The sequence below is a fragment of the Salmo salar genome, chromosome 01 (genome assembly GCF_965601325.2).
Source record: "Salmo salar chromosome 01, fSalSal1, whole genome shotgun sequence".
Lineage (NCBI taxonomy): Eukaryota > Metazoa > Chordata > Actinopteri > Salmoniformes > Salmonidae > Salmo > Salmo salar.
Window position 1 is genome coordinate 33039182 of NC_138291.1, and position 288358 is coordinate 33327539.

General features: G+C 42.5%; 8 protein-coding genes, 1 long non-coding RNA gene and 1 pseudogene across 20 annotated transcripts; 4 read left to right on the top strand and 6 right to left on the bottom strand.

Moving 5' to 3' along the window:
• Positions 1-5887: 5887 nt before the first annotated feature.
• Positions 5888-8096, top strand: cimip5 (ciliary microtubule inner protein 5). Its single transcript, NM_001141374.1, has 3 exons — positions 5888-6248; positions 7392-7431; positions 7571-8096. The coding sequence occupies exons 1-3, from the start codon at positions 6013-6015 to the stop codon at positions 7760-7762; spliced, it is 468 nt and encodes a 155-aa protein (NP_001134846.1). The 5' UTR covers positions 5888-6012; the 3' UTR covers positions 7763-8096.
• Positions 8097-8328: 232 nt separating this feature from the next.
• LOC106600625 (uncharacterized) lies at positions 8329-10995 on the bottom strand. Its single transcript, XR_001327860.3, has 4 exons — positions 9842-10995; positions 9342-9568; positions 9189-9245; positions 8329-9085 (listed from the first exon to the last, which is right to left on the bottom strand). It is a non-coding gene; the product is annotated as an uncharacterized LOC106600625 (long non-coding RNA).
• A 3549-nt stretch (positions 10996-14544) lies between these two features.
• Positions 14545-60107, bottom strand: rock2a (rho-associated, coiled-coil containing protein kinase 2a). 4 transcript variants are annotated; one of them, XM_014192157.3, is made up of 31 exons: positions 59291-60107; positions 33921-34002; positions 33743-33843; positions 33470-33607; positions 32508-32768; positions 32147-32291; positions 31815-31953; positions 30027-30118; positions 29688-29847; positions 29425-29488; positions 24522-24610; positions 24337-24385; positions 24075-24210; positions 23836-23927; positions 23464-23710; positions 23267-23373; positions 23014-23170; positions 22536-22881; positions 22324-22393; positions 22095-22198; positions 21642-21828; positions 21211-21304; positions 21011-21105; positions 20687-20878; positions 20315-20483; positions 19570-19640; positions 19380-19468; positions 17744-17822; positions 17358-17622; positions 16950-17163; positions 14545-16354 (listed from the first exon to the last, which is right to left on the bottom strand). In XM_014192157.3, exons 1-31 carry the CDS (start codon positions 59387-59389, stop codon positions 16285-16287), a joined length of 4203 nt encoding a protein of 1400 aa, XP_014047632.1. In that variant the 5' UTR covers positions 59390-60107; the 3' UTR covers positions 14545-16284. The 4 variants fall into 4 exon arrangements, with proteins under 4 accessions (XP_014047632.1, XP_014047616.1, XP_014047625.1 ...); XM_014192141.2 differs by having other exon boundaries at positions 22990-23170; XM_014192150.2 differs by having other exon boundaries at positions 14545-16472; positions 22990-23170.
• A 1121-nt stretch (positions 60108-61228) lies between these two features.
• Positions 61229-95304, bottom strand: sobpa (sine oculis binding protein homolog (Drosophila) a). Of its 6 annotated transcripts, none has more exons than XM_082973738.1 (9): positions 94971-95304; positions 86346-86417; positions 80491-80626; positions 79667-79879; positions 77609-77760; positions 77070-77093; positions 73501-73596; positions 67701-69423; positions 61229-66832 (listed from the first exon to the last, which is right to left on the bottom strand). In XM_082973738.1, exons 1-9 carry the CDS (start codon positions 95064-95066, stop codon positions 66798-66800), a joined length of 2547 nt encoding a protein of 848 aa, XP_082829864.1. In that variant the 5' UTR covers positions 95067-95304; the 3' UTR covers positions 61229-66797. The 6 variants fall into 6 exon arrangements, with proteins under 6 accessions (XP_082829864.1, XP_014047645.2, XP_082829861.1 ...); XM_014192170.3 differs by having other exon boundaries at positions 67410-69423; XM_082973735.1 differs by lacking the exon at positions 86346-86417 and having other exon boundaries at positions 67410-69423.
• Positions 94105-146209, top strand: pdss2 (prenyl (decaprenyl) diphosphate synthase, subunit 2). Of its 3 annotated transcripts, none has more exons than XM_014192265.2 (8): positions 94105-94388; positions 108872-109009; positions 118952-119150; positions 130570-130644; positions 135506-135679; positions 144011-144142; positions 144815-144847; positions 145849-146209. In XM_014192265.2, exons 1-8 carry the CDS (start codon positions 94366-94368, stop codon positions 146002-146004), a joined length of 930 nt encoding a protein of 309 aa, XP_014047740.1. In that variant the 5' UTR covers positions 94105-94365; the 3' UTR covers positions 146005-146209. The 3 variants fall into 3 exon arrangements, with proteins under 3 accessions (XP_014047740.1, XP_014047723.1, XP_014047731.1); XM_014192248.3 differs by lacking the exon at positions 94105-94388 and adding an exon at positions 98343-99003; XM_014192256.3 differs by lacking the exons at positions 94105-94388; positions 135506-135679 and adding an exon at positions 98343-99003.
• Positions 146210-171242: 25033 nt separating this feature from the next.
• On the top strand, positions 171243-175444 carry LOC106600707 (BEN domain-containing protein 3). The gene is made up of 4 exons (XM_014192277.3): positions 171243-171343; positions 172176-172230; positions 172379-172575; positions 172737-175444. The coding sequence occupies exons 2-4, from the start codon at positions 172179-172181 to the stop codon at positions 174984-174986; spliced, it is 2499 nt and encodes an 832-aa protein (XP_014047752.1). The 5' UTR covers positions 171243-171343; positions 172176-172178; the 3' UTR covers positions 174987-175444.
• A 24-nt stretch (positions 175445-175468) lies between these two features.
• Positions 175469-179063, bottom strand: mtres1 (mitochondrial transcription rescue factor 1). Its single transcript, XM_014192290.2, has 4 exons — positions 178930-179063; positions 177665-178112; positions 177328-177400; positions 175469-175969 (listed from the first exon to the last, which is right to left on the bottom strand). The coding sequence occupies exons 2-4, from the start codon at positions 178090-178092 to the stop codon at positions 175787-175789; spliced, it is 684 nt and encodes a 227-aa protein (XP_014047765.1). The 5' UTR covers positions 178093-178112; positions 178930-179063; the 3' UTR covers positions 175469-175786.
• Positions 179064-180696: 1633 nt separating this feature from the next.
• On the bottom strand, positions 180697-182815 carry LOC106600331 (transmembrane protein 151B pseudogene; annotated as a pseudogene).
• A 2043-nt stretch (positions 182816-184858) lies between these two features.
• On the top strand, positions 184859-194434 carry LOC106600726 (growth/differentiation factor 6-A-like). Its single transcript, XM_014192313.3, has 2 exons — positions 184859-185238; positions 188045-194434. The coding sequence occupies exons 1-2, from the start codon at positions 184911-184913 to the stop codon at positions 189049-189051; spliced, it is 1335 nt and encodes a 444-aa protein (XP_014047788.2). The 5' UTR covers positions 184859-184910; the 3' UTR covers positions 189052-194434.
• A 3346-nt stretch (positions 194435-197780) lies between these two features.
• On the bottom strand, positions 197781-265588 carry ldah (lipid droplet associated hydrolase). Of its 2 annotated transcripts, none has more exons than XM_045717016.2 (7): positions 265197-265588; positions 264457-264609; positions 244016-244150; positions 240149-240318; positions 211937-212177; positions 204524-204606; positions 197781-200738 (listed from the first exon to the last, which is right to left on the bottom strand). In XM_045717016.2, exons 2-7 carry the CDS (start codon positions 264599-264601, stop codon positions 200589-200591), a joined length of 924 nt encoding a protein of 307 aa, XP_045572972.1. In that variant the 5' UTR covers positions 264602-264609; positions 265197-265588; the 3' UTR covers positions 197781-200588. The 2 variants fall into 2 exon arrangements, with proteins under 2 accessions (XP_045572972.1, XP_045572971.1); XM_045717015.2 differs by having other exon boundaries at positions 197781-200783.
• Positions 265589-288358: the final 22770 nt, after the last annotated feature.

Below are 288358 nucleotides of genomic sequence, written 5' to 3' on the forward strand. Positions count from 1 at the left end.
AATATCAAATCAAATCAAATGTATTTATATAGCCCTTCTTAGATCAGCTGATATCTCAAAGTGCTGTACAGAAACCCAGCCTAAAACCCCAAACAGCAAGCAATGCAGGTGTAGAAGCACGGTGGCTAGGAAAAACTCCCTAGAAAGGCCAAAACCTAGGAAGAAACCTAGAGAGGAACCAGGCTATGAGGGGTGGCCAGTCCTCTTCTGGCTGTGCTGGGTGGAGATTATAACAGAACACGGCCAAGATGTTCAAATGTTCATAAATTACCAGCATGGCCAAATAATAATAATCATAGTAGTTGTCGAGGGTGCAACAGGTCAGCACCTCAGGAGTAAATGTCAGTTGGCTTTTCATAGCCAATCATTGAGAGTATCTCTACCGCTCCTGCTGTCTCTAGAGAGTTGAAAACAGCAGGTCTGGGACAGGTAGCATGTCTGGTGAACAGGTCAGGGTTCCATAGCCGCAGGCAGAACAGTTGAACCTGGAGCAGCGGCACGGCCAGGTGGACTGGGGACAGCAAGGAGTCATCATGCCAGGTAGTCCTGAGGCATGGTCCTAGTGCTCAGGTCCTCCGAGAGAGAGAAAGAAAGAAAGAGAGAATTAGAGAGAGAATACTTAAATAAACACAGGACACCGGATAAGACAGGAGAAATACTCCAGATATAACAGACTGACCCTAGCCCCCCGACACATAAACTACTGCAGCATAAATACTGGAGGCTGAGACAGGAGGGGTCAGGAGACACTGTGGCCCCATCCGATGATACCCCCGGACAGGGCCGGGGGTGTGCAAACCTGATGGCCAACTACAAGAAACGTCTGACCTCTGTGATTGCCAACAAGAGTTTTGCAGAGGGGTCAAATACTTATTTCCCTCATTAAAATGCAAATCAATTTTTAACATTTTTGACATGCGTTTTTCTGGATTTTTTTGTTGTTATTCTGTCTCTCAATGTTCAAATAAACCTACCATTAAAATTATAGACTGATCATTTCTTTGTCAGTGGGCAAATGTACAAAATCAGCAGGGGATCAAATACTTTTTTCCCTCACTGTAGGCCCTATGTATCAAGGTGAGATGGTTATCAATATAAGTTATTTATTGTGTAGGCTGCTATCCTACTTGAAATAAAATCATGTGAGAGACAAAAATGGCCATGTTAGCTACTGCTGGTGACATGAGCGTGATAACCAGTAGGAAGAACCCTCAAGTCGGCAGGGACGTTGATACAACACCAGTTCACTGGTCGCTTGGTTATCAACTCATCGTGCAGCCCAATCAGCCACGCAAAACGGTCTTGACTGGCAACCAATCTGCCCAATTAGCTGATTCGCTTTCCACACACTCACTCGCCCATACTCCAGTCGCCATACTGGGCTGCAGCTACCCATACTTGAAACAAATGGCCACTAGATTTATGTAAATAATCATGATATCATTCTGCCAGGTAGCTAGTTAACATTTAACTGAAAATGTTTTGGGGAAAGCCTTTCCACCTACCAGAATACAATTAGGCCTATCATTAGCATTGCGATATGTTTCCTGTTCCTTAATTGTTTGAACCCTGGAAGGTGGAGGCAACTATTTTATAAAGACTTCCTCATATGCGCTCTCCTGTTCTATTGGTTTTCAAATAAACTTTATTTAATTGTCTAGCAGCCAAAGCTATTATCTTAGTGATATTACCAACCCATGGTAGTTGTTGCATCTTTAGATCTCCCATGCCCTTTAGATCTCCCCTCATTTTAGAACAGTGTTTTCCCACAAATTGTATTTTGGAAGATTTTTAAGCTAAACATTCTGATCTGACCCATCAGCCTTATTAATTGATTTGTCATATAGAGTGCATTATGAAAGTATTCAGACCTCTTGACTTTTTCAAAATGTTGTTACGTTACAGCCTTATTCTAAAATTGATTAAATAGATGTTTTCCTCATCAATCTACACACAATACCCCATAATGACAAAGTGAAAACAGGTTTTTATAAATCTTTGCAAATTAAAAAAAAATGTTGTCCAACTGTGGTAAATTGAATTGATTGGACATGATATGGAAAGGCACACACATGTCTATATGAGGTCCCACAGTTGACAGTGCATGTCAGAGCAGAAACCAAACCATGAGGTCAAAGGAATTGTCCATAGCACTCAGAGACAGGATTGTGTCGAGGCACAGATCTGGGGAAGGGTACCAAAACATTTCTGCAGCATTGAAGGTCCCCAAGAACCCATTCTTATATTGAAGAAGACTCTTCCTAGAGCTGGCCGCCCAGGCAAACTGAGCAATCAGGGGAGAAGGGCCTTGGTCAGGGAGGTGACCAAGAACCTGATGGTCACTCTGACAGAGCTCCAGACTTCCTCTGAGGAGAACCTTCCAGAAGGACTACCATCTCTGCAACACTCCACCAATCAGGCCTTTATGGTAGAGTGGCCAGACGGAAGCCATTCCTCAGTAAAAGGCACACGACAGCTCGCTTAGAGTTTGCCAAAAGGCACCTAAAGGACTCTCAGAACATGAGGAACAAGATTCTCTGGTTTGATGAAACAAGATTGAACTCTTTGTCCTGAATGCCAAGCGTCACAGCTGGAGAAAACCTGAATGCTGGTGGCAGCATCATGCTGTGGGGATATTTTTCAGCGGCAGGGACAGGGGGACTGCTCTTTCCCTCGATCCTGACTAAAGTACATAGAGATCTTTGATGAAAATCTGCTCCAGACCGCTCAGGACCTCAGACTGATTCGAATGTTCACCTTCCAACAGGACAACAACTCTAAGCACACAGCCAAGACAACGCAGGAGTGGCTTCAAGTCTCTGAATGTGTGTGGCCCAGTCAGAGCCTGGACTTGAACCCGATCTAACATCTCTGGAGAAACCTGAATATAGCTGTGCAGTGATGCTCCCCATCTAACTTGACAGAGCTTGAGAGGATCTGCAGAGAAGAATGGGAGAAATTCCCTGAATACAGGTGTGCCAAGCTTGTAGCATCATACCCAAGAAGACATGAGGCTGTAATCGCTGCAAAAGGTGCTTCAACAAAGTACGAAGTAAAGGATCTGAATACTTACGTAAATTTATATTTTTGTTTTTTATTTCTAATAAATTTGCTAACATTTCTAAAAACCTGTTTTTGCTTTGTCATTATGGGGTATTGTGTGTAGATTGATGAGGGAAATAACTATTTCATCAATTTTAGAATAAGGCTGTAAAGTTACAAAATGTGAAAAAAGTAAAGGGGTCTGAATACTTTCCGAATGTACTGTACCGCCAGTACACTACTTTAATACGCATTGTGGCGATTAAGAAGTGAGTCTACACAATTCCCACAAAAAAGTGGGTTTAGGCTTATACCTGCTATACCCTCTACTACACCACTGAACCTGTCCATAAAAAATGCTTTATCATCAAATGCCAGAGCAAGTCACCTGGAGTTACATTATGGTGCCATCTGGTGGATGTATTTTCCAATGATCAATTCTTAAGTGAACAATTACACTGACTGCACAAAACATTAGGAACACCTGCTCTTGCCATGACATATTGTTGATGTCATTTGTAATTCCACTTCAATCAGTGTAAATGAAGGGGAGGAGACAGGTTAAAGAAGGGTTTTTAAGTCTTGAGACATGGATTTTGTATGTGTGTCATTCAGAGGGTGAATGGGCAAGACAAAAGATTTAAGTGCCTTAGAACAGGGCAAGGTAGGTTGTAGGTCTGTGCTAGGCACCTCTCACGCATTGACCGTTAAACACGCATTTGACCTTCTTCTCACTCGCCACACCTCTTGTATCTCACGCATTGAAAATAACTACTTTTATTTTTCTAATTAGTTCACTGTATACTGTATTGTCCTGTCCTGCCACAGCACTGTGAACCGCGGCACATTGAAGCAAATGATTGGTCTAGTTATGTAAGGGGCCAAGGGTATTGGATGCGTGTTTTAAAGAAACACCTCTCAAGATTAGAGTGGATCTAAACGGAGAGAGAACGTTCTTTGTTGAGTTTATACATCTGAAAAAATAGCAACAGGGTAGTGCTTTTTTTATGTACAATGTCTCCTCGTTTGGCATTTTGGCTGTGACAATGAAAAGGCAGCAGACGTAGGCCAACAGTATGTTTTAGTAGGGAAGTTTGGAAGGATGACCTGATTTGTAACTATGTTGTCAAACAGCTTGTGAACCCAAAGCTGTGCTTGTCAGCAAGAACACTACTGTTGTTCCCCACTTATTTTATTATTCCACTTCTTCACAATTTTACTACTGTGAACACATATTTTAAATCTGATATGCCTACTTTTGTCTTTGAAAATGAATTACGTGAGGCAATGTATTTTTGCAGCCATTCATGGACAGTTTTGAATAAGTCATACATGGGATATTGAAAGCTCCAGGCCTCAAATATAATGTGACATTTTAGTATTGTGCACATGGTAGGTAGAGATGGTAGGGGGATCATGAACTTGTAGACCTAGGATCTGGCAAGGATCTTCAACTAGTAGGCCTAAACCACCTGAATATTGATATTCATTAGATTTTTCTTGAAGGTTGGGTGATTTTGAGAAATTAATTGTTATAACAAGATTTTTTTTTTGTTATAACACCCAGCACTTGCGAAACATAGATCAGGATTTTCTTCCAGCCCTATTTTAAAGAGATGGTTTACCCAAATTACTAAATGTTTGTGTCCTTACCTTGAAAGCAGTCTATGGACAAGGAGAATGCAGTATATAATTTGGTTACCCACTGCCATCACCTATTAATAGTAGTATCTCCTTTGCAGAATTTTGGTGTAGTGGTAACACTCCTAGGCACGTGGTGCATACAACTTTCTACCTGGGAATAGGAATCAGTCCCTGCTTCCAACCTTCCCACTATTTCTCCCATTTTCCTGTAACCCCATCTCATTTCATTAATGTCTGAATTAAATGTCAAACCACCTAAAAAATGTGTTTAAATATTAGCATACTTTAAATTTCATTCCCCCAAAATCTCAAAGTAACAGTCGTCAAATCTGGAGTGTTCATTTAATGTCCAAAGCATCCCGGATACATCTGACCTGTGATTTTTAGTTTTTGCATTTTCCACCCTTGTCATATGCCTAAGGCCATGTCAAAATACTGTACGTAGAATTGCAGGAAATTAGCTTTAAAACAGTAAAAAGTTCCTGGGGTTGATTCAGGGGTCAATGAAATTAAAATCTCACTCCAAGCTTTCTTACTACAAAAGTTGGCAGCCCTGGGTTTGAGTGTGTCAAGAACTGCAACGCTGCTGGGTTTTTCACGCTCAACAGTGTCCAATGTGTATCAAGAATGGTCTACCACCCAAAGGACACCCAGCCAACATGAGCCAGCATCCCTGTGGAATGCTTTTGACACCTTGTTGAGTCCATGCTCCGACAAATTTAGGCTGTTCTGAGGACAAAATGGGGTGCAACTCAATATTAGGAAGGTGTTCCTAATGTTTTGTACACTCATGTTTACAGGCCATATTAATGTCATGTCAACAATTTCCTTAGCCTATAATCCTGGCTGACATCCTATTGAGTGCAATTTATATATATATATATATATAAAGGCTGTTTTTTCTCAAGATCTATAATAGGCTATTCTGCTGATATAATTCCATGATAATAACTAAAAGCTTAAGTGCAACAATCTTGTATTGCAGATCTATCTCCCAGCACACATCCACAGGCCTACATTGCTGCATTGACAGCACGGATTGATTATTGCCGCGCATAGAAAAATTATATTTGATTTTGTCTCGGGAAATGGGCTTTGAATAGGCATCGGTTGGCCTTATAGACTGTAATGGTATAGCTGTGGAAACCAATGATTGGGCAAGTGAATAGAGCTGAATTACCCTACTGTCTCCCGGGGAGACGGAGAAGTAAACAATAGAAAGCTGAGCCCTGACCTAGAGACAAAAGCCGTCTACAAGGCAGTAGTGATTGGGGGCACATCCGCACTCAGTTCTAAATTGATACAATTTGTCTTTGTAAAGTTAGAATGGATACGAAAGGCAGCAAACGCGCAACTTCAGCAGGCTACCGATTGCCAGACCCACCTAACGTCGCTTTGATATCACCGTCCTCGGTCTCTGTGTGCAAACTTCCGCCGGACAGGACTCGAAACACCCGCGGCGGAGAGAGTCCTTGGGAGAACCCCGACTCTCGCGACCCAGTCAAACAGGATCAAGTCTGGCGCGAGTTCGTGCGCGCAGAGAGGAATGGAGTGAAAGAATGGTAATGGCTGCTTTGAGAATGCACAGCATTAATTATTTCCCACCTTATCGTTTTTTACCAGTCTATCATTAGTGCACATTTCATACAGGTAGCCCAATCTGAACCCGAAATCTTCACTGTTGTAGGCATTTAATTCCAATTCATGATACAGCCTATGTTTTACATGTATTATTGAAGAATTAAACGTACAAATGCTGCCTGCTATTTGGTACCTAATGAAATAAATGTAGTCCTTTCATTAGACCCATGACACAACTGCGTTTTAAGGGTATATACCAATGACTGTATATGAATGGACAAAGCCTTAGATCACGTGACACCAATCCTTCCTATGTGAAGACTCAATAGCGCATTGAAGCCAAATCTGCTAACATTATGCCTAACCTTAAAATAAGACCAAAAATAAAATTAAAAAATGCATTTTTACGATTCAGACAATTTTGACTTTGTCGCTGTACTATCTAGTGGAAACCCAACTGAAGTAGGTTAAGATGGTGTCTCAGGGAGACATAACATGGTCACATAACATGTACAGACTGATCTATTCCAGGAAGCGATGTTGCAGGCTAGCTCAGTGCTGCCCCTTCTCATTGAGTAACTCAATTTGAAGGCTGACCTGGGTACTTCAGGCTGCCATTAGCAACTATATAAATTACCCTTATAACTTCTTCTCGTGCGATTTTAAAATAATCGGTTCAAGGACATACCTCCGGTATATTACAAGGAATTATTGGTACTATGATTGTCGGAAGATAGCCAACAGTAGCCTAGAGGTTAGAGCGTTGGGCAAGTAACTGAACGGTTGCTGGATCGAATCCCCGAGCTGACAAGGTGAAAATATGTCGTTCTACCCCTGAACAAGACAGTTAACCCACTGTTCCCCGGTAGGCAGTCATTGTAAATAAGAATTTGTTCTTAACTGACTTGCCTAGTTAAATAACGTTTTTTTAATGTTATTTTATTTACAGGAAGATTTACATTTTTTCCATCCACTATAATGGGGGATCCTGTTTTCTGCTAACAATGCATGCAGTACCGCGGTCGGCCTTGAGGTTCCGTGACTTCAATGACAGGGGGCAGTCGTTCTCCCCTGGTATAGGCAACCATGTAGGCCTACAATCATAATTGTGTTTTGATCCACAGGCAGAAGAATTGGAGTTTTCTCAAGAACTATGATCAGCTGGTAAATTATTTGCCAATTTGTTATCTCATTAAATAGTCAACTGTTTTATTTTAACACAATCTCTTGTTGATATCAATGCTGCATGATCCTGATCTAAAGTTGGTATGACCCTAAACTTTGTGCCCACTTGTCCACACAGGGTAACCACAGGGCAGAGAGCCCTTTACCAAACTATGTGCCAGTGTTTTCTGACCATATCCCCAACACCACCAACCAGATGTTTGGGAGTCGTGTGTGCACACCACTGGGCAGGGAGCTGATGAGAATGGATAAGCTGTTAATTGGAAGCTATAGCAAGTGCAAGCCGGGTCCAGATATGCAGCCTTGCTAGCATCAGCAGGGAATAAGACTCACCCAAGGATGTCCACTATCAATCTCGCCTTCCAAAAGAGAGCATATCAGTTCCATTTTAAAGGTGTAGCTCGTGTTCATGTAGCTGGTGATGGCTGATATGTTCCTTGAATTGAGGTTTTACTCATATTCTTTGGAGGCTTGCTTTACATTTTCAAGAAATCTATTTTAACTGATAGCTGCTCATGTGTTTGACCTGTGAAGAGTTTACACATTGCCAATAGATCTAGTTGAGACTCTACTTAACTCAGAAAATGATGCCATTTTTGTTACATTTCTGTTATATTTCTCAATAAAGAAGTACTGTATATTGTACTATGGATATTATTGTGTGAACTAACTGAAGCATAGCCTATTCAATGATACACAAAAAAAGCAGTATTTTCATAGTGAATACTTTCAAGCTCATGGGAACTCACCCAGTTGAAGTTGACCTCAGAATTTATCATAGCGAGTCATTGGCTCTTGCCATATGTTGTGTAGATCATCCAGCTATGTGCCTCAACCACAAAAGAATGCATAGGAAATATTAATAATGAAATTAGATGGTGCAATTTCCCCCATTTATTTGGCATTAAGGCATAACTGGAGCTACACAGATGATTAATTTCATTATCAATGGGCTTGTAAGTGATGAACATATCAAAGCTATGTGAACATGACGAAATGACAGAGAGAGGGAAATGCTTGAGTCTTTTAACTAAGAACTAATTTGGCAATCGCCAAATAATATTTTTCTTTGCTAAATATTTTTCTTATTCTTTGAAAATGCAGAAAAATCCCCTTATAAAGAAATCCACTCTGGGAAAATTGCCTGTGGGACAAAAATACAAAAAGTTAACATCACTGTTACTTCAGCCATATACTACTGTATGTTACTGTAAAGTAAAGGCATAGTTAATGAAATTGATTCTTTTTGGAAGGATTGTTCAGAATAATACCTCTATAGGATAGAATACCAGGGGCAAGATTCTTCCAGCTATCTTGAGCAGACTCAAATGGCAACGCCATAGGTGCAATGAGGGTAGAGTGTGAGGGAGGACGCAGTCCAAGTCCCTGGCTTGGAGGCTTTGTGGTGGTCCATAATTGAACCATAGACTTGCAGTTAGTGGGGAAAATGGTAGCAGGAGATCACCACAAAGAGCAATGATTGGCTGGTACAGTCTTAGAGTTAAGCCTAATGTAGTCTAAAGTAACATTCACCTGCTTTCATGGACTAAGGATTCACTCCTTTGGGGAGACTGCCAGAGTTCCCCAGATGTCCATTCATTCCCATCGGGGGAGGTGGTGGTACTGGCTTGTTCTGTAAAACACATCAACTTATTTTACAATTATTAGTAATATTCTAACAGTTGAAATACAATGGCCATTCACTGCTTTAAATTGCATTGAATGTAAGTGTATACCTCAGCATTGGGCTCAATTTTGTCAACCCATCTGTGCAGGGTTGGATCCCAGATAATCTGAGGATGAAAATAATAACACTGTGAATCAAGCCACAGAGAAAAATATGAATTCACTAGTGTCTCTATATAGAATATAAATAACAGGTTCTTTACCGATTTGTCTTTGTCCTCGGGTAGATGAGCCTCCTTCGGATGAACCTCTTTTCCCCTCCAGAGAACCAGCTGAGCCAGCCACCATTGTTTGGTGTGTTCTTTGCCGCAGGGGTCTCAGGCTCAGCCACTGGCCCGGCTGCCAGTCTGGCTTCGAGGGTTGGCCTCGGAGTGTTCTGGCTTGGTGATGGACATCATAGCAGGATGCACAACATGTCTACTCAGGACATCTGTAATAAGAGGGAGAAGTCAGGCCACTCTGCTCATGTCACCATACAGAACAATCACTAGCTGACAGGTAGGAGCGTCTCGCTCTGATACTCTCAACCAGACTGCCGGCAGTCACAAAGATTCTTAGAGCTAAACCTGTTTTATGTAGCTAGAGAACGCATGAAAATATAACAGCCATACACTCACACGAGTAGCAGGTATTTGATCTATCACAACTAATTATCACTCTTACAATGACAATTTAATTTCTTATAAGATAAGGCTTAAATGACCTCTTCTCTTGGAATAGTACACACTCCAGCATCCCATTCCCACTTTCGTCCCACCATGGGGATGATGGGAGGTGGTTGTGGAGGATTGTCTCTATTCTTCACAGGGACACCGGCTTTCGGTAGGATCTCTTCCCTCTGTTCAGAAATGCTGCTTGTTGGGATGTTGTGATTGGATGTTGAGATTACCTCCGTCTGTGCAGCAATGTTGGCTTCTGGGATGAAGTATAGAGCACATACAGTCATTCAAGAAAAATCTACCACTTGCAATCTAATGTAATTCACACCAATCCATCCCAAACATTTCAATCATCATCCTCACCATAACATAGAGTTATTCTACAGTATCTTAGACTCATCTGACACTATCTGAGAGATAGCAGTCTGCAACTCAATAAACTTTCCATGTATGTCATTCAGCTGACCCTGCAGGTGTTTCATCGACTGCTTTACATTGTTCAGCAGGGCCTGCATCTCTGCCCTACAGGAAATCTGGTGGTTCAACAGACTGAGATGAAGAGAGAGGCTTCATGCCCATTTGACCATCTTTAGGATTCTTTCTCACTTAACACCAATCTTATTAGGAATGCACCTTTGTGGAGATGTTACTTGCAGCCCTAGGTAAAATCCGCTATGTAGTCGCGACTCGCGAGTGATCTACCAAGTCACCCAGAAGCCATAGGTCGATAGATCTCCGTCTAATTATGAAATAATGGAATCAGTCCAGCTACTATATGTCGCAAACTTTAGCACGCTGTTTGTGCGCATGGTGCTGAAGCTTCCGCAAATACTTGTTTTGATGCGCGCGAAATCTACAACGAAACCTCAACAGTCTTCTGCTGGAGCTAACGGAGTAGGTTTGAATTTGTTTGCAGAAAAGTGCATTCCGAAAGTATACTCCTAATATCTGCACATTATCCTGTTAGGTTCTATGAATGTGTAATTGTTTTTTGATTGATGTATTGCATGCACGGTATGTTAATTTTAAGCTAGAAATCAAATTCATTATATGTGATGATAATTGTAACGCCTGCGGATACAGTTTAGCCGACACAATATCATGCATAAGTTAGTTACATTGTATTTAGCAAACCCATGACATGCAATACACTTCCTGCCAGTGCCGGTCCTGGCCGTTCTGCTGCTCTAGAAAACAAATGGCTGCCCCATCAAAGCTAAAATAGTCCCAGTAAGCAAAATGATGTTGAAAAGAGTCTAAAATACGTATTTTCCAGACGTTGGAGTAAAGTTCCATTTAGGTGCTGAATGAAAGGTGAAAATACATATTTTCTGGACGTTGAAATTAATAAAAAAAAATGTTCTGAATTAAATTTGTAAATATGTAATTTATAGACGTCTATGTTTGGGCCAAATCAGGGCTGGTCCAGAGTGGACAAAATCTTAACCAAACATAGACGTCTTTGATTGGTTCAGATTTGGTCAAAATCATTGGACGTGGAAATCAAGGCCGGTCGAGACTGCACAAAAAAAAAGACGCCCAGTCTGGACAGGATAAGAAAAAGACACCCAAAAGGCGTCAGCGTCGGTCCATGCTTACTGAGGTATAGCCTACAGTGTCGCCTTAAATTTTATTTGAGGAATGCCCATCTATGTGGTAGGCCTACTGTTTATAAAACACCAAAAAGGGCCAATCCGGACAGGACCAAAAAAAGACGTCCGAAAGATGTCAGCGTCGGTCCGCGCTTACTGTGGTCTGGGGTGTAGCCTACTATGTTGGCATCAATGAATGCACATCCATGTGGTAGGCCCACCTTTTGTAAAACAGGCCGTTGCATTGGCTTTATTAGTCCTAATTCCTGTGACTAATCAATTTGGCTATTTAAGCTTTGAATATCAGCTACCCAACTTTACCAGGAGTTATCCTGGGCCTATTTGCAATGTGTTTACACAGCGGGAAATGCATAACTATTTTTTTTTCTCGCTCTGATCAGTTCATAAAAAATGTATGGGTACTATTTGAAACCACTGATCATGACAATTTAGCCCATGGGATGAAACTCCTGGACAGCGGTTTTGAGTAGCCTGATTGTCCATTAGATATTGTCCATCTTACTTTGACCTGTACTGTTTTTAGGATATGTTGTTTGTTAACATTTCAGCGCAGTTTTGTATTTGATTGTGAGCCATTTGGGTTAGGCTATTTGATCCGAGAAACCTGCATAATGTAAAGTTTTTGTCTCATACATTTTATCTCCAGCCTCTAGGCTACAGAAAAGACGGAATGTTGTGGAGCGCTGCAGCGACGCGTCTCTCCAACAGCACCCTGGAGAGGAGCGCTGGGAATGGACAAGATAAATATTTTGCTTCGCTGGATTTGGCACAGTGTGCACTTCTTATCACAGGGCGGCATCAGCGCTAACCTAAAAAGCCCATATGCCACTGGTTGAAATTGTCATTGTTTTGGGGCAGAATTATGTGAGGTTCTATGTGCTGTTGGAAGTGTGTCTTGGTCAGTTTAGCTACAAAAAAAAAGAACGACCTCGTCAATCTGTGGGCCAGCCCTCAAGTAAGAAGAAAGTAAATAGACCTTCCTCTAAAGTTCACACAAGAATGACACCAAACCATTCAATCATGATGACATGTACCATGTCGCAGTGCTGCTCTGATATGAAATATCCTTGTTGCAGGGGCCAGGGCACGTATTTATCAGATTTCATTCAGCATCAGATTAAGGACAGCCCAGGGAATATTTATTTCATTTAACCTTTATTTAACTAGGCAAGTCAGTTAAGAACAAATTCTTATTTACAATAACGGCCTACCCCGGCCAAACCCTAACCGGGACGACGCTGGGCCAATTGTGCGCCGCCCTATGGGACTCCTAATCACGTCCAGTTGTGATACAGCCTGAAATCAAACCAGGGTCTGTAGTGACGCCTCTAGCACTGAGATGCAGTGGTTTAGACCGCTGCGCAACTCGGGAGCCCCCAAGTGGCACATACAGTAACTCATTTGCATAACATTGTGTGATAGGCTGAGAGATTTTTGAATGTGTAAAACATTACAGAAGGATATGAAATTAGGTGTCAAATCAAAGCGACGAGTCTATATTTGTGAGTAAAATAAGCATAGATACATTTTTCAACCATTTTCCATCTGAAATATTAGGCATAAGCAAAAGCTTTGATTGCTGGATAAACAAATGAAAAATAGATCTTAGAAAACATCTACCAGAAAAGTCTTAAAAAGTATCAGAAATACATCAAAATACAATAACGTTGATATAAAGAACCCTGCCAACTAATATCAACACGGACAGTATATTTTGTTTTGGAGAAATTGCTTACCTTGTGTAAGTTTAAGAAATATTGCCTTGTTCCGTTACCCACATATCATTAAGATATATTCTAATTTCTCTCCCTCATGAGGATAATTAAAATTCACAAAAGTACCAAGGAATGGTAGATCTACCAATTAGTTATAGTGATTTTACTGATATCAATTTTGTTTATTAAGTGATTAAAACTTGTAATTCCGTTACCAAATCGTTAACGGAATTACAAAACAATCAGTAATGGAATTACTGCAACTGAATTGGCTACAATGGGAAATCATAGTATTCACAAACCACAGTTGGGTCACCTGCTACTGTCCTTCCTTCCACTGGCGTACTGTTATGTTCAGATCATAGGCCTAACAGTTTTCTTTCTCTTTCTGTTGTCTGGTGGTAAAAGCAAGAGTATTAAAACAGTCTGGACAACCCCTCCCTCTCACGCTCCATTTAATGTTACCTCTCCCAGCTCTTACCGACACATACCCATGAGCCCCCTCTATTTCCATTTACTGTAACCAGCATCCTCACCCAATGAGCGCCGACTGACACCATACATCCATGAAAGTAGAAATTTGCTCAGTCCACTCTGGCCTTGATGTTAACGTCTACAGATGGACCGGACTGGATCAAATCTGAATTTATTATAGACGTTTGTTTCACAAGTTTGGATAGCATTTAGCGTAGTCCCAAACCATTGCATTTATCAGGAGTTGACTGGATTTACATCATGGAATGAAAATGTCTGTGCTATTGCATGTCATTACATAGTGTGGATTGCTGCACATGAATTTCTGATGTCTCTGTTCTGTCCACAGTTCTGGTATGATTTATTGTCATGATACTGCTGAATTCATGGGTGCTGTCTACGGTTTGGTACTACAGGAGAGCAGGAAGAGAAGTGCTAAAGAAGCAAGATTGAGTCTGCTAGTCACAAACAATCCTGACAAGTACAGTTGATTCTACCTCTGCTCTGTCAAACTGGACATTTAGCCCGCACTTCATCTTTCAGGTTTTTACTGGACATTGAGGCTTATTTCAACATTTCACCCAAATGTGAGGCTGAGAACTGGACAGTGCTGGTGACAAACGGACAGGTGGAAACCCAATTATCATACTGAAAAAGGAAGGGGTGCTGTACTGCCATTTTCCAAAACAATTTTCAAATGAGTGAACAGGTAGTGTTAATGTGGGTGGAGGTGTTTTCAGGATCAGACATTTGTTCAGATGCAGATTTTGTGTGCATATTTTCGAGCTTTTGCTACTGTCAATTTAATATCCTGAACACCTGAATCAATAAACCAACCCCTATTTAAAAAGATTGTATATGCTGGTACTTGTATATGCTGGTAAAACGACTTGAAAGTTGACATGTTATGTGGTTATAGAAAATACAGCATACCTCACAATGAGATAAACCAGAAGGCACATACATTTATTTATTGTTCAACAGGTTATCATGAACTTTACTCTAGCAATATCAAACATGCAGTCTGGATGATGCGCCTTTAAATACAAAGTGGACAAGGCAGTATAAATAATACAATGTGCACTGTATGTCGTCATGTAAAATATATACCGTGTATATTTATATGTATAAAACGTGCTTTTCAGAAGCTTCTTGGATAAAGGAGAGCACTCAAAGCACACCATCACTCTCCACCTGTAATATGAGCCAGATACACACAACGTGCCAAAAGAGGAATTCTTTACAAAAATATCTGAGAAAAACATTCAAAAAGCTTCTATTGCATGTTACTGTTCAATACTTTCAGCTTGTGAATACATTTGCAGAAACTTTTCCTTCTTTTTTTCAACAAAAATAAGTAAACTTTCGATTTTTCCCCACTTGTTCACAGGAATAAAAAACATTCTTACTACGGGTGCATTCACCAAAGGAAAGGCATGTAGTCAACAGCACTTTGAGGCCTTAGGGGCAAAACATAAAACACATGCAACATCACACAGAAGATGGTGGAGGGGTCATCAAGTAGATTTTGAATAGAAAATAAACAGTATCATTTCTAAGTAATACAATGCTTGTGTTTCATCTCTGGTTTGCCCAGACGTACATTCAAACAATGAAGGAGTCAAGCTATGATATTAATGCTGCATAATGGTGCACCAATGCATTCAGCTGGTGCAGTAAACATTTCCCTCTAATAATTGTCATGCTGCGTGGTAAGTACATTAAGGCAATGCCAGGGTGAAGTGCTATAAGGTCAGTGTTAGCATCTGAACTTCAGCTCTATCCACCTACCAGTTTACAGTATTATTCTCTTGTGGGCGTAGTGTTCTGCAGTAGATACTTATGATGGCTTGTAATTGTAAACTGTATTATTAAAATGTCTTTGCCTCGGCCACAAGCATTTAGGTTGGCAGAGCACCTCAAATCGCTTATTTCTTGATCTCTGCTTTCCAATGAGGATTTCTGGTTAAGTGTTGTCAAGGTAAGTGCTTCAACCCTCTGTTTGGCGTAATTGAGGCTATTGTTCTGTGTTGAGTGAACATCGGGATACACAAAGCCCAAAGCCAAACCCCTTCCCATGACCTTGACATCCAACCGCCCCTCTCCTAAAGGAACCTGGAGAGAAGTTGCTCTTCATATGCACACAGACGACAGGTAGGTGTGTTGGCACATCGTTCATGGGTGACTAGCAGTTGAAGTGACTGGACATAACTGATCATTCGAAGCCAAATACTATAGGACTATCACGGTGGAAATGGGAAGAGAAGTCTTCTGGAAGAGTGAAGTGGAATCAAAGTTGTGCAAGGAGGAAATGCCAAGTGGAACATTGTTTGTTATCAGTCTTTTGATTGCGTGTTAGGAGGAAACACCCACCACCTCGATCCTGAACCACATTCCCAAGTAAGGTTAACTGGAGAAAGAGAAAAAGGGAAACAGTATTAGTTTCTCCAAACCAACCCACAGCTCCGCGACACTGCCTGCGGCACAGCACGCATCACCCCACATAGCATGCAGCTGTCACACATTCAACCACCCAGAGCCACACAACTCTGCACAATGGATTGCATGTTTTATTGCAAAACGTCAAAAGTCATTGTAAATAAATGTACAAAACATCATATTATAACACATTCTCTTTTACATTAAAATGACTAGTCAAACTGAAACACACACAGAAGAGGTAAGTCATGATTTGTGTCGATGGCCACTTTTGGAGTCTTCTCGTCGCATCCTGGGGGCGTGTGATCTAGTTGGACTGAGGTCAGAGGGCAAAGGTCACACAGGGTTCAGGAGGAGGCTGATATAAGAAAGGGTTTACGGTTTAGGGTTTGATCATGATCAGATTCAGTAGTGTGGTAGGCGTTCCTGGAAACCTAAAAGTGTACGTAAAAATCTTATTTCCTGACATATACAACTACGAAGACAATAAGAGAACACATGAACATTTATTTTCTCAAATTCAGGTACACAAACCACCTCTTGGGCATGGTCCAAGAAAGCAGCCAATAGATTATAGGAATAAACAATATTTAGAAGGGAATATCCAAGTCCTATTTCAATACAACCAAACTCACTGCACAACATGCCTTCCTAGGGATTTACCCAGGCTTTTACCCTATCTACTCATCAGAAATCAAACGCATCATCAATATCATCATCGATATCATGTAACGCCTAATGTTAGTCCTATAGGCCAAAGTCGAGCAATCTGAAAGCGGAAAGTGGTAATGAGCATTGCCCAAATCCACCTAGCACTAGTCACGTCTAAGTATTTGATAGGTGTAAGGTTCCCATTTTTCCCAACCACCAGAGCCCTAGCTTTACTGTCTACGTCTGGCCTGTGGTCTTACCTGCTCTTGCTGGGGGGCAGCTGTCTGCTGGGCCGCCTCATGGACTGGCTGGGCTGGACCTTCATGGAGGAACGGGGCGAGGAGCGGGCAAAGTGCTCGGGGGCCGGGGGCTTCTTGGGGATCTTCTTGACCAGACGTCCCACCCACTTCTGTTGTTCCTCCTGAGACACGGCCAGCAGCAGCAGGTTCTTGGCCGTGGACACGTCATAGTTCACTACAGTGGGACAAAGGGAAGGGTTTGTATTGTGTTTAATAACTGAGAATAACTGTGCAAACAAACATAAAAAACAGTGGTGCACACCTCAACCCCCTAACCTTTCCTTGATATGTCCCTGACAATGTCTTTATATGCATCTATGTAACCCTGCTCTGCTATAAGCAACGACACCATACCCCCCACATCCCTACCTCTGCAGGGCGCGATGATCTCCTCCTTCTTGTCCATGTGGTCCTTGTGGCACTTGATGTGGCAGCGCCTGCACTCCAGGGCGGGCGGAGGCTTAAACATGTTCCACAGGGGCTTGGTGCACGCCTCACAGTTGGTGGGGAAGTGGTAGAGCGTAGGGATGAACTCGTGGCCCTTGTGGCAGATGTAGCTGGACTTCTCTCCGCTGGCCAGCTCCACTGGGAACTCTGGCTCCTTCTTACACTCTCCCTCATTGGCATACAGAATCTGAGGAGAGAAGGAAAAGGTCATCATTGTAATTGTCAATCATCATCAACAGTATGAACCAGCCCCATCACATGAATCGTTAAATAAATGCATGAACAAAGAGCCATAACAATCAAGGGACCTGGAATATCCTGGGGATCTCTTTGGCGTCAGCACGGTAAACGTCTGTTTGAGTGACAGGCCGCACATGGAAGAGTTTACTGAAAAGACAAGAAAAGGAAGAGAACAAAAATATTTTTGATGTTGAAGGTAAAAAAATATTAACTACAGTTATTGAATTACATTTTGTATGAAGGAATGAAATTATATTTTTGTGTCAAATCGCCAGTTGGCAACCCATCCCTTATGGGATTAATTGATACATAAACAAACATTACAGTAATTCACTGTGATAAATCAGTGATAATTCTTCTTCTGGTGTTCTCTGCAGTGCATAAAGAGTGAAATAATTAAAAATAAAAATCAATACATAATAGTAAATAAGGTTATCCAAACAATAATTATATCCTTTGAGCAGTAAAAAATATACATACATATACAGTACCAGTCAAAAGTTTGGACACACCTACTCATTCAAGGGTTCTTCTTTATTTGTACTGTTTTCTACATTGTAGAATAATAGTGACGTGCTATCGACTCTCTCTCTCTCTACCGCACCTGCTGTCTTTATCTCTGAATGATCGGTTATGAAAAGCCAACTGACATTTACTCCTGAGGTGCTGACCTGTTGCACCCTCTACAACCACTGTGATTATTATTATTTGACCCTGCTGGTCATCTATGAACGTTTGAACATCTTGGCCATGTACTGTTATAATCTCCACCCGGGCACAGCCAGAAAAAGACTGGCCACCCCTCAGAGCCTGGTTCGTCTCTAGGTTTCTTCCTAGGTTCCTGCCGTTCTGGGTAGTATTTCCTAGCCACCGTGCTTCTACATCTGCATTGCTTGCGGTTTGGGGTTTTAAGCTGGGTTTCTGTATAGCATTTTATGACATCGGCTGATGTAAAAAGGGTTTATAAATACATTTGATTGATTGTGAAGACATCAAAACTATGAAATAACACATGGAAACATGTAGTAACCAAAAAAGTGTTTAACAAATCAAAATATATTTTATATTTGAGATTCTTCAAAGTAGCCACCATTTGCCTTGATGACAGCTTTGCATAACTTGTTTAACACTTTTTTGGTTACTACATGATTCCATATGTGTTATTTCATAGTTTTGATGTCTTCACTATTATTCTACAATGTAGAAACCAGTACAAATAAAGAAAAACCTTTGAATGAGTAGGTGTGTCCAAACTTTTGACTGGTACTGTACATACATACACACATACGTAAATATACACTGTGTGTGTGTGATATATATATATATATATATCTCACACACACACACACATAAATAAATACAGAAAAATTAAACAGAAGGCATTTGAACCCAGTATGGCAAAGTGAAGATTCATGTCGGAGACAAGCCTATACACAATCTATATACAGTACACACATGCCATTTACCACATAGAAGCATAATATTTTTCAAATTTAATTATAGGTAGCCCTTTTTCTTTTATTCCAGGCTTTATCTAAATATTCCGCAAACGGAAATACACAATGGACAAAAAAAACATTTCAGTTTCTCTTCATCGCTCAGCCACATAATGCCAGGGTATATCTGGTGTAAGAGCAAGCGTATCTGTATTAGCATGATGATTTGAATTGAAGTAAGAGGAGCAGGTAGATAGTCGTTACTCACTCAATATCCAGCACCATGTAGGGGTTGGATAGCTCTTTGTCCTGTTCGCTGTTATAGAACAGAATCTTCTTGCTGCTCACAACCACATACTAAAAAGAGACAAGAAACAATACTTTTAACTGTAGCACATCAACAATATTAACTACAGAATGTTTGATCAGTAAAGCCAGGTTGTAAATCTTATCTTCACCTTTTTCTCCCATCCAAACTTCTTGGTGTTGTTCCTCACAGGCAGCGAGAGCCATCCCGCTAGTCTCATTTCTAAGAGAGTGAAAGAGGGGTGAAACATTAAAACAGCAGGTCAATGTTGTGATAGATCTACATGCTTCACAGTTCGTACATATTCCCAGGAAACACAGCATTTTCTATTTCAATGCACAAAATAATGTAAACTGTAGATGCATCAAATGATCGCAGCACTCTTAATGGTCTATGTTTCAGCTCCAGAGAGGTTTCCCTTCATGATGGACAAGATATCAATCAAATAAATCAATAAATGTATAAATCATCACAGTAATCAGTAGCCTATTATACCTGGGATAGGATATAGTAATCCTTCTAACCCCCCCCCCCCCCCCCCCCAAAAAAAAAGATATAGATGTACTATTGTAAAGTGGTTGTTCCACTGGATATCATAAGGTGAATGCACCAATTTGTAAGTCGCTCTGATAAGAGCGTCTGCTAAATGACGTAAATGTAAATGTACGAAAATGTTTTAAGTAGCCTATTATAGTGAGTACTGGTAACTGGACAACACAAGTCAAAAACAATCAGATGCCAAAGACAAAAGGAAAGATAGGTGGCACACCAGGACAAGACAGAGCATGTCACCAAAAATAACCAAAAGTCAATATAAACATACATACGAGGTACACGGCTGTGAACAGGACTGCTTGTACATTGTGATTGAATGCACACAAACGGGTCCTCCTTACCTGTGTAGGCGTCATCCGCGTCAAAGTCTGGTCCACTGCTGAGGCTGGCTGATTCCAGGGAGGAGACGTTGGCAGAGCTGAGGAGGTTATGTAGCTGCTCTATGTCACTGTCCTTACTGTCCAGGGCCATCTGCAGCTCGATGCGTACCTGACTCTCATCTGCTATTTGCTATTTGATACAAACAGGGGGAAAGGAAACATACATTTGAAATGTCTGTATATTGTTAGTTTGAGGCCCCTGTTAACTTTGTTGAACTCTCTTGGTGTGACTGACCACCTGCATGTCGTTAATCTCCCTCTGGTAATTAATGATAATGCTGTACAGGTGGTTGTGTGATGGTTAGTATTAGTTTGTGTTATGGTTGGACTGACCGCTTGCATGTCATTGATCTCTCTTTGGTACTTGATGATGGTGGAGTTGAGTTTCTCCTTCTCTGACCTCAGCTCCAGCTGTAACTTCCTGTTCTCCTTCTCCTTCCTGCGCACATCAGTGTCGTTGCCGCGCCGACTGCCTGCTGCACGTACCTCCTTCCTGTTCATGATCTCCGCCAGCTTGTTCACAGCCTGAGAAACACACAAGACAAGAAATAGTCATGATGAGCATCTAAAACAATAGACAAAGCCAAGTGTCTTCAACACGATTTCCTTGCTACGCAACATTGTAAAGCTAGAAGAAATGACATTAAATCAGCCTGCCTGGGTCTTTAGTGTTCTCTCTGACTGGAGCTGCTTCTCAAACGTGAGCTTCATCTGGCTCATCTGCTGCTCATCATCCTTGGACGTCTGCAGCTCTGAACACATCACAAATAGAAGAATAGAATGTTACAATCTAATGTTGAACAGAAATAGATATTATTCTTTTTTACCAACCACACAGGCTGGAGGCAGAAACTTACCTTCAAGTGTCTCCTTGAGTTTGTTGTTGAGCTCCTCTTTCTCATTGGCTAAGTTGGCCACATCGCTAGTGAGGGTTCGGTTGGCCTCCTCCAGCTGGGCAGAAAAAAGCAGACAAAAAGTGAGACCAATGCAATTTGATAGTATTCAGCTGCAGCAAGCATTCTCAAGGCCCAGCAGGCGTCACCTCAGAGTCAGACTCACAGATCTATTGGTTACAATAGTCGATTCCGTTGTTGTTCACTCCTGGTCCTGGCCATAGTCCCAGCCCAGTACAAGCACACAAGCACACCTGATTAAGTGTATCAAGTTCTTGATGATTATTCGATCAGTTGAATTCTGTGTTTTCGAAAGCACTAAGCCAGGACAAAAGCTCACGCCCAATGCAGCCCACTACGGCCCTCCAGAAACAGAAGAACCAGGGCTGACTCACCGAGCCAATGGTAATGTCCTTCTCGACCAGCTCCTGCTTGTGCCGAGCCATCATCTCCTTGAGCTCCAGCTCCTTCATGATTTTCTCCTTCTCCAGGTCGGAGTACTGCTCCTCAGCGATGGAGCGAGCCAGCTGCTCCGAGTCCGCCTTGGTCAGCGTGATCTCCAGCTGCGCCGCCAGGGAGTCCCTGAGCGGTCACAGGTCAAGCATGTCTTTATAATGTAGCATTGAACATGGGTTTTGGTTGTTCTTTTTTGTGTTGTTTGTGTAAATAAATCAATAACGATGTATATTACAAGAACTCCGTAAGGAGGAAGAAAGCTTGAACCAGACCCTAAAGAAACCCATCCTCTTCTGGATCTCTGGGCAGATGTTTATAAGTTCAGCAGGACTGGAGTTGTAGACTAGAGTGTCAGTAAACAGTGCAGGGCCAGGCCATTTCCTTGTACTCACCTCTCCTCTTGTAACTCCTGAAGGGATTGCTGCATGTCCTTGTAGAGCTTGCTCTTCTCTTCGCATTCCTCCTTCAACTCCCGCACCTGGGTCTTATACAGCGTCTGGGCAACACAAAAAGATGATCAATCACAAATTCAATGCAATAATGTATACACAGGGTGTAAGTTATCTCAAGTTAGGATTCCTCTCTCAAAGACAATCAAATTAATTGTTGCAGCAGACTTACAGAAAAATACTGCTCAGCCTCTAGCTGGTCCTGAAGTTCCTTCATTTGGCCGTCCGAGTCCTGCCTTTCTCTGTGGAGACAAATGCAAATGAATCCTTTCAGTTTATTGTTTTATTGTGTTGACACTTTCTCTCAGCGTTATTACTTGCTAAAAATTCAAAGGTAAAATATAAAAAAATGAGAAAAAAAAAAGAGTCTGAATGTTGACTGACTTGCGTAGCTCCTGGTTTTGTTTCTCCAGGCTGCGTTTGATTTCCAGCAGGTGGTTAGCCTCCTGTTTCAGCTGCTTCTCAGAGGTCCTCAGGGTGTTGAGCTGCTGGTTCTGGGCCTTCAGGTCATTCTGGGTCAGACTGCGCTTCTGGGTCTCTTGCTCGATCTTCAAAGTCAGGTTCTTCACCTCCTCGGTGAGCCTTTCCTTGTGCCTGCGGAGCTCATCCAGTTTCTGTAGGGACTGCTTGTAGTCACAATCCAGCATGCTGCTGTGTTTCTCCAGCTCCAACATCCTGTTCTCCACACGCAGCTTGGACGCCCTCTCCTCCTGCAGCTTCTGCTCCATGTCTGGGGGAAGGGGAGAGAGGGAGAATAATTATTTATTGAATTGGATTTGACCCTGCTGACCACAGTCTAGTTTCTTTACCGAAGACGGATTCCTGTCCTTTGTCATACCTGATAACTCAGGAAGGGCCTTACCCTTCATGGCCTCAGACTTAGCGCCCTCGATCGACTCAATCTTGCTCTTGTCTGCGAGCCGTGCCTTGGTGGCTTTGTGCGACGCCTCCTCCTGCTCCAGCCCCTGCTGCAACACCTTCAGCTTGTACGTCATGTCTATCTCCTTGCTGCTCTTCTCCTACGGGAGAGTAGAAGAGAGAGAGAGAGAGAAGGTTAGAAAGTGAGAGTGCATAAAATAGAGAGGGTGAGAGCATAAGAAGGTGTGGAAGTTTACCTTCTCCAGGTCGGTGAGTTTCTCCTGTAGTAGTCTCTTCTCTGTCTCTGCTTTGGATAGGGCCTGTCTCACCTGCCGAACCTCATCCTCCAGCCCTGAGATTCGCCCTACAGAGACAGAGAAATGTCACCAAAGGCTAAATCATACTGTGAATAAACACACACAGTCTCTCCCACACAAACAAAATCCCCACTAACCCTGCATGTCTGCGATGGTCTCTGAGCCCTGGCTGTGCTCTCTCCTCTCAGCCTCCAGTGCTGCCTGCAGCCCGATACACTCCTTCTCCAGAGTGAGCTTGGAGCGCTCCAGCAGGCAGCACTTGTCCTGCAGCTCTCTGCCCCCGGCCTCCAGAGCCTGCACCTGCTTGCCTGCCTCCGTCTGGGCCTTCCTCAGCCGCGTAGCCGCCTCCTGCTCCGCACGCAATAGAGCATTGGCCTCGTCCAGCTGGATAACAAATCACTTAGTCACACTTTGTAATGTGCATTTCAATCACGTGCATTCCAATCACAAATGTAAACACATGCACATAAACACACAGGCAAGTTATTTTATACAGCGAAAAACCACACCTGTCTTTGTAAGTGAATGTTCTTCTCGTTGGATATGTGCGAGTTCTGATTTCTTTTCTTCATATCGTCCAGCTGGTCTCGGAGGCTGTTGACTGCAGATCACATCACAAGTTAGATATGAAAGTATACTGTGTGTGTGTGTGTGTGTGTGTGTGTGTGTGTGTGTGTGTGTGTGTGTGTGTGTGTGTGTGTATGTGTGTGTGTGTGTGTGTGTGTGTGTGTTCAGCCAGCGGTCTCACCCTCGTTCTCCAGGCAGCGTTTCCGGTCGGCCTCGCTTTCGGCCTTGCGGTGGCTCTCCACAGTCTTGTGCTGCAGTAGAGCCTTCTCTCTCTCCAGCTGCCTCAGACTCGACTCCAGAGCCTTTCTGCTACTCGTCTGTCAATGTACCACCAAAGGTCAGTGTTGGAAGTGCACAACTAATTATTTCTTGGTTGACATTTTTTAATCAGTTGTGTGCTATAGTGGTATGCTATATTGCTACTGTAGCTCCAAAGTTCTCACCTCTTCATCAAGTTCTTTGGAGATTTTCTCTAGACGACTGGTGGAAGTTCTACAGGAAGAGAACATAGTCCATGGTACTATTCTCATCGCCCCATATCATAAAGAACATGACTAACTCACATAGCAAGTCAGTAATAGTAGTAGGTGTATTGTGTGTGTATGAGGCCAGGGCATGTCGTGTCTACCTGCACTTGTGCTCCAGCTCATCTTTGGTCTGCATCTCATTATTGAGCTGCTCTTCCAGCTGGTGGAGTTTCTTCTGTAGCTTGGCCGACTTGAGGAAGAGGGGAAGGAGGCGGCGCAACTGTTACAATACACTTCACCTGGATTCTGCTCTAAAACTAGAGCGTATCATTTTACCACAATTTTACCTTGTTTTTTCAAAGCCATAATCAAGTGAAATCAATTCAGAAGAGCTTTGTTTAAAGAGAGAGAGAACACTTAACATCACAATATCCTGCAACAGATAAGAAATACATTTAATTTGCTCTGCAAAACAATTTCAGTCAGCACAGAAGTCAATGAGCTGACAGCTTTCACGGGATTAGCTTGTTGTTTAGCTACTGAAGGAAAGCCTCGTAAGTGTTTCAGTAGCGCTAAGAACTTGACAGATTATTGTGTATAACTCTTGAGCCAAACAAAGGAATTATATTATTATGACTTGTTATGACATTGTTATTATAGTGTTGCATTAGAAAATATAATTACATAACTTAGGTAACTTCTGTAACTCCGGTTCTCTGATATTATGAGTGAGATATCTCACGTGGGGGATTCGCTAGGATCACCTACTCTCGGAAGAACCTATGTAAAGTGTCTGTTGGAGACAGACCGGTAGAGTGGCGAATAAGGTGAGCCCCTCACCTTCCTTAAAAGGAGCCACTCTCCCAATTAATGAGATATGCCCCAAGAACAGTGTCCAATAGGTAAACTATTCTGTAGGAGAGGCAGTGTTTCCTATAGAAAAATATGTAGCAGTGGGGGACCCCGCACCACTAAAACAAGGGGGGAGAGGGACCACCCATTCAACCCTGTTTTGGGGGTCCGGGGACCCACCCTGGAGAATTTCCATGTATAAAGGACGGAGAAGATAAATTCTGGTGATTTTTTTAAAAGGACATTAAAACTTCAAAATGAATGAAAATAAAATTATGCTGACACCATCTAAAACAGAATTTCCACCTCCAGAAATGAGCCTAATAACATACGGGTAAAATGATTAACATAATGGAACATGAATATAGCTTATGCATAGTTCATATGATCAGGTATGCTATTAGCAATAAGAATGATCACCTGTAGCTCAGCTGATGTAGCAGAATGGCTATAAATAAATAGGCTGAAGCATGGGGTTGCCTATCTGCATTTACCCTATAGGGCTAATCATTACAGATCCCAAATGTGATCTTTTAACTAGTTAGAATCATGTTAATAAATGTTGTGTCCCCAAATAATGATATCAACACAGTGAATATAATGTAGGCCTACCTGTTAGGGTAACTTGGGATAAACTGCTACCCGGGGTAACCCACCCTCCCTCCAACACTTTCCCTGGTTGCCATTAATGTTGCTAAAATAAAACATGTAATCTGTCTCATCACAATTATTTGAATCACTCCGAAAAAATGGAGGTAGGGTGGTGTTTTTCCCCAAGTTACCCTAAAATTGACCTGTGTTACATTTATCCCCACTCTCCCCTATGCACTCACATGCTTAATCATGCTGCTGCTGAACCCAAAAAATAACTCAGGATTTAAAATTGTGCAGTTCATGCATATTTAGGAGTTGAGAAACTAGTAGGATTGGAAAGACGATTGCAAGGATTGTTGTGCTGCTTGTCGAAATGCAAGTTTCCCTCCCTATGGCACTTGTAACTTGAATGCGCCTCGAGAGGAATATTTCTCACACATAGAACACACAACAACAAGCCGACTTGGTAAATAGGATTCTACACCCAATTTTTCCTTGGTGTCAGCTCTCCCACCCCAAACGGCATGGTCACCGTCTTTTGGGATAGGGTCTCCCAGGGCCCTCATAGGGTTTTTGCTTCAACCAGACTGCAGCCTAAATAGATGCGGAAAGAGGGCTCTCTCTGGAGTAGCCAGTGCCATGACGTAAGACGTCAGGCAATATAGCTGTAGGAAGAAGGAAACAACTGCAGTGCAGTATTCCTAATCCTGGGCAGTAGGACAGCTACATAACTGGTATGTCTTGGCCCTGCTCCATGGGGAGGGTTGTTAAGAGCAAAGATATCTCCTCAGCCACTCGCTACCGTAGGATGGGGAGGCAAAGCAAGCAGTGGCCCGGCTGCGTGAACCAATCGCAGTAAAAAACTGGACGAAGAAAAGCCGAAGCTTTGTGGACTCAGGAGTACCAGATAGCAGTCTGGGGCTCTGATGCCTGGTGAGGGCGCCCCATCCCACTATTTTGACTGATCTCTAGCTCAATGTAGAGGGGGGGAAAAACACCCCTCAGAATCATATAAAGGGCTAAGGGGGTTTCACAGTGAGCCCTGGAAACCTACTCTCCTGTAGAACAAGGAAGCAAATGTGGTTCGAGTTCCCCTTCCTTGTTATATAAAGTCGCAGCGCCCTCTGGTGGGAAAAGCGGCATCGACGCATACCAGAGCTGGCTTGACTGTGATAGTTTGTGCCATAGCAGTCAGAGGCAAAAATTCCTCACACAATACGCAAAAAGGGCCACAGTGGATGTCGAAAGACAGAATGCCGTCCTGCTCCGTATGTCGGTGAGACCGGAGGGGGGGCTCACGTGCTGACTTTACTGCCCCTCCAGAAAATCTGAGAAGGCGGGAGGGGGGGGGGGCCTGAGAATAGGGTTGTCGCAACGCAGCCCTGCCTTCCCACTGCTGCGAAACTTGGAGAGGGGAACGAGCAGAAAACATTAAACGGTATGGCAGAGAGCCATAGGCCTTGCACACCATCCTTCTAAGCCGCCCTAGGTTGTCCAGCCCTTCTTATCTCCCTTAGGAGGGTTAGAGAGGTGAATCTTTGTTGCGGCTGCAGTGTAAGGTTTGGCCTGCTTCCCTACAGGTTTGGCCTGGTTCAGGGGCCTAGCCGGAGTGGTTTAGGGGCCTAGCCGGACTGCTGCGTCACCAGGGACCTCAGTCCCCCAAGGATAGCTTATTACCCCTTCCTAGCAGTGAGGCGAGATGCAGGAACCAACGGCTGCCACGGGCTTCGCCTTTATTCTTGTGCATGTCACACTTCTGCCGCATGGCGGCAACAGCGAGCCCGAACAACTCCTTGAGTGTCACTGGGGCATCCAGTAGGTCTTTAGTAACATGACGCAAGGGGCTGAGATGGTCAGCCAGTGACGGCTCCACCGTGGGAGGGTTGCTAAACTCGGATTCTTCTATATGTCCAGGCTCGGGATACCCCTAGCAAGAATTTAGCTAGTTAGGGGTTTATCCCACTAGCTCTTAGCTTCCCTAAGGCAAACTGGTAATGTGTGGAGCAGGTATTTTAAATTGACGCTGTATGAGAAAGGAGTCCCTTAACAGACCCTGAGATCCCACAGGAGACGGCCACTCAATGCCGAGTCTGGCCGCGGCTTGTTTGCAGAGATGAAGGAGCCCAAACTCCAAAGGAGGAGGGGCAGTTCCACTGCTCTCAGGGCCTGAGAGGGCGGGAGAACGAGGTCAGCCCCCATCTCCTGAGTTATCTCGAGGATATCCGTGAGATTAGTTCCTTCGTCATCCCCTAACTCGCCTTCCCCTGACACTACATAGTCAGACAGTGAAGGGAGGGAGTTGAGGCCTCGCTCCAAATGGGCATGGTTGAGGGGAGCTGAGCCACAGCTGTCGCTGTTGGCTTGGAGGAGAGAGGGGCTACCGATATAGAAGCACATTTAAAGCTTCTTCTTCAGACCTGCCCTTGTCAGCAGTTTGCAGTGCTCACAGGACTCAGGGTCGTCGAGCCTCTCATGGGGATGTTCCTTATTGATGCACAGAGGTTTGGAACCTTTCCCCGCAATCATGGAACCACAAGCACAAGAACGTGGGGGTTCAAGTGCTGGGCATGGCTCTGCCTAGGACGGGATAATAGTGGCCATTGTTTTTTCGGGCCCCTGTTCAACAGAGCCATAGTGGATGAGAAGATCCTTCCCACCATGGTCCAGGCTATAGCCCTCAATGCCAGCAGGGCTCTAAAATCCCTCACCCCCCTCTACCAGACATTGTATTCTGCCATTAAGGAACAAGGCTTCCTAGGGGGACAGCAAGATGCCGGTTGTAAGAGTAACGTGTATATGGTGTAGCCTAGATAGTTAGAAGCTTTGCGGCTGGTGGCTAGCCAAAAATATATTGTGTAAATGGTGTAATAAGCTAGCTAGTTAGAAGCCTTGCGGCTAACAGCTAGCAATAATGAGCAAAGTAGAACGCTATAGCCACGAGGCTAGTGTGGCATTAGCTAGCAGTAACCGTAGCTAGCTCAGTGCTAGCTAAAGGAAACCGTGCAGGGGCAAAGTTAGCCTTCAGATAGTGTGCTCCTGCGACTGAAGGAGCCATGAGGCTGAGACGGACGGTCTAGTTAACGCAATGGGTGAACGTAGCTTAATCTAGATGAGAAAAGGGAGCTAGCGATGCTACCGTGTTGCAGGTACGGCGAGCTTCCCAAGTTAGCCTTGCAGAGTGGGCTAACAGTCTCTCAATAGCTAGCCGGGAAGCAAGCTACCAACAGAGACAGAAGTAGAAAAGTAATTTCTACACAGAACGAAAACCTTCTGGTCAGTACTCAACCTCTCGAGACCTACACTAGGCAGAGATATCCTTCACGGTTCACTTGTGAGCAGTCAAGCAGGAAAACAGGCATCCAGTCGATCTGAGCACTAGAGAGTAATGTTAATTATCTTCATGAGGAAGAGAAGCGAGAATAACCAGAGGGCGGGAGAGTGGCTCCTTTTAAGGAAGGTGAGGGGCTCACCTCATTGACCACTCTACCCGTGTCTCCAACAGATGCTTTTGATAGGTTCTTACGAGAGTAGGTGATCCTTGCAAATCCGCCACATGTGATATCAAAACAAATAATTGAAAGAGAACTATAGGTATATGACAGGCAAGTAGGTACCCACCTCTCCTTTCAAGGCTGTTGAGTTCACGGTCACAACTGTAGAGTTATTCACACCGCTTAGTAACCTGGAGGAAACACATTGGTATTTGATGATGAACTAACAGCTCACACACATACACACATTAATACACACTTTCAGAGTTTTTAACATAATCAAAGCTTGTGTGAAACTTAGACATCCCCTACACATGAGTTACTAAGTAAAAAATACTGTCCATGATGAGGAAGGACTGTGATAGTAAGACATGAAGTCTGAAGACTTACTGGTCTTCCTTGAAGTAAGTGAAGCCGACGAAAGGAAGCTGGTTTCCCACAAAAGCCTTAGGAGTAGGGAAGGTCTCCACGTCACCCTTGTCATCTTCTATCTCATCAAAGTTGCTAGTGTCAATGTCACTGCTCAACTCTGGAACCACAGGAGCCGCCGCTAAACAGTGGGAGGGAGAGTGGGAGGAGAGGTGGGAGGGAGAGAAAGAAGGAAACATTGATGTTATTTATGTAATTTCTAGGTAACCATATGTAATATGTTTTCCATTGTACCAGGATGATCTTATATGATCAAATAAATAAATAAAATGCACTTGGCTGTACGGCAGAGACACCTACTGTTTCTGATGCTGTCAAAGTTCCATTGGTCATTCTTGAAAAAGGGGTGCCGTTTGATCTCCTCCACCCCGTTGCGGCCCAGTCGCACCTCCCTAAAAACCAAATAAAGGGCCATAGACTTACAGTTGAAGTCGGAAGTTTACATACACCTTAGCCAAATACATTTAAACTCAGTTTTTCACAATTCCTGACATTTACTCCTAGTAAGAATTCCCTGTGGATCACCACTTTATTTTAAGAATGTGAAATGTCAGAATAATAGTAGAGAGAATTATTTATTTCAGCTTTTATTTCTTTCATCACATTCCCAGGGGGTCAGAAGTTTAAATACACTCAATTAGTATTTGGTAGCATTGCCTTTAAATTGTTTAAAGGCAATGGATCAAACGTTAAACTTGGATCAAACGTTTCGGGTAGCCTTCCACAAGCTTCCCACAAGAAGTTGGGTGAATTTTGGCCCATTCCTCCTGACAGGGCTGGTGTAACTGAGTCAGGTTTGTAGGCCTCCTTGCTCGCACACACTTTTTCAGTTCTGCCCACAAATTTCTATAGGATTGAGGTCAGGGCTTTGTGATGGCCACTCCAATACCTTGACTTTGTTGTCCTTGAGCCATTTTGCCACAACTTTGGAAGAATGCTTGGTGTCATTGTCCATTTGGAAGACCCATTTGCGACCAAGCTATAAGTTCCTGACTGATGTCTTGAGATGTTTCTTCAATATATCCACATAATTTTCTTTCCTAATGATGCCATCTATTTTATGAAGTGTACCAGTCCCTCCTGCAGAAAAGCACCCCCACAACATGATGCTGCCACCCCTGTGCTTCACGATTGGGATGGTGTTCTTTGGCTTGCAAGCCTTCCCCTTTCACCTCCAAACATAACGATGGTCATTATGGCCAAACAGTTCTATTTTTGTTTCATCAGACCAGAGGACATTTCTCCAAAAAGTATGATCTTTGTCCCCATGTGCAGTTGAAAACTACAGTCTGGCTTTTTTATGGCGGTTTTGGAGCAGTGGCTTCTTCCTTGCTGAGCGACCTTTCAGGTTATGTCGATATAGGACTCGTTTTACTGTGGATGTAGATACTTTTGTAACGGTTTCCTCCAGCATCTTCACAAGGTCCTTTGCTGTTGTTCTGGGATTGATTTGCACTTTTCGCACCAAAGTACGTTCATCTCTAGGAGACAAGGATGAACCAGACTTGTGGAGGTCTACAATTTCTTTCCTGAGGTCTTGGCTGATTTCTTTTGATTTTCCCATGATGTCAAGCAAAGAGGCACTGAGTTTGAAGGTAGGCCTTTTAAATACATCCACAGGTACACCTCCAATTGACTCAAATTATGTAAATTAGCCTACCAGAAGCTTCTAAAGCCATGACATCATTTTCTGGAATTTTCCAAGCTGTTTGAAAGCACAGTCAACTTAGTGTATGTAAACTTCTGACCCACTGGAATTGTGATACCGTGAAATAATCTGTCTGTAAACAATTGTTGGAAAAATGACTTGTGTCATGCACAAAGTAGATGTCCTAACCAACTTGCCAAAACTATAATTTGTTAACAAGAAATTTGTGGAGTGGTTGAAAAACTAGTTTTAATGACTCCAACCTAAGTGTTTGTAAACTTCCGACTTCAACTGTATGTTGGTTGTCAGGGAGAAAGCTGGGATAGCTCCATCTGAATATAGTCTGGATATCGGTCAGACTGCTACAAAAATGACTTTGCAAACTGTAACTTGAAGTTTAAACCTGTAACTGTGGTTAATATTCTTAATATCATTGTTACCTGTCTGTCAGGAAGGCACAGATGAGGTTTTTGGCGTCTTTGGAGATCTCTACGTCATCTGGAAAGTTGAGGGAATTCTTGTGATCCATGATCTTGCTGTATGTTCCAACAAGGGAGTCGGCATAGAATGGTGTGTCACCTAATGGGAACATAGCACAGAAATAATTACACTATGTTTACTTATAAGCAATTTGCTTACAAGTTCTTCAATATCTTTTTATAGGCAGACTTGATATATCTTCAGTTAGTGTAAACTAAGATTGAGTCATTATTTTTGAGACAAACAAAGACCGGGAACATAAACACCAAGGATTTAGACAAGCCCAACTCACCGACTAGCATCTCGAAGATGAAGACCCCTACAGACCACCAGTCACACTCCCGTCCGTAGTAACCATCTCCACCCTGCGACTTTAGAACCTCAGGAGAGATGTAGTCTGGAGTGCCAACCGCTGTGTCACAGTGCACCATCCCAGTCTGTAACCAGTCAATCCTTCAGTTAGATACACTTTCTCAATCAAGCCAACCAAGTATGAATCATCAAGTATATACAGTTAAGTTTTAATGAGCACTTATCAAATAAGTGTTAACTTAGAGCACAGCTAGACATAAGCTATTCCGCTGTAAGTATTGTGAGTAATGCTCTCTTTAGCACACTGCACAGCTGGAATAAGTGGAAAATGTGGTCCTCACAGAGTCCATCTTCATGCAGGTTCCAAAGTCGGCCAGTTTGAGGTGTCCGTGGCGGTCCAGGAGCATGTTGTCAGGCTTGACGTCACGGTGGATGAAACCCAGGGAGTGGATGGCATCCAGTGCCATGACCACCTCGGCCGTGTAGAACCGGGCCCACTTCTCAGGCACATCGTAGGTACTGGTGAGGTTCACCAGGTCCCCTCCAGGCATGTACTCCATCACCATGTAAAGGTAACGGTCGTCTTGGAAGGCACAGCATAACTAGACACAGATCAGAAAGCAAAGACAATACAAGTTACAGGGTTATCTTCCATCACACTATTCTGGTTTGATATGGTTTGTGTAGATCGTTTTAAAATATGTTTTTGTCCTGTCTTGTTATACAATATATTATACACTCAGTGGCCAGTTTATTAAGTACACCAACACGTTCACGAAAATGGTTTGCTCCTACAGACAGTGAGTTACGTGGCCGTGGCTTGCTACATAAGGCAGGCAGACAGGCAACAAGATGTTAAGTTACTGTTCGATTTAACGTTAGAATGGGCAAAACGAGTGACTTAAGTGACTGAGCGTGGCCTGGTGCGCCGGTTCCAGTATCTCAGAAACGGCCGGCCTCCTGGGCTTTTCACACACAACAGTATCTAGGGTTTACCGAGAATGGTGTGACAAACAAAAAACATCCAGTCAGCGGCAGTCTTGTGGTTGAAAACAGCTTGTTGATGAGAGGTCGCAGAACAACAGTGGTGTGCAGAACGGAATCTCAGAACGCACAACTCATCGGTCCTTGTCACGGATGGGTTATTGCACCGGGTTCCACTCCTATCAGCTAAAAACAAGAAGAAGTGGCTCCAGTGGGCAGGCGATCACCAACACTGGACAACTGAGGAGTGGAAAAACATTGCCTGGTCCGTCGAATCCCGGTTGAGTATATAGGTGTGTGTGTGTGTGTGAGGTCTTACTTGTACGACCCAGGGACTGTTGGCGAAGGCCATAATATCCCTCTCCTCCCAGAAAAAGGCTGAGTCAGAGCGTTTTATCATCTCAAACTTGCTCAGCAGCTTCATGGCGTACACTTTCTGAGAGGCTTTGTGTCGAACCTGGGGGAAACAAAGGAATTAAAGAGACAGAAAGAGAGACGGAAAAAGACACAAAGGGAGAGTCAAAACTAAGTGGTTTACGCAATACGCAGATGTTTCACATCTTGATGAAATACAAAAATAAATACATCTCACCAGTTGAACCTCCCCAAATGCCCCTCTGCCGATCACCTTCACCCTGTCAAAGTCCTCAGACTTCATCTGAAAGTCCCGTAGGTGCCCCATCACCTTCTCATCTGCATGGAGAAGAGAGGAGTCAGCCATCCACACACACATTCACACATACATCTGTACTATTACCAAACATACTTACATCTGTTTAAAAAGGTTTCTACATTTTTGTTTTTCCGTAGGGCAGGGTAGTCTAGATCTAGAACGAAGGCATTGATAGAATCCTGAAATAGAGAAAGAAGAAAACTCATTCATTGGAAAAGATAAACCAACATAATATGCAATCAAGCAAAGTGAATGTGGGAGCGTTATTTTTGGGGTGTAATTAAACTTTTTACCCAATACAATGAGGACATTTAAGTGCCACAAAAATTGGGTATAACATGTGTCCAGTTCATTTAATTTAATTCAGGATTTGGGCATAAAATATGATCTAATAAAAATTCCATAACATTGAAGTGGAATTGACATAACTCATAACAAGCATAAAACACAGAGAATGTAGGGCAGTGGATTTGTCAGCTGTCATTCTCTGACACCAACAGATATTCGTATGAAGATACGTCAAGAATAACATTACAACAGACCTTCCTATAACCTTTCAGATCCTACAGTTGAAGTCAGAAGTTTACATACACCTTAGCCAAATACATTTAAACTCAGTTTTTCACAATTCCTGACATTTAATCCTAGTAAAAAATCCCTGTCTTAGATCAGTTAGGATCACCACTTTATTTTAAGAATGTGAAATGTCAGAATAATAGTAGAGAGAATTATTTAATTCAGCTTTTATTTCTTTCATCACATTCCCAGTGGGTCAGAAGTTTACATACACTCAATTAGTATTTGGTAGCATTGCCTTTAAATTGTTTAACTTGGGTCAAATGTTTCTTCGGGTAGCCTTTCACAAGCTTCCCACAATAAGTTGGGTGAATTTTGGCCCATTCCTCCTGACAGAGCTGGTGTAACTGAGTCAGGTTTGTTGGCCTCCTTGCTCACACACACTTTTTCAGTTCTGCCCACATATTTTCTATGGGATTGAGGTCAGGGCTTTGTGATGGCCACTCCAATACCTTGACTTTGTTGTCCTTAAGCCATTTTGCCACAACTTTGGAAGTATGCTTGGGGTCATTGTCCATTTGGAAGACCCATTTGAGACCAAGCTTTAACTTCCTGACTGATGTCTTGAGATGTTGCTTCAATATATCCACATAATTTTCTTTCCTCATGATGCCATCTATTTTGTGAAGTGCACCAGTCCCTCCTGCAGCAAAGCACCCCCACAACATCATGCTGCCACCCCGTGCTTCACGGTGGAGATGGTGTTCTTCGGCTTGCAAGCCTTCCCCTTTTTCCTCCAAACAAAACGATGGTCATTATGGCCAAACAGTTCTATTTTTGTTTCATCAGACCAGAGGACATTTCTCCAAAAAGTACAATCTTTGTCCCCATGTGCAGTTGCAAACCGTAGTCTCGCTTTTTTATGGCGGTTTTGGAGCAGTGGCCTCTTCCTTGCTGAGCGACCTTTCAGGTTATGTCAATATAGGACTCGTTTTACTGTGGATATAGATACTTTTGTAACTGTTTCCTCCAGCATCTTCACAAGGTCCTTTGCTGTTGTTCTGGGATTGATTTGCACTTTTCGCAAAGTACGTTCATCTCTAGGAGACAGCATCTCCTTCCTGAGCGGTATGATGGCTGCGTGGTCCCATGTTGTTTATACTTGCGTACTATTGTTTGTACAGATGAACGTGGTACCTTCAGGCATTTGGACATTTCTCCCAAGGATGAACCAGACTTGTGGAGGTCTACAATTTCTTTCCTGAGGTCTTGGCTGATTTCTTTTGATTTTCCATAAATGTCAAGCAAAGAGGCACTGAGTTTGAAGGTAGGCCTTGAAATACATCCACAGGTACACCTCCAATTGACTCAAATGATGTCAATTAGCCTACCAGAAGCTTCTAAAGCCATGACATCATTTTCTGGAATTTTCCAAGCTGTTTGAAAGCACAGTCAACTTAGTGTATGTAAACTTCTGATCCACTGGAATTGTGATACAGTGAATTATATGTGAAATAATCTGTTTGTAAACAATTGTTGGAAAAATTACTTGTATGCACAAAGTAGATGTCTTAACCAACTTTCCAAAACTATAGATTGTTAACAAGAAATTTGTGGAGTGGTTGAAAAACGAGTTTTAATGACTCCAACCTAAGCGTATGTAGACTTCCGAATTCAACTGTATGTATGTCTCTTTCTCACCCCCCAGTCCGTCCGTCTATCTACTCTGCAGAAGTCAGTGTACACTATACAGCTTGGTGCCAGCTGTTTCATCATCTCCACTCCACTTCCCAATAAAGAACATACCTCACACAGAACTAATATTTGAGGAGAAGAAGCACACAGACACACACTCACTCTGACACAAACAGACACACGCTGACGCTCACATTGACACGGCTCATCTCCCCTTAGAGCTCAGCAATACAGGAAATGATCCACCCCGCCCAGAACTCAGAAGATAATTTCACTGTGTCATGAAGCCGGTACCTCAGTGTGCAAGTCATTTCCTCTGTAGAGAGAGACAACTCCACGCAGCCCGCCTATCCCTACTCAATAGGCAATGAGTACAAAAAGTGAAGCTACACTTTATAACTAGTGGACTGTAGAAATTGTGAACTATTTACCTGTCATTTAATTAGAAACATCACTGTAAAATGGCTGATTAGTCATAACCAAAATGAAGTGAGTGTGGTATCTTTGGGTTCACTGGAAAAAAGCATGTGTAATGTGCAATTACAAAAAGCACCTACATTTGTGTTGATGCCTGTGAAGTAGTCCATCCTTACCAGGAAGACCTGCTACTTCACAAATGTCAACATAAGATTAGATTATTACCACATATTTTCCTATGAAATATCTTCCTATAAATACCCTTTGCAACATGACTGTAAAATAAAGTCTCATCCTTTCGGGGGGGAAAAGCAGCCTAAATCCCAGAGCATCTTGTCAGGTACAGAGCAGAACCCTGACTGCTCACACATGTCAATCATGCATTACTGGACAGCCATTGGACAAGAGCCATCCATGGCCATCCATGGCAAAAACAACAAGATATACATGCGTGTTTGTGGGTAACACCCGGGGAGATTAAGAACCCTTCTTTCAAACTTCCATCAAATCAAATCAAATCTTATTTGTCACATGCACCGAATAAAACAGGTGTAAACCTTAACATGAAATGCTTATGTTTGAGAAACAGAGTTAAGAAAATATTTACTGGGGGCCTCCTGAGTGGCGCAGTGGTCTAAGGCACTGTATCGCAGTGCTAGCTGTGTCACTAGAGATCCTGGTTCAAGTCCAGGCTCTGTCGCAGCTGGCCAATTGGCCCAGCGTCGTCCGGGTTAGTTAAGGGTTTAGCCGGCGGGGATGTTCTTGTCCCATCTCGCACTAGCGACTCGGTGTTTCCTCCGACACATTGGTGCGGCTGGTTAAGTGGACATTGTGTCAAGAAGCTGGGCTGGGTTGTGTTTCGGAGGACGCATGGCTGTCGACCTTTGCCTCTCCTGAGTCCGTACAGGAGTTGCAGCGATAGGACAAGACTGTAATTGGGAGAAAAAAGGGGTCCTTTGAAATAAAAATGAAAATATTTTCTAGATAAAATAAATATAAAAAGTAACACAGCAGAATTACATAACAATAACAAGGCTATATACAGGGGTCCCGGTAATGAGTAAATGTGCGGGTGTACAGGTTAGTTGAGGTAATTTGTACATGTAAGTAGAGGTAAAGTGACAATGCATAAATGATAAACAGAGTAGCAGCAGTGTAAAAATGTAAGTAGTCCGGGTGACCATTTGATTAATTGTTCAGCAGTCTTATAGCTTGGGGTAGAAGCTGTTAAGGAGCCTTTTGGACCTAGACTTGCCGCTCTGGTACCGCTTGCCGTGCGGTAGCAGAGAGAACAGTCTATGACTTGGGTGACTGGAGTCTGACAATTGTTTGGGCCTTCCTCTGACACCGCCTGGTATATAGGTCCTGGATGGGAGGAAGCTTGGCCCCAGTGATGTATTGGGCCGTATGCACTACCCTCTGTAGCGCCTTACGGTCAGATACCGAGCAGTTGCCATACCAGGCGGTGATGCAAACGGTCAGGATGCTCTCGATGGTGCAGCTATAGAACCTTTTGAGGATCTGGGGACCCATGCCAAATTGTTTCACACCCCTGAAGGGAACTGGTGTTGAGGACCAGCGCGGCAGATGTGTTGTTGCCTACCCTTACCACCTGGGGCCGGTCCGTCAGGAAGTCCAGCATCCAGTTGCAGAGGGAAGTATTTAGTCCCAGGGTCCTTAGCTTAGTGATGAACTTTGTGGGCACTATGGTGTTGAACTCTGAGCTGTTGTCAATGAACAGTATTCTCACATAGGTGTTCCTTTTGTTCGGGTGGGAAAGGGCAGTAGGGAGTGTGATTGCGTCATCTGTGGATCAGTTGGGGCGTAATACGAATTGGAGTGGGTCTAGGGTTTCTGGAATGATGGTGTTGACGTGAGCCATGACCAGCCTTTCAAAGCACTTCATGGCTACCGACGTGAGTGCTACGGGGCGGTAGTCATTTAGGTAGATTACCTTTGTATTCTTGGGCACAGGGACTATGGTGGTCTGCTTGAAACATATGGGTATTACAGACTCGTTCAGGGAGAGGTTGAAAATGTTAGTGAAGACACTTGCCAGTTAGTCCGTGCATGCTCTGAGTACACACCCTGGTAATCCGTCTGGCCTCGCAGCCTTGTGAATGTTGACTTGTTTAAAGGTCTTACTCACATGGGCTATGGAGAGCGTGATCACACAGTCATCTGGAATAGCTGGTGCTCTCATGCATGCTTTAGTGTTGCTTGCCTCAAAGCGAGCTTAAAAGAGATTTAGCTCATCTGGGCTGGGTTTCCTTTTTTAGTCTGTAATAGTTTACAAGCCCTGCCACATCCGACAAACGTCAGAGACTGTCACGATCGTTGTAGGAACTGGACCAAGGCGTAGCGTGATTAAAGTTCCACATATTTATTTAAGCGAAACTTCCAAACATAAAAAGAAACAAACAATCAACGAACCGTGACATCAGAGGTGCCACATGCACTAACTCAAAACAAAACAAGATCCCACAAAACACAGTGGGGAAATGGCTGCCTAAATATGATCCCCAATCAGAGACAATGCTAAACAACTGCCTCTGATTGGGAACCATACCAAGCACACCAACATAGAAACTATACCATAGAGACTATACCAACTATACCATAGGGAACCAAGGGCTCTCTATGGTCAGGGCGTGACAGTGACGGTGTAGTAGGATTCAATCTTAGTCCTGTATTGACGCTTTGCCTGTTTGATGGTTCATCTGAGGGCATAGCGGGATTTCTTGTAAGCGTCCGGATTAGTGTCCCATTCCTTGAAAGTGCCAGCTCTAGCCTTTAGCTTGGTGCAGATGTTGCCTGTAATCCATGGCTTCTGGTTGGGATATGTACGTACAGTCAATGTGGGGACTATGTTCTCAATGCACTTATTGATGAAGCCGGTGACTGAGGTGGTATACTCCTCAATGCCATTGGATGAATCACGGAACATATTCCAGTCTGTACTAGCAAGCAGTCCTGTAGCGTATCATCCGCGTCATCGAGTCACTGGTACTTCTTGCTTTAGTTTTTGCACGTAAGCAGGAAATCAGGAAGATATAATTATGGTCATATTTGCCAAATGGAGGGCGAAGGAGAGCTATGCGTCTCTGTGTGTGGAGTAAAGTTGGCCGAAAAATGTTTTTCCTCTGGTTGCGCATGTGACATGCTGGTAGAAATGAGGTAAAACTGATTTAAGTTTGACTGCATTAAAGTCCCCGGCCACTATGAGCACCGCCTCTGGATGAGCATTTTCTTGTTTGTTTATGGCCTTATACAGCTCGTTGAGTGCGGTCTTAGTGCCAGCATCGGTTTGTGGTGGTATATAGACGGCTACGAATAATATAGATGAGAACTCTCTTGGTAGATAGTGTGGTCTAAAGCTTATCATGAGGTACACTACCTCAGGTGAGCAATACCTCAAGACTTCTTTAACAATTGCCCTTGCGATACACAGAAAAAACAGCCAGCTCTATATTATCCATGTCGTCGTTCAGCCAAGACTCGGGGAAACATAAGATATTACAGTTTTTAATGTCCTGTTGGTTGGATAGTCTCGACCGTAGATCACCGAGTTTGTTTTCCAGTGATTGCACGTTGGCCAATAGAACCGATGGTAATGGTGATTTACTCACTCGCCTACGAATCCTAACAAGGCACCCCGACCTTCTTCCTCGGTATCTCCACCTTTTCATCACGCGAATGACGGGGATTTGGATCTGTTCTCCGGAAAGCAGTAAATCCTTCGACTCATTAAGGAAAAAATCTTCGTCCAGTTCCGATGTCCAGAAGCTCTTTTTGGTCATAAGAGACGGTAGTAGCAACATTATGTAAATAATAAGTTACAAACAACGCATCCGGTGCCATAATAACCTTTTTCCATGTGTGCCTGTGTGTGTGTCCAGTGGGCTTGTGTGTGCCTGTGTGTGTGTCCAGTGTGTCAGTGTATGCCTGTCCATGTGTGTGTGTGTGTGTCCAGTGGGCCAGTGTGTACCTGTATGTGTGTGTGTGTGCGTGTCTATGTGTCCAGTGTGTTCCTCTATGTGTGTGTGTGTGTCTATGTGTCCAGTGGGCCAGTGTGTTCCTGTCTGTCTGTGTATGTGTGTCCAGTTGGCCAGTGCGTACGTGTTGGTGTGTGTCCAGTGGGCCAGTGTGTGCCTGTGTGTGTCCAGTGGGCCAGTGTGTGTCTGCCTGTGTGTGTGAGTATGTCCAGTGGGCCAGTGTGTGCCTGTGTGTGTCCAGTGAGCCAGTGTGTGCCTGTGTGTGTCCAGTTGGCCAGTGTGTGTCTGCCTGTGTGTGTGTGAGTATGTCCAGTGAGCCAATGTGTGCCTGCCTGCCTGTGTGTGTGTGTGTGTGTGTGTGTGTGTGTGTGTGTGTGTGTGTGTGTGTGTGTGTGTGTGTGTGTGTGTGTGTGTGTGTGTGTCCAGTGGGACAGTGAGTGCCTGTCTGTCTGTCTGTCTGTCTGTCTGTCTGTCTGTCTGTCTGTCTGTCTGTCTGTCTGTCTGTCTGTCTGTCTGTCTGTCTGTGTCCATCCAGTGGGCTAGTGTGTGCCTGTGTGTGTGTGTGTCCAGTGGGCCAGTGTGTGACTGTCTGTATGTGTATGTGTCCAGTGGGCCAGTGTGTGCCTGCCTTTGTGTGTGTGTGTGTGTGTCCAGTGGACAGTGTGTGCCTGCCTGAATGCGTGTGTGTGTCCAGTGGGCCAGTGTGTGCCTGTCTGTGTGTCCAGTGGGCCAGTGTGTGCCTGTCTGTGTGTGTGTGTGTCCAGTGGGCCAGTGTGTTCCTGTCTGTGTGTGTGTGTGTGTGTGTGTGTGTGTGTGTCCAGTGTGTGCCTGCGTGTGTGTGTGTGGATGTGTGTCCAGTTGGCCAGTGTGTGCCTGCCTTTGTGTGTGTGTGTGTGTGTGTGTCCAGTGGGACAGAGTGTTCCTGTCTGTGTGTGTGTGCCTGTGCCTGTGTGTGTGTGTGTGTGTGTGTGTGTGTGTGTGTGTGTGTGTGTGTGTGTGTGTGTGTGTGTGTGTGTGTGTGTGTCTCCAGTGGGCCAGTGTGTGCCTGCGTGTGTGTGTGTGTGTGTGTGTGTATGTGTGTCCAGTTGGCCAGTGTGTGCCTGCCTTTGTGTGTGTGTGTGTGTCCAGTGGGACAGAGTGTTCCTGTCTGTGTGTGTGTCCAGTAGGCCAATGTGTGCCTGTCTGTGTGTGTGTGTCTGTGTGTGTGTGTGTGTCCCCAGTGGGCCAGTGTGTGACTGTCTGTATGTGTATGTGTCCAGTGGGCCAGTGTGTGCCTGCCTTTTTGTGTGTGTGTCCAGTGGACAGTGTGTGCCTGCCTGAATGCGTGTGTGTGTCCATTGGGCCAGTGTGTGCCTGTCTGTGTGTGTGTGTGTGTCCAGTGGGCCAGTGTGTTCCTGTCTGTGTGTGTGTGTGTGTGTCCAGTGGACCAGTGTGTGCCTGCGTGTGTGTGTGTGTATGTGTGTCCAGTTGGCCAGTGTGTGCCTGCCTTTGTGTGTGTGTGTGTGTGTGTGTCCAGTGGGCCAGAGTGTTCCTGTCTGTGTGTGTGTGCCTGTCCAGTAGGCCAATGTGTGCCTGTCTGTGTGTGTGTGTGTGTGTGTCCAGTGGGCCAGAGTGTTCCTGTCTGTGTGTGTGTGCCTGTGTGTGCATGTGAATGTGTCCTGTGGGCCAGTATGTTCCTATCTGTGTGTCTGTGTGTGTGTGTCTCCAGTGGGCCAGTGTGTTCCTGTGTGTGTGTCAAGTGGGCCAGTGTGTTCCTGTGTGTGTGTGTCTGCCTGTGTGTCCATCAGTTATTGGGGGCTGGGGGGACGGAACCCATACGCACAGAGCTGAAGGGCATTATAAAAATATGCCATGACCCGAAAAATTGAAAATTACACACAGAGAAATGGGGTAAAAACAAAAATAGGACCCTAATGTAAACACCCAGCCCTTACCTAAATCTAAATTTAGGACCATCGTACACGCAAGTAACATACTGAATTCCTTCATTTCCACACATCTTTACAACTCCTAGAGATAGTGTCTGGGAAACTACAGAGCCATAGATAGGGCTATCTATCAATGTTTTATGAATAGGTATGAACTCATCAGACAGGAATGTTAAATCAGGGACACTGACCGACCCACTGCTGCTATCTCATCAGTTCTCTCTTATCTGTCTGAACTACAGTGAAAAAACACTGCTCACAAGCACACTGCAAACCTGCCAATGTACTGGGTTGCATGGCAACGTCTTAGAAACATGATTCAGTGGGAGACGTAGTGAGGCCGAAGTTGATAACAGGCCACACAAGTACATTTCTACTAAAATACAACACAATCATAATCAATCGTTCATCTAACAAAATGTAAGCACACCAGCTTGTAGAAGAATACAATATATGCACGTCAAGCTTGAAAACTGTCGAAGGAGAAGATGAGAGAAACGGATGAAAATAAATACAAAAAACATTAGTTTGTTGGCAGCAGCAGGAAGTGTCTGTCCAATTGATCATTTCATTAGGAGATAGTGGGGTTAGTTGAGCCATTTTTTACATAATTCTGTCAAGGGAAATATCCATACGCACAAAAAGCTTATTTCTCAAAAATGTTGTGCACAAATTGGTTTACATCCCTGTTAGTGAACTTTCTCCTTTGACAAGATAATCCATCCAACTGACAGGTGCGGCATATCAAGAAGCTGATTAAACAGCATGATCATTTACAGGTGCACCTTGTGCTGGGGACAATAAAAGGCCACTAAAATGTTCAGTTGTATCACACAACACAATGCCACAGATGTCTCAAGTTGAGGGAGCTTGCAATTGGCATGCTGACTGCAGGAATGTCCCCCAGAGCTGTTGCCAGGTAATTTTATGTTCATTTCTCTAACGTAAGCCGCCTCCAACATCGCTTTTGAGAATTTGGCAGTACAGTGGCTTGCGAAAGTATCCACCCCCCTTGTCATTTTTCCTAATTTGTTGCCTTACAACCGGGAATTAAAATTGATTTTGGGGGGGGTTTGTATCATTTGATTTACACAACATGCCTACCATTTTAAAGATGCTTAATATTTTTTCTTGTGAAACAAAGACAAACAAACATAAGACAAAAAAAACTGAAAACTTGAGCGTGCATAACTATTCACCCCCCCAAAGTCAATACTTTGTAGATCCACCTTTTGCAGCAATTACAGCTGTGTGTCTCTTGGGGTATGTCTCTATAAGCTTGGCACATCTAGCCACTGGGATCTTTGCCCATTCTTCAAGGCAAAACTGCTCCAGCTCCTTCAAGTTGGATGAGTTCCGTTGGTGTACAGCAATCTTTAAGTCATACCACATATTTTCAATTGGATTGAGGTCTGGGCTTTGACTAGGCCAATCCAAGACATTTAAATGTTTCCACTTAAAGAACTCGAGTGTTGCTTTAGCAGTATGCTTAGGGTCATTGTCCTGCTGGAAGGTGAACCTCCGTCCTAGTCTCAAATTTCTGGAAGACTGAAACAGGTTTCCCCTCAAGAATTTCCCTGTATTTAGCACCATCCATCATTCCTTCAATTCTGACCAGTTTCCCAGTCCCTGCCAATGATAAACATCCCCACAGCATGATGCTGCCACCACCATGCTTCACTGTGGGGATGGTGTTCTCGGGTTGATGAGAGGTGTTGGGTTTGCGCCAGACATAGCGTTTTCCTTGATGGCCAAAAAGCTTCAGTATCTGACCAGAGTACCTTCTTCCATATGTTTGGGGAGTCTCCCACATGCCTTTTGGCGAACACCAAACATGTTTGCTTATTTTTTTTCTGGCCACTCTTCCGTAAAGCCCAGCTCTGTGGAGGGTACGGCTTAAAGTGGTCATATGGACAGATACTCCCATCTCCACTGTGGAGCTTTGCAGCTCCTTCAGGGTAATCTTTGGTCTCTTTGTTTCCTCTCCGATTAATGTCCTCTTTGCCTGGTCAGTGAGTTTTGGTGGGCGGCGCTCTCTTGGCAGGTTTGTTGTGGTGCCATATTCTTTCAATTTTTTTAATGATGGATTTAATGGTGCTCCGTGGGATGTTCAAAGTTTCGGATATTTTTTTTAACCCAACCCTGATCTGTACTTCTCCACAACTTTCTCCCTGACCTGTTTGGAGAGCACCTTGGTCTTCATAGTGCCGCATGCTTGGTGGTGCCCCTTGCTTAGTGGTGTTACAGACTCTGGGGCCTTTCAGAACAGGTGTATATATATACTGAGATCATGTGACAGCTTATGTGACACTTAAATAAAGTCCACCTGTGTGCAATCTAACTAATTATGTGACTTCTGAAGGTAATTGGTTGCACCAGATCTTATATTGGGGCTTCATAGCAAAGGGGGTGAATACATACGCATGCACCACTTTTCTGCCATCATCTCATGTTTCAGCATGATAATGCATGCACACAATTCCTGGAAGCTGAAAAATATCCCAGTTCTTCCATGGCCTGCATACTCACCAGACATGTCACCCACACCCATTGAGCATGTTTGGGATGCCCTGGATCAACGTGTACTACAGCGTGTTCCAGTTCCCGCCAATATCCAGCAACTTCACACAGCCATCGAAGTGGAGTAGGACAACATTCCACAATCAACAGCCTGATCAACTCCATGCAAAGAAGTGTTGCGCTGCATGAGGCAAATGATGGTCACACCAGATACTGACTGGTTTTCTGATCCACGGCCCTACCTTTTTTTTAAGGTATCTGTGCATATCTGATTTCTCAGTCATGTGAAATCCATAGATTAGGGCATAATTTATTTATTTTAATTGACAGATTCCCTTACTAATATCTTTTAAATTGTTGCCTTTTTTTACCATGTATTACCAGTTACCACTACCTTTTTAAAACCATGTCTATTTTTATTTCCCAAACAATTCAACAATCACTTATTTGTCTTTTCATGATTTTAAGCATATTTTAACACATGCTTAACACCTTACAAACACTTCGTACAAAACAATTTAAGAACAAACTTTTAACGTAGGCCAGGCCCTGTTGTTACCGCATATACCAGCAATAATGCCTTGCATTACGTGTGGGAAGAAAACACCAATTTGCTCAACTTACCCCATGGTCATTGCCCAAAGGCAAACATTTCAACAATATGAGCCCACACAGCTGCAAGGATGCACTTTCATGCTAGGTTTAAGACCTCATATTTTTATTTATTTTACCTTTATTAACTAGGCAAGTCAGTTATGAACAAATTCTTATTTTCAATGACAGCCTAGGAACCGTGGGTTAACTGACTTGTTCAGGGGTAGAACGACAGATTTGTACCTTGTCAGCTGGGGGATTCAAACTTGCAACCTTTCGGTTACTAGTCTAACACTCTAACCACTAGGCTACGCTGCCGCCCCATATTGAAGCTTATAGGGACCCCAACTGATGTATAACACATTCAATTCATTTGACTTGGAGAAAATCTGATTTTTGAACCTAACTTACCACTTTTTCCATGTGGTTTCTTCCTTCAGACTCCATTAAATTATGACCTCTTCCTAAATAATTGGTAAAATTATAAATTTTGTGTATGGTTTTCTAGAAACAAGATTGTCTCAACTTACTCCACTCTCGCCTATTGGTATTATCTTTGTGTGACTTTCCTGTCACAAGCAAAGGCAAAAAAATCAATGAAGGGGAAAAAAGGTTTCTGATTCAAGTATTATTATTACAAGTATTATTAATTATTATGAGTAATGCAGTTCATTATTATGATCCATTTCATATGACGCCTTTATTTCATTGTATCAATTAAGAACAAATTCTTATTAGTTAAACCAATAGCAACAGACCTGACTCCAACAGGGAACCTCCTCTCTCCATTTCCCAAACCCTCCTCCCTATCAACAATCCCATCTCCAGGCGTGCGAAACAGAAAACAGCCTTTGGACTTTAAAAGGCTTGAGTAAAAAGCTAATGTTTTGATCAAATTCCAGACGTTTAAAAATAGTTGCTGGGAGAAGTGGAGCCGGAGCCCAGGCAAAGTGAGGGGTATGCCAGGCAGAGCCCATAACTCTAAAATACTGGAACAGCCAGAGCCAGAGTCTCACAAATGGCAAGGGCCCCATGTTGTACTGTGACCAATGGAGGGAAACGGACAAGCACCACGTCTGTGTTTTGTCTAACTGCTGATGGATGTCTTGCCTGATATGTTCTGTTTTTGAACAGATGTGCTGGACGTCAGAGAAATGGAGCATGAGAGAAATTAACCCGTAGATGTGTTGTGGACTTATTCATCAAGTATATTATGTATTTTTCCATAGGTGATTTGACTAAGGGTGATAATGTACATAGAGTTGGTGTGATGATGGCTCACTGCTTTGTATGTAGGAGTGTGCATGTGTTTATGTGAGCGTGTGCATGCACAGCGTTTCTGTGTCTGTGGGAAGCGGTCTCTACCCAGGAGGTTGTCATGAAGAGGTGATGCTTGAAGTCAGATGGATAGAATGGTGAATGAGTAGGCGGATCGCTTCTCCAAAGTACCTTCTACTCCCGTTGCTGACATGTTGTCATGCATGAAAATAGAGTCTGCCTCCACCCCTCCCCCCACACACAGTAATACATTATAGCACATTCACAGAATTCTCCCACACAGGTCTGTTAGCAGTGTTAAGAGAGGTGTTTCACCACCAAATTAAATCGTACTTGCTTTAGCTAGAGACCTAGGTGCTTCTGAACCAAACACTGTTGGCATTTTATACAATGAGTAGCCAGCATTCATTCAAAATGAAGCACAGAGATCCACCTGTAAAGGGCTAAGTCTACTGGGCCATTGCATTTCAAATCTGACAGGATGGACTGAAGGACTGAAACTTTAGCTACACCAAACAAGGCAAACTAAAATGATCCAACACTAACTACTTCCGGTCGTAAGCTTAGCCCCTTGGCCTACGATTACAGAATACACTTGCGCTACATTTGCATGACCAGTGCAAACTAACTAACATTCTGCACAGGAGCCGGGACTTCCGCTGCTAACAGAGAGAATGTAGGAGAAGGAATAGGGGAGGAGAGGGAGAGGCTGTCTCAAGAGAGGAGGTGTGCAGGGTTGTTTTGCACAACTTGGCCCTGGCCACCATCACACTGCCATATATGGCAGTGTTTCTCCCCACTGGCACATCGCACCCAGTGCTGCTAGTGAGCAGAGCGGTCACATTTAGAGACAAATCGGACAGAAAATCTGCCTCCTCCAAGTCAGAGCACAGCTGGAGCTGAGCAGAAGTGCCATGGAAGACTGAATTTCCCCCACAACTGGAGACAAGAGGAGAGAGAGAGAAGGAAAGAGAGGAAGAAGGGAAAGGGAGAGGGGACAGGGCAGAGAAAGGGAGAGGAGAGTCAAAAGAGAAATGAATGTGGAAACAAATACAAGCAGAGATTAAACCTGGTCCTCAGATCATGAGAAGTGGATTCATATTTTACACCACTTACAGAAGTGTAACTTCATCTTAGCGATCTGCTGGGGTAAGAGCCTCCAAGTTCTGTGCTTTGCAACGGCTTCACTGTGATGTTGGCCCCTAGATAACACTCTACCATTAATCTTGAACAAAGTAAACAAACTTCAACACATCAATTCAAACAATGTGTCTCCTATCCACAGAAACAATCCTAATTATCAATCAATAAAGTCATCTTCTTGTTAGCACTAACCATAACATGGCGCTACAGCAAAGAGAAGGGAGAATTGCAGTCTGCTACTAAACATTTACCCAATCAATTACCCAAATCTATTCAATAATCAAACAAAGCCCATTGATGATAATACTTCCTTCAGATGGCACCACCTATGCCAGCCAATGCTAAACTCAGACCATACAAAAGTACAGACCCAGAAATCAATGGTGCCATTGCCATGAGTGTGGTTCCACTCAAATGAACCCACATATATAAATAATCAAAACAAGCAGGCAACTAATAGTAACGCAGCGGTAGTTGCACTGGCAGTACGTCAGTGAATACATACAAACAGTATATGGACTTTCTAGGGCATCTGCATATTTTAACGAGAATTAGATGAAACCTCCAACAGACATTTAAAGTGCCTGTCTCACAGCACCAGAGAGAAGTTTGATAGACATTGCAATGCCGTCGGGGGTACGCCAAATAAAAATGTGATTCACATAAAAATAGTTTTGAGAATGACACAAATATTAAAGTTTGCTGCTTCAGTGTCTTTAAATATTTTTGTCAGATGTTACTATGGAATACTGAAGTATAATTACAAGCATTTCATAAGTGCCAAAGGCACTTGAGCCCACTCCCTTGGCTGAGAAGAAACCCCACACATGAATGGTCTCAGGATGCTTTACTGTTGGCATGACACAGGACTGATGGTAGCGCTCACCTCATCTTCTCCGGACAAGCTTTTTTCCCGGATGCCCCAAACAATCGGAAAGGGGATTCATCAGAGAAAAATGACTTTACCCCAGTCCTCAGCATTCCAATCCCTGAACCTTTTGCAGAATATCAGTCTGTCCCTGATGTTTTTCCTGGAGAGAAGTGGCTTCTTTGCTGCCCTTCTTGACACCAGGCCATCCTCCAAAAGTCTTCGCCTCACTGTGCGTGCAGATGCACTCACACCTGCCTGCTGCCATTCCTGATTCTGTACTGGTGGTGCCCCGATCCCACAGCTGAATCAACTTTAGGAGACGGTCCTGACGCTTACTGGACTTTCTTGGGCGCTCTGAAGCCTTCTTCACAACAATTGAACCGCTCTCCTTGAAGTTCTTGATGATCCGATAAATGGTTGATTTAGGTGCAATCTTACTGGCAGCAATATCCTTGCTTGTGAAGTCTTTTTGTGCAAAGCAATGATGACGGCACGTGTTTCCTTGCAGGTAACCATGATTGACAGAGGAAGAACAATGATTCCAAACACCACCCTCCTTTTGAAGCTTCCAGTCTGTTATTCGAATTCAATCAGCATGACAGAGTGATCTCCAGCCTTGTCCTCGTCAACACTCACACCTGTGTTAACGAGAGAATCACTGACATGATGTCAGCTGGTCCTTTTGTGGCAGGGCTGAAATGCAGTGGAAATGTTTTTTGGGGATTCAATTCATTTGCATGGCAAAGAGGGACTTTGCAATTAATTGCAATTCATCTGATCACGCTTCATAACATTCTGGAGTATATGAAAATTGCCATCATACAAACTGAGGCAGCAGACTTTGTGAAAATTAATATTTGTGTCACTCAAAACTTTTGGCCACGACTGTATGTATGTATGTATGTATGTATGTATGTATGTATGTATGTATGTATATATATATACATATATATATATATGTTTAAAAAAAAAATCTTCACATTTTCAAACAGTCCATTTATATTTTCCAACTGGGCTATACATTTGGCTGAGGTTTTTATCCTTGCCTGAGTAGTGTCGTTTCACTGCCAAAAATAAAATTATACCATCTAGTGTTCATATAACAACACAATGTCAAATACAGGTAGCCTAGTCAAATAATGAACATCCAATCACATTAACCGTTACGCTCTCGCGGGAATTCGACTAACGGTCCGTATGTAGCCAAACGTAGCTGCTGCTCATCTTGGTATCTGTACTGATGGTGCAAAAGCCATGACAGGGAGACATAGTGGAGTGGTAACATGCATGCAAGCAGTTGCTCCCAACGCCACTTGGTACACTGCAGCATCCACCGGGAGGCTCTTTCTGCCAAGGGAATGCCTGACAGCTTGAAAGGCGTTTTGGACACTACAGTGAAAGTGGTTAACTTTGTTAAAACAAGGCCCCTGAACTCTCGTGTATTTTCTGCACTATGCAGTGATATGGGCAGCGACCATGTAATGCTTTTACAACATACAGGAGTGCGCTGGTTATCAATAGGCAAAGTATTGACATGTTTTTTGTAATTGAGAGACGAGTTTAAAGTTTTGTTTACTGACCATCATTTTCACTTGTCTGACTGCTTGCATGATGACGAGTTTCTCATATGACTGGCCTATCTGGGTGATGTTTTTTCTCACCTGAATGATCTGAATCTAGGATTACATGGACTCTCCAACTATATTCAATGTGCTGGACAAAATTGAGGCTATGATTAAGAACTTGGAGCTCTTCTCTGTCTGCATTAACAAGGACAACACACAGGTCTTTCCATCATTGTATGATTTTTTGTGTGCAAATTAACTCAAGCTACTGGACAATGTCAAATGTGATATTGCGAAGCACCTGAGTGAGTTGTGTACACAATTACGCAGGTACTTTCCTGAAACGGATGACACAAACAACTGGATTCGTTATCCCTTTCATGCCCTGCCTCCAGTCCACTTACCAATATCTGAACAAGAGAGCCTCATCGAAATTGCAACAAGCAGTTCTGTAAAAATGTATTTTGATCAGAAGCCACTGCCAGATTTCTGGATGGGCTGCGCTCAGAGTATCCTGCCTTCGCAAATTGTGCTGTTAAGACACTGATGCCCTTTGCAACCACGTACCTATGAGAGAGGACTCGCCCTCACTAGCATGAAAACTAAATACAAGCACAGACTGTGTGTGGAAAAAGATTTAAACAGAGACTCTCTCCAATACAACCCAACACTGCAGAGGTATGTGCATCCTTTCAAGCACACCCTTCTCATTAACCTGTGGAGAGTTATTCACAATTTGATGAACAAATAAGGTTTTATATGTAAGATGGTTAAATAAAGAGCAAATTGATTGATTATTATTTGTGCCCTGGTCCTATAAGAGCTCTTTGTCACTTCCCACGAGTTGGGTTGTGACAAAAACTCACTCTCATTCTTATGTTTAATAAATTTATTTTATAGTGTGTGTGTGGCAGGCTTACAATGATGGCAAAAAACAACATTTCAGAGTGCGCTGACACTGGTGCTAGATGGGGTATGCAGCTGAGGTTGAATGTTTAAAAGGGGTACGGGACTATAAGGAGTTTGGGAACCACTGGACTAGTGTAACCAATGTACTTTGACACATTTACATTTGACATTTTAGTCATTTATCAGATGCTCTTATCCAGAGCGACTTACAGTAGTGAATGCATACATTTCATACATTCTTTTTTATTTTTTCTGCGCTGGCCCCCCGTGGGAATCGAACCCACAACCCTGGCGTTGCACACACCATGCGCTACCAACTGAGCTACAGGGAATTGAGATGTTGAGAGTTCAGCTTGACGTCAACCGTTTTTTAGTCTCTCTTGCCAGACGGAGTGCTCCGCATGCTTCACAGCGACAGTGAGAAGTGACTAATCATTTATATAATTCCATAATTTGCAAGTTGTCACTCACAGTGGAAGCTTGAAATTGAGCTGTGTCTAGTTTGGCTGTCACATTTGAGACGTAAGAATTGAAAAAAATAGTTCTATATCATACCAGGACAATTCCACGATAATGGAATTGCGCTGAGACTCAGATTTCTCACTTAAAATGTATGCCAAACAAAAAACATTGATTTAAAAGTTTAAGAAACCATACAACTATATATATATATATATATTTTTTTTTTTTAAACGTACACCCTCACATTTTATAAAAACATTTACTGGAAGAATTGTGCAGATATACATTTTGGCAACATAATTAAAATCTCCCTCAGTGTGTGTCCACGTTTTCCCAAAACAATATCTGCTCTGAATGAAGATTCAACTATGTCTGCAGAAAGAATGGGGTGTCAGGTATGACATGGCAAATTCACTTTGATCAAATCTCTTTTGGGTATTAAACTACACTAAGTGAAGTGGATTTACACCCAGTAACGGAATTGCAAAAAAACTAAACAAGACCAACGGAAAAACAAGACCACATTTTCTTGGACCAGACCAAATCTGAACCAATGATACACGTCTATGTTTCACAAGTTTGGACAAAGTACAGCACAGAACAGTAGAGTAGAGTTCAGCACAGCAGAGTATAGTTCAGTATAGTACATTATAGTGTACTCAACTCATGTACGCTGTCCAAACTTGTAGCCAATTCAATAGCCAAAATGACATTACTAAAGATGGGGAAATTATGTTACTGATTTGATAACATAATTACGTATTTTTTATTAATCACTTAATAATTCATAAACAAAATCGATATCAAAAACACTAATTGATAGGTCTACCTTCACTTGTTACTTCTGTGAACTTGTGTTATCCTCCTTCCCATGATAGAGAGATATTTTCTAATATCTTAAAAGGTATGTGGGTTTTTTGCAAACGTAATTCTCAAGGCACAAGGCAATGTTTCTTTAAAAAACTAACAGAAGGCAGAATAATTTCTCCGAAACTAAATATGTGTTGATATTAGTTGGCAGGGGTCTTCACTTCAACATTATTGTGTTTTGATGTATTAATAATACCTTTCAAGACTTTTTCTGGATGTTTTCTAAGACCCCTTTTCCATCTGTTGGACCTGAAATCAAAGCCTTTGCTTAATCCTAATTTTTAGGATGGGAAATGCTTGAAAAATGTATATATACACTTTAATAAAATATATATTTTGACTCAGCTTTCATTTGACATTTTCCTACAAACTTCACATGTTGGTGCTCAGGGGTCCTTTTACATGGAAATGACCATCAGCTGTCTATTCTGGCTGCAATAATGATATCAATGGTTATCTAACAATGATGTATACAGTGGGCATCATAAGTTTTCACCCCCCATGGATTTGTTCACATTTTGTTGCATTACAAAATGGAATTTAAATGGATCTAATTGTGATTTTTTTTGTCATTGTGCTACACAAAATACTCCATAATGTCAAAGTGAAAATAACATTTTACAAAGGTTTACAAATGAATACAAATTAAATAACTAAAATATAGTTGTTGCATAAGCCTAAATTAGTTCAGGAGTAAAATGTGGCTTAACAAATCACAAAATAATGGACTCATTTTGAAATAGAGATTGACATGACTTTTTTAATGACTACCACTTCCGTTAGTCAAGTACTGAGTTTGAAGCACATATTCAACTACAAAGACCAGGGAGCTTTTCCAAAGCCTCAAAGAAGGGCAGTGATTAGTAGATCGGTAACAATAACAAATCAGACATTGAATATATCTTTAAGCATGGTAAAGTTTAAATGATGTATTAAACCACCAAGACAACAAGGATACAGTCGTCCTTCTGAACTGAACAGTAGGAAAGGAAGGAAACTGCTGAGGGATGTCACTATGAGGCCAATGGTGATTTTAAAACAGCTACAGAGTTAATTGACTGTGATGGGAGAAAACTGAGGATGGATCAAGAACATTGCAGTTACTCCACAATAATGACCTAAATGACAGTGAAAAGAACAATATACAGTACCGGTCAAAAGTTTGGACACACCTACTCATTCAAGGGATTTGCTTTATTTGTACCATTTCTACATTGTAGAGTAATAGTGAATATATCAAAACGAATAAATAACACATATGGAATCATGTAGTAACCAAAAAAGTGTTCAACAAATCAAAATAGATTTTAGATTCTTCAAAGTAGCCACCCTTTGTCTTGAAGAGAGCTTTGCACACTCTTGGCATTCTCTCAACCAGCTTCATGAGGAATGCTTTTCCAACAGTCTTGCAGGATTTCCCATATATGCTGAGCACTTGTTGGCTGGCTGCTTTTCCTTCATTCTGTGGTCCAACTCATCCAAAACCCATCTCAGTTGGGTTGAGGTTGGATTGATTGTGGAGGCAAGGGCATCTGATGCAGCACTCCATCGCTCTCCTTGGTCAAATAGCCCTTACACAGCCTGGAGGTGTGTTTTGGGTCATTGTCCTGTTGAAAAACAAATGATGGTCCTACTAAGTTCAAACCAGATGGGATGGTGTATCGCTGCAGAATGCTGTGGTAGCCATGCTGCCTTGAATTCTAAATAAATCACAGACAGAGTCACAAGCAAAGCACCCCACACCATCACACCTCCTCCTCCATGCTTCACGGTGGGAACCACACATGTGGAGATCGTCCAGTCATACACTCCTTGTCTCACTAAGATACAGCATTTGGAACCAAAATCTCACATTTGGACTCATCAGACCAAAAGACAGATTTCCACTGGTCTCATGTCCATTACTCGTGTTTCTTGGCACAAGCAAGTCTCTTATTATTATTGGTGTCCTATAGTAGTGGTTTCTCTGCAGCAATTTGACCATGAAGGCCTGATTCACAAAGTCTCCTCTGAACAGTTGATGTTGAGAGGTGTCTGTTACTTGAACTCTGTGAAACATTTATTTGGGCTGCAATTTCTGAGGCTGGTAACTCTAATGAACTTATCCTCTGCAGCAGAGGTAACTCTGGGTCTTCTTTTCCTGTGGCGGTCCTCATGAGAGCTAGTTACATCATAGTGCTTGATGGTTTTTGTGACTGCACTTTAAGAAACTTTGAAAGTTCTTGACATTTTTCTGTATTGACTGACCTTCCTGTCTTAAAGTAATGATGAACTTTCGTTTCTCTTTGCTTATTTGAGCTGTTCTTGCCATAATATGGATTTGGTCTTTTACCAAATAGGGCTATCGTCTGTATACCACCCCTACCTTGTCACAACACAACTGATTGGCTTAAATGCATTAAGGAAAGAAATTACACAAATTAACTTTTAACAAGGCACACCTGTTAATTGAAATGCATTCCAGGTGACTACCTCATGCAGCTGGTTGAGAGAATGCCAAGAGTGTGCAAAGCTGTCATCAAGGTAAAGAGTGGCTACTTTGAAGAATCTCAAATATAAAATTTATTTTGATTTGTTTAACACTTTTTTGGTTACTACATGATTCCATGTGTGTTATTTCATAGTTGATGTCTTCACTGTTATACAATAATGTAGAAAATAGTCAAAATAAAGAAAAACCCTGGAATGAGTAGGTGTGTCCAAACTTTTGACTGGTACTGTAAATATATACACATACATACATATATTCCCAAAACATGCATAATCTATGCAACAAGGCACTAAAGTTATACGGCAAGAAAACACAGCGAAGGATTACACTTTTTGGCCTAAAGGCAAAGCGTTTGTTTGGGGAAAATCCAACAACACATCACTGAGTATCTGCCTCCTTATTTTCAAGCATGGTGGTGGCTGCATCATGGTATGGGTATGCTTGATGTCGGCAAAGACTTGGGAGTTTTTCAGAATAAAGAGAAACGGAATGGACCTAAGCACAGGCAAATTCCTAGAGGAAAACCTGCTTCAGTCTTCTTTACACCAGACACAGGGAGAGGAATTCACCTTTCAGCAGAACATTAACCTACAACACAATGCCAAATCTACACCGGAGTTGCTTACCAAGAAGACAGTGAATGATCCTGAGTGGCCAAGTTATAGTTTTGACTGAAGTCTGCTTGAAAATCTATGGGAAGAGTTTAAAATTGCTTTCTAGCCATGACCCCCAGCAACTTGACAGCACTTAAAGAATAAGTTACAAATATTGTGTTATACAGGTGTGCAAAGTTCTTAAGAGACTTACCCAAAAATAATCACTAGTGTAATTGCTTCCAAAGGTGTTTCAAATATGTATTGATTCACGGGGGTGAATACTTATGTAATCAAGGTATATTAGTGTTTCATTTTTTATATAATAAAAACACATTGACAGAGTATTGTGTAGAACTTGACAAAAAAAGAGGCACTTAAATCCATTGTAACACAAAATGTGAAGAAATCCAAGGTGGGTGAATCCTTGTGATACCCACTGTAGGTGCATATAGAAACAAACAAATGAAACAATCGTATATATGTTCCTTTGACAACAATGAAACTCTAATATCAGAATATAAATAAGTTACTGGTGTGAATCTGGCTTTGAAACTCAAATCAAACATTCCTTTTGAGCCAGTGAGAGAGGAGAGGTGCAGTTAGATAAAGAGAATAGTGAAAGGGGAAAGTGCAGCAATTCAGAGGGACTTTGAGACCCATATATAAGTCCAACTATTTACTCAATGAGGTCATTTCCTTGAGGACAGCGAAAAGGCTGCAATCAAGTGTGCCTAGTTAGGCCTACCTCAAGAAATGCCCTCTCTTTCATGCTGCTAGCCCCGAGTGGCCGTTTAAGTTTCATCTTTTAATACCACATGCACAAGTACAGTGGCTGATGCTGGTGACTGAAAACAGTACCCAGTCAGCACTGGTGCTCTGCCAAATAAAGGGGATCAGTAGGGCTGGGGCCTGGGGAAAAATACTGCCATCAGTGATGTTTTACTTCAAGCCTCCATGATACAGTATAACGTGTCTAAGCTGATACAGAGCACTCCTGAAATTAAAAGGGTGTGCCCTGGGATTATATTAGATAGCAGTATAGGAGAAGGAGCAACAGAATACAGGAATGTTACTTTACTACACAGTTTTGCAGGTGAAAATGACTATCAACTTAGCTGACATCGCAAAATATGCCAACTGGGCAGGATTTTTGACACTAGGCAGCAATGTACTCAGCTCATGAAATATCTCAAGCACAATTTTTATTGAAATAGTAAAAACATATAGCTAATCAAAGTTCAACATTTCCTTTGAACACTATAAAACACTAAGTGCATTCCATCCAATAAAGCAAAAATAAGTAACATTAATGGATCAATGTGAAAGTGCCAGAGAGAGAAGAATAAAACAACACTGCAGACCAGATCCTGTTGGCTGGTGTGCGTTACCCGCCCCTGAACCTGTACTGAACACACCTCACTCTCTCAGCTGCCTGTTAAAGGCAGGCCATCTGATCCAGTTCACATTCTGAGTTGTCAGAATGAATGCCATCTCATTCCTGAGCTTTCCAGGAGACCTTAGTCAGTCTGCTGCAGTACCAGACAGGTCAGCAATGTAGCCCAAACTACAGTCTACACACACACTCCTCTGATGAGTTCCCTCCTATCACAATTCACTAGTACCCATTCAAATACATTCCATTTAAATGCTTTGAAACACTGCATTCTTCATTCTATTACACACATTAAACACATTCAAGTCAACAATCCTTCAGTCATTCATAAGATTCACACTGCTCAGTTGTGTAGTGAAACCTTGGTGGGGTAACTGACAGATCCCAGGCTGCATTCCACTGAGTGTGGGCCTAATTTCAAGTGGTAGTCAGTCCTACACTGCATCAGATCACATCAGGGATGGCCCTGTGATAAGAAATCCCCTTTGAAGAGCAGCTTGACATTCCTGAAACACTCCAGGGACATGTTTAAGGCCTACTCTCTATTTTAGACTATTATCTCATCTGTACATTGTGCAAAACAAGAAGCGTACAGGAAGAAAAACGTTTACAGGAAGTAAGGACATAAAAAAAGGCCCAGGCATTGTTCTGCTGAGGCAACAAGTGCCTTATCCAGGATAATTATATTTAAGCAGCTGTTATAGGTGTTAATGGATGTCGATGACTAAGTATGTGTGTGTGTTCATCATTAGGCAATATTTTTAAAGTGAACAATGTAAGTTATATCAGGAAAGGTCTGAATGTGAGAGCATGTAGAAACAGGTCTGACTACATTATTGCAATGCCTGATGCTTGCCTATGTGCCTTCTTCATAGCAGACAATAACAGAAAGCGAGAGTAGGCCAAAAATGGCTTGGGAGGATACTGCCTGTTCAGTCCTACGCACTCCTCCCACTCAACTTCAGTCTAGAACAGTCATCGAGCTTTGATATCTATCTCCTACTCATTCCCAGGAAATAAACACTTTTCAGCTGAGGATTCAGTCACTGCATATAAAGTAGACCCATTATGCACTTTTTAACAGATGGATTCTTCATTCAACTGGTACTGAAGAAGTTGAACTCCGGGTTCAGAAACTGCTTGACATTTTTTTAATAGTGTCTGGGGGAGCTTCACCAGGAAACACTTCAAATCCTGAATGTGTAAATCATGAGTGTTTATGATCTTGGTGTGGCTATTTCAGGCTGGACCAACTATTAGGCTATCACAATAGGTTTATGCAGAATGTTTTCAGGCCTATAAACAGATGACAGTCCTCTCGACATTCCACAGCAGTGAGCAGGCCTGTATGGGTAAACACTCCCAAAACGTTAACTTATTATTATTATCCTTTTAAACAGTTGACTTGGGGCGAAAACCCACTCCTCTCTTTGGCAGTTACTACAACGCATCAGTTTGTAGACAAGCGCGCGTGACATGCCGTTGGTACCCGTCTGGTGCCAAACATGACAATGTGGCGCATATCCCATACAAGTCAGTGGGCCAATCCCTTGCCAGGCGGGAGATCGTTCAGGGACTTGACCGGAAGAAACGTTTCCATAGAAGTAGACTAACCTACAGGGCTATGCAAATGTTCCAATAATCTTCAAACAGATTTAATGCAGTTAGCCTACAGCTGTGTTGTCTGTTGCATCAGATGCCCTCATATATCACTACAAAACATATGGCTCAACTATTTTCGATCCTTATACCCTTACATAGGCCTATGTTGCCTGGAATCCCGATGTTGAATTGCATGGAATTTTAAGTTAGGCAGAAATGAGCATTTGAATCAGGAACTATTAACATATACACATTGTCACAGGATAGGCTACACATGATGCTGTTATAGGTGACAACTTAATGCTAAATAATAACGATGTGTTTAGAATTGTTGTTACTCTAAATATAGTGTAACAGGCCTATTCTTTCTGAATAGAATGTTGACCTGAATCATGAAAGGCTTGGTGGTGAGGAAGTTAGCTAAACCTTGCCCAACACCGCGCAGCCAGCGAATGATAGGATTTGGCTACAATGTCGACATCGGCAACATCAAAATTGATACATATTGGTTAAATGGCGTAAGAAGTCTACTGCTACAATGCATCATGTTGGTTGCTTCAAAGTGCGCGAAGGGAAACAGAATAGGCCCTATTAATAATTAATAAAATATTAGCAGACTTACGAGTAAACTTTCCAAGTTTATCGCAGATCTTGGATCTTTGATCATGGCCTCCAGCTTTTTCAACCGGTTTTCCATCCTTCTCTCTGCACCAAGTGACATTTTTGCGATTGATTAATGCCCGTTTCTTTTACATATAAGACGAGCCTTATGAGAACTGTTTGGGTTTACATGGGGAAAAGTCTTTTTGTTCTTGGGCAATGGCCGTGGGCCTAGCAGCCTCCTTCTATAATCGCCTCGGAATTGCAGTATCCACAATGTTGAAAAAAATAATAATCCACCATAAACGGAGAAGCGCAGCTCCGCAAACTTGCCAATTAGTCCGGAGATTTCGTTGAACGCAAATCAAGATAGATATTTATAGTACCATATTCCATATGACTGCTCTCTGTGATCCACACCGCGATGAAGTTACAATTTTAAGAACATTCAGCAACAGGGCGTTTTCTTGCCCCCCTCCCTTCTCTTTTTGGGCGCTCCGATGTGCTTTGCTTAAATTTAAAAAAATGTGTTTCCAAAACAGTCGAAAGTGTTTAAAATCCAACATTTGAAACACTCAAATTACATGGATTTTGTAATTGCATCACTGTCATAGGCAAATTGACAGAGTATGGCGTTCTACAAAATAGCTTGAGCGATGAACAGTTTAAAAACGTTATACAATCAGCTCTTCTCCTACACTACAGAACTATTTCGGTATGTATCCCTGCATGACGGAAAAACTAAGGGTTGTCGGAATGTCTAACTGCAGTTAGCCACCGTGGATTCCTCGTACATACTCCACTTCCAGAGCTAGATCTCTCCTCCCTCCTCTGACATCAACATGCAGACACAGCCGCCTCATTTACCCATAAGCCTTCTCTGTCTCCTCAAATCAAGCTGCTGTTCAATGTGGGAAGCTGCATCATGATGAATAATAGAGCTATGTGATGACTACTCTCCTAAAGTTTTACAAATACATTCTCCACACTCAGTAATGATTCACCTGATTGACACATTCTTTCCACTTATGCCCCACCATCTCTTGATATTGTTATAATAGTAACGTTTTGATGGCTGTGTGCAATGGTCATGAAGTGTGCAACAAGTATGCTACTTCCAGATGATATCATAGCTGCAAGTTAATAGATGTCTGAATATTAGTTGTTGGATTTAAATGTAACATCTGGCCTCCCAGCAGCGCCATCCGACTTCTGACACCAGTGTAACAATTTGGGGGGCTAGCCAACTGGGACTTGAACAGGCGTCCCTCCAAATGTCCCTGCGACTATCAATCGAACACATTGCAACAAGACATTTAAACCTCTTGACAGCTTGCCAGGTGTTGTACTAAGGTAGCTACAATTCTATGTTTAATTGGTCAGCATCACACTATTGCAGTAGACATACTGTAGGCCTACACATACTACAATGTACTGTTGCTTATGTCCGTCCATCGATGTCGATGATGACGTTGCTCCCAGTAATTATAATCTATGTGTGGTGTTGTTTTTGTACATTGTGTTTATGCCAATGCATGTAGCAGCTCAGGTGGATGTGAAACCCCCATGGTTTGTTACAGGAGGGGCTGATGTATTCAGCAATGGGAAGGGGGACCCCTGCTGGTGGGCTATTAAGGTGGGTAGTGCACAGTGATGAAAGCGCCATAGGATGGCGCCATAGCCACAGGCATCTACTGTACATACCTGCAGTAGAGTATCAATATGCCACTGTGGTTGCACCAGTCTCGATGCTGTGTAGGCTGGTGCAGACTTTTTGCTGATTGCCACCCCAAGTGTTCTGTGATGCACAGTGGATGCTATGACACAATGTGTCCAATACATATTTTTGTGCTTATGCTCCACGGTCAGAGAAGGAATTCATGTGTGTGTGTGTGTGTGTGTGTGTGTGTGTGTGTGTGTGTGTGTGAGGTTAAACAGATATTGACAAAGATGAAACAAGTTGGTGTGTACCTCTATTTATTAGTCTCCATAAGCAATTCACTGAATAAAGCAAATACTGTTACAGCACAAAATTATTATTTTCAAAGCAATCTTGGCAACAAGTTATAGTAACAACTTCATAATAAAAAGACAACAGTTATATCCATTTCTTGCAGTTTTCTTCACTTTAATTAAATAATACTATAAAATGTACAGAAAGGTTGATAATTCACCACTAGATAAAACATAGAAGGGGAAGGAGGATGTTTGTTGGTGGTGTAGGAAGAAGGGTCCTTTAGCAAAATGGGAGGGTTGGGTTTATACAAGTTACAGAAAGCTGATCATCTATACATCAACACTAGCAACATAACAAAGTAGTTTTTTGTCCATTTTATTTTGTACAAAGTGGGGAGTCTTACAAGCGAGCATCATCGTCTGCACTGTAGAGTACACAAGTGAGAGTTAAGGCAGATTTTCTGTTCACGTTTGAAAAGTGACATGAGAAATGTCATGTTTTTGTTTCGTTTAGTATTTCTACTCTCTATCAAGATTTTGAATAGGAAGTTGTCATTGCATATCTTAGGCTGTTGACCTAGCCTATTTAATTCCATTAAATGGGTGCTGGATTTTCGCTTTTATTCTTCATCTCTCCCCAATGAAATAGACAGATGAAGTTATTTCCACTTCATTCCTTTAAGTAGCATTTGCAAGACTGACGATGCTGGCACTGGAGGGGTGAATTGGCCTTTCGGTCACAACGATGAAGGCGATATTAAGGTGTGTGTGTGTGGTATTCCTGGTGTGTTAGGGTGAGGAGGACTATGCATCAGGGCCACTATGCGTCAAAGGTCTGTGGAAGTGCTTCAAAAATCATAGTTGTGAGTATTTTCAGTTCAACTGTGTTCGCAGCAAAGAATATCTACCCTGACACCTAGTGGCAATTCTTAGCTTCACACAGTTATTTATATTTTACTGAGATGCCTCCAGTCCAACAGACAATGGCAGCAGTGGTCGGCTGAAATCAGTTGAACCCACACATGCACACACAGACCCAGACACACATTTCTGCTGTCAGACTGAAGCCCGACCTGTTTCATTGTCTCAGTTTCAGCTGTCTCCCACATCTGTCAAGAACCGCAGACACTACAAGTTTCCAGTTTCAAGGCTATATTTGTCTAAGTATCTCTGGTTCGCATTACATATGGTGATGAGGTCAAGTAAAAGTGAATGAAAGAATGGAAATTATTCCTCATTATCTCTGTTTCTTATGTGATCTCTAATTTTGGTTGAAATCATTGAGGATTAGTCAGTGCAAAAGTTATTTGTTTGCAAATTAACTGCTACTCTTTGAGTGTGCAGTAGGATGACTGCAAAAGGCTAGGTTGCCGAGTCTGGAAATGTATTTTTTTAAGATATATGCAGTACCAGTCAAAGGTTTGGACACACCTACTCATTCAAGTTTATTTTTTTATTTGTACTATTTTCTACATTGTAGAATATAATAGTGAAGACATCAAAACTATGAAATAACACATATGGAATCATGTAGCAACCCAAAAAGTGTTTAACAAATCAAAACAATGCCTTGATGACAGCTTTGCACACTCTTGGCATTCTCTCAACCAGGTTCATGAGGAATGCTTTTCCAACAGTCTTGAAGGAGTTCTCACATATGCTGAGCACTTGTTGGCTACTTTTCCTTCACCCTGTGGTCCAACTCATCCTAAACCATCTCAATTGGGTTGAGGTCGGGTGATTGTGGAGGCCAGGTCATCTGATGCAGCACTCCATCGCTCTCCTTGGTCAAAAAGCCCTTACACAGCCTGGAGGTGTGTTAGGTCATTGTCCTGTTGCAAAACAAATGATAGTCCCACTAAGCCAAAACTAGATGGGATGGCATATCGCTGCAGAATGCTGTGGTAGCCATGCTGGTTAAGTGTGCCTTGAATTCTAAATAAATCACAGACAGTGTCACAAGCAAAGCACACCCACACTATCACACCTCCTCCTCCTCCATGTTTCACGGTGGGAACCACACATGCGGAGATCATCCGTTGAGCTACTCTGCATCTCACAAAGACATGGCGGTTGGAACCAAAATCTCACATTTGGACTCATCAGACCTAAGGACAGATTTACACCGGTCTCATGTCCATTGCTCGTGTTTCTTGGCACAAGCAAGTCTCTTCTTATTATTGGTGTTCTTTAGTAGTGGTTTCTTTGCATAAATTCGACCATGAAGGTCTGATTCACTCAGTCTCCTCTGAACAGTTGATGTTGAGATGTGTCTGTTACTTGAACTCTGTGAAGCATTTATTTGGGCTGCAATCTGACATGCAGTTAGCTCTAATGAACTTATCCTCTGCAGCAGAGGTAACTCTGGGTCTTCCTTTCCTGTGGCGGACCTCATGAGAGTCAGTTTCATCATAGCTCTTGATGGTTTTTGCGACTGCACTTGAAGAAACTTTCAAAGTTCTTGAAATTTTCCAGATTGACTGACCTTCTGTAATGGACTGTCATTTCTCTTTGCTTATTTGAGCTGTTCTTGCCATGATATGGACTTGGTCTTTTAACAAATAGGGCTATCGTCTGTATACCACCCCTACGTTGTCACAACACAACTGATTGGCTCAAACGTATTAAGAATGAAAGAAATTCCAGAAATGAACAAGGAACACCTGTTAATTGAAATGCATTCCAGGTGACTACCTACATTTTTGATCTTTTATTTATCTAGGCAAGTCAGTTAAGAAAAAAATCTTATTTACAATGACAGCCTAGGAACAGTGGGTTAACTGCCTTGTTCAGGGGCAGAATGACAGATTTTTACTTTGTCAGCTTGGGGATTTGATCTATAAACCTTTTGGTTACTGGCCCAACGTCTAACCACTAGGCTACCTGCCGCTAATGAAGCTGGTAGAGATAATTCCAAGAGTGTACAAAGCTGTCATCGAGGCGAAGGGCGGCTACTTTTGAAGAATGTCAAATATAAAATATATTTTGATTTGTTTAACACTTTTTTGGTTATCAAATGATTCCATATGTGTTACTTCATAGTTTTGATATCTTCACTATTATTCTACAATGTAGAAAATAGTAAAAAATAAAGAAAAACCCTTGAATGAGTAGGTGTGTCCAAACTTTTGACTGGTACAGTATATATATTTATTTTAAAACCGGAAATTCAAGGAAATAATTACTGTGAAACAGAATCCTAGTCTTGGCACGGGACAGGCGAAGCCTAAATGCCTGACTATCATGCGGCAGATTGTGTTGCAGTGCTTACTCTGAGTCAACAGTCTCTAATCTGAACATTGGTCTCTGGTTCCACCTGCTTGGCATACACAGACACTGGCAAACACTACTGTCATCGGGGAGGAAGTCAAGATAGAGCAGTTGGAACAATACATGGATGGAGAGAGAATGAATCTCTAAACATCATTTTAGTTAGTGTGTGTGTGCATGTGCGTGTGTGAGAGAGTACATCATGGAGGGTGGTGAGTCGTTGCTGTGCGTGTGTACGTGTCTGCAAATCCATGCATGTGTGTGTATGTTTATGTGTGTAACACTCCAATTTTTGTTATAAAACATGCAACCCATAGCTCTGGCTGGTGTGTGGAATTACACTTCCCATCGGTGTTCAGGGGAAGAGAAAGAGGGTTCAGACCCAAAGGGAAATGGGAGAGATGGAAAAAGAAGTTGGCAAGAAGCTGGAGATTTTGGCTGGACAGATAGAGCATGAAAATCAAAAGAGTAAATTTTATGTTGACAGAAGTCTATAGGGAGAAATCCTTGCACCAAAATACATACTTTTATTTGAACCTGACAAGCAACATGATGCTTTCTAATTTCTCTGTGCAACTGACAAACTTAGAGCCTTTTTGACACCCCCATGTGGTACACTACCCACCAATTTGGCAACATGTACTGTAAGTGCAACTCATTTTGGGTAATAATACATAAGGTTCGTCATTATGTCCCTCAATAGACTCTCAGTCCTTTCAGATCACTGAGCACCAACTAGTGTGTGTGGGGGGGCTGTTAGTCTCTACCGGCAATATAAACTAGAATGAAGCAAAATATACACTGCCAAAATGTTATAATGCAGACAGATTAACACTGGCAAAGGACAACATTTTGAACAGGGTGAAGGACAGGGAAGTGAGATGATTCCCCATATCATAATGTAAATATGACAAAATCTTTGACTCATTAAAGAATTGATTAATTTGTTTCAGTAGTTTGACTTTACAAATAGTTCTACAGTACGTTTGGACCAGTGTTTCCAGAGAATTATCTATGACTGACAAGCAAATTTGATTTAAGAGAGCCAGCTTCCCTTGTCAATGATAAATCCTAGTGCAACATTACGACCCTGAGCACTAGTGACGAAACAATGCTAATGGCTGTGGTATCAACTCTCGATTGACGCAATCCCTTTGTGGTGTGATAAGCAGCAGTCATACTTTTGCTTCCATGATGAAAGTCACATCATTACCATAACCCTACTGTACACATCAGAGATGTGGCTGAAGATATAGCATTATCATCAATATCATTGCGGTGTTAAAAATGTAAATACAGCCGTGACGATTACAATTAGAATTACACATCTGATTTTGTCTGACCAGGAGCTTGCAGAGAAGCAAAATAGCCTCCACGTTGGCAGAGATTGCACATTGTCCACAGTTACCCACCGTCGTTTGCTGGTGAGGTCTCTACCCTGTTGTCCACAAATCAGTGAGTGAGGATAAACTTGAAAATTCTTGTATTTTATGACCATGAAACCCACTGAAGATGAGCAGTTCAATAGTGCCAAGGTCTCCTTTTATTGTGGAGATATCCCCACTGCTCCACAAGGGAAAGGTTCTGTGACGCAAAGGGGCCCCTGGTATCTCCAGGAATAGAGTGTGCTACAGTCAGAACACAAGGATTTCACCCCTCCTCTTTTTTCTTGTTATTATTCCTCAACCTGTGAGGCTCAGAAAATGTCTCCCTCTGATTGTTACCTTCCATTATGAGATGTCTCTTTTTGGTTTCCAGTTCAAAACAAATGTCCTGTCACCCTCAATGGTGGGATGGGGGTTGGAGGTTAGCATTTTGTGCTGGTTGTGATCATGCAAAGGTGGGGGGCGGGTGGGGATGACTTTAGCCTGAATTTCTTGCCACATAAAAATGCTACACCTTTCACTTTGGAACAGATTGGCTAAAAATGCTACCTTAGACCTCTTCCAGCGAACACAAAACTGCTGGTAAATCTATTGGCTTAGCATTGTGGCTTATCAGTCTGACAGCAGAGATCTGACAGAGCATTTGCTTTGGAAGGAAGGGAGAGAGGGGCAGTATGGGCTAAAGGAATGTGTCTCAAGAGAAAATAACACGTCTGGTCTGGGTTAAAGGTGAATGCCTCCAAGTCCCACTTCCACTGGTCCAGGGGTTATTGTGGTCGGCCTGTGCCGAGTTGTTAAGATTAGGGTGACAAGGCTAGAATTTTGAGTGCTAGTTGGCTGGGAGAGAGGTTCATGGGGTGGAGAAGCGAGGGGTGGATAGTGGAAGGCTAGTGTTGTCAAGAGCTTCAACAGCATACCTCATTCTGTAGGGGAGTTACTGCCACCTGTCTGAGCTGAAATATGAAAGGAGAAAGAGGATCCAGAATTAGACATGTTAGATCAGACAAAGGGAATCCCCATTCTACAGGTCTATTTTTCAACCAGACATCTCTCTCGCTCAGATCCAATAGATTTACTGCTGCATGCTTGACTAAAGTAACATTAGTGTGTTATCAACCCTGACATCAAGAGTATATTTTCCTTCACGGTTGTACATTTCTGTCAGCACCCTCTCTCAGATCAGGTCAAAAGCTACGGCAAGGGCAGTGGTGAGGGAAACATTGCAATAGATCTATGCCGACAAAAAAGGTAATTTTATGTTTGATGAAGAAAGGTCTCTAGATATTTAAACAATATGATCAAACAGTGCAATTGTATGCATCAAAATATGCTGCAAAGCAGCACAAGCACAAAATACCCTACACAAAGTTAAATCGGACATCTTCATGTTTTGAAGGCCTTTTTGAAAAACTGTCAGACTGTTTGATATTTTTGTGATATTTCCACACCACCTTTAGGGACAGGTACAGGGCAGAGATGATGGGAGGGGGACCTTCTTGGGTCCTCAGTAGAGGGTGCCATGAGACCAACCTTTTCTGCCTCATTTGTTCTGATTGCGTATTCGCAGGCACCTCCTCTTTAGCGGCGGCTCCAGCTCGGGGCTCCCTGCCCCTGCTGCCAGGGGAGCGCTGATGCTGCATGACACGATGGCCGTCTTGTCGCTGGGCTTTGGCAGGGGCTGGATGACACAGCCAGCCTTGGGCTGCAGCAGTGCATAGGCGTGGTCGTCATCATCGTCCAGATCCATAAGGTCGCCGTTGGCTTCCAGCTTGCCTTCCCAAGTGCCCCCCTGCACTGCCTCCTCACTTGGGCCCCTCTTACCTGGTTCCCACTCTGGCACCAAGCAGCTGTTCTCCTTCAGCGCCTCCCGCTCCAGCTCGCAGTTGGCTGGTTCGCCGCAGCCTCCTCCTCCTCTCCGGCCAGGGTCAGACAGAGGTGTGGGTAGCGTGCTCCGGCTGGGGCCGTCTGTGTGTTGACTGCTGCCATTTACTATGACATCACAGGGGGCAGGTGGGCTGCAGGGCTGGGTCCGTGGGGTGCCAGGGTGATTTGTGAGCTGGGTAGTATAGGAGTTTTGGTTTGGCTGTGGGGATGGTGATGTGGCCTGGCTACAAGGCAGGAAGCCTGGCTCCAGAGAGTCACTAATGGCCTCCCTGACCTCCTGGCTCATGTCCTCTAGGCTGCTGTCCCCCTTCCCCTGCCCAGAGGCATTCAGAGGGGATGGTCCAGAAGGTGGGGGGCTGGTTGAGTCCCCGTCTCGTTCCACCTTTACATGGACACTGGGCACCACCCGCTGGATGACCTGCTGCAGCCGCGATCGCCGGCCCAGAGTCAGGTCGATCACGCCCTCGGGGAGGGAGGCCGCGGTGGAGGCACACCCCGGACTCTCAGTCTTCACGGTCAGGTCCACCACGTCAGTCCTACTCCTCTCAGAGCCAAAGCGGGCCAGATCGTAGCCAGAGAAGCCCGGGGAGTGCACCCCGGAACTGGAGGGCCCAAACTTGTGATCCCCTCTGGAGGAACCAGCGGAGAAGGGCCTGTGGTCCTCCCCTGATGCACTGGGAATGGGGTTGTTGTTGTTGCTGGGTTTGTCCTTGGAGGTCTTGGGGTTGAAGGGGAAGGGTATGGGGATAGGGATGGGCACCGGCAGGGGCACGATTACAGGGTAAGGGACCAGCAGGGTTGGCGGGGGAACCAGAGGGGCGAGGGAAGGCATACCAAAGTTCATCATGGGTGGCATAAGCATGGGCCCGTTTGGCATCATGTTGGAGTGGAAGGGAAAACCGGGTATGTGTAGGCCTGGATGGGGTGGCATCATCCCTGGGGGGTTCCCTCCCAGGTTGGGGTTGTTGGAGGGATGGTGGTGGGGTGAGAACTGTGTCCTGTGCATAGGGCTGGATGGTGGACCCAGGGTTCTCGGCGGGGGTGGTGGTGGTCCGATGCCAGGGATCATGGGGTTGGACAGGGGGCTGTTAGGGCCTGGGCCATGGTGAGGTGGGCGGAGGAAAGGTGGCCGCATCTGCTGCATCATCTGGTGCTCCATGAAGAAGGGCAGGGGCACGGGTCCCCGGGGCGTCATCACCATTGGGGGGCTACCCAAGGGGACTCCCATGGGAGAGTGCAGAGAGGGGTGTGGGGGAGGGGGTAAGGTGGGGCTCTCGTGGGGTCTGGGCGTGGGGTTTTTGGAGGAAGGGGAGCAGACAGTGCCTGTCTCAGAGGGAGAGGCAGCGGTGGAGCTGGAGGGGACTGGCACAGAGGGGTTTCCCCCAGGGGAAGGGGCTTTGCGACGTAAGTCACCCAAGGGTGTGCCCCAGGACTCGGGGGTGAGGAGCTGCGCCCCGGTGCTGCTCTCCGACTTGCCCTCCACAGGGCCGTGTCCTGGGTTACACAGCCCCCCTGGCAGCGCCGCCTGAGTCTCTTTGTAGAAGATGTCCATCTTGTACTGGTTCAGGCATTTGGCACTGCAGAACTGCAGCCTCCGTTCACCAGCACCAAAGTCCAGGTACTCCTTGGTGTGGCGGATGTGTTTGCACCAGTCACACACCTGTAACACAAAACACAAGACAAAAGACATCATCAGGTATAATGCATTACAGATACCACACATAAGCAGTTAAAAAAGTCAGCAACATTGCCCTTTTGCCATGTGGCTATTCAAACAACTTTGGTAACCAGAATGTAATCTCAGCCTCCCACAGTATCTGCAGATTAGGTACACTTAAACCTAGATTGTAATTAAATTAACTGGTCAAATTTTGTTTCGTTACACCAAGTAAATAAAAGTAAATCTGCATGGCATGTTTGTATCCTCGTAATTGAAACCCATCTGTATTTTTGTGCTTCCATTGCATAATGGCACATGTATAGTCTACATGTAGTGAGTGAGACAGAGAGATTTTCATACTAACTTCACACTGCTATGACCCTTCAGGTACAGGTAATGTACAACACATGGTAACATCCTGATAAATGCTTACAACTTGAGGAAGAAGTAGCTTTCAACTGGCTTTAAACGTGAGTGCAAATCTGGATCGGCGTACTTAAAGCTTTTAAATGAAAAACACTTTGTCCAGACATGTAATTCACATTTACACCTGCCATGGGGTTTTCACCTCTTAAACTTCCTTCATAAGGAGGAACCACTCCGATAAACATGAATCCACTGAGCCGTGTGTGACAGTGGCCACAGGCACAGCCGCAGGACATAACAGCCTCAAGTAAAAGGTTTTCCCTGTAAGGCATGAGCATAAGTGGGGGTAGATGAATGTGGTGGCTGGGTGAGATGGACAGACGGAGACAAGTGAACAAGCTGCCAGTAGGGGGCATGGAAGTGAGAGTGACAGCTGGGTGGAGTTTTACTGTGTTCTGGTGAAAAATGGCTGCTGAGAACCACCTAGGTGGGTGCTATGATGCATTACTTAATTCACTACTGGTGTGTAACTTTAATATGAGTGTTTTGGATATTTTTATTGCATAAAAAGATTCTGATTAATTAATTGACTGTATTAAAGTAGAATTGACTGCATTAAAGTAGAATTGACTGCATTAAAGTAGAATTGAATGCATTAAAGTGGAATTGACTGTGTTTAAATGGAATGTGATTATCGAACCCTACCCCGGGGGCATTACACACATTGGTCAGGGCAGGGGAGCAGCCTGGCACAGCTTGTCAACACTGTGGGATGCCAGGGCCTTGTGATGCCAGGATATTTTTCACTGGCTACAAAAGTTTCCAAAATGCTCACTGTGAACGTTCAATCATCATGTGGCTGTTAGTTTCCAAACTGTTAGTTTCATTAGTGTACCTGAGATAATGAACATGACCCTGGTGAGTGGATGGCAATGGGTGGGCCAGGGAGATGGGTACGGCCCGGGCACACAACTCACTCTGCCAGCTCAGAAGGACGTGACAGCGACTCACTGAAGATAATTAAAGCATTAATCAGCTGTCAGACCCATGAACGACGTCCATCCATCACACACACCATAATCCCCCTTGTTGAATGCTAATAAATTGTGGGATGCTACTGGAAGACGACTAGGTTCGGCTCACAGACATACATGTACTGTATGATCCTTATGATCCTAACCATTTGATTTTTCAGAGATCACATATATGCCTGCCACACTTGAGTCAAAATTAGATTTGAACACGCACACAAGCACGCAAACACACACACGTCATGACAACCTCAGATTTGGAACGGTCATGGAACCCTCATAATAATATGCTACTCTTGTGTCATCCTCCTCTGAACCCTGGCCTGATTCATTGATTTGTACCTCATTTTTCACTAAACTAGATTTTCCATAAAGTACTTAGATCTCAGTTGATAGGCCACCCTGATTCATTCACTCTTCTTTAATCTCTCTTTTCCATCCCTTCCCCGTCTCTCAATTGACAGGTCACACATGTCAAAGAGATGGACAAATCCGTCAATGACAATCTTGTCCATAATTGGATTTTAATGTTAAACAGAGGTCTCCTCCATCACTCGATTTCAGTCAAATGGCCACTGTTAGAAAGGCTGTCATAATGTAGACATGACCATCAGAGACCATATCTGTAGTGCTCTGTACTGTTATAGAGGCGCAGCATTACAGGACCAAAGACTAGTGTTCCATATACTGTCAGCCTGGTTTCATAGACTAGATGTATCATAGTAAACAAAAATCTCGTACGCTCAAATTAGTACGATATGTTACGTTTGGTATGGGTACATAAGACAGAAGGTTACGTGTTCGAATCTCATCATGGACAACTTTAGCATTTTAGCTAATTAGAAACTTTGCAACTACTTACTTTTTTTCTCTACTTTGCAACTACTTAGCATGTTAGCTAACCCTTCCCTAACCGTAACCCTGTAACCTAACCCTAACTTTAACCTTAACCCCTAGCCTAGCTAACGTTAGCCACCTAGCTAAGGTTAGCGTTAGCCACCTAGCTAACTTTAGCCACAACCAATTGGAATTCGTAACATCTCATACGTATTGCAAATTCAAAACATATTGTATGAATTGTAATTCATAAGATATCACATAAATTGTCATTCGTAACATATACGAATTGTAATACGCAATATATCATACGAAATGGATGATGGATATCCACAAATGAATGTTACGTCTAGCCCTGAGTCCAGGTTGATATTGCAGCTTGGTACTTTTACAGGTGAGTGATCAATAGTCAGCCCTTTAGCCTTGATATCAGTAGTCTTCTTTTTTTGTCCATTTGGTACACAATGAGCCATAGCTAAAAAAGTCTGAAAAGTGCTCTGAGAGTTGGGTTCAATGATGGTAAGCCTGGATATTTTAAATTATAAATGTGTTGACATTTTCTTGGGCTAAAAAAGAAGACAGATGGAGTGCAATTAACGACTTTCTGCACTGTGAGTGAAATTTCACTGTGCATTACCCTAATGGAGTTATTTTTTTCTCTCTCTCTACTCACTTCCTCTCCTGCACAAAGATGTTTGCAGTTTAATGTAATTATGGTCATTTATTTCAACCACGGCCATCATACTGGTGGTCGCTCTGGCTCGGTTTAACCATTTGCTTTGCTGTAGGTAATTACCTAGCTACCTGGGCTTCCCGAGTGGTGCAGTTGTCTAGTGGCACAGTGCTAGCTGTGCCACTAGAGATTCTGGGTTTGAGTCCAGGCTCTGTCCCAGCTGGCTGTGACAGGGTGACCCATGGGGTGGTGCACAATTGACCCAGCAGTGTCTGGTTAGGGAAGGGTTTGGCCGGGAGGGATGTCCTCACCACAGCGACTCCTGTGGTGGGCTGGATGCAGTGCACGCTGACACGGTTGCCAGGTGTACGTGTTTCCTTTGACACAATAGTGCGGCTGGCTTCTGGGTTAAGTGGGCATTGTGTCATCAAGCAGTGCGGCTTGGTTAGGATGCAATACCGATTTCTAGTTTGTCTAGAGAATTTAGTTTTTGAAAACCTGTCCATCTCGCTAACCGTCTGGTTAAACACTTAACAAAGTGATCAGCAAGGGAACAGATTCTGATACTGTGTGTGATAGTATGTGCTGGAGGAACACTATCTGATGGGGTGGAAAGTATTATTCGGGAAATTATATTACGGGGACCAGTATCTGCTGGGGGTACAATGTCTGGATCATGATGATCTTATGAAGCTTGCAAAACAAAGTGGGTATATTCCATCACAAATAATTTAAATTCATTCATTGAACCTGACACGATTCAAATAGAAAATTGCCAATGTTGTAGAGCTAATCTTTACAGGTGAACCGCATGTCCAATTCTATTACTGGATTGAAATGTATTGAAATGTCAGCAAAAAAAATGGTCAAGATAAAATTGGCAGAAAATTCCTCATTATGGATCTATGAAGAGAGAACACAACATCTGAATCTAACACAATGCAGAATGAAAATGAGAAAATAAAACAATTTGAATGAAAAAAGTATGTGATTCACTTTAAATCAACGTAATTGTTTTATATATAACTAAAGGCTAACAGTACATTCTCTAAAAACAAACCTCTTTACATTATTCAACACATCAAACAGTCATGAATATCAAAATATGTCATTACATTTCTAGCCATCAAAAACTTAAACTCTATCTGTGTTAAACGTTTTAGTCCTTACAAGCACATCGCTGTTTGTCTTGAAGACAAGCCTGGGCGTATCCTTAGAATAGCTGTGCTGGGGTAATTTCTCACCACGGCCGTCTTCGTCTCTCGCCTGAGGGGAGAAATAACGGCCTCTTTTTACGAACGGACAAAATAAACAGGTGGACAGAAAAGAAGAAGGGAAAACAACAACAAACTTATGAATGGAAAGACACCGACAAAGGTAAAATGGTGAACATGCATTTGGGTTGTGGAATCATATGCAGGTTCTCATCATCATAAAATAAAGCCATGTGGAAAGTGTGTGTGTGTGTGTGTGTAGTAACTATAGTTAATTGTTCACATTGACAGCTATAGAGCCTAGATGTTATATTGGCATTATGAACTGTGAAAGAGGGAAATTCTATGAAATTGCACATTAATCTAAACATTGTTATCCGGGGAGTAAATGCTGCATTAATCATTTTTAAAGACTTCCAAGGAGAAACAACTGTTTAACAATATCACAAGCAATGTCCCAGTAATAAAGGTTAAAGGAAAGAGGATATGGGATTTAAAATCCACCAGCATCGCTGGGTTGACGGGATGCTCTCTCTTTTTACATTGGCACTAGACACTGTGCAGTCACATCTATAAGCATTGAAATTTACACACACACACACACACACACACACACACACACACACACCACACACAGATGTGTCATTGTGTCATTATCCAGTCTCCATTTTGTGCTGTGACCCTCTGGTCCTGTGCCAATTCATTTACATATAGTGCTAATGAGGTGCTGGCACAGTGAACGAAGCATGAGGGGCACACACACACATACACAAACAGAGAGAGGGAGAGAGAGAGCGATGGAGAGAGAGATCAACCAGCACCAGACATAGTGTCGGGTGAAAGTACAGTCATACAATGGGGACACCACGTCCTTTACTGGGAATCAGGCACAACTGTGTTGTATGACGATACTGAGAGTATGAAGGAAAACCGGCTACCTGGTGATAAACCCAGACATTGGCTATGAAAGTGCCTACCCGCCATGGGTAAAACATTTGTCCATCCAGAGAAGTCAAGCTGCATTTTGAAACAACTTTCCTTCCAAAAAATCATATAATCATTGGCCATCATTTCTAATCATCAGTTGCTGTGATTATGAGTGACGATGTCCCACTCTCCACTTTTTGGAAGGAAAGCTGTTTCAAAAGTTACTCTTCCTCAAACTACTCCTTGGCTATTAGAAATGTTATTTACGCAAATATATTCCACAGCTTATTCCCCTGGAAAATCCAGTAACACTTTTTATCACAGAAAATATGTGATGTCTTATTGTTGGAAACACTATGACAACTAAATACAGTTGCAGTCTGGCTAAAGTGTCCGGTGTAAACATGGCATCACAGTTCCACACCACCGGTATCTGTGCCCATTGGTGACTAAGATGCCCAGAGGCAGTGGCACACCAGCTGTCACTGTGCAAGCCTCCATCTGGGCATCAGTGCCTGCCCAGGTGTGTGTGCTTTTCACCTGTCAAGAGGTGTGTTTCCCAAAAGGAATACCCTCACATATATATACACACACACACATACCCACAACAACAAGAAACAGACAATCATGGAGACGTCCCATCGCACAAATACACACACATACACACTCACACATTCTCAAACACATCTAGCACAAATTTACAACTTTCCACCCACCTGGGAAAACACACATCTTTGGGCCAACCCCCTCCTTCTGTCCTCTCATTAGATTACCCAGCTAACAGGAAATGTTCCTTGAACGTTCTTTTTTTGTTCATGTTTGGTTGTGGGATAACAAGCTTGTTTAAGCTTGTCAAGTAACTTATGTACTGCTGTTGTAAAAGTGATCTTCATGTCATATTACAACGATCTAGAAAGTCAGTGTTTATTTATCTGACTAACATTTATTCTGTCGGTAGGTGCGCTGATTGGTCCATCCAGGCCTCTTTGTTGTGATTTCTAATGATCATCAACCTTTACCTAAAAAAGAAATACAAAATCTAAGCCCGAAGCTATCTAGCGAGGATAGTTAGACTTTGAGAGGAAGAGAGAGCATGATATGACCATGTCTGTGAAGTGCAAGTTCAAGCTCCAGTTTCTACCCTCAAACTACTCTCTAAGTTTCCTCCTTTCCCTTTTTTTGTATTAATCGCTGTCAGCTATGAAATAATCACCTCCCTTACTAGGCTCTCCTGCTGCGACATGGGGACCTATAGGTTCCCTAACCAGGACTGAATCACAATGAGGACCGGTAACACAGTTTATCAAACACACACAAATACACATCTTATTCAGTGTGTCTTCCTTGATATTGGATCCAGATGGTAAAGTAAATTGCACAGTGCGTCAGAGCAGTGCAGGCAACCGACAGCCTGTGTATAAAAATTTGTGTCTGTTTGAGGTGATGTGACATTACTGGGGTTACGTAAAGAAGCACTTGCCTGGAGGGACCTCAGAGACAAAGACAGAGATGGAATTTTACAGGTCTCTAGAGGTGTAAGGAAAGATTCCTGAGCCATTAAAAAAGATAGACGTATTACATCAGAAATGGGCTGTAAAATACAAGCTAGGGCCTCTTCACTTGGACTTTACCCTCTCTATCTTTTACATGATGTGAGGGGAGGGCTGAGAGAGAGAGTGTGTGTCTATGTTGAATGTCTATGTGAAATTACCCAGACTAGTCATTAGATGAGCTCAAAACTGGATCAGAACTCTTCTACCCCCAGCCACCCTATCACATGGCTGAATGTTGGTATTATTCCTGGTGCACTGGATGGATGGTGTTGTGCAGTGGCAATGGAGGAAACTGAATCCTCCTCACCCGCGCTCGCCATAAGAGGAGATTGGATTACACGGACGAAGCAGCTGTAGATATTTAGCGAAACATGATGCGTCTCCACTGCCCACCCCAACGCCACCCTACTCGCTATGTCCTGGCTCCCCTTTCAGACACAAACAGACAAGATACGTTTTCAGCCATGCCATTTTTTTGTTGGAAAAACTGGAGGGTTTGGAGTTGTGGCCAATCTTGTGGGTGCATGAAAAAAGAAACATGTGGATATCACTTACACAAATGGCCTGCATGAATGTGAGAGTGTGAGACATAATATAGAGTCTGCACCACCTCAGCAGACAAGGACTTTCTGTGCTCTAGCCATGTCTGTTTTCCTAACGTGGGAATTCTGTCCCTGGATAGCTCTTCACTTTGGTCCTTACTCACTGAAATGTAATACCACTTCAGTTGTGCTTTTGTTTATATATCTACATACAGTACTCATAGAAGTGTCAAATAAACTTAGACTTTAGTGTGAACTTTCACTTTACGACTAGCAATACTTAACAAATGTGGGAGAAACCACAGTAGGTACAAGCAACTCATGCTATGAAAATTGATAGTGTGAACAGAAAAAACTGGATTCCCGTACAGTATCTTACATTATCAGACATATGTATACTTCCATTTCAACAGCCGGTAGCATACAGAGCTATGCTAAGTGATTATGTTTTGATGAAAAAAGGGAAAGGAATAAAGACATAAATAAAAACATATCATACTTACACTGTAATTCCTTACATATCCAAGCTTAGGTATAAGAAAGAAAGCAGAATGTTTAACTTCAGAAATCAGGACAAATTAAAACACTATTTACTTTATGGTCTGTCTTTGGAAAGATAAAATATTCTGATAATTGGAACCAATGCATGTTTGAAAGTCAACTGCATAGGGTATGACTGAAACCGTGTTTCTGCATATTCAATGATGAAACCACAAGCCAAGGATGGATATTGGTTTTGTGTTATTCTACTACAATGGGTACTCAAAAGAAAGGCCAAAACTCAGGGGCGAAATATCCAAAGTACCTAAGCTTCTGGGCTCCTCACCCAGCCATCTAGTGGAGATATTGTACCAAGTTGAAAGTTGGTCAATACAATTCCTAAGGATTGACAAGTGTACTACAGCATCTTAATCTGAGAAATCAGGAAGAGTGGATGTAGGGAGGAAGTGATGTATGTCAGTACATATATGTACCACATGGTCTTGTGTGCACTTGCATAATTGGTTCATTAATGAGATAGGAGTGTTAAGAAGGAGTTTACCTTGTTTCTCTTGAAGTAGGCTCTGCGGCAGGCGGCAAAGCACTTCTCACTGCAGAAGCTCTTCAGCTCAGTGCCCATGTTGAGGGAATAGCGTTTGACGCCAACCTTCTGACACCATGCGCACATGATCTGGACGTTAGACACATCCTCGTCTGGGGGACCACAAACACAAACAGACACAATGTGAGGATAACTGGATAACACTCCAGCCAACCCCCCCCCCCCACCCAAACAAACTGACAGCCACCTGTCAAATCTCATCATGTGAATGATCCGACCAACAATGCATCCTGACAGTATTCCCCTTCCAAAAGAGGACAGTGCTTCCCACAGTGCTTCCCACCCCAAGGGTTTTTTGCTGCAGTCATGAAGGCAGTTAGAGACATTCTAACTAGACAGAGATGCCCTAAGAAAACGCTGTGGACAAAAATTGTTTGTCGATTTTAAAATGCTTCAGCTGAAGTCTACCTAATTAAATTGCAGAGGGCTTCATCGGAGATTCATTAGAACATGGAAACTAAACACCCTCCATGACATCAAATGGGTCTCTCATCTTAAACAAGGGTTGCTGGGTAATTTACATTGTTTTTTAGCCCCTCAGTGTTGTACTATGTGGAGAGACTTCTTCCTGTGAGACTCACAATTATCACATTATGACTAAGTGTGTGCAAAGGTGAAAAGAAATGTGCCCATTAGTCTTTCACCTCCGCTCACTCCCTTATCACACTGTGGTGGGTACTGGGAAGGCTTTTTCCCTCTTGTTAAGCTTAATAGATCTATAGTGCAAATCTGTTTTAAAGGAAAGACATTTTCAATTAAGGGGAATAACTCCCGGGAGGCCCAAAGATAGCACCGTGGCCACAGCATGCATATTTTATGCTCCTTTATGCTCCTGCTGTATGGCCCATATTGAGAGATCTCTGTAGAGGTAGGTGTGAATGGGGGTAGAAGAGCTCCAGTTAAAAATATGAATTTATTCTTTTAGAAAATATTCCTGGGGAAGTTCCCCCTCTACATCCCTGCATTATTGCATTGTTTTAGAAAATGTATGTTCTAAAGTCCCATGGCAACCTGGCAGTAATTAAATAAAATATTTGGCAACAACAAACAAGTTGAAGTGTGGCAGATAGCCGAGCGGTTAAGAGCGTTGGGCCAGTAACCGAATGGTTGCTAGTTCGACTCTCCGAGATGACTAGGTGAAAAATCTGTCGATGTGCCATTGAGCAAGGCACTTAACCCTAATTGCTCCTGTATTTTGCTCTGGATAAGAGTGTCTGCTAAATTACTAAAATGTAAAGTGTTCATTTGAAAGCATCTAATTATTTTCATACAAAAAGGTCACTTGACGTGGTATGTTTGCATTCAGATTTTTCTGGCCTTTTTCTCGGCTCTCGTTATGCGTTTCCTTATTAAAGAACTCACATCTGCTGGGAGAGAGCCTTGTACTGTAATTATGCAGCGCCCATATTAAATACCTCTATCATCCAGTGTACCTACACCTCAAAAGCCCCTCTATTGCTCTTGCAGGGCATATGAATAATTCAAAAGGGGTACAAGTTGGATGGGCGGTGGGAGGGGGAGCGGGGGCGGTTGGTGTTGAGCTGTGAGAGATGGACCATACCATCTGTTTTTCCCCCTGTGCTGTGTGAGGTTGTGTGAGGCTGTGAGGCCGCCTCTAGGGTGATGCCATGGCACTCTCCTCTCCCCACGCAGGCTGATGAGCCTCTTGAGTATCACGGCACACTTGTGGTTCAATGAAGCCCTCTGTCCATGTACATTTCCACTGAGTTGACCAGGTGATACTGACACTTAAACAGTTGGAGGAGGGGAGCCTGGGGTGTGTGTCTATGTATTTACAGACCTTTGTTCCTCATTTATCAAGTGATTGTAAAACTGACAGTGGATTTGAGCACTGAAATGGCAGTGATTCGTTAGATTTGTACTACACTTATGTATATTTGGGATTCGATTGTAGGATCCATTCTGATAGTCCTTAAAGTGCAAGCTTAAACACATGCAGTATGTTTGTTGTTTTTAGGTGTGTGTGAAGTGTTTTACCTGCTGGTGGCTTGATCATGGGGGGTGGGATCAGTGGAACTATGATGGGCATGTTCCCATGCTCCCTGGTGCTGGGTGTGGAGGTGGACGGGGTGGTGGAGGACTCTGTCACTCCGTTCCTCAATGTCGGTGTAGAGTGGGAGCTATTGGCTTGGTTTGGGGAGACATCACTATTCTCCCCCGATCCTCCTGGGATTTTTGGTAAATAGTTTTCTGAGGGAGACAAAGTGAGTGTGCTGGTCTTTCTGGACTTGCTGTATGTAAAGCAATGGAAATGGACATCATTCATCACTTCAATGAATCCAAAGAATTATGCTTTTGACGCAAGATGGGTGTCCTTTGTGTTACCCTGGAAACCATGTTGGCAGCTTTGATTAGATAAGGCCCTATGCTTGCTCAATGCCTGATGTGAATTTCTACAATTTTATCCAACATTATAATCAGGGATCACCATGTAGAGATTCCAGAGACACTTGTTTAATCACCAATAGGAAAGCAAAGTGCAACTACACCATAATGACTGGATGATGCAACTACAGCAGATTTTGAACTGGATAGCCTGACTGAATTGCCTCATCAATCATGATAAACTACTGCCAAGTTGCAGCAGTACTTTCCCCAGCCTCTGTCCCTGACCCTGCAGAGGGAGTTTTCAACTCAGCATAGACAGTAAATGTCACATTTTGCATCACTTTTAATACCACTTGCAAAACCGTATTTTTAGATTAAGAAGTATGCTCCTGTGCACAGAAAATAGCTTTTTCAATGAATCAACAACTGCAATGACCAGATAAATAAATATCTGTCTCCATGGTTATGCTCACCTTTCAGGACAGAGATGTGTTGTTGTGCCTCTCCATCTGGGTAGTTCCGTATGTCGATGTTGTCCTGGTCTCTCAGGTCCACCTTGTCATAGCCATACCAGCCAAGCAGCTCATTCATGGTGTTCTCTGCAAAACTCTGCAAGACAAGAGACACAATATTTGCCATTAGGATTAACAAGCATGAACCCCGTTTCACTATTACATCACAGTGTAATGAGGGGAGCAATGAGGGATAAAAGGGGTTGTTTGCATATGAACAAGGTTTCCCCCCCCAAAACACACAATAAAGGAAATGCTTGTTATATGAAACAAAGCTACATGTTTTTTGAATGGGTTGCTCCAATTTCCTGCAATAATGCTTAATATATTCACAGTAGCAATTATTCACTGATGGCAGAATCCTAACTAGAGATACATGCACACGTACTAGATCAGGACAACTTGACAGCTGACTTATCCCAGACTGGTTTGATCAAGGCCTCGATTTACCAGCACACAATCTAATATAGCTTTTTACAGTTGATTTCCAGAAGCAATCCACATGAGTAGCATGTAACAAGTCTATACTGATCACAGCACAACAATTCCACATTGTCTACGTATCATACGTTATACAGAATTCCCAACCCATTAAACCATGACTGAGCACGACCACAGAGTTATTTTCACTGCACTTCCACTGCAAATCTACACAGGCAGTAATATCCAGTCAACCCCACCTCACATCCTTACATGTAAGGAGCACAATAGTGTTATTCTATTAAGACAGAACCCTCTGCCCCTCATACATTAAACCTGAAAATCTCAAGACACTCTCATAGTAGCACCAGAATTGTATGTAGACAGAGTTTGGTCATCTTTAGTGGTGCTACTATATGTTCATGTTGTAATTCTAACAGTTCAATTAGCTATCTAATTAGTGAATGTTAGGCTACCCAGGAAGCATTAACATGGCTGCCATAGCATTATGTGATGTCATGTAAATGACATAAATACAGCTTTTTGCCTGCAATTTCAATGGACAATCTCTCTCTCTCTCGCGCTCTCTCTCTCAATAAATCCAAGATGGCGTAGCAGTCAGACATCTTTGTCTTTGTCTTGTCCCATGTACATATCTTTTTATATCTTTTACTTTTTCTTCGCATTCTTTTTAATATTTTTCCTAAACCTCAACTTCTAAATACTCTCCTGCAACCCGCCTCACCCAATGTGGTGTGGATCTGTTTTTTTTCCTAAAGTATTTCTACTTACATCAGAACTGGAACTCCTCAACTGAAGCTAGCTAGCTAACAAAAAAATGCATGAAATGAAATGTATGCATTCACTACTGTAAGTCGCTCTGGATAAGAGCGTCTGCTAAATGACTAAAATGTAAAATGTAAATGTAGCTACCAGCTATCAGTCAGCTAACCACTGCTAGCGGTCATCAGCTAACCTTTAGCTTGGAAAGCTCTCACCAGTTCGAACAACGCGTTTCAAACCAGAGCATACCGGACCTATTTTTCTTTCCATATCCCCGGATTCCTACCGCAAACTCTGAACCTTTTCATCTGGACCATGGCAGCTAGCTAAGCGCAACCCGGGTTGACAACTCCTGGCTAACGTTTCTGTCCCGGAGCAAGCACCAATTAGCCTGCAGCTAGTCCATGCTATGCCCATCTCCCGGTGAGGGCTCCTGGGCTACTCCTGAAGCTCACTCCTCGGCTACAATATCCGAACCCCTTCTACTGCCGGTACGGGGTACGGAACCCCGCCGATCCTTCACGACTGGAATACCGACATAATCTGCCCGAGGATTCCAACAGACCCCCCAGGCGCGACGTCCCCTGAAGGCCCATTCTGCTAACCGCGGCCTGCTATCTATCTAGAGCATATTGGACTGTTAGCTGATCCATCGGCCAGTTTCTTGGACCCCTCTGCTACTTGGAACCCTACAAATTCCATGACTGGTCTACCGACGTCACCGCACGAAGAGGCAAAAACAGACTTTCCCCCATCGCGATGTCCCTCTAAGGCAATCTGCTAATTTGCTAGCCCCGGCCTGCTAACTACTAGCTTGCTAATCCCCGGCCTGCTAACTGCTAGCTTGCTAGCCCCGGCTTGCTAACTGTCTGAATCGCAGTGTCCCAAGCCAGCCCAACCACTCACTGGACGCATACGATTCACTTGGCTGTGCATGCTTCTCCCTAATATCAACATGCCTTGTCCATTACTGTCCTGGTTAGTGATTACTGTCTTATTTCACTGTAGAGCCTCTAGCCCTGCTCAATATACCTTAACCAACCAGGTTGTTCCACCTCCCACATATGCGATGACATCACCTGGTTTAAACGTCTCAAGAGACTATATCTCTCTCATCATTACTCAATGCCTAGGTTTACCTCCAATGTACTCTCTTCCTACCATACCTTTGTCTGTACATTATGCCTTGAATCTATGCTATCGGGCCCAGAAACCTGCTCCTTTTACTCTCTGTTCCGAACGTGCTAGACGGCCAGTTCTTATAGCCTTTAGCCGTACCCTTATCCTCCCTCTCCTCTGTTCCTCTGGTGATGTAGAGGTTAATCCAGGACCTGCAGTGCCTAGCTCCACTCCTACTCCCCAGGTGCTCTCATTTGTTGACTTCTGTAACCGTAAAAGCCTTGGTTTCATGCATGTTAACATTAGAAGCCTACTCCCTAAGTTTGCTTTATTCACTGCTTTAGCACATTCTGCCAACCCAGATGTCTTAGCCGTGTCTGAATCCTGGCTTAGGAAAACCCTGAAATTTCCACCCCTAATTATAACATTTTCCGCCAAAATAGAACTGCCAAAGGGGGCGGCGTTGCAATCTACTGCAGAGATAGCCTGCAGAGTTCTGTCTTACTATCCAGGTCTGTAGCAAAACAATTCGAGCTTCTACTTCTAAAAATTCACCTTTCCAGAAACAAGTCTCTCACCGTTGCCGCTTGCTATAGACCACCCTCTGCCCCCAGCTGTGCCCTGGACACCATATGTGAATTGATTGCCCCCATCTATCTTCTGAGCTCGTGCTACTAGGTGACCTAAACTGGGACATGCTTAACACCCCGGCCATCCTACAATCTAAGCTTGATGCCCTCAATCTCACACAAATGATCAATGAACCTACCAGGTACAACCCCAAATCCGTAAACACGGGCACCCTCAGATATCATCCTAACTACCTCGCCCTCCAAATACACCTCTGCTGTTTTCAACCAAGATCTCAGCGATCACTGCCTCATTGCCTGCATCCGTAATGGGTCTGCGGTCAAACGGCCACCCCTCATCACTGTCAAAAGCTCCCTAAAACACTTCAGCGAACAGGCCTTTCTAATCTACCTGGCCGGGGTATCCTGGAATGACATTGACCTCATGCCGTCAGTAGAGGATGCCTGGTTATTCTTTAAAAGTGCCTTCCTCACCATCTTAAATAAGCATGCTCAATTCAAAAAATGTAGAACCCGGAATAGATATGGCCCTTGGTTCACTCCAGACCTGTCTGCCCTTGACCAGCACAAAAACATCCTGTGGCGTACTGCATTAGCATCAAATAGCCCCCGTGATATGCAACTTTTCAGGGAAGTTACAAACCAATATACACAGGCAGTTAGGAAAGCTAAGGGTAGCTTTTTCAAACAGAAATTTGCATCCTGTAGTACAAACTCAAAAAAGTTCTGGGACACTGTAAAGTCCATGGAGAATAAGAGCACCTCCTCCCAGCTGCCCACTGCACTGAGGTTAGGAAACACTGTCACTACTGATAAATCCACAATAATTGAGAATTTCAAGAAGCATTTTTCTACAGCTGGCCATACTTTCCACCTGGCTACCCCTACCCCGGTCAACAGCCCTGCGCTGCCCACAGCAACTCGGCCAAACCTCCCCCACTTCTCCTTCACCCAAATCCAGATAGCTGATGTTCTGAAAGAGCTGCAAAATCTGGACCCCTACAAATCAGCCGGGCTAGACAATCTGGACCATCTCTTTCTAAAATTATCTGCCGAAATTGTTGCAACCCCTATTACTAGCCTGTTCAACCTCTCTTTTGTATCGTCTGAGATTCCCATAGATTGGAAAGCTGCTGCGGTCATCCCCCTCTTCAAAGGGGGAGACACTCTAGACCCAAACTGCTACAGACCTATATCTATTCTACCCTGCCTTTCTAGGGTCTTTGAAAGCCAAGTTAACAAATAGATTACCGACCATTTCGAATCTCACCGTACCTTCTCCGCTATGCAATCTGGTTTCAGAGCTGGTGCACCTCAGCCATGCTCAAGGTCCTAAACGATATCATAACCACCATCAATAAGAGACATTACTGTGCAGCCGTATTCATCGACCTGGCTAAGGCTTTCGACTCTGTCAATCACAACATTCTTATTTGGCAGACTCAACAGCCTTGGTTTCTCAAAGGATTGCCTCGCTTGGTTCACCAACTACTTCTCCTAGAGAGTTCAGTATGTCAAATCGGAGGGCCTGTTGTCCGGACCTCTGGCAGTCTCTATGCGGGTGCCACAGGGTTCAATTCACGGGCAGACTCTCTTCTCTGTATACGTCAATGATGTCGCTCTCGCTGCTGGTGATTATTTGATCCACCTCTACGCAGACGACCCCATTCTGTATACCTCTGGCCCTTCGTTGGACACTGTGTTAACTAACCTCCAGATGAACTTCAATGCCATACAACTCTCCTTCCGTGGCCTCCAACTGCTCTTAAATGCAAGTAAAACTAAATGCATGCTCTTCAACTGTTCGCTGCCCGCACCTGCCCGCCCATCCAGCATCACTACTCTGGACGGTTCTGAATATGTGGACAACAACAAATAACTAGGTGTCTGGTTAGACTGTAAACTCTCCTTCCAGACTCACATTAAACATCTCCAATCCAGAATTAAATCTAGAATCGGGTTCCTATTTCGCAACAAAGCATCCTTCACTCATGCTGCCAAACATACCCTGGTAAAACTGACCATCCTACCGATCCTCGACTTCGGCGATGTCATTTACAAAATAGCCTCCAACACTCTACTCAACAAATTGGATGCAGTCTATCACAGTGCCATCCGTTTTGTCACCAAAGCCCCATATACTACCCACCACTGCGAACTGTATGCTCTCGTTGGCTGGCCCTCGCTTCATACTCGTCGCCAAACCCACTGGCTCCAGGTCATCTATAAGTCTCTGCTAGGTAAAGTCCCACCTTATCTCAGCTCACTGGTCACCATAGCAGCACCCACCCGTAGCACGCGCTCCAGCAGGTATATCTCACTGGTCACCCCCGAAGCCAATTCTTCCTTTGGCCACCTCTCCTTACAGTTCTCTGCTGCCAATGACTGGAACGAACTGCAAAAATCTCTGAAGCTGGAGACTCTTACCTCCCTCACTAGCTTTAAGCACCAGCTGTCAGAGCAGCTCACAGATCACTGCACCTGTACATAGCTCATCTGTAAATAGCCCATCCAATCTACCTCATCCCCATACTGTATTTATTTATTTATCTTGCTCCTTTGCACCCCAGTATCTCTACTTGCACATTCATCTTCTGCACACCCTACCATTCCAGTGTTTAATTGCTATATTGTAATTACTTCGCCACCATTTATTTTTTGCCTTACCTCTCTCATCCTACTTCATTTGCACATGCTGTATATAGATTTTTCTACTGTATTTTTGACTGTATGTTTGTTTATTCCATGTGTAATTCTGTGTTGTTGTATGTGTCGAACTGTTTTGCTTTATCTTGGCCAGGTCGCAGTTGCAAATGAGAACTTGTTCTCAACTAGCCTACCTGGTTAAATAAAGGTGAAAAAAAATACATATCACTATTGTCTCGCACGGACAAGGGGGCTCACCATGGAGTAGGGCGGGTTGCCATGGAGATCACCCGCCTTGCCTGCCCATGGGTGGGCCCGCTCAGCCCGAACCTGATGAGACACGAGTCATTTCATTACATTCTGGCATTGAACTGTCAATCAAATAGTACTCAATCAAGCATTTAATTGTCAATTACGGGCTGCCCTGTCAATACCACTGGATCAGGGAGGTAATTTCATTACATGAAAGCGTAATCAACATCAGTTATAACATCAGCTCGGAATCAAAAACTGTAGATGTGGAATCACAAGGCATGACATACAAGTAACATTTAGCCAAAGAAAAAAGGCAATGTTTTAGAAATACAAGCACTGAAAAACGTATATCTTACACCAAGAACAGACTGAGACAATACTAGGCTAGCTGCTTCACATGCCGATCATGTATATATTCATACCATATCTACTAAAGCGAACATCATGTCAAATCAATAATAATTTTGTTTTCATTATGACATTTGTAATCTATGCCCTAACCGATGAATTGCTTTTCAAAAGTTGCCTAAGCATCCATTGATATTACTGCCAGTCTTTAGCAGGGATGACTGGACCCTTAAGTGAGGTTATTCATTACAATCAGTTGGTCCAACACATTCGTTCAGGGTGAGGTGAGTTACCCCAACATCAATTCGGAGTGCAGCTGCACGAAACCCGATGGTAATGCCTGTGGTAAATTTGGGTTGACTTTGAATATCCCTATGGGGCTAGTTAGGGACCATCCGTAAATTACACAATGTACATGGGACAATATGTTCAAATTCCAATAGCTCCAAATTTCAATGACTTAATCACCCCCCCAGGACTGAGTTTGGGAAACCCGGTCTTAATATACCAAATCTAAAATTAGGCAAAATCAGCCGTCCTTTAAAAAAATGTTTGCCTTCAGCCCCTCTAGAGCAGTTGAATATTCCAATCACTAGGTGTCACTAAGGATGCTGAGAGGCATATCCACCACTTCACTGAGACTTCTTAGTCACTACACTCACAACAACATAACATAAAAAGACACAACGTCTGAGTTTCATCACCAGTCAATATCAATACTTATGGAGATCAAAAGATATAAACACATGAATAGTTAGTGAAAACAAAATCTAAGACATCATGACATCAAACACAAAAGGTCAATTGAAGTTTGCCTGAGACAGGTTCAATGAAAGAGTTTGTAGTCCCTACTATTGTCTCGGTTTGATTCTGCTGCGCTACTTCTTTCAACAACTTCTGAGGTTTTTACATGTTACAGAAGAATGTTGACTCTTGCTTGCCCATTGACTAAGTGCTTGTTTGACTCAGATGTGACTGGATCACATTACTCAAACAAAATGAAAGGGTGTAAAGCCAGCAACGGTCATCTGTCTGTCTCTCTCCGTCTTCAAGAAGGTTTGCCCTCGTCTTTGCTCCCTGTCCCCTCTGTCACCCTGCCACTTCCAGAAAGAGGGAGTGGTAAAGTGAGTGGAACCCAATCTGTTTGGCAGGTCATGAAAGCAGCACACAGGCTTGATGAGGAGGGAGGCAGTGCTATGGTGCTGTCTGGTCACTGATAGTCAACTGTTTATTGCAAATGTGCAAACTCTCTGGACTGGACTAAACCTCTTCTATGGCAATACAATTTGTCAGGCTTGTCCTACAGAGTGTCCTTCAATCCTGGTCCTACAGGACTTTGTTCCAGCCCAGGACTAACACACCTGATTCAACTAACCATCAACCTCTTAATCAGTTGAATCAACAGAGATCAAAAGTGATCAATGTAGAAACAGAAGTATGAACAAACTTTAATATAAGAAATGGTCGCAAAATACCACCATTCAACCCCAATCACAGCTCTGCAAAACACTGACTTGCTGCCAATGTTCAACTTTGGAACAGAAAAAACTTTAGCAGTTTAGAATAATGATATTATTTTTATACAAAAGCTTGTTTCCTTCAGTTAGCAAGGGGTGCAAGGTAGGGGCGATCAGGGGGAATCCGATACCTTGGGCAGAAACCAGAGTAGGTCACAGTACACCATAATAAAAGTCTCATTGAGTGGGCCCTCCTTCAGACTCTCCTAGCCCAGACTTTCTCCCACTGCTCCGATTTCATTTCCCCCTACCTTCCTTGATATCTGATCCTGTGCAGACGCTCAGGTTTCAGTTTTTACAGCTTAGGCAGCCTATTGCTGTATACATTCCTTTCTCCCCTGCTCTTACTCTGCACTATCCCCTATCCCACCAAGTATCTCCTTGATTACTTACTGTGGCTTATTTTACCATGGTGCACATTAAAGCGGCACAAGATGAAGGAAACACTGTTGGATTTTCTGAGGTATGATCTCTCACAAGGGCACATTGTGTGGTGTTTTTTTTTTCATTCTTGCTTTTTCAAGCAGAAGAGAGAGGAGGGAGAAAAATGTTTAAAGTAGCAAACAGGCCTTCAGTTTATGGTTAAGGGAGAGAGTTAAACTGTAGCATGTTTGGCAGAGAATGTTTAAGATAGAGGCTTTTGAGATAAATACTGTATCTTACGGAAACATGGAACTAGGGCTACTTTTTCATCTGTATCCGCTAGTCTTATTGGTCTTTGTTTAGCAGTAACAATTTTGTCACACTGTGACATACAGTGCCTTCAGAAAGTATTCACACCCTCTTGACTTTTTCCACATTGTGTTGTGTTACTGTCTGAATTTAAAATGTATTACATTGAGATATTGTGACACTGGCCTATACACAATACCCCATAAGGTCAAAATGGAATTATATATACTGTACCAGTCAAAAGTTTGGACACACGTACTCATTCAACGGTTTTTTTTTTTTTTTTTTACTATTTTCTACATTGTAGAATAATATTGAAGACATCAAAACTATGAAATAACACATATGGAATCATGTAGTAACCATATTTTAGATTCTTCAAAGTAGCCACCCTTTGCCTTGATGACAGCTTTGCACACAGCTTGGCATTCTCTTAACCAGCTTCACCTGGAATGATTTTCCAACAGTCTTGAAGGAGTTCCCACATATGCTGAGCACTTGTTGGCTGCTTTTCCTTCACTCTGTGGTCCAACTCATCCCAAACCATCTCAATTGGGTTGAGGTCAGGGGATTGTGGAGGCCAGGTCATCTGATGCAGCACTCCATCACTCTCCTTCTTGGTCAAATAGCCCTTACACAGCCTGAAGGTGTTGGATCATTGTACTGTTGAAAAACAAATGATAGTCCCACTAAGCTCAAACCAGATGAGATGGAGTATTGCTGCAGAATGCTGTGGTAGCCATGCTGGTGAAGTGTGCCTTGAATTCTAAATAAATCACAGACAGTGTCACCAGCAAAGCGCCCCCACACCATCACACCTCCTCCTCCATGCTTCACAGTGGGAACCACACATGCAGAGTTCATCCATTCATCTACTCTGCGTGGTTGTAACCAAAAATCTCAAATTTGGATTCATCCGACCAAAGGACTGATTTCCACCGGTCTCATGTCCATTGCTCGTGTTTCTTGGCACAAGCAAGTCTCTTCTTATTATTGGTGTTCTTTAGTAGTGGTTTCTTTGCAGCAATTCGACCATGAAGGCCTGATTCACGCAGTCTCCTCTGAACAGTTGATTTTGAGATGTGTCTGTGACTTGAACTCTGTGAAGCAGTTATTTGGCCTGCCATTTCTGAGGCTGGTAACTCTAATGAACTTATCCTCTGCAGCAGAGGTAACTCTGGGTCTTCTTTTCCTGTGGCGGTCCTCATGAGAGCTAGTTACATCATAGTGCTTGGTGGTTTTTGCGACTGCACTTGAAGAAACTTTCAAAGTTCTTGAAATGTTCCGCATTGACTGACCTTGATGTCTTAAAGTAATGATGGGACTGTTATTTCTCTTTGCTTATTTGAGCTGTTCTTGACATAATATGGACTCAACTTTTAACAAGGCACACCTGTTAATTGAAATGCATTCCAGGTGACTACCTCATGAAGCTGGTTGAGAGAATGCCAAGAGTGTGCAAAGCTATCATCAAGGCAAAGGGTGGCTACTTTGAAGAATCTCAAATATAAAATAAATACAAATTGTTTAACACTTTTTTGGTTACTACATGATTCCATACGTGTTTCATATTGTTGATGTCTTCACTATTATTCTACAATGTAGAAAATAGTAAAAAATGAATAAAAACCCTTGAATAAATGAGTAGCTGTGTCCAGACTTTTGACTGGTACTGTATACAGTATATATATATATTTTTTTAAATTAAATAATAAAACTTGAAAAGCTGAAATGTCTTGAGTCAATAAGTATTCAGCCCCTTCGTTATGGCAAGCCGGAATAAGTTCAGGAGTAAAAATGTGCTTAACAAGTCACATAATAAGTTGCATGGACTCACTCTGTGTGCAGTAATAGTGTTTAACATGATATTTGAATAACTACCTCATCTCTGTACCACACATACAATTATCTGTAAGGTCCCTCAATCGAGCAGTGAATTTCAAACACAGATTCAACCACAAAGACCAGTGAGGTTTTCCGATGCCTCGCAAGAAGGGTATTGGTAGATGGGTAAAAATGTAAAAACAGACATTGAATATCCCTTTGAGCATGGTGAAGTTATTCATTACACATTGGATAGTGTATTATTTTTATTTCACCTTTATTTAACCAGGTAGGCCAGTTGAGAACAAGTTCTCATTTACAACTGCGACCTGGCCAAGATAAAGCAAAGCGGTGCGACAAAAACAACAACACAGAGTTACACATGGGATAAACAAACGTACAGTCAATAACACAATAGAAAAATCTATGTACAGTGTGTGCAAATGTAGTAAGGTTAGGGAGGTAAGGCAATAAATAGGCCATAGTGGCGAAATAATTACAATTTAGCATTAACACTGGAGTGAAAGATGTGCAGATGATAATGTGCAAGTAGAGATACTGGGGTGCAAAAGAGCAACAACAACAAAAAATAACAACATAGGGATGAGGTAGTTGGGTGGCTCTGACTGCTCTGTCTTCTCTGACAGCTGATGCTTAAAGTTAGTGAGGGAGATATAAGTCTCCAGCTTCAGTGATTTTTGCAATTCGTTCCAGTCATTGGCAGCAGAGAACTGGAAGGACAGGCAGCCGAAGGAAGTGTTGGCTTTGGGGATGACCAGTGAAATATACCTGCTGGAGCGCGTGCTATGGGTGGGTGTTGCTATGGTGACCAGTGAGCTGAGATAAGGCGGAGCTTTACCTAGCATAGACTTATAGATGACCAGATGCCAGTGGGTTTGGTGACGAATATGTAGTGAGGGCCAGCCAACGAGGGCATACAGGTCGCAGTGGTGGGTAGTATATGGGGCTTTGGTGACAAAACGGATGGCACTGTGATAGACTACATTCAATTTGCTGAGTAGAGTGAGTAGAGTGTATCAATACATCCAGTCACTACAAAGGTACGGGTGTCCATACTAACTCAATTTCCAGAGCGGAAAGAAACCTCTCAGGGATTTCACCATGAGGCCAATATTGACTTTAAAACAGTTACAGCGTTTATTGGCTGTGACGGAAGAAAACTGAGGGTGGATCAACAACGTTGTAGTTACTCCACAATACTAACCTAAATGATAGAGTGAAAAGAATAAACCCTGCACAGAATAAAAATATTCCAAAACATGCATCCTGTTTGCAATAAGGCACTAAAGTTAAACTCCAAAAGAAGGTGGCAACGAAATAAACGTTAAGTCCTGAATACAAAGTGTTATGTTTGGGGCAAATCCAACATAACACATCACTGAGTACCACTTTTTATATTTTCAAGCTTGGTGGTGGCTGCATCATGTTATGTGTACGCTTGTCATTGGCAAGGACTAAGGAGTTTTTTAGGATAAAAAGAAGCTAAGCACAGGCAAAATCCAAGAGGAAAACCTGGTTCAGTGTACTTTCCAACAGACACTGGGAGACAAATTCACCTTTCAGCAAGACAAAAACCTAAAACAGAAGGCCAAATATACACTGGAATTACTTACCAAGTTTTGACTTAAATCAGCTTGAAAGTCTATGGCAAGACTTGAAAATGGCTGTCTAGTAATGATCAACAACCAACTTTCAGAGCTGTAAGAATTTTTTCAAGACTGTGCAAATATTGTACAATCAAGGTGTACAAAGCCCTTAGAGACTTACCCAGAAAGACTCACAGCTTTAATTGCTGCCAAAGGTGATTCTAACATGTATTGACTCTGGGGTATAAATACTTACATAAATTAGATATTTCTGTATTTAATTTTCAATAAATTAGCTAAACTTTCTAAAAACAGATTTCCACTTTATCATTATTGTATTGTGTGTAGATGGGTGAGATAATTAATTTGGAATTCAAGCTGTAACACAACAAAATGTGGAATAAGGGGTATGAATACTTTCTGAAGGCACCGTAAATGGCATACAAAATAAAATCCATGAACACTTTCAGAGTCAGATTTGATTAAGTACCAGGTGCAAAGTTTAAACCTTGTTTTTCCAGATGGAATTACTGCATCTCAGTCAACATACATTGTGGCCCCATAACATTGTGGCCCCATAAGAGTATTGATGGTCAGGAACAGCTTGTTGGCACTACAGAACATCCTATAGACACAAACTGGCTAGGAATGCTATTTGATCGGTCTCTAATTCTATTACCACTTCCTTGATAATCACTTATCTGTTAAGGCTGACATAGAACTGGAATTCACAGTAGTAATTGAAAGATGTACATTGTACTTGATTTAGACTTTTGCTGTTTTCTGGCTACCATCAGCTCTGAATTGGAACTGTGTTCTTCCTTGTTGAAGGAGAATCAGTTAATCTTATATTTGGTTGTACGGAGACATACAGAATTCTCTACATATGCTGATACTTATACTATAGATGTGGCACCTTCCCCACTTTAAACTAAGCTAATTGCTTTAAACTAAGCTCATTGCTTTAAACTAAGCTAATTGCTTTAAACTAAGCTCATTGATGAGGAGATGGAACAGAAGGATATGGCAGCTTTGCTCTGAGTAGTTTTTTACAACTGATGTCAGTCAGTCACTTCAGAGAATGAATATGACTATTGAGTCATTTTCCCAACAGTGCAGACAACTTTTTCTGTCTGACACTATGAAATTAATTAAACTCTTGGACAGCATTTCATAATTTGATTGAGGGAGACAAAGAAACAAAATCTAATCCACAGAATACCATTATGTGCTAGTCAAAATAATTCCCATTTAGAATGCTTATTGGTCCATTGCCTCCCACTGGGCACAAAACAGTTGAATTGACGTTGTTCTCACGTAATTTCAATGAAATTACGTTGATATGCCACTCATTTTGTGGAAATTAAAATGAATCAATAAATAAACACGGCATCTTAAATGCAATAGGGCTGAATGTAGCACGCATGAGACCAATATTCAAATCCAAATATTGTATGTAGCATGCCTCCACACAATTCACAGCAAGAGAAAAAGGGGTGTTTCTCTGAAACCCAGTACACACACCTCTTTGACGAGAAGAGACATACATGATGCACACCAAAACGTCCGTAGGCTTTTCTGACAATCTTTGTTCATAATTCCTCTAAATCAAAATATAACAAATAAAACCCATACTCTAACAATAAGCCTATATCTGAATATGCTTTGGGAATTATTCTCTACTGGAAATTATTTTTCTCAACCCAGGCATAGAATGTGTACAAACAATGAACACATGATGAAACCCTGAGACAAAGCAGCGATAGGTTCCCTGCATGCCATGCCCTCTTCACGTTTTTTCCACAATGTACGACAATTCCATCACAGCAGGAAAATCTATCTTACTGCTAAATATTTAGATCAAAACATGGCATGCATAAGTGTACCATTAGGTAGACTTATAATGTATGCAGAACAGTATAACGCACGATAAACAATGTGATCTTGTGCGTCTGTAGACACACATCTGGAAGCACACCTCTAGCGCTTCGGCTCGTCCACAGCTGGAAAGGACAGATATCGTTTGGCTTAAGTTCACGATGCCGTCTCGAGACGATGTCGAGCGTTAATAATTTGCAGTAAGTCAATTTCCTTTCATAGATCATGATAGTCTCCCCGCGATGTTTTATTTTAAATGCGTAGGCTACACTCAGTGTTGTTTCTGCGGGAGTAGCGGTAGTAATAGTATAGTGGCACTGTTGACGCCTTGACTGACGCACTGGATTTACCATTTACTTCAATGGAACCATGTGGGCCAAGGAAAACCACACAAATTACTATAATGGGGTCCTAATTCTCCAGAATATGTTTTCCCATTCATTGCCAAAAAGTAAATGTGGGCTACTGGTAGGCCTATGTGGAACAACAAAGACGGTGTAGCCTAGGCTGTATTATAACGCATGGCAAGACATTCTACCCTATCCGTTTTTATTCAACCTGCTGTGGACACTGGACTATAAATGGGTTTAATTAATTCCCCAAAATGTATATGACGTTGAACTTATTCGCTATTCATCCAATACATTGCATCAATGAATCAGGTCTGCTCTAAAATGTGAAAGAGGATGCGCGCTTTACGCATCCACATATATCACGCGTTTTAATGAGTGCTCTGTTTCCATGCGTAATCACAACCAAGTGGTCCAATGTCGATCACTTACCTTCATTTCTTCGTTGATTTCCCTTTTCACGGGGTGAGCCGGTTTTCTGCTTCTTTTATTTTCGGGGGGTCTGCCCTCTTTTTCCATCTCTGCCATTTTTTATAATAGCTCTGTCAATATTTGCGATTGGGGTAGAGTGGACAAGTGCGAGGCGGGGCCGCTTTAAAGTTGCCCAAAGGCTAATGTCAAGCTGGGGAACAGCCCGGGTGAAGTTGATGATGCCGTTGAGGGCTTGCGTTGCCCAGTTAAGTCAGCCATCTTATGCCCCTATTTTTCCACGGTCTGTGCGCAAGTTGGTGTGTGTGAGCTGCCTCTGAGTCAAATGAGAGGTTGAGTGAGAAAAAAATCTAGACAGGGGGAGGAGCGTCCCCTGTAACATAATATGACGCTGTTGATCAGAGGTGGGCTATTTCCTCTCGATTTTCCGTAACGTTTTAACTTTGGGCCCTCCTCACCTCACACATGCAATCTTACAACCTAGTCTGGTGGGTTCTCCCACTTCATGAAGGTATTTTCGCCCTATCCTGTCTGCCACTGCTGGACAGATGTTGCTTATCTGTAGCAATTACAGATTTACAATAGAAATTGTGCAAGCCTCTGACAGGTGGTCCCAGTCAAGTTCTTGACCTCTTCCGTGTGATAGAACCAAGGAGTTTAGGTAGAACTCAGTTGCAAAGAAGGCAAAGCTCTAACACACTTGCATGATTTTATGGTGAGAAGAGGCAGATGCCCCCCTACTTAGCATATTAGCTCCATGACTTTCCACAGAGTGTATCTACTGTAAGGTGGCTTCCTTCCTTCCTGGTAGGCTATAATTGCTTTTACTATCCTCAATGCAGATGAAGGAAAGGAGAGGCATCATCATCAATCCACAGAGGAGTCCCAAAAATGGGAGCTCCTTGTTCTAAAAGAAAATGTCCTTGAAATAATATCCCTGTCTAGTCTCGTTCATAAGCAGATAGTGTGACTCAATGAGTGCATTGTCCAGCGTATGCATGCACAGACAGACAGACAGACAGACAGACAGACAGACAGACAGACAGACAGACAGACAGACAGACAGACAGACAGACAGACAGACAGACAGACAGCCTGCCTGCAGTTCAATACTGTTACATGAATTGAAACATAATAATTATGTTTTTCCTGTAGAATAGTCAACACAAAATGTAATGTAGCACAGCTCCTTCCACTCAACCAGACCCTCCAGACATCTGCAATTGGTAGTTGTGTTATTACACAGGTAGGCTTATATGAGAAACTTGGTGTGTTATCAAAATGTTTAATGAAAGTAAACACATATTTAATGAAATTACAGCTATCAGTCATATTTAACAGATTTAGATTTTTTTCCCTTGAGTCCTTGCTCAACGGCTGCATTTACACAGGCAGCCCAATTCTGCTATTTTTTTCAACAATTTTGTCTTTTGACCTATCAGATTCGACAGTAGATCGGAATCGGACTGTCTGTGTAAACACAGCTAAAGATGCTCTAAGGCTGCATTTACACAGGCAGCCCAATTCTAATTGATGTTTTGAACAATCAGATCAGCTCTTTTGCCAATAATTGGCCAAAATATCAGAATTGGGCTGCCTGTGTAAATGCAGCCAAAGTTCTCAGAATAAGAGTGAATTTACAACTGTGACCCATGGTGAAGATCCCACGCTTATAGAGTATGACGTAGATGTAAAAAGTAAACAGCATAGTGGGTCAATTTCCGCAACAACTAACAGCATTGAAGAGCGAAGCTACAACTTCTCCCCTGTTTGGTGTGATGGCTACCATGCTGTCAACAGCATGAAGCGAACCCGTGCACATGTGTAGATACTGTGTGTGACTGTGAAAGAGCCAAGTCTTCCATCTCGCTCATCTCAATATCTGCGGTGCTGCTCGTGGCAACGTCATTTCGCTGAGTCTACCTTTAATTAGGCAAGCTTTTTTATTGGTAGCACACTGGTGCTCCCAACTTTAAAAAGTTAGGAGCACAAATTTTTGAATATTTTATTTCAAAAGAAACATTGAACATCTAACAGTCAAATCATGGTGTAAAACAGGTGAGCTGGTTCTACTCTTTTTGGCCATTTTCTAGTATTTTGTGGTGGAAAACTGAGCTGGTTGAGCACAGGCCTAACTTAAAATGTTTTGACAATTTCATTTTTTTGCTTACAATTGCCCTTCCCTGTTGCACACAACAAGCTTCCATTCCCCATGTCACAAGAGGATTTATGGCTGATTTTAGGTTAAATCGTCAACCCTGTTATTTTATTTGGCACTTAATAGGCACTTACTATATAGTATTTTGTTTCTCTTGAGATGTGAAAACGTGTTTTTTATTAAGTTGAACATGTGCTCTGTATGACAGAATGTTAAAATGGGGTGAAATCAAAGTTTTTGTTGTTGTTGAAAAGGCACCAATTGGTGGAACGACCCAAAGAGGGCTAAGCAATTTTATCAACTTCCACTGTCCTCCCAAGAGTTTCTGAATTCCCTCAGGTGAGGTGAAATGATAGGCTACAATGTATCGACTTTGCTCGCCGCTGATACAAACGTAACAGCAGCAGGAGCGCACCAGACACGAACACAAATGTAACAACTGTGATGCCAATGACAAATTCTAGCCTACATGGTGGTATCATGTCAGCTTTGTTAGCCTAAATGACTTTTCAATAATCATATTATATCAAAGACACTTCTTCTGAAGGATATCCAAAATCGGAAGAAAAAAATCCATGTTTTTTTCCTCCATTTTATTTCACACCGAATGTTGGATCCTTCTCAATTAGTCAAATTAAACAATGTTTTGTCAATTTTTCTACACGCAACCCTAATCTTTTTTTGCTAAATTGCGTGACGGTTTGTACTGAATGACGCGTTTCCCCCCAAAACATTCTTCAACGTTCTCGAACAGATTTTGAGGTACGTTTACTCCGTTAGGTGGGTGTCGCGGGTGTGGCTTGAAGCTATGAGTGCCTTATTCAAAGGCCAGCAATGCATTTTGCCAACCCCTTCCCATTTTTCAACTGGTTGTTCAGAACCGCACAGTTTCCGTTTAACTGAATGTTGCACACCGTTTTTTCGGCTCGCCACTGGTTAATAAGGCACAAAGTCCATGAGACACAAAGTAATAAACACCACCAATTTCTACAATTTATCTTCTTAAAACCTGTTTTTAAACCTATCCCTAACATTAACCACAATGCTAAGCGTATGCCTACAATAATCTTAAATTAAGACCATAAAGCAAATGTTTGTTTTCATACATACATTTATGTACGATATAGCCAATAGTGGATGTGCTATCTAGTGGAAACATTGTTTTCGAACTGAACGCAGCCCAGGGCACGTCAATCAACAACTGTTGTAAAGTTTCTGCGACATACCGTATTGCGTTTCGTCAAGATGGCGGCCTCCTATGTCATTGTTTAACATTTTAGGTCGTGTGTTACGGTATATATACTGGACATTTTATAGGATACATTAAAGGGTATACGTATCAAATTAAGTAGGGTGATAACATTATGTATAATACTTATTTCAGTTAATGTGACTGTCGACAGCGAGGATGATATCCATCATAATAACATTAGGTTCTGTAAATATGGATGGATAGCTAGCTAACAGTTACATATCTAATTTAATCAGTTAATGTAATTTTCCTGCCACCGTTTATTTATTTAATCGACTTAGCTATCTATACTAGCTTGTGTCAAGCTTGGATATAGACCTGTAAAGGGTTTGCTTGATATCTGTTTAAACTTTAATTAGTAAAAGACCTTCAGCTGTAAAGATGACAGTAATTTGGTCTCGGCTCTCGTGCATTGTTTTGCTAAACCGTGGACAGAGGAACATAAGTCTTTTCTCCAACACAACGCCTTCTAATTGGAATAAAGTGGTCTCGGATGCAGAGAAAATCGTGGGTTATCCGACTTCTTTTATGAGCCTACGCTGCTTGCTGAGTGATGAACTCAGTAATGTAGCAATGCACGTGAGGAAACTGGTTGGAACAAAACACCCGTTACTCAACACTGCAAGGTATTGTTTACACACGATCATCTAGTATTGCATACATTACATAATGTTTGTAATGCAAATGCCAAATCTTCCAATGCACAATTTCATCATACACAATGCAACTCTATATTGGCTGTGGTTTTAGAATACCTGATTTTATGGACCTGTCATGGCTATGACGTCATTCACCATCTTTTACATTTTTTATTAATTTCACCTTTATTTAACCAGGTAGGCCAGTTGAGAAAAAGTTCTCATTTACAACTGCGACCTGGCCAAGATAAAGCAAAGTAGTGTGACACAAACAACACAGAGTTACACATGGAATAAACAAACGTACAGTCAATAACACAATAGAAAAGTCTATATACCGTGTGTGCAAATGGCGTAAGGAGGTAAGGCAATAAATAGGCCATAGTAACGAAGTAATTACAATTCAACAAGTTAACACTGGAGTGATAGATGTGCAAGTGGAAATACTGGTGTGCAAAAAAGTAAATAAAACAATATGGGGATGAGGTAGGTTGTTGGATGGGCTATTTACAGATGGGCTGTGTACAGCTGCAGCGATCGGTAAGCTGCACAGATAGCTGATTCTTAAAGTTAATGAGGGAGATATGTCTCCAACTTCAGCGATTAAAAAAAATAAAATAATAATAATATATATATATATATATGTGCAATTCGTTCCAGTCATTGGTAGCAGAGAACTGGAAGGAAAGGTGGCCAAATGGGGTGTTGGCTTTGGGGGTGACCAGTGAAATATACCTGCTGGAGCGCGTGCTATGGGTGAGTGCTGCTATGGTGACCAGTGAGCTGAGATAAGGTGGAGCTTTACCTAGCAGAGACTTATAGATGACCTGGAGCCAGTGGGTCTGAGGGCGAATATGTAGCGAGGGCCAGCCGACGAGAGCATACAGGTCGCAGTGGTGGGTAGTATATGGGGCTTTGGTGACAAAACGGATGGCACTGTGATAGACTGCATCCAGTTTGCTGAGTAGAGTGGTGGAGGCTATTTTGTAAATGACATCGCCAAAGTCGAGGATCGGTAGGATAGTCAGTTTTATGAGGGTATGTTTGGCAGCATGAGTGAAGGAGGCTTTGTTGCGAAATAGGAAGCTGATTCTAGATTTAATTTTGGATTGGAGATGTTTAATATGAGTCTGGAAGGAGAGTTTACAGTCTAGCCAGACACCTAGGTGTTTGTAGTTGTCCACATATTCTAAGTCAGAACCATCCAGAGTAGTGATGCTGGTCGGGTGGGCGGGTGTGGGCAGAGATCGGTTGAAGAGCATGCATTTAGTTTTACTAGCGTTTAAGAGCAGTTGGAGGCCACGGAAGGAGTGTTGTATGGCATTGAAGCTCGTTTGGAGGTTTGATAACACAGTGTCCAAAGAAGCACCAGATGTATACAGAATGGTGTGGTCTGCATAGAGGTGGATCAAGGAATCACTCGCAGCAAGAGCGACTTCGTTCATATATACAGAAAAAAGAGTCGGCCCGAGAATTGAACCCTGTGGTACCCTCATAGAGACTGCCAGAGGTCCGGACAACAGGCCCTCCGATTTGACACACTGAACTCTATCTGAGAAGTAGTTGGTGAACCAGGCGAGGGAGTCATTTGAGAAACCAAGGCTGTTGAGTCTGCCGATAAGAATACGGTGATTGACAGAGTCGAAAGCCTTGGCCAGGTCGATGAAGACAGCTGCACAGTCCTGTCTTTCATCGATGGCAGTTATGATATCGTTTAGTGCCTTGAGCGTGGCTGAGGTGCACCCGTGACCAGCTCGGAATCCGGATTGCACAGCGGAGAAGGTACGGTGGGATTCGAAATGGTCAGTGATCTGTTTGTTAACTTGGCATTTGAAGACTTTAGAAAGGCAGGGCAGGATGGATATAGGTCTGTAACAGTTTGGGTCTAGTGTCACCCCCGCATCTTCCCAAGTATAACTTCTGATAGAGCTGATCCAACCAACTTCTGCCTTCTCGACTGACAAGTTCACCCCCACAACAATGCCCCAAAATGTAGGTGCACTAAAGGGCATGCTTTCTTTCATATAGGGCTGTCACAGCTGGCACCATATGCCGTCGGGCCACTAGAGCTCACTTTTAGTGACCCAAGCCATGCTGCAGTTACTGGGTACTAGTGTGTGTGCCATCATGGCACTCCTTGTCATGGAAGTTGACATGAAGCAAACAGATCTGGGACCAGGCAATGCTGCAGTTAGTTACGAAATGTGGCGATGAATTATGTAGACAATGCCATGCACATTTACATAGAAAAATGCTAAATGTCCCTTGTCTGTCACGAATGTTGAATACAATTATATTTAAACTTACTCTGCCGATTGTCTGTGGTGTTGGTGGTCCATCTCTGGTCGAAATCTGAGAGAAAATATCCACAGGAAAGTATTATTAAACCTACTTCAGAAAGTGGGTCTATGGGCCTCCCGAGTGGCACAGCTGTCTAAGGCACTGCATCACAGCGCTTGAGGTGTCACTACAGACCCGGGTTCGATCCCAGGCTGTGGCACAGCCACACACAATTGGCCCAGCGTCGTCTGGGTTAGGGGAGGGTTTGGCCGGCCGGGATTTCCTTGTCCCATCGCGCTCTAGCGACTCCTTGAGGCGGGCTGGGCGCATGCAAGATGACTCGGTCACCAGCTGGACGGTTTCCTATGATACATTGGTGCGGCTGGCTTCCGGGTTAAGCGAGCAGTGTGTCATGCATACTAACCGAAGTCTTACAGGTGTTTACATGGTTTTGTTTACATTTTGAGCAGCTGAAGGACCAACACTACGGACAATCGGGCAGAGTGTAAGTTCAAATATAATTTTATTTAACATTCTTGCTTGCAGAGCACCTGAGAGGACCAATCCATGATCCTATATTTGGTGCACCTACTCTGTCATGTTAGGTTGTATTTTGAGTTGACAATTCCTTTTAATTTATCATAATTACATTTCATTAGAAAACCCATTGTTTCTGGCGCCTCAGTACAGTCTACGCCAGGGGTATTCCGTTCTTACCCTTCAAGGTCCGGAGCCTGCTGTTTCTCTGTTCTACCTGATAATTAATTGCAGCCACCTTGTGTCCCAGGTCTAAATCAGTCACTGATTAGAGGGGAACAATAAAAAAATGCAGTGGAACTGTCTTCGAGGTCTAGAGCTAAGTTTGAGGGGTCTAGGCTATAGGCTAAGTGTGGCAAAGATGCTGGCATTGAGAGCAAGTGTGATTGACTGGATGGTTGTCACAGGCAAAGCCCCATAATTAACCATCCTAATGTCTCAGAAAAGTTTGAATTTCTTATTTTATTTCATGGTTGCTTTTACTGCTCCCAGAGTAAGATGCTGGTGTGTCTTGTTTCTCTGAGCTGTAGAAGAGTGAGCTGGGTACAGTGGCTACCCCCTTGTGGCTTGTACTGGCAATTTAAATAGTCTCCTCTCCTCGTACAGTGCCTGCTGGTATTGGGTGCAAAGTTATGTGTAGACTAGAGTGACCTCCTCTGACAAATAGTGTCATCCAGTAAATGTAACAAAGCAAAAAAAATAGCCTGAAATTAAATGTGAACATAACAAAACATATTGGCTAAGTTGCTTATAAAAACAGCCTACAGTAAATCAAATGGAGGATTTAAATAGAATAAAAAGACGCAATGATGCATTGTGGATCACGGAATGACAACTAAAAGAAAGCCAATTTTGGTGATTTTCCTTAAGTGAATTGTAGTCTACTAAAAGGTGAAACAAAATAAACTTCTCGTTTTATTATTCCATGTCTAATTTAAATGAAAAGTCCCATGGAATCTGTGCTGTTTAGATTATGTTAAATGATCAACCCCAAATGAGTGTGTGACATTGACAGAGTGAAATTAACTGATCTAACATTTGACCTCTGTTAGAGGTTAAAACTTTGATTTTATAGTACGCCTATCACTTAGTTGAAAGTGATTCATTACAAAGCCTCGTAGCTGAATTTGACCAAATTACCCCTTAAGCATTTACCCTCCCACCACTTCAACAAAGATATTCCCCTGCAATACGTCTTATTTTTTACCTCACTAAACTATCAGCTAGATAGAGTGCATTCGGAAAGTATTCAGACCCCTTGGCTTACAGCCTTATTATAAAATGTATTATAATTCCCCCCAATCAATCTACACATACTACCCCATAATGACAAAGCAAAAAAGGTTTTTAGAAATGTTTGCTAATTTATAAATAAAAAAAACGGAAATATCACATTTACATAAGAATTCAGACTTTGTTGAAGCACCTTTTGGCAGCGATTACAGCCTAGATTCTCCTTAGGTATGATGCCTCAAGCTTGGCACACTTGTATTTGGGGAGTTTCTCCCATTCTTCCCTGCAGATCCTCTCAAGCGCTGTCAGGTTGGATGTGGAGCACAGCTGCACAGCTATTTTCGGGTCTCTCCAGAGATGTTCGATCGTGTTCAAGTCCGGCCTCTGGCTGGGCCACTCAAGGTCAAGGACATTGAGAGACTTGACCCGAAGCCACTCCTGCGTTGTCTTGACTGTGTGCTTAGGGTCGTTGTTCTGTTGGAAGGTGAACCTTCACCCCAGTCTGAGGTCCTGAGCGCTCTGGATCAGCTTTTCATCACGGTTCTCTCTGTACTTTGCTTGGTTCATCTTTTCCTCGATCCTGACTAGTCTCTCAGTCCCTGCCTCTGAAAAACATCACCTTAGAATGATGCTGCCACCATGCTTCACCGTGGAGATGGTGCCAGGTTTCCTCTAGATGTGACACTTGGCATTCAGGCCAAAGAGTTCAATCTTGGTTTCATCAGACCAGAGAATCTTTAGGTGCCTTTTGGCAAACTCCAAGTGGACTGTCGTGCTTTTTACTGAGTGGCTTCCGTCTGGCTACTCTACCATAAAGGCCTGATTGGTGGAGAGTTGCAGTGATGGTTGACCTTCTGGAAGGTTCTCCCATCTCCACAAAGGAGCCTTGGAGCTCTGTCAGAGTGACCATCGGGTTCTTGGTCACCTCCCTGACCAAGGCCCTTTTCCCCTGATTGCTCAGTTTGGCCAGGTGGCCAGCTATAAGAAGAGCCTTGGTGGTTCCAAACTTCTTCCATTTAAGAAGGATGGAGGCCACTGTGCTCTTGGGGACCTTCAATGCTGCGGAAATGTTTTTGTACCATTCCCAAGATCTGTGCCTCAACCCAATCCTGTCTCGTCGCTCTACAGACAACTCCCTCGACCTCATGGCTTGATTTGTTTTCAACTGTGGGACCGTATATAGACAGGTGTGTGCCTTTCCAAATCATGTTCAATCAATTGAGTTTACCACAAGTGGACTCTATCAAGTTGTAGAAACATCTCAAGGATGATCAATGGAAACGGAATGCACCTGAGCTAAATTTCGAGTCTCATAGCAAATGGTCTGAATACTTATGTAAATAAGGTATTTCTGTTTTATTTTTAATACATTTGCAAAAATGTCTAAACCTGTTCTCTCTTAGTCAATATGAGGTATTGTGTTTAGGATTGATGAAAATATTTTATACATTTTCATATAAGTCTGTAATGTAACAAAATGTGGATAAAGGGGTCTGAATACTTTCCGAATGCACTGTAGTTAGTTTACCCTCCAGTGCCATCTCTCTTCACTGGGGATGAATGGCTCCTCACTGAAAGAAATAAAGAAAGGGACATGGAATGATAGTGCTGGAATCCAATCCCGCCATTGCAGACGAGTGTGTTGGAAACTGTAGCTCAAGGGTGTAATAACCTATACACCTAAATCTGATATGACAATCCATTTGGGTGTTGTAGTGCGGGGGCGAAGTGGACCTCTGACAGTCTGACTCCTCACTGTCAGCTTGGGTTGGCTGGTTCCTATTTCCTACTGTGTCTCCGCCCAAGACGCGGCGCAGATAAAAATATCCACAATAGCAGACAGGCAGACCCTTGTGGAGTTGTGTTTCGGTTTTCCGTTTCCTTTCATTCAAAAAAATGCAGCTCAGCTAACTTTGCCCAAAGTCTGGAGTTAGTGTGGCCATGCAGGAAAAAGGACCTTTCACTTTGTAGCAGGGAAAGACCTTGACACAGTTTGACTTTTCTCTTCAGGTGGCTTCCATTCTTTTTTACTGAGTTTTGTCCTGCTTTTTTTGTGTGTCACATTTAGGGTTTTAGGAAATATTTAGAGGTAGATGTCAAATCCTATTTTGTACACTAAGAGTTTATCCAAATGTTCCTTTTAAGTGCTTAAGGCTTCAGTGGTTGTGCACTCACTTAAGAAATGGTTATTGCTGCTTTACCCCAAAAATTGGCTAACTAGGCCTACATGCAATATATTTGAATGATTATGCAGGTCTAGGTAGAGGACCGGTAGATAAGATTTAGAGAGCACTGTAATAAATGGTGGCTAACATGTAGTCCTACCCATTAAAATGACATTGACCCATCTCTCTCCCTCTTTCCCTCTCTCCCAGCACTCATCCAATCCCCACCCCTTTGCAGGAGGGTGATTATGATTGATTGATGTGCCATGGTGTAGAGACTGGCATGCATATTAATCATTTGTCATCTTCAGGCTGCAGACTTGTCCAGTCTCGCCATAGGCAGACAACATTTTTGGTGTGGTTGCTGTTGTTTAATTGAAAGCTATAGGAATTCCACTGTAATTTCACCCCTCGTAATGTCAGTTTTTACCTTTGAATACATATTTTTTGGTTACATAAAGTGCTTCGAAAGGCTAGTCAAAGACCAAAGACCATCACCACCTCTCTCGCCAATGCACTCAACCCTCCAATTTGCCTACCGCCTTGACAGATCCACGGACGACACAATCGTCATTGCACTGCACACTGCCCCTACCCACCTGGACAAAAGGAATGCATTTGTGAGGATGCTGTTCATTGACTACATCTCAGCCTTCAATACCTTAGTGCCCTATAAGCTCTTTACAAAGCTCACAGCCCTGGGTCTGAACTCCTCCCTATGCAACTGGGTCCTGGACTTCCTGACGGGCCGCCCCCATGGGGTGAAGGTAGGCAACATTACCTCCTCAGCACAGATTCTCAACACGGGGGGCCCCACAATTGTGCATCCTCAGTCGCTTCCTGTATTCCCTGTATACCCACGACTGCGTGGCCTCACACAGTTCCAACTCCATCATGAAGTTCGCTGACAGTAGTAGGCCTGATTACCAACAACGATGAGGTGGCCTACAGAGAGGAGGTAGGCACTCAGACGGCGTGGTGCCAGGTAAACAACCTCTCCCTCAATGTCAGCTAAACAAAGGAGCTGATTGTGGACTTCAGGAGGATCCAGGCTGGACACGCCCCCATCAACACCAGGTGTCGCAGGAAGGCCAAGAAGATCATCAGGGACCACAGCCACCCAAACCATGCCCTGTTCTCCCCGCTTCAATCGATCAGACGCAGGCAGTACAGGAGCATCATGACAAAAACTGGAAGACTTATAGTTTCTACCATCAAGCTGCTGAATAGCCAACACTAGTCAGCTACCTCCCCCCCCCCCCCAAACTGACTTTTACTCTGCTCCCACCTCAACGACATTCATTACTGTTGTTAATATGTATATTAGAGTAAAAAAAAAAAAAAAAAAGTAAAATATATATTTTTTTTATTTCACTTGGTCCCCCACCCCCTCAATGGTCATGCTGCTCCCCCTATGGTCATTCCACCCCTTCAACAATCTTTACTCTGCCTCCACCCCAATGGACATTTTATTTATTCATCACTGCTACAGTTGTTATGACGTGTGTATAGTGCTATTTATATTGTAGTTTTTTTTATTACCATTTTCATTGTTTTATTTCACTTACTCCTGCATGTTGAAGCTCGGGGCCTACAATGTTCACTGTACTCTGTACTCACACCTGAAACCCTGTACATGTGACTATTAAAAACTCAATCTGATGTAGTAGGTACTTTAGAAACCTGGTAAAAGTTTTGTGGTTCACCTAGGCTACATGCTGTTCTTTTTGTTACCATTACGAACACTGGAAAGTATCAGACCACAACTTACATTATTTCATGTGATGGTTTTCATTAGGGTCCATTGGATTTAACAGATCTAATTAGACTTGTCACTTTCCTCGCTTATCTATTGCACTTACTGTATCTCCTATCATCTCCCTTTTTTTATTTCTCTCCATTCCCCTCTCCCTGCTGTCTCTCTCTCCCTTCTTCCTCTGCCTTTTACTCTCCCTTCATTTTCTGTCTGTCTCTTTCTTCCCCTCCTCTGCCTCGCTCCCTCTCCCCTCCCTGTGGTGCAGGGCTGGGTCAGGGGGAGGGAGACTGTCTTGTGGACGCTGGTGTCTGGGCTCGAGCAGAGTGGGCGGTGCTCAGTGTCTACTCGGGGCTCTAACGAGAGTGTGATTCATGGCACAGGGGGCACCCTGGGGACAGGATTAGATGTGCTCTGTCTAAGCGCTCCCACGAGAGTACAGATATTTTATCTCCAGAGTGGCAAGACCAGTGCTAGACTTGCAGCTCTGCATGTTGTGCCACCGCTGATCAATATGGTTTGATCTTTAATGAATCATTAGTCTCTTTTATCTTTCTAGGCAAGTCAGTTAAGAACAAATTCTTATTTTCAATGACGGCCTAGGAACAGTGGGTTAACTGCCTTGTTCAGGGGCAGAACGAGAGATTTTTACCTTGTCAGCTCAGGGATTCGAACTTGCAACCTTTTGGTCACTAGTCCAACGCTTTAACCACTAGGCTACCTGCCACCCCAATGTAGTGAGGGCCAGCCAACGAGAGCATACAGGTCGCAGTGGTGGGTAGTGTATGGGGCTTCAGTGACAAAATGGATGGCACTGTGATAGACTACATCCAATTTGCTGAGTAGAGGTTTGGAGTCTATTTTGTAAATAACGTCGAAGCTTGCTTATTTAAAGCTATATATTTGTTTCCATCAAAGACTGGGGTCCACCAACAAAAATGGAGTAGTGGAGCAATATTCCAAGGTCCATTCAATGATTATAAATTTTCACAAATAGCAAATCAAGTTCTTCCCTCACCTCCCCATAGCTGTGCTCACAGGTGGACACTTTCCCCTAGCAATTAAAAAAGGTTTGTCAGCTACTGAAAATGTTTATCTAACTCAGAGCTCTTGAATGAATAAAAAGCCCTTCCACTATTTGCAATTTTTATTTATTTTACCTTTATTTAACTAGGAAAGTAAGTTAAGAACAAATTCTTATTTTCAATGACGTCCTAGGAACAGTGGGTTAACTGCCTTGTTCAGGGGCAGCTTGGGGATTCGAACTTGCAACCTTTCGGTTACTAGTCCAACGCTCTAACCACTAGGCTACGCTGCCGCCCATATGCCACAGTGATTTAGCCCAAATAATCTTTGGCAATGCAGCTGAATTAATGATGATCTCAAAAAGCAGTTGTCTTCATGAGTGTGTTGACCTTTCTCTATGCGTCACCCCCATGAAGCAGCAATTAGCCATTTTGTTTGCGTAGCGATGATGTGAGTGAGAGGGAATAAAGGGATTTTTGGGGCACCCCTGGAGAGAGGTGGTGAAAGCTACACACAGCCTCATTAGCATAGTCACACCACATCTCATTTCCATACAATTACTGGCCATTTTCTGTGTCATTGTTAAGAGGTTGCTTGCTTAGCCTGCCATCCCAAGTCAATTCCCTGCTTGTCAGAATGGATTTATGAATGTTCGTTTTTTTTCTTACTCCTGAAGGACATTTCTTTAAATGTGTGGGAACTAACAAATATCCTACATGAAATGGCCAATTTATTAAAATTCAAGATGTGGCACGAGGGCTGCCTGTTTTATGGATTTTCTGTGTATGAAACAGAGTATTCCCACATTTATAAACCCTTACCCAACAATAAATATGTCATTGATGCTTGTCCCTCTTCTCAGGGGCTTCGTGTATGACAGTAGAAACAACCTTCAGATGAGGGGCCTGGTTGTCCTACTGATGTCCAAGGCAGCCGGTCCCGGCCAGCACAAAGCCTCAGACGTCTTCCCCCAGGATATGGTCAGTGGCATCTACCCCAGGTAAACACGCCTCTCTGGGGCTTTGTCTTCACATTCCTATATCTTCCTTTCCTTAACTCATTTCCTTTATTACCACTGACTTGGTGAAAAGACAGGAAAATACTTGTCATTGCTCCTGATCTGACAGCACCCACACACACCAGCTCCAATTTATGTCCTTTTTTCTGATGACGACATTCACTCACACAAGCACACCGCACATACACAGAATGTTGCCCAGAAGAGGGAATTCTGTGTGAAGATCACTCTACAACCTTGCCAAGTGGTTACCAGAAGTCGCTGTTGTGTTTGGCAGGTGATGCGCTGGGTGTCTGAATGGCCCTTTTCTCCTAGCTGGCAAGCAGCACTGCCTCTACTATAGGATCAGTGAGGGAGTCTGTCAAGCAGGGCATGTGGAGGGGATATTGTGGGGTGGCAGAAATTAATATGCTTACAGTCTGACTTGTCCATGGTTAATAATTTGGTAAGATTAAGGCACCAGCTATTGACATGACCAACTATTCAGATTAAAGAGAATGAACGGTATCTTGAAAACTACTCATGTATTTTTTAAATCTTCTGTTTTGGACTCGACATGGCAATGTCGGGTTCATACATGCATAGTACACCATTTATCTTTTCCTGGCGGAGAAAACCTAGCAGTACATTGAATGCATAAAATATTTGGAGTGGCTGCGGTTCCTGATTTTCTGGAACCTGGAAGTTTTGGACTAAAGATAGAGATTTCTGCACATGTGCAGGATCTGCTGCGCGCTTCCTCCTTCAGTCCTTTCAGCTGTGCTCGCTCACTCCTTGACTCCGCTGCCGCTTGTTCGAAGAAACGTAGTTCTTTGTCTGTTGTAACAGTGATCAAATCAAACATTTTATAAAAAAATGTATTTTAACAAGGCAAGTCAGTTAAGAACAAATTCTTATTTACAATGACGGCCTACACCGGCCAAACCCGGACGACGCTGGGCCAATTGTGCGCCACCCTATGGACTCCCAATCACGGCCGGATGTGATACAGCCTGAAATCGATCCAGAGTGTCTGTAGTGACACCTCTAGCACTCAGATGCAGTTCCTTAGACCGCTGCGCCACTCGGGAGCGCAAGCATGACACAACAGGCAGTCTAGAGATTTCATGTAATTTTTTCAGAAGGGGAGTTAGCCTACATGCAGCTATTTAGGCAAGCTATATACAAAGTATATCAACAAGCAAGACACGGAGAGTCATTTAATGGGCAACCATTGGCTATTGGGAGACAGAGTTCTTATTTCAGCAACTCTGGCAGCATAACTATAAAGATTACATCACATAAAACGCTGATAGTTTTGCCCCAATGCAATCTATTGCAAAATACAGATAGCCTTCATATATATTTTTGGGAAGGTTCGTTCAAATCCCCACCAAGTTTTTATTTTAGCTGTTCAGAAATACAGTACCAGTCAAAAGTTTAGACGCACCTACTCATTCAAGAGTTCAATTTTTTTATTTTTTATTATTTTCTACATTGTAGAATAATAGTGAAGACATCAAAACTATGAAATAACACATGGAATTATGTGTAAACCAAAAGTGTTAAACAAATCAAAATATATTTGAGTTTCTTCAAAGTAGCCACCCTTTGCCTTGATGACAGCTTCGCACACTTTTGGCATTCTCAACCAGCTTCATGAGGAATGCTTTTCCAACAGTCTTGAAGGAGTTCCCACATATGCTGAGCTCTTGTTGGCTGCTTTTCCTTCACTCTGCGGTCCAACTCATCCCAAACCATCTCAATTGGGTTGGATTGATTGTGGAGGCCAGGTCATCTGATGCAGCACTTTATCACTCTCCTTGGTCAAATAGCCCTTACACAGCCTGGAAGTGTGTTGGGTCATTGTCTTGTTGAAAAACAAATGATAGTCCCACTAAGTGCAAACCAGATGGGATGGCGTATCGCTGCAGAATGCTGTGGTAGCCATGCTGGTTAAGTGTGCCTTGAATTCTAAATAAATCACTGACAGTGTCACCAGAAAAGCACCCCCATACTATCACACCTCCTATCACAGATCATCCGTTCACCTACTCTGCGTCTCACAAAGACATGGCAGTTGGAACCAAAAATCTCAAATTTGGACTCATCAGACCAAAGGACAGATTTCCACCGGTCTAATGTCCATTGCTCATGTTTCTTGGCACAAGCAAGTCTCTTCTTCTTATTGGTGTCCTTTAGTAGTGGTTTCTTTGCAGCAATTCGACCATGAAGGCCTGATTCACGCAGTCTCTGAACAGTTGATGTTGAGATGTCTGTTACTTGAACGCTATGACGCATTCATTTGGACTGCAATATGAACGTATCCTCTGCAGCAGAGGTAACTCTGGGTCTTCCTTTCTTGTCTCATGAGAGCCAGTTTCATCATAGCGCTTGATGGTTTTTGCAACTGCACTTGAAGAAACTTTCAAAGTTCTTGAAATGTTCTGGATTGACTGACCTTCATGTCTTAGAGTAATGATAAACTGTCATTTCCCTTTGCTTATTTGAGCTGTTCTTGCTATAATATAGACTTGGTCGTTTACCAAATAGTCCTTCCTATCTTCTGTATACCACCCCTACCTTTTCACAACACAACTGATTGGCTCAAACAGATTAAGAACAATAAATCCCACAAATTAACTTTTAATGAGGCACACCTGTTATTTGAAATGCATTCCAGGTGACTACCTCATGAAGCTGGTTGAGAGAATACCAAGAGTGTGCAAAGCTGTCATCAAGGCAAAGGGTGGCAACTTTGAATAATATCAAATATAAAATATATTTTGATTTAACACTTTCCATATGTTTTGATGTCTTCACTATTATTCAACAATTTATAAATTAGTAAAAATAAAGAAATCCTGAAATGAGTAGGTGTCTCCAAACTTTTTACTGGTACAGTATGATGCAAAGACATAGGCTACATCATAATGTCGTTCAAATTGGTTGAGCGGTTCAGAAAAGGATGAGTAAAGCACAGAGTAAAGAGAGTAACTTGAACGTGTGTGTAAAATAACAACGTGATTCGAATCCTTAGTTTTGAGAAAGTGGTTTCTGGAGGGGCAGGCGGGCGGGAGAACTCTAATCGTATCCTTGGTTTAAAATATTTAGTGATTGTGAGTTGCGCGCTCGTCCCTTTCATTGTGAAACTGCACTTACAAATTCTTAACATACTGTATTGTACGCATTGGAATTCGTAACAAATCATGGGAATTGGACGACGTAACACATCAATCATACGAAATGGATAGTGGACATCCACAAATGAATACGTAACATATCATAATAAATGGAGGGACACAAATGTATTGTCAACACGATCAGAAACACTCTGCTCACAACCGTTTATCTTTTAAATTGTTTCGCTGGCGTGTTTTTTTTTTTTTTTTTGAATTTTCGAATATAAATTGCGCAGTAGGCTTAATAAGGCTTTTAACAGGCGCGAGTCCATCTTTATCCTGTTGGCACAACAATAACTTTTTACGCGCTCGAGAAATGTATAGTGAATCAAACGTTCACCCACTTTTTAGATAAGAAAATATCGACCTAACTTTTTATGTCATCCATCCATCAAAATCAAATAATTACATGTGTCCGCCTTTTGTCTTTATAAACGTTCACACACGTATTCCATGATATGGGGTAATCTGGGCAACATCAACTGTTGATTGCCAGTGATAATCATTAACGTAATGTTACCATATGCTATATATAACCAATACTCATCTTCCAAGGAAATAGGGTATTTGATGCAAACATAAGTATAATTTTCCATTGTATAAATGTACATTAAATGATTTATAGATACAAAGTGCTTTCATTTCTAAACGGTAAAACAAAGTTGTATGAAAATACCCTCAAATAAAAAGGTCACATTCTGTACTGTTGCCTCAGATGAAACATTTTATTTCAAATCCAAAGTGAGTATAGAGCCAAATTAAACGTTTTAGCTACACTTTCCAAATAAATACAGAGGAGTGTATGTTCGCTGTCAGCTGGTAGCTACTGTAGGGAAGTTACAATCTAATGAAGCATTTTGTTAAATAACAAATTATTTTAGTCCAGGGGTCATGTTAACCCAGGATTCTGCTTTTTTTCCATGCAGAAAAGGAAAAACTGCTTTTACAAAAAAAGGGTTTTCTCCATTAAAATGGAAGATTAACATTTGGAAGTGTAGCTGGCTACATTCTTTCTATGATTAACATTATTATTATAATTGCCATGCATTGTTTTTACAAAAATACAAATGAACTTGTGTGGCACATCTGTCTGTTGTCATTTGATGATAAATATTTTTTTGCTGAAATGTGTTTCACAAAATGAAAAGATGAAATGTCTTGAGTCAATAAGTATTCAACCCTTTTGTTATGGCGAGCCTAAATAAGTGTGGTCAACAAGTCACATAAGTTGCATGGACTCTGTGTGCAATAATTGTTTAACATGATTTTTAAATGACTACCTCATATCTGTACCCCACACATACAATTATCTGTAAGCTCCCTCAGTTGAGCAGTGAATTTCAAGCACAGATTCAACCACAAAAACCAGGGAGGTTTTCCATTGGTTCGCAAAGAAGGGAACCTATTGATAGATGGGTAAAACAAATAAAAAAGCAGACATTGAATATCCCTTTGAGCATGATGCAGTTATTAATTCACTTTGGATGATATATCAATACACCCTGTCACTACAAAGATATAGGCACCCTTCCTAAATCAGTTGCAAAAAAAAAAGAAAAAAAGGAAACCACTAAGGGATTCCACCCTGAGGCCAATGGTGATTTTAAAACAGAGTTTAGTGGCTGTGATGGGAGATAACTGAGGCTGGATCAACAACATTGTAGTTTCTCCACAATATTTAACATAAGTTAGAGTGAAAATAAATTAAAATATTCCAAACCATGCATACTGTTTCAAATATGGCAAAAAATTTCACTTTTTGTCCAGAATAAAAAGCATTATGTTTGGGGCATATCTAACACATCACCGAGAACATATTTTCAAGCATGGTGGTGGCTGCATCATGTTATGGGTATGCTTATCATTGGCAAAGACTAGGGAGTTTTTTAGGATAAAAAGAAACAGAATGGAGCTAAGTACAGGCTAAATCCTAGAGAGAAAAAACATAGCAGAATTGCAAAGGAAAATCCATATTTCAGACTGTCCAATAAAAGATAGGCAAAAGAACAGACACTGGACAGAGGAACTCATCCTAGAAGGCCAGCATCCCGGGTTCGCCTCTTCACTGTTGACGTTGTGACTGGTGTTTTGTGGGTACTATTTAATGAAGCTGCCAGTTGAGGACTTATGAGGCGTCTGTTTCTCAAACTAGACACTAATGTACTTGTCCTCTTGCTCAGTTGTGCACCGGGGCCTCCCACTCTTCTTTCTATTCTTGTTAGAGACAGTTTGTGCTGTTCTGTGAAGGGAGTCGTACACAGCGTTGTACGAGATCTTCAGTTTCTTGGCAATTTCTCGCATGGAATAGCCTTCATTTCTCAGAACAAGAATAGACTGATGAGTTTCAGAAGAAAGTTATTTGTTTCTAGACATTTTCCTTAAATCTGCTGTTTCCAGCTACAATAGTGATTTACAACATTAACAATGTCTACACTGTATATCTGATCAATTTGATGTTATTTTAATGGACCAAAAAATGTGTGTTTCTTTCAAAAACAAGGACATTTCTAAGTGACCCCCAAACTTTTGAACGGTAGTGTATGTCCCTGAGTGGCCTAGTTACAGTTTTGACTTAAATTGTCCTGAAAATCTTTAGCAAGACTTGAAAATGGCTGTCTAGCAATGATCAACAACCAACTTGACAGAGCTTGAAATTAAGTAATATTGGGCAAATATTGTACAATCCAGGTGTGCAAAGCTCATAGACTTATCCAGAAAGACTCACGGCTGTAATTGCTGCCAAAGGTGATTCTAACATGTATTGACTCGGCAGTTTTAATCATTATCTAATCAAGATATTGTATATTAGTGTTTTATTTTCCATGCATTTTTCTAGATTTTTTTCCACTTTCACATTAGAGTATTTTGTGTAGATCATTGACAAGAAATTACACTTAAATCCATTTTAATCACACTTTCTAACATCAACATTTTTGGAAAAAGTCATGGGGTGTGAATACTTTCTGAAGGCACTGTATGTGACATCGTGCACAATTTTCAGATACCTTTTTTGGCTCTTGAGTGCTACTTTTAAAGCTACTGGCTTAAAGTATACACAACCTTGTAGTGGCTCTTAAAAAAAAAAGCAAATCTACATCATCCATTTTTTTAAGTCACTGCAAGATGTTGCATCCAGTTTCATGACCTCGTGCCTTTGTCATGTGTCGTGACTCATGATGACTAACTATTGTATTGTACTCACTGACATTTGCATACACAATCATATGTGTGTAGACACACACACTAAACCTAACCCTAGCTCCTAACCCCAACACTAATTCAAACCTTAACCCTAAACCCCCTAGAAATAGCATTGTGGGGACTAACAAAATGTCCCCAGTTGGTCAAATTAGTTTTTGTTTACTATTCTTGTGGGGACACGTCCACACACACGCACACTCAGAGAAATCTCTGCTGGGTCACCTCATTTGCTCCTTTCACTTTTTCTGTACCACAACCCCCCCCTTTTCCTCTCTCTCCTTCTGTCTCACCCACTCTTCCCTGTCAGAGTGTGGGCTCATTAGCACCTGGGCCAGAGCACTGATGGGGGGATTGATTGATACCTCTAGGGGAATGTTCTCCCCCCTTCTGACAGCCAGCATTTGTAAAATGTCTCCCACTCCAGTGCCCAATACTGATGGCTCACCAGGGAACTAAACACAGAGAGAGGGCCAGAGCTGTACAGAATCAGAGAGATGGAGAGAGAAAGACAGACAGAATCTGAGAGAGGCCAGATACACAGCTGTATTGCAGGGTAATGGGGACCCTGTAGAGGGAGGAAAATGGAACAGAACACTCAGGACAATGGGCGTGTTGGGGGCGGGAACGCCTCAGCGAGATGGCATCAGTTGCTATGCAACCGGGTGCCGAAGCTATTTATACACAAGTCCCCTTTTTCCTCTCCTGGCGAAGACGCTGCTTATCATGAGTTGTAGATCTAAGGCAGAGAAGGGGCGAGGATTCTGTAGGGGTCCTAGGGTGGGGTGGGAGGAGTGGTGAATATCGTCAGAATAGCTCCTAGTGCCAACATTATTATTTAGCTGCGTTTGTACAGGATGTACTCAATATCCTGCTTTTCACTTTTGCTGCTGTAACAATGTGTTCGGTATTTGTCTGATATATTTGTACCAAGGTTACTATTTGATGTAGGGAGTATGAACATAAAAATTATTAAACTATTTTGAATGTTGAATCCAATAATGAAATAGGCCTATTTTGAATGTAAGGTCTTAATTCATCTTGTTAAATTAGATCAATTGTTCTCAACATTTAGGCTGTCATTTTCATCCCTAACTTGAATTGTCTGTTAAAACGTCTACAGCAACACAATTGAATCCTGTGTGTGTTAACAATAACATCAATGCAGTGTCAGGGATTGAAATGAAAGACATTGCCAAATTTTCTCCACAGAAGGGGGACAATAGATATGATTGAGCAGAGAAATAAATTACAATATTGCATTTTAATAACAACTCTCTCTGAGCAACTGTAGAACATGCAATTACCTGCCGTTAGACAAAGCACATATGTGTATGGGCAGGAACAATTAGAATTGACAGACGACTGGAATTGAAATGTCTTATCAGGACTGTTTCACACCGGCTGAAAGATGGTCCTAAGTGGCCATCAGCGCACCCATCCCTGGCTCCCTCCACAGACAGATCCCCCTGTCTGTCTCGCCCTGGCAGGCTCAGCCCATATGGAGAGGGACGTAATTATCCACCCGCAATGAATGAATCAACATTTGATTATAGGCTTCCTCAGGCCAAGTTCAAAAACCAGTTGATCGTCTTTTTTATGGTAATCATGAACAGCAGTGAGTTAAGGCTTATTTTTTTCTCTCAATAATGGTAAACTTTTTTCTCTAGGTTATATAAAATCTATTTAAAAATAATCTCTGAAAAATCGTCACATTTGTAGGATGTGTGAACGCGCTTTGGTGACGCAATTTCACTTCCTTATGCTATAAAATACATTTTATAGCATTTTAATCCAAATTATAATTATTCATGTTCGGAATCGTTAAGTGGTGTTTTCCTCTAACATAACATTAACATATCCAAAAAGTTGGATTTCGTAAACTAATACATCCGATAATAACCACTGAGCGCTGTTGATATAGCGGTGCAGGTTTCTCATAACCGCTTTTGAGGATTTTACATTTTGTGGTATCAGCGGGTCGAAAAAACAAACATTATCATGACAGACCTAAATTAAATGAAAGACTTTGAAAATAAAAAGCTTTCTTATACGCTCAGTGCTCTGTTGACATTTCAGAGTTAAGTTTGTTTTTGTGCGAAATCTTCGAAAATGAACAGGAATTTTAAATTAATATGCAAATCGTATACTAAAACGCTACGTCATGTCTCAAAATCGATATCCTTCCAATTCGAGAAGAAATATGACGAGTTCAATGTGAAAGTGAGCCTGTCAGGTAGTCAGTAGCCTTAATACTAGCACATAATCCAGCCTGACACGATGCAATTTTCCTGATTAATTCTTTTTTTTAGCACTTTTTCCCCCCTGTCTGGCCTCCATTGATTTAGTCACCCTAATTCTGGCCATGCTACAATGGAAAAAATTCCAGTAACTTATGAACGGATTATGATGGAGACATGAGGTCTGGACCATTGGTTTTCTTAGAGGATTGTCTACACAATTTAGTCATTGGTCAAACTGTGTTTTTGATTAGACATCCTATAATTTGCACTTTTGATCTTTAAACCATTGTAACGCATAACATTTGATACATGCTTTTGTAGAAGTGAATGTGAAATAGAATGAGCTTCAAAGGTATTGGGAAAGTGACACATTTTGTTGTTTTGGATTTGAAATGATACAATGACTGAGGTTAAAGTACAGACCGTCAGCCACTCCTCAGTTTTAGAAATGTAGAAATTACAGCATTTTCTTTTTTTTTTTTCATAGTCCGTCCGTCCGCCCCACCTGCCCATTTTAGGGGATCAAAAGTATTGGAACAAATTCACTTATGTGTATTAAAGTAGTAAAAGGTTTAGTATTTGGTCCCATATTCATTGCACGCAATGACTACATAAATATTGTGACTATAAATTGGTTGGATGAATGCTGTTTGTTTTGGTTGTGTTTCAGATTATTTTGTGCCCAATAGAAATTCATGGTAAATAATGTATTGTCATTTTGTAGTCACTTTTATTGTAAATAAGAATATAATGTTTCTAAAACACTTCTACATGGATGTGGAAGCTACCCTGATTTTGAATAATCCTGAGTGAGAAAGTTAGACGCACAAATATATATGCTAACCTCCCGTCTTATTGTAATGGTGAGAGGTTAGGATGTTTTGGGGGTATGATATTTGTGTGGCTGTAACTTTTGGTCCTCTAAAATGGGGGGGACTATGTACAAAGAGTACTGTAATTTCTTAACGGTTCACCCGATATGGATGAAAATACCCTCAAATTAAAGCAGATACCCACAGACTTCCAGTCATTGCTTTAACGCTAGTTAGTATTGGCTCATGAAACTACCTTTAACTTGCTTCATACTGGAGACATAAAAATGGTATCCACTAGTTAATCTGACTAGGGAAGTAGATAAAGGGCCTCATTGCCAAAATCCCAAAGTATCCTTTTAACCTCGTTATATCATATTTAAATCCAAATTGCTGGAGTACAGAGTCAAAACAACCAAATGTGTCACTGTCCAATACCTTTGGAGCTCACTGTATGTGTTAAATTGGATGTTTTATTGATGTCATAAAGTGTGTTTTTCTCCTCTGCAGCCAGCGGAACCTGGCAGAAATCACAGAGCTCATCCACACGGCTTTCCTGGTGCACCGTGGGATTGTCAACCTCAAGGAGTGGACCAACTCAGACGGACCCCTGAAGGACATGCAGTTTGGAAACAAGATGGCCGTTCTCAGTGGGGACTTCTTGCTCGCTAACGCCTGCACCGGACTGGCCCAGCTAAACAATACTAAGGTATGAAATAGTCATCATATAACAAATTCTGTTGGAGATAGAAAGATTTCTTGCCCTGGAGCTTTTTTGTTCGGCCTTCAAATGAGTCTTCCAAAATGCAATCTGAATTCAGCATTTACATGTCTGAGGTCTCAATAGTTTTTCAGTGAGATGAAATGATACTTGACAATGTTGAGATCGTTGCAGTATGGCTAACGATATTGATGAGAACACAAACCGTCTAAGCGGAGGAGTTTAACACCACTCAATTTTTCCTGGCTGTTGTGGATTGATTGAATCAACAAATCTATTCTCTCACTTAGACCTCTGGCAGGCAGACAGCTACTCACACACATAAATAAATAAAAATATGTTTGGGTGGGAATAATTCACCCGCATATACACAGTACGTCGAAGAGGTTGCGTTCTCTTACGGCCTTCTACTCATTCTTACCAAGCACTTCTGCAGATTATGTTTGTGTGTCTGTGCGTGCATGTGTCCGTGTCTGGGTGCAGGCATGGGTGTCACAGATCACTTCGTGTGTACGCTGGCAACCCATTGCTGACAATCTGTGACCAAGCTCAACTGTCAGAATGTGGCTGCACAAAATAATCTAAATAACCTATTTTCTCTCTGCTTTGCAATCTTAACAAATTCTCCTCCTTGCATCAGCTCAGATGGTTCATGCTCAGATAGAAAAACGGGCATTTAAAATGCCACCTCAGGTCATGGTGATCATGATCAAAGGGATAGTAGAAGTACTTTTTCCCCCCTCAAATACATTTGGGCATATTACAGCAAATACATCTGGCAGCTTTCAGGTTGTCAGGAACAGTAAACATAGGCATTATTACACCTTCACCTTATTACACTTTCATGTGTTTTGCAGTGTTAATATCTTTTCACCATTTCATCACATTCTAGAGCTCCCCCTGCTGGACAGACATGCATGTCAAAAATATGTTTGGGTGGGAATAATGCACCCCTATATACACAGTAAGTAGAACAGGTTGCTTTCTCGTATGGCCTTCTACTCATTCTTACCAAGTACCCACTCTTTCCCTCAGATGAAATCATATGTTATGGGTCAGATACACATATTGAGCAGATGTTATCACAGATGCATCAAAATGCTTATGTTTATAGCTCAAAGTGCAGTATACCTAAATTAAAATAAAGAAATATCAGAACGAGCAATGGCATAACCTGGAATATATACATATAGTTGAAGTCGGAAGTATACATACACCTTAACCTGAATTTAAATGTATTTGGCTTTCACAATTCCTGACATTTAATCCTTGTAAAAATTCCGTCTTAGGTCACTTAGGATCAACACTTTATTTTAAGAATGTGAAATGTCAGAAAAATAGTAGAGTGATTTTTATTTAAGCTTTTATTTCTTTCATCACATTCCCAGTGTGTCAGAAGTTTACATACACCCAATTAGTATTTGGTAGCATTGCCTTTAAATTGTTTAACTTGGGTCAAACGTTTTGGGTAGCCTTCCATAAGCTTCCCACAATAAGTTGGGTGAATTTTGGCCAATTCCTCCTGACCGATCTGGTGTAACTGAGTTAGGTTTGTAGGCCTCCTTGCTCGCACACACTTTCAGTTCTGCCCACACATTTTCTATAGGATTGAGGTCAGGACTTTGTGATGGCCACTCCAAAACCTTGACTTTGTTGTCCTTAAGCCATTTTGCCACAACTTTGGGAGTACGCTTGGGGTCATTGTCCATTTGGCAGACCCATTTGCGACCAAGCTTTAACTTCCTGACTGATGTCTTGAGATGTTTCTTCAATATATCCACAATTTTCCTCCGTCATGATGCCATCTATTTTGTGAAGTGCACCAGTCCCTCCTGCAACAAAGCACCCCCACAACCGTGCTTCACGGTGGAGATGGTGTTCTTCGGCTTGCAAGCCTCCCCCTTTTTTCTCCAAAGATAACGATGGTCATTATGGCCAAACAGTTCTATTTTTGTTTCACCAGACCAGAGGACATTTCTCCAAAAAGTACAATCTTTGTCCCCATGTGCACTTGCAAACCATAGTCGGGCTTTTTTATTGGCGGTTTTGTAGCAGTGGCTTCTTCCTTGCTGAGCGGCCTTTCAGGTTATGTCGATATAGGACTTGTTTTACTGTGGATATAGATACTTTTGTACCTGTTTGCACTTTTCGCACCAAAGTACGTTCATCTTTTGGAGACAGAACACATCTCCTTCCTGAGCGGTATGACGGCTGCGTGGTCCCATGGTGTTTATACTTGCGTACTATTGTTTGTACAGATGAACGTGGTACCTTCAGGCGTTTGGAAATTGCTCCCAAGGATGAACCAGACTTGTGGAGGTCTACAACATTTTTTCAGAGGGGTTTTCTTTTTGATTTTCCCATGATGTCATGCAAAGAGGCACTGAATTTGAAGTTAGGTCTTGAAATACATCCACAGGTACACCTCCAATTGTCTCAAATTATGTCATTTAGTCTATCAGAAGCTTCTAAAGCCATGACATAATTTTCTGGAATTTTCCAAGCTGTTTAAAGGCAAAGTCAACTTAGTGTATGTAAACGTCTGACCCACTGGAATTGTGATAGTGAATTATAAAGTGAAATAATCTGTCTGTAAATAATTGTGTCGGCACAGATCTGGGGAAGGGTACCAAAACATTTCTGCAGCACTGAAGTTCCCCAAGAACACATTGACCTCCTCCATTCCTAGAGCTGGCCGCCCGGCCAAACTGAGCAGTCGGGGGAGAAGGGCCTTGGTCAGGGAGGTGACCAAGAACCCGATGTAACTCTAACAGAGCTCCAGAGTTCCTCTGTGGAGATGGGAGAACCTTCCAGAAGGACAACCATCTCTGCAGCACTCCACCAACCAGTCCTTTATGGTAGAGTGGCCAGACGGAAGCCACTCCTCAGTAAAAGGCATACTGAGGCCCACTTGGAGTTTGCCAAAAGGACGATACCTTATATACATACATAAGTATTCAGACCCTTTGAGATGAGACTCGAAATTGAGCTCAGGCGCATCCTGTTTCCATTATTCATCCTTGAGATGAAAACTTGGAGTCCACCTGTGGTAAATTTCAATTGATTGGACAATTTGGAAAGGCACACACCTGTCTATGTAAGGTTTCATAGTTGACAGTGCATGTCAGCAAAAACCAAGCCATGATTTCGAAGGAAATTTCCGTAGCGCTCTGAGACAGGATTGTGTCGAGGCACAGCGCTGGAGAAGGGTATCTGTGCCTCCCCAAGAACATAGTGGCCTCCATCATTCTTAAATGGAAAAAGTTTGGAACCACCAAGACTCTTCCTAGAGCTGGCCGCCTGGCCAAACTGAGCAATCGGGGGAGAAGGGCCTTGGTCAGGGAACCATCTCTGTATCACTCCACCAAACAGGCCTTTATGGTAGTGTCCAAACGGAAGCCACTCCTCAGTAAAATGCACATGCCAGCCCGATTGGAGTTCGCCAAAAAGGCACCTAAAGGACTCTCAGACAATGAGAAACAAGATTGAACCCTTTGGCCTGAATGCCAAGTGTCATGTCTGGAGGAAACCTGGCACCATCCCTACGGTGAAGCATGGTGGTGGCAGCATCATGCTGTGGGGATGTTTTTCAATGGCAGGGACTGGGAGACTAGTCAGGATTGTGGCAAAGATGAATGGAGCAAAGTACAGAGAGAACCTTGATGAAAACCTCATCCAGAGCTCTGTCTGCCCTCAGACTGGGGCGAAGGTTCACCTTCCAATAGGACAACGACCCTAAGCACACACCAAGACAACGCAGGTGTGGCAAGGGAACATGTCCTTGAGTGGCCCAGCCAGGGCCCGGCCTTGAACCCAATCGGAGAGACCTGAAAATAGCTGTGCAGCAACGCTCCCCATCCATCCTGACAGAGCTTGAGAGGATCTGCAGAGAAGAATGGGAGAAACTCCCCCGAATACAGGCGTGTCAAGCTTATAGCATCATACCCAAGAAGACTCGAGGCTGTAATCGCTGACAAAGGTGGTTCAACAAAGTACTGACTAAAGGGTACTTAACCTCTCTGGGCTAGGCGGGACAAATTCGTCCCACCTACGCAACAGCCAGTCTAATCCAGTGGCGCGATTTTCAAATACCTTAAAAATCCTATTACTTCAATTTCTCAAACATATGACTATTTTACAGCTATTTAAAGACAAGACTCTCGTTAATCTAACCACACTGTCCGATTTCAAAAAGGCTTTACAACGAAAGCAAAACATTAGATTATGTCAGCAGAGTACCAAGCCAGAAATAATCAGACACCCATTTTTCAAGCTAGCATATAATGTCACAAAAACCCAGAAGACAGCTAAATGCAGCACTAACCTTTGATGATCTTCATCAGATGACAACCCTAGGACATTATGTTATACAATACATGCATGTTTTGTTCAATCAAGTTCATATTTATATCAAAAAACAGCTTTTTACATTAGCATGTGACGTTCAGAACTAGCATACCCCCCGCAAACTTCCGGCGAATTCACTAACAATTTACTAAATTACTCACGATAAACGTTCACAAAAAGCATAACAATTATTTTAAGAATTATAGATACAGAACTCCTCTATGCACTCGATATGTCCGATTTTAAAATAGCTTTTTGGTGAAAGCACATTTTGCAATATTCTAAGTACATAGCCCAGCCATCACGGGCTAGCTATTTAGACACCCGGCAAGTTTAGCACTCACCAATATCAGATTTATTATTACAAAAGTTTGATTACCTTTTGTTGTCTTCGTCAGAATGCACTCCCAGGACTGCTACTTCAATAACAAATGTTGGTTTGGTCCAAAATAATCCATCGTTATATCCGAATAGCGGCGTTTTGTTCGTGCGTCCCAGACACTATCCGAAATGGTAAATCAGGGTCGTGCGCAATTCGTGACAAAAAAAATCTAAATATTCCATTACCGTACTTCGAAGCATGTCAACCGCTGTTTAAAATCCATTTTTATGCCATTTTTCTCGTAAAAAAGCGATAATATTCCGACCGGGAATGTCCATTTAGCTAAACAGAGGAAAGAAAACAAAGCTTTCGGTCGACGCGGGCACGAGCCTGAGTCTCACAGTACTGTAACCAGCCACTACCCAAACGCGCTACTTTGTTTCAGCCAGAGCCTGCAAAGCCACGATTCAGCATTTTGCCGCCTTCTGAGAGCCTATGGCAGCCGTAGGAAGTGTCACGGTACAGCTAAGATCCTCACTCTTCAATAAACAGAGACAAGAAGAACGACACCTTGTCAGACAGGCCACTTCCTGCATGAAATCTTCTCAAGTTTTTGCCTGCCATATGAGTTCTGTTATACTCACAGACACCATTCAAACAGTTTTAGAAACTTTAGGGTGTTTTCTATCCAAAGCCAATAATTATATGCATATTCTAGTTACTGGGCAGGAGTAGTAACCAGATTAAATCGGGTACGTTTTTTATCCAGCCGTGTCAATACTGCCCCCTAGCCCTAACAGGTTAAGTAAATATGATATTTCGGTTTACATTTTTTCTTCTTCTAAAAAACATTTTTTGCTTTGTAAAAATGGGTTAGTGTGTAGGTTGAGGGGGAAAATGATTTAATTAATTTTAGAATAAGGCTTTAACGTAACAAAATCTAGAAAAAGACAAGGGGTCTGAATAATTTCCGAAGGCACTGTATGTTGTGGGTAAAACAGTATGTCAACATTATTAAAGTGACCAGTGTTCAATGACTATGTACATAGTGCAGCAGGGTAGAGTACCGGGTGGTAGCTGGCTAGTAACAGTTACTAAGTTCAGGGCAAGGTACTGGGCAGAGGCTGGCTAGTGATTATTATTTAACAGTCTCATAGCCTGGAGATAGAAGCTGTTTCTCTCTGTCCCAGCTTTGATGCACCTGTACCGTCTCCGCCGTCTAGATGCTAGCAGGGTGAACAGGCCGGGTGGCTAAGGTCCTTGATGATCTTCTTGGCCTTCCTGTGATACCGGGTGCTGTAGATGTCCTGAAGGGCAGGCAGTGTGCCCCCTGTGATGCGTTGGGCTGACTGCACCAACCTTTTATAGAGCCCTACGGTTGTGGACAGTGCAGTTGCCATACCAGGCGGTGATACAGGCTGACAGGATTCCCTCAATGGTGCATCTGTAGAAATGTGTTCGTCTTAGAGACCAAGTCAATTTTCTACAGCCTCCAAAAGGTTGAAGAGGCGCTGTTGTGCCTTTTTCACCACACCGTCTGTCTTGATGCAAATTTACTGACCTCGACTTCTGGATGATAGCGGGGTGAATAGGCCGTGGCTTATGTGGTTGATCTCCTTGATAATCTTTTTGGCCTTCCTCTGACATGGGATGCTGTAGATGTCATGGAGGGAAGGTAGTTTGCCCCCGGTGATGCGTTGGGCAGACCGCACCACCCTCTGGAGAGCCCTGTGTTTGAAGTTGCCATACCAGGCAGTGATACAGCCCGACAGGATGCTCTCAATTGTGCATCTGTAAACATTTGATGGTTTTAGGGGTCAAGCCAAATTTCTTCAGCCTCCTGAGGTTGTAGGACCTCCTGAGGTTGTTGCACCTTCTTCACCACACTGTCTGTGTGGGTAGACGATTTCAGATCGTCAATGATGTGTACGCCAAGGAACTTGAAGCTTTCCACCTTCTCCACTGCGGTCTGGTCGATGTGGATAGGGGCGTTCTCCCTCTGCTGTTTCCTGAATTCCACCATCAGCTCGTTTTGTTGAGTGAGGTTATTTTCCTGGCACCACTCTCCCAGGGCCCTCACCACCTCCCTGTAGGCTGTCTCGTCATTGTTGGTAATCAGGCCAACTACTGTTGTGTCGTCTGCAAACTTGATGATTGAGTTGGAGGCGTGGGTGAACACGGAGTACAGGAGGGGGCTGAGCACGCACCCTTTTAGGGCCCCTGTGTTGAGGATTAGCGAAATGGTTCAGTTACCTTTGCTTTCTTGGGTACAAGAACAATGGTGGACATCTTGATGCAAGTGTGGACAGCAGACTGGGATAGGGAGAGATTGAATATGTCTGTAAACACTCCAGCCAGCTGGTCTGTGCATGCTCTGAGGCTAGGGATGCCGTCTGGACCGGCAGCTTTGCGAGGGTTAACACGCTTAAATGTCTTACTCACGTCGGCCACGGAGAAGGAAAGCCCACAGCAATACACTTGGTAGTGGGCCATGTCAGTGTTATCCTCAAACTGGGCAAAGAAGGTGTTTAGCTTGTCCGGAAGCAAGACGTCGGCGTCCGCGTCGTGGCTGGTTTTCCCTTTGTAGACCCTGCCACATGCGTCTCGTGTCTGAGCTGTTGAATTGCGACTCCACTGTGTGTCTGTACTGACATTTGGCTCTTCTTTATTTTTATTGCCTTACGGAGGGAATAACTACACTGTATTCGGCCATATTCCCAGTCACCTTGCGGTGGTTCAGTTTTCAGTTTTGCGCTAATGCTGCCATCTATCCAGGGTTTCTGGTTTGGGTAGCTTTTAATAGTCACAGTGGGTACAACATCACCTATACATTTCCTGATAAACTCAGTCACCATATCCGTGTATTCGTCGATGTTATTCTCAGAGGCGACCCGAAACATATCAAAACAATTAGTACTCACACTTGTGTTTAAACTATGTTCATGACACTGCCTATTAAAAAAAAGGACAATGACAACCATATTCAATCCTTAATGGAGAATAAAATGTTTTAAACTCACCAATTGCTTGAGGTGTGATGTTAAATTTTGTTTTGTGTTTGTGTCACCAAGACAGACATGACTGTAGTAGCAGTTGTAGCATTAGCACTGTGGTTTCGCAAAATATATTTTTTTAGGAGAGCAATTCATCTGGATTATGTGTCCCGGCTTTGAGAGGAATCCTAGGCCGGTACTTGTATAAATGGTAAAGTGATCTCAGAGCCCAGCTCCGGTTTCTCTCCCTCACAGACATGTCGGCAAAACACGATCCGCCTGGATTTGGGAATAGAGTAAGGGGGAGGCGGGGGCTTATCTGATACTTTCCCCAAAAATGTTCCTCATACCCAGCCTAACAAAGATAGCACATCTGGTAGCACTTTAGGTGCATTGTCCTTTTGGGCCTTTTGTGAGGCTGGTTACTAAGACTAGAGACAGACAGTGCAACCACTTTTTTAAATTATGAAGGAGAAAAAAAACTTTAATGTATTGAGGGAGTACAATGTATGAATTCTCTTTTTCTTGTCATCTACGTAGACCTGTAAATGTTTGCCCATACGCTGTTCTTTCTGAAAAATTGGTTGTGAAAGAAGATAAAGCTAACCTTTTGTAAAAATCATGGTTTGAGATTTAAACTCAGTCACTGGTTTGAACAACCACAAAATAAGGTGTCTGATTGAATTTACTTTGGAGGATTAGTATCACATGTGTAAGCAAGGGTGCTATTTAAAATGTAGTCATGGATGCCCCCTGCAAGAGGGATATGGCAACTGCAGACAGATGACACAAAAGTTTAGTGGAGCATAATGAGACAAAGCTGTTCAGCCTCCCAAAATTCTTTGACTTGGCATCCCAAAGGTCACAATTTTACCTGGGGCAAGTTGAATCCTAAATAAGAAAAAAACAAATTTAGTAAGAAGAACCTTTTTAATTTTTGAACATTTATTCCACATGCACACACACCTGGACCTAGTAGAATTCCTCGAAGGCGAGGGAGGGTGCTAGTGAAGAACATCTAAATCATGATGAATGTACGATACCACCCAGCAACACACTGTTGAACAGAGTGAAGTTATATCTAAAACAAGAAGAAGGTATCAATACCGAGTTGGGTTGTTAATGACAAAGAGCCACAGCAACAGATGTCAGACCACTGCTCTAGAGCCTCATCAACACCCACAGCCCCCATGACATTTCCTGATTTCTGCCTTGCCATCTGCCTTTCAGCTCCTCAGACTTTATACCTGATAAAGCCTCATATTTCAGTTTAAACTGGAGGTCGCTATAAATAAAAATTGAAAAAGCTCAGTCTGGGTGTACTTAAAGAAAACAGCAGGCAGTCCTCACTGGTCTGATAATGTGAGGAGTTAGAGCTGGTCAATTCACAGCCCAGACACCCACTAAGTCTCAACCCTGATGTTTACAGCCACTCCCTTAGTCTAGATCCCATCCTCTATACCAAGGATCAACAACTAGATTCAGCTGCGGGACAATTGTTTTCTTGAGATGGTCAGGGCACCGGAACATAATTACAAATAATTTGTAGACTGCACATTTTCTGCAAGAAGCCCAAAAAGATGTAATATTTGGGTAACACTTTACTTGACACGCCATAACACTGTCATGACCCATATATTTACATCTGTGACATATTGCATTATTTTATGGTTGGTTATGACACCTGCATAAGTGTCAAAACCCACATTTATTCAAATGTATTTTTTCCCTTGTGTGCAATTATAATTTAATATGGTCAATTTCATAAAATGTGCGACAAACGTACTGTTGACATGTAGTCTATGGTGTAATGGAATATTTTGCGTTGTGTGGTAGGTTTTGACACTCTTATGAAGGTGTCATAACCAGCCGTAAAATAATGCAATATGTCACGTGTTATGATGCTGGGTGTCAAGTTAGTGTTACCCATTGACTAAAACAATCATTTCAAACCTTGCTTACATTTGTATACGAGCACACATCTCTCTATGTGTGGGAATACTTTGGAGAACAGATTTCCAACATTAAAATCACTTGGAGCTGGTGTTTAGTCTTTTATGTCCAACAATAAAAATGTAAAAAATACATATATACAGTACCAGTCAAACATTTGGACACACCTACTCATTCAAGGGTTTTTTATTTGTACTATTTTCTACATTGCAGAATAATGAAGACATCAAAACTATGAAATAATGTAGTAACCAAAAAAAGTCTTAAACATATCAAAATACATTCTCTCAACCAGCTTCACCTGGAATGCTTTTCCAACAGTCTTGAAGGAGTTCCTACATATGCTGAGCACTTGTTGGCTGCATTTCTTTCAACCTGCGGTCCAACTCATCCCAAACCGTCTCAATTGGGTTGAGGTCGGGTGGTTGTGGAGGCCAGGTAATTTGATGCAGCACTCCATCACTCTCCTTCTTGGTCAAATAGCCCTTACACAGCCTGGAGGTGTGTTGAGTCATTGTCCTGTTGAAAAACAAATGATAGTCCCACTAAGCCAAAACCAGATGGGATGGCATATCGCTGCAGTAGGCACACTGGTTAAGTGTGCCTTGAATTCTAAATAAATCACTGACAGTGTCACCAGCAAAACACCATCACACCTCCTACTCCATGCTTCATGGCGGAGATAATCCGTTCACCTACTCTGAGTCTCACAAAGACACGGCGGTTGGAACCAAAAATAAAACATTTGGTCTCATCAGACCAAAGGACAGATTTCCACCAGTGTAATGTCCATTGCTCATGTTTCTTGGCCCAAGCAAGTCTCTTCTTATTGGTTTCTTTGCAGTAATTCAACCATGAAGGCCTGATTCACACAGTTGATGTTGAGATGTGACTGTTACTTGAACACTGAAGCATTTATTTTGGCTTCTATTGCTGAGGCTGGTAATGCTAATGAACTCTGGGTCTTCCTTTCCTGTGGCGGTCCTCATGTACTTTAGATTTGTGTGTATTGTTGTGAAATTGTTAGATATTACTGCACTGTTAGAGCTAGAAACACAAGCATTTCGTATCATCTGCTAAACATGTATGTGAAATAAAATTTGATTTTGAGAGCCAGTTTCATCAGAGCTTGATGGTTTTTGCGACTGCACTTGAAGAAACGTTCAAAGTTTTTGAAATGTTTTGCATTGACTGACCTTCATGTAATGATGGACTGTCATTTCTCTTTGCTTAGTTAAGCTGTTCTTGCTATAATATGGACTTAGCCCTATTTGGTAAAAGACCATCTTCTGCATACCACCCCTACCATGTTACAACACAACTGATTGATTGGCTCAAATGCAATAAGAAGATATTCCACAAATTAACTTAAGGCACACCTGTTAATTGAAATGCATTCCAGGTGGCTACCTCATGAAACTGGTTGAGAGAATGTCAAGAGTGTGCAAAGCTGTCAAAGGCAAAGGGTGGCTACTTTGAAGAATCTCAAATATAAAATAAATACATTGTTTAACACTTTGTTTACTACATGATTACATATGTGTTATTTAATAGTTTGTCTTCACTATTATTCTACAATGTAGAAAAACCCTTGAATGAGTAAGTGTGCCCAAACTTTTGACTGGTACTGTGTGTAGATTTTTAGTTGTTGTTGCTCAGAAAACTTGGGGGGCCAAATACAATCCTGTTGGGGAACCCTTCCCTATACCATCTCTCTTTAGAGCAATTTCAATACTACATAAAGTGCTTTCATGGTGGTTAACCAAAGCTTTTTTTATGTTGTGTTTGACAGGTTGTGGAGTTGATCTCAAGTGCCATTGGTGACTTGGTGCAGGGAATCTACCATGAGATGCCCAACAGTTTGGAGGTAAGACCATTTCCATACCACTACCAGGGACAGTGTAGCTAGTTAGCTGTAAACTCACCTAAACAAACTGCACTGTCAATTTAGGCGTCTACAATCTCACCATGGTCAACCTGCAGATCGATGTGCCTCACAGAGTGGAGTCTTAACATACGCAACAGCAGATATACTTTTGAGGAGATGGGGAAATGTTGTCCATGCTACATCAATTGGGCCACACAGTGCATTCTGGGACAAGGAGCCCTCCTTCAAGGAGTGAATGGGAGTCTATTGGGCGCTAGCTCAAAAACACAACATTAGCTTGAATTTCGTCAACAAAAAGTACAACATTACAAATCCTTTCTGAGATGTTAGATAATTAACTTGCTCTCCTGTAATAACGAATAGCTTTGGAATCATGACATTACGGACTTTCGAGGAACATAGGCACGTTTCTTCGACATATACATTGACTTTGAGAAGGGATTGTGTGACGATTAGCGTAGCAACCACGACGTAGCATGACAATGTGAACGTGATTGGTCGACAGTCTGCTGTGTGTGGCTTTATACTTTCCTTCATTCATTTGATACCTATCTATAATATCTCTGGCAACGCACCCTGGACTAAAGAGGCAGACAAATAGGAAATGTGCTAGACCCTCCATTAAATTACACATTTCTCAAGGTAGGAATATCGCCAATAAGTCAGATACACATGAAATGAGAGTTGCACAAAAACAATGAAACATTCAAAGTGGGTGTACCTTTCCTTTTAAGTATGTTTTATATAATCATAACAAACATAACATCATACTAATTTGACTGTCTCTTATTGAGCTTTACTATGTTACGTCCAGCCTGTGAGACCAGGCTGCCAGAAAGGTACATTAGCAGGCCACTCATGTATTTTGTCAGGATGTAGCCCAGTGTTAAGATTGGCATATAGGAAAATATGGGCTTCTCCTCTCCAACTTCCCACCCATTCTTAATGCTGTAGGCTATTTTACATTCAGCAAGCAAGAGCAATAATGCCTCTATCGTCCAATAAGCTATTAGTAGGTTAAAGAAAATAAGTGTCCAACAAGCTTTTGTAGGCTAGTATAGCTTTTCCTGGGACTCCACAAGATTTAAGAAGAAAAGATGTGTAAATGTAACACTAAATGTGTGCTCACAAAAATAGAGATTTAAACTTGGCGCAGGCCATACATACACACATTTCCCTTTATTAATCAGACCTGTTGTGAAAGTGTGCACATGTGAACTAGCATTATAATTCCACCTTAAACACCCATCATTCACCTTTTATGGCGACAAAGCCCTTATTTGCTGTATACAGTGCATTCGGACCCCTTGACCTTTTCCACATTTTGTTACGTTACAGCCATATTCCCCAAAAAATCTACACACAATACCATAATGACAAAGTGAAAACAGGTTTGTAGTTTGCAAATAAAAACTGAAATACATTATTTATATAAGTATTCAGACCCTTTTGATATGAGACTCGAAATTGAGCTCCGGTGCATCCTGTTTCCATTGATCATCCTTGATATTTCTACAACTTGATTGGACATGATTTGGAAAGGCACTAATTTAATCCATTTTAGAATACGGCTGTAACAAAATGTGGAAAAAGTCAAGGGGTCTGAATACATTGTAAGAAGGCCCTTCGTCAGGGAGGTGACCAAGAACCCAATGGACACTCATACAGAGCTCCAGAGTTCCTCTGTGGATATGGGAGAACCTTACACAAGGACAACCATCTCTGTAGCACTCCACCAATCAAGCCTTTATGGTAGAGTGCCCAGACAGAAGCCACTCGTCAGTAAAAGACATGACAGCCCACTTGGAGTTTGTCAAGTCACCTAAAGGACTCTGACCATGAAAAACAAGATTCTCTGGATGCCAAGCGTCACGTCTAGAGGAAACCTGTCACCATCCCTACGGTGAAGCATGGTGGTGGCAGCATCATGCTGTGGGGATATTTTTTAGCGGCAGGGACTGGGAGACTGCTCTTTCCCTTGATCCTGACTAAAGTACATAGAGATCTTTGATGAAAATCTGCTCCAGACCGCTCAGGACCTCAGACAGATTCGAATGTTAACCTTCCAACAGGACAACAACTCTAAGCACACAGCCAAGACAATGCAGGAGTGGCTTCGGGACAAGTCTCAATGTCCTTGAGTGGCCCAGCCAGAGCCTGGACTTGAACCCGATCTAACATCTCTGGAGAGACCTGAAAATAGCTGTGCAGTGACGCTCCCCATCTAACTTGACAGAGCTTGAGAGGATCTGCAGAGAAGAATGGGAGAAACTCCCCGTATACAGGTGTGCCAAGCTTGTAGCATCATACCCAAGAAGACATGAGGCTGTAATTGCTGCTAAAGGTGCTTCAACAAAGTACGAAGTAAAGGATCTGAATACTTACGTAAATGTATATTTGTTTTTTTTCCTAATAAATTTGCAAACATTTCTAAAAAACAGTTTTTGCTTTGTCATTATGGGGTATTGTGTGTAGATTGAGGGAAAAAACTATTTAACCAATTTTAGAATAAGGCTGTAACAACAAAATGTGGAAAAAGTCAAGGGGTCTGAATTCTTTATGAAGGCACTATGCAGTGCCTTCAGAAAGTGTTCATACCCCTTGACTTATTCCATATTTTGTTGTGTTACAGCCTCAATTCAAAATGGATTAAATAGATTTGGGATGAGTTTGCTGTAGAGTAAAGGAAAAGCATCCAACAAGTGCTCAGCATATGTGAGAACTCCTTCAAGACTGTTGGAAGAGCTACCTCATAAAGCTGGTTGAGAGAATGCCAAGAGTGTGCAAAACTGTCAAGGCATAGGGTGGCTACTTTGAAGAATCTCAAATATAAAATAATTTGATTTGTTTAACACTTTTTTGGTTACTAAATGATTCCAAATGTGTTGTTTTATAGTTTGTCTTCACTATTATTGTACAATTTAGAAAATAGTAAAAATTAAGAAAAACCTTTGAATGAGTAGGTGTCCAAACTTTTGACTGGTACCGTGTGTGTATAATGTACTGTATGTATATATTGACAGTAACATGTCTGGAAAATACATAAAATATGCAAACATGACAGTGATGGGAAAGGTCATAAGATTTTGCACCAAAATCATCACAAATCAAGAGATTGCAAAAACAACAGGTGGTACAGGAGGCATAAATAGCCTACATTGTCACCAGGTTTTGAGGAAACGTTAAATTATAATATACAATAGGCACAATGAGAGATGCGCATAGTAATATGTTGTATGGGTTCTTTGGGAATATTAACTTATCATAGCGAGAAAAGGTAAGGAATTTATTCCGCTAAGTTTGGACACCTACTCATTCAAGGGTTTTTCTTTATTTTTACTATTTTCTACATTGTACAGTAATAGAAGACATCAATGCTATGAAATAACACATATGGAATCATGTATTAACCATAAGTGTTAAACAAATCAAAATATTTGAGATTCTTCAAAGTAGCCACCCTATGACTTGATCACAGTCTTGGTATTCTCTCAACCAGCTTCACCTGGAATGCTTTTCCAACAGTCTTGAAGGAGTTCCCACATATACTGAGCACTTGTTGGCTGCTTTTCCTTCACTCTGCGGTCCAACTCATTCCAAACCATCTCAATTGGGTTGAGGTCAGGTGATTGTGGAGGCCAGGTCATCTGAGGCAGCACTTCATCACTCTCCTTGGTCAAATAGCACTTACACAGCCTGGAGGTGTGTTTTGGGTCATTGTCCCGTTGAAAAACAAATGATACTCCCACTAAGCGCAAACCAGATGGGATGACGTATCGCTGCAGAATGCTGTGGTAGCCATGCTGGTTAAGTGTGGTTTGAATTCTAAATAAATCACTGCCAGTGTCACCAGCAAAGCACCCTCACACCACCACCTCCATGCTTCATGGTAAGAACCACACATGCGGAGATAATCCGTTCACCTACTCTGTGTCTCACAAAGACACTGCGGTTCGAACCAAAAATCTCAATTTGGACTCATCAGACCAAACAACAGAATTCCACCAGTTTAATGTCCATTGCTTGTGTTTCTTGGTCCAAGCAAGTCTCTTCTTATTATTGGTGTTCTTTAGTAGTGGTTTCTTTGCAGCTGGATGGTTTTTGTAACTGCACTTGAAGAAACTTTCGAGGAAAGTGGTCTACTAAGCTAACATATGGAAATATTTTAAGATTTTCGGGATGGTCTGATTACACTGCTGTAGCTCAGCCACCTTCCACCGTAGATGCGGAAGGCTGACATAGACGGATGCGATGGATTGAGATGCAGCCCATGCAAAAAAAATATTTAGCTTAAATTGACCGATGTTAAAAAAAAAAAAAAAAACAATTAAATTTTAATTTTTTATTTTAAATAAAAAATAAAAAAAAGTATATATTTTTTTATTATGTTACTTAGATTGACGCACAGGTGCATCAAGGCTCTTAAGGATTTTAAACTGCGCTTCGGATCGTATCAAATAGAGCAAAACACTTGATATAGCTTATCTATTTACTACTGTGAAGTGTGTCCAATTAAATGAAAGATGGGACGAATGGTAGCCTAACCATCACAGAAAAGGTGAGATATTTATTCTGCAATGTTCATGGAAATGAAGTAAATTATAGGAAATAGACTATCTAATTATTTTAGAATGCAAAGATAAAATAAATATGTTTTTGCTCTTCTCACTAACAGCAAATGATTGCATCTTATTCTATTAAGCGACTTGTTTTTTTTGTCATGAATAAGAGTGTCATCATATTCCTGCAAAAGGCTACTACTAGGATAAAAATGTACTTCCACACAATGGGAACAGTCAGAACTGAATACATAACGTTTGACGTAAACTGCTATTTTCAGGACAAGAGCCTGACTGATGACATCAACATGGTTACGTGGGAGGAGCAGAGGTTCTTGTCCCATGGTGCCTTGCTGGCGAAAAGCTGTCAGGCAGCGATGGAGCTCGCCAAACATGACAAAGATGCCCAAGGACTGGCCTACAAATATGGCAAGCATCTATCACTGGGCCACAAGGCAAGTACTGCATGGAGATGGAAGGGGCCTCCCGAGTGGCGCAGTGGTCTGAGGCAGTGCTAGAGGCGTCACTACAGACCTGGGTTCGATCCCAGGCTGTCACACAAAGGGCCGTGATTGGGAGTCCCATAGGGCGGCGCACAATTGACCCAGCCACATCTGGGTTAGGGGAGGGGGGCTTTACTTGGCTCATCGCGCTCTAGCGACTCCTTGTGGTGGACCGGGCGCCTGCAGGCTGACCTCGGTCTTCAGGTGAGCAGTGTTTCCTCCGAAACATTGGTGCAGTTGGCTTCCGGCTTAAGCGGGCGGGTGTTAAGAAGCGTGGTTTGGCGGGTCATGTTTCGGGGGATGCATGACTCGACTTTCGCCACCCGATCCCATTGGGGAGTTGTAGAGATGAGATAAGATCGCAACTGGGGAGAAAAATGGGATAAAAGACAAGAAATTATGAGACCGAAGACCGGAATCAGTTCAACCATTATCTAGAACAGGGATGGGCAACTTTTAAAAGGGTGGTGGGGGCCACTCATCATGAGGGTCTGCAGTGGCTCGGGGGTTTGTGTATCCATACACACACATGCAGTCAGAGCCGGCCCTAGCCTTTTGGGGGCCCTCCCTCCCCCACCTAGAGGAGCAAAACTTTTTAGCTGCCCCAGTCTTGACAGCGGAGATATTGTTTTTTAAAGTGAGTTAATTTCCTGCAATTCTACTCATTTTGCCATGGGGCGGAGAGAACATGTTTGCAGTTTAATATCATCTGAGGGTACTATGCTGCATACAGACGCCGCTGTGCACTCAATGTTGCGGGGAAACTGAAGTGAGCTTTAGTCTGTTGTCTGTTTGAGTCTTATAAAAAAGAAAATGTAACATTGTCTATTTGCTGCTTTTCAATCAATAATGTAGCTGTTCTTTAGGCTATGGCCTAAAATAAATGTGTTCATATGGGCAGAATATTATATTTTTTTGTAGCGTAGGCTACTGAATTTATGAAGATAACCAGTTCATGTGAAAATATTCAGATCTGGTAAAAGGCCAACATTTGGTTGTTTCAATAAAATAAAAAAGACTGTCACATGACAATAGAAATGGAAACTTTGTGATTTTAGAGACAAAGTAACAATAGCCTCTACAATTAAAGGGATCAGAGTCCATCTTATTGGGCTCTTACCATTATTTATATCTTTCAAATTCACCAAACAATTTTGTTTAAAAGCCCACGAGGCTACGCATTTGTTGCATTAAATGTTTTTGAATAATAGAAAGGAAAATGCCGTTGGGTGTTAATGCAATAGCCTATCCTACACAATTGCACACAGTAGCCTACTGTACCTCGGTGTCCAATCCAAATACACAGAAACATATGAAAACATTAACTCATTACCTTGATGCTTTCTCTGTTAAATCTTCTGGACCCTGCTGTAACTCAAGCAGACGAGCAGATAGTTAACAAATGTAGGGGTATTGGATTGGATACAACACGGATCACAACTGCCTTCACCTGCACAACAAACGAGACAACATATTCTGGACATTCTTCTGAACGCTGTTTTGGCATTATGTGCTATATCACAACAGCTATCATTCAGAAACATATTTCCTGGATCAGCTGATAATGGCCTAACTAAACGTGCATCCAACAAGTAGGTCTAGCCTACCATAGCCTATGGAAGAACCACGAGAGTTAGGTGACTTTCGGTTAGAAGCATTCGATTTTGCAACCGCATACATCATTTTGGATTTACCAACCCTGTTTTATTCATTCTGTCTAAAAGGAATGCAACACATTTTTATTTATACAATATTCTGCCCATATTTTTTTTGTGCATAAGGGAACCAATATATGAGAACCTTCAGACCGGTTTAAACAAGTTTCCTCATGGAGCCATTGCATTTTTATTTATTTTACTCAATATTTTGCCTATATGAATTAATTTATAAAATATTTTTCCCATTTTAACAAATTTTTTTTAGGGCATAAGTGAACCAATATATGAGAGCCTTCAGACGGGTTTAAACAAGTTTCCTCACGGCGCAACCAATCGTTCCCAGCCAGCGTGTGTGCGCGGGCGAAAAAGTCGCCGACAAAGGAGTTTGCTTCTGCTGCAGCCTTCGCTGTAAATATTACTCATTATGGAGGTGGTTCGCACACTCCGAGTAAGAGTGACGAACAATGGGTGCCCCATGGTCGGTAATTCGACCATGATTACTATAAAATGAGATCGCTGGCCGCTAGACTAACTTGCCAGTCAAAAGAAATGTAGTTGACATGGGCTAATTGAGTGACTGTCAGTGACTGACATAACAAGAGGAAAAACAGCTGATGCACAATCAAATTTAGAAATTGCACCTTGTGTATTCTGCTATTCTAAGTTGAGACCCGAATTCCCCAAAAACATTTAACATTTTTACTGATCTGCGGGCCAACAAAAGGGGCCAGTTGGCCATCCCTGTTCTAGAACGTGCTTGGTTTCAACACATACAACCCCCATGATGCTCCGCTGCACAACCCCAATACACCACATCTCTTCCCCTCCTACCTAAATTGTCCCCATTATGAACAATAGTCCTGAGAAGCTGACTGAGCCCCTATAGGCCAGGGTGTCAACCAATAACAGTTCCGGACCACTCCCGACTGGTGGTTCTGTCGGTGTTGCGGGACCAGTCTGAGCAATGACTGTAGCAGGAACCCACTTTGGTCCGTTGAGGTAGTTCCTAACGAAGACAGTTTCTCCAGGATTGAAAGCTCTGTCTTTTGTTCTCAGTTCACAACGTTTGACTTGACTCTCCTGTTGACGTCGCACTCATTTTCCTTCTGAGGTTTGAGTAGGTCGAAGCTTGTGCTTAGCACCCTTTTCATGAGTAGCAAAGCAGGGAAGCCTTGTTTGTTGCATGAGGCTTGTTCCTTTAGGATAGCAGGAAGCTGTTCAAGCGTTGGTGCAACTTTCCTTGACCATAACACTTTAAATGCATGTTTCATGATCTGTATGAACCTCAACGCCAGCCAGTTTATAGATGGATGATACGGGGTGGGCCTGATGTGCTGTACGCCATTCAACTGTAGGAACGTAGCCATTTATTGGGACACTAGGTGTGGTCCATTGTCGCTAACGAGTTGAAGTGGCGATCCGAACCGACTACACTTCCCCAAGTTTCTCGATGGTGTTCTCTGCAGTAGTAGACCTCATGATGGCAACATTTGGCTACTTGCTATGAGCATCCACAACCACAAGAAACATGGTCTTCAAATGGACCTGCGAAGATGCGTTGCCACGCCTCCTCTGGCCAATCCCACGGATGAAGAGGTGCAATTTGAGGTATGTTTGCGAACCTTCTGACATGAGGAACACGCTTTCTCCTCCATCCAGTCCATCAGAGGTGGCTTTGTGCAATTTCCTAAGTTAAAAAACATTCCACAATTACCTGAGTGTAGCTGGTGCATTTTCCACTTGTCTGGAGTAAAAGACCACTTGGCGGGACTCTGGCTTGACCACAGGTAGTGGTAACCTGGAAGAACTGTAACACAGATGGATTTAACTTGCGGCTTTTGATGTCCTTTGCAGCAAGTGACTGCAGTCCAAATGCTCGTCAGCGGACGATGATCTGTAAAAAGGGTGAACTTAGTCCTGTACAGCTACTGGTGAAATATACGCCCTCCAAAAACAAATGCCTAGGGCTTCTTGTTCTATCTGTGCATAGTTAGTTTCGGCTTTGTTCAATGTCCTTGACGCGAAAGCGATAGACTTCACCTGAAGGCATGATATGGGACACGACTGCTCCCGCACTATAGGTACTAGCATCAGAAGCTAGTTGGATGGGCAATGACTGGTCGACGTGCATCAGATTTCACAAGTGTTTCCTTGGTTTTCACGAATGCTTCCTCGGATTGTTCTGTCCATTTCCATGTTTTGTCTTGACAAAACAACTAATGCAGCGGCTTCATTGCTAAGCTCGGAATAAATCGTCCTTAGTAATTAAGTAACCCCAGGAAAGAACATAGTTGGCTTACGTTCTGAGGAGCTGGGGTCCAAGATAATCTTGACCTTGGACGGAGCCTTGTGAAGGCCCATTGTGTTGATGACGTGTCCAAGGTATTAAATCGGTGATTAGAATGCACTTTTTTTCCCCCACCTCAATCTGCACCCCATAATGACAAAGCAAAAAACGGTTTTTAGAAATGTATTCAACAAAAAAACGATACCTTATATACGTAAGTATTCAGACCCTTTGCGATGAGACTCGAAATTGTGCTCCGGCGCATCCTGTTTCCATTATTCATCCTTGATGTTTTGAAAACTTGGAGTCGACCTGTGGTAAATTTCAATTGATTGGACATAATTTGGAAAGGTACACCTGTCTATATAAGGTTCCATAGTTGACAGTGCATGTCAGAGCAAAAACAAAGCCATGATTTTGAAGGAATTGTCCGTAGTGCTCCGAGACGACAGGATTGTGTCGAGGCACAGAGCTGGGGAAGGGTACCAGATCTGTGTGTCCCCAAGAACACAGTGGCCTCCATCATTCTTAAATGGAAAAAGTTTGGAACCACCTAGACTTCCTAGAGCTGGCAGACAGTCAAACTGAGCAATCGGGGGAGAAGGGCCTTGGTCAGGGAACAATCTCTGTAGCACTCCACCAAACAGGCCTTCATGGTAGTGTCCAAACAGAAGCCACATCTCAGTAAAATACACGACAGCCTGGTTGGAATTTGCCAAAAAGGCACCTAAAGGACTCTGACCATGAGAAACAAGATTCTCTGGTCTGAAGAACCAAGATTGAACTCTTTGGTCTGAATGCCAAGCGTCACGTCTGGAAGAAACCTGGCACCATCCCTACGTTGAAGCATGGTGGCAGTATCATGCTTTCAGCGGCAGGGACTGGGAGAAAAGTCAAGATCGAGGGAAAGATGAACTGAACAAAGTACAGAGAGATCCTTGATGAAGACCTGCTCCAGAGCACTCGGGACCTGAGACTGGGGTGAAGGTTCACCTTCCAACAGGACAATGACCCTAAGCACACAGCCAAGACAACGCAAGAGTGGCTTCGGGTCAGGTCTCTCAATGTCCTTGACCTTGAGGGGCCCAGCCATAGCCCAGATTTAAACCCGATCGAACATCTCTGGAAAGACCTGAAAAGCGTCAGGTCTCTCCAGAGCATCATACTCGAGGCTTTAATTACTGCCAATGGGGCTTCAAAGTACTAAGTAAAGAGTCTGAAGACTTAGGTAAATGTAATATTTATTTTCTAAAGTCTAAAAAACAGTTTTTACTTTGTCATTATGGGTTGTTGTGTAGCTTGATGAGAACAAAAAAACTATAATACATTTTAGAATGAGGCTGTAAAGTAACAATGTGGAAAAAGTCAAGGGGTCTGAATACTTTCTGAATGCACTGTGTATACAAAACTAGGTGGACACCCCTTCAAATTTGCGGATCCGGCTATTTCAGCCACACCCGTCGCTGACAGGTGTATAAAATTGAGCACACAGCCATGCAATCTCCATAGTCAAACATTGGCAGGAGAATGGCCTTACTGAAGAGCTCAGACTTTCAACATGGCGCCGTCATAGAATGCCACCTTTCCAACAAGTCAGTTAGTCAAATTTCTGCCCTGTAGGCCACACAAGCTCACAGAACGGGACCGCCGAGTGCTAAATCGTGTAAGAATCGTCTGTCTTCAGTTGCAACACACACTACCGAGTTCCAAACTGCATATGCAAGCAACGTCAACACAAGAAATGCTTGTGGCCGAGCCGCCTCACACGAGACTAAGATCACCATGCGCAATGCCAAGCGTCGGCTGGAGTGGTGTAAAGCTCGCTGCCATTGGATTGTGGAGCAGTGGAAACGCGTTCTCTGTAGTGATGAATCACGCTTCATCTGGCAGTCTGACGGACAAATCTGGGTTTGGCAGATGCCAGGAAAATGCTACCTGCCCCAATGCATAGTGTCAAATGTAAAGTTTGGTGGAGAAATAATGGTCTGGGGCTGTTTTTCATGGTTCGGGCTAGGCCCCCTGTTCCAGTGAAGGGAAATCTTAACGCTACAGCATACAATTACATTCTAAACGATTGTGGGAATCCAACTTTGTAGCAACAGTTGGGGAAGGTCCTTTCCTGTTTGAGCAGTGCCCAGGTGCACAAAGTGAGGTCCATACAGAAATGGTTTGTCAAGATCTGTGTGGAAGAACATGACTGGCCTGCACAGAGCCCTGACCTCAACCCCATCAAACACCTTTGGGTTGATTTGGAACACCGACTGCGAGCCAGGCCTAATCGCCCAACATCAGTGCCCGACCTCACTAATGCTCGTGTGGCTGAATGGAAGCAAGTCTCCGCAGCAATGTTCCAACATCTTGTGGAAAAACCTTCCCAGAAGAGTGGAGGCTATTGTTGAGGACCAAATCCATATTAATGCCCATGATTTTGGAATGCGATGGTCGACGAGCAGGTGTCCACATGCTTTTGGTTATGTAGTATATGTCCTTACGAACTCCTAGTCCGTAGTCCTTCAATCTCTGTAAGGTCGTATCCAAGTTCAGGAGATGGTCTTCTTCGTCTTTCCCGGTAATGAGGTGTCATCCAGGTAGCATTGTACTCCTGGCAAGATCTTGTCCATCGCCCTCTAGAACAGCACCGTCGCACTTGGGATTCCAAATGGTAGATGAGAGTACTTGAAGAGCCTCGTGTGTCACGATGGTCAGAAGCTCCTTTGACTTTTCATCCATGTGCATCTGCAAGTAGGCCTGGCAGAGGTCGATCTTGCTGAACCTTTGACCCCAGGTAATCCTGTGAAAAGGTTGTGTGGTAGCAGATTCTGCTTAGTGGACAATTCAGGGTTAACGGTAAAGTTAGTCTCCACATATCCTAATTCCACCATCTTTTTTTACGGACTGGTACGATGGGTGTTGCCCATTCACTCACGCTGACCGGCTCCAGTATTTTGTTCTTGACTTTTGGTCTTATAGCATAAGGTACGAGTCGTGCTTTCAGAAACGTTGGTTTGCTGTCTAGCTTAATGCTAAGCTTCAATGTAATGTGTAGCATGAAATACAACTCTCCGTTAAAGATTTCTCTTATTTTCAGTTGCAACTCCCTGCACTTTTCCTGATGAACTCAACTACTGAGCCTCTTTAGCAGCTAGTTCCATGGACACAGACTTAAATGTCCTTTGCCAGTGTCAGATTACTTGCAGTCAGTCTCTTTTGTGTAGCTTCACGCCATAGCACACATACTATGTCTCTAATGGTGTCATTTAGAACATAAAGAAACTAATCAGAGCACTGAGTTTAATTAACAAAGCAGCAAACATTATCACTGATTCTCCCTCTTCCTGATTTCTTCTGTGGAACCTAAATTTTTCAGCAATAACTAGTGGTTTTGGTGAAAAGTGTCCTTTCAGTATTTCCACAGTATCCCCATATATCTTATTATCTGGCCTGTGTGGCTGTAGCAGACCGCATAGTCAATTAAATGTCTTTAGCCCCATTAAACAAAAAAAATGTAGGCACAATTTTGTCCTCATCAATGTCATTTGCAAGAACTAAATATTCAAACCATTCTGTATATGAGCTCCACACTTTCATTAAACTGTCCAATGTTTAACAATTCTAGCAATTTTTCATTTCTCAATTGGCTCCTGATTGTCACTCACTTGAATATTTTCCTCAGTCATGTGATCTTCATCCACTTCACTTATTGATGTTTCATCCTTAAATTTCCCCAGTTCTTCCTCGCATGTCCATTCCTCCCTTTTTAATCACTTTTCTCGCTTCGACATCCGTCTCAAATCCTTTTCTGCCGTCCATGACAATGCAAGCTCTCTCTCTTAGCTAGCTCGACTATGCACTTGCCTCTACTAGTAATACACTGTCCTAACATTAGCCTTAAACTTGTTAAAACCGACTTCTTCCAGACAAAATAGTTCCCATAGGTTCAGACTCGTTGCCAAAGTTTCATTATTTCTTGTGAGTTTCATAATAATGACACGGGAATCAATTTATCTAGAACATGCTCAGTCTCAACACATAAAGCCCCATGATGCTATGCGGCACAACCCCAATACACCACACTGCAGGAAACCTGAAAGATTGGCTTTGCTGAAAAGGAATCATGCTGAAATGTGAGTGAAAAGGACATAATAGTACAGCTGATTCAAATAGTCAACTCCTCATCAAGCTTTGATTATTTTAATCAGCTGGGTAACACTAGGATAACAAAACGTGCACCCCTTGGGGTCCCCAGGACCAAGTTTGGGAAACGCTGTAGTTGGTGACATGTAAGGATCATGATTAGGCTGTCATGACTGACTAATGCTGTCATTTCCCACTCTTTAGTTGAACTCTGACCTGCAGCCATTTGTGAAGAACAGTTCAGCAGGCCCAGTAACATTCAGTTTGAACTCTGCTCCCGTGGTTTTCCACCGGCAGATCGTGGGGCAGGAGAGATGGCGTCATCAGCTGCAACAGGTACTGAACCACTTATCCCGTGCCATTACTTTTCCCCTGACAGTTTAATTGGTGTGTGTGTGTGTGTGTGTGTGTGTGTACACACACACACACACACACACACACACACACACACACACACACGGTAAAGATCTACACCGAGTGTACAAAACATTATGAACACCTTCCTAATATTGAATTGCACCTCCTTTTGCCCTCAGAACAGCCTCAATTCGTCAGGGCATGGACTCTACAAGGTGTCAAAAGCATTCCACAGGGATGCTGGCCCATATTGTCTCCAATGCTTCCCACAGTTGTCAAGTTGGCTAGATGTCCTTTGGGTGGTGGACCATTCTTGAAACATACGGGAAACTGTTGAGTGTGAAAAACCCAGCAGCGTTGCAGTTCTTGAGACAAACCGGTGCGCCTGGCACCTACTAACATACCCTGTTCAAAGGCACTTCAATCTTTTGTTTTGCCCATTCACCCTCTGAATTGTACACTTACACAATCCATGTCTCAAGGCTTAAAAATCCTTCTTTAACCCATCTCCTCCCCTTCATCTACACTGTTGAAGTGGATGTAACAAGTGACATCATTAAGGGATCATAGCTTTCACCTGGTCAGTCTGTCATGGAAAGAGCATGTTTTATACTCACTGTAATGTCTTTCCCTTTTTCTCGCTCTGAACAGGCAAAAACTATTGGAACTATTGACTATACAAAGGTAAGCAGGGTGGATGTACATACATACAGTGGATGTTTTATTATTGTGGTATGGTGGCAAGGTTGGTTGCAAGACTAAGATGCTTAGAAACGGTTGACATCCGCTCTAACCAATCTTAAGTTTGAAATTTCCTTCCCAAAGTCAGTTGGAGGGAAAGGAGGGAACAGATGGGGCGCAGGAAGAAACAGAGGTGGTGGGGGGGGATCTCTGGTCACGTCTGAAACCAGATCGTGGGGGATTAGGTACCTAGGACTATTTGTGGAGGAGACAGCGACGGTGGCATTGTCAGAGTCTCCTTCATGAGGACAGGAGGGGGGATATGGGGAGAATGTATCCTCCTTAACGGCACCCCAGTTATTGTAGTTACTCTAACTTCCATTTCCATATAGATTAGTATTTAGAATAGAATACATTTGTTCTGCTTGCCTGGGCTTTTACTCTGAAATGTATATTGTGTCAAACACTAGGTGTACCCTGTGCACTGCTCCTCTTAGTCGTAAATGTAATGCAGTCTGAAACCCTGAAGATGGTCTCATTCAGACCATATTTTGGAAATATCTGCCACCTGTTGTTCGACATAAGAAAGTTGTGGACAGAGAAGGACAGGGCCTTTCTGGGAAGTAATGGAATGTGGAGAAGATCCTTGGAGTGTGCCGTGTCCCTGTTTTGAAACTGACGAGCGTGCAAACACATTAGCGCAGTGGAGCAATGCTCCCTGCCTGCTGTTTTTTTAAGCGAAGGCCCACAGGGGCTTTTCGGTCTCAGAATTCATTAGGTAGAACGCCCTGAGCAAAAAATATGTCCTGACAGAGCTAGAGCAGCAGGGGGGAAAGACACCTAAGATTACTCAGTGTGTCTGGGATGAGGGGTTCTAATGACCAATGTACAGTTTTGTTATGACCACTGCACGTTGCATCCTCCGCAGTCACAATAGGCTGCTCATTTCAACATTTGCTTACATTAAAAAAATGCTGTCGTCCTATGGTCTCTTCCTGCAACAGCTGCGGTCCACGATCAAGTTGGAGGAAGGTGTCACCTCGACAATGGACCTGTGTCGTTACCACGGCAACAAAGCTCTGGAGTCCATCCAGTGTTTCCCTTCCTCTGAGGCACGCTCAGCTTTGGAGAACATCGCGAGCACTGTCACAAAGTTCTGACCCCCCATTACCCTGTGGCCTCAGGATGAATTGCACCATCAATTGATGCTCAAATACACACAAAATAAAAACAATCTTTGTTCTATTTAAGCCAATCAGTGAGCAGAACTCAGTCCTATAGATGTTTACCAGAAATGAAACTACAGATTGCCCTTTTCAAAACGCCATTTAACTGTTTGCTATTAAAACAGTTCCTATCCAGTCATCTGAGTTATTTTATTGTGTTTGCTACTATTACAACTTTGCTATGTCACTGTGCAATAAAGAAATAAAATCTAGGTGGGGAAAAATGTCAAAGCTTTCCTTGGCCCTGCCACGAGAAGCACACTTGAAGCTCCGCAAGCAGTAATTATTAATGAGGTCCATTCCCGTGACCTGCAGCAAATGGACAGGAAATGCAAGGGTATTGATTGGGCCGCTGTGCGCTGCGGGCTGGCGCCAGGGTGGTGGCCTGTGGTTTCCCAGGCACTCTCGGCGGGGACAGCCAAGGTGTGAAACTGGGTAGAGGAGCGTCACCACTACCAACAGTGTCTGTCACATGCGGCCCGGCCTGAAGGGCACACGGCAAGGAGGGGGAAAGGACAGAGGCTGATCCAGGAATGCAGAGGGCATTTCAAATACAAATTTGGATCTCAGTCGATGGTAGTTTGTGTCCACTCCCGCTATGTTTTTGGCTCTGTTAGGTTCCTTCATTCAGTGTGTACAAGGGCAAGCCTCCAGCCAATGATTAAATATTCATCCATGCTGTGAGCAGTCAGGAGGAAAGAAACATGGGAAGTTAAAGGTACCTGCTTTGGGTCTTCTTCAAATAACTAAAACTAAGAACATCTTTGACTGAGAACATTTACCTGTTCTTGAGATCCTTGCCACAGGGCTACAGGGCCTGAATTACATGTGTGGATCTCTAGTTAGCACTAATCTGTAAGGACTCGATTCTAACTTCAAGGCAGGGAGGTTGCATTTTAGAAGGCTCCATACAGAGGCACAGCTCCATGTACAGTATCATACATCTGAAACTCAAGACTCTGGTATTATTCATAGAGATGATTTTTGTGGTTTGCCGTCTGTCACACCCAGACTGCTCGGCTGTCAAGAGGGCTGAGTTTACATAAATGTTGGAGGGGGCAGCAGGCATCAGCTACCCCCCGTGGGTGGGTGTCTGTGTGTTGTAATTACAGATGGGGCACAGTGGAGAGCTAGCCAGCGCAGCAAAACAGATTCCATTACAGCGTCCCCACATCATGCTCCTACAGACAGAGGACAATACCACTTCAAAGTCCACAAAACAGAGACTTCAGACTTCAATGAGTGTGTTTGAGGGGCAGAATCTTCAAATGCCACTCAAATGAAGATGAGTACTCTGGCCTTGTCTACTAACATCACAGCATATTTGAAGTAAACCTCTACTCTCTGACAGGAGTGTCCCAAAAAGGGGGGGACATCCATCCATTGGTTTGCCTGCATTCTAGACCAACTTAAGACCTAGGCTACCCCTTTGCCTTGCATTTATTATTATATTTTGTAGGCATTGAAAACATGATACGTAAAAAGAAATCTGATCCATAATAGTGGGATATTAGACTTAATTAGTATTTTTTTTACAAGTGAACACCTGTTAATAACATCACATGGCTGACTGATGGATGAAATCACTCAGTGCAATAGGAGCAATATGCTATTCTCTCTTCTACAGAAATGAGCATATTGTCCAAAAATGGCATTTTAACGAGCACTTCTCAGTGTTAAGTGCTGAATCCCAGACCCTCTTTGCAAGCCTTCGCTTCAGTGATCCCCGACTCGGCTTTCCAGCACAGGTCTCGCGCTTATTGGCTGACAGATCAGACTGCTGCGCCACACGCTGCCACTGAACCAGCTCATTACCCAAATAATGACTGTCGCACCATCTCAGTTGCAGTGTCTTGTTATATACCCAACAGACACATTTGTGACCAGTCAGTGCTAGAACATTGGGTACTAGAGTGTGCGTGGATGTTAGATATGTTCTCTACAGAAAGAGATCAAGTTGTGCTCCCTACATTGTGACGGCACCAATTAATTACATTGCTTTGTTAACTTGCAGAATCCATACGTAATGCCATGGAATTTGGGTCTGGGATTTGGAACCTGTCCAATAGGGTCATTTCTATACAATTATTTATATCCATTAGGTGACACATTTTGCCTCGAGCAACCCAGGAGCGATAGGTTCTTATGGGGAGATGAATTGGTATTGCTTGCCTCTTCATCTCGCCTCCTTTTGAAAAAGGTCAAAAGGTAATCGAGGGGAGGAGAGGAAACGTAGAAACAAAAGCACTTGTGCTTGTGTTAAATTACTCCTTGTCCACTAGCGCGTCATCAGGAAAATTACTTTTTTACAGAGAAGGAATCCCAAAATATGAGTTGTGGTCAAAATAAATGTAGCTAGTTGTGCCAGACATTTTATAGATTCAAAATGATAGGGTACTTATCTTTTTTAACTTGCTTTTCTAATCCGATATAACAACCGCTGTTTCAAGGGGGGTGAGGTTTGTACGTTTGCCCACTGACAAAGAAATGATCAGTCTATAATTTTAACGGTAGGTTTATTTGAACAGTGAGAGACAGAACAACAAAAAAATCCAGAAAAACGCATTTCAAAAATGTTATAAATTGATTTGCATTTTAATGAGGGAAATAAGTATTTGACCGCCTCTCAATCAGAAAGATTTCTTGCTCCCAGGTGTCTTTTATACAGGTAACAAGCTGAGATTAGGAGCACTCCCTTTAAGAGTGTGCTCCTAATCTCAGCTTGTTACCTGTATAAAAGACACCTGTCCACAGAATCAATCAGATTCCAAACTCTCCACCATGGCCAAGACCAAAGAGCTATCCAAGGATGTCAGGGACAAGATTGTAGACCTACACAAGGCTGGAATGGGCTACAAGACCATTGCCAAGCAGCTTGGTGAGAAGGTGACAACAGTTGGTGCGATTATTCGCAAATGGAAGAAACACAAAAGAACTGTCAAGCTCCCTCGGCCTGGGGCTCCATACAAGATCTCACCTCGTGGAGTTGCAATGATCATGAGAACGGTGAGGAATCAGCCCAGAACTACACGGGAGGATCTTGTCAATGATCTCAAGGCAGCTGGGACCATAGTCACCAAGAAAACAATTGGTAACACACTACGCCGTGAAGGACTGAAATCCTGCAGCGCCCGCAAGGTCCCCCTGCTCAAGAAAGCACATATATGTGCCCGTCTGAAGTTTGCCAATGAACATCAATGATTCAGAGGACAACTGGGTGAAAGTGTTGTGGTCAGATGAGACCAAAATGGAGCCCTTTGGCATCAATTCAACTTGCCGTGTTTGGAGGAGGAGGAATGCTGCCTATGACCCCAAGAACACCATCCCCACCGTCAAACATGGAGGTGGAAACATTATGCTTTGGGGGTGTTTTTCTGCTAAGGGGACAGGACAACTTCACCGCATCAAAGGGACGATGGACGGGGCCATGTACCGTCAAATCTTGGGTGAGAACCTCCTTCCCTCAGCCAGGGCATTGAAAATGGGTCGTGGATGGGTATTCCAGCATGACAATGACCCAAAACAGACGGCCAAGACAACAAAGGAGTGGCTCAAGAAGAAGCACATTAAGGTCCTGGAGTGGCCTAGCCAGTCTCCAGACCTTAATCCCATAGAAAATCTGTGGAGGGAGCTGAAAGTTCGAGTTGCCAAACGTCAGCCTCGAAACCTTAATGACTTGGAGAAGATCTGCAAAGAGGAGTGGGACAAAATCCCTCCTGAGATGTATGCAAACCTGGTGGCCAATTACAAGAAACGTCTGACCTCTGTGATTGCCAACAAGGGTTTTGCCACCAAGTACTAAGTCATGTTTTGCAGAGGAGTCAAATACTTATTTCCCTCATTAAAATGCAAATCATTTTATAACATTTTTTACATCCGTTTTTCTGGATTTTGTTGTTATTCTGTCTCTCACTGTTCAAATAAACCTACCATTAAAATTATAGACTGATCATTTCTTTGTCAGTGGGCAAATGTACAAAATCAGCAGGGGATCAAATACTTTTTTCCCCTCACTGTAGATTTCAAAACTCTTCCGCATAGGATACACTTGTGCATCCTCCGCCAGAGGAGGTAATCGAGGAGAGGAGCAAACTTCTCCGTTCGCCTATTAATGAATTTACACTTCTACATTTGGCTTTCAGTTTCTGGGTAACAGAGGATGGAGGAGTCTAGGAGGATGGACTTTTATCCAATTGAGAATCTCCCATTGCCTCCTCTTGTATAGCCTCTTTAGCTTAAAGGGCAGTTCAAATAATTTAAAATGGTAGAATAGTAGTTGCCTTTTGTCTACATAATGACTTAGGGCTCTATTTGATCTGAAGCGTTATAGATTCCGCTACAGAAAATTAAAGCCAGTGTTTACTGTGAATGCAGTCACCGCTAAAACAATTCACGGATTTAATAGATTAAAGCCTCTAGTCATCAGAGACAGGTTGCTGTCCACATGCATGAATGACCTTACAAAACTGGATTTGTATTGTTAGATGTTGACATATTCCTTAGATCAAAGGGTTATGATGTTGGATTTGGGGCATTTTAAGTGTGAAATAAATAAGTTAAAAAACATAGCACATATTATACATGTTAGGTCAGGGATAAGATATTTAATTAAGTTCGGCTGACTTAAAGGGCCATGGGAATCTAACGTGGACCCCATAGAACCATTTCATTACCTCCACCCTCTGTTGTAAATACAATTCTGTTTAAAACCACAGTAGGGTGACAAACCATATAGTAATGTTACTTTTTATGTTCAATTTGCAAGTGGAGCTGAAAAGGGGGTTGTTGATTGCAATGTGTATTAAAGGGGTTTATAAATCAATTTCATTGATGTTTTCATTGTCGTAGAATGGTTTATAAACAAATTATGCATTCAATCACAAATGTTTAGGTAGGCTATATAGTATCATGGAATGTCATTCCATAAGAACACTATAATTTACTTTGTGCAGGTGAAAATGTCATGGGATGCATTTTCTCCATTGTTTACATTTAGTTTGTGGCCCACTCTGTGAAGGAAATGGTGTTTAACAGTTTTTATAGACCCCCCCCCCCCCTTAAAAAAGAATAATAATCGAACACGTCAGCCACTCACATGGTATAGACTTCCGATCACTGTCCATGGTGCTGAAATTGCTACTTCTATGCGGCTGCTTATCGAATTGATGATAGGCTGTCTGTGGTGCCAGGGCATGTATCCTATAGCTTTTCTTTAGCAAATGGATAATTGTTTATTGGTAGGCCTATTTGGTTGTCATTTTCTCATGTTAAGCCTAACATTTCAAGAAGCTATTCACGGTGTCGTAATGCTGACATTTAGAATGCTGGCTGGCGGCAATAATGTAAATTACTTCTTCAGTAATTAAAGTTGGATTTTTGTTTCGTTTTTTTTACACCTTTTTACACCTTTTCCTCCCCAATTTTCGTGATATTCAAATTGGTAGTTACAGTTTTGTCCCATCGCTGCAACTCCTGTACGGACTAGGGAGAGGCGAAGGTCGAGAGCCATGTGTCCACCGAAACACGACCCTGCCAAGCCACACTGCTCGCTTAACCCAGCCGCACCAATGTGTCAGAGGGAAAACAGTATAACTGGTGACCGTGTCAGTGTGCATGCGCCCGGACGCTGGAGTGCGATGGGACAAGGACATCCCGGCTGGCCAAACCCTTCCCTAACCTGGATGACGCTGGGACAATTGTGCGTCGCCTCATGGGTCTCTCGGTCGTGGCCGGCTGCAACACAACCCGGGATCGAACCCGGATTTATGCGCCTCTCGGGAGGCCCATAAAGTTGGAAATTCAAACAATGTAGATCGTAAAATACATTTCATGCAACAGCATACTAATCAGCTACTGTACCAATTGTCCTGTATAGCATATCTGAACCTGCATGACATGAGCCGTCCTCGCACTCTCGCCCAGCTTCCATAGAAAGTTGTGGTGTGTAAAACCAGTCTAATGCCAACTAATAGTCAGTCCACCCTCAAAGCACTAGCTTGCTAGGGATTGTTTCATTATGCAGTGTAGCCTACTATATATATAGCTATATAAAGTATTAAGCTGCTATATAACAATTACACATCAAATAGCCTAACAATTCTCCTTAAGTGTTTCTTTTTTTGTGTTTCTTTCTCAGAAATACGTTTCTCTGTCTGTCCTCTTCTATTTTTTTTTCTACGTGGAGGGCTATAGTAGCTACAGTATGCGACTGCATTGCCTTGCATTTTTCTGTGCAAATGTTTTCACTACGGCCTGTAGGCCAAGTTGCGGTCCCAACTGTTTTCTATAACAAGTATTGATAATTCTTTCCTAAGACACTATGCATTATATTGTGCATGACTCTACAAGGTGTCAAGTGTTCCACAGGGTTGCTGGCCCATGTTGACTCAAATGCTTCCCACAGTTGTGTCAAGTTGGCTGGATGTCCTTTAGATGGTGGACCATTCTTGATACACATGAGAAACTGTTGAGCATGAAAAACGCAGCAGCGTCTGGTCAGGGGCGAAAATCTGATATCAACTTTGGAGGGGACAATGAGGGGGACACCAAAAGTAGTGCTGTAACACATAGCCTACATTGTAATATGGTAAATGTACATTGAGGAACCAAAGAAATAAGGCATTTGCCGTACCCAAATCTACACAACTAATCACAACAGCAATACCATTGCCTTTAACAAATCTTAGTTCAGTCACCAGTTTAAGTTGAGAGTGGGGGTATCCATGGCATTTTCCAATTATGTTCCTATTTTACAAGTCAAAAAAATTGAGAATCTTTCATAATGTTGCCAAACAAAGACTCAACAAACTTACCTGAGACTCCCTGTCTCTGCCAGTCTGTCCCTGCATATCTGTCCCCAACTCTGCTGTCTGTGTGCCATCTGTTGCCTGCTCTGCCTAATGACATCATTGTGAAACATTTCCATTAGAATTTCATTTCTTTCTTATGAACATTTTATCAACTAGTCTTTGAGATATTAGGCTACTAGGGTTCTTACTTTGCGTTTTGGTGTACTGAAAAATACTCTGATGTCCGTCTTTTATTTTTCTGCCATTTTTCTACCTGGCTGGCTGGCTACACACACACACAGTGTGTAGGTTATTTACAGTAGGAGATGGGCTTCTATCATCTTATCTTTTATCATTCTATTTGGGCTTCGATCTAAAAGGTAGCTAGCAAATGTGAAACGGATTAAAATGACAAGAGTTGACAGCTGTATGAGTTCACCATTTACACAACATATGCTGCAACCTTTTGTAATTTTAATAGTTTGTTTCATATTGGCTGGCTTCCAACAATAGCTGAATTTGCAAAGCTAGCGAGCACCAATTCCGTTTCAGTGGTGTTTGCTATAATCTTTGTTACCCGGGTTAAATAAAGGTGAAATAAAATAAATAAATAAAAGTTCCCTTGCGACAATTTAGCTTTTGCAACGAGACCATTAAATATGTTTAAGACAATGGTAGAAGAGAGTGTAGTTCTGTTCAGTTTGGACTTCAGTTTATCGCTAACCTTATCACAGGGACTTTGAAGCACTAACTTACATCATCTGCATGCTGATCTTGGAATAAATTGACGATAGCAAAGATTCCATCTTTGACGAGGCCACAAATGGAATAATTACTAGCTAGCTTAATAGTTAATATTTGCCCGCTAGCTCTGCATATTCAGCTAGTGTGTGTGCGCGATTGACTGGATTAACCTCACGTCAGTTACGTTCATTGAGTGCCTTTCAGACAGTGGATACCACCCCTCTGTTACCTTGCCAACTAAGGAACTGGCAGTGGATCAAACCATTGTGAGGCAAAGGGTGGGGGGGGGTCGCAATCTTTTGAAACTTAAAAACGCGCTATTAACCTCTTGGGGCTAGGTGGGACGCTAGCGTGCCACCCGTGGTGCACTCCATCAACAGCAGGTGCATTTCAAGAGCGGCAAATTTGAATCCAAATAAATGTCAAAATTCAAATTTTTCAAAAATACAACTATTTTACACCATTTGAAAGATAAACATCTCCTTAATCTAACCACGTTTTACGATTTCAAAAAGGTTTTACGGCGAAAGCATAAATTTAGAGTATGTTAGGACAGTACATTTACAAGAGTTGTGTGTAATGTTTTGTCAAGTCAAAGACAGGGTCACCAAAACCATAAAACCAGCTAAAATGATGCACTAACCTTTTACAATCTCCATCAGATGACACTCCTAGGACATTATGTTAGACAATGCATGCATTTTTAGTTCTATCAAGTTCATATTTATATCCAAAAACAGCGTTTTACTATGGCATTGATGTTGAGGAAATCGTTTCCCTCCAATAACCGGCAGTCAAGTCAGCGTCACAAATTAAATAATTAAAATTAGAAAACATTGGTAAAATATTATATTGTCATTTAAAGAATTATAGATTTACATCTCTTGAACTCAATCAACTTGCCAGATTTAAAAATAACCTTACTGGGAAATCACACTTTGCAATAATCTGAGCACTGCGCCCAGAAAAATACGCGTTGCGATACAGACTAGACGTCATGTTGGGGAGATCTAAAATCGAAAATACTATGTAAATAATCCATTACCTTTGATTCTCTTCATCAGATGTCACTTCCAGGTATCACAGGTCCATAACGAATGTAGTTTTGTTCAAAAAAGCTCATCATTTATGTCCAAAAATCTCCGTCTCGTTAGCACATGATGTAAGCCAGCCGGACTTCTCGTCATGAACGAGGGGAAAAAATATATTTCCGTTCGTTCAAACATGTCAAACGTTGTATAGCATAAATCATTAGGGCCTTTTTTAACCAGAACATGAATAATATTCAAGGTGGACGAATGCATACTCTTTTATAACGTATTGGAACGAGGGTACCCAACATGAACTCCCGCGCCAGGTGTCTAATGGGACATCATCGTTCCATGGCTCTTGTTCGGTCAGATCTCCCTCCAGAAGACTCAAAACACTTTGTAAAGGCTGGTGACATCTAGTGGAAGCAATAGGAAGTGCCAAAATATTCCTAAGCCCCTGTGTTTTTCAATGGGATAGGTTTAAAGTCAATACAACACATCAGGTATCCACTTCCTGTCAGAAAATGTCTCAGGGTTTTGCCTGCCAAATGAGTTCTGTTATACTCACAGACACCATTCAAACAGTTTTAGAAACTTTAGAGTGTTTTCTATCCATATATAATAAGTATATGCATATTCTAGTTACTGGGTAGGATTAGTAACCAGATTAAAATCGGGTACATTTTTTTTATCCAGACGTGCAAATGCTGCCCCCTAGACCCAACAGGTTAAGTGTCTATAATCAGCACAATTGCTTTCATTGCGTATTAATATTATTTAAATTACATAGTTAGGTTTCAGTGATATATTGGGGGGGAAAATCATATTTTTCCCAGGATGGGGGGGGTCGTGTCCCCCTCGTCCCCCCCGGGATTTCCGCCCCTGCGTCTGGCACCTACTACCGTACCCCGTTCAAAGGCACTTAAATCTTTTGTCTTGCCCATTCACCCTCAATGTCACATATACACAATCCATGCCTCAACTGTCTCAAGGCTTAACAATCTTTCTTTAACCTGTCTCCTCCCCTTCAGCTACACTGATTTAACAAGTGACATCAATAAGGGATCAAAGGTTTCACCAGGTCAGTCTGTCATGGAAAGAACAGGTGCTCATAAGGTTGTGTACTCAGTGCATGTCCATTGCGCTGCACACAATTTATGCATGCTAAGATATACCAGAGACTGTTGATATAGCAACCACACAACTCAAGCGCCGGTTCACCAGTATGAACGAAATCGGAAACCGCTTGTTTTGTTTCAACCCTCAAGAACTGTTGTCCGCTAAAGATGATCTGTTTGCATCTGCCACTTTATTGGCTGTCCAGTATCCAGACGACCTGTCCCCAGAGCTTCCTATACAGTTCATCGGTTTCTGTAACGTGTTGAGGCCGGCAATTAAGGATAATGAGAGGCTCAATTAAAGATGTTTCAGAACTGCTTATTTGAAGCACCACTCCCCTCTGCCAAGTTTCCCTGATGTTGCTATGGCAATCATGCTGTTTTTAACCATCCCTGTAACTTGCTTCGGCGGCGAGATCATTTTCTCAACAAAAACTTTTTAAGAACTAGGCCTACCTAAGAAGCATTAGGCTCTCGGTCTGATAAGCTCACGTTATTACGAAATAATTCTCATTATTATGAGAAATATAACATTATTTCGAGAAAGATGTCCGGTTGCATGTCAAGGTGAAATAGCCTTCTATGCTGAAACAGTAGCATTGGGTACTTGGCAAGCAAGGCATCCTCTCATGCACAGGTTGACATTATGGCTGGTGTGCTTGAGTTGATCAACTTTTATTTCCTCCTCCGTTTGAGGTATTGGGAGATATTCATGTCATTGAGCAATATAGATGGTGTTGTAATTAGTTTACGGAGAATTCTGAGTTCGAGGCTCTACAGCAGACGGAAAAAAACGAATCTGACCTCCTTGACCGATATGGGCAGCTTCATGGATACAAACTGATGCGGGATATATGGTTACCCAAAATTCAGTCTGGTGTTTACGTCATATTCTAGACCCCCATGGAGTGCGCATTTGGGCAGAAGTCTTACTTTCACAACCATGATGACATAGAGGTACATCTTAGGTAGGTTTCCTTTTTGTCATATAATTTCACATTTGGAAGGAGCATTGAAATAATTAGCTAGCATGATATAATTTCTAGAACAGACATATCTAGCTAGCAAGCTATATGAATGATGCACTGAAATTAACTACTCGAGGGGGATCACTATGATGGCTAATCTCAAGAACAAGCAAGCCCCTACCTGAGAAGCATGTCCTCAATGCATCCAGCATTCTACTCAATGCATTGTCAATGAGCGCTGATTATCAAAAGTGCATTTATAGTGGCTTGTAAATAAAATGACATTGCAAAAGGAAGCATAAAATTAGTAAGAAAACCTTTTGACATCGTCAGATTGACAGTATAACTAACCCAAGATTAGACCACAGCCTGTAAATTCCAATGTGAATAAATGGGTCATAGTGGACAGAACAAGCAAGGAGGGGGGGGGGGCAGAGACGTGCACGAGCTAGCGAGATCCTATTGGCGCATTCTAGCATGTACAGTATTTGCATATTTCTGTTAGGGAACACCTACTCTGAAGTGCGTGTGTGCATTAAATCAATTAACCCTTGCACTCCTAAACAACTTCAATTATTTTATTTTGGCAAAGGGTAAAATCTACAAAATACAGTCCACTCTGTAACAGATTCTAGTGTTGGGAAAGGAAAACGGTATTAAGATCAAATGTTTCATCAATGAGAACATTTGTATAATGCCTACCAAAATCCATCATGCTCCATCTTCTCCCACTGCCGCCCACTGGGCTTCCTCACCACCATATATGGCTGTATCACATCCGGACGTGATCGGGAGTCCCATAGGGCGGCGCACAATTGTCCCAGCGTCGTCCGGGTTTGGCCGGGGTAGGCAGTCATTGTAATTAAGAAATTGTTCTTAACTGACTTTCCTTATTTACATTACATTACATTACATTTAAGTCATTTAGCAGACGCTCTTATCCAGAGCGACTTACAAAATGGTGCATTCACCTTATGATATCCAGTGGAACAACCACTTTACAATAGTGCATCTAAATCTTTTAAGGGGGGGGGGTTAGAAGGATTACTTTATCCTATCCTAGGTATTCCTTAAAGAGGTGGGGTTTCAGGTGTCTCCGGAAGGTGGTGATTGACTCCGCTGTCCTGGCGTCGTGAGGGAGCTTGTTCCACCATTGGGGTGCCAGAGCAGCGAACAGTTTTGACTGGGCTGAGCGGGAACTGTGCTTCCTCAGAGGTAGGGGGGCCAGCAGGCCAGTGGTGGATGAACGCAGTGCCCTTGTTTGGGTGTAGGGCCTGATCAGAGCCTGAAGGTATGGAGGTGCCGTTCCCTTCACAGCTCCGTAGGCAATCACCATGGTCTTGTAGCGGATGCGAGCTTCAACTGGAAGCCAGTGGAGAGAGCGGAGGAGCGGGGTGACGTGAGAGAACTTGGGAAGGTTGAACACCAGACGGGCTGCGGCGTTCTGGATGAGTTGTAGGGGTTTAATGGCACAGGCAGGGAGCCCAGCCAACAGCGAGTTGCAGTAATCCAGACGGGAGATGACAAGTGCCTGGATTAGGACCTGCGCCGCTTCCTGTGTGAGGCAGGGTCGTACTCTGCGAATGTTGTAGAGCATGAACCTACAGGATCGGGTCACCGCCTTGATGTTAGTGGAGAACGACAGGGTGTTGTCCAGGATCACGCCAAGGTTCTTAGCACTCTGGGAGGAGGACACAAGGGAGTTGTCAACCGTGATGGCGAGATCATGGAACGGGCAGTCCTTCCCCGGGAGGAAGAGCAGCTCCGTCTTGCCGAGGTTTATTTAAATAAAGGTTAAATAAATTTTAAAAAGTGAGTGGAAACGCCAACCAGAAACGTCACACTTATACATCCGGTGAAATATCTGGCTCATTGTTCTATGTGGTATAACGTTTATAGCTAGCTAACATTGAGGGGACACCACCGGATGTTGGCTAGCTAACATTCCTAGCTATTTTTGACAAATTTGTCACCCCTCCCTAGGATGTCTGGAGAATTTTGTACTGCAAAAATGGGTTGAATGGCCTGCTGGGAGTGATTTTGATTGGATGTTACATTTAAAGAACCCTCCCCCACACACCCATAGAAGGTGTGCTGTGTGTTATATACAGTCGAAGTCAGAAGTTTACATACACCTTAGCAAAATGCATTTAAAAACTCAGTTTTTCACAATTCCTGACATTTAATCCTAGTAAAAATTGCCTGTCTTAGGTCAGTTAGGATCACCACTTTATTTTAAGAATGTAAAATGTCAGAATTTATGATTTATTTCAGCTTTTATTTCTTTCGTCACATTCCCAGGGGGTTAAAAGTTTACATACTCAATTATTATTTGGTAGCATTGCCTTTAAATTGTTTAACTTGGGTCAAACGTTTTGGGTAGCCTTCCACAATAAGTTGGGTGCATTTTGGCCCATTCCAACTGACAGACCTGGTGTAACTGAGTCAGGTTTGTAGGCCTCCTTGCTCGCACACGCTTTTTCAGTTCTGCCCTCAAATTTTCTATGGGATTGAGGTCAGGGCTTTGTGATGGCCACTCCAATACCTTAACTTTGTTGTCCTTAAGCCATTTTGCCACAACTTTGGAAGTATGCTTGGGGTCATTGTCCATTTGCGACCAAGCTTTAACTTCCTGACTGATGTCTTGAGATGTTGCTTAAATTATGTGGATATATTGTCCTTCCACATGATGCCATTTAATTTTGTGAAGTACACCAGTCCCTCCTGCAGCAAAGCACCCCCACAACATGATGCTGCCACCCCCGTGCTTCACGGTTGGGATGGTGTTCTTTGGCTTGCTTTCACATGCTTTGCTTGCTGTTTGGGGTTTTAGGCTGGGTTTCTGTACAGCACTTTGAGAATATCAGCTGATGTACGAAGGGCTATATAAAATAAATTTGATTTGATTTGATTTGATTTGATTTGATTTGCTTGCAAGCCTCCCCCTTTTTCCTCCAAACATAACGATGGTCATTATGGCCAAACAGTTCTATTTTTGTTTCATCAGACCAGAGGACATTTCTCCAAAAAGTATGATCTTTGTCCCCATGTGCAGTTACAGACCACAGTCTGGCTTTTTATGGCAGTTTTGGAGAAGTGGCTTCTTCCTTGCAGAGCGGTCTTTCAGGTTATGTCAATATAGGACTTATTTTACTGTGGATATAGATACTTTTATACCTGTTTCCTCCAGCATCTACACAAGGTCCTTTGCTGTTGTTCTGGGATTGATTTGCACTTTTCGCACCAAAGTACGTTCATCTTTAGGAGACCGAATATGTCTCCTTCCCGAGCGGTATGATGGCTGCGTGGTCCCATGGTGTTTATACTTGCGTACTATTGTTTGTACAGATGAACGTGGTACCTTCAGGCGTTTGGAAATTGCTACCAAGGATGAACCACACTTGGCTGATTTCTTTTGATTTTCCCATGATGTGAAGCAAAGAGGCAGTGAGTTTGAAGTTAGGCCTTGAAATACATCCACAGGTACACCTCCAATTGACTCAAAATATGACAAGTAGCCTATCAGAAGCTTCTAAAGCCATGACATCCTTTTCTGGAATTTTCAAAGCTGTTTAAAAGGCAGAGTCAATTTAGTGTATGTAAACTTCTGACCCACTGGAATTGTGATACAGTGAATTATAAGTTAAATTATCTGTCTGTAAACAATTGTTAGAAACATGACTTGTGTCATGCACAAAGTAGATGTCCTAACCGACTTGCCAAAACTATAGTTTGTTAACAAGAAATTTGTGGAGTGGTTGAAAAATGAGTTAACGCTCCATCCTAAGTGTACGTAAACGTCCGACTTCAACTGTAAGTCACCGTCCGGGTAGGACACATTTTGTAGAGAATTGATGCATTTGCTCATTTCAAGTTATCAAATGTGGCCGACAGTCTGCAATTCATATTTATTGAAAGTGGATTATGCTGGTGAAGTCAAACATCACAACAGGTTCTAAAACCGCTCTTGGTTCTATTTTTGACACGCTGCAAGTCCCACCTCTCCCATCTCCTCATTGGTTTTTAGAAGCACATACCCACGTGGGTGATTTTAAGATGAACTGAGGTCCACAGTCCAGTTGGTGGTGGTAATGCACCTTAAAGTTGGTTGCAACCGCCATATAAAGTCAAAGAAGAAGACCGAACGAGGAAAAATTACTAAAAACTAACTCGGTTTACCCTTTTATCTGTGGAGTAATTGTCAGAGTAGAGGACCTTGTGCATTTCAGGTAAAATAACAACCCAATGTTTAAATTCTATGAAAAATTAGCTAGCAGCAGCAAGCTAGCTAAATGGCCCTGAGTGTGTCATGTGTTTCGCTCTTTCCCCAAATTAATATAGTTGCTTCAGAGTTCGTTTCGATATTTCAACATGCGTGTCCTGATCGTGTCTGGTGTGAATGGCCAAAATCAACATGCACACGCGGATGCTCGCCCAGTCTAGTCTAGTCGGCATGTAATGAAGCCTGTTTCTTTGTTTTTTGTCCTCAGACATGGAAAGTTGTGAGACTGTTTGCAGCTGAAGAGAGGTCCCAATGAAAGATCTAATCAAACTATATGTCACATGCGCCGAATACAAGTGTAGACCTTACCATGAAATGCTTACTTACAAGCCCTTAACCAACAGTGCAGTTCAAGAAGAATTAAGAAAATATTTACCAAATATAATTTATTTTTAAACTTTTGCTTAAGTAACACAATAACATAATAACGAGGCTATATACAGGTGGTACCGGTACCGAGTCAGTGTGCGGGGGTACAGGTTAGTTGAGGTAATTTGTATATGTAGGTAGGGGTGAAGTGACTATGCATAGATAATAAACAGCTAGTAGCAGCAGTGTACAAAACAAATAGAGAGGGGGGCGGGTCAATGTAAATAGTCCGGTGGCCAGTTGATACATTTTTCAGCAGTCTTATGGCTTGGGGGTAGAAGCTGTTAAGGAGCCTTTTGGTCCTAGACTTGGCGCTTTGGTACTGCTTGCGGTGCGGTAGCAGAGAAAACAGTTGGGTGACTGGAGTCTCTGGCAATTTTATGTGCTGTCCTCTGACATCCTCTATTATATAGGTCCTGGATGGCAGGAAGCTTGGCCCCGGTTATGTACTGGGCTGTACGCACTACCCTCTGTAGCACCTTACGGTCAGATGCGGAGCAGTTGCCATACCAGGCGGTGATGCAACCGATCAGGATGCTCTCGATGGTGCAGCTGTAGAACCTTTTGAGGATCTGGGGACCCATGCCAAATCTTTTCAGTCTCCCGAGGGGGAAAAGGTTTTGTTGTGCCCTCTTCACAACTGTCTTGGTGTGTTTGGATCATGATAGTTCGTTGGTGATGTGGACACCAAGGAACTTGAAACTCTCGACCCGCTCCACTACAGTGCCACCGTGGAATCCAATGTCCCAGGAGACATTTCCATACAGGATTTACCCCAGTGTTTTACCCAACAGCTCAGACTTTTCTGTTTCCATCTACGCAGGCCGGCACACGCGTTTCACTAAGCCATGGATCCAGCGGACCTGCTCTCACTTGGGGCCAAAGCCAGGCCACTGGTACTTCTCGACTAGCATTTACATAACAATGGCTAACTGTGAACTAGAATACCTTCTCACAAAGCAACTGTGTATACCAGCAGTATTTTTGTATAAAACATTTACTAACATAGGTAGGCCTAACTATATGCCATGAGTTATATGTGGAGGCCTACCTATGTTAGCACATGTTGTATACACAAATACAGTTAAACAACACACACAATGTATAAACCTATTACAATTGGAGCACGCCAACCTTGCTGGATGTCAGCTGGGTGTGCAGGGCTCTGTCTCAGCCCAGCAATAACACACCTGATTCAACTTATGAAACCTAATGTGTTGATAATCAAGTGGGCTATTGCTGGGCTGGAATAGAAGTCTGCTCACCCAGTAGATCAGGGATCAGTGGAGCAAGGTTGGCTACCGCTGGTATAGAGTTTTTTTTGTTCACCTGAAATTATGCTCTAGTAATAATAGCATACGTGTTACTACTCAATTATCTATTGTTGTATAGACAAAGATGTCTAATCATTACATACAACATTTTGTAGATGAAGTGTTGAATCTTTGATGTGAAGTGTTTAAACTTGTTTAAATTGTTGAACTAGTGTCAATGTTGATTAATCACATTCCTGCAAAAAAGAGGGGAAGGGGTTCTGTGTCTGTTGTATTCTCAAATTAACATTTCCTTTTTGTCTATTTGTAAGAACTCCAAGCTGTTCCCTCCCCCCTCACTCTGTCAGCTATCTGAATCCATGTAGCAGCTTATCATAATATTATGGCATGCATTGCCATAGGCCTACAGCAGTGTTTCCCAAACTCGGTCCTTGGGACCCCGAGGGGTGCACGTTTTGGTTTGACCACGTCATTTGTTCACCAATATCCCCTTACTTTCAATCAGTAGAATTATGTATTTTTCAAGGCCTGAGGCACTTTGATCAGTCACATTCTTGAAGGTCAAAAAATTAACACTTAGCTTCCTAGTACATATGGAAATATTTATTGTTTTATTATATTTTCTTTTTAAATAGACATCGATGACAGGCACATGGGCCCCCAGAGCTGTGAGGGTGTCCAGTACTCCTGTGTGTGAAGGTACTAATTATGCACATTTACCCTGTTTTATAGTCTATGACATCTATAGAGAAGTGCAGTTGCAGCAACCTGTGGAAATGCAGAGACAATCTCTGGTTGGGCCATGTTCTGCCAGTAGGCCAGCTCACGTGGAATACCCTGCATAGCTATCAAGCCTCTGATATGGGAATTTGAGAATTATCCACTAATTTTGAAGCTAGTTACCTTCCAATGAATTATATTTGTACACAAGGAATTGTCATAAGAAATACCTGGTGTACCGAAGTTAAAAACATTGCAAGCTCCCGTTCACCCGACCTGGAGTTTCTGATGATAAAATGCCGACCCCACTATATGCTGAAGGAGGCAGACTTAATGCTGCAATCAAAAGATTGTTTTGAGAATACTGATCGACTTTGGTCACACATCTGAAAATATGGCGCCTTACTGGATGGCCGCCGTTTTGCTAGCTCAGACCCAAGTTCACTATTTTGTGATTATTTTGTCATTTATTTCATTCTTTATTTTTTCAATCTATCCGCTACTATTTCTTACAACCGATGTTAACTTTTGAAAATCAGATCAGCAGTTACCTCAATTCTGGCTTCAACTTCGACTCATCTGCCCTGGGCTCTTTCTGTAATTCCGACCCAAGAGGAAATTGGACGTTAGAGGCAGGAGAGGGGAGATTCTTGCAAGATTAAGGCGAAGGGAGAACCGTCCACCTCTTCCCTCCATTCTACTTGCCAATGTACAGTCACTTGATAATAAGATGGATGACCTCCGATTGCAAATTTGCTACCAACAGGACTCTCAACACTGCAATATTCTCTGCTTTTCTGAAACATGGCTCTTGGACAAGATATCCCCTATGGCTATCCAACTCAAATTCTTAATGAACCATTCTGACAGGACAGGAGTCTGGGAAATTGAGGGGAAGGGGTTTGCCTCTTCATCAACAACAACTGGTGTGCTGACTCGAGAACGGTGGAAGTGTCGCCCCATTGTTCACCCGTCTTGGAATACCTGATGGTCAAATGCAGACCCTTTTACCTCCTGAAGGATTCTTCAGCTGTTACCGTGACTATTGTACACATTCCATCTCAGGACAAGAAAAATAATGAACTGGCACTTAAACTGTACGAGGCTATAACTTTTCTGGTTGCCGGCAATTTTAATTCCACGTCATTAACTTTTTAGTGACAGGGGGCAGTATTCGGAAATTCAGATGAATGACGTGCCCAAATTAAACTGCCTGCTACTCGGGCCCAGAAGGTAGGATATGCATATTATTAGTAGATTTGGATAGAAAACACTCTGAAGTTTCTAAAACTGTTTGAATGATGTCTGTGAGTATAACACAACTCATATGGCAGGCAAAAACCTGAGAAAAATCCAACCAGGAAGTGTGGAAATCTGAGGTTTGTAGTTTTTCAAGTGATTCCCTATCCAGTATACAGTGACTTAAGGTTCAATTTGCACTTTCTAAGGCTTCCACTAGATGTCAACAGTCTTAAGAACGTTGTTTCATGCTCCTACTGTGACTGGGAAGAGAATAAGAGCTCCTGGAGTCAGATGACTGAGAGAATGACATGAGTTCAATGGCGCGCACTCCCGTGAGAGTTAGCTGTGTTCCTTTTCTTTTCTGAAGACATTGGAATTGTCCGGTTGGAATATTTTTGAAGATTTATGATAAAAACATCATAAAGATTGATGCTATACATCGTTTGACATGTTTCTACGAACGTAAATATAACTTTTTTCTTACATTTCGTTGTGACATTTTGCGCGCGCTTCCTGCATTTGGAGTAGTGGACTAAACGTGTGAACAAAAAGGAGATATTTGGACATAAATGATGGACTTCATCGAACAAAACAAACATTTGTGGAACTGGGATTCCTGGGAGTGCATTCTGATGAAGATCAAAGGTAAGTGAATATTTATAATGCTATTTCTGATTTTAGTTGACTCCAAAATGCGGGTATCTGTATTGCTTGTTGTTGTCTGAGCGCTGTACTCAGATTATTGCAAAGTGTGTTTTCGCTGTAAAGTTTTTTTAAAATCTGACAGCGGTTGCATTAAGGAGAAGTGTATCTATAATTCTTTGAATAACAGTTTAATATTTCATCAACGTTTATGATGGGTATTTCTGTAAATTGATGTGCTCATTCACCTGATGTTTTGGGAGGCAAAACATTTCTAAACATTACACGCCAATGTAATATGTGGTTTTTGGATATAAATATGAACTTTATCGAGCAAAACGTACATGTATTGTGTAACATGAAGTCCTATGAGTGCCATCTGATGAAGATCATCAAAGGTTAGTGATTCATTTTAGCTGTATTTCTGGTTTTTGTGACGCCTCTCCTTGCTTGGAAAATGGCTGTGTGGTTTTTCTTGTCTCGGCGCTGTCCTAACATAATCTAATGTTATGCTTTCGCCGTAAAGCCTTTTTGAAATCGGACAATGTGGTTGGATTAACCTGTTAGGGCTAGGGGGCAGTATTGACACGGCTGGATAAAAAACGTACCCGATTTAATCTGGTTACTACTCCTGCCCAGTAACTAGAATATGCATATAATGATTGGCTTTGGACAGAAAACACCCTAAAGTTTCTAAAACTGTTTGAATGGTGTCTGTGAGTATAACAGAACTCATATGGCAGGCCAAAACCTGAGAAGATTCCATGCAGGAAGTGGCCTGTCTGACAATTTCTTGCCCTTCTTGATTATCTCTATCCATTACAGAGGATCTCTGCTATTACGTGACACTTCCTACGGCTCCCATGGGCTCTCAGAAGGTGGCAAAAAGCTGAATCGTGGCTTTGCAGGCTCTGGCTGAAAAAAAGTAGCGCGTTTGGGTAGTGGCTGGTTACAGTACTGTGAGACTCAGGCTCGTGCCCGCGTCGACCTCATGCTTTGTTTTCTTTCCTCTGTTTACCTAAACGCAGATTCCCGGTCGGAATATTATCGCTTTTTTACGAGAAAAATGGCATAAAAATGGATTTTAAACAGCGGTTGACATGCTTTGAAGTACGGTAATGGAATATTTAGAATTTTTTTGTCACGAATTGCGCCATGCTCGTGACCCTTATTTACACTTCGGATAGTGTCTTGAACGCACGAACAAAACGCCGCTATTTGGATATAACGATGGATTATTTTGGACCAAACCAACATTTGTTATTGAAGTAGCAGTCCTGGGAGTGCATTCTGACGAAGAACATCAAAGGTAATCAAACTTTTGTAATAGTAAATCGGAGTTTGGTCAGGGCTAAACTTGGTGGGTGTCTAAATAGCTAGCCGTGATGGCTGGGCTATGTACTCAGAATATTGCAAAATGTGCTTTCACCGAAAAGCTATTTTAAAATCGGACACCTCGATTGCACAAAGGAGTTCTGTATCTATAATTCTTAAAATAATTATGTTTTTTGTGAACGTTTATCGTGAGTAATTTTGTAAATTCACCGGAGGTTTGCGGGGGGTATGCTAGTTCTGAACGTCACATGCTAATGTAAAAAGCTGGTTTTTGATATAAATATGAACTTGATTGAACAAAACATGCATGTATTGTATAACATAATGTCCTAAGATTTTCATCTGATGAAGATCATCAAAGGTTAGTGCTGCATTTAGGTTTATGTGACATTATATGCTAGCTTGAAAAATGGGTGTCTGATTATTTCTGGCTGGGTACTCTGCTGACATAATCTAATGTTTTGCTTTCGTTGTAAAGCCTTTTTGAAATCGGACAGTGTGGTTAGATTAACGAGAGTCTTGTCTTTAAAATGCTGTAAAATAGTAATATGTTTGAGAAATTGAAGTAATAGCATTTCTAAGGTATTTGAATAACGCGCCACAGGATTCCACTGGCTGTTACGTAGGTGGGACGATTTCGTCCCACCTTCCCTAGAGAGGTTAAGAAAATACCAAAAAAGTAAGAGAGAAGAAAAACAAATAATTAAAGAGCAGCAGCAAATAACAATAGCGGGGCTATATACATGGGGTACTGGTTCAGAGTCAATGTGCGGGGGAACCGATGTCGAGGTAGTTGAGGTAATTATATACATGCAGGTAGGGTTATTAAAGTGGCTATGCATAGATAACAGTGAGTAGCAGAGGGTGCAAATAGTGTGAGTAGCCATTTGATAAGCTGTTCAGGAGTCTAACGGCTTGGGGGTAGAAGCTGTTCAGAAGCCTCTTGAACCTAGACTTGGCACTTCAGTACCGCTTGCCGTGCGGTAGCAGAGAGAACAGTGTATGACTAGGGTGGCTGGAGTCTGACAATTTTTTGGGCCTTCCTCTGACACCGCCTGGTATAGACGTCCTGGATGGCAGGAAGCTTGGTACCGGTGATGTACTGGGCCGTACACACAACTCTCTGTAGTGTCTTGCAGTCAGAGGCCGAGCAGTTGCCATACCAGGCAGTGATGCAACCCATCAAGATACTCATGATGGTGCAGCTGTAAAACCTTTTTAGGATCTGAGGACCCATGCCAAATCTTTTCAGTCTCCTGAGGGGGAATAGGTTTTGTTGTACCCTCTTCACAACGGTCTTGGTGTGCTTGGACCATGTTAGTTTGTTGGTGATGTGGATGCCAAGGAACTTGACAAGCTCTCAACCTGCTCCACTACAGCCCCGTCGATGAGAATGGGGGCGTGCCGGTCCTCCTTTTCCTGAAGTCCACAATCCTCTCCTTTGTCTTGATCACGTTGAGGGAGAGGTTGTTGTCCTTGCACCAAACGGTCAGGTCTCCTCCCTATAGTCTGTCTCGTCGTTGACGGTGATCAGGCATACCACTGTTGTGTCATCAGCAACCTTAACCTGTTAGGGCTAGGGGGCAGTATTGACACGGCTGGATAAAAAACGTACCCGATTTAATCTGGTTACCACTCCTACCCAGTAACTAGAATATGCATATACTTATTACATATGGATAGAAAACACCCTAAAGTTTCTAAAACTGTTTGAATGGTGTCTGTGAGTATAACAGAACTCAAATGGCAGGTCAAAACCTGAGAGATTCCTTTACAGGAAGTGGCCTGTCTGACCATTTCTGGAACTTCTTTGCCATCTCTATCTTTTACTAAGGATCTCTGCTCTAACGTGACACTTCCTACGTCGTCCATAGGCGCTCAGAGCCCGGGAAAAACCTGAATGTCGTCATCCCAGCCCCAGGCTGAAACACATTATCGCCTTTCTCAAGTGGCCGATCAAGGGACTCTGGGCTTAGGCGCGTGACCTGACCGCCCCCGTCTTTGTGATTTTTTCCTCTGTTTGCCGAAAAGGAGATTCCCGGTCGGAATATTATCGCTTTTCTACGAGAAAAATGGCATAAAAATTGATTTTAAACAGCGGTTGACATGCTTCGAAGTACGGTAATGGAATATTTAGAATTTTTTTGTCACGAATTGCGCACGACCCTTCTTTACCATTTCGGATAGTGTCTGGAACGCACGAACAAAACGCCGCTATTCGGATATAACAATGGATTATTTTGGACCAAACCAACATTTGTTATTGAAGTAGCAGTCCTGGGAGTGCATTCTGAGGAAGACAACAAAAGGTAATCAAACTTTTATAATAGTAAATATGATTATGGTGAGTGCTAAACTTGCCGGGTGTCTAAATAGCTAGCCCGTGATGCCTGGGCTATGTACTTAGAATATTGCAAAATGTGCTTTCACCAAAAAGCTATTTTAAAATCGGACATATCGAGTGCATAGAGGAGGTCTGTATCTATAATTCTTAAAATAATTGTTATGCTTTTTGTGAACGTTTATCGTGAGTAATTTAGTAAAATGTTAGCGAATTCCCCGGAAGTTTGCGTATGCTAGTTCTGAACGTCACATGCTAATGTAAAAAGCTGGTTTTTGATATAAATATGAACTTGATTGAACAAAACATGCATGTATTGTATAACATAATGTCCTAGGGTTGTCATCTGATGAAGATCATCAAAGGTTAGTGTTGCATTTAGCTGTCTTCTGGGTTTTTGTGACATTATATGCTAGCTTGAAAAATGGGTGTCTGATTATTTCTGGCTTGGTACTCTGCTGACATAATCTAATGTTTTGCTTTCGTTGTAAAGCCTTTTTGAAATCGGACAGTGTGGTTAGATTAACGAGAGTCTTGTCTTTAAATAGCTGTAAAATAGTCATATGTTTGAGAAATTGAAGTAATAGGATTTTTAAGGTTTTGAAAATCGCGCCACAGGCTTCAAGTGGCTGTTACGTAGGTGGGACGAATTCGTCCCGCCTAGCCCATAGAGGTTAATGATGGTGTTGGAGTTGTGCCTGGCAGTGCAGTCATGAGTGAACAAGGAGTACAGGAGGAGACTGAGCACGCACCCCTGAGGGGCCCCTGTGTTGAGGATCAGCGTGGCGGATGTGTTGTTACTTACCCTTACCACCTGGGGGCGTCCCGTCAGGAAGTCTAGGATCCAGTTGCAGAGGGAGGTGTTTAGTCCCAGGTTCCTTAGCTTAGTGATGAGCTTTGAGGGCACTATGGTGTTGAACGATGAGCTGTAGTCAATGAATAGCATTCTCACATAGGTGTTCCTTTTGTCCAGGTGGGAAAGGGCAGTGTGGAGTGCAATCGAGATTGCATCATCTGTGGATCTGTTGGTGCTGTATGCACATTGAAGTGGGTCTAGGGTTTCTGGAATAATGGTGTTTATGTGAGCCATGACCAGCCTTTCAAAGCATTTCATGGCTACAGACGTGAGTGCTACGGGTTGGTAGTCATTTAGGCAGGTTGCCTTTGTGTTCTTGGGCACAGGGACTATGGTGGTCTGCTTAAAACAAATCCCACTGTGAATGTATAAGACTGCATAATTGCATTGGGGGCATGCATACAGTTATTCAATATACAACCTAGCCCTCAAACTCAAGGTGGCATTCTGCCTTACCCCTACAGTTTTCATCCATTAGCTTTTCCCACGACTACAATCCCAACACTGTGTTTTAACATTTAGAAATGCCAGTAATCGTTGCTTCCGATACGGCTTTAGAAACATATGGGCATCATCTTTCATCAGAAAGAATCCTTTAAATAAAAATGATGAACTTACTGTAGTAGTTTTGCACATATCCATAAAGCTATGGGTACCTCCATCCGACGAAACTACGCTTCTGATACACTTCCCGAGTTATGCTTACACACAGGTGTTCAGAGCATGCTAGATAGGTAGGTAATAGGTAATTAGCACAGGTGGTCGTTCGCCTCATGTTTTCCGTTAACAAGCATTGTAACATGAACATATGGCCGTGTGGGAACACTAATCCTATCAAGGTGTGTATCAATTTAATTTAAAAAAATTATCGCTGATATGAAATATAAGGTCCTTCCAAAACCGTACCGCAAGCGACAGTTGTTACTGTTCAGATTGAGCGTTGGGGCTCTTAACAAAACTCCCGGTACAGAAGACGCCTTTGTCCAATGACTCTTATGTGTAACGTAATGGAACTGAGTCATATCAAGGGCTATGTGCAGCCTTAACTATGGAAATTAAGTATCAGCCTTGTCAGTGACACACACAGATTACAATCCCAAAGAGTTTACACAAATATTGGCGTCATAGTTATTGCAGGATTTTGACCCTTGGAAATCACCTCACCAGTTAGTCTATTGTATTATTGAACATTAATATTGGACTGTACTATGGAGTGCACACCAATGAAATTGGGTTATCAGCCTACTCAGTGACACCCACAAAACACAACACAATTATGCAGTCTAATACACTTTGAAGGCAAATCGCAAATTCCTCTTTTGTGGGTAATCCTTATTGTCGCTAGCTTCACAGGCCACACCGCCACACAAGACACATCCACAGCTGTGCGGAAATGACACTGCAGGCGCGCGCCCCGACACGTCACGCGAGACGACACAGACCCCCCCCCCCCCCCCCCCCCCCCCCTTCCAAAAGGGAGAAACACGAACAGTGTGAAATTCCCACGGCAGAGATGTTGATCACCTCTTCCATTATTGCAAAGGACTACATTAAACCGTAAAGGTGAGTTCGAGCTAAAGCATCTGTGTTTTCATTTTGACAATTCCACGAAGAGTGGGGAAAACTCGTACAAGGATATACACTGACGCGTCACGAAATGATAAGCTAGCTGTAATGCGAAGTATAAATGTATATTATCGGTGTATTCAAATACATGTTATAGCGTTTTTTAATTGCCACGGAAGGCTGAAGTTTTTATTTCCAGTGGGAAAAGTAAAACAGTTGTGTGTGTGTTCCATGTTTTGGATCATGGGCTTCTAGTGTAGAAGAATGAGGAAGTGGATGGGACAGAAACCAAAGGGGGCGAGTGAAGCAAATCATATAAAGCCTCCACAGACTGAGTCCTCTTGCATCAGAGAACACAAAACTCACACACCGTTAGAAGTTAAACAATAGAGCACAAGTTAGTGTCTTATATTTAATTGTATAATGAGCGTAGCTTACTGCGGTGCTGTCCAATATTTTCGTTAAGTAAACATGCGCCCAAACTGCTGATCAAATAGCACGGGTTCAGAATATCATCCATGTATGCCTATAAACATATAAAGCGGTGCAGTAGACAAGGGCCTGATTGATTACAACAATATTACATCAAATGCTTTACTTTTTCTATGGAACAACAATCACAATTGTTGTTGAAGCATAGAATGTGACTTTTAATTTGAAAGATGAAGTCTAACAACATTAAGACAATGCAATCAAAGTAATGTGCCTATTTAGAGAAATTACAACAGTCAAGGTTACTTACCAGTGCAGTGACATTGGAATTCTGAAAATGGCATAAACAGAGATGTTGCAGATTTTATTTATTTTTGACTCTATTGTTTTACTATAGGATATGAATTCCTCTGACCATAGGGAACACTCAGATGGAGAAATGCTTGAGATAGGTAAGTATAAAGCATTTAATATTCTACTGTTATTGCAACTATTCACTTCCAAACTGTTTGGATTTAGCAACAGCTAAAGTGGGGAAATCTAATCAAGCTGTATATTGGAAATAACATAACAATGATTTGAAATGTTTATTTTCTGCAGAGCGAGAACCCATTCAAGACATCAAGACGGAGACAGATGAATGTACTATTAGTGAGACAACTGAAGGACCCCGAAGATGGTACCTTGGAACTAGTGAGGCCACCAGGAAACGTACTGCCAAGGACATGGGCTGTGACGCACACAATTCTGAATTGCTCCAGTCGACCAGCAGCAAAAGAGTCAGGGTCTCTAGTGAGGTAAATTAATGAAATGGCATAATCTATGATTATGACTAACTTAATTTGGTAAATAGACATAGGCTTGCTTATTCCTGTTTTTATTTACATGACATTAAAAATACATTGTTTTTTTAAATTTGAGATAAGAAATGCATAATGTTGTTGTTGTCTCTGTGTAGGCAGGGCGGCACTTTTTGAGGAGATTGTCTGAAGGGTCCACAAGGCCACAACCCCTCTGCCTGACATCTGCGGAGAAGGACCCTGACCAGGAGAAGACTATAGCCTCTTACAGGAAGCCTCTCTACAGCATCTCTCACAGAATCACAGAGAAGAAGCACACATCAAGCCTGGACCAGCAGCCTCAGCATGAGGGAGGAGTGCAGCTAAGCTACAGCAATCTCATTTCCCCTCAACTGGTCAATACAGGGGAGCACAGCCGAAGTGAACCCCTCTCTGTCCTGGGGGCAGCAGGGTCCATGTCTTCAACAGACTCTAATCTATACTCCCTCATTGAGAAGATGTTTTTCATCCTCAATACGCTCAACTCAAGCATGACCCAACTGCACAGCAAGGTGGATCTACTTTCCCTGGAGGTCACTCGCATCAAAAAACAGATCAAACCCTCAGAGATGGCAACTGAGTTCCAGCCTCCACCAGAATACCTGTTGACAAGTGAGGAGCTGAGTCAACTGATGGAGCAGACATCAAATGCTGGCGAGTTGGGTTGTCGACTGCTAGTACATCTCTTCCCAGAACTTTTTAAAGCCAAGGAGTGCACTCCTGGTTGTATCGCCAACAAGAGAACGTTGGATTCCCTACAGCTGCAGCTAATACGCAACTATGTGAAGGTGTGTTTTCCTCTGGTAAAGAATAACAACATTTGGCAGGATGAATGCCTATTACAGATTAATAACTTCTTTAACCGCTTCTGGGCTCAGAAGGATATGGAGAGCGGGCCACAGTCATGTGGGAAACAGACTATTACAGACTTTGGTTTAAAAGCTGAGCGGAACCAGCCCTGCCATTTTATAAATGAGGAGGGGCAAGAAGTGCACCTCGACTTAGACTCCAATAGTGACCACACCAACAATAAAGTAGTGGTGCCAGACCTTGTGTTTGACACTCAGGAGGTTGGAGAGGATCTTGATAAGCTCTCCTCCCCAGAAGACTTTATGTTTCTTGTAAACAGAGTTTTCCCAGAGGTTTTTGAGGAGGGGAAATTGCCAGAGGGTAGTGTGGGAAAGATGATCCTGGACTCAGACAGGATAGAGATTATCCGTAAGTACATGGAAGCTAATTTTCCTGACGTCCCGGAGGATAGTTGGCTGCATGTGTGTGTGCAGCGCATAGAAGATGCCATAGAGGGTTATCACAGTAACGGTAATTGCAGTGAGCCTGAGAACATGAACGATGAGAGCTATGACTCCACAAGCCTCCCTGATGATGTCTCTATCATCAAGATCAGTGACATGTGTGACTACGAGAGACCAGGTCGTAGGTCAAAAAAGTCATTGCTTGTGCCAGTCGATTTTGAACAACTTGAGATCCCCCTACCAGATTTCAGTGTGCCTCAAGAGTATCTGCTCTCTAGGGAGCAACTGAGGAACAACTATGACTGTAGCTTGTCAATTGGGAACTTTGCCTCTCGCCTCTTGGTACTTACATTCCCTGAGCTCTTCACCTACGAGAACACACGGAAGCATTACAACTGTAGTGGCTCTCTCGGGAAGAAACAGCTTGATCCTGTGCGGGTCAACCTTATTCGCCACTATGTACAGCTACTATATCCACAGGCCAAGAATGACAGAGTGTGGACCCTGGAATTTGTGGGTAAACTGGACGAGCGGTGCAGGCGACGAGACACGGAACAACGGCGGTCGTACCAGCAGCAACCCAAAGTCTATGCTCCTGAGTTCGAGCAAGGGCCTGTGGACTTTGTGGCTGCTTGCCAAGTGAACCAGCTCAACACAGAGCACTTGGAGGACTTTGAGATCCCTCCACTACCCCCTGAAAAAAGTAGCAAAGATTTCTGCATGATCCCCCTGGAGGAATTGACGGTGTCGATTCCAGACTTCCCAGTGCCTTTGGTCTACTTGCTCTCAGACACGGAGGTGCGAGAGATTGTCCAGCAGAGCCTTTCAGTGGGAAACTTTGCCGCCCGCCTACTGGTGCGCCTCTTCCCTGAGCTCTTCACTCAGGAGAACCTGCGGCTTCAGTATAACCACTCAGGCGCCTGCAACAAGAAGCAGCTGGATCCAGTGCGTCTCAGGCTCATCCGCCACTATGTAGAAGCCGTGTACCCAGTTGAGAAGATGGAGGAGGTCTGGCATTATGAATGTGTGCCAAGCATAGATGAGCGATGCCGGCGGCCCAACCGCAAGAAGTGTGACATACTAAAGAAGGCCAAGAGATCAAATACTGTGTCCTAGTAGCAAAGCTAAAGACAATTTGTATTTTTTATTCTAAATATTTGCACAAGGACAGAAGCTGAATAGCAGAGTGGAGCCTTTACAAGTTGGCCTTATCCTACATAGGACAGTGTGCAAAGGCTTTTCATTAGTACTCAATGTATTTGTAATATTGAACTACAGTATTAGACAGTTTAGTTTTTCATCATCTGCTTGTGTGAGATTATAGACTATGTATACAACAAAACAAGTGTCATAGCTCATCTAATTTACCCTGTATATAAGATGTGTAGCCTTAAAAACAATAACCATGTAAACATTACAAAGACAGATCACAGGCAAAGATGGATAAAAATGGTGATTGGGACAAATAAGCAATGGAAAAAACAGTGGCACCACTGGTCTTTTATAACAATGTTATACCTTCTTATAGAAGTTTGTATTATAAATATGTATTAAAATCATGGCAACAGATCCCATTAAGCCATTCGTAATCAAGTCAGTCGAATTCAGCATTTCACTTTATTAGCATTTAGCACTCCATAACTTATCCCACACATATCCCCTTGCATCTGATTCAAACCATGACCATCCATTTCATAATTACATAGTAATATTGAGAATGAGTCTTACTAATATTTGTTAATAGAAAATTGTGTCAAGGCCCAAGGCCATTTGAAACCAGATAAGCCAATGATGACACATACCAAGAAGACTATGTAAAAAATGCACCATTCACTTTGACGTAACATCATGCATAGACATAGATACTCCAAATCCCTTGTCAATGGGGAGTGGTATATTCAGTATTGTACACAAACTCATTGTTTAAAGGCGTTCTGCTTGGGAAGTTCTATGTTTTTCCAGCGCCTCAGAACAACTTTGTACCGGTCTCCATCCTTGGATTCACCCAATTCCTTCTTAATGATGACTCTCAAAAGCGTGACACTGTCTGTTTCTTTGTTCTCTGACAATACCAGGTCCAAGGTGTCCCCAACTTTAACCTGAAGAGAGAACCAAAGACGGGTACAATTAAGAAACTTAGGGTTTGATTCAATCCGTATTGCTGAAGATCTGCGTTATATACTGAACAAAAATATAAAACATGTAAAGTGTTGACCCCATGTTTCATGAGCTGAAATAAAAGATCCCAGAAATGTTTCATACGCACAAAACGCTTATCTCAAATTTTGACAAATGTTTACATCCCTGTTAGTGAGCATTTCTCCTTTACAAAGATAATCCAGGCACCTGAGGCATATCAAGAAGCTAATTAAACAAGTGCACTTTGTGCTGTGGACAAAAGGCCACTAAAATGTGCAGTTGTCACAACACCACACAGATGTCTAAAGTTGAGGGAGCGTGCAATTGGCATGCTGTCTGCAGGAACGTCCAGTGGTGTTGCCAGAGAAGTGAAAGTTAATTTCTTTACCATAAGCCCCCTCAAATGTAATTTTAGAGAATTTGGTAGTACGTTCAAATAGCCTCACAACCATGTGTAACCACGCCAGCCCAGGACCTCCACTTCCGGCTATTTCACCTGTCTGAGGGGGTGCCAAGGAGTATTTCTGTCTGTAATAAAGCCCTTTTGTGAGGAAAAACTAGAGTCTGATTGGCCGGGCCTGGCTCCCAAGTGGGTGGGCTTATGGCTGCACCCTTGCCCAGTCACGTGAAATTAATATATTTGGGCCTAATACATTTATTTAAATTGACTGATTTCCTTATATGAATTGTAACGAATAGAATCTTTGAAATTGGTGCATGTTGTGTTTTTATTTTAGTTCAGTATAGATTTTGTTTATATAGCGCTTATCATACAGAATCTCAGTCGATGGGAGCTGGCAGTTCATGGGAGATGGTCTTCTACAGCTGGATGGTGATGCAGTTCAGTAAAGGAGTAGCTTGGGTGGAGGTGGTGTCGATCGTCAGGGAGGGAGAAACATTAATCAGACAGGCAGGCCCGGAGCTGTTCATTAGGCACCTCTGTTTCTGAAGTTCACAGTTACTCCCCTTCTGTAGGTAGGCTTTAACAGATGCACCATGAAAAGTGTAGCGCCCATATGGGTGATGCGTCGGCTGCTATTACAAGCACAATTTAAATATTAAGGTTATTTACTGTAAATGCAGTGCCTGAACGAGGAAACATTGCCTTTAAATTTCAGTCGCGCTACAGTGCGGATATTCAGTGCTACGGATTGAATCGAGCCCTTAGACTTGTCCCTGACAATCCAGTTGGTTAGACTGCTCTACCACTTCAGTTCACGGGGGGTGGGTTTGGATCCTAACAGTCCTGTAAGATGTTGAAGGTTGACAGAAATATTGTTTATTTTATACATCATTACTAGGCACAAAAGTAACTCACCAATTTACTTTTCTTGACAAGTTTCTGTCCATTTAGCCAAAGCTTGTTGCCATAGAATGCATCCTCCACTTTGCTGAAATAAAGACAACAAAAAATCAGTTGGCCACTGAGGATAGGCCTAGATTAAAGCCTTTTAAGTAATTCCATATCAATCAAATAATTTGACCTCATCTCTTCATTCAAGCTTTCAGGAGGTGCGGAAAGTCGACCCATTTGGATTCCCTCAAATTGTTGTCATTATTGATGCCAAATATTAATGATACCATAACCCAACCCTCTTTTTATCTCATTGAGTGCATCCATTTGAAAACAAAGGCATATCTCTGTAACAACTCACTTGCGTGCTATGTCAAGGCCAGCTTTCATGATAACATCATATCGAAAGGACTGCACATATTTCTCTATGTCTTTGTAGTCTTTTGGCACACTGGGGTCATCCTCAGGTTCATCTTCATAGTCACTGTCCTCCAGGTCCTTTTCATCATCTTCTTCCTCTTCCTGTACAACCTTTGCGCCTCCTTTCTTCTTGCTGCTTTTGAACCTCACGTGATGAAGAACCAACCTGCTCTTAGCTGAATTCCAGCGTTTAGGAAGCTTGTGTGGCCCAAGGGTCAGGGAAGAGGGGGAACCACACAGCTGGCGGGTGTGTAGTGTCCTTGGGCACCATTCTGTCCAGTAAGGTCCCGGTCCAGGGTTCAGCAGCTTTCGGGTACTCAGCCTTCCCAACTGTCTCAGGGCCAGTGCCTGTATCAACAATCCCTGCATGCTGTAGCTCCTTCTTGTGACTTGAAAAAAGTAGACAGTCGTTTACAACAATAGAGCTATAAAGAGCAGTTGAATGTGGATTTTTGGTACAACATGCCTTTAGGAAATCAATAACTATATATGTAATATAGATAGGATACATTGTCAAGTTATGTTGGTGGCCCACTATGGTAATGGTATGCCTCCAGAGTCGTGCAGCGGTCTAAGGCACTGCATCTCAGTGATAGTGGCGTCACTACAGACCCTGATTAGATTCCAGGCTGTATCACAACCGGCCGTGATTGGGAGTCGCACAATTGGCTCAGCGTTGTCCGGGTTAGGCCGTCATTGTAAATAAGAATTTGTTCTTAACTGACATGCCTAGTTTAATAAAGGTTACATTTTTAAAACGTTTAATTTATGTGGGGGTGTGGCCATAAGAGCAGCACTCATTAGGGTTGAATAGCTTTAACTAACTAGTGCACAAGCTACCGTTACCTCGTTTGTTTTTAACTAAGGTTAACTAGTTGACATGCAGTAGCTAGCTAGCTACATAATCACATTGTTTATATTATGCAGTGTACTCAACCTCTTCTCGTCCACAGCTAGGGTACATGATGTATGTAGCTAGCTAACTTAAGTCTGTCTAAACGTTTTTTTTTTAATACTACAAATAATTGTTTTCTTCAACCTATGCTAAAGTGAGCTTACTTTGTAATGTGTCACATTAGTTCAGCTAACGTTACTAACTGAAATAAATACCTTGCTACAGAGATAAGCAATAAAGCTAGTAGCTAATAAACGTTGTTTCCCCTCATGATTACTGGTTGTAGCAAAGCCCATTCATGTCGTAGTTACCTTTATTTTGAGATGAGTCTCCTTCATTCAATTAGCTTGATAGCTAGCTAGGTACTTACACCATGACCCGTGTGCAGGTCAGCAACAGTAATATCACTTCCGCGTCAAGTTAGACAATCCTTCAAATTAAAAGTCCGCTGTATTTTTTTTAATTTAACCTTTATTTAAACTAGGCAAGTCAGTTAAGAACAAATTCTTATTTACAATGACGGCTCTTGCTTTTGTACAGATTGTATATTCCTCTATTATGTCTCGCAGAAATGTATGTGTTGGATTACTAGTCAGATAAAATGATTATTGTGCCAGTGGTCCATCTTTTTGCCTTCATAATTCATTTTCACTGTTTTACGTCTCTTGTCTTAGGTCTCTCTTTATGTAGTGTTGTGTTGTCTCTCTTGTCGTGATGTGTGTTTTGTCCTTTATTTGTATTTATTCATGTTTAATCCCAGCCCCCGTCCCCACAGCATGCCTTTTGGTAGACCGTCATTGTAAATAAGAATTTGTTCCTAACGGACTTGCCTAGTTAAATAAAGGGGGGAAAAAACAGGAGTTTGTTGCTTTTTTTATTGAAAAGACGGTGTACAGGTGGATTTACACCTCACGAAAACCATTATTGTTTGCGCCCTAACTTTTAAATTAATAATTTCCAGCATTTCAATGAAACAACCTTCATCAGTGTTTGTTAATGATGGTTTTTTAATAGTTCAAAGTATATGAGGTTCCTCAAAAACTGGTGACAATGTCACCTATTTATGCCTCCTGTACCACCTGTTGTTTTGTATACAGTGCCTTAAGAAAGTGTTCAGACCCCTTGACTTTTTCCACATTTTGTTACTTTACAGCCTTATTCTAAAATTGATTAAATCGTTTTTTACCCTCATCAATCTACACACAATACCCCATAATGACAAAGCAAAAGCAGGTTTTTAGAAATGTTTGCAAATTTATTATAAATAAAAAACGAAAATATACATTTACGTAGGTATTCAGATCCTTTACTCAGTACTTTGTTGAAGCACCTTTGGCAGTGATTACAGCCTCAAATCTTCTTGGGTATGACGCTACAAGCTTGGCACACCTGTATTCGGGGAGTTTCTCCCATTCTTCTTTGCAGATCCTCTCAAGCTCTGTCAAGTTTGATGGGGAGCGTCACTGCACAGCTATTTTCAGGTCTCCCAGAGATGTTAGATCGGGTTCAAGTCCAGGCTCTGACTGGGCCTCTCAAGGACATTCAGAGACTTGTCCCGAAGCCACTCCTGCATTGTCTTGGGCTGTGTGCTTAGGGTCTTGTCCTGTTGGAAGGTGAATCTTTGGCCCAGTCCAAGGTCCTGAACGCTCTGGAGCAGGTTTTCATCAAGGATCTCTCTGTACTTTGCTCCGTTCATCTTTTCTTCATTCCTGACGAGTCTCCCAGTCCCTGCCACTGAAAAACATCCCTTCAGCATGATGCTGCCACCACCATGCTTCACCGTAGAGATGGTGCCAAGTTTCCTCCAGATGTGATGCTTGGCATTCAGGCCAAAGAGTTCAATCTTGGTTTCACCAGATCAGAGAATCTTGTTTCTCATTGTCTGAGAGTCCTTTAGGTGCCTGTTGGCAACCTCCAAGCGGGCTGTCATGTGCCTTTTACTGAGGAATGGCTTCCGTCTGGCCACTCTACCATAAAGGCCTGATTGGTGGAGTGCTGCAGAGATGGTTGTCCTTCTGGAAGGTCCTCCCATCTCCACAGAGGAACTCTGGAGCTCTGTCAGAGTGACCATCGGCTTCTTAGTCACCTCCCTGAGCAAGGCCCTTCTCCCCCGATTGCTCCGTTTTGCCTGGCGGCCAGCTCTAGGAAGAGTTTTGGTGGTTCTAAACTTCTTCCATTTAAGAATGATGGAGGCCACTGTATTCCTGGGGACCTTCAATGCTGCAGAAATATTTTGGTACCTTTCCCCAGATCTGTGTCTCGACACAATCCTGTCTCGAACCTCATGGCTTGGTTTTTGCTCTGACATGCACTGTCAACTGTGGGACCTTATATAGACAGGTGTGTGCCTTCCCAAATCATGTCCAATCAATTGAATTTGCCACAGGTGGACTCTAATCCAGTTGTAGAAACATCCTCCAGCCTCCAGTATTTATGCTGCAATAGCTTATGTGTCGGGGGGCTAGGGTCAGTCTGTTATATCTGGAGTATTTCTCCTGTCTTATCCGGTGTCCTGTGTGAATTTAAGTATGCTCCCTCTAATTCTCTTTTTGGTAACATCTCCAAATTTTTGTGTTATCACGGCCAAAATGTAACCCCTAGAGATTACTAGTTAAAAGGTATTGAGGGACTAATCACCTAAGATTTACATATATACAGACCCATTAACAATCTTATGCCATGAGGTTTTCAGTAGTTGTTAGTTTCCTGCGGACATACATCTTTGTTCATACACAAAGTCATGGTATCTGTGAATACACTGCATTGTCATAGGGAGGTCTCCACATTGGAGCCATTCCTATGGAAGGACCTGCGATTGTGGTAGTTCTCCCTGCAGTGGACATGATTGTGGCAGTTCTCACTACAGTGGACAATGAGCACTGGGAAGCAGAGAGCATCCTGGTAATCCAGGGGGTCCTCGTCGTCAGTGCTTAGGCGTCCGGACAGGCAGCGGGCGTTCTCACTGGGACTCAACTGCTCATCCAAACTGTTTCTACTCCTCCAGAAACAGCTGCGCTGCGAGCCATAACGCCGGCCCAAGGAGAAGCGGCTGTCGCTGTAGGACACCCGGCCGACGCACGGGCTACTGCCGGTACATAAGCTGAGGGCACTGCTGGAGAAAACGGAGGAGCTGCTCATTGCCCAGTGACAGCTCTTGCAGTTCTGTTAGAAGCCACCAGAGGAGCACTGGGCCCTTTCCATGAGACAAGCCTCAGAGTAGCTAGGCACCAGCTGCTGGTTGGAACGGATGTGCCACCCCAGATCTGTTCTGTCGATTGTGTTAACCCGGGGGATCCGGTGGCTGTAAGGGCATTCGTCGAGAGGGGTCACAGGGACGTAATCCGCCCCGAAGAGCTTCTCCACACGGTAATGGACGTAGGCAGTGTGGTACTCTGTGACAACCCTCAGGGGCCATGAGAAGGTGAGAAAGGATGCTGCCCAGAACACATGATGAGACACCATATCATGGACGGTGGTCAGGGTGAGAAAACACAATCACACACTCCTTTAAGTTGACGTCCTTCAGGTGCATCCCCCTGTACCTCCATATAGTCATCTAGCTCCTCGTTGTGAAGAACCTTGCTCTTTGAGTGAGGTAGGAGTTCTCAGACTCCACATTAGCAAAACTAAAACACTCAGTGAACCTCAGTTTTGTGAGTGGGGCCATGCAGTTGTTTTGAGACGTCCTTCACCCCACAGGGAACGTTGTCATATTCTGCCTCAGCCACATGGGCATTTACCCATTATTGGTAGACCTGGGTGCTGGTGTAGGCGTCCCCATTACGGTAGTGTGTGACCTGCCGGGTCTGTCTAACATAGTGGTAGCTAATGGTCTTCCACCAGATGCAGGGTTTAGCTTGCTGCATCTTTTGAACACGTTCATAAATGCCTTCCACGTCCCATTTTATGCTGCAGCCCACTCTTGTCATGGTGCCAGCACTCCACTAGGTAGAGCAGTTAGAGCATGAGTAGGAAGGCCAGAGGGGTGTAGACGTAGCCATCAGAACAGGGGTTGTCATGGTAGATCATGGACTTCCCTTTAAAGGCACTGTCAAAGGTGAGGCGGGTCACCTTGGTGAAATGACACCACACCATGGCTCCTTTGCAGCCATACATGAGCATGGAGAGCAGCAGGCCTTTCCAGATGCTCTCTTTACACGGGGACTTGATCAGGGATTGTTTCAAGTGCTTCTGCTGTTAATTAAAAGCATGCAAAAAAGGGAGGATAGTGTAAGTAAATGTAAATGGACACAGCATTTTGAATTTCAAACCATTCAACATTTCATGACCATTGTTGAGGTCTTCTGACGTTTTATTCACAATGTTTATCCTTTTTCCCCCCACATCTATGAAGCTCCTATTTAATTCACTGCAAGGTTGCTTGACTCATATTTTTTATATATATATATATATGGGAAGCAGATTTGATATATATATATATCAAATATATATATATATATATCAAATCTGCCTAAACCTATAGGCAATTGAAACAATTTGCTTCGTTCTTGATAGGAAAATACTATAAAAAAAAAATACTATTAAATAACAGGATAAAAGGTATCTTCATACCTCCTTAATGTTTTTTTTTTAATATGGCTTTATTTCCACCTTGTTCATCCTAGGCTACACCTGAATACAGTAAGGTCTGAGTAAAAGCAGGCATCTGATGTACGAATATACATGTTGAATCTTTCGATTGCCATCAATATTCGACCATGTATTGCTTTTGTTATAGCAAGGCTTGTGGAAATTGTATGGCAGCATAATATGAGTGGTACCTCTTCTCTGGTGTCATCCTCGAAAACGGTGGTTGTACTGCTCTCACTCGCTGTCGCAGCCGAATTTCCGAATTGAGTTTACTTAGATTGCTTGCTCCAACGTAGAGATAGTTGCTTGTGTCTATCCAGTTTCCTTTGTTAATTTTGCACATAAAAAGCGTGATTTATTTGCTTATAATCTATAGGGTATGTATTTTAAATAAAGGCATTCAGCAGCCGAGAGAGCTGATGGCAGACATTTAATCGAATAAAACATACAGGTAACAGACTAAAATGTCGCGATCAAGAAAGCATTTACACCAGCGGCGTCTTACAAGAGATCAGGGTATTTAGAATCGTGTTTGAATTCTCCCTCACTCAGATTAAGGAACGTGACCTTGTCGGTATGCTGAAGTTATCCTCTCCACTAAGCATTTTATAGTCAACCTGAGCAAATTGGGTCGGTTCATACACACCTGTTATAAATACTTTATAATATGAACAACAACCTAACAATAATAGAATTACTAATTTCCTAGTAACAATACAACTGATTCAGCCTACTAGCCTAATACTTGCCCAGGCTCCTAATACCAATAGTATGTACTATAATTGTATTTATAAATAAACACTAAAGAATGGTAAGAAAACAAAAAGCAGACGGGCAAGACATGGTGAAATTGTTATGCGACATGTCTTGAGTTTCTTCAGGTTAAAAGATTGTTCTGAAATGCAAACCCTCAATGAAACGGCAGATGGCAATGTAGGCCTAGGCACGTACAATATGAGTAAAAAACGAAGGCAGTAAAAAGTGTTAATTTGTTGTGTAGGACTATTTTTTTTGAACATCCCTACTGAAAGTAGATCAGGGTCTTTATGGATAATTTCCTCTCCAATATGTCTCAGCATATGAATAACTAAAAATGGCTAACTGTTTACATTAAGGTATAGGACCTGCTTGAAATGATGTATAAAAGAGTTCACGTAGGTATACTGTAACGGTTAATTATTAGATTAATCCAATATAATTTATGCATCTATAAATTAACTAACACATTGATATGTGTCCTTGTCATTAGCTGCACGCATTGGCAATAATAACAGGCTAATTATCAATGGGCTACAGTAAAGTCACAAACTCACTATTTGGCAAGGAACAAAAAAACAAGCACACAATTTCTACCTATGTGTTTATTACAGATTCATAAACTATTCATAAACCCCATATACAATAATTTTTAACGGTTTATGAATAAATCCGATTAAGTAGACAAGTTACCGAAATATAAGTAGGCTAGCCTATACTTTGGCTGGGAAAGATGGTGAGACTCAAAGCATCTTGATTGAAAAAGTATCCTACAATTGTTGCTCCTCGCTAGGGGCGCTGGTTGAACACAGTGCAATAGAGAATACAATGTAGCCACTCAGTGTCAGCCAAATCCATGATATTAACACAATCTAAAGAGCAAGGGGAGTTTCCAAAGTCATCAAACCCGTCCAACTTTCTCATTTACAGCTATAGACCACTGAAAATGGATCCTATTAGGGCTGCTGTTCCTTTGCTATGGCTTTCCCTGTGCTTTGGGAATATTCTGGAGGCAGCGGTACTTGGATCATTGCAGCACCCCTCCGGTGCGGATGATAACGGGCTTGTTTCACATCTGGATGAGCGGAGTCGCAGAGAGCCGACAGCGGTGTCCAGGAAAGACCCTCCGATAAATGATACTATCGTCCCCCATGAGTATATGGTATCTCTATACAGGACACTATCTGAGATAGAGAGCAGAGGGCTTAACAGCAGTGTTCCTCGCACCGCAAGACACGCCAACACGGTGACCAGTTTCGTGGATCAAGGAAAAGGTGGGTGAAAGTGAAATCAGTAGGATTATTATTATCACTCAAGGTAGACTTAAACATGGTGGTTGCCATTTATTTGGGGTTTGAAAGCAATTCAAATAGCTGACTCTACTGGACGTAATACATTAATTGTGATTAATGGGTTACAATCAATCAGTTATCCAAATATCCATAGCCTACTGCAAATTGCTGTATTATAGGTCGACCTATTTGGACAAGTCTGTGTTGGAAAATGATATGGTAAATACGCGACAACTGGTTTGGGAACATTTAGAAAAATGTCTGTTATAGGATTTAAAAAAAAAAACCATGATTTCCCCTCATTAATTAAAAAAGAAACATTGAATTGCAATATCTTGAAAAACCTGATAACCTTACAGCGAATTGTTTGACAATTTCCTTCTCCAGCATTCATTATTTTAAGATGAATGCATTCATTTGAAATGCTCCCCTACGCCATATCCCGACATCTGTCAAGTTGGCAACAATGCGTTATTGAAAAGTATTAAGTAGGCTACCTACAACTGAAACATTAGTCTATTTGGGGAGGTAGGCTACATTTGTTTCACATTTATATGGGAGTTTTCTAAATACTCTAAATACTTCCAACGAAATATGAAGTCAAATGTCTCGTATTTCCAACATCTGTGATGTATAAACCTCACTGGCACCTTGAGCTAAACACTTCGAAAAGGCCTGCTTTCCCCGAGTCCAGGTGTTGCTGATAAAAACATACTTGTAATTTAAAACGGGTGTTCACATAGAATATTTGTTTGAATAAGTATACTCTGTCAGTAGGCCTATTCCATCAAATTAAATTGCTGGAATACAAGTACCTAAACTATGTCCAAAACGTTTTTTTTATTGGGCATAGTGCAATTTGTTAATCAGGATTTTTAAGGAATACATTTTCATGTAAATATAATAACAATTACACCGTTATAGGTTAATGTAAACCTATACATTACAACAACAACAATAATCATAACTATAATAACAACAATAACAATAACGACAATGATTATTCAACATTTTTGTTTGTAGACCTGTGGCAAGGAATTATTTCTCTACTTCCTCTCAAAACATGTAATAACTGTGTGTTATTCTTGTGTGTTATGAAATGTGTTATTATTTTCAAAGGACTATAGTCATTTTACATAATCTTTTTGAGGATTCCAAACTTGTTTTAAAGAACAAACACAATTAGAAGGTAAAAGTGAAGGTAATTAAAAATAATTTTAAACTAGATTCCAAAACAGACATTAACATCTTTTCGGTCTTTATGCATTTCATTTCCTTGCATTTTGGTTTCAAAGTCAGCAATTAGTAGTAGTCTTAATATTAGACAATATTATAGTTTTTTATTGATGTAATCTAGTTTTGCCAACAAAGTAATCTAGTCAATGTGCACCTGTGTGTGAGTTTAAATGTGTGCACTGACTTTCCTATTGACTTTCCCCCATAAAGGTCACAGAGCAAGTTCACCTCAGGTACATGTAGACACAAAATATATGAAAAGAATGCAGCTTTATCTTTTATTCACTGAGATTACAACATAGTCCGGGTTATGTCATTGCAAGCGGATATTTGCTAGGATAGTGCTGCTCCCTTCACCTTTCATTGTCTGGGTATTCCACTTAAGCCTGCCTGGCTGGTCTTTCTCAGAGGGGGACAAGGGGTAGAGATCATCTGCACTCAACAAAGGCTTGAATGCCCTTTTCCAGCAGGAGCCTCACTCTGCACAATTCCGTTTTATTTTGAGGTCTCTTCCATAATGCATCGATGACACGACACCACAATCTGGCCTTGGATTCTTATGCTACCCATCTGTATTGGAGAAGAAAGTCCCTTCATGTTTTAACCATGGAACTGCGGTTTCGTCCTCAGGTTGCACCGTATCCCAAGACCTCTTGCTTGGGTTGAATGTCAACATGAAAACTTTTGAAAGTTAGGCGATAGTCTGTTCCCTCTTAGCAAGCTTTCCCCCCTGCCAATTGCCACATCTCCGTCATGGTTGCAACTGTGGTATGGCTGATGCTGTGAATAGCTGTTACGTGCCAAACGGAATTCTCTGGGGAGGGAGGACGTAGACGTGACTAACATATCAGATGCATAGAAATTATTTAAATATTATTTTGTTTGTCTTTCTTTTTCATGTATGTGATACTTCAGGTGAGTGTCAGGTTTCTGTTTGTTTGTGGACTACAGCTGTATGTGCACCCATCACTATATGAAATCCAAACATTCTACAAAATATACATTACATCCCCATCTCTTTGGTGTGTTCAAATCTCTAAAGCCACCACTTTCTCTCTATGATAAATATGGACCGAAGGAGGAAGAAAGGAAGGGAGCTGAGGCCACTTCAGTTTCAGTTTCTCCAGTGTCTCGCCAAGCCCTCCTCTCACTCAATCAGTGTAATTAGCACATACTGCCAAGGACTTGAGCCTGCCTACAGGTCAGCCAAGTGCTTTCCTCCTGGCCTGCTCCTGCAGCTTTTGTCAGCTCTGTTGCTTGCATGTGGAAACGGTATTCCCACCGAGGGGGAGACACACAGACAGGGCTTCATGGCCACAGGCTTTCTGTCTAGCGTAGAGAGCCACTGCACTTGACCAAAGGGGAGTTCCTGCCAAACGTTGAAGACTTGTTTACATATGGCCGCAGACACTCAAAGAGATTTAAGTCAGCTGACGCCCAGTGCTTGGTTTGCGTTCTCCACCCTCTTTTGGAATAGGTGTGTTTTAATAACTGTGTATGTGTGTGTTAGTGTTAGATTCAAGTGACTAGCCTGTGTTTGATTCCACTACAGATCACTCCTCCTGGGGAAGTGGCCAGCGCTATCTCTTCGACCTCTCCAGTCTGTCCAGGACTGATGAGCTTGTGGAGGCAGAACTGAGGATCCTGAGAAAGCCACCGCTGGATCTCCTTCCTGTGCTGACATGGGGCAGGAATCTTTATCGCCTCCTCCTCTACACTTGTTCGTCTGAGGGGAACTCTGGGAGACGGCTGCTGGATTCCAGGACAGTCGACGTTCTGGATGGCGAGCCTCCCAAATGGGATGTATTTGACGTGTGGGCAAGCGTGAAGGCTCGACGAAGGAGCCACAGGACAGCAGCGGGCAACGACCTCCTTGTGGCCTGCTTTGACCTGCTGGTCGTTTCGGAGTTGACCAAAGAGGCAGCCAACCCTCTTACAGTAGGGCTGGGACGCCAGTCTCGGCAGCCACAGGAGAGGGCCTTGCTGGTGGCTTTTTCTCGCACCCGCAGGAAAGAGAACCTGTTCAAGGAGATCAGGGAGCAGATAAAGGCAGTGCGAGGAGACATGGGTTTTCTGGATCCTTTGGACCTCTCTGGTGACGTGGTTGGTCACCTATCCAGGCGTCGCAGACGCCGGACTGCCCTGACCAGCAGATCTATAGGTGGAGCTGGTGGGGGAGGAGGAGGCGTCGGTGCTGGAGGAGGTGGAGGAGGAAGGAGTGGTGGAGGCAGCGGGCGCAGGAAGACTCGATGCAGCCGCAGGCAGCTCCACGTCAACTTCAAGGAGTTGGGCTGGGACGACTGGATCATCGCACCGCTGGATTACGAGGCGCACCACTGTGAGGGCGTGTGTGACTTTCCGCTGCGCTCACACCTGGAGCCAACAAATCACGCCATCATTCAGACACTTATGAATTCTATGGACCCTGACTCCAGCCCGCCCAGCTGCTGTGTCCCCTCCAAACTCAGCCCCATCAGCATCCTCTACATTGACTCTGGCAACAATGTGGTCTACAAGCAGTATGAGGACATGGTGGTGGAGAGCTGTGGCTGCAGGTAGCATTGCGACAAGAGGGGGATGTCTGATTGTCTTGTCGGAAAATCAATTGGTGGTTTGATGCGCTTGTTAACGCAGGCCTCCCCTATCTCTTCCCCCTAAACCAACTGTATTTTGTGATTTGCTGAAAAAAAGTACCGACAAGTATGCTCATTACTGATCTGCCTTAACTTGAGTGAAACATAATCTAATTTGCTGCTTAATTTATTAGAATTTGTCATTGAGCTGCTATTTAATTTCATGAGCTCTTTAGCATTTCTTTACTCATAACATGCTCTGGCTCTCTCTCTCTCTCTCTGTCCCCTTGGCTCTGCATGTTGTTCGATGCTGTCAACTTTAGTAAATGTCCCATTCTTAAACAACCGCTATGCTTCTGACTTTGGTTCTATTACATTACTTTAGTAATCCATTTATGATCAGGTGTATAAAACATCAGCCCTAGCTTTTAATTTGCTGAACAGCAGACAGAATGAATTGAAATGAACAAAACCCCAGACTTCTAGCATTATGACAACAACGTTAGAGTACATTTGTGTGCCTATAAGAGATGCATGGGAGTAAATGATTTGATATCCTTAACTATCAGATCACATAGTAAGACAGTTTTTAGTTACACTGAACTGCTCCCACTGTGCTTGCTCTTAACTAAAACAACATTTCAATTGTATGGGAGGACACAATCAAAAAGGACTTTTGAATATTGCAATTTGCATCACAGAAGACCCTACCGTCATCTCTTGGACATGTTTTAGATAATGCTGCTGTCAGTATTGAGAAATATGGACATTGTTATGCATCTCTTTAGCAAGACAGAAAACGTCTCCCATTTATGTAGCTGTCTGCTGTAGAAACCTCTGTCTATCAGCCCAAGTTGGAGGAACAGTGATCTTTAGTTAGGGATATGCTATAGGACCAATTTACACAGTTAACTTAGAAAAATAGCTGTGTCACAATGCATTTGCTTATATCACTCTATATCATTACTATGCAAAGATCAGAGGTATATGATATGGAACATTTAAGGTATGAATGAAGGCGGTATGAATGAAGGGCGACAAGGTGAATTTGAAGCAGATTTTTATGGCATGACTCCGATTTATTATTGCTTGCAACTGAGAAATTTCGTTTTTTTGCAGAGTAGGCTTTCTACTACAGCTGGTAATGTACATGACTTAAACAAGCAGATCCCGTGCTAACTTTGATTGATATGGCGATTCATTTCCCTGTCAACAGCACAGAACCTATAGGCTATATAATGTCCATAGGAATTCCTTGTCAGGGAAATGCAACATTGGGATTCACTATTTAACACTCCAGGTACTGAATTATAAGAGCACATGATTTTGCTAAATACTATTGATCAAACAGCAACATGTGTTGGTCTCTGGATGTAATTTCCATTTATTCCATTTTATTTTAGAGTTCAGTCCAGAGTGGCATGTTAGCCTGCTGGTCCAAATACACTATATATACAAAAGTATGTGGACTTGGCTATTTCAGACACACCCATTGCTGACAGGTGTATAAAATTGAGCACACAGCCATGTAATCTCCAGACAAACATTGGCAGTAGAATGGCCTTACTGAAGAGCTCAGTGACTTTCAACACGGCACCGTCATAGGATGCCACCTTTCCAACAAGTCAGTTCGTCAAATTTCTGCCCTGCTAGAGCTGCCCCGGGTCAACTGTAAGTGCTGTTATTGTGAAGTGGAAATGTCTAGGAGCAACAACGGCTCAGCCGCGAAGTGGTAGGCCACAAAAGCTCACAGAACGGGACCGCTGAGTGCTGAAGCGCGAAGGAATCGTCTGTCCTTGGTTGTAACACTCACTACCGAGTTCCAAACTGCCTCTGGAAGCAACGTCAGCACACTAACTGTTTGTCTGGAGCTTCATGAAATGGGTTTCCATGGCAGAGCAGCAGCACACAAGCCTTAAATCACCATGCGCAATGCCAAGCGTCGGCCGGTGTGGTGTAAAGTTCGCCGCTATTGGACTATGGAGCAGTGGAAACAAGTTCTCTGGAGTGATGAATCACGCTTCACCATCTGGCAGTCCGACGGACGAATCTGGGTGTGGCAGATGCCAGGAGAATGCTACCTGCCCCAATGCATAGTGCCATCTATAAAGATTGGTGGAGGAGGAATAATGGTCTTGGCTGTTTTTCATGGTTCGGGCTAGGCCCCTTAGTTCCAGTGAAGGGAAATCTTAATGCTACATCCAACAATGCCATTCTAGATGATTCTGTGCTTCCAACTTTGCGGAAAAGCGAGGTCCATACAGAAATGGTTTGTCAAGATCGGTGTGGAAAAACTTGACTGGCCTGCACAGAGCCCTGACCTCAACCCCATTGAGCACCTTTGGGATGAATTGGAACGCTGACTGCGAGCCATGCCTAATAGCCCAACATCAGTGCCCGACCTCACTAATGCTCTTGTGGCTGAATGGAAGCAAGTCCTTGCAGCAATGTTCCAACATCTAGTAGAAAGCCTTCGCAGAAGAGTGGAGGCTGTTATAGCAGCAAAGGGGGTACCAACTCCAATTTAATGCCCAAGATTTTATAATGAGATGTTCCATGAGCAGGTGTCTACATACCTTTGGTCGTGTAGTGTATGTTTGTGCTTTAGCCAACTCTTCCCTGCCATGTTTGTTCATTGTCATTCCAAACATACAGGTATCACAGCAAGAAATAAGTTATTACCTGCTTTTCAAAGGTGGTAATTAAGTGTAAATTCCTCACTGTATATTATTTCACAAATCCCAGTGGAATCACATTAATACAAGGTAACTAAATATGCACAGTCAACACATAGGAAACAAAACCACTTGCAAAGTGTAAACTAGGCACAGATCATATGTGGTGTCGCTAGGAGAGAACTCCCTTGCAGATATTTCATAGTATTGGTGAAAGAGATCAGCCTTTTGCTTCACACTCTCTCTGTAATATATTTAACGGTGTTTGTGGTAACGTCATATCACTGAGTCTCAGTTTAAATGTAATTAAATGTAATTCCAAGTCAAATTCAAACAAAGATTCTCGAATTTGAAATGACCAAACCATTCTGTCAGCATTGAACCCCGTGTGGTGTATCAATATTTATGTACATTTAGTTTTATTTCTTCAAATAGATATATTCCCATGTTTTTGCACAAAAGGCAAATAGTTGATCATTTATGACTACAGACTAGTGCATTTCTAAGTACAGGAGTATTTGTACTGATATACAATATGTGAGTCAAATGTAATGTACTAATTATCATATTTCAGTGTTTGCTTCTTTTGTTTGGAATTCTGTTTGTTAAAATATTTCATTTAATTTCTAACCAAAATCCAAAGCAGCTTTCATGCATTTTGTTCCACATGTTTTTGTCCAAACCAGAGATTGTTTATTTTTTACGGTTTTCTTTTACGATTATGTTAAACCGATTTGGTTCTTTATGAATTAAAACAAAATCCTGCAAAACGGACTATAGTGGCATTTTGAACTAAGGACTACGCTCAAAAACAAACAAGAAATTCTCTGCTTGTGTTATAATTTCAAACAGCAGAAGACATTTTGTGGCACATAATTTACAGGAGGCCGATACATGGCTATAATGCAACTCCCCAAACATCATTGAATTCACTTAACATACATTGATCAATAGCAATGTTTGAATCAATTTTCCAGAGTTTTTATTTAAATGTAAACATGAAACTGCCCAAACATTAAGAAAAGGGGGGTGTAATGATACAACTTCCTGTAAATTCCTGTTGCACATATTTTCGATGGAAACATGATTACTATCAAAGTTACCCTCCTTTTTGAATATCTTTTCAACTGCAGTGACATTCTGCTCAGTGGAAAATAGTTACCATAAGAGCTTCTTGATTAGCGTGTATACCCTTTATCTAAATTACATCAATACGGCAAAGGATAATAAAACAAAAGTGGCAGGCAGAAAATAAACCCCAAAAGCTAATTTAGTCCAGAGAGTAGCTCCTCTGGTATGCTATGCCTTGATATTAGATACATTTGTATTTTTTCCACTTTGTTTGTGTGCGTGTCCTATTACAGCTACTTTGTATGACTGTTTTTTTTTCTGCTTCTTTGTGATCCATAATGCCAAACACATTTTCATGAAAATGGCAGGACAAGGAAGTGATTGGGCTGTTCCATACTTCATTGCATGTTTACTTCGGCAAGCTTGTCTTAGCATGTCCGTTGTCTTGAAATAGTATTCCCCCTGCACAGTTGTTACATTTTGTTGCACATTTTGCGACTCCACTCAACTTAAATCTGTTTGAAAATCTGTGGCAAGACAGAGTTTGCTGTAAATCAACGATCCCCATCCAACTTGACAAAGCTTGAGCAATTTTGCCAAGAACAATGGACACATGTTAGGATGTGGTGTTGAGTGTTGTAAAGCTCATTGGGGGAAAATGCCTCAAAATCCTAGACTCTAACGCAACAAAAGGTGAAAGCTGTGCAATGGTTAGGATGGATGTTGTTTCAAGACTCATGGATGCTTCAAGAGTGCAAAGTGTTGTTGTGAACATCTGACTGACTCCTGGGTCGGCTTATCCAAGGATGGTCTCTGTTACAAAGGCACTGTGGGAGGTATTCTGACTTGAGATCTGCATGCTTGATTCTAATTTAACAATATCATCAGTTGCGGTTTGACCTGGGCAATGTTAAAGTTAGTAGCTGTTAACACTGACAAAATATATTTAGAGTTTTGTTTGTGTAAGAGCATTGGTTCGTAATTGAATTGGGATTCTGATATGAAATTCCCAGTACTTAACAACATCTATGCAATGTGTATTTCCCCATAATTCTGCTTTAACCTATTCAAATATGATGTCTTCCCCATGCTTTTCAAGGGAAATTCAGATAAATGTAACCTTTTCCTTTTCATTCTCCTCCTTTTCACATTTATTGATTGGATTTATTGAATATTAGAGAGCATTTGATTTCTGTCAAGAAACAGAAATTGTATGAAAGTCCCCCACATATTTTTTAAAGACATGTAAGCTTCTGTATAAAGATCATTGTACAAGTAAAAGCTTGGTCAAGTTCATATTTTGTTGAGAAGGGAAATGTTTGAGATTTAACCGTTAGACGGCCATTAGTTTTATATGTGTTCATATAAAATGCACTGTGTGTATGTATGTATGTATGTATGTATGTATGTATGTATGTATGTATGTATGTATTCTATGGGTTATAAAGGTCTGTACATAATGTAATTGTAAATGAACTGTAAACAGCTCTTTTCTCTTTTGGAAATATTTTATAGTAGTATATATTTGAAAAAGTATATGTAAGCACACTTTTTATCCTCATTTTATGTTCACCAGGTTTTTTTGTAAAGATTATTTTATTAAATATTGTATTCATAATAATATGTATAATCTTCCTTTGAGTCTTCCTGTAAGTGACTTTGAGAGCCTTAGTAACACAGATAAGAGCAAAAACTGTGACAACCACGGTCTTCCCTGTATAGCACTAGCTAGATTTGAAACACAGACTTTTTGACCTTGGGAAAAAAGAACCCACCCACACAGTGCCTTCAGAAAGTATTCACACCCTTTGACTTTAAAAATGTTTTGTTGTCTTACAAAGTGGATTTAAAATGGATTTGTCCTTTTTTGTCAATGATCTACACAAAATACTCTAATGTCATAGTGGAAGAAAAATTATATAATTTGTCAAAAAATGCATGTAAAATAAAACACAAATGTATCTTGATTAGATGAGCATTCAACCCCCTGAGTCAATACATGTTAGAATCACCTTTGGCAGTGATTACAGCTCTGAGTCTTTCTGGGTAAGTCTCTAAGAGTTTTGCACACCTGGATTGTACAATATTTGCACATTATTCTTTTTAAAATTCTTCAAGCTCAGTTAAGTTGGTTGTTGATCATTGCTAAAGAGCCATTTTCAAGTCTTGCCATAGATTTTCAAGCCGATTTAAGTCAAAACTGTAAGTAGGCCACCCAGGAACATTCAACTCCAGTGTATATTTGGCCTTGTGTTTTAGGTTATTGTCCTGCTGAAAGGTGAATTCATCTCCCAGTGTCTTTTGGAAAGCAGACTGAACCAGGTTTTCCTCTAGGATTTTACCTGTGCTTAGCTCTATTACGTTTCTTTTTTATCCTAAAAACTCTCTAGTGCTTACTGATGACAAGCATACCCATAACATGATACAGCCACCACCATGCTTAAAAATATGAAGAGAGGTACTCAGTGATGTTTTGTGTTGGATTTGCCCCAAATAGAATGCTTTGAATTCAGGACATGAAGTTAATTTCTTTGCCACATTTTTTGCAGTTTTACTTTAGTGCCTTATTTGCAAATAGGATGCATGTTTTGGAATATTTGTATTCTGTACAGTCTTCCTTCTTTTCACTCTGTCATTTAAGTTAGTATTGTGGAGTAACTACAATGTTGTTGATCCATCCTCAGCTTTCTCTTATCACAGCCATTAAACTTTGTAACTGTTTTAAAATCACCATTGGCCTCATAATGAAATCCCTGAGTGGTTTCCTTCTTCTCCGGCAATTGAGTTAGGAAGGACACCTGTATCTCTGTAGTGACTGGGTGTATTGATACACCATCCAAATTGTAATTAATAACTTCACCATGCTCAAAGGGATATTCAATGTCTGCTTTTTTAATAGGTGTCCTACGTTGTGAGGCATTGGAAAACCTCCCTGGTCTTTGTGGTTGAATCTATGTTTGAAATACCCTGCTCGACTGAGGGACCGTACAGATAATTGTATGAGGTAGTCATAAAAAAAATCATGTTAAACACTATTATTGCACACAGTGTTCATGCAACTTATTATGTGACTTGTTAAGCACATTTTTACTCATTAACTTATTCAGGCTTGCCATAATAAAGAGGGTTGAATACTTATGGACTCAAGACAATTCAGCTTTTCATTTGAATTAATTTGTAAACATATCAAAAAACATAATTCCACTTTGACATTGTAGGCACAACATAATGTGGAAAATGTTGAGGAGTGTGAATACTTTCTTCAGGCACTGTAAATGTTGTTGTGGGATTTGGAAATGAAATGATGTAATTTTGTTATAAACATTTGAGGAAGGCTGAAAATAAGCTACTGTATCAATGTCAAAACAAAACATAACAAAGGGAAACAATAAAGGGACTTTGTAAAATTATGATTTGTTGCAGACGATGGTGGAACAGGAGAAATACAGAATATTTCTAGGTATTTTTTTGTCCCCGCAAGGGGACCTGCACCACTAAAGAGACATAACACAGTAATGCTTGTTTGATTTTGCCACAGTTTAAACCACCAGGGCAGGATTACTCCATTTCCCGCCACAAAATACCCTTGTCTCATGGTTTAAATCAAGGATAAGTTAATTAAGGGGTTTTGTCATTCCTTTTGATGGGGCCAAAGAGGGAGATTAAAGTAGGCTTGGTTTACACAGGGATTCTTTCTTCCAATGTCTCCACAATGCAGCTGGTGATGGTTTTCTCTAGGGAGATGTTTCCCTCTATGTTTTCCATAAGTAAAAACTAGCATGGGGTTTGGGTAGGGTAAGATATGACATCTACCTAAAGCAGATCTTTGATAGAGCATGCACAGGCACCTTGGCCGTCAGTCCATGGTCAATGCCAAGTCCATTCACAGAAAAATCGAAACGATGTCCACGAGGGATATAACAATGTGTAGCCAATGCTCAGACCAAGATTTAGTCCTCAGAACTTCAATGGAGTTCAATCCATTGGTGTCATTCCTGAGCTTGAGTTTATTTAAATCAAGCAAAAACTAAATATGAACTCCTTCAAAAAACATTTAGATTTTAGATGACTTTGCCCTAAGGCAAATTAAGAAACTTTTCTTTTTTACAGTCCTAGAATTTGAAAGCCTTCAGATGTCAGCAAGCTCAACCCATCCTTCCTGACCCAAAAAGGGCTGACAGCTTACTCTGACAAAAGCAAACTCTTACTTCCAAGATTAGTAGTTTTTTGTCAAATAATAGATTTTGGTTTTTGTATTCAAAACTCAAAGATATCGCCTTCACTTAAGCAGTCAATAAATTGTTAAATTCCAATCATTTTCCAAGTTCAGAAAAACTTACATTAAAGTACTGCAATTCTGACAACATTGATAAACTGTGAGAAACTCATATTTTGAGATCAGGTCCCCTCTGTCCATATAATCATATTAATTTATGATTTAAAAAGGCAAAACCGATCAGAACTCCTACTCTGAGACTCTTTATAGAGGCCCTGGAGTGTTTTTGGTGCCTGCCTCTGTTCAACATGACTGAGGGAAATGCCACTTCATCTTCAGAATGGGGATAATTGTCCTGAATCAGCTCTTGTGTGTTTTGGCTGCACATGTCTGTCTCTATTGCCATCTTGTTGTACTTTTATGGAAGAAATTGACTATTTAACCCCTCCTTCTAAGAGGCGGAAAAAAGTCACAGGATTTTCTGAACTGTGGGCAATTTGATATAAAGGGACCATGCCATGGCTTTAAAAGGGTATGCTGAAATGTCAGAGCAAATATTAACTCACACACCACTACATTGTCTTTCTTTGTGGAGCTGGGAAATAGAATTTAAAAACCCAATAGTTAGTCATCAATGATACATTACTTTGTCTCACAAATTCTATTTTTTTTTAAAAGGAAATGTGAAAGTAGAGGCACTGCAATCACAAAGCAAGACAATGGATATGAAAGAACATACATTCCCCAGATAAATACTTTTCCTTAATTTATTTCAATTCGAAATATTTACAAGGAACAAAAGCTGTCTCTTTTTAATAATTATATATATATATATATATATATTACACACATACATATATACATACATATATATATATATATATATATATATATATATATATATATATATATATATATATATATATTACACATACATACATACATACACACACACACAGTACCAGTCAAAAGTTTTGACACACCTACTCATTCCAGGGATTTTCTTCATTTTTTACATTGTAGAATAATAGTGAAGACATCAAAACTATGAAATAACACATATGGAATCATGTAGTTATCAAAAAAGTGTTAAACAAACCAAATACATTTTAGATTCTTCAAAGTAGCCACCCTTTGCATTGATGACAGCTTTACACACGCTTGGCATTCTCTCAACCAACTTCATGAGATAGTCACCTGGAATGCATTTCAATTAATATGTGTGCCTTGTTAAAAGTTAATTTGTGAAATTGATTTCCTTCTTAATGCATTTGAGCCAATCAGTTGTGTTTTGACAAGGTAGGGGTGGTATACCGAAGACAGCCCTATTTGGTAAAAGACCAAGTCCATATTATGGCAAGAACAGCTCAAATAAGCAAAGAGAAATGACAGATCATCATTACTTTAAGACATGAAGGTCAGCCATTCCGGAAAATTTCAAGAACTTTGAAAGTTTCTTCTAGTGCAGTCGCAAAAACGATCAAGCGCTATGATGAAACTGGCTCTCATGAGGACCGCCACAGGAAAGGAAGACCCAGAGTTACCTCTGCTGCAGAGGATAAGTTCATTAGAGTTAACTGCACCTCAGATTGCAGCCCAAAGAAATCCTTCACAGAGTTCAAGTAACATATAATATGCCAAGAGTGTGCAAAGCTGTCATCAAGGCAAAGGGTGGTTACTTTGAAGAATCTAAAATCTAAAATATATTTTTGGTTACTACATGATTCCATATGTGTTATTTCATAGTTTTGATGTATTCACTATTATTCTACAATGTAGAAAATAGTAAAAATAAAGAAAAACCCTGGAATAGGTGTGTCCAAACTTTTGACTAGTACTGTATATATATTTGATTTCATAATTTTCATGACAATTACAAAACATTTAGTTAATACAAGGTACATAATGATTAGTAATTTAAAGTAATATAATCTAAAGTAATGTAAAACCAAATTTACCCATGAGCACAACTCTCAAACATTTTTTGTAGAGGATCAACCACCAATTGCTTTGTTTAATGAATTTCTGTTAGTCTCTGTATCTGAAATCCTTTCTATTGCATTGCAGTCATGACAAGGATGAACGAAACCCCATCTAGTCTGTAACTCTCTCTCCCTCTCCGCCCAGATCTCATCCATCACACTGGTATAAACAACATTAGTCTCAGTGTGTATTCAACAGGAGCCTAAGCTTCAGATAACACTAAGCCTTCCATATTCATTTGCATTTTAAAATGGGCAGATATCAAATACATCCAGACAACTAATAAACCAAGATTCCCCATCAAACACATAAATTAAGGAAGGCTTTTTGAAGAGCTTCCCTGTAAATGGTTACATCACCAGTGGCTGGTGGCCAACAGTGGAAGGAGTGCTCGGTCAGAGGTTGGAAGTCAAAGATGAACACTAAATCTGCAGATACCTTTGTCAGAAATAGACTTTCTTCGATTTCCAAAATATAGGAAATCCAACTTTAGATGGAGTTAACATTTTGGAATGATGAGCATGCCTTTTTGTTATTTCATCACAGATTTATGGCTAAATTCAATCAAACATGCACTAAAAACACATTGTTCCGGCACTGCGCTGTAGGGCAGGAAATGGAGACAAGTTATCTGTATCAGGCTGTGTTGACAGAACACAGAAAAATATAAATCAAATAAAACCATTGAGTTGATCTGCCAACACATTTTGCCATGTGCAATCAAACATGTTCAACACGTGTCTGGGATAATTCAGAAACAGCATTCTTTCTTTCCGTGTATCTAGAAAGCATGTTTGAGTTAATATGCCTTTGAGTTTGTTTGACACTAATGTGCATTTTTGCAAAACAAAAAGGATGTTGTTTTTGATTGAATAGTGCCATATGTTACATTACATTACATTACAGTGTAATTAAGAACCTATGAACTAATCAAATGTATAAATAGATTCCAGCTGATTTCTCTTGGTCCTCTTCAGCAAACACATACCATTACTTTACAAAGTGAAGCATCACAATTTCCTGCCAACCCAACAGAAATTTGGCAACAACAAATACATATTTATATGATTGGTGGTCCAATAAAGATATAACGCAATATGCAAATCAATACAATTAGAATTAATAATCGTATCAAGGTTTTGGTCCTTATGCATTACTTTGCTATTCAGTATATTGAAATAAAAACTAATTTTAAAATTTAAAATCGGGAAAGAAAACAGACAGAACAAAGTTTGGGGTCCAATGTCAAAATACAAGTCAATTTTGGGATTTTCATAAAAACGATGTGGTTGTTGAAGCTTACCTGATATCTCTGTAACTATAAGGCAGTGATGGTACTGTAGGGGCTATAATCACACGTTATAGCATAGGGAACTAGTTTAGTGCTTAAAGAGCTTTGACAATGATTTGGACAAATATCTTCATTCTTTCATTTCACTACCAGATGTCATCACTCCTTAAAAGTTTTACATTAATTTAGGTAACATAAACCGATAATATCATTATCCAATTAATATTTCGATGACAATTTCTTTAAATCACGGTCGCACTGTCATGCTGCTTGGAGCGTATTTGAAACTAGCTCCATGTTTGCAAATCTTTGCGGATCCATTCAAAGATCATACCAGCCACTTCCTTTCCTGCGTCCAAGACGAAGGCATGACGAATTCCTCGACTACACAGTCTGATGTCTCCCTCTGGAAACTTCCTCTTGATCTCCTGATAATACTGCACAGGGCACCAGTGGTCAGTGGCTCCATAGTAAAACACAAGCTGAACAGAGGAATGACAAAATATCCATAACTAACACTTTTCATTATCAATTTACAACTCCATTTGATCTGTGGATACAATTGGCACTGGAAGATTCAAAGGTTTTCATTCACTTATTTTAGTTCTCCTTTTTATCCGACAATAGATGAAGTCCAAAGACTGTCAACCAGTGCAGATCCATCGCCTCCGCCCATCCTCTGTGAGGATGGGGATTCTGGTTAATATCACAGAGAGAGAAGGAGTACACTAGCGAGAACGCATACACGCATGCACACACACTGAAGGGGATACACATTATTCTCATTATTCTTCATGAAAAAATGGATAACAATAAAGTGGGAGAGAGAGAGAGAGAGAGAGAGAGAGAGAGAGAGAGAGAGAGAACGTTGGGCTCAATTCAGAATTTTGGAATTGACTCGCACTCACCTCATGAGTTGAAATCCAATTGAATTGGCCACACCACATGGGATGTAGAATTTTAATTTGAGTGAAAGGAAGTAGAATTTAATTCAATGCAATTCAAAGAAATTCTACTCAGTTATAAAACATGACTTTCATTGAATCTGACAGGTCACACTTCCAGATAGCAAAGAATACATCACTTTTCTCTGGAAACAAGGTTCATAATACTCCTTTAGCCTTAGTGCTAAAGAATTGTTTGGCTTTTTTTTGAAGGGTCCGTGCTATTTCCCTGAATTCAATTATATTTCCTTTAACAAAAACATAAATTCAAATTCAGTTCAAATACAATAATTGAATTAGAATATGTGAGGCATCCTCAATTTAATTCTGGTTTAAGCCCAACCCTGATAGAGAGATTGGAAGGGGGATCCTTACAGTGACACCTTCTATTATAATCTGACCACGCCCTCTGCACATCAACTATGAAGCAAGAGCTTATCTCCCTTTGATCAGCTTGAATGTGACACTCACCTCTCCACTCTCTTTGAAAAGGAAGAAAATAAGTATCTGCCATTTAATGTCTGGCTTTTGTCTTTACTGTGTATGTGTGTGTGTTCGAGAGAGAGAGAGAGAGAGAAAGAGAGAGTGTATGTGTGAGAACGTTATAGCTACAGAGTGTAACCCATAAAATATTCACATCTGCCAACAAGGAAACGTTAAAACGTGAGGGTATATGAACAGCAGATTTATGAGGCTAATAAAATGGATCAACTGAGACATCTCTTAACTGCAGTTTGTAAGTGTTCCACTGCATTTGGCCAAGAGTCCTCAGGAGTTCAACACCTCCCTGTGAATAGGTAACGGGAAGGTAAATGGATGGTGTGTAGGAGGATATGTTGCAGGTCCTCCAGTAGTTTAAATGGGTCAGAGAGGGTCTAACACTTTGAAGGACTGGCACATGGGAGAACTTCTGTCACTGTGTTTCAAACAACACCTTATATTAACATGCTGACTAGACCGGGCATGTGCGTGCGTCCGCATGTGCCATTAGGCGCATTTTGATTTTGTCCATCCCCAACAGACGTGATCAGGACACGCATGTTGAAATATCAAAATGAACTCTGAACCAACTATATTAATTTGGGGACAGGTGGAAACACATGAAACATTAATGAACATTTTGTTAGCTAGTTTGCTGTTGCTAGCTAATTTGTCCTGGGATATAAACATTGGGTTGTTATTTCACCTGAAATGCACAAGCTCCTTTTTTTTTTTGTAGAATCTTTTCCCATTTTGAGTCACAAAAAATGGTGAGTTCTCTACTCCAACTAATAATCCACAGATAAAAGGGGAAACCTAGTTAGCTTCTAGTAATCTTTTCTCATTCAGTCTTCTTATTCTTCTGTGGACTTTATATGGCGGTTAGACACCACCTTTGACTGGAGTGTGGACCTCATTTCATCTTTCAATCACCCATTTGGGTGGATATATGCTCCTAAAATCCAATGAGGAGAGGTGGGGTTTCAACATAAAACCAAGTTTTTTTTAGCGCCTGGCTATGCAGATGCTCGTTGGCGTGCGAGCAATTTGGATGAAATGTATGAATAACATGTATGTGTACATTTATTTCGCAACGCTCGCGCACGCACCGCTCACACACGCAATGCGGGTGGTGTGGTCAGCATGTAACATGTCAATCCATTTCTCAATATGTCCACCAGAGATGGTTTGTTTTACCGTCTGTATTCACCCTGTATCTATGGGTAAACTTTATCAAGCCAATATCGGGATGGAGTTATAGTGCATTCTTCAGACCCCTTCACTTTTTCCATATTTTGTTACGTTGCAGCCTTATTCTAAAATGGATTCAAAATCTTATTATTATTTTTTTTTACATTTTAGCAAATGTATTAAAAATAAAAACAGAAATATCACATTTACATAAGTATTCAGACACTTTACTCAGTACTTTGTTGAAGCACCTTTGGCAGCGATTACAGCCTCGAATCTTCTTGGGTATGATGCTACGAGCTTGGCACACCTGTATTTGGGGAGTTTCTCTCATTTTTCTCTGCAGATTCTCTCAAGCTCTGTCAGGTTGGATGGAGAGTGTCACTGCATAGCTATTTTCAGGTCTCTCCAGAGATGTTCGATCGGGTTCAAGTCCGGGCTTTGGCTGGCCACTCAAGGACATTCAGAGACTTGTCCCGAAGCCACTCCTATGTTGTCTTGGCTGTGTGCCTAGGGTCTTGTCCTGTTGGAAGGTGAACCTTCGCCCCAGTCGGAGGTCCTGAGAGCTCTGGAGCAGGATTTTATCAAGGATCTCTCTGTACTTTGTGCCATTCTTCTTTTCCTCGATCCTGAATAGTCTCCTAGTCCCTGCTGCTGAAAAACATCATGCTTCACTGTAGGGATGGTATTGGCCAGGTGATGAGTGGTGCCTGGTTTCCTCCAGAGGCCAAAGAGTTCAATCTTGGTTTCATCAGACCAGAGAATCTTGTTTCTCATGGTCTGAGAGTCCTTTAGGTGCCTTTTGGCAAACTCCAAGTGGGCTGTCATATGCCTTTTACTGAGGAGTGGCTTCCATCTGGCCACTCTACCATAAAGGCTTGATTGGTGGAGTGCTGCAGAGATGGTTCCATGACCAAGGCCCTTCTTCCCCGATTGCTCAGTTTGGCCGGGCGGCCAGCTCTAGGAAGAGTCATGGTGGTTACAAACTTCTTCCATTTAAGAATGATGGAGGCCACTGTGTTCTTGGGGACCTTCAATGCTGAATAATTTTTTTCGTACCCTTTCCCAGATCTGTTACCCGACACAACCCTGTCGCTGAGCTGTACGGACAATTCCTTCAACCTCATGGCTTGGTTTCTACTCTGACATGCACTGTCAACTGTGGGACCTTATATAGACAGGTGTGTGCCTTTCCAAATGTCCAATCATTTGAATTTACCACAGGTGGACTTTAATCAAGTTGTACAACATAATACCTGTTGTATTCGGCGCATGTGACTAATATATTGTTTTTGTTGTTGATTTAATCTCAAGGATGATCAATGGAAACAGGATGCACCTGAGCTCAATTTTGAGTCTCATAGCAAAGGGTCTGAATACCTATGTAAATAAGGTATTTCATTTTTTTTTTAATACATTTCTAAAAACCTCTTCGCTTTGTCATTATGGGGTATTGTGTGTAGATTGATGAGGGAAAAAATGTATTTAATCGATTTTAGAATAAGGCTGTAACGTAACGAAATGTGGAAAAAGTGAAGGGGTCTGAATACTTTCCGAATGCACTGTATATTCCAACAAGATCACAATGAATATTAAGTGTTTCCTACCTTGTGAAGGTTTTGATTGATGGTGAAGTTGTCTCTCTCCAGAACTTCCAACATCTCTTGACTCCCCATGTACATAGCATTGGCTGAAATAAAAGAGGAAAAACAAGCCATATAATTAAGCTGTTGTTATTACATTCGATGGCCAGTTTATTAGGTTAGTGTTAGGTTCATGAAACTAGGGCAATGCTCGCTATATAAAGCAGGCAGACAGGCATTAAAGCATTCAGTTACTGTTCGATTGAACGTTAAAATGGGCAAAACGAGTGACCTAGGAAACTTTGAGCATGGTATAATCGTTGGTGCCGGCCTCCTGGGCTTTTCACAAACGACAGTGTCTAGGGTTTACCGAGAATGGTGTGACAAACGTAAAACATCCAGTCAGCGGCAGTCCTGTGGGCGAAAACAGCTCGTTGACGAGAGAGGTTCCACTCCTATCAGCTGAAAACAAGAAGAAGCGGCTCCAGTGGGCAGGCGATCACCAACACTGGACAACTGAGGAGTGGAAAAACATTGCCTGGTCCGACGAATCCCGGTTCCTGTAGCATCATGCTGATGGCAGAGTCAGGATTTGACGTAAGCAGCATGAGTCCATGGCCCCATCCTGCCTGGTGTCAACGATACAGATGTTGTAATGGTGTGGGGAATGTTTTCCTGGCACACGTTAGGTCCCTTGATACCAATTGAGCAACATTTGAACGCCACAGCATATCTGAACATTGTTGCTGACCAGGTGCATCCCTTCATGCTACAGGGGTCCGACCGGGTACTAGATGGGTGTACCTAATAAACTGGCCACTGAGTATATAACACTGTAAAAACACACAGACAGACATGTAGTATCACACAGGCATGTGTAGTATCATTGTTTTAACATTCAACAAAAATTCAAAGGAAAGAGTACGAGGACTAAGAAATCAGAGATGAATGTATCTCACCCCCCCCCCCACTAACTCCCAATTATCCATCTCAATCTTACACAGCTGGAAAATATAATGGGGGAGAAGGGGGGACATGGATGGCTCATTGGATACCAGAAATGATAACGGTAAAAATGTGAGTGAAAGATGGGGAAAACCCTCCCCAGAGAGCAGTGTAACTCAATGCCTTTGATTCTACGTTCCATTACATTTCCCTTTCAGCAGCATGTACTTTTTATTAAAAACATTAGTCGAGGGACACTCTTTTTTTTTTAAAGCTGCACTCGCTGGAAAATATTGCTGCTATTTCAGAAGTTTTGAGAGTCCATCAATAATTCAGACACGCAAGCTGCACGCACACAAACACACACACACAAAATCATCGAACTGAATAGCTAATTTCTGCTCAACACAATGATTCAAGGAAATGTTCAGTGAGAGTTATCTCTAGGCTGTAGTCAGTGGGTGGTTGGGGAGGAATACATGGATGAGAAAACTGTTAATATCCTGTACGAATATCCTCCTGTCCTATGAGTGATCACTCACGCCTATCTCCTCACTGCCACGGTCCCTTTCTGGATGAGGTGGTGGCAGTGGGGGGTTTGTGTGTGTGTGTCTGTGTGAGTGTCTGTGTGTGGAAGGGGGAGGGGGGATTCAGGTCCCCATAGCTAGCCACTCATATTTCCATCTTTTGCTGTTCCGAGGAGGAGGAAGCGAGGGTCCGTTTGCAAATCTCCACCACTTGTGCGCATATTAATCATAATCTGTGAGCGGCGTCGCCTTGTATTGTGGAGTGCCGGCTTTGAAGTGCTTTGTACCTGGCACAGGACTGGAGCGAAAAAATACTTTTCTTACTCCAAAGGCCAAGGGTGAGAGGCAGAAAGAGTGAAAGACAAAAAGTTCCAAGTCTGTAAAGAGGGTGTGATTCTTTCATATAGCACTGGTTTGTTTAGTCTTTGAGGTAATTTCCTACATTTTGTGGGCTTAGCCCAGGGTTGTAAGGCAGCTTGTACGTCTCCCAGAGATCCCGGTGAGTTGGGGGTTTCAACAGCGTCACAGCAACAAGAGGGACACACTTAGCTCTATGATTTATGCTGCAGAGGGATGGCCAACGGGAGAGAACGGCCTAGTGAATGCAGGCATTGTGTGTGTGTCAATTTGTGCAAAAACTGTGCGACACACTGCAACCTGAAGGATCTCAACAGATGTGCTGCACATATGTTTCTAAAATACAGTCTCCCTTGAAAATGAAATCAAAATGTGATATTATATTACCATCTGGCTATTGAATAAGCAATTCAATTGTACATCCAAGATGAGTCAATCATAGCTTCTGTGAGACTGTGCTTTCAGACACTCAAAAGACAGGGGGGGGAAACTATTATATATCGAATGATAGGAAACATTGAAACCTCACCGTAACCCTGTCTCAATCAACATCTAGCTGTCTAGAAAAACTCAACCAGTAACTCCTGTTTGTGAGCCATCTTGAGGTGCTGCCCCGGGTCTTTATGAGCTACTTCCTACATTCCACACACATTTTTAACTATCTCCGTAAATCTTCACTCTCTGTAAAATCCAGCTTTTTCTGAGTGTGTAAATTACTTCATGATAGCATCCCCTTGGTTCCAAAGGTCTTTAACCTTGTCAAGCTGAATACTTTCTCTTCCCACCATTGTGTAATTACTCATAAATGGTTAATCTACTTCCATTTAGTTACACAGCCTTACTGTTGCCTATGGAGCAATACTACATCAAAATAAAGGTTTCCAGCTTATTCCTCTTTGATGGTATGCACATTTGACAGTGTGGCTTTAAGTAAAAAATGTATTGAGTATTACACCAAGGAGGTTCACCGAAACCAACTAGATCCTGTTTCAGGTAGATGTTTTACTATTTTGAGAGAATATATAGTACTGTATATGGTGATATAGGAAAAACCAACCTCAAAGCAAATACACCTTGATTTCAAAGCCTTTAGGCATTTGGGTTGGGTGATGTTTGATCTCTCACAAATGACCAGTTATCTGCGTATTATGACAGAAAACAAAATCTGTACCCCCTTCCTCCGTGCGTAACCATGGTGACTCATGTGTACCAGCCGATATCAGCAATATTATGTTTAAAATATTCTGTTTACCCCAGTCACTCACATGTCAAGTTTGAACATAGTAGCCTCTAGGCTACGTTCCTGGTCTTTCTGTAACACACGACTGAGGACAGAATCCTAACTTGAGGAAGTCAAGGTAAATCATGCATCAATGTCAATGGAAGACTTGTGATGCAGCTTGAGTTACATGTAAGTAAAGATGAATTAGAGCAGATGGGATGACAAAGAGAGTAAGAGTAATAGGAAGTTAGGAAGAGATAGATGTGAAGAAATTCATGTAAGGAACTTAGCAAGAGAGAGAGAAACAGAGTGAGAGAAAGAGAGAGAGAGAGTGTGTGTGTGTGTGTGTGTGTGTGGGGGGGGGGGGGGGTGAGAGCTAAGGGGAGGGAGAATCCAACCTGTCCATGAGATCTGTTGGAGGAGACATCCCCAGCTGTAGCAAGCTCCCTTATCTCTAGCAGTGGAGTTGGGGGGTGGATGGGGGGTTGTACTTGGTAGGGCATGGCATTCCAGCCCAATTTACAGATCCTCACACATGTGGCTCGTTAGCGACTGGCTGAGGAGATAAGACCAGAGAGAATCAGCAGCACAGATCCCAGATCAGATTGAAACCACTGTCTCACTGCTGCTGCCATGACTAATAAGTAGCTACAGTGCCTTACTATAGCGAAACACTCCCACCTGAAACAGGCTGAAACAGGCTATCATCTTGCTGTTTTTGTGAGGTTTTAATCTACCTGTAGCATAACATTGATTTTATAACGTAGAAAATCTCATGCAATCAGCAAAGACCAGTGCGATGAGGAAGTTGATAAGTCCAGTCACCTTTACCCTGTGTTTAGGTAATGATGGCAAAACATTACACATATCAAAGAAAGTTAGTGCAAGACTTTCTCTTCGTGCTGCATATCCCTCTTCCCAGTATGGAGTACGTGGAGAGGATATTGTTCACTGTGTTACTTGGACTTCCTTAAGAAGAAAAAAGGCCAGTCTCCCTCCAGCTGAGTGATGACATTGCTCTACCTGGGGCAAGGTTGCCTGCTTAGAGTAGTTTAATCCCCTTCCTGCTGTGCTCCTGATGTATGTGCTGCTAACTCTGTTCCACTTGGCCCCTGAGTCTGAAGAGACAGGCTGTGGAGTCAGTCTCTGACTAGATTGCCAACTCACCAGCAAACAGAGGATGAATACCAGCAACAAGCAAAGGCATGCAGGAATGAGAGAACAATGAGATGTTTTCAAATAAGCTGAAGAACAAACAAATATTGTATTCCAAGAGACAGATGGGTGGGATGGAGTGTCTGTGACACAGTTCAGCTAATAAGTGAGCTATACTTACTAAATAAATCAAATGAATACTTCAAACAATACAGTGTGAACAAAATTCTATATATTTCGTATTGTATAATAATTGGCATTAGGCTACAATTTATGGTCAACTCAATTGTCTAGAGCAGTACAAGCTAAGAAATGGGGTACAGACTATTGCTTTCCCTTCAAAGCCGTATAAGAATGGTGGCGGCCTGTGACTGCTACTGCTATTGAGCACCCAGAACCCTCCTTCAGCACCAAAACACCAACGTTCTCTGCTTCTTCTTCTTTAAAAAATAAAATAAACGCTGAAATTTATGCAGGAAATTCCATCTAATCGCAACATGTTTTGTTAATTAGGCCTGTCAACTGGCCATTTATTATATACTGTATTTAACACATGACAGAGAACCATCTGTAGCCAAGGGCCAATGTTCAATAGCGCAACACCAATAAGGAGCAACTCTATTCCACCTTGCCTTTAGAAATCAAAGAAAAATGATCTTCTCTTTTCGAAAAAAGGTGTAAAACTATTAAGAATTGAGGTTGTTTAAAGGCTTATTTAACTAGTCCGAATATAATTAATTGTGCAGGAAAACGCAAAGCATTTTGACCATGAGGGAATAAAAATTCCAAAAGAAAATGAAAGGGAAGTGCTAATGATTAAAAACATGCTCAGCAGAGGCAAGAAGAAGAAGAGGCTTTCTGACCTCACAGGAGAGACTGAGGGAATGGCTACTTGGCTGCAGAGACCTTTTTTGGCATAGGCCCTCAGGTCGCCACAACATCAATCTCTCCCCTCCCAGGACAGACGGTGGGGGAAAACACAGCGCACTTCAAATCCGAGGGAAAGAGAGAGTGAGCTTTCCTCCACTCTGTGCAGGAAGAAGGGATGGCTGGCTCTTCCCCTCCTCTAAGGAGCGGTCTTAATTACTCCCGCTCATACCCATACCCCAGCAATCATCTGGCAAATAAAGAGGAGGGGATATATTCTAGGAGTTCTTAATAAATAACATATAATCTCTGACAGTGAAATATGCCATCCTCCTCTTGGCAGCCACTCCCGGCTGGGATTATCTTTGCTTTATATAAACCTAATTACAAACATCGTATCTCCTGATGCTACAGTAATGTATGCCTTCGTTTGCCAAAACGGAGATACTTTCTTTCTTCTTTCAAAAGACTGGATAAAGCAACATGAGATTCACACGCAACGTTTTATGGGGGAAGTCACTACTGGATAAAAGAGAACACTGAAGGAGAATATACACATACAGTTGAAGTCGGAAGTTTACATACACTTAGGTTGGAGTCATTAAAACTCATTTTTCAACCACTCCACACATTTCTTGTTAACAAACTATAGTTTTGGCAAGTCGGTTAGAACATCTACTTTGTGCATGACACAAGTCATTTTTCCAACAATTGTGTACAGACAGATTATTTCACTTATAATTCACTGTATCACAATTTCAGTGGGTCTGAAGTTTACATACACTAAGTTGACTGTGCCTTTAAACAGCTTGGAAAATTCCAGAAAATTATGCCATGGCTTTAGAAGCTTCTGATAGGCTAATTGACATCATTTGAGTCAATTGGAGGTGTACCTGTGGATGTATTTCAAGGCCTACCTTCAAACTCAGTGCCTCTTTGCTTGATATCATGGGAAAATCTAAAGAAATCAGCCAAGACCTCAAACAATTCTAGACCTCCACAAGTCTGGTTCATCCTTGGGAGCAATTTCCAAATGCCTGAAGTTATCACGTTCATCTATACAAACAATAGTACGCAAGTATAAACACCATGGGACCACGAAGACATCATACCGCTCAGGAAGGAGATGTGTTCTGTCTCCTAGAGATGAACGTACTTTTGTGCGAAAAATGCTAATCAATCCCAGAACAACAGCAAAGGACCTTGTGAAGATGCTGGAGGAAACAGGTACAAAAGTATCTATATCCACAGTAAAACGAGTCCTATATCGACATAACCTGAAAGGCCGCTCAGAAAGGAAGAAGCCACTGCTCCAAAACAGCCATAAAAAAGCCAGACTACGGTTTGCACCTGCACATGGTGACAAAGATCATACTTTCTGGAGAAATGTCCTCTGGTCTGAGTAATCAAAAATAGAACTGTTTGGCCATAATGACCATCGTTATGTTTGGAGGAAAAAGGGGGAGGCTTGCAAGCCGAAGAACACCATCCCAACCGTGAAGCACGGGGGTGGCAGCATCATGTTGTGGGGGTGCTTTGCTGCAGGAGGGACTGGTGCACTTCACAACATAGATGGCATCATGAGGAAAGAAAATTATGTGGATATATTGAAGCAACCTCTCAAGACATCAGCCAGGAAGTTAAAGCTTGGTCACAAATGGGTCTTCCAAATGGACAATGACCTCAAGCATACTTCCAAAGTTGTGGCAACAAAGTCAAGGTATTTGAGAGGCCATCAAAAAGCCCTGATCTCAAACCTATAGAAAATCTGTGGGCAGAACTGAAAAAGTGTGTGCGAGCAAGGAGGCCTACAAACCTGACTCTGTTACACCAGCTCTGTCAAGAGGAATAGGCCAAAATTCACCCAACTTATTGTGGGAAGCTTGTGGAAGGCTACCTGAAACGTTTGACCCAACTTAAACAATTTAAAGGCAATGCTACCAAATACTAATTGAGTGTATGTAAACTTCTGACCCACTGGGAATGTTATGAATGAAATAAAAGCTGAAATAAATCATTCTCTCTACTATTATTCTGACATTTCACATTCTTAGAATAAAGTGGTGATCCTAACTGACCTAACACAGGACATTTTTACTGGGATTAAATGTCAGGAATTGTGAAAAACTGTGTATAAATGTATTTGGCTAAGGTGTATGTAAACTTCCGACTTCAACTGTAGTTGTGTGCATGTACAGACTATGGAAATGATAATATAGACAGACATGGACAGACCAAAGTTTGATTGTCTTTACATGGACAGGTTAATCATTGTAGTTTGACAAAGCTTGACTTCACTGGTTTCCCCTTCTTATTTGGCTCTGAAGTGAAATTAAACTGAATAGAACAGAGGGAGAGACTCACCAGCGGTGTCCACGTTAATGAGGCTAACAGTAGGCGGCACGGTCGAGTGGTCCAGTGAACGCAGCCCTCTGAAGACCAGCTTCACCATGAAGGCCTTGAGTACATCAGGTAGAAGAGAGAGGAGGAAGATGGGCAGGTAAGCCACATAGCGCAGGCGGCACAGCACCGGGGTCATGACCCTTCCCTGAGGGGTCGCCGCCATGCGCTCGATGGTGGGGAACAGCATCACTGACTTCACCACCTGCACAAGTACGTGTAGAAGAAAGGATGTTAGCAATACCCAACTTAAACCTTCTTCTATGCATTCATTCAGTCTGTGTGTCTTACAATAAATGTAGAAGCATAGATATTCCATGACATTCACAGACCTTCACCTGTCTTCAGCTTTTTATGGCTTCAGTTTTAAAGATGGACTATTGCACTTTTTGGGCATCATGTTTTAATAAATACGATGAATTTTTGACAATGTGCAGATATCTTATTGCAACATTCAGTCTAGAGTTAAAAGTTCTGTGCAACTCGAATGTTATGCTACACTAGTGCTGCCAGGGGGCACTATGTGAAGAAGGAGTTGCTTAAGTGGAGGAGCAAAGGCATAAAAGACAAAACAGATGGAGAGAAAGAGAGACAGAGACACAAAGAGAGAGAGATAGATAAATAAATAAATAAAGATATTATTGGTGAGAGCAAGTGTGTCGGAGTAGTAGAATGAAAGCGGTAAAAGCGATGAGAGGTCCAGGAAAAGAGAGGGCGTGACATGGGCAACGCATGTGCTTACATGAGCTGGAGAACAAATAAAGGAGAGGAGAGGGAAAAAGTGAAAGAGAGAGAGATAGATATATAGATAGATAAAAAGAGAGTCAAAGAGAGAAAAGACACCAGTCCTAGGAAACAGGAAGCACCTGCCCCTGTTTGGCCAGCAGCAGGCTGGAAGAGTGATAAACCTCAACATAACAGTCAGTCATCGACCCAGAGAGAGCAAGGATGTGAATATTATCCATCCTTTGTGGTTGATGTATTTCTCCTTCTCTTACCAGTTCAAAGCAGGGATTGATTAACTAGATCGAGAGATCCTTATGGGCGACCCGGGGGTTTAACTCCTTTTCAAGGACTGCACCAGGGACATAAGGGATGGATGGAAAGGTGGGCGGAAGGATAGGTTTAAATTTAGGGGTAAAAGGGGTGAAGAGGGGGAAAGAGAGAGACAAGGAGGGAGGAAGAGAGAAAGGCCATCCTCCAATGTCAGTGAAACACTAAAAGACTAAGGCATCCCCTTAAGACCAGGTTGGCTGTTTTTTTTTTACATGGGGAGGGGGGCAAGCAACCACATATTAAGAGATAACACAATAGCATGCTTTAACAGTGATCTACTACTGTGAAACCTGTGATGTTCATAGTTAACCACAGTATGAGTCATAATACCCATAAAACCTAGCGGTCAAACACGGAAATGGTTCCAAACGTTTTTCCACCATTCATTTTATCTATTGTGGATTTTACAAACACTTAAAATAAGCGCTGTGTTTCGTGTAGGCTTACCCTGGCATGACGTTTTGATAACCATGTAAATCTGACTCGGGCAAGGTGACTTTTATCAATATATTCGCCTATATTTACCACCACCAAAATGAAATGCTAATTAGCTGCTAATGTGGCTATCATACAGAAATAAAAATGAATGTCTCAAGCTTCACATCACTAGGCTGGACAATAGAACGAGTCAAAATTCACCCAAGGCTGAAAAACGGCAAAAGAACGTTGGCTAAGCTGGAACACTAGAGTGAGCGCGAGCCTGTTTTGACTGGAGTGATTCTTGGAATTCCATTTCGCCTAAATGGCACAAAAAAAATTATCCCTTTTTATTTGACCACTACTATCTGTTTGTCGGACGAAACTGGAAAAAAAGTACTTGTGTAGAAAGTAAACATCCGCACCTCTATGGTGTCAACTGTGCTTATGTCTGCATAATGAGAAAGTAGGGAAAAAATGAAAACTTCTGACTATTTCTGGTCTAGTGATTGATGACAACCGAGATCGCTGCCCAGACTTACATAATTACAAAGAGGAGATTCTCATGACTAAAATGATGCCCGACTTGAAAAAATCTAAATATACACAGTGAGATATTTGGTGAAATAGACCGGCATGCCTCTCCATAGGAAAACAATGGGGGGAACTCAGCGTTCCAAGGACAAAAAGTATTTTGGGGCTAGCATTTGATGACAACCAAGCTCGCTGCCCAGATTTACATAATTAGAAAGAGGAGATTCTCATGATTAAAATGGCGTCCGACTTGAAAAAAATCTAAATATACACATTGCGAGATATTTGGTGAAATAGACAGACATGCCTGTAATTCCCCTATAGGAAACAATGGGATGACCTCAAGAGTTCCATGAGTCATTTTTTGTTGTTATTTACATTTTAACTACCAACAACGTGAGCAGGTCTCACTGCCAACAATAGCGAAGCAGGCATTGTGACGTAGAACAATAAACTGGGAATAGAATGTTCGGAAGGCGAGTTGGTGCCACGGTGCTCAATAGAACTAATAGGAGCTGGCAGGGTGAAAAATGCCCTAAAATAAGGCCCGTTTTTTTTTGTGATTGCTTCAAAAAGACGGCAAGCAGCTGGGAAATATGGTCATATTAAGAAACTGGGCTCCACGGCAGATGCAATGAACTAGTTTTTATCCGAAAAAAGCGTTGTAATGTGTCCAGCCTAACATCACTCACTAGGCCATGATGATCTGGAAGAGACTGCCGAATAGAGGCAAACGTAAGAATCTTTGGATTAACTATCTAATGTTAGCTACATTTTATAATTAATAAATTGGCTAAAGATGTTTAAAGAGACAATTCTGTGAACTGTCTTAGGCAAGTTCTACATTGAAAATGCCTTTTATTTAGTTAGCTAGCTCATGGTTAGCTAGTTAGCAACATTAGCCTGGTTACATGACTACATTTACGTACAAAACAAGCTTTTTTTTGGAGCCAATGGGTGTGCCTAAGTCTTATCACCTCTCAACTAAACTGAACAAAAATATAAACGCAACACGTAAAGTGATGGTCCCATGTTTCATGAGCTGAAATAAAAGATCCAGAAATGTTCCATATGCACAAAAAGCTTATTTCTCCAAAATGTTGTGCAAAAATGTGTTTACATCCCTGTTAGTGAGCATTTATCCTTTGCCAAGATAATCCATCCACCTGACAGGTGTGGCATATCAAGAGGCTGATTAAACAGCATGATCATTACACAGGTGCACCTTGTGCTGAGGACAATAAAAGGGCACTCTAAAATGTGCAGTTTTTTCACAACACAATGATGTCTCAAGTTTTGAGGGCACATGCAATTGGCATTATGACTGCAGCAGAGCTGTTGCCACAGAATTGAATGTTCATTTCTTTACCATAAGCCGCCTCCAATGTTTTAGAGAATTTGGCAGTACGTCCAACCGGCTTCACAACTGCAGACCACGTGTAACCACGCCAGCCCAGGACCTCCACATCTGGCTACTTCACCTGCGGGATCGTCTTGAGACCAGCCACCTGGACTGCTGATGAAACTGTTTGTTTGCACAACCCAAAAAACTGTCTCAGGGAAGGAAGCTCATCTGCGTGCTCGTCCTCCTCACCAGGGTCTTGACCTGACTGCAGTTCGGCATCGTACCCTCCTTCAGTGGGTAAAAGTTTACCTTCGATGGCGACTGGCACGCTGGAGAAGTGTCCTCTTCACGGATGAATCCTGGTTTCAACTATACCGGGCAGATGGCAGCCAGCGTGTATGGCGTCATGTGGGCGAGCAGTTTGCTGATGTCAACGTTGTGAACAAAGTGCCCCATGGTGGCGGTGGGGTTATAGTACGAGCAGGCATAAGCTACAGTCAACAAACACAATTGCATTTTATCGATGGCAATTTGAATCCACAGAGATACTGTGATGAGATATTGAGGCCCATTGTCATGCCATTTGTCCACCGCCATCACCTCGTGTTTCAGCATGATAATGCACGGCCCCATGTCGCAAGGATCCGTACACAATTCCTGGAAGCTAAAAATGACCCAGTTCTTCCATGGCCTTCCCTGTGGCTCAGTTGGTAGAGCATGGTGTTTGCAACGCCAGCATGGTGTGTGCAACGCCAGGGTTGTGGGTTCGATTCCCACGGGGGGCCAGTACAAAATATATATATATATATATATATATATATTAAATATATATTTTTAATAAATCATTAAAAAAAATTAAGTATGAAATGTATGCATTCACTACTGTAAGTCGCTCTGGATAAGAGCGTCTGCTAAAATGACTAAAATGTAATGTAAATGTACTCACGAAACATGTCACCCATTGAGCTTGTTTGGGATATTCTGGATTGACGTGTTCGACAACGTGTTCCAGTTCCCACCAATATCCAGAAACTTTGTACAGCCATTGAAGACGAGTGGAACAACATTCCACAGGCCATAATCAATAGCCTGATAAAATCTATGCGAAGGAGATGTGTCACGCTGTATGAGGCAAATGATGGTCACACCAGATACTGACTGGTTTTCTGATCCACGCCCCTACCTTTTTTAAGGTATCTGTGACCAGCAGAAGCATATCTGTATTCCCAGTCATGTGAAATCCATAGATTAGGGCCTAATGAATTTATTTCAATTGACTGATTTCATTATATGAACTGTAACTCAGCAAAATCTTTGAAATTGTTGCATGTTGCTTTATATTTTTGTTCAATGTAGGTAAGCTCTTTCAACCTGAAATACAATTATATATAAATGCATGCTCCACTCTCAAGTTGGAGTTGAACTTGTTGACTGATGCCATGGCGGTGGCTGCTAAGAAGAAGGGAGCAGCTGCGAACCAGAAGGCTGCAGCCAAAGCAGCACTGGTCCACACCTGCCCTTTCTGTCAGTGAGTAGTATTGGTTGGTACTGTATGTGCCTTTAGGTTCCTCTCCATGTGCAGGCTATTGTACTGGCCTGTGTGGTACAGTCTTTCATATGGGTAGTAGTTTGTTGCAACGTATTGCTTAGTTTATCATTTGTGTCAACTTCAATCTAAGCCACAAATTGTTAACTTCCTCCATTTTGTATTTTAACTTTATAGATGCAGACCAGATGACATGCAAGCAGCACTTTGAGAGCAAGCATCCCTAAATGACCACACACACTCAAATGGACCTATAGCTGGGGTAAGATTCTTCCATCATTCACACATAGTAGACATAGTGTAAACCACCATGTTGTCAACAAAATGCTGTCCTCAAATATTAAGGTGTATTGTCTATGGCTCAATTTGTGGAAATACTGTAATCACTCATTGTAATTGTCTTTAATATTGTGATTCACAGACACACAATGACCACGATTTTAATGCTGCAACTGAGATGGAATGACGCAGAGGGACACACGCTGAGACCCCGAGTATGACTGGACATGAGCCGGATACTTGTGACAACAACCTAAAAGGGATGCAGAAGCACTCCAGCACCCCATTTTATGTTTATTCCATGGGAAACCATTGCTCTAGATACCCTTTATTCCACACTATGCCTTTATGCCCCATGGTCCCTCAACTTCAGACACTTTGGAACTCTCTATCTTATCTCTATTAGCCCCCCTACCTTCACCCATATTCCCTATGTTGCTTGTTTCACTTGTTCTTCTCCTGATTTGATAACATCACCAATCATCCACCAAATTTCACAGTGGGTGTGAGACACTGTGGCTTGTAGGCCTCTCCAGGTCTCGCATCCACTGTGAAATTTGGTGGAGGATCGGTGATGATCTGGGGGTGCTTCAGCAAGGCTGGAATCCGGCAGATTTGTCTTTGTGAAGGACGCATGAATCAAGCCACAAACAAGGTTGTCCTGGAAGAAAACTTGCTTCCTTCTGCTCTGACAATGTTCCCCAACTCCGCAGATTGTTTTTTCCAGCAGGACAATGCTCCATGCCACACAGCCAGGTCAACCAAGTTGTAGATGGAGGACCACCAGATCAAGACCCTGTCATGGCCAGCCCAATCTCCAGACCTGAACCCCATTGAAAACCCCTGGAATGTGATCAAGAGGAAGATGGATGGTCACAAGCCATCAAACAAAGCCAAGCTGCTTGAATTTTTCGCCAGGAGTGGCATAAAGTCACCAAACATCAATGTGAAAGAATGGTGGAGAGCATGCCAAGGCGCATAAAATCTGTGATTGAAAATCAGGGTTATTCCACCAAATATTGATTTCTGAACTCTTCCTAAGTTAAAACACTAGTATTGTGATGTTTAAAAATGAATATGAACTTAGTTTCTTTGCATTATTCGAGGTCTGACAACACTGCATCTTTTTTGTTATTTTGACCAGTTGTCATTTTCTGCAAATAAACGCAATATATTTTTATTTGGAATTTCGGAGAAATGTTGTCAATAGTTTATAGAATAAAACAAACATTTTCATTTTACCCAAACACATACCTATAAATAGTAAAACTAGAGAAACTGATCATTTTGCAGTGGTCTCTTAATTTTTTCCAGAGCTGTATATGCATTGTTTACAATTTTGATTTCCTTAAAACAATGTAATTGTTTGACTTCAGGTGTTTGACGAATTGATGGGTGACTAGGTGCATTCTTGTCAAATAAATATGCTTATTCATTCATGATTATAGATACATTCTGCAATGAGTTAATTTGGCTTTGAATCTGCAACAGAACATGTCAAAACGTTAGTTCTGAATTGCTTTAATACAGCAGTGCATTTTGACACCATGAATTGAAATAGATTTCACCTTGTTCATATAGTTGGCAGAAATTATAAGGGATTAAATAAAGACTTCCACCGGCTGAAGAAGAGGATCTAGTAAAATAATGGTATGTTGCTAATATCATCTAGGTAGGTAGCTAGCTAGCTATATAGCTTCTTTAAAAAAAAAAATGTGTATAGTATTCATGGCACATTATAAATATCTTCACTGCTACTAGGATAGTATTCTGTACAGGACACAAGACCAAATGCATAAATAAGACAACAAATATTACTTTGTAAAATAGTTAGTTTGTAAAATAAAATATGGAAGAGTAAATAAAAACAAAATCAATATATCTTTCATTTTAGATCAAGGTAGAAAGTAGCTAGCTAGCTGACAGCAAATGTGTCAGCTAGAGATGGCTTGCAGGGGGTTGCAGGGATTTGCAGTCTTATGCTAATTAGCATTTTCTAATCTGAAAGTAAATAGAGACGAATGTATTGATAAAAAAGTCACCTTGTCCAAGAGAGATTTACAAAGTTATCAAAAATTCACACCAGGGTAAGTTTACACAAAACACAGCCCTTATTTAAAAGTCTTTCTAAAATCCACATTGGATAAATGAATGGTGAAAAAACAGTTGTAACCATTTCGGTGTTTGACCGCTATGTTTTATGGGTATTATGACGTGTCCACTGTGGGGCTCAATCAGAGGCTCTCCCTTTTAAAACAATCAATGCTGCTTCATCATTAATCTTCCAATTTCATGGCCCGCTTTGGCAATACTTCAACATTAAGTACCAATGTAGCCTTGTAACTATAGATTAATGGAGATGTTGAAAGATACCAATATGTGGTGGTGTGAGTGTGAGCGTGAGAGAAAATGTAGTATGTTTGAGAGCAAAAGAGAGACAGAGAGAAAGAGGGTGGGCAGAGGGACACAGGTGAGCTTTGATGTGTAAAGCGGTAGTTTTGATGGGAAGCAGCTCCTCTTCCAGTGGAACAGAGGAATGTTCTAAAGACTGTAGAAAGAAGAGGCTGGTGCTTAAACACGGAACAAACTGCATAGGCTCAGACACACCCTATGAATGAATAATACTAACTAACCAATATAATAACTAATAACACAAACACACACAAAACACACCCAGACAACCACACACATGCACAGACAAACACACTTTATTCTTCGGTCTCTTCCTCTCCCTCTAACACACCTAAAGTGCCTTCAGAAAGTAGTCATAACCCTTGACGTATTCAGCATTTTGTTGTGTTACAGCCTGAATTCAAAATGGATTAAGTGGATTATTATTCTCAACCATCCACACCCCATAATGACAAAGTGAAAACATGTTTTAGAAATCTTTGCTAATTTCTTGAAAATGAAATACATAAATATCTAATTGACATAAGTATTCACAAGACTGAGTCAATACATGTTAGAATCACTTTTGGCAGCGACTACAGCTGAGTATTTCTGGGTACGTCTCTAAGAGCTTTGCACACCTGGATTGTACAATATTTGCCACATTATTCTTTTCAAAATTCTTCAAGCTCTGTCAAGTTGGTTGTTCATCTTTGCTAGACAGCCATTTTCTAGTCTTGCAAAAGATTTCCAAGCCGATTAAAATCAAATCTGTAAGTAGGCCACTCAGGAACATTCAATGTGATCTTGGTAAGCAACTCCAGTGTATATTTGGTCTTACCTTTTAGGTTATTGTCTTGCTGAAAGGTGAATTTGGAAAGCAGACTGAACCAGGTTTTCCTCTAGGATTTTGCCTCTGCTTAGCTCTATTCCTTTTCTTTTTATCCTAAAAAACGTCCTAGTCCTTGCCAATGACAAGCATACACATAACACGATGCAGCCACCACTATGCTTGAAAATTAGAGTGGTACTCAGTGATGTGTTGTGTTGAATTTGCCCCACACATAACGCTTTGTATTCAGGACATAATGTTAATTCCTTTTCCACATTTTTTGCAGTTTTACTTAAGTACCTTATTGCAATCAGGATGTATGTTATGGAATATTTTTTATTCTGTACAGGCTTCCAACTTTTCACTCTGTCATTTAGGTTAGTATTACGGAGTAACTACAATGCTGTTGAGCCATCCTCAGTTTTCTCCCATCACAGCCATTAAACTCTAACTGTTTTAACAGTGACCGTATTTCCGCCACACCGGCGGTCACGAGTCATGATGGCAGTCAAATTCCAGGTGACCGTTTAGTAACAGTTATCAGGCTTCTCCAAGCTCTAATGCTGCTGATGGCCATTATACCAAACTTGCTAACTGCCTGGTACTTAGCACTCTATTGTCCCTCTAATGACTCTGACATCAATACAAATGTAATCAAAAATCAAATCAAGCTCATGTTGCACAACATTTCTATAGGCTATGCAATTGCGTGAGAAAACAGAGTGATGGCCTCTATTAAAAAGAGGAAGATCCCATCAGCTTTCTATAGGCTAGGCCTACTATATTTATTTCTCAACTTTCCTAATATTAAGCAGATTGCTTCTCTTTACAACAGGAGTATAGACTACCTGGCTGGCATGAAAAGGAACCACGGGAAAAGTGTCCTCCATTCGCTATTGAAGTGCATAGATGACATGTATTTTATTTCTTTCGCTGCCCCCCATGCTTTTTATGCAACTTTTTCAAATCATAGTCGCACACCTCATGTAGCCTAGCCCATAGGCCTATATGTTTTGATAAGGTTTGTATCACAACTAAAGTGGCCAAATAACTACTTAAAACTAAGCACATTAATCCGCTTTACAACGGGTGGGGAAGACAAAGGTGCATTTTTATGGTGAACATTATAATAAAAGCATTACATGCACAGTCGCATTTGTGGTCACTTTTGAGAATGGTGTTTTCCTGCTAATGGAATATTTGCGCTTATAGCCCATTGCCGTGTGAGCATTGCTGCGCTTATAATATGAAGCCATTTTAAGCTAAACATTCTCATCTGTTGCGTCAGGCTCGTTGCTTAAAACTGGGTTTTAATGCTAGTGGTTGTATTCACTTGGGATCTATCGCATCCCATAACTGTCCCAGACTTTGTTTGGAATATTTATTTCTCACACGGAATAGAATAGGTCAACCTTTGTACTATGGGGGATAGTAGATTGACATAGGCTAGTGCTTTTACTGTTCTTTAGGCCTACTCATCTTGTTGGCTGACGTAAAAAAAAGTAAATGTGGACAGTTCTTCCAACATCTTCAATATGCGCCTCGGAAATGGATGAGGACGTGCGCAGTTGCGTGCCCGATGTGTCTGTCTTCACTTGTAGCCTGTGAAAAAGACCCAATCACATGACAGAGAGCCATGTGAGTGAGAGGTGCTTCGGCACACATCCGGGAAAAGGGAACTATAATTATTATATTCAGCCCAAGCGCACAATGGCTACTGGCCGCAAAAGGCATGGATTTTTTTAGGGGGCGTTACGGCCACACAGAGGGGATGCAGCCAGGAAATTTGAGGCATTATCAAGTGCTTGTCAAATTGTGAATGAGAGACTGATGAAGTGTGTACAGCCTGTGCAAAAAAACAAAGCAGAGCTCATGCCTTTCATGTGACTTTTTTAAAATCATCATTAGTCGTATCATGCAGCCTTAAAATGTATTACAAATCAAAACATATAGACCAACATTTGTATCACGACTAAAGTTAAATAAATAACTCTAAATTAAGCATATAGGAGTACCTGTTTTTTTGTTAACGCTCAACACAGAATAGCTGCATGTGCGCACTCCCTCAAATCGTTTGGAGAAAATATCCTATTTTGTTCAGCTATGTTCAATTGTATTCTTCATACTATAAAATAATATAAAATAATGCCACGAAATTCTAAGCAAATCTTGTCTGCTTAATGAACTATGAACTAGCACACAGTCATATGGCATAGCCAGATCAGGACCTAACATAAGGACAACTCAAAGTATGCTATTCTGTTCTTCTGAAATAGACTACATTTTCTTCATATCATGTTTCTTTAGACCTGTCTAAAATAAATAATGGATTTATTGTGATAGTGTAGGCTATATTAGATGGATTTATTAGACTTTTTAAAATGTAGATGTTCCAAAGGTCTGCATCAGTGGGTTGTAGGCTATGGGTGGAAGCCAGGAGATGCTAAATGTGTTTATGTTAATTAACGGTCAATTACCGTGAGACCGGCAGTGATTTGCTTGAGAATCACCGGCTGACAAAATTTCATGACCGCCACAGCCCAAGTCTCATGGTGAAATCTCTGAGCAGTTTCCGTCCTCTCCAGCAAATGTTAGGAAGGATGCCTGTATATTTGTAATGACAGGTGTATTGATACACCATCTAAAATGTAATGAATAACTTCACCATGCTCAAAGGGGTATTAAATGTCTGCTTTCTTCTTACCCATCTACCAATACATGAACTTCTTTGCGAGGCATTGGAAAACCTCCATGTCTTTGTGGTTGAACCTGTGTTTGAAATTCACTGCTCGACTGAGGGACATTACAGATAATTGTGTGTTAAATACTATTATTGCACAGAGTGTGTCAATGCAACTTATGATATGACTTGTTAAGCACATTTTTACCCCTGAACTTATTTTGGCTTGCCATAACAAAGGGTTGAATACTTATTGACTCAAGATATTTCAGCTTTTCATTTTTAAATAACTGTGTACAAATGTCTAAAAACATAATTCCACTTTGACATTATGGGGTATTGTGTGTAGGCCAGTGACACAAAATTTCAATTTAATACATTTTAAATTCAGGTTGTAACACCAAAATGTGAACCGTTCCAGGAAGCTAGGCATATGTCACACATCACTACTACACAGGAGAGGCATTTGAACATTTTGGCAGAAATTCCTTCTGGAACAAGAACTGCGAACTTTAATGTGCCTTAATAACAAACTTGCATGCCATCTGTAAATACGAATACAATTGTTAAGCCACAGAAAAAGACAGGAACCTTCCCGCTAGCCATGATTGACTGAGATAATGGATTGGCTGGACATGCCGAGAGATGAGTTTGGATAGGTCTGCCATGTAGCATGCTTCTGTCTATAACATGAGCTGCTCAATATGTGTAGATAATCCATTCTACCGCAGATGTTTTGAAAGATATCCCGAAGAACTGCAAAAGTGTTGCTACTACTCACAACTGAATTTAAAAGGCGCTATCAACAACGATTTTGTGGGAAAAGTTCTGATGGACTATTCTGGAGGATGATCGTGCAATGCTGACTCTCTCTGGCTCTGAAAATGAACTAGACATTGTAGAGTCTTCTCATGAAAGTGATGGGGAAGATACTGCGATTATCAGTGTTGTTGTCACGGAAGAGGTTGACCGAGTTTTGAAATCAGTGGAATGTCCGGTGGAAGCAGAGTATGATTGCAAATGCGGTGGGAGTCGAAAAAAGAACAAGGATAGCTGTTGTATAAAACACCTGTCTCTGGATTACATCTTCAAACTAAGGGCAACCATGGCATCCATGACAGAGAGGGAGAAGCGTTCAGTCATGTATACGGGTAAGAGTATAGCTACATTTTCAGCTATTATAAGTTTGACATTTTGTCAGAAAGTCGTTTTCATTGCAAGTTAAAGCATACTGTTAGCTAACTAGCTAACATTAGCTGGCTGGCTCACTAGCTAATGTTAGCTGGCTGGCTCGCTAGCTAACATTATGTGTATGAGCTGTGTAGTAATATTATTTGCATTTCAGAAAGCCATTTGCATTGCTAGTTATAGCCTAATGTTAGCTAGCTGACATTGAACATAGTTGGTTAGCTAAGGGCAACCAGGGAGAGGGAGAAGCGTTCATCCATGTATACGGGTAAAAGTCTAGCTACATTTTCATATATTATGGTGCTTTCAAGACAACTGGGAACTCAGCAAAATACGAGGTCAAATCATGGCGTCAGTGATCTTCAGGTCGGAAAGTGGGAGCTCTAGAATGAGGCACGAGTTCCAGAGTTGGAATTAAGATGACAGTTCAAAACGACTTTTCCCAGTCGGGGCTCATTTTTGGCCAAGTTCCCAGTTGTCTTGAATGCGGAATAATACATTCCTAATTTTGTCAGAAAGCCATTTGCATTGCAAGTTAAAGCGTACTGTTAGCTAGCTAGCTAAGGTTAGCTGGCTGGCTCACTAGCTAACGTTACGTGTATGAGCTGTTTCATATCTCAGAAATCCATTTGCATCTCTACTTATAGCCTAATGTTAGCTAGCTAGCTAACACTGAACCTAGTTGGTTAGCTTTAGCTACCTGCAGATTCATGCATTGTGCGTGGTACTACATGACACCTGCTCATTCCAAAATCATGGGCATTATTGTGGAGTTTGTACCAACCTTTTCTGCTATAGCAGCATCCACTCTTCTGGGAAGGCTTTCCACTAGATGTTGGAACTTTGCTGCGGGGACTTGCTTCCATTCAGCCACAAGAGCATTAGTGATGTCAGGCACTGATGTTGGGAGATTAGGCCTAGCTCGCTGTCGGCGTTCCAATTAATCCCAAAGGTGTTTGATGGGGTTATGGTCAGGGCTCTGTGCAGACCAGTCAAGTTCTTCCACACCGATCTCGACAAACCATTCCTGTATGAACCTCACTTTGTGCATGGGGGCATTGTCATGCTGAAACAGGAAAGGGCATTCCCCAAACTGTTGCCACAAAGTTGGAAGCACAGAATGGTCTAGAATTTCATTGTATGCTGTAGCGTTAAGATTTCTCTTCACTGGAACTAAGGGACCTAGCCCGAACTATGAAAAACAGCCCCAGACCATTATTCCTCCTCCACCGAACTTTACAGTTGGCAATATGCATTTGGGCGGCGAGCTTTACACCACTCCAGCCGACGTGTGGCATTGTGCATGGTGATCTTAGGCTTGTGTGCGGCTGCTCGGCCATGGAAACCCATTTCATGGAGCTCCTGACGAACAGTTCTTGTGCTGACATTGCTTCCAGAGGCAGTTTGGAACTCGATAGTGAGTGTTGCAACCGAGGATAGACAAATTTTACGTGTTACGCACTTCAGCACTCAGCGGTCCCGTTCTGTGAGCTTGTGTGGCCTACCACTTCGCAGCTGAGCCGTTGTTGCTCCTAGACGTTTCCACTTCCCAGTAACACTAACAGTTGACCGGGCCAGTCTAGCAGGGCAGAAATTTGATTAACTGACTTGTTGGAAAGGTGGCATCCTATGACGGTGCCACATTGAAAGCCACTGAGCTCTTCAGTAAGTCCATTCTATTGCCAATATTAGTCTATTGAGATTGCATGGCTGTGTGCTCGATTTTATACACCTGTCAACAACAGGTGTGGCTGAAATAGCTGAATCCACTAATTTGAAGGGGTGTGCACATACTTTTGTATATATAGTGTAGTATGGGTTGGGATTACAGGTCTAAACTGTAGTGTTTACACCTTTGGAATCCTGTGCATGTGACAAATAAACTTTGATTTTATTTGATATAGTGTGTGTTTACCAGAGACGGTAATGTGAAGAACAACATGACCTGCACCAAAGTCAGATTAGGATATAGGCCAAGGACTAGATAAAGACTATTTTTACTATTACTTTCAGCACTTTTAGTCTTAATCTTTGATTGTTTACTACACTACCGTACTCTGTTTAGCACATGGCCTCAAATGTGAATCCTAAAAGACATGAGTGGGGCTAAGGCTTAAGATGGTGTGAGCAATGCTGAATGGGTGTAGACAAAGAAGAGCTCTCCAGTAGGTGTACCAAAACATTCACGGGCCAAGTTTATCAACTTTCAAAGAATAATTACTTTCCCATTGTTCCTTAACTGCAGTGTTTGATATAACATTTTCTAGCTCTGAGTCTATACTTTCATCCAATGTAAAAAAAACACCATTTAAAATGTTGCTACATACGACTGAATCAAGGTGTTGGGTCACAAATGTAGAAAAAGTCAAGGGGTGTGAATACTTTCTGTAAGCACTGTACACAAGCTTCATGTCTTCCCTTCAATTACTGCTTGTTTTCTTAGGACACACACGACCAGTCCCTGTGGCCGGGCCAGAAGAGTCCTTGAACCTGCAACAGCATCTGGCTGTACTGTGCTGGACAGAGGATGGACGAACGGAGTGGACTTAAGATGTCCCAGTGAAAAGGGCTGATTTCTAAAGACCTGAGCTCTAAATGTGACAGAGCAGGAATGTTAATGTTTTACAGATGCACCAGAGCTGCAGCCAACAGGACACGTACATTTCACTTGGGTGTATGTTCAGTCTGTTTCGTGAAATAAAACACGCACGCATGCACACGTACTTACTGTTTACTGAAGTCAACTCCTGAAGTCAAACTCCTGAGACAGTGAAACATTTGTAAAGAACACACAAGCTCAGAGAGGTACAGCTTTACCCAGGAACTAAGGAAAGCAAATGGTTTTCCCGAAATGGGAACAATTTGTCAACGACTAAACCTTCCAGCATTAGTTGTTTTATAGATATATTACCTTCCTTTTTTTATTGTTACTGAGTTGAGAAATGAAAGGAGTAGGAAAGAGAGAAGGAAAGTTAACAGAAGGTTCTGGGAACAGCATGGAACGTTGGTCAGGGGCTTTCAGCCCGCCCTAACACACTCTGTAACGAGGTCCAATGGACCGACAGGCCACGCAGTGCCAGGCCAGACCCAGCGCACTGTTAGACAGCAGGTGTTCCTCTGGTCGTAAAACATTAGTGTACAGGCCACCTGGCCATGGAGCGTGCGGAAGGCCTTGTGCAGCCCATGTGCAGCCGCTGCTAAGTGACAGAGTGTGGGTTAAGGGCTGCACTAAAGCTCTCCTCGCGTACCTCTCTCGCACCTCATAAGAGAGAAGTAGCCTGGGGACTGCTCAGGCTCCATTGATATGCCCAAACTCCCTGCTATAGGCCTGCTTCGTGGATTTTCTGACTAGGAAAGAGGAGGGAGCTGGAGACAGGGAAGGATGGAGTTGACCTAAGGGCTCACTCTCCAGTCTCCATGGCGTATGATGTGGTGTCTACGTGTGTCAGCTGTCTCGGCTGGTAAGTGACATCAGGTGGAAAGTACAGTTATGGAAAGCTGGACCAGAGAACGTATGTGGGGATGACAGGTAGATTTGTGACGACACACTTATGGTGAAGGTCATAATTTAACGAATAATCCTGATCACAGAGAAAGGTAATGAGAGGTCAACCTTTTTCTTGCTCTATAGAAACGCCTTCATTATCAAGATGAAAGACGAAAGCAGATTAAAATGTTTCAATATGTATTCATTTATTTATCATTTGTAGATGTAATATTCCCATCTGGCTGATGAAAATGATCCAGTTTGTAAAACTTGCCAGAGCCCACCCAAACAGTTAACAAGCCATCAATATTCTCCATTACACTATTAGACTCCATTACACTATATAGGGTGTGTACATTGTATATAGAACCTCTAGAGCAGGGGTCAAACATGAGGCTCAGGGGACATTTTAGGACCCCACTTGTTTAAACTGCTTGTTAATGCAGTCAAGGCAATTGCCAGATTATGGTGTTAAGTAAGTATATAGGCTACATAAGTGTGTAACAATGTACTTTTTTGTCGTCACCAATATGCAGCCCTCCTGAAATGTGGCTTTACAGAAATGGCCCCATTGGCAAAATTACTTTGACACTCCTGCTGTAAGGCACTGAACAGCTACAGAGCTGCATTAATGATACACATATCTCCATTAAAAGGCATTGAAAACATTTCTATCCATGTCCAACTCATGTCTCCAGTCACTCAACATTTGAGGCGTGGTACACTACCTTGGCCATTACTCTCTTAGTTTCAGCCTCCACCCCAAAACAGTGACAAAGACTTCATAGGGCTACTACGGTACTGATGATAACTCAGTCCCATAGGAAAGTACATTTCCATTTCTAACTACCGCCTCACATTCCCATGTGAAAGATGTTCTGAGCCTGGTGGAGATGTAGAGCCTGGCTTTGCGAAGTCAAAACCATGAATAATGGGTGTGATAAAATGTTGCCATTCAACAGAAACAGCTGGGGCAGTTTGAGCACCTAGGAAAAAGTGAGATTTTAAGGGCCTCCCAGATCTGACGTCTTTCCAGAGGCTTGTGTTTTGAGGCCTTGTCACCATTTGTCATCACATCATAGTTTCTAGAAGAAATTCTGAAGATTCGTTTTTCCCATCATTATACGTGTTAACTAATATTTGTTACTCGTTTCAGGAAACTAGGCGCATGTCGCACGTCACTACTTCTCAGGAGAGACATTTAAACATAAACTTTTTGAAATTAAAAGTTTTTTTTTGGCAAAGATGCCTTCTGGAACATGTGAAGTTTCATGTGCCTTAATAACAGACTTGTATGCCATCTGTAAATACAAATAAAATTGTTAAATTACGAGCCTACTTGGTTTAGCCACAGAAAAAGTCAGCAACCTTCCCGCTAGCCATGATAGGCTGAGATAATGAGCAGGCTGTCACGTCCTGACCAGTAGAGGGTGTAGTTGGGTCAGTATGTGGCAGAAGGGAGTGTGTGTTTTTTATTGTTTCATTGATTTTGGCCGTGTGACTTCCAATCAGGCACAGCTGTAGAGGGTTGTGGTTGATTGGGAGTCACACATAAGTTGCCTACGTTTCCTTTGTGTTTCGTGGGTAATTGTTCTTGTCATTGTGGTTGCACCTGACAGGACTGTGTTGCCTGTCAGTTTTGTTGTTTTGTAAATTGCATAGTGTTCGTTTAATTAAATATGACGAACCCTAACTCCGCCGCATTTTGGTCCACTTCTTCCTCAGACAGCCGTTACACAGGCTGGACATGCCGAGAGATGAGTTCGGATTGGTCTGCCATATAGCACATTTCTGTCTATTTGAGCTGATCAGTATGTGTACAATAGGTTATCCTGTCTAACGCAGGTTTAAAAAAAATAAAAAGTATCACGTAGTAGAACTGCATAAGTGTTGCTCTCTACTTTCTGGAGGACCGAGGTTTGAAATCAGTGGAATTAGAGTATGATAGCTAAGGAGATGGAGAAAACACCTGTATCCGGATTACATCTTCAAACTAAGGGCAACCATGGCATCTGTGACAGGGAGAGGAATACATCCATGATATTACACGTTTCTAATTTTGACAGAAAGTCATTTTCATTTCAAGTTAAAGTGTACTGTTAGCTAGCAAGCTAACGTTAGCTGGCTGGCTCGCTAGCTAACGTTACGTGTATGATCTTATTATTCGTATCTCAGAGCCATTTGCTTTGCTAGTTATAGCCTAATGTTAGCTAGCTAACATTGAACCTGGTTGGTTAGCTACCTGCAGATTCATGTAGGGTAGAAACATCATGAGTTGGGATTATGGTTCATTGTTTACCTAGCTAGCTAGCTACATGTCTTAACAAAAGACTCCACTATACAACTGTTGATAGACGTAGCTGGTAAATTCGCTCTGGCTATCTACTCTGATTTCAGAGCACTCTCGTCTGAGTGTGCCAGAGCGCAAAATAACTGACACATTTACGAACGCTCAACACCTTTTGAATATGGCTGGTGTCGGTAAACTTTGGCAAAAAAGCATAAATTGTTGCCAGCAGCACAGTTGCAGTCACCAAAGCTCTGGATAACATAAAAACAGCTTAACCTGCTCTACTAGGGCGAGTAAAATTGTCAGTGAACGGTTCTCTCACGTTAGCCAGTTAGCTTGAGTGCTTGACTGTTGTTGTTAGGACAGAATGCTCGGATCAAAACATTCAAAGGCCATTTTCTCAAAAGTGAAGTTACAAGTTTATCGATTTTCAAAGCAGAATTACTTTCCCATTGTTCTTCAAATGCAGTGTATGAAATACCATTTTGTAGCTCTGTGTCTCTGCTTTTAACCAATGTAAAAAACACAATATCAAGTTTTGCTACATAAGACTGAATCAAGGTGGTCGGTCACATTTATCATAACACAAGATTTATCATGTTAGGCTATCACAGGCATTCTCAACCTTTTTCATATCAAGTAATTTGACTGCCATTTGAGAATGGCCTGAGACTGCTTGTTAATGTGTTAATGTGTAACGTCCTGAACTAAACTAGACACATGCATGGGGAAGTGTAGGCTACTGGCTGTTGTTATAATATTTATGATATTAGTGGTTATCGAGTTTGTGGCAGCTCAATTCTATGTGGCTATGGCTGGGTCGTGATAGCAGTCTCTCCTTATGGCAGGATGCACTGCGATCCCAATGTTATAGTGTCGGGTGCAGGTCGGGGGAACTACTAAGCTATATGGAATTGTTTTAAGAAGGTCAAACCAGATTCAAATTTTAAGACCCCTTGAAGTATCAATAATACATATGAAAAATATATTTTTGCCATTACTGCTATTAGCCCACTACAGTACCTTGCAAAAGTATTCACCCCCCTTGGCGTTTTTTTTTTTTTTTTTACATGTATTTAACCCTTTATTTTTTACTGTCTAAGCCAGGGGAGGGGGGGGCTACTAAGCTATATGGAATTGTTTTAAGAAGGTCATACCAAGGATAATTTTGCTATTTGATTTAGAATATTAAGACCCCTTGATTTATAAGTATATAAGAAAGATCAGGAAACATTTACAAAAATGTTTTATGTCTTTAACCCCTTATTTTTGTCACTGAATACACATTACATTTTTTTCAACTGGTACCGGGGGATCTTCAGATGAGTCTTGTGAGGCCTGTGGGCATCCTAGAGCTTGTACAGTACCAGTTAAAAGTTTGGACACATCTACTCATTCAAGGTTTTTTTTAAACTATTTTCTACATTGTAGAATAATAGTGAAGACATCAAAACTATGAAATAACCCATACTGTATTGAATCATGTAGTAACCAAAAAAGTGCTAAACAAATCAAAATATATTTAAATTTGAGATTCTTTGCTTTGATGACAGCTTTGCACAATCTTGGCATTCTCTCAACCAGCTTAATGAGGAATGCTTTTACAACAGTCTTGAAGGAGTTCCCAAATATGCTCATCCAACTCATCCCAAACCATCTCAATTGGGTTGAGGTCGGGTGGTTGTGGAGGCCAGGTCATTTGATGCAGCACTCCATCACTCTCCTTCTTGGTCAAATAGCCCTTACACAGCCTGGAGGTGTGTTTTGGGTCATTGTCCCGTTGAAAAATAAATGATAGTCCCACTAAGCGCAAAGCAGATGGGATGGCGTATTGTTGCAGAATGCTGTGGTAGCCATGCTGGTTAAATAAATCACTGACAGTGTCACCAGCAAAGCACCCCCACACATCACACCTCCTCCTCCATGCTTCACGGTGGGAACCACATGTGGAGATCATCCGTTTACCTACTCTGCATCTCAAAGACACGGCTGTTGGAACCAAAAATACAACTTTTTGGCTCATCAGACCAAAGGACAGATTTACACCAGTCTAATGTCCATTGGTCATGTTTTTTGGCCCAAGCAAGACTCTTCTTCTCATTGGTGTCCTTTAGTAGTGGGTTCTTTGCAGCAATTCAACCAGGCCTGATTCACCAGTCTCCTCTGAACAGTTGATGTTGAGCTGTGTCTGTTACTTGAACTCTGTGCTCTGTGAAGCATTTATTTGGGCTGCAATCTGAGGTGCAATTAACTCTAATGAACTTACCCTCTGCAGCAGAGGTAACTCTAGGTCTTCTTTTCCTGTGGCGGTCCTCATGAGAGCCAGTTTCATCATAGCGCTTGATGGTTTTTGCGACTGCACTGGAAGAAACTTTCAAAGTTCTTGAAATATTCTGTATTGACGGACTTTCATGTCTTAACGTAATGATAGACTGTCCTTTCTCTTTGCTTATTTGAGCTATTCTTGCCATAATATGGACTTGGTCTTTTACCAAATAAGGCTATCTTCTGTATACCACCCCTACCATGTCAAAACACAACTGATTGGCTCAAACGCATTAAGGAAATAAATTCCACAAATTAACTTCTAACGGGCACACCTGTTAATTGAAATGCATTCCAGTTGACTACCTCATGAAGCTGGTTGAGAGAATGCCAAGAGTGTGCAAAGCTGTCATCAAGGCAAATGGTGGCTACTTTGAAAAATCTTAAATATATTTTGATTTGTTTAACACTTTTTTGGTTACTACATGATTCCATAAGGGTTATTTCATAGTTTCATGTCTTCACTATTATTCCACAATGTAGAGCATTAAAATAAAGAAAAACCCTTGTGTCCAAACTTATGACTGGTACTGTACGTGTTCACCTTTACACAGAGGGGTCCTATTAAAGTGTAGCCCAAACTACAGACAGAAGCTGGCAGATCGGCTGTACCGACTTCACACGAGTCCAAAGAAGCTTGTGCGAGAACACCATCGTGTTCATGAGATTCTCATCTTCCCATAGAGGGGTCATAATCGTTTTTAGGCCAAACCATTCGTACGCTACAGAAAATGTTAAGAGAAGACCGATTTTCGGGGTCTCATGGTCTGACAAACATCGCGTTTAGCTCTGTCACTTTTCACTGCAAATGTGGCAATGTTACACAGGCGGATGTGGTGGATTGAGACGCATCCAATGCAAAAATAAACAGATCTCTCTAGTTTAAATTGACGGATTCCTTGTGGATTTTTGTATTATGCTAATTAGATCAGGGGGTTTTAATGCCCCCCCCTAGCAATAAAGGTTTTCTATAAGCAATGTGGTTAATAACATCATTATTGTTATTCACTGTATATTTATTCCTTGTGTCATAATTTCAATTTTTTATTTTATCTTTAACTCTGCATTGTTGGAAAAGGACCCGTAAGTAAGTATTTCACTGTTAGTCTACATCTGTTGTTTACGAAGCATGTGACAAATACAATTTGATTACATTTTTGATTTAAGAGGCTGTAAAATATAAAACGTTTCTTTAAGAAGAAACTCTACACTGCAGTTAGAAACGTTGATTACACGCTGGATTTTTTGTCTTTGCCTTTTCATGCCGTCGTTCAAAGCAGGGTGCTAAAAGAGAGAGCGTGGACCAGCAGACCAGCGTGATCATCGCCTCAGGTTAGGGCCCAGCACTGAAGAGAAAAGGATGTTTCATTTTGTGTGGACCGGAGTATCAACTTCCTCGTAACTGGAGCCTCACTTCACCAGAACTTGGGAATCTTGCCTGTTTCTGGAAATGTATGACTTTAGTATAGTGATTCAAGTCATCAGGAAAGGTATTATTAAAAAGGGAAGCAGCAGCTTCCTAATTTTGTGCTTTGGGGACTGGCAGAATGTGACTGCAGAATGGGTGTTGTATGTGGAGGATGAGGGTTGCAGTAGGTATCTCAGACTGGGGGTAGTGAGGCCTAATAGCGTGTTATAAATAAGCATCAACCAGTTGGTCTTGCGCCACGTATACAGAGATGGACCGTTTACAGAGGAGTATAGAGTGCAGTGATGTGTCCTATAAGGAGCATTGGTGGCAAATCTGATGGACGAATAGTAAAGAACATCTGGCCGCTCGAGAGCACCCTTACCTGCCGATCTATAAATTACATCTACGTAATCTAGCATGGGTAGGATGGTCATCTGAATTAGGGTTAGTTTGGCAGCTGGGGTGAAAGAGGAGCGAATTACGATAGAGGAAACCAAGTCTATACTCCCAAGTTCTTGTATGAGGTGAGGGGGGCATTCTTCTTACCAAACCGCATGACCTTTGTTTTGGAGGTGTTCAGAACAAGGTTAAGATACAGAAGATGAAACTGAAGGCTGTTGGGTCAGTTACCCTGCTTGACAACACATAGGCTCTATAGGCTAGATGCCATACATATTCTTCCTCTAGACATAAACAACCTGGTCCAGATATCCAACAATCACTTTTCCACTCTGTCTTTATTTCTCTGCCAATCTGCTTCTGTCTGTCTGGCCTGATAACGATCCCCTAGAGATTAACATAAACAAGTCAGCGGGGGTTACCAGTGAAATCACTGTTTTGGCATATCATATCCAATGTTCTTCCAAACAGTGCTAAATATACAATCACAACGTAGCCTACTAAAAAGTACTGTTTATCGGGCGGCGCACAATTGGCCCAGCGTCGTCCGGGTTAGGGTTTGGCCTGGGTAGGCCGTCATTGTAAATAAGAATTTGTTCTTAACTGACTTGCCTAGTTAAATAAAGTTTCAATAAATAAAATAAAATACAATTAGTGTGGACAGAATTTAGAATTTATCTATATACTGTAAGCACAAACTCAGAACACATAGTATTGATCTATTGCGGTTAATAGCCCACATAAACATAGACAGGCTCAAATATAAACTCCCCTGAACTGCGTGCGACCATTGTTTTCACAGCTTCCAGCACCCCCTGTTGCAGTGGGTTGTGAGGCTACATTCCTGCGGCATATTTCTCCTGACCCCTCAGGCTATCAGCTCTTCATGCCTGCACTCCAGCAGTGTTCCAGCTATCCCCTGCTACTGGACCCCAATGTCTGCTTCTGAAGTTTGGGCAACAAAAACCCCAGTAGTATTTGCACAGTAGCATAAACATTAGACATGGGGGTAGGCAGCAAACAAATGCATAAATGTTCAACATGCTGGTTTGAATCTAGCCTTCCCCTGCCATTCAAAGATGGCGTCTCCATAGTGTAGTCTCCCACTTAAGACCACTCTTGGCAGCTGTGCTCTTAATCTTGGCCTTAGACAATGATCTCGGGGGAGACAGATGTCAATGTATATCATAGATCATTGTCTTCTGACAGGTGGCGTCATTCTAATGTGAATCACAGCATTTACTCAGTGATGGGCAGCCAGAAAACTCCAGCATAAGCCTCACTCAAGCCACACTCCATTGAACCAAAGTGCCATTGTGGAAACAGTGTGAGGATTTCCATTTGAAATAAGACAGACTTGGCTCCTTGTAGCCTGCTGTGCTGTGCCCAGTATCAGGGTATCACCCTCTCCATTACTACAACAAGCCTTGTGGTGAAAGGCGGTAGTAAGAGAGAGCTGCCACGCTAAATATATTTTGAGGCAGCTGGTTTCCTTAAAGTCATATTGGATGTATACAATATGATCTGATGGCTATCTCGCGCCAGCATGGTCTAACCTATCATTTCACATTAATTGGATTCCAGTTCGAACTGCCAGCCTCAAAGCTGAAAATGATTTAGAACGCTCCTCTGACCAGAGAATCCCCAGAGACACCTTTCTTACGTACTAACTGTATGAGCAAGATGGAAAGCCATCTGTTGTCGAGTCAACGGGAGATGGTGTTTGTGTGTAAATGACAGGTACGGAGATTGAAAAGGGATAGGTTAAGTGAGTTGGCTTCTAAAGAGCTTTTTGTTTGACTCAGTTCTCTGTACTGGTAAGGAAAACCTGATGGTGCTGCCAGGAAGATCAGACAGATTTTTTAACCAATATACACAGACTATACCAAACATTAGGAAAACCTTCCTAATATTGAGTTGCATCCTCCTCTTTTGCACTCAGAACAGCCTTAATTTGTGGACTCCACAAGGTGTCAAAAGGGTTCCACAGGGAAGCTAGCCCATGCTTCCCACAGTTGTGTCAAGTTGGCTGGATGTCCTTTGGGGGATGGACCAATATGATACCCAGCAGCATTGCAGTTCTTTTATTTCTTTTTTATTTACCCCCTTTTCTCCCCAATTTTGTGGTATCCAATTGGTAGATACTCCCATAGAGACTCGGGAGAAGCGAAGGTCGAGAGCTGTGTGTTCCCCATAAACACAACCCAGCCAAGCCGCACTGCTTCTTGACACAATACCAGCTTAACCCGGAAGCCAGCCGCACCAATGTGTCGAAGGAAACACCGTGCACCTGGCGACCGTGTCAGCGTGCATTGCGCCCGGCCGCCACAGGAGTCGCTAGTGCGCGATGGGACAAGAACATCCCTGCCGGCCAAACCCTCCCCTAACCCGGACGACGCTGTGCGCCACCCCATTGGTCTCCCGGTCGCGGCCGGCTGCGACAGAGCCTGGACTCGAACCAGGATCTCTAGTGGCACAGCTAGCACTGCGATGCAGTGCCTTAAACCACTGTGCCACTCGGGTGCCCTTGTGTTGCAGTTCTTGACACACCGGTGCATCTGGCACCTACTACCATACCCTGTTCAAAGGCACTTAAATAATGTGTCTTCACCCTTTGAATGGCAGACATACACAATCCTTGTCTCAAGGCTTAAAAATCCTTCTTGAACCTGTCACCTTCCCTTCATCTACACTGATCGAAGTGGATTTAACAAGTGACATCCATAAGGGATCATAGCTTTCAGCTGTATCCACATGGTCAGTCTATGTCCTGAAAAGAGCAGGTGTTCATAATGTTTTGTATACTAAGTATATGATACCTTGTACACACACACACACACACACACACACACACACACACACACACACACACACACACACACCAACTTCTCTCCAAATTGTGTCAGATGCAAAGCAAAGCTTGTAGTATTGTATGAACATGGTGTTAGAAAGACCAGGCCAAACATAAAGTCTTCATAATGCACCTGGAGAAAACTCTGGGCATAACCTAGACATTCTCATCAGGCTTTCCTCCCAAATCAAATTTTCAGGGGCAGGCAGCGTGCCAGATGCTTTGCTCTGGAAGTGTGCTAACTCAGCCCAGTCTGGTCCCTGCTACAAGCTGAACTCGGACTCCTTTTCTGTCTGTAAGTATACTAAAAGCCCCGCCACCGCTTACCTAGGCCTCGTCGGTGTCCCAACCCATAAGGCGAGCCATTATTCCAACACAAATACCTGAGACCCAAAGGAACAGGAGTTTCTGATTATCACACATCATATGTTACAGGACATAATCGCTTGTGTTTTCTTCTTGGCAGCCTGCAATCTTCAGTGGGAAAGGAAGTATTTTTCTCCTCATTCTTTTTTTACCGACAAGAATATGGCAGAGCCGGCTGGACCACAGAATGGGCTTTGCCAAATCTCAGGAGGAGATACCAGCTCAAGGAGAAACAGAGAGGGAGAGTGACGCAGCTCAAGGTTGATGCATAAACGTGTAGCCTATTTAAGTGGTCGTGGGGTAATTGGGTAACACTACTTAAAGTCAACTGGTTGTTTAAGTTTTTTACTTGAAAACATGAGATCCAATAAAATAACCTGATAGAATTAGCTATTTTTATGTACTTCATGTTTTCAGACTAAGCACTTTATTATTCATTCCTTGACTATTCCAGATCTGTATATCTATAAAGGCCTACATACAGTTGGAAGTCGGAAGTCATTAAAACTCGTTTTTGAACCACTTCACACATTTCTTATTAACAAACCATTGTTTTGGCAAGTCGGTTAGGACATCTACTTTGTGCATGACACAAGTAATTTTTCCAACAATTGTTTATAGACAGATTACTTCACTTATCATTCACTGTATCACAATTCCAGTGGGTCTGAAGTTTACATACACTAAGTTGACTGTGCCTTTAAACAGCTTGGAAAATTCCAGAAAATGATGTCATGGCTTTAGAAGCTTCTGATAGGCTAATTGACATCATTTGAGTCAATTGGAGGTGTACCTGTGGATGTATTTCAAGGCCTACCTTCAAACTCAGTGCCTCTTTGCTTGACATCATGGGAAAATCAAAAGAAATCAGCCAAGACCTCAAACAATTCTAGACCTCCACAAGTCTGGTTCATCCTTGGGAGCAATTTCCAAATGCCTGAAGTTACCACGTTCATCTATACAAACAATAGTACGCAAGTATAAACACCATGGGACCACGCAGCCGTCATACCGCTCAGGAAGGAGACGCGTTCTGTCTCCAAGAGATGAACGTACTTTGGTGCGAAAAATGCAAATCAATCCCAGAACAACACCAAAGGACCTTGTGAAGATGCTGGAGGAAACAGGTACAAAAGTATCTATATCCACAGTAAAATGAGTACGAGTCCTATATCGACATAACCTGAAAGGTCGCTCAGCAAGGAGGAAGCCACTGCTCCAAAACCGCCATAAAAAAAGCCAGACTACGGTTTGCAACTGCACATGGGGACAAAGATCGAACTTTTTGGAGACATGTCCTCTGGTCTGATGAAACAAAAATAGAACTGTTTGGCCATAATGACCATCGTTGTGTTTGGAGGAAAAAGGGGGAGGCTTGCAAGCCGAAAAACACCATCCCAACCGTGAAGGACAGGGGTGGCAGCATCATGTTGTGGGGGTGCTTTGCTGCAGGAGGGACTGGTGCACTTCACAAAATACAGGCCATCATGAGGAAGGAAAATTACGTGGATATATTGAAGCAACATCTCAAGACATCAGTCAGGAAGTTAAAGCTTGGTCGCAAATGGTCTTCCAAATGGACAATGACCCCAAGCATACTTCCAAAGATGTGGCAAAATAGCTTAAGGACAACAAAGTCAAGGTATTGGAGTGGCCATAACAAAGCCCTGACCTCAATCCTATAGAAAGGAGGCCTACAAAGAGGCCTACAAACCTGACTCAGTTACACCAGATCGGTCAGGAGGAATGGGCCAAAATTCACCCAACTTATTGTGGGAAGCGTGTGGAAGAAAACGTTTGACCCAAGTTAAACAATTTAAAGGCAATGCTAACAAATACTAATTGAGTGTATGTAAACTTCTGACCCACTGGGAACATGATGAAAGAAATAAAAGCTGAAATAAATAATTCTCTCTACTATTATTGTGACATTTCACATTCTTAAAATAAAGTGGTGATCCTAACTGAGCTAAGGCAGGGAATTTTTACTAGGATTAAATGTCAGGAATTGTGAAAAACTGAGTTTAAATGTATTTGGCTAAGGTGTATGTAAACTTCCGACTTCAACTGTATCACTAAGAACTATTTGCTTGAGGAAATGTTAAAGATAGCACGATTAAGATTAGACAGAGCAGTTAACAAAGTTTCTACATTTTGGTCTCCTCAACACATAGGACATAGGAAAAAGCCCCACAGAGAAGGGAAATTACAGACAAGTAGAGAAACAAGACAAAAACAACCTGTGAAAAGGCTCTGTCTGAAATAAGAGCTGGAATGCCCCCCAGAAAAAAAGACGATTTCTTGTTATTCAATCCATTAACCTTTAACGTTGCGAGCGGAGTGGAAAGGTTACAGGGGGTGTCCTATCTCGGCCTCGGATGTTTTCACAGGCCGTCTCTAACATGTACCTCTCCCATGCTGAGGCAGTGTTTTCACTGCACTTCGCAATGTGCCATGCTCCCACCCTGGAACCAGCCTAACCCATCACTGGACAGAGTGCCATGAAGCAGAGGCAGCTATATGGGAATCAATGCTCAGAGGCCCACATGCACCAATTTGGCTAACAAATTTAGGCAGCCTAAAGACATCCTTTATCATGGTGGTAAAAAAAATGGCATAATTCTCAAAAATGAATGCAGTAATTCTAACGTATGAACATTAAAACTGGGTCAAGAAGGTTGTAGAGATCTATGAAAACCTTCCTAGATCACTTAAAGCTTGGCAAATTACACTACAACTTCACTTCTACAGTAGTACTTGAATCAAAGTGGGGTCTCACCTGCAGCTCAGGATCCCTCTTCATCATCTCTAGGATGAGGTAGCAGCCAATGGAGTGGCCCACCAGGACCAGGCGAAAGTCCCTTGGAACGTGCTCCGTGAGGAAGGCCAGCTTGTGCTCTATCTGCCCGTTCAAACCAAACACGTCCCCCGCTGCCATCACGGTTGGGTCTGCAAAGAGCAAGGTTCATCATTAGTATTCAGTATTACATCTGTATGACATCATCTATTTCACCATCACCCAAATCATTCTGATCAAGGACATGAGCCAGCATCATTCATCAATATCTCTGTACACAAGATAGTCTGTATTTACATTTGGCACATGGATCACCCCAACATAGGCCCAGGGACATCATGTTATGGTAATGTTCACTGTTTCATTCACTGAAGTCCTCTCATTAGTAGTACTCAGGACCCTTTGATAACAAAATTAAAACAAGAACATCCAAAGGGCAATCGAAGTTAAGAAGTATTCCAGAAACATCTTGATTTCATTTCTGTAATCTTTTTGGAAAGATATTTAACGATATTTTATCATATAATGCTGTAAATCTAGGGACAGAACAAAGCTTTGAAGGAAGCAGTTAACAATTCCCTACCTGTGCAGAGCAGTCAAATCCAAGACAATGTTACGATTAGAGTGAGGGATGATGAAAGAGAAGGTAAGAAAGACCGAAAGGAAGAATAGAATGTGTCTATGGTAATTTAGCGGACGGGAAAAGACAAATTCTAAATTAATTTCATAACGAAAAAAATCAATCCCCATAGAATTGAACATAATTGGTGAGGGACTTGATGTTTGATTCTTTCAGAGTGGAATTTGGAGCAGCCGTTCTGTGCAGACAGCATAAGGATCGGGTGGGGAAGGTTGTGGGGGTTGGGGATATGCTTACTGTATAATGGAAAAACAAAATGAGTGCAAATTGTGATTAATGGATCAATAAAGAATAACATATGGCAAAGACAAATTCCCCCACACAACATAATGATCCTCTTGGCAAGAGAAAGAACATCCCAGGCTGGGCCGGCCCGTTAAGCGATTAAAGCCTTCTCACAAATGTGCAATAAATGTGTGCTGCATTTTTTCTTCTAGGGAAAAGGTAACTGATTTCCTATGTGTCAAAAGAAACCTAACTTGTGGTATTACTGATTGCAACATGGGAGGTGTTTTTTATTCTCTCCTCTGTAATTGGGTGTGGTTGCACCATTAATGAAGCTGACGAGGATACGGAGAAAGAGATGAGGAGATTAGCAACAGCCTCGGTCCTGTACTGCATTGTGCATACTTCCTCTCAGATTACAAACTTCCTTCTCAAAAGGGTTTGTGAAGCTGGGTTCAACATCTGTACCACAGTGGTAGCCCACAGTTGTCATCCTTGCATAAAAAACGAGAGATCAAGAAACAAGATAAAGTGAAGGTTGTCTTGAAATTATTTGATCAGATTGAAAAGCTGGGCATCAGACCAAAATGTCATAAAGTGGTGGTAAACAAAAAGGTTTAAGTCATTATTGCAAATTTCTACTGCTTTGTGCCATTTCTCTCCAACACTTATTTTCAAAAGATATGCTCAAACAATCAACCAACCAATATCCATGGCACAAATCACATGGAGTTGTAGACGTGACCGACGATAGCGGTGGGAGGTGGGAGCATAATTGGAATCAGAAAGACTCCATAAAAACCTCTCGTGATATTAGACCTTGGCTGGTGTAGCATTTTTTGGGGGGATTACATTTTCTGAATGCATGTTTTAGTACTCTGGACATTAATAGTGTGCAATTTAGCCATATCAAAGTGAGAAAGTTGCTGGTGAAAAGTAGCGTTGCAAACTCATTCTGACAAAATGAATGAGATCTGAGGCCCCTGGAGGATCCCGTGACCCAGGAATGGATTATTGATGCTGGCACAGGGAGAATGTTCCCTGTGTTTGCATTAACAGATATTTTTACAGTCATCAAAACCATCAAGCAAAACTTGCCTTGCCACAGGAACACTTCTACCACTGGAAGATTTGGAATAGAACCTTTAATGCTGCACCTTTTTTTTTTTACTCTGTTTGTTTTTCCAAAACCGGAAAACTTTTTTTCAACTTCATCAAGTATGCATTAGCTGTTAATAATAATAACTGGCAGTCTTTAATTTGCACAAGTCACTGGAAAGTCAGAGGAGGCCCAATCAATGCTGTATGGGTTTCTCTGTATCGGCGAGACCTTTCCTTGGACGTCCCAGAGGTTTTAGAAGCTGCTGCTCTACGATGCCACCCTATCCCTTAGCAAACTGAATGCTCTTTGACGAGTTGTAAATCAATGGCAAGCATTCAAGGGGTTGACCAGGGTGGTAAATCCCCAAAGGCTTGGATTGAAGCCGCAAGAAGAGAGGTGAAAAGGAAGCTGATATGTCAGACATGTTTGTGTTTCCGTGTTGGATGTGTGTAATAGTCGAGTGGATATGGAAAGTGCCATCCAAAGAATGAACACCTAGTTAGTAATGCTGGACTAATACTGCATGATAACCACATGAGCGCGCAGGTCTAGCCTGGCTATCATAGCCACAAGCAGATAAATTATTTAATAGTATTTACAGTAAATCCTAATCATAGTGAGCAGATTTCCCTGGATAAGGGCATCTCACCAAATGGAAAGACATGATGAAGGGCTATTGAGATGAACACAGGACTTGCTGCTAGACAATTTGATCCTTTCTCTGGTCTTAATCAGGGCCGTTGTTGAGGTTTTGGGATAAAAGATGAGTCCTTCCCTGCCCATCTTGAGATAGGGCTGCTGCTCATTGTCACCCCCTGGAACACCAGGCTGAACAGAGTGGTTTTCATTTATTCTCTCTGATGATCGGATGACATGCTACGAATTGGCAGGGTTGTCTGATTTTATTTTTACTGTATCTATTGACTATCTCCAGACTTTGCCTTGTGTGTTCCATGAATCATTTATGAGTTGGAAGTTTCGACAAGTGTGTGCCATGTGTTCACAATAAAAGAGGAACTGTTCAATGCTTCACTTTGTTACATGAATGTCTATTTAATCTAGACCAACTCTACCAAACCTCTGGAAAAGACTAAGTATTACATCATTATTTCTCATTATAATAAAAAAAATATATATTGTGTCATGACCATAATCATCTGACATCTGCAAATTCAACCTTGGTATCTATATGGTCAAAATAGGTTGTCTGATTACGTGACTTTGTCATGTCAGTCTCCAGGCTTTTGAGCTACGTAAAAAGAAGCCTGGAAATCAAGGCTTCCGTCAAGTTATCATCAGAACTCATGCTAGTTATCGCACATCCCAAATGAGGCTACCTACCAGGGTACACATTGACAGAATGTTAACTTACACCTACACACTTATCTGTCCTTTACAAGATGGATATATTTGTCCTTTGTCCTTCTCAAGGTGGACAGATCCAAACTGTATCATCCAATGTATCTCATGAGCCCTCAGAAAAGGGATTTAACTTCCTACATGTGAGGGCTTGGTAATGTCTTTCCCATGTATCAGGCACAATAAAAACGTCCTCACTGCTTTATGAATGAATATTACAGGGCTCATATGGTGGTGCTGGCTAGAGAGGGAGAGGGAGAGGCCCCTTGGCTCAGGCTAACTCGTCCAGCTCAGCTAACATTCCTCTTCTCCTGCGCCATCCTTAGCATCTACTTTAGTATTGGAGAGTGAGCTAACAAGGATCTGCCCATTTCAAAGCTAGCTAATCAGTCATTAGTGTTCAGATGTGCTGTTGATGTGGATAAGTGGAAGTGGATCAGTGTGGATACACCAGCAATAAGGACTCATAGAGAGTCCAGCTGCACAAAGCACTCTCAATAAGAGATATGAATTAGTTATGTACCTTCAATCATGTCCATAGTATCAGGAGGCACACAGTGTCCAGCATGGCTCACTGCCCACACAGGGTAGCGCCGCCCCAATGTCTGGTGAAGCGTCTGCATGAAGGTCTTGTAGAAGCCAACCACACCTGGGTTACCTGCAAAGATGCCGAAAACACTATAAACATTATAAAGTGCTCTGCAAATGTAACACCACATGATAAAAACTAGGGATGTAACAATTCACAGATTCACAAGTTGGGGGGGCAGGTAGCCTAGTGGTTAGAGTGTTAGACTAGTAACCGAAAGATTCCAAGATCGAATTCCCGAGCTGACAAGGTAAAAATCTGTTGTTCTGCCTCTGTTCCTAGGCTGTCATTGAAAATAAGAATTTGTTCTAAACTGACTTGCCTAGTTAAATAAAGGTAAAAAACACAACAAAAAAGATATGACTGCATCTGTCTGTGGACCACAAACTGCAGTGTTGTAGTACTCGAGACTGGTCTTGGTCTCCAGACCACATATTCAGTGTCTTGGTGTTGGATACATAGACAAAAAACATAGGCTACATTGCCCTCCCCTAATCTGATAGTGGTAGCGGGGTGGTAGATCACTTTGATTCGTTCTCTAATCAAACCGAATCATACTCAAACATATCATTCCTGTATTGTATCGGAGCCCATGTCTCCAGATATGTATCAAATCACCTTGAAAGGAAAAGATGCACATCCATAACAAAAACATAAACTACACTTTATGGAGGTAGGCTACATGACTAAATGCCATAAAACAAACCATATAAAAAATATATTGACAGCCAACCTTACCAACTTCTTAGTATGTTAATAATTTTCTTCTCTACTCTTGAAGATGTCACGCATGACGAGTGTTGGCCATGTAATGGTTGTCATTCCCTGGACTTTGCCATCAATCTCATCAGCCCCCATACAGCAGCATATCATAGGTAGCACTTTCATCTCAGCTGCTAGCTAAGGACTTTATTTAGCTCATGGTACTGATGTCTTTACACAGAACAAAGAGGGACTTTTATTCCATAGGTAAAAAAGGAGAGTTTATCCTGGGTGGGGTTTTATTTCGGACTATCAGGGTGTGATAAAAGTGCAAAAAAACTGTATAGCAGCTGCTAAAGAACAATGGCTACTCTGTGTGGTCTGTCTTTTTTTGTCCAACAGGACAAATGTTCGTCGATGTTTTGTATAGTGCTTGTTTGAGTTGCTTGTATGCATATATATGCTACTTTGATGTATACTGTAAGTGTGAGTGCGTATTATCCGGATGTGTGTTAACTGCATTATTTTGGAATCTTTGTTATGATGATTTTGCCTGTATGTGTCATTTCATGAGCTTTCAATGTATAACTGCCTCCGTGAGAGGGTGCTGAGAGAGAGCCACAGGTGCAATCTTTGGAAGAATTGAGTGTTACAACAACCCTGGGGCGGCAGGGTAGCCTAGTGGTTAGAGCGTTGGACTAGTAACTGAAAACTGAAAAGTCTGTCATTCTGCCCCTGAACAAGGCAGTTAACCCACTGTTCCTAGGCCGGCATTGAAAATAAGAATTTGTTCTTAACTGACTTGCCTAGTTAAATAAAGGTAAAATAAGAACATACCACATTTAGGCTAAAGCATGTGGAACAATTAGTTAAAGCAATCTAACACTTTGGATAAAATTCACCTGGGTGATTTGTTTGTTAAAATGGTGTTGAGTTGTTTTGTTGGTTGGATAGATCTTATGCCACTGTTAAAAATTGAATGTTGGAACATTTCTTGGTGGGAGAAAATACGGTCAATGAGTGAACACATTGCTTCTGTTACATTAATTTTAGTTTATTATCCCCAAAATACATCCAATTAGTTTTATGCATATTGGGTGTGTATAAAACGCATAAGAAATAACTGGCAACACGCAGACCCCATACTTTCCCCCCTGGTATGTTCTTTATGAAGTAAACCCATTGCAACACACAGATGTGAATCTAGATGTTTTTGCATTTAAGAGCTCTACCGTCTTGGATTTGAACCCACATGTATTGCATTCTGAAAGCAGCTAACCACATGCTCCCATCAAGCTAACAAGCTAATAAGTAACAATCACACATAGTTAATATCATCAAAATAATTAACTTGTCTTATTTTGCAGAAGGGCTTGGATTCCTTGTGAAAGCTGATGCAATCTTGAAACAATCATAAACATTTACTATGAGTTCAACTCAATTCTTCTAGGGTGGGTGACGGCAACCATAAAGTACATGGACCTACCATAGATGAGGCTTTTGTGGGAAATAATGATAAACAGTGGTTTGAGGGTGAGGGATATGGGATAAAACCTGTAGTCTGAGTCTGAACTCTCAATACAGTGGGCCCGAGTTCAAAACACTTGCCGCAGTTCTCGGTAGTGTTTTCATATTTTCATTCACATATCCTGAGTCATTAATCAAGAGCCAAATGCAGCTGAAGATGTTGCACAACACTTTGTGTGAGAGCAAGCAAGCTTCTCTGCTGAGCCGAGTGTACAAAAATAAATATGGGAGGCAAATAGACTTAGAAGAGTACAGATACAGTGCCTTCAGAAATAATTAATTCCCCTTGACTTATTCCACATTTTGTGTTACAGCCTGGATTCAAAATGGATTAAATATTTTTTTTTCTCACCCATCTACACACACCATAATGACAAAGTGAAAACATGTTTTTAGACATTTTGGCAAATTTATTGAAAATGAAATATAGAAATATCTCATTTACATAAGTTCACACCCTTGAGTCAATAATTTGTTGAAGCACCTTTGGCAGCAATTTCAGCTGCAAGTCTTTCTGGGTAAGTCGCTAAGAGCTTTCCACACCTGAATTGTGCAACATTTGCCCATTATTCTTTTCAAAATTCTTCAAACTTTTTCAAATTGGTTGCTAATCACTGCTAGGCAACCATTTTAAGGTGTTGCCATAGATTTTCTTTCAAGCAGATTTAGGTCAAAACTGTAACTTACCCACTCACGAACATTCACTGTCTTCTTGGTAAGCAACTTGGCCTTGCGTTTTATGTTATTGTCCTGCTGAAAGGTGAATTCATCTCACAGTATCTGGTGGAAATCAGACTGAACCAAACTTTCCTCTAGGATTTTTCCTGTGCTTAGCTCCATTCCGTTTCTTTTTTATCCTGAAGGTGCCCTTCTTTGCAAGGCATTGGAAAACCTCCCTGGTCTTTGTGATTGAATCTGTGTTTGAAATTCACTGCTTGACTGAGGGACCTTACAGATAATTGTATGTGTGAGGTACAGAAATGAGGCAGTCATTCAAAAATCATATGAAACACAATAATTGCACACAGAGAGTCCATGCAACTTATTATGTGACTTGTACACATTTTTTCTCCTGAACTTATTTAGGCTTGCCATAGCAAAGGGGCCGAATACTTATTGACTCAAGACATTTCAGCTTTTCATTTTTTATGAATTTGTTAAAAATTTGCAGAACCTAATTCCACTTTGACATTAAGGAGTATTGTGTGTAGGCCAGTGACAGAAAAGTTTTATTTAAGAAATTTTAAATTGAGGCTGTAACACAACAAAATGTGGAAAAAGTCAAGGGATGTGAATACTTTCTGAAGGCACTGTATTTATGAAGCACAAGTTATTAGAAGGACAATTCCCCCTAGTAATAGTTCAGGGAGGTGGAAACTTATTCAGTCTTATTCATTTAATTGACAGGAGTAAGCCTAGGTTGTGATGATCAGTGAAAAAACAACTCACTTGAATCTCATGAAAGCTCATGCCTCCACTGTAGTAGATTCAGCTAGAATGGACACCATCACTTTGTTTTGACCTTTTTGAACGTGAAATCCAACTTTCCCCTTTAACCGACCATGACAGATAAGGCCCCCTCTTTTCTCTCATCGCTGGGCAACCTTTCTCCAGGCTCCCGCAGTTGAACATTGTGTCGACTCTCTCCTGCTCTCCACAAGCTGAGTAAACAGTCAACTCCCTCTTTCTCCCAGACAGTGGGGAGTGTGCAGGGGATGGGCTTTCCTTAAATGCAGCACCCTTTTCTAGACTCCGTCCACAGCCCCTCCTAGCCTGCTGATTAAATACATTTGTATGTTTTTATTCACGCTGGGTTTCCAAATCTCTCCCAGATGGCCCTAGACATGCTCAAGAAGCAGGTTTGCAGAAACCTAGCCCATACCAGAGATGTGCCATTGGAAATGACAGTGCTATTTTTGCTAGGCACCACAATAGACGCCCCCCCCCCCCCGCTTGTGGCTTGCACTCCCAAGAGAAGTAATGAAGGCCCCCTGAATCCCACTGTCACACAGCTTGAATCAGTTTTAACTCGAGGCAAGTGTAGAAAAGAAAACAGCTTTATACTGTAGCAGTCTGGGACCACACCTCAGACCGCGCTTTTGTAAGAAGTAGACAGGTACCCGAATCTGAACACATAATTGGGATGTGAACAGATGAACTTTCAACTGATTCTTGGTCTTTATGAACATAAGCTTCAGTATTTGTATGAGTTTTGGGCCCAACATCTGTCTCTATCAGCAAAGCTGAGTTTGGAATGTGAATCGCTGGAGGTTACATCTGTCTGGTGTTCACAGCCAATTGATGGACCAGGGGCGGATTACGCGGGTTCTATGTTGCGACGAGTGTACCTCTCACTAAAGAGAGGTCATGAAGGAGATTGCAGAAGTCCCCTTTTGTGAAAAAATAGAACAAAAACAAATGAATAGAACAAATGACATTAGTACACAATGTTAAGTCTGTGGGCTGAAAGAGAGACAGAGCACACAGTAAGAAACCTGAACTAACAATGGGTTACAAATGAGTTGATGGAGAGAGATGGCTGAGGTCTCACAGGGTCATGAGTCAGTGGTTGAGAGGGAAAAGCCTGAATACTTAACTCCACAATAAGACTCTTCAGAATAGGTGGTCTTAGTAAACACCTGAGTACTGAATGATCCATGACAGAGGTAAGAGGGTTTCCGATTGTTGTACTCAGATACTGTAGGTAAAGCACAATAGCAGGACGAAATTCAGATGTCATTGTTTTCGATGAGACAGCGATGGGAAATTCCGACGAAGTTACACCATCTACCACAACAGCAAAGGCCACACCAGATGTCGGTTAGCTATCAAACAAGTCATAACTAATTTAGACTACAATGAGGACTTCACAAGCACACTGTACCCATATGCACCTAAAGAAATTGGGAAATGTAAAACATTTTTGATTTCAGCAACTGGTACCAAAAATGTAACTGATACAATAAATATTACAGACTACAGGGAGATAAAGGATATACAGGGAGATGAAGGTTAAGCAGCATGCTAGTCTTCACTGGTTAGGCCATTCTTCATAGCTGTCTGTGACGACGCTGCACATTGCAGGCAAGGGGTCTTGACTTGATAGTCATCATTCACTCTCTCTTTATTACTCAATCTCCTCTCACACCCTGCTCTCTTGGGGTTCTCACAGATGGCCTTCTTAAAATGTATTTTAAATACATAATTCTAACTCTTGACCAAAAAAATGTGAGAGAAAAACTTGAAAGGGTGAGCAGCCAGTTAGTAATGTAATGTCTTACTACATATAAATAATATCTGTTTATTTAACCAGTCAGAGTGAACTACATGCTACTTAAGTCTGCAGGGTCGACCCAGACAAATTATGAGGCTATAATGGTATTTCATTCAACCTAAGGAAGAAGGTGTTTACTTTATAATGCTTTAAAGAGATCTGTGGGTCAAAGTATCAAATACCAGGGGAGGTCCTGCATCTGTTCAAACTGCAGACAATGGGTAGAGAGAGAGCTGTCAGGCTTGAATCCACACTTTAATATGTTTCCCTTCCCCAACTAGCACTGTGTGACAGTAACACCACTCCCTCTATAGGAGGAACGAAGCAGACATCCTATAGAAGGAAAGACAAGTCAGACGTCTTCTTGATTAGGGAATAAGTTAGTAAGAGATTACAGTTAGTAAAACAGTTATTTCATTATTATTATTATTATATGTTACATTGTTGGAAATATCCATTATTTAATCAAATATCCTTTGTTTCTAAGATATAATAACGCAATACATGTACATTCTTATTGTTTTAGTGTGTCTGTCGATTTAAAGCTGCAATATGTAACTATTTGGGTGACCAGACCAAATTCACATAGACATGAGTTATAGATCTGTCATTCTCATTGAAAGCAAGTCTAAGAAGTGATGCATCTGTTCTATGTGCACTATTTCTATGCTTCCCATTGTAAAGTTTTGTTTTTGCGTCTTTTACTTTCAGTTTTGTACACCAGCTACAGATATTTTTGGTTATGGAAAATATATTTCACAGCGGTTTAGATGGTACAATGACTCTACACTATACTTGCTTGCTTTGTCACGTAAACTGAAATTAGGCGATCAATAAAAATGTTAGCAACCAGGAAATGGCAGAGCAATTTCTGAATTGTGCACCTTAACAGAATTCCCTGTTAGCCACAGTTCAGGTCCTAAATCACCTTATTAATGGCGGCAACAGCAGTTAACAAGTGCGCAAGTGCTTCTTGAGGTATATAGCAGACACTGCCAATAAGAGAGTGACACATGATGATGCACTATTAATGTAGTGACATACTGTAACTACCTTAATATGAGACTGACTCATTACACAATAGTCCATTGGGTATCTATTAGGCCTAATTCTTTAAATACAGATGTCTCATGACCAAATGTATCAGTTTTTGAAGAGCACAACTCCTGAATCCCTCCAAGCTTGAGTAATTCAAGGAAAAGTCAAACCAACCCCTCCCAGTCTTTCCCACTTGTTATCTTTCCTCCCTTCTTCCCTCACCAGAAAGGTCGCTTTTCCAGTGCCGATAAATTTGGGCCTGCTGAGCTGAACACTGTGCAGACCTCCCTCCCTAGCGTCTTTGACCTCTCGGCTTGGTGCCAGAAGTACCACAGCAATGACGTAGTCCCGCACCTGCAGTGCACTTAGAGCTTCCACATCACTTCCAAAGATTGAGTTATACTTCCAAAAACACATTTGCCTTGTAGGCTTATTCTGCGAAAATCAAGCAGTTTAAGTTATCAATGAGCAGTGGTAAATCTTACAGACTGCAGTCACTGCACCTTAAAATATGTATTTTAACTCACTTTAATCACGGTGGTACTACAGGGGCACAATTCAGACGTTTATCTAATAGTGACATGCCTGGTACTGCTAATAGCATTGTGGCATGTGGATTGAGGGCTAGCACTGGAATGTCAGCCAAAGTTATTGGTTTTGCTTTTTTCATACATTGCTGAAATATTTGTTGGAATGATTTTGGAATGTAACCTGGAGGTAACATTTGATTGCCATTCCCTCTCTTGATCTTGCTGACCTTTTTAACTCTCCTCCATCTGTTGAGAATGGAGGGATGCCTGGAGGGAGGGTGGAGGGATATATCGATGGAGGGTGGCCGATGAGGGTGGCCTTATGTATCAAGTAGGCTATCCTATCCATTTACCCTTGAGGCTACTTTTTTTATCCGTTTTATTTCATTTAACTTTATTGATCCTCAGGAGGAAATCAAGACGTCAGAGGCACACACACAACACAATCACACAGAATACAGAACATTTGCCTGCACATTACATAACATATTAGGTGCTGGTATTAAAAGTTTTCAAACTTTTTACGAACAAACTTTTCATGTAAACATTTCACAAGGAATATACACTACATGACCAAAAGTATGTGGATACCTGCTCGTCAAACATATAATTCCAAAATCCTGGGTATTAATATGGAGTTGGTCCCCTCTTTGCTGCTATAACAGCCTCCACTCATCTGGGAAGTCTTTCAACAAGATCAAAATCAAATGTTTTATTGGTCACATACCCATATTTAGCAGATGTTATTGCGGGTGCATGCTGGAATGCTTGTTGGATGTTGGAACATTGCTGCGGGGACTTGCTTCCATTCAGCCACAAGAGCATTAGTGAGGTCGGGCACTGATGTTGGGAGATTAGGCCTGGCTCGCAGTCGGCGTTTCAATTCATCCCAAAGGTGTTCGATGGCGGTTGAGGTCAGGACTCTGTATAGGCCAGTCAAGTTCTTCCACACCGATCTCAACAAACCATTTCTGTATGGACCTTACATTGTGTACGGGGGCATTGTCATGCTGAAACAGGAAAGGGCTTTCCCCAAACTGTTGCCACAAAGATGGAAGCAAAGAATCGTCTAGAATGTCATTGTATGCTGTAGCGTAAAGATTTCCCTTCACTGAAACTAAGGGGACTGAAAAACAGCCCGAGACCATTATTCCTCCTCCACCAAACTTTACAAATCAAATCAAATGTTATTGGTTACATACACATATTTAGCAGATGTTATTGCGGGTGTAGCGAAATGCTTGTGTTCCTAGCTCCAAAAGTGCATTAATATCTAACAATTCACAACAATACACAAATCTAAAAGTAAAAGAATGGAATAAAGAAATATATAAATATTAGGACTTGCAATATCGGAGTGGCATTGACTAAAATACCGTAGAAAAGAATACAGTATATACAGTTGAAGTCGGAAGTTTACATACACCTTAGCAAAATACATTTAAACTCAGTTTTTCACAATTCCTGACATTTAATCCTAGTAAAAATTCCCTGTCTTAGGTCAGTTAGGATCACCATTTTACTTTAAGAATGTGAAATGTCAAAAAAGTAGTAGAGAATGATTTTTCCTCCAAATATACTGCAAAAAAAAAAAAAGGGAACACTTAAACAACACAATGTAACTCCAAGTCAATCACACTTCTGTGAAATCAAACTGTCCACTTAGGAAGCAACACTGATTGGCAATACATTTCACATGCTGTTGTGCAAATGGAATAGACAACAGGTGGAAATTATAGGCAATTAGCAAGACACCCCCAATAAAGGAGTGGTTCTGCAGGTGGTAACCACAGACCACTTCTCAGTTCCTATGCTTCCTGGCTGATGTTTTGGTCACTTTTGAATGCTGGCGGTGCTTTCACTCTAGTGGTAGCATGAGACGGAGTCTACAACCTACACAAGTGGCTCAGGTAGTGCAGCTCATCCAGGATGGCACATCAATGCGAGCTGTGGCAAGAAGGTTTGCTGTGTCTGTCAGCGTAGTGTCCAGAGCATGGAGGCACTACCAGGAGACAGGCCAGTACATCAGGAGACGTGGAGGAGGCCGTAGGAGGGCAACAACCCAGCAGCAGGACCGCTACCTCCGCCTTTGTGCAAGGAGGAGCACTGCCAGAGCCCTGCAAAATGACCTCCAGCAGGCCACAAATGCGCATGTGTCTGCTCAAACGGTCAGAAACAGACTCCATGAGGGTGGTATGAGGGCCCGACGTCCACAGGTGGGGGTTGTGCTTCCAGCCCAACACCGTGCAGGACGTTTGGCATTTGCCAGAGAACACCAAGATTGGCAAATTCGCCACTGGCGCCCTGTGCTCTTCACAGATGAAAGCAGGTTCACACTGAGCACATGTGACAGACGTGAAAGAGTCTGGAGACGCCGTGGAGAACGTTCTGCTGCCTGCAACATCCTCCAGCATGACCGGTTTGGCAGTGGGTCAGTCATGGTGTGGGGTGGCATTTCTTTGGGGGGCCGCACAGCCCTCCATGTGCTCGCCAGAGGTAGCCTGACTGCCATTAGGTACCGAGATGAGATCCTCAGACCCCTTGTGAGACCATATGCTGGTGCGGTTGGCCCTGGGTTCCTCCTAATGCAAGACAATGCTAGACCTCATGTGGCTGGAGTATGTCAGCAGTTCCTGCAAGAGGAAGGCATTGATGCTATGGACTGGCCCGCCCGTTCCCCAGACCTGAATCCAATTGAGCACATCTGGGACATCATGTCTCGCTCCATCCACCAACGCCACGTTGCACCACAGACTGTCCAGGAGTTGGCGGATGCTTTAGTCCAGGTCTGGGAGGAGATCCCTCAGGAGACCATCCGCCACCTCATCAGGAGCATGCCCAGGCGTTGTAGGGAGGCCACACACACTACTGAGCCTCATTTTGACTTGTTTTAAGGACATTACATCAAAGTTGGATCAGCCTGTAGTGTGGTTTTCCACTTTAATTTTGAGTGCGACTCCAAATACAGACCTCCATGGGTTGATAAATTGGATTTCCATTGATTATTTTTGTGTGATTTTGTTGTCAGCACATTCAACTATGTAAAGATAAAAGTATTTAATAAGATTATTTCATTCATTCAGATCAAGGATGTGTTATTTTTGTGTTCCCTTTATTTTTTTGAGCAGTGTATAATGATGGTCATTAAGGCCAAACAGTTCTATTTTTGTTTCATCAGACCAGAGGACATTTCTCCAAAAACTATGATCTTTGTCCCCATGTGCAGGTGCAAACCGTAGTCTGGCTTTTTTTATGGCTATTTTGGAGCAGTGGCTTCTTCCTTGCTGAGCGACCTTTCAGGTTATGTCGATATAGGACTCGTTTTACTGTGGATATAGATACTTTTGTACCTGTTTCCTCCAGCATCTTCACAAGGTCCTTTGCTGTTGTTCTGGGATTGATTTGCACTTTTCGCACCAAAGAACATTCATCTCTACGAGACAGAACGCGTCTCCTTCCTGAGTGGTATGACGGCTGCATGGTCCCATGGTGTTTATGCTCGCAAACTATTGTTTGTACAGATGAACGTGGTACTTTCAGGCGTTTGGAAATTGCTCCCAAGGATGAACCAGACTTGTGGAGGTCTACAATTTGTTTTCTGAGATCTTGGCTGATTTCTTTTGATTTTCCCATGTCAAGCAAAGAGGCACTGAGTTTGAAGCTAGGCCTTGAAATACATCCACAGGTACACCTCCAATTGAGTCAAATGATGTTAATTAGCCTATCAGAAGCTTCTAAAGCCATGACATCATTTTCTGGAATTTTCCAAGCTGTTTAAAGGCAAAGTCAACTTAGTGTATGTAAACTTCTGACCCACTGGAATTGTGATACAATGAATTATAAGTTAAATAATCTGTCTGGAAACAATTGTTGGAAAAATTACTTGTGTCATGCATAAAGTAGATGTCCTAACCGTGGTTGAAAAACACGTTTTAATGACTCCAACCTAAGTGTATGTAAACTTCCGACTTCAACTGTACATATGAGATGAGTAAAGCAGTATGTCAACATTAGTAAAGTGACTAGTGTTCCATTATTAAAGTGGCCAGTGATTCCATGTCTATGTACACAGGGCAGCAGCCTCTCAGGCTAGTGATGGCTATTTAACAGTCATATGGCCTTGAGATAGAAGCTGTTTTTCAGTCTCTCAGTCCCAGCTTTGATGCACCTGTGCTGACTTTGCCTTCTGGATCATAGTGGGGTGATGTCCTTGATTATCTTTTTGGCCTTCCTGTGACATCGGGTGCTGTATGTATCCTGGAGGGCAGACAGTGTGCCCCCGGTGATGTGTTGGGAAGACAGTACCACCCTCTGGAAAGCCCTGCGGTTGTGGGCTGTGCAGTTGCCGTACCAGGCGGTAATATATCCCAACAGGATGCTCTCAATTCAAATCAAATAATAATTCAAATATAATAATTATATTTGTCACATTCGCCGAATACCTTACAGTGAAATGCTTACTTACGGCCCCTAATCAACAATGCAGTTTAAAAAATACGAATAAGAATAAGAAATAAAAGTAACAAGTAATTAAAGAGCAGCAGTAAAATAACAATAGCAAGACTTTATACAGGAGGGTACCGGTACAGAGTCGATGTGCGGGGGCACCTGTTAGTTAAGGTAATATGTACATGTAGGTAGAGTTATTAAAGTGACTACGCATAGATGATAACAACAGAAAGTAGCAGCAGTGTAAAAGAGAGTGGGACAATGCAAATAGTCTGGGTAGCACTTTGATTAGGTGTTCAGGAGTGTTACGGCTTGGGGTTAGAAGCTGTTTAGAAGCCTCTTGGACCTAGACTTGGCACTCCGGTACCGCTTGCCTGTGCGGTAGAAGAGAGAGCAGTCTATCAAATCAAATCAAAAGTTTATTTGTCACGTACGTCGAATACAACAGGTGTAGACCTTACAGTGAAATGCTTACTTAAAGGTTCTAACTAATAGTGCAAAAAATGTATTAGGTGAACAATAAGTAAGTAAAGAAATAAGTTACAAATAACGTGGGAAAAAACACATAAGAGAGAACAGTCTATGACTAGGGTGGCTGGAGTCTTTGACAATTTTTAGGGCCTTCCTCTGACACCACCTGGTATAGAGGTCCTTGATGGCAGGAAGCTTGGCCCCAATGATGTACTGGGCCGTTCGCACTACCCTTTGTAGCGCCTTGCGGTCGGAGGCCAAGCAGTTGCCATACCAGGCAGTGATGCAACCAGTCAGGATGCTCTCGATGGTGCAGCTGTGGAACCTTTTGAGGATCTGAGGACCCATGCCAAATCTTTTCAGTATCCTGAGGGGGAACGGGTTTCGTCGTGCCCTCTTCACGACTGTCTTGGTGTGCTTGGACCATGTTAGTTTGTTGGTGATGTGGACACCAAGGAACTTGAAGCTCTTAACCTGCTCCATTGCAGCTCCGTTGATGAGAATGGGGGCATGCTTGGTCCTCTTTTTCCTGTAGTCCACAAGCATCTCCTTTGTCTTGATCACGTTGAGGGAGAGGTTGTTTTCCTGGCACCACACGGCCAGGTCTCTGACCTCCTCCCTATACGATGTCTCGTCGTTGATCAGGCCTACCACTGTTGTGTCATCGGCAAACGTAATGATGGTGTTGGAGTCGTGCCTGGCCGTGCAGTCATGAGTGAACAGGGAGTACACACCCCTGAGGGGCCCCTGTGTTGAGGATCAGCGTGACGGATGTGTTGTGACCTACCCTTACCACCTGGGGGCGGCCCGTCTGGAAGTCCAGGATCCAGTTGCAGAGGGAGGTGATTAGTCCCAGAGTCCTTAGCTTATTGATGAGCTTTGAGGGCACTATGGTGTTGAATACTGAGCTGTAGTCAATGAATAACATTCTCACATAGGTGTTCCTTTTTTCCAGGTGGGAAAGGGCAGTGTGGAGTGCAATAGAGATTGCATCATCTGTGGATCTGTTGGGGCGGTATAAAAATTGGAGTGGGTCTAGGGTTTCTGGGATAATGGTGTTGATGTGAGCCATGACCAGCCTTTCGAAGCACTTCATGGCTACAGACATGAGTGCTACGGGTCGGTAGTCGTTTAGGCAGGTTACCTTAGTGTTCTTGGCACAGGCCCTATGGTGGTCTGCTTAAAACATGTTGTTATTACAGACTCGGACAGGGAGAGGTTGAAAATGTTAGTGAAGACACTTGCCAGTTGGTCAGTGCATGCTCACAGTACAAGTCCTGGTAATCCGTTTGGCCCTTGTGAATGTTGACCTGTTTAAAGGTCTTACTCACATCGGCTGCTGAGAGCGTGATCACAGTCTTCCAGAACAGCTGGTGCTCTCATGCATGTTTCAGTGTTATTTGCCTCGAAGCGAGCATAGAAGTACTTTGCTCATCTGGTAGGCTCGTGTCACCGGGCAGCTCACAGCTGTGCTTCCCTTTGTAGTCTGTAATGGTTTGCAAGCCCTGCCACATCCGACGAGCGTCAGAGCGGTGTAGTACGATTCGATCTTAGTCCTGTATTGATGCTTTGCCTGTTTGATGGTTCGTCGGAGGGCATAGCGGGATTTCTTATAAGCTTCCGGGTAAGAGTCCCGCTCCTTGAAAGCTGCAGCTCTAGCCTTTAGCTCAGTGCGGATGTTGCCTGTAGTCCATGGCTTCTGGTTGGGGTATGTACGTACAGTCTCTGTGGGGATGACGTCATCAAAGCACTTAATGACTGATGTGGTATACTCCTCAATGCCATCGGAGGAATTCCAGAAAATATTCCAGTCTGTGCTAGCAAAACAGTCCTGTAGCTTAGCATCTGCTTCATCTGCCCACTTTTTTTATTGATCTAGTCACTGGTGCTTACTGCTTTAATTTTTGCTTGTAAGCAGGAATCAGGAGGATAGAATTATGGTCAGATTTGCCAAATGGAGGGCGAGGGAGAGCTTTGTATGCGTCTCTGTGTGTGGAGTAAAAGTGGTCCAGTGTTTTTTTCCCCTCTGGTTGCACATTTAACATGCAGATAGAAATTTGGTCAAATGGATTTAAGTTTCCCTGCATTAAAATCCCCGGCTACTAGGAGCGCCGCCTCTGGGTGAGCGTTTTCTTGTTTGCTTATGGTGGAATACAGCTCATTCAATGCTGTCTTAGTGCCAGCCGCTGACTGTGGAGGTATGTAAACGGCTACGGAAAATACAGATGAAAACTCGGTAGGTAGTGTGGTCTACAGTTTATCATGAGATACTCTACCTCATGCGGGCAATATCTCGAGACTTCCTTAGATATTGTGCACCAGCTGTTATTTACAAAAAAACATAGTCCGCCTCCCCTTATCTTACCAGACGCCGCTGTTCTATCCTGCCGGTGCAGCGTATAACCAGCCAGCTGTATGTTGATAGTGTCGTCGTTCAGCAATGTCTCCGTGAAGCATAAGATATTACAGTTTTGAATGTCCTGTTGGTAGTTTAATCTTCCGCGTAGGTCATCTATTTTATTGTCCAAAGATTGCACGTTTGCTAGCAGAATGGAAGGAAGTGGGGGTTTATTCGATCGTCTGCGAATTCTCAGAAGGCAGCCCGCCTTCCGGACCCTTTTCTCCGTCTCCACGCAAATCACGGGGATCTGGGCCTGTCCCGAGAAAGCAGTATATTGTTCGCGTCGGCCTCGTCAGACTCGTTAAAGGAAAAAAAGGATTCTGCTAATCCGTGGTAAGTAATCGCAGTCCTGATGTCCAGAAGTTATTTTTGGTCATAAGAGATGGTAGCGGCAACATTATGTACAAAATAAGTTACAAACAACGCAAATTAACAAACAAAAAAACACAATCGGTTGGGGGCAAGTAAAACATCTGCCTTCTTCTCCGGCGCTATCTTACCACAATTGTGCATCTGTAAAAGCTTCTGACGGTCTTTGGGGCCAAGCCAAATTTCTTCAGCCTCCTGAGGTTGTAGAGGCTCTGTTGCGCCTTGTTCACCACACTGTCTGTGTGGGTGGACCATTTCAGATCGTCAGTGATGTGTACGCTGAGGAAATTGAAGCTTTCCACCTTGTCTACCGCGATCCCGTCGATGTTGATAGGGGCATGCTCCCTCTGCTGTTTCCACGATCAGCTCCTTCATTTTGTTGATGTTGAGGGAGAGGTTATTTTCCTGGCACCACTCCCCAAGGGCCCTCACCTCCTCCCAGTAGGCTGTCTCATCATTGTTGGTAATCAGGCCTACTACTGTTGTGTCGTCTGCAAACTTGATGATTGAGTTGGAGACGTGCGTGGCCAAGCAGTCATGGGTGAACAGGGAGTACAGGAGGGGGCTGAGAAGCACCCTTGTGGGGCCTCTGTGTTGAGGATCAGCGAAGTGGAGGTGTTGTTTCCTACCTTCACCACCTGGGGGTGGCCTGTCAGGAAGTCCAGGACCCAGTTGCACAGGGGTGGGGTTCGGACCCAAGGCCCCAAGCTTAATGATACGTTTGGAGGATACTATGGTGTTGACGGCTGAGCTATAGTCAATGAACAGCATTCTTACATAGGCAGTCCTCTTGTTCAGATGGGATAGGGCAGTGTGATGGCATCGTCTGTAGATCTATTGGGGCGGTAAGCAAATTGAAGTGGGTCTAGGGTGTCAGGTAAGGTGGAGGGGATATGATCCTTTACTAGCCTCTCAAAGCACTTCATGATGACAGAAGTGAGTGCTACGGGGCGATAGTCATTTAGTTCAGTTACCTTTGCTTTCTTGGGTACAGGAACAATGGTGGATATCTTGAAGCAAGTGGGGACAGCAGACTGGGATAGGGAGACATTGAATATGTCTGTAAACACTCCAGCCAGCTGGTCTGCGCATGCTCTGAGGACGCAGCTAGGCATGCCGTCTGGGCCGGCAGCCTTGCGAGGGTTAACAAACTTATATGTCTTACTCACATTGGCCACAGAGAATGAGAGCCCACAGTCCTTGGGAGCTGACATTTTGCCTGTTTGATTGCCTTATGGAGGGAATAACTACACTGTTTGTATTCAACCCTATTCCCAGTTACCTTGCCATGGTTAAATGCGGTGGTTCGCTCTTTCAGTTTTGCGCGAATGCTGCCATCAATCCACGGTTTCTGGTTTGGGCAGGTTTTAATAGACACTGTGGCAACAACATCCCCTATACACTTCCTGATGAATTCAGTCCCCGTTTCCGTTTAAATGTCAATGTTATTCTCTGAGGCTACCCGGAACATATCCCAGTTTGTGTAAAGTCCAGTGTAGTTCCATGAGGGCCGCCATGGTATCGCCTTGAGGGGGAATATACACAGCTGTGACTATATTACAGAAGAGAATTCTCTTGGGAGGTAATACGGTCAGCATTTGATTGTGAGGTATTCTAGGTCGGGTGAACAAAAGGACTTGAGTTTCTGTATGTTATCACAATCACACCATGAGTAGTTAATCATGAAACAAACACCCCCGACTTTCTTCTTCCCTGAGAGTTCTGTCTGTGTGATGAACCGAGAACCCAGCTGGCTATATGGATGGGGACAGTATATCTCGAGAGAGCCATGATTCTGTGAAACAGAGTATGTTACAGTCCCTGATGTCGCTCTGGAAGGAGATCCTCGCCCTGAGCTCGTCTACTTTATTGTCCAGAAACTGAACATTAGCGAGCAATATACTCGGAAGCGGTGGATGGTGTGCCCGCCTCCTGAGTCGGACTAGAAGTCCATTCCGAATACCTCTTCTCCGCCGGCGACATCTTGAAGCAGCCTCTGTGATAAGTTCAATTGTCCTGTGGGTTACAAACAAAGGATACAATTCGGGAAAGTCGTAATGCTGGTGAGTTTCCGCCGCTCTGATATCGAAAAGTTATTTCCGGCTGTATGTTATAACACAAAAACGTTCTGGGCTAATAATGTAATAAATAACGCTTCCAGAGGCAGTTTGGAAATCGATTGTGAGTGTTGCAACCGAGGACAGACGATTTTTAAGTGCTGCACGCTTCAGCACTCAGCGGTACCGTTCTGTGAGCTTGTGTGGCCTACCACTTCACGGCTGAGCCGTTGTTGCTCCTAGACGTTTCCACTTCACAATAACAGCACTTACAGTTGACCGGGGCAGCTCTAGCAGGGCAGGACTTTGATGAACTGACTTGTTGGAAAGGTGGCATCCTATGACGGTGCCACATTGAAAGTCAATGAGCTATTCAGTAAGTCCATTCTACTGCCAATATTTGTCTATGGAGATAGCATGGCTGTGTACTCGATTTTATACACCTGTCATCAATGGGTGTGTCTGAAATAGCCAAATCCCCTAATTTGAAGGGTGTCCACATACACTATATATACAAAAGTATCTACTGAATGTCTATAATTCTAGTCGGCTACATGCATTGATGTTTTAGAATGATTGGCTGTCGCACCTGTGTTCTATCGAAACAGTAAAAAAAACATACGTTTCATTGGAGGAGGTCATGGTTTCCATTCGTCAATCAAAACATAGACACCTACAGAGAACACAGAGGCACCTGTGAGTGCTTTACGGTATGAAACACCGGTTGTACCTAAGGTTGGACACAAAGATCAATGCTCTGATCACAAGGAAAAGGGCAGCTGGTCTACAATAACAGGGCCTTCGCAGTGTCTCTGTCAGCCATAAAGGGTCCATTGAGCCCCAAGTTCAGTGATATTCAGAGGGCAATGAACGAGCTCCAGTTACTGCGACCTTTCAAAGGTCACTGGCATGACTGAATCTCCCCCTGACTCTATGGCTCATTTTTCTCAAATTTTCCAAATTTAAACACAAAGAAGTGGGTGACATACGCAGAGTTGTATCGAGGCATACGAGACCCAAATTATGTTTGTGTACTATTTGGTCCAGAGAACATAGTCTCAGACTCTCAGGATAGTGAGTAAGGCTTAACACATTTAATATCAACATCGCATGACATGATGATGATGATGAGACACCAAGGGTAAATTACAGCAAACGGCTTAGTCAGGAATACAATTTAATTTGTAGTATTAACAATAGCACTTTTATATCTCCAGTTTAAAGGGATAGCCCACTCAAAATACCTTGGCTGTAGTCGATTTACCAATACAGATTTGGGATGAAAACTAGAGGTCGACCGATTAATCGAAATGGCTGATTAATTAGGGCCGATTTCAAGTTTTCATAACATTCGGTAATCGGCAATTTTGGACATCGATTGTGGACGTTTTATTTTTTCTTAACTTTATTTAACTAGGCAAGTCAGTTAAGAACATTCTTATTTTCAATGACGGCCTAGGAACGGTGGGTTAACTGCCTTGTTCAGGGGCAGAACGGCAGATTTTTACCTTGTCAGCTCGGGGACAAGGTAAAAACCACCTGCCTTACATTGCACTCCACGACAGTGGCGGTTCTAGACCATTTCAACTGGGGGGGCCAAGCTGGGGCCAGTTGTACTGTTAGAGGGGCCAGTTACATTAGACGTTATTGTTGTCATATCGTTTTCTTCACTGCATTGCAGGCATTAGCAGACAAAAGACCATGTTCATAATCATCATCGTTGCCACTGTCTAATAACGGATGTAAAAAAAGAATGATAGCAAAAATTAGTTCAGTAAAAGTGATTTCATACTCCACATTTAGGGGGGCCACAAGGGGGTCCAAAATTGTTGTCACAGGGGCACTGGCCCCCCCTGGCCCTTCCCCCCCCAGAACCGCTAGTGCTCCATGAAGAGCCTGCGTGGCAGGCTGACTACCTGTTACGCGAGTGCAGCAAGAAGCCAAGGTAAGTTGCTAGCTAGCATTAAACTTATCTTATAAAAAACTATCAACCTTAACATAATCACTAGTTAACTACACATGGTTGATGATATTACTAGTTTATCTAGCGTGTCCTGCATTGCATATAATTGATGCGGTGCCTGTTAATTTCTCATCGAATCATAGCCTACTTCTCCAAACGGGTGATGATTTAACAAGCGCATTCGCGAAAAAAGCACTGTCGTTGCACCAATGTGTACCTAATCATAAACATCAATGCCTTTCTTTAAAATCAATACACAAGTATATATTTTTAAACCTGCATATTTAGTTAATATTGCCTGCTAACATGACTTTCTTTTAACTAGGGAAATTGTGTCACTTTTCTTGCGTTCTGTGCAAGCAGAGTCAGGGTATATGCAGCAGTTTGGGCCGCCTGGCTCGTTGCGAACTGTGTGAAGACAATTATTCCTAACAAAGACCGTAATTAATTTGCCAGAATTGTACATAATTATGACATAACATTGAAGGTTGTACAATGTAACAGCAATATTTAGACTTAGGGATGCCACCCAGATAAAATATGGAACGGTTCAGTATTTCACTGAAAGACTAAACGTTTTGTTTTCGAAATTATAATTTCCGGATTTGACCATATTAATGACCTAAGGCTCGTATTTCTGTGTTTTATTATGTTATAATTAAGTCTATGATTTGATATTTGATAGAGCAGTCTGACTGAGCGATGGTAGGCAGCAGCAGGCTCGTAAGCATTCATTCAAACAGCACTTTCGTGCGTTTGCCAGCAGCTCTTTGTTGTGCTTCAAGCATTGAGCTGTTTATGACTTCAAGCCTGTCAACTCCCAAGATTAGGCTGGTGTAACCGATGTGAAATGGCTAGCTAGTTAGCGGGGTGCTAATAGTGTTTCAATCGGTGACGGCACTCGCTCTGAGACCTTGAAGTAGTTGTTCCCCTTGCTCTGCAAGTGCCGCGGCATTTGTGGCGCAATGGATAACGATGCTTCGAGGGTGGCTGTTTTCGATGTGTTCCTAGTTCGAGCCCAGGTAGGGGCGAGGAGAGGGATGGAAGCTATACTGTTACACTGGCAATACTAAAGTGCCTATAAGAACATCCAATAGTCAAAGGTATATGAAATACAAATGGTAGAGAGAGAAATAGTCCTATAATTCCTATAATAACTACAACCTAAAACTTCTTACCTGGGAATATTGAAGACTCATGTTAAAAGGAACCACCAGCTTTCATATGTTTTCATGTTCTGAGCAAGGAACTTAAACGTTAGCTTTCTTACATGGCACATATTGCACTTTTACTTCCTTCTCCAACACTTTGTTTTTGCATTATTTAAACCAAATTGAACATGTTTCATTATTTATTTGAGGCTAAATTGATTTTATTGATGTATTATATTAAGTTAAAATAAAAGTGTTCAGTCAGTATTGTTGTAATTGTCATTATTACAAATAAATAAAAATCGGCCGATTGATCGGTATCGGCGTTGAAAAATCATAATCAGTCGACCTCTAATGAAAACTACAGGCATCTCACAATAATCTAACCAGGTATAACATAATGCATTTCCCTTGAATTAAGAAAATGCTTTAATGACACTCACCTGGTATGATGAGAAAAAGCATTTTAGGTTGATTGCCAGAGTGTAGGTTACAGGTGCCGAATTTGAGGACTTCTGTGACAGCACCACAGCAGTATAGGTGCTCTGTGCAGGCCTCATCCTTATCCTCCATCACCGAGGATCCCATCTCAAAGGCTTAGCAAGAGAGAGAGAGGCATAAACAGGGTTATGTATTGTTATTTCATACTGTACATCTGGAAATGTTACATTATGTTTGTTATGCAACAAACAATTGTTTTTATTCATAGGATGAATATTGGGTACTAGCCTTCATTATTATGGAGATAATCAGACATTCACCCTATGAAATACATCCTATCCTTAGTAATAGCTTTACAGAAGTAGCCTAACATGTTCTATGCATCTCAACTGCACAGCTACTGTAGCTAGTAGAGGCTGTCCTTTCGAGAATGGTCCAATTTCACTGAGATTAATAGAACACACTACACTCAACCTTTCACCTATTTGTTATCAGCTAAACGTGTTATGAACTTTGACACCCAGTCAGTGTAATACATTAACTATATGATCTTATAAGCATTAGTTGAGCATTTAAGGAATCGTTTTTAGGTTGTTTGACATGTCTTGCATTTGAAGTCTAGCTAGCTAACTTGTTAGCTCATTGCATATGAACATTTGTCTGTGAGCTGCCCAGCTAGCATTATGTTGCTAATGTTGGCAATAGGTCAGCTAGCTAGATTTTCACAGCGATAATTACATACCAAATTACTTCTCGAAATGAAATGTTTTGCCGCAGCTACTGTATTCCAAATGCTTTGCTACACAGAAGATGGTGATGCCTTAGTAGTGTGTGCCAGTGAGACTGAAGAAGCACGAGCGATAGCGCGCACCCGGCTTCGTGCTGGTCCAGTCTGACAGTCTTCGGTGTCGTTCCAGATTAGCTAGCTACATTTTAACCCTGTTCAGCAAATTATCACACCGTGAAGACACGACCGCATTTGTGGGGACCTGAGACCATTGAGCTGTGTATCAGATCTTTTAAAACATGGGAGCAGCGTTTAATATGGCTGAAATCCCATCAATACTTAACGATTTGATATTCTGCGCAACACAACTACAATATAAGTGGTCTGAAACGTCGCCGTTTGCTTCGTCTTCTTCTTTCTCATTGAGGTTCAATACCAGTGTGCAAAATATTGTTTAGGTGCATTACCGCCACCTTCTGAGCTGGAGTGAAAACATTGTTCTTCAAACAAACAAAGCTATTTAAAATAAAATAAAATAGTGTCTGTCACATGCGCCGAATACAACAGACAGTACAGTGAAATGCTTACTTACAAGCCCATAACCAACAATGCTTTAAGAAGTTTTTAACATAAATAAGTGTTAAGTAAAAAAAAGAGAAAATAAAAACTAAAAGTAACAAATACTTAAACAGCAGCAGTAAAATAACAATAGTGAGGCTATATACAGGGGATAACATTACAGAGTCAATGTGCGGGGGCACCGGTTAGTAGCAGCAGCGTAAAAGAGGGGTCTGGGTAGCACTTTGATTAGCTGTTCAGGAGTCTTATGGCTTGGGGGTAGAAGCTGTTAAGAAGCCTTTTGGACCTAGACTTGGCGCTCCTGTACCGCTTGATCACGTTGAGGGAGATGTTGTTGTCCTGGCACCAATAGGGTGGTCCTGGCACCACCCTATTGGCTGTCTCATCATTGTCGGTGATCAGGTTGTGTCTGTTGTGTTATCAGAAAACTTGATGATGGTGTTGGAGTCGTGCCTGGCCATGGAGTCATGAGTGAACAGGGAGTACAGGAGGGGACAGAGAATATTTAATGTTGGTTGTTGATGGGAATGTGGATGCCTATGTGTGTGTGTGTGTGTGTGTGTGTGTGTGTGTGTGTGTGTGTGTGTGTGTGTGTGTGTGTGTGTGTGTGTGTGTGTGTGTGTGTGTGTGTGTGTGTGTGTGTGCTTTGATTTCAGGAAACACGTTAACATGCAGGACTGAGAGCCTCCCTCGGGAGAGGAGATAAAACTCTCCTCAACTCATTGGATCTGGCCTAAACCTAAATCACTTAGCCACATTTCAGAGCTTTCACTATATAGGGGCTGATATATGCCTGACCAGGTCCATAAAACAGCAGCTGGGCAATGATTGAGAAACATGTAAGAACCATAGCACACTTACAACCACTGAACATCACATCCATTGTCCAGCAAAATTCATGATCACAGTACTTACTGTTACACCTGCACCGTGTCAGATGGGACAGTACATTCAAAAGTTGGTTAACATGTCCTGTTTGGCTGTTGCATTTACATAACAACTATCCGCATCCCACCCCATCAATTGCTCTCTCTCTCTCTCTCTCTCTCTCTCTCTCTCTTTCTCTCTCTCTCTCTCTCTCTCCTCACTCTCTCTTTCTCTCTCTATATGGACATTTTCCATATTCACGCTGGCGGGCTGCTGTCAGACATTTCCTGCTGAGTGTTACGCTGCACCAGCTGTGATCCCCAATGTGGCAAAGGTGATGCCCCCGTTGGCCATGAGTGGGGAGCCAGTGATGTGCAGCCTACAGAGACACCTGCAAGTCATTTGGGTCCAGCTGTGAAGAGTTCACTCAGAGAGGAGCTAGGCTTGGCACTGTGCATCACAAAATTGGATGTGCTCCCAAACCTGCAGGGAGGGAGAGCGGAGGCTCTCATGCAGCCTGTGGGAGGCAACAGTGGTGGTGAAGTTGCTGCTGTTTCCAATGGAATGTGGTGTGATGTGGTGTGGTGTGATGGGGTGGCTGAAAAGTTCCCAGCCCTGAACTCCTTATTATTTAGAAGCCACAAGCTGGGAGCCGTTAATGTTTGAGGGCTGACGGAGAAGACAATATCAGCACATTGTGTGTAGCAATGAAATCACTCCTCCTAGGTGGTGGGATGTCCCTCTCCTGCTGTCAAAGGTGCCTCTCTTCCATTTGCAGATTTGTTATTTAGCTGTTTTTGTGGGGCATCCTTCTTAGTAAGTGAGGCGGAACGTTACTTTACAGGATTGATACAAACAATAATGGAATTTGAAAAGCTTACACAGAATTATCATGAGTATCATGCCATAATATTTCAGTGGCAGAAGATAGTGTTTATTTGCCTTTATATCAAGTTTGTGTTAAGTCAGTTCAGATTGACTTAAGGAAAACCTTTTCATTTCAAGAGCGATGGGTGTCAGCAGGTGCGAGAAGAGAGCTACTGGCTGGCTTTGGTGTCTTTCTTAAGTACCAGTGTGTCTTCCCTAAAGGAAAGGAAACTGACCTTATGACTAATATGATCCTGGTGCAAGGTGCTGATGACACCCAAATGCCAAGGTCTCTCAGGAGCAAGGCTGCATCTGATCTTAAAGGTCAAATTAGGACTGAGACGAAACATTGCAAGAATTTACAGTCATTTATATGATTTTTATCAAATCAATTCAAATCCAATGTTATTTGTCACATGCGCCGAATACAACAGGTGTAGACCTTACTGTGACATGCTTACTTACAAGCCCTTAACCAACAATGCAGTTCCAGAAATAGAGTTAAGAAAATATTTACTAAATAAACTAAAGTAAAAAAAATAAAGTCTTATCGCTTGGGGGTTGAAGCTGTTAAGAAGCCTTTTGGATCTAGACTTGGCGCTCCGGTACCGCTTTCCGTGCGATAGCAAAGAGAATAGTCTATGACTTGGGTGACTGGAGTCTTTGACAATTTTTGGGGCCTTCCTCTGACACCGCCTAGTATATAGGTCCTGGACGTCAGGAAGCTTGGCTGTATGTACTACCCTTTGTAGTGCCCCATGGTCAGTTGCCGAGCAGTTGCCACACCAGGTGGTGATGCAACCGGTCAGGATGCTCTCGATGGTGCAGCTGTAGAACTTTTTGAGGATCGGCGACCCATACCAAATCCTTTCAGTCTCCTGAGGGGGAATAGGTGTTGTCGTGCCCTCTTCACAACTGTGTTGGTGTGTTTGGACCATGATAGTTGGTTGGTGATGTGGACACCAAGGAACTTGAAACTCTTGACCCGCTCCACTTCAGCCCTGTTGATGTTAATGGGGGCCTGTTCGGCCCTCCTTTTCCTATAGTCCACAATCATCTCCTTTATCTTGCTCACATTGAGGGAGAGGTTGTTATCCTGGCACCACACTGTCAGGTCTCTGACCTCCTCCCTATAGGATGTCTCATCGTTGTCGGTGATCAGGCATACCACTGTTGTGTCGTCAGCAAACTTAATGATGGTGCTGGAGTTGTGCTTGGCCACACGGTTGTGGGTGAACTGGGAGTACAGTAGGGTACTAAGCACACACCCCTGAGGGGCCCCAGTATTGAGGATCAGTGTGGCAGATGTGTTGTTGCCGACCCTTACCACCTGGGAGCAGCCCGTCAGGAAGTCCAGGATCCAGTTGCAGAGGGAGGTGTTTAGTCCCAGGGTCCTTAGCTTTTTGATGAACTTTGTAGGCACTATGGTGTTGAACACTGAGCTGTAGTCAATGAACAGCATTCTCACATATGTGTTCCTTTTGTCCAGGTGGGAAAGGGCAGTGTGGAGTTTGATTAAGATTGCATCATCTGTGGATCTGTTGGGGTGGTATGCAAATTGGAGTGGGTCCAGGGTTTCCGGCATGATGGGTTTGATGTGAGCCATGACCAGTCTTTCGAAGCACTTCATGGCTATCGACGTGAGTGCTACGGGGCGGTAATAATATTGGCAGGTTACCCTCGCGTTCTTGGGCACAGGGACTATGGTGGTCTGTTTGAAAGATCTTGGTATTTCAGACTCGGTCAGGGAGAGGTTGAAAATGTCAGTGAAGACACTTGCCAGTTGGTTTGCGCATGCTTTGAGTACACATCTGGTAATCTGTCTGGCCTCGCGGCTTTGTGAATGTTGACCTGATTAAAGGTCTTGCTCACATTGGCTACGGAAAGCGTGATCACACAGTTGTCCGGGAACAGCTGGTGCTCTCATTCATGCTTCAGTGTTGCTTGCCTCGAAGCCAGAATAAAATGCATTTAGCTCGTCTGTAAGACTGGGCAGCTCGCAGCTTGGTTTCCCTTTGTAGCCCGTAATACTTTTCTAGCCCTGCCACATCCGATGAGCGTCAGAGCCGGTGTAGTAGGATTCAAACTTGGTCCTGTATTGATGCTTTGCCTGTTTGATGGTTCGTCTGAGGGCATAGCTGGATTTCTTATAAGCGTCCGGATTAGAGTCCCACTCCTTGAAAGCTGCACCTCTAGCCTTTAGCTCGGTGCGGATATTGTTGCCTGTATTTCATGGCTTCTTGTTGGGAAATGTACGTACGGTCACTGTGGGGACGACGTCGTCAATGCACTTATTGATGAAGCTGGTGACAGGTGGTATACTCCTCAATGCCATTGGATGAATCCCAGAACATATTCCAGTCTGTGCTAGCAAAACAGTCCTGTAGCGTAGCATCCGCGTCATCTGACCACTTCCGTATTGAGTGAGTCACTGGTACTTCCTGCTTTAGTTTTTGCTTGTAAGCAGGAATCAGGTGGGGAGAGCAGGGAGTGGGAGGATAGAATTATGGTCAGATTTACCAAATGAAGGGTGAGGGAGAGATTTGTATGTGTCTCTGTGTGTGCAGTAAAGATGGTCTTGAGTTTTTTTCCCCTCTGGTTGCACTTGTGACATGCTGGTAGAAATTAGGTAAAACAGATTTGCCTGCATTAAAGTCCCCGGCCACTAGGAGTGACACTTCTGTATGAGCATTTTCTTGTTTGCTAATGGCCTTATACAGCTCGTTGAGTGTGGTCTTAGTGCCAGCATCGGTTTGTGGTGGTAAATAGACGACTATGAATAATATATATGACAACTCTCTTGGTAGAGACTGTGGTCTACAGCTTATCATGAGGTATTCTACCTGAGGCGAACAATACCTTGAGACTTCTTTAATATTAGTCATCACGTACCAGCAGTTATTGACAAATAGACCCACACCCCCACCCTTCGTCTTACCAGACGTAGCTGCTCTGTCCTGCCGATGCACGGAGAAGCCAGCCAGCTCTATATTGTCCGTGTCGTCATTCAGCCACGCCTCTGTGAAATATACGCTATTACAGTTTTTAATGTCCCATTGGTAGGATAGTTTTAATCGTAGATCATCCAGTTTGTTTTCCAATGATTGCACGTTGGCCAATAATACGGAGGGTAGTGGTGGTTTACCTACTCATCTGAAAATTCTTACAAGGCGCCCCGCCCTCCTCCCCATTTTCCTCCGTCTTTTCTTCACGCTGATGACAGGGATTTGGGCCTTGTCTTGACAAAGCAGTATATCCTTTGCGTCGTACTCATTAAAGACACACAGCTGACAATGTGCATGAGGAATATTATGGGAATGGGGTGGGGGTGTCACGGCGGATGTTTCATTGCCTTCTACGCACCCCGTAAATCACAGACATTTTGTTTTCTTTTGCAGCCTTTTTACTCCTTCACAGAAATTAGATTACTCAAGGCTGGCAGTAATCCAATTCAGGGATATTTAACAATAGGACATCTTATTAATGACCTCTGAAGTCACTTTAACATCTGGGCGATAGCTTGTGTTATAGAAACATTGTCAGTTAAGTCTGGCCACTTGTAGCATATTGTGGCACCCTCTGGGCAAGCCAGTAGGTGCACAGGTCACCTGCAGACATACAGTATGTATGATGCCATTCCACCAATGTCTGCTCGAGAAATAAGCCTATATGTGATCATGTTGGTATGACGATGTAATACGAAATGGGGTATTGGGACGGGATGGGGTGTTCTATTTTTGCCTTTCATTTTGGGGTCAGGTGGGGAGAGCAGGGAGTGGGATTGAATAGCAGAAGAAACAACTGTATAAATCTATATACTCCATATGTCTTACTAGAAAAAGATGAAAACAAATGTTTTGCTAGTGTCCAACACCAAAACACACCGTCATTTGTTGACCTCTATGAATATTTAAAGAAATATGATGTACGTTTGTTCCTGAAAATAAAGCCACACTGAACTTTTCATTTTTGACATTTTCTGAAATTAACATGAAACTCATACAGATAGATACTTGTCCAAGCTGGACATGCGACTTAGTCACTTGAATCTGAAGGAGATTGCTCATAATGAAGTAATACATGAAGCCAAAGTCCTTTCTGCTTCACCTTTCCAGCATTGATCTTGAACCTTTTTTAGTCTAATGTGAGTTATTTATAAGATAGAATACATTTACATATTTTGATATTGTTGATGTCCATATAGTTTGATGTTTGAGCAAAACTCAAACATAAAACTTTTTGATAGACTACTGTGGGAAAAGCAGCACGCTCGGGCGACCAACACAGCCCTGAATTCCAAACAGGTGACAGCCACCATGCTTAGCAACATTTGTTATGGGCCCCTCTTCGGGAGAGTATATGAAATAGCTGTGGGGGGCATTAAGTGTCCAACCAGGTAACCAGGGGAAATAAGCAGGGGGAATGTGGCACACAGTATGAAAGAGGGCAAGAAGCTGTATGGGATATTTGGAGTGAGAAAGAAGGGAGGGCAAGAGGGAGAGAAGAGGCAGGGTGAAGGGTGAATAACTGGACTCAGCAAACAAAGGTTTTTAGCTTCCTATGTTGTAGACAGCTGAACTTCTAAAACAAGAAATATTCCAATGAGTTGGACTACCCTGCCATCTAAGGGCCACACTATTTCAACCTAGAGCTCCAACAAAAGAAGAATCTTGGAGTCTGTACTTTATGTGTGTGAACCATCTTCCATTGTTGGGATGTAAGAATCCCACTTGAATGCATTGTTGACCATATCTTGGAATTGAACAATGTACAGTATTACACTTGTGCTGTAAAAATTCCCTTTTTGTCTCAATTAACATGGTAATCAAAAAGAAACAACATGCTACATGAATTGTTAATTGTTCAGGAATTTAAAAATAAAACTCCCTTTAAACTTTAACACAGAGATACATATATAATAACAGCTCAAACATGATGTATATGTGTTAGTATAATATTTTTTGGTTTTCCATAGCAAAGTCACAGCTCAAGCATAACGTATATGTTAGTATAGTGTTTTTTTTCTCCATATAGCACAATCAATGCAGTTAGCTGTTCTCATTCAAGTGGTGATAAGCATTGCTCACTCACTGCCTGATCTGAGTAGGCCACTCACTGAAAGGCTTCCGGAAGAAGGGAAGGGGAAAATCAACATCCATCTTTTTCGAGGTTACTCTAATGTATGGAGCCATGCTTTACGATACCTGCTCAATCAGGTTGATAAATTCATTGAGTCCCCCATAAAAGTCAGACTGTAAAATAGCAACAAGCTCCTTGAGGTCACTGTCCACACGCTCCATGGTCACCTCATTATAGGTTTTCATTTTGGCAGTATTTGTACTCGCCAGCTTCAGATCATGCCACAACCAAGATTTTGCGGGCCATTTCCTCGATTTCCTCCAATTTGAGGAATTCTCCTGCCATCTGCAGTTCATTCACTTCCTGGATCAGCTCTCCTGCCATCTGGAAACATAGTTGCAGGAGTTCATTCACTTCCTGGATCAGCTCCTCCAGACTCACATCCTCCAAGTCGCTCTCTTCGTCGGTTATATTTATTTATTTTTTATTTTACCTTTATTTAACTAGGTAAGTCAGTTAAGAACAAATTCTTATTTTCAATGACGGCCTAGGAACAGTGGGTTAACTGCCTTGTTCAGGGGCAGAACGACAGATTTGTACCTTGTCAACTGGGGGATTAGATCTTGCAACCTTTCGGTTACTAGTCCAACGCTCAGGTTGGCAACAACATCCTTTCCGTTGAAGACTACATTGCTACCAGGGAGGGGGAACTCAAAACCTTTAATGAAGCGTTCAATCTCAGTTATGGCCTCCGTGAGATTTAAGAACCTTTGGGCAACCCGGTCAATGGCTGCAGACACAGAGCGTCTAGCCCTCTCATAGAGCTCCTGTCCAGAAAGTCTCTTCTCTAATCCGGGAAGAGCGAAATTGGTCTCACGCAAGAACATAAGAACTGAAAACCTAATGGATGCGTGTTGCTCATATCAGTGATGTTGATAGACAGTATGTTGTCAGCTGCCAAACATCTCTCTCATAAAATTCTGTAGTGTATCAAGACCCATTGGGACCTCATGATAGGCTCTCTCAATGACGTTGGAGACAGAGTTCTTCAACTTCATGGAGGCACGGTTTACATCGAAGCCAAAGTGAGCTGTGTGATACTTGTTTATGAACTTGAGCAGCACATCTGCGATGGCAGGCATCCGCTCTTTGAGCCCTTCAATGGTGGAATGCATGGTATCCATGTTCCAGGCAACCTGGAAACTCAACTTCTCAGAGTTCTTCAGAGTGGCTTTGACACTCACAATGTCCGTATCCTTGTCGGGGTTAGACTGGATAGAAAAGGAACAAGATAGGATCAGCATTTGTCTCATACCTTCAGTATAAACACTAATTAAGGCAAAAATAATGCAATGTACTGTGTCCATTAAAAAATAACATCTAAAAAACTCTAAGCTTTCATTATGACAATTTATAGTAAAGAGGTTTGTAGTATGTGCAGTAAATAAAAGTGGCAGTAATTCAGGTGTTTCTTACCAGTTAGCGGCTGAACACTTTTCCGTACAGCTGTGAAGGTGACCTCCGTGTAAGAAGGAATATGAGGAAACCAACCGAAGCCATGAAAGCGGTGATGCCATCTTTGCGGGAAGCATCGCAGAAGCTCACACCAACATAGGTTTGGCTGGTGATATCCACATTCAAATTATGACAATATACCCTGAAAGATAATGGAACATTTAGTTCAATTTCTATGCAATTTGCATAGGTCAGGTCTGGGAGGTCGGATAGGTAAAGTGCTTTAAAGTCTTAAAAGATGGCCTCGGGTAGATGCATTGGAACCTCATATTCTTAGACCTGGTCGATGAATGCAATGATCTTTTCTTTGATTTCCTCAAAGTCTATGGTCATGGCTGGTACAGTGTAAGAACTCCGAATGGTGAACTCAGGGACTGAGTTTTGGGCCGGAATGCTTATGTCCTGCAGCCTGTTCAGTTCAGGTTGATTTGGATGGTGGGAATGACGAGGTCAGTGAGAGAGGCACTAAAAAGGAGGAAATCTCAACCTCTGCTGTCTTTAGTGCATCCTGAATGCCATCCACAGCCTGACTAATCTTGATTAATATAACTTGGTCCTTGGCCACCTTGTGGATTTTCTCAATCAGTTTGTTGTACTGAACAGAAATGTAGGCGACCTTGTTGGTTTAGGAGTCACTTGCCTTTTGCAGATAGATGAGTATCTCCTCTCTAATGTTCATGCCATTAACTCTATCTCTCATATCTTGAAGGGCTTTCTGTTTAATCATCTTTATATCATCGAAGGCTGTAGTATCAATCACATCCGTCATCATCTTTACGACAACTTTTGGCTCTTTGAGTTGTTCCTATTATTTGAAGATTCTCCGGAAGAGCGACTCCATATGCTTCAATTTGATTATTAACATAACTTGTTAGTTCACTGATCTTCTGGTTAGCATTGTCAATAAACATATTTTAGTCAAACTCCTTTATGGTTTTGATGACTCCAGAAATGTATTCATTTAGCTCATTAATGCTTTGCTTGAAGTCAATTGATTTAAACGTACTTACAACCCCATCCAGTAGTTGCATAACTTTGTCATACATGACTTCAGTGTATAGATCTCAAGGCATCAATCTGCGATAGCACAGTTTCTTGAACTTTGAATTCCTTAATGAGTACTACAGTCTGATCCATGAACACTAATTATCTTGTCAAAATCATACCTGAGAAGCAGATCTCTGATGTGAGAATACACAGCATTGATTTTGTCTGCAATTTCATATTCTTCAACCAGTTGACAATTACATCCATTATAGATTCAAGGACCTTGGTCATCTCCTCAGAGGGAATCTGAGCAGTTAGCTCCACATATATAGCAAAATTGATTGCAAGGATGTAATCCCTCAGATCCTGGAAAAACATTGTGACATCAAAGGTCTCAATAACCTGTTTCAATTCATTCATTTTATCTTGAAGTTTTTCTTTGATTCTAAATCAACCATCAATGTCCCCCAACCAGGCAACACTGCTGTCGCCTAGCTTCTGTAGATCAATCTGTATGATGACATCCTCAATTGCATCAATAGCTCGGACAAATTAAAACTGAAAAACTCACATTTACATAAGTATTCAGACCCTTTACTTTGCTGAAGCACCTTTGGCAGCGGTTACAGCCTTGAGTCTCTTGGGTTTGATGTTACAAACACCTGTATTTGTGGAGTTTCTCCGATTTTTCTCTGCAGATCCTCTCAAGCTCTGTCAAGTAGAATGGGGAGCGTCGCTGCACAGTTATTTTCAGGTCTCTCCAGAGATGTTAGATCGGGTTCAAGTCCGGGCTCTAGCTTGGCCGCTCAAGGACATTCAGAGACTTGTACCAAAGTGTCACGTCTGCTCCTGCTCCCCCCGGCATACGACGTCGCCAGAGTACTACCCACTTGTCCTGGGATTCATCATTACGCACATTTATCAATGTTGCGTAGAAAAGCTTCTAAATAAACTCGTACAAAGAAAATGTAGAATGTTCGCAAGAACAAAAAGTTGGTATTTATCAATTGCTTGTACACTTGATTTACACACACCTGTAAGTATTTTGCCTTGATAAATCAGACACATTCTAAAACACTGTGCTAGTGCACGTGAAGTCTCATTTACATAAAGAACCACCCTAAATGACCATTTATAGTCAGAAAACCTTCCCTTTGAAGCTGCAAGAAATGTCACCTATTTCTGTCCGCCAACATGGAGAAATCAAAGAAGACAAAGAAAAAAAACTTTTCAGACGCAGAAATATAACTTTTGATCACCGAAGTGGAAGCATCAGATCCTCCTCTCCACCCTCTCCGAGCTGGGCATCTCAGACGACACACAATTAATCTTCTCCTTTCCCCCTTCTGACAACCAGGTGGCGAATCGCATCTCTGCATGTCTGGCAGACATATCAGTGTGGATGACGGATCACCACCTCAAGCTGAACCTCGGCAAGATGGAGCTGCTCTTCCTCCCGGGGAAGGACTGCCCGTTCCATGATCTCGCCATCACGGTTGACAACTCCCTTGTGTCCTCCTCCCAGAGTGCTAAGAGCCTTGGCGTGACCCTGGACAACACCCTGTCGTTCTCCACTAACATCAAGGTGGTGACCCGATCCTGTAGGTTCATGCTCTACAACATTCGCAGAGTACGACCCTGCCTCACACAGGAAGCGCCGCAGGTCCTAATCTAGGCACTTGTCATCTCCCGCCTGGATTACTGCAACTCGCTGTTGGCTGGGCTCCCTGCCTGTGCCACTAAACCCCTACAACTCATCCAGAACGCCGCAGCCCGTCTGGTGTTCAACCTTCCCAAGTTCTCTCACGTCACCCCGCTCCTCCGCTCTCTCCACTGGCTTCCAGTTGAAGCTCGCATCCGCTACAAGACCATGGTGCTTGCCTACGGAGCTGTGAGGGGAACGGCACCTCCGTACCTTCAGGCTCTGATCAGGCCCTACACCCAAACAAGGGCACTGCGTTCATCCACCTCTGGCCTGCTCGCCTCCCTACCTCTGAGGAAGCACAGTTCCCGCTCAGCCCAGTCAAAACTGTTCGCTGCTCTGGCACCCCAATGGTGGAACAAGCTCCCTCACGACGCCAGGACAGCGGAGTCAATCACCACCTTCCGGAGACACCTGAAACCCCACCTCTTTAAGGAATACCTGGGATAGGATTAAGTAATCCTTCTACCCCCCCCCCCCCTTAAACGATTTAGATGCACTATTGTAAAGTGGTTGTTCCACTGGATATTATAAGGTGAATGCACCAATTTGTAAGTCGCTCTGGATAAGAGCGTCTGCTAAATGTCTTAAATGTAAATGTAAAACAAACCATACTTTTTGGAGCCCTCAGCAATGGCTTGACAAATAAAATAAAAAAAATATTGCTTGGGAGCAGGTTAGAGCTGTGGTGAATACTGCCTCATCTGAGTGCAGAACAGTTAATGAAATGAAAAAGAAATGGTTTGATTTGAAAACATATGCAAAAACATATGATCCACAAAAGTGATATAGGTGCAACAAGGAGGAGGGCAGAGTGACTCTTCACTGTCTGCTATGGACCAGCACATTGGCAGCATAATTGGAGAGACCTCAGTGTCTGGCATCATTTGTGATGGTGATACTGAGGACCCTCTCCCAGACCCTGAAGGAATACCAGACACACCAACTGATGGTGGTACTGAGGACCCTCTCCCAGACCCTGAAGGAACACCAGACACACCAACTGATGGTAAGTCAAGCTTTATTTTCGCAACCATATTCAATCATGGACCACATCTAAATATGTTCTCTTGGCCATAAATATAACAAATATATAGATAACAAAATAAATGTAACAAAATAACAAAATACGAAATATTGACAGATGTGGGTGATTTGCCTGATCCCTCATCCCCAGGCCTACAAGAAGGGTGTCCTCTTTGGCGAGCGCGTCAGCTGCACCGCATGTTTTGACTGACGCAGTCCTGAAACAACAAGAAGAGATCAACACATCAATTATTGGACTCAAACAGCAGCTGGAGGATGTATGCCACAGTCTGAGAGTGATATCAATCATTGAAAGAACTTGTTGATTGTGTCAAACATGTGAGACAAATTTTGGTGCAATGCAAATGTGTTTTCCTTGTTGATTTGATTACAATATTTGGAAGAACAGATGCCTAAAACCGTTGTTTGATGTTAACTCTTGTTCTCAGTGCCAGAGCTATGGGGGGTGGTAAACACTCCCTGTCAGGCATGGGCTCATCAGGTCTGGGTGGATCATTCAGTGGAATGCCATTTTTGATTGCAATGTTGCACACTGCAAGCCTTGACAATGTAGCAAACCTTGAAAGGAATTTGCACATTGTATTACATTCACGTAATGGCATTTGAAGTAATGTCATTGCAGAGGCAAACCTTGCTAGGCTGGTATTGCAGCCAGGCAATGCCCTTTCAGCAGGCCTATGGTGTGCTCCACTGTTGCTCTTGTGCATGTGTGGGCTTGGTTGTACCTTGCCTCTTGTTGGTTTGAGAGGTTTGTGAGGGGAGTCATCAGCCATGTTTTTAATGGGTAGCCCCGGTCTCCTGCAGTTATGAACACAACATTCAGATATTGTTTCCCAGTGGAGGTCTAACATGGCAAATAAAACCTTGCAAATAAAACATAAGTCACTTACCAATAAGCCATTCATCCTCAACAGCTCCTTCCTGGAGGTTAAGGCTGGCTGAACTGTCCTGCACAATGAATGAATCGTGTATCCCACTTGGCCATTTGGCCTGCACATTGACAGAATGGAAACCTTTTCTGTTGACGAAGTTGAATTTGTTCAATGATGGTGCTTTTATTGCGATGTGGGTGCAGTCAATTGCTCCAAGGACATTGGGGAAATCCATCTATTTTCACTCTGGCCTGTTGCACAGCAGTGTACGGAAACTGCATGTATTGTGGGGTCAATGAAATAATGCCAAGAAGGACTGCAGGCAATATTCGGCTCATGGTTGGTTGTGAAATGCCAGACCGATCCTCAATCTCCCGTTGGAATGTTCCTGTGGCCAAAAATCCCAGGGTGGAGAGGACTTGGGTATGCACTGGGATGGCATTGGTGTGTTTCGTCTCCCTTTCTATTACTGGAGAGAGTTGGTTGCAGAGATACAATAAAATATGCCTTGGAAAACGAAATCTACTAATAAGCCAAGTGTAACTCTCAGCAAAAAAATCCGCACGCTCATTGAAACCACGCTCTCTGTGTAATGCAGCTTGTGCCAGCTCCTCCAGCAATGCAAGATTTTCCATTTTGGACAAGTCACAATGACTTTTATATTATTTAACTGGTTTAACTAAATTGTCTCCAACCTTACATTCCACTCCATTTCTAATTTACTTTATTATTCAATTAGGCTTAAATGGTTTCATATTTATGAATTCGATAGCACCCTGAGAAAGCTATTAGTAGCTTAAGTGTCTATAAAAGGAATACATGACTAAACCATTAATGTATTATCTTTTTTTTCCTAGTTTATTATTTGATACATTATGTCAATCCTTTCTCCATTTGGTGAATGGTCATTAGCAGTTTGACTTTCCACCCACAAGGTGCTGTGCACACGCATGGTCAGAGGTGTGCTTAAATTTACTCACATTCTCAAGTATCAGTTCAAATTGATAAATCCCACACTTTACTTAGAAATGATCGCACGCATGGTTTACCAACATTTCTGTTAGTAGGCAACATTGATAAATTAGGGCCCTGGCACTCATCATTACACACACCTGTTAATCATTATGATTCACACCTGGACTTTATTACCTTCATAATTTCCTCCCCTGCATATGTCACTCTCCCATGTTCACTCACCAGTTGGTATTGTTCTTGTGTATCGGCGTTCTGCCTTATGTGTCACGCCCTGATCTGTTTCACCTGTTCCTGTGATTGTCTCCACCCCCTCCAGGTGTTATTTTCCCAAGTGTATTTATCCCTGTGTTTCCTGTCTTTCTGTGCCAGTTCGTCTTGTATGTTAGTCAAGTCAACCAGTGTGGTTTTCCCGTTCTCCTTTTGATAGTCTTCCCAGTTTTGACCCCTGCCTGACTCTGGACTACTTTCCCGCCTGCCTGATCATCCTGCCTGCCCTGACCTTGATCATGCCTGCCCTTCGGTACCTTTTGGATTCTGAACTGGTTTTGACTCTTGCCTGTCCATAACCGTTCTCTTGCCTTACCCTATTGGATTAATAAATACTGTAAGACTCCAACCATCTGCCTCCTTTGTCTGCATCTCGGTCTCCCCTGCAGGGAGCCACCATTGGGAGACTTCCGGAGTTGTTACAGGGCCTTTTGGAAGGGCTCAGTTCCTTGACGGAACGCCACGACTATGGGTTAAAGACTATTATGGAGCAAATCAGGGAGTTAGCTCAGACTGTCTGCCACATCTGAAAAACCCCAATCACCCAGTCATTTTTTTTCCCTATCTGTGGTAAGTTTGTACAGCCTATCCCGACTCCCCGTGAACCCCGCTTACCACCTCCAGAGCGATATTCGGGGAATCCTGGTAGCATCACCCGCACACCCCTTTTTGCTCTTGTGCTGTGGGGAGACCAATCTAAGTCTCCCCGAGTGCTCATTGACTCTGGGGATGATGAATGTCTTATAGATGCCACCATAGCTTCGGAGGCAGCCTCTCTCTGTGCCCATGGATGCCAGGGCACTGGATGGCCGCTCTATAGGGGAAGTCACCCATAGTACCGTGCCTGTTCAATTACGGGTTTCTGGTAACCACATTGAGACAATACAGTTCCGCCTCATTGCATCTCCCCATGTTCTGGTTGTTTTGGGATTTTCCTGGCTCCAAAAGCACAATCCTGTGATGGACTGGACCACAAGCTCCATATTGGGTTGGAGCCCATTTTGCCATTCTCACTACCTTCAAGCAGCACAGCCTTCCCTTAGTTGTCTTCCTCAGGAGGTTAGCAAGATGATGGATGTCTCTGTTATCCCCACGGAATACCATGACCTCCTGGAAGTGTTTAGCAAGGCACGTGCTAATTCCCTTCCCCCGCACCGTCCTTATGATTGTGCCATTGATCTTCGCCCAGGCACTACACCACCTCGGGTCGGTTGTACTCTCTGTCCAGACCAGAGACCATTGCTATGGAGGAGTACATAGAAGAGTCTCTGGCCATTGGGGCTGTCCATCCTTCTGCATCTCCTGCCGGCGCAGGGTTTTTCTTTGTGGAGAAGAAGGACAAGACCCTGCACCCGTGCATTGACTACCGGGGACTTAACGATATCACTGTCAAAAATCATTACCCACCTCTCCTCTCCTTGGCGTTTTAACCTCTCAAGGGGGTAACCATGTTTTCCAAGTTGGACCTGCGGAATGCCTACCACCTGGTTTGTATATGTGAGGGGGATGAGAGGAAGACAGCCTTCAACACAGCCAGAGAACATTATGAGTACCAAGTCATGCCATTTGGACTCACCAATGCCCCCGCTGTCTTCCAGGCTTTGGTCAATGATGTGCTTCTGGGCATGCTAAACCGGTTTGTGTTCGTCTACCTGGACGACATCCTGTTTTTTTTCCCGATCCGCCCAAGAACATGTACTCCATGTCAGACAGGTCCTTCAGAGCCTCCTGGAGAACTAATTGTTTGTGAAAGCCGAGGAGTGTGAGTTCCACCGCTCTACAATCACCTTTCTGGGATATGTCATTGCTGAGGGCAATGTTGGATCCTGGAAAGGTGAAAGCAGTGGTGGATTGGCCTCAACGTCCAGGGTGCAGTTGCAACGGTTTCTTGGTTTTGCAAACTTCTACCGTTGTTTCATTCGGGATTACAGCACCCTGGTGGTCCCCATCTCGGCACTCACCTCCCCCAAGGTACCGTTGAAATGGTCTCTATTGGTCGACAAAGCCTTTGTGGACCTGAAGCATCGGTTCACAACAGCACCCATCCTCATCCATCCGGACCCCTTTTGTCAATTTGTGGTGGAAGTGGATGCTTCGGATGTTGGAGTGGGGGCCATCCTGTCCCAGCGATCTGCCCAGGACCAGAAGCTTCATCCCTGTGCCTTCCTGTCCCATCGTCTCAATCCTGTTGAGAGGAACTACGATGTTGGCAACTGTGAACTCCTGGCGGTGAAGATGACATTGGAGTGGAGGCACTGGCTGGAAGGAGCAGAACAGCCATTCCTGGTCTGGACCGACCATAAACTTGGAATATCTCCATTCAGCCAAGCGCCTCAAGGCAGGCCCGGTGGGCCCTCCTGTTTACCAGACTCAACTTTACCATTTCCTATCGTCCTGGGTCTAAAAATGTGAAGCCTGATGCTCTCTCCCGCCTATACAGTTCCTCTGCCACACCTTCGACTTCCAAAACCATTCTCCCTACCTCATGCCTTGCTGCCACTGTGGATTGGGGTATTGAGAACCTGGTTCGCGAGCCGCAACGCTCCCAGCCTGGATCTGAAGGGGGCCCGGCTAACTGACTGTTTGTCCCTAACCCAGTCCAGTCCCGGATCCTGGAACGGGCTCATTCCTCCAGGCTAACCTGTCATCCAGGGTCCGGTCGTACACTAGCCTTTCTTTGACAACATTTCTGGTGGCCCACATGCTCCCTGACGTCTCTGCCTTCGTCACCGCATGCACTGTGTGTGCTCAAAACAAGACTCCACGGCAAGCTCCTTCTGGCCTCCTGCAGCCACTACCTTTTCCTCATTGTTCCTGGTCTCATATCTCTGGACTTTGTCACTGGGCTCCCTCCGTCTGATGGCAACACTGTCAGGCCGCTCATTTCATCCCTCTCCACAAACTGCCTTCTGCTAAGGAGACGGCCCAGCTTATGGTGCAGCATGTTTTCTGGATCCGTGGACTCCCGGTAGACACGGTCTCCAGTCAGGGTTCTCGTCTCAGTTCTGGAAGGCATTCTGCACCCTTATTGGGTCGTTGGCCAGCCTGTCATCCGGATTCCATCCCCAAACTAACGGTCAATCGGAGCGAGCCAACCAAGACCTGGAGACCACCTTAAGGTGCCTGGTCTCAACCAATTCCACTACCTGGAGCCGTCAACTGGTCTGGGTGGAGTATGCCAGGAACACTCTTCCCAGTTCTGCCATGGGACTCACCCCATGGAGCACTCGAAAGGGGAATCAGCCTCCACTCTTCCCTGAACAACAACAGCAGGAGGTCAGCATACCCTCGGCCCAGATGTTTGTCCGCCGCTGTCGACATACCTGGAGAAGAGCCAGGGCAGCTATTCTCAAGACCAACTCCAGGTATCGTCGACAAGCAGACCGTCGCCAGACCCCAGCTCCCCGCTACCACATTGGGCAGAGGGTATGGCTTTCCACTCGGGATCTGCCCCTTCGAGTAGAGTCCCGCAAGCTGTCTCCCCGGTTCATTGGTCCTTTTCCCATCTCCAGAGTCCTGAGTTCCACTGCTGTCCATCTTGTGTTACCCCATAACCTCCATATTCACCCTACCTTCCATGTGTCTAGGATTAAGCCTGTGTCTCACTGTCCTTTGTCTTCTGTCTCCAGGCCCATCCCTCCCCCCGGGTTATCGGTGGCCAGCCAGCATATACGGTGAGACGCCTCCTGAAGGTTGGACCACAGGGCAGGAGTTTCCAGTACCTGGTTGACTGGGAGGGTTATGACCCGAAGAAGAGGTGCTGGGTTCCTGCTAAAGACATCTTGGACCCAGCCCTCATCGCCGATTTCCACGGCCGACACCCTGGTCAGCCAGGTATGCACCCAGGTAGGACACCAGGTGGCGTCCCTAGGGGGGGGGTACTGTCACGCCCTGATCTGTTTCACCTGTTCCTGTGATTGTCTCCACCCCCTCCAGGTGTCACTTATTTTCCCTGTATCTCTGTGCCAGTTCATATTGTATGTTAGTCAAGTCAACAAGCATGTTTTTCCCGTTCTCCTTTGGCTATTTTCTTTTTGACAGTCTTCCCGGTTTTGACCCCTGCCTGACTCTGGACTACTTTCCCGCCTGCCTGATCATCCTGCTTGCCCTGACCTTGATTCTGCCTGCCCTTCGGTATCTTTTGGACTATGGTTTTGACCCTTTTGCCTGTCCACGACCATTCCCTTGCCTTACCCTATTGGATTAATAAATGTTGTAAGACTCCAACCATCTGCCATCTGTGTCTGCATCTGGGTCTCGCCTTGTGTCATGATATTATGTTAGTGTCATGTTCTTGGTTTTGTTGTTTTAGTAAAATGTTGCACCTGCTTCCGACTCACCGCACCATCATTACAAAATACCAACTCAAAATATGGAAGCAGCAGGACAACCGGACATCTCCCAGGTGATTGATGAACAAGGTTACCTTCTTCGTCAACACAATGATCAGCGGGCTCAACTGGGGATGGCCATGGAAGATGTTCTCGGCAGTCTACAATGTCTCAACAGCGGAGGATATTCTAGAGCCAGTCTACCCAACAAGTTAGCACACCAGCCCATCCAGCAAACTGCTCAGGTCAGCAATGCCCATCTATCCCTCCCAGAGAAATATGATGGGACACCATCCAAATACCATGGCTTCCTCCTTCAGCGCTCCCTCTATTTCGCACATCAGATGGGAGCCCCCACCACCGAGAGGTCTGAGGTTGCCACGGTTATTTCTCTGCTGACTGGGCGGGAATTGGAATGGGCTACGGCCGTCTGGGAGAGAGGAGAGGAGCTTGAGTTTTATGAGGGGTTCATGTATTTTTGATCATCCCGTGGAGGGCAGAGAGGGGGGTGAGCATCTGCTTCAGCTCCAGCAGGGGAATCAGACAGCTGCTGAGTATGTGCTTACCTTCCAGACAGTAGCAGCTTCCAGTGGATGGAATGAGCCGGCGCTCAGCACGTTATTTAGAAGAGGTCTGTGCGAGGAGATCCAGATGGAACTGGCCTGCCGAAATGACAACTTCACCCTGGACGCACTCATTGTGATGGCCATCCGTCTGGATAACCTCCTCTGGGAGCGTCGGCATCTTCATCGCTTCTCTCCCTCTTTCAGCAAGTGTTTGTGATCAGAGCCTGAACCCATGGAGGTAGGGGTCACACGCATTCCCGTGGTGGAACGACGCAGACGGATACCGGGGCTCTGTCTGTACTGTGACCAGGGAGGGCACAAGTGCCAGCAGTGTCCGTTTCTTCAGAATCCGGGATCCACTAGAGCAGAGGGAGGGTCACGTGATGTTACATCCCCTGGACCAGGAGTGAGTATTCCATCTACTACTCTTCCTGTTAGATTCTTTGTAGTACCATCACTCTGGCTGCCTGTCCCTCATGCCCTGTGTCTACAGCTGTTACGGATACAGGTATCCTGTGTATGTATCCTGTGTGTGTATTTCTTTTCTCTCCTTTGCCCCTCCTCACAGGTGACAATCATCATTCCCCAATCAGTCACCAATCAGAAGACACCTGCTCCTTTTCCATTACCCTATCACAGCCCCTTTCCCTTGGTTTAAAAACCCAGTCAGTTGTTTTCTCTGGAGCTCGATCTCTCTGTTTCAATCTCTCTGTCATTCAATATCTCTCTCTCTGGATTGATCTCTCTTTTGTTTTTGCACCTACATGTCACTTTGTCCGTCAGCCTGTGAGTATTGTTTTGTTATAGTGTTTGACTGTTTGTTTGATGGTGGGAAAAGGGGGTACCAAGACCAGTTGCCCATGGGCCTACATTACAGGTAGAAAAACAGTGTCTAAATACACTAGTTAGAACTGGGCGGACCACCCACTGTATTTTTGGTTAGTTAGCTAGCTGTTATTGAAGTAGGCTTGTCTAGCTTAGGGGTGTTTTTGGATTATTGTTTCTTTCCTTGGGTCCAGCTCAGCCCCTTTTCCCGCCCCCCCCCTTACCGTGTGTTTTAAAAATAAACCCTGAGAGTTTGACGGTAGATTTAAGTTGTCTGTGGTTTTTGTTATCACTGTTCCTTTTCACTATTATAATTTGCATGATTTATGTTACGGGTCTCGTTTCCATCACCCATAGACTGCAGGGCCAAAGGGATTCGTAACAACAGCTTTAGTGGATTCCGGCACGTCGGGGGACTTTATGGATCAGACCCTTGCCTCCTCTCTCAATATTGCTACCTACCCGCTCTCCTCTCCTTTTCCGGTTCAAAGTCTCTACTGTCGGTCTCTAGGATCCGGAACCATCACACACATCACCCAACCACTCACCCTCACCATGGAGCCCAATCACCAGGAAAACATCCCCTTCATCACCAGTGCACAAGTTCACAAGATCATCCTCAGCCTACCTTGGCTTCAGCGCCATAACCCTACCATCTCATTGTTGAGGATGAGAATCACCAACTGGTCAGCTGAATGCCGGAAGACCTGCTTTCCTGTCCCCTGTTTATATGTCGGTTGAGAGTCCTGTGGTTGCCCTTCAGCCTAACATCCCGAAGGAATATCAGGATCTAAGGGAGGTATTCTCAAAGACCCGCGCTACCTGTCTCCCTCCTCATTGCCTCTGGGACTGTGCCATTACCTGTTTTCCGGTGCTACACCTCCGCGCAGATGCATCTACCCGCTGTCGGTGGCTGAGACCCAGGCCATGGAGGATTACATTCAAGAAGCGCTCCAATAGGGTTTCATCCGCTGGTCCACGTCACCTGCGTTGGTTGGTTTCTTCTTCGTGGCCAAGAAGGAGGGAGGATTATGCCCTTGTCATTGAGTCCACGGTAATCAAGACATCACCACAAAGTATCGGTACTCTCTCCCGCTAGTGCCGTCAGCCATCGAGCAGCTCCGCGGGGCCCAGTTCTTCACCAAACTGGACCTGCGGAGTGCCTACAATCTCATTTGCATCCGGGAGGGGGATGAGTGGAAGACGGCGTATAGCTTGATGTCTGGTCACTATGAGTACTTGGTTATGCCCTTTGGCTTAACCAATGCTCTGTCAGTGTTCCAGGCATTCGTCAACGAGGTGTCCAGGGACATGCTCGGACGTCAAGTGATTGTGTACATCGATGACATCCTGATCTTCTCAACCAACCTGGAAGATCACGTCACTCACGTTCGAGCAGTCCTGGAACACCTCTTGGCTAACCATCTGTTCGTCAAGGCGGAGAAGTGCCAATTCCACCAGAGGGCTGTTTTCTTCTTGGGCTACCAAATCAGCCTGCAGGGAGTGAGGATGGAGGACAAGAAGGTAAATGCGGTAAGGTCATGGCTAGTCCCAACCACCATCAACGGGTTACAACGGTTTTTGGGGTTTGCCAACTTTTACCGCCACTTCATCAGGAACTTCAGCACCGTTGCCGCCCCTCTCACCTCCCTCCTCAAGGGTGGGCCTCGTAGGTTGGTTTGGTCTCCAGCAGCTGACGAGGACTTTCGTCTCCTCAAGGAGCGTTTCACCTCAGGCCCCTTGCTAAAACACCCAGATCGAACGCTACCATTTGTGGTTGAGGTAGATGCATCGGAGGTGGGTGTGGGGGCAGTTTAGTCACAAAGACAGGTGGACCCATTAAAATTGTATCCTTGTGCTTTCTTCTGCAAGAAACTGTCCCCCGCAGAGAGGAATTACGGCGTCAGCGATCGGGAGCTCTTGACAGTGAAGTTGGCATTAGAGGAGTGGAGACACTGGCTGGAGGGTGCCAAGGAACCATTCATCATCCTCACTGACCATCGGAAGCTTGAGTACATACGGACAGTGAGAAGACTGAATCCGCGCCAAGCCACGTGGGCCCTCATCTTCACCAGGTTCTACTTCATGCTGCCCTATCGCCCAGGTTCTAAGAACATCAAGGCCGATGCCCTGTCCCGCACTTACGATTCGGGGGAGGGTCCTGTCCAGAGGGCACCCATAATCCCATCCTCCCGAGTCATGGGTCCAGTGGTTTGGGAAGTAGATGTGGACATTCAACAGGCTCTAGAGAGGGAGCCCGCACCCCAGAAATGTCTTCCCGTGCGTATATACGTTCCCACAGGGATAAGGGATCGGCTGCTGACCTGGGCACACACAGCTGTCGTCGCTGGACATCCAGGGATTTCTCGCACTATCCATTCCCTCACTGAGAAATACTGGTGGCCCACTTTTTGGTGCAGGATGTTACGTGGTATGTCAACTCCTGTTCCGTGTGTGCTCAAACCAATTCCCCCCCCCCCCCCCAGAAATGCTCCAGCAGGGAAGCTCCTACCACTTCCCGTGACTCAGCAACCTTGGTCCCATCTATCCATTGACTTTGTTACTGATCTTACCCCTTCTGATGGTTTCACCACCATTCTGGTGGTAGTAGATAGATTTGCAAAGTAATGTCGATTCATCCCTTTTCCTGGTCTTCCCACTACTCTCCAGGTTTCTGAGGCACTCTTCGAGCAGGTCT

What these genes read in the sequence shown, in the direction of transcription:
- cimip5 (NM_001141374.1), top strand. Translation starts at nt 6,013, where the DNA reads ATGGATACGAAAGGCAGCAAACGCGCAACTTCAGCAGGCTACCGATTG. An exon ending in AGGAATGGAGTGAAAGAATG is followed by an intron (nt 6,249 to 7,391) that starts GTAATGGCTGCT and finishes TTTGATCCACAG; the next exon opens with GCAGAAGAATTGGAGTTTTC. An exon ending in TCAAGAACTATGATCAGCTG is followed by an intron (nt 7,432 to 7,570) that starts GTAAATTATTTG and finishes TTGTCCACACAG; the next exon opens with GGTAACCACAGGGCAGAGAG.
- mtres1 (XM_014192290.2), bottom strand. Translation starts at nt 178,092, where the DNA reads ATGCAGGGATTGTTGATACAGGCACTGGCCCTGAGACAGTTGGGAAGG. An exon ending in GGCCTTGACATAGCACGCAA is followed by an intron (nt 177,401 to 177,664) that starts GTGAGTTGTTAC and finishes TCTTTATTTCAG; the next exon opens with CAAAGTGGAGGATGCATTCT. An exon ending in TTGTCAAGAAAAGTAAATTG is followed by an intron (nt 175,970 to 177,327) that starts GTGAGTTACTTT and finishes TTCTCTCTTCAG; the next exon opens with GTTAAAGTTGGGGACACCTT.
- LOC106600726 (XM_014192313.3), top strand. Translation starts at nt 184,911, where the DNA reads ATGGATCCTATTAGGGCTGCTGTTCCTTTGCTATGGCTTTCCCTGTGC. An exon ending in TTTCGTGGATCAAGGAAAAG is followed by an intron (nt 185,239 to 188,044) that starts GTGGGTGAAAGT and finishes ATTCCACTACAG; the next exon opens with ATCACTCCTCCTGGGGAAGT.
- sobpa (XM_014192170.3), bottom strand. Translation starts at nt 95,066, where the DNA reads ATGGCAGAGATGGAAAAAGAGGGCAGACCCCCCGAAAATAAAAGAAGC. An exon ending in GCAACCCGCCCTACTCCATG is followed by an intron (nt 80,627 to 86,345) that starts GTGAGCCCCCTT and finishes CTTGTCTTGCAG; the next exon opens with AGTTTTGCAGAGAACACCAT. An exon ending in GATATGTAAGGAATTACAGT is followed by an intron (nt 73,597 to 77,069) that starts GTAAGTATGATA and finishes TTCTCCCCTCAG; the next exon opens with GCGAGAGACGAAGACGGCCG.
- LOC106600707 (XM_014192277.3), top strand. Translation starts at nt 172,179, where the DNA reads ATGAATTCCTCTGACCATAGGGAACACTCAGATGGAGAAATGCTTGAG. An exon ending in TGGAGAAATGCTTGAGATAG is followed by an intron (nt 172,231 to 172,378) that starts GTAAGTATAAAG and finishes TATTTTCTGCAG; the next exon opens with AGCGAGAACCCATTCAAGAC. An exon ending in GAGTCAGGGTCTCTAGTGAG is followed by an intron (nt 172,576 to 172,736) that starts GTAAATTAATGA and finishes GTCTCTGTGTAG; the next exon opens with GCAGGGCGGCACTTTTTGAG.
- rock2a (XM_014192141.2), bottom strand. Translation starts at nt 59,389, where the DNA reads ATGTCACTTGGTGCAGAGAGAAGGATGGAAAACCGGTTGAAAAAGCTG. An exon ending in AACTCACCGACCTGGAGAAG is followed by an intron (nt 23,171 to 23,266) that starts GTAAACTTCCAC and finishes ACTCTCCCGTAG; the next exon opens with GAGAAGAGCAGCAAGGAGAT. An exon ending in CGCGGATGACGCCTACACAG is followed by an intron (nt 19,641 to 20,314) that starts GTAAGGAGGACC and finishes TCACTCTCTTAG; the next exon opens with AAATGAGACTAGCGGGATGG.
- pdss2 (XM_014192248.3), top strand. Translation starts at nt 98,759, where the DNA reads ATGACAGTAATTTGGTCTCGGCTCTCGTGCATTGTTTTGCTAAACCGT. An exon ending in CCGTTACTCAACACTGCAAG is followed by an intron (nt 99,004 to 108,871) that starts GTATTGTTTACA and finishes CCCTCTTCTCAG; the next exon opens with GGGCTTCGTGTATGACAGTA. An exon ending in AGATGCCCAACAGTTTGGAG is followed by an intron (nt 130,645 to 135,505) that starts GTAAGACCATTT and finishes TGCTATTTTCAG; the next exon opens with GACAAGAGCCTGACTGATGA.
- ldah (XM_045717015.2), bottom strand. Translation starts at nt 264,601, where the DNA reads ATGGGATCCTCGGTGATGGAGGATAAGGATGAGGCCTGCACAGAGCAC. An exon ending in TACTATGGACATGATTGAAG is followed by an intron (nt 240,319 to 244,015) that starts GTACATAACTAA and finishes TGCTCTTTGCAG; the next exon opens with ACCCAACCGTGATGGCAGCG. An exon ending in TCAATCAAAACCTTCACAAG is followed by an intron (nt 200,784 to 204,523) that starts GTAGGAAACACT and finishes TCCTCTGTTCAG; the next exon opens with CTTGTGTTTTACTATGGAGC.